This window comes from Lissotriton helveticus, chromosome 3_1 (genome assembly GCF_964261635.1).
Source record: "Lissotriton helveticus chromosome 3_1, aLisHel1.1, whole genome shotgun sequence".
In the NCBI taxonomy this organism is placed as follows: Eukaryota; Metazoa; Chordata; class Amphibia; order Caudata; family Salamandridae; genus Lissotriton; species Lissotriton helveticus.
The window spans coordinates 1,510,947,202-1,511,235,559 of record NC_136061.1 but is presented as its reverse complement, the minus strand read 5'-3'; the positions used below and the strand labels follow the sequence as shown (position 1 = coordinate 1,511,235,559).

At 43.4% G+C, this 288,358-nt stretch overlaps 1 protein-coding gene across 1 annotated transcript; it reads left to right on the top strand.

Annotated features, from left to right (window-relative positions):
* Window positions 1-80,399: 80,399 nt before the first annotated feature.
* On the top strand, window positions 80,400-240,725 carry LOC144825021 (indolethylamine N-methyltransferase-like). Its single transcript, XM_078683934.1, has 3 exons — window positions 80,400-80,559; window positions 210,684-210,891; window positions 238,243-240,725. Exons 1-3 carry the CDS (start codon window positions 80,415-80,417, stop codon window positions 238,676-238,678), a joined length of 789 nt encoding a protein of 262 aa, XP_078540060.1. The 5' UTR covers window positions 80,400-80,414; the 3' UTR covers window positions 238,679-240,725.
* Window positions 240,726-288,358: the final 47,633 nt, after the last annotated feature.

Here is a 288,358-nt window from a genome sequence, read left to right as displayed (position 1 = left end):
CCGCTAGCAGAGATTGTGCTCCCATTTGGGGTTCATATAGTGACTTACGCTGACGACACCCAACTGGTCGTAGCTCTGAAGCACTCTGATAATGCCTCTATCGACCTTTGTCACTGTCTAAAAAAGATAGTCAAATGGATGAATCAATCATACTTAAAACTAAATGGTGACAAGACTGAGTTGATGATCCTTGGCAATCCATACCTCTTCAAGGCAGATGTTCTATGGCCAGTCCGTATGGGCCCCGTCCCTGTCCCTAAGACCGAGATGAAAAGTCTGGGTATTTGGCTGGATGAAGATCTCAGCTTTATGGTTCTGGCACGGAAGGTGGCAGCTTCTTGCTACGGCATCCTCAGGATGCTCCGTAAAGTGCTTCCACTTCTCCACTTCCGGGCAAGAAAGCTTATGGTACAGGCACTTATTCTTTCCCGGTTGGATTACGGGAACCCCCTTTACTTCAGAGCTCTGGTCTCGACCTTCACAAAACTCCAAACAGTGCAAAACTGCGCTGCGAGGATGCTCGTGGAGATCTCGAACTAGCAATATGCAAAGCCCGCCTTGAAGTGTCTCCACTGGCTCCCTATTCTGGAGAGAGTTAACTTTAAGTCCATGTGCATTGCCCACAAGATGCTAACAGGGAATTGTCCTGAGATCAACCACTCCATGGTCCAGCCTTATGCGGCAAATAGACAGTTGTGCTCAGACGATCAATACCTGGCCTCTGTTCCTAGGATTAAGAGGGCTAGAAGTGGTGGTCGCCTATTCGCTTACAATGCCACTGAGCTGTGGAACACCCCCACCCCCACCTATGGAGAGTACCCAGCCATCTAGCTTTCTTGTAATTCCTGAAGACTTGACTCTTCCCTTAGTGTGATGTCCTTTTCTGTTACTGCCATAGCGCTGGGATGCCCCTGGGTAGCCACGAGCTTAACAAATGCTGTTTCCATTCAATTTAATTTAATTTAATTTCAATGAGAACCCTGCAGTGCAGCGTTGTGACTTGTAGGCACCCAGGCTCCCCTGACAAATCACAATGCTACAATGCAGCATTGTGATTAGTATTGAATGTCCTGGAGGGATGGGAATGTAGTCTTGTTCTCCATGCAGGCTGTAATACAGGCTGCAAGGAGAAAGGCGGAAAGTGAACATGACTGGTTTGGGTGGTCCCAGAGGTCCGATCAAACAGTCACTGTGCACGAGTGGGCAAACTACTCATCTCCTGCCCTGCTCTGCATGAGCAAAGCAGCCTTGACAAAAAGAAGGAAATATAAAATGATATTAACTTTTAGTTATATCATTTCATATGTCCTTAATACTGCTCAAAGCAGTAGGGCAACGCTCCTCCGCCATAGCAGAGGAGCTGCCACAGTTCAGATCAATCCAAGGTCCTAGTCTACATTGACCATTCGACCACGCTTGACTCAATGGATTATTGTGCTATTTTTATTTAACATTTTAGAAAATCATATCTCTGTTTCCTCTTATTGAATTTTTGTAATGTTGGTGTCTTTTAATTCATTATAATTTACTCTATTTGTCTGTATTGGTTTGGAATTTATTTTTTTACTTTGTTAGTTTATTACTCTTTTGGGACTGCATTATTACTTTACACATTGCCTCTAAATTAAGACTGTCTGCTCTGCACCATAGCTACCAATGTGGTGAGTGCAGGTTGATGTTTTTAGGGTTCATCCTGACAAAGAGTTTGTGTGTTGCTTGAGGTGGATACTCATCGCCCCTTATCTAATAACCCAATTAGCTACATTCAATGTTCTTTATTCAGTAAAAGCTATGGCATATGTTACGTAAGTGGTCCATTGATTATTAAAAGTCTTTCAGTTTTTAGCCGATTATTTGCAATAAGGACTTAATTGTAGATCTACTCTTTCGATAATGTAACAGTAAGTAAGGTTCCACTCACATAATTCATTTTACAGCCTTTGCACAGTAGCTCCATGGATCAAAGTAGCCATTGCAACTAGAAGGAGCATAAGCATGAGATCATAGGATGTAGATGCAACACAAACGTCCTTCCTAATGCTTTCATTTAACGAGAAAGATGCTATTGGGATCACAGCTTGTGAAACTAGAAAAAAGAAATCCGAAGAGGGCCAAAAGATCAGTCTTTCTGTCTCTTTCTTTTCATAAATCAGGGATGTAGGTCCCAATTATCTGACTCCCCACCAAACCATTTTTAAGTATTTCCAGTTCCTCATTCAGGACTACAGGAACTGGTGGATAAAACAGTCATTGCACCAGTAATGTTGGCAGAATGGTTCCATAGTTGATATTCAATAATCCTTTTGGCACAAAAGATCTCAGGAGACTAAAATCCAATTTTGACTCAAAAAACAATAACATGTTTTGTATTAAAGATATCTTTCAAGGTGTTGTTGCTTCTGACAATCTTGTCTTTCTTGGCCACAGTTTATTTTCTAACAGCCTTGGATCTCCAAAATGTCTATGCATGTGAATTCCAATTTTACACAAAGACTTCTCAGGTTCTCGGTCTTTGGCCAGCGTTCTAATTTCAAGTCCCTTCTTTCCTTCTTTCGGGTTGGCCTCAACTCCAAAGATCTTCCTGAAAGTCCTTGCACCGTTAGTGGGTATATTTCGTTTGGGTGAGTGAGGAATTTAACTCCGCCGCTGGAAGTTGCAGTGTTTTGCACACTCCGTGTTACACTTGTAACACAGAATTCCGGAAAATCTTCAACAACAGCTGCGTGGCAGAGTATTTTCTGGCACGCAGCTTACCAACTGTAAATGAGTGAGTGCTAGCGAGTACTAGCAACCCCTAGTGCGATTTCAAGAACTAGGAAGGCACCCAGAAATTTTTTCCCAACATGGGCGGTCATGGCCTTTTACGATGAGAAGATGCTGCTCAAGTAGAAAAATTACTTGAGTTGCAACAAAAACAACTTGAGAAACAGCACCCTTTGGCACGCCGTGTGGTGCCATTCACAGTGATTTTTCAGAGCAGAATACATTTCCAGTGCTAAAAATCTTCACGAGCAGTGAGACGTGCTGATTTTCGCCTATTTGCGGATCTCTGCTGAATCTCACAGAGTTCTCATGTAAGTCCACAGAATTCTGTGAAGTGAAGCTGCGCGAGCTCCACCTACCACTAATTTTGAATTATGAAGATATTCAAGTCTTCCAGAGAGATGATTATTAGTCATCTTTTTTTCCAAGGCTTTTTTGGAGATCAGGAGACTATGCTGCATTATTTAGGACTACAGATTTCTGATCAATGTCATGAAGACACATCAGGCCCCATCTGAGACTGTAGAGTTCACATGGCTCTTATTCAAAAAAATATGGGAATGTATTCTTGCCAAAATACAGAGCAATAAAGTTGACTTCTCACATTCGAGTCATTTTTTAACTATCATCTGTCCTAGTCAGGAGTCAGGACTTGTTAGCAGTCTCCCCTGGGGTTCATCTATATCAGAACCCAGGAGTTCATCTACTCCTCCACTACTGTCAGCCCTGTCAGAGGAGTTCAAACCTTTAATTTTGGCGACTTGGGGAAGCAGGTACTCTGTTCGGTGATGGGTGGATGCAAAGATCTTGATGATTGGAGTGCCACTGATTCCATCATCCTACCACCCCTCTAGTAAAACACTGAGGGGCAGATACACAGAACTAATCTGAGGCAAAATCCTAAACGTACTACATTTGGTATTCACAGAAGGCGTTTAGTAGAAGTAATGTTATGATTTTGTCTTCAGTTAGGATTTTGTCTTAAGTTAGGATTTTGTCGTAAATTAGGATTTTGACTTAAGTTAGGATTTTGTCTTAAGACCAAAACTTAAGATAAACTTAAGTTTAACTTAAGAAAAATTCCTAATTTAAGACGAAATCTTAACTTAAGACAATATCCTAACTTAACTACTATTAAATGTCTTCTGTGAATACCAAAATTAGTACGTTTAGAAATTTTTCTCAGATTAGTTTTGGGAATCGGCCCCTAAGAGATTTGTCAGCACGGGGCAGAAATCTCCAATAATGACCAGTTTTTGATAACTAGACATTTTTATTTTGAAGGAGATTGGTAATTTTCCAGATTTCTGCTCCCTACCACTTCACAGAGGAACTTGTGGGGTGGATGCACTTCCTCTGCTATGTCCTAGATGTTTTCTATATGCTTTACCTTCTTTCAGGTTACTGGCCAAATTACTTGAGATCATTCAATCTCCCAAAATTATCTCTGATCTGACCACTGCTGACAGTTTGTAACTTGAGTGGCATAGTAAAGGGTGTTCATTTGAGTTTTCTCCGTGTATTCAACAATCCTGTCATCCTGTCACCCTCAGTGTCAATGTTTACTTTGGCAATTTTTACGGTCTTTTTTGTAGAAAATGGTCAGAAAGCACTATTCTGAAAAATAGTGAAGATATTTGACTTTTTGAGAGGTTTATGCTTGGTTTATCTGCCTACACTTTGAGGAGGCAGTAGCTCACAACCTAGGCTTTTAGAGTTTTAAGGTCATGAATGGCTATACATTTCCTTACAAGTTTTTTTTACAGTAACCGGTTCCATCTTGGGATCATCCGTTGGTTGTATGAGATATCCAGTACACACCTTTTAATCCTTTGGAGTCAGAACTGTTGACATTTCTCAGTGCCCAAATAAACTTTTTAGGTTGGAATATCGAGGAGCTGAGTACTGTACAATGTATGGCCCATTTTTGTGCGCATTCTGCCACAGAAAGTATTTCTTATGGCGCACTCCAGCCTTTGCCCCAAAGATACCTTCTTACTTTCACTTTCTGAAGTGTTTACGTCTGCCTGTCTTTTTGCCTTCCCCTTTTTCAGAGGAAAATAATTTGCATAATTAAATGTCCATGGGGTGTAGTCTAATAATTTCTAAAGGACAATTAGGGTCTGATTTAGATTTTAGTGGATAGGTTACTCTGTCACAATAGTGAGGGATATCTCGTCTGCCAAAACATAAATCCTATAGGATATAATGGGAGCTAAGTTTCGGCGGATCGGTTATCCATCACCCTTGAGATGGAGTCACCCATCTGCAAGGTCTAAATCAGGCCCTTATTTTTTCCAAAAGTCATTATTTGGTTGTAACCTACAGACTAACAGGTCAGGGACTATACCATTACATGCTGAGCCTGAGATTAATAGTAGCCTGGTTCCATGCAGAGTTGAGCTACAATAAGCATGTCTGCATTTTAGATGTCATTTAGAAAGCTTTCTGAGACATAGAGAATTAAGCTACAAGGAGATCTCATAAAGCCTTAATAAAACAGTACTAAATGATAGCAGGAGATTCTTTGTCTTCTAATTTTGGAACACAAGTTTTTATTGTTGTAAGAGAGCAAATGTTTGATTTTGTATGAATTAAATATGTTTTCCACTAGTAATCCTCTTGTTGTGCATTTCATTTATGTTTCTTTTTGGATATTTAGTACAGCATTCGCATATCCTCACACAGTAGGAACTAGGACAAGAGTGATAGGGGAGGAGTTAATGACCTGGTTACATCCTGGAAATCCTCTTTATTTCGAGGACAAGGGTGATAGGGGAGTAGTTAATGACCTGGCTACATCCTGGAAATCCTCTTTATTTCGAGTGCAAGGGCCTTATTATGACTACTGTGCTCCATGGGATCGCTGTTGTTGTGGTGGTAGTCAGACCACTGCCACACTGCGGGACAACCCGCAATATTGTAAGTGTGGCAATTGGACCACCACTGCTGATGTGGTTCAAGTATCCTACGGCGGTCTGAGAGCGGTTCGAGGCCAAAATATTTTAGTGGGGCTGCATCAGCACTGCAGAGCCAATTTTGAGTCGCCTCACTTCCAGACTTTTCATGGCAGTTGCACCACAATGAAAAGAGTGGCCGTGTGCATGGGGGTGTATGCAAGGGGGTACATGTTGGGCCCTCTGTAGTATTGCAACCCCAATTCCTGTACTGGAAGGAACACACAACATGGTGCATTCCTTTCCGTGCAGGAACGCGCACTGGGAAGTTGCGCTCCCACGGCGGTGCTATTTAAGGCTCACAATGAGCCTTTAAACAGTACCGACACACTGCCCCCCCACCAGACACCAAAATTACTTTTAATCTGTTGGTTGAGTGGAAATGAGTTTCAACGGTCCTGGTGGGGAGCAGTGGCATACTGCCTGCTCCAGGACCACCGAACCTTGTATTAAGGCCGCAAGTCTTCAGCATCACTGTCCGGAATCCCCCGTCTAATGAATTGTCATGGTGTTTTTTGTATCCAAAAAGAAACAGAAATACAGATGTGTATTTGGCAATGAACAGAAAGTGTATTGATTGGCTCTGTCCTATTTAGGGTTCGCTTGGGAGGTTGCTGTCTGTCTTTTCACAGGAACTGTACTGTATCTTTAAGTATTTTAATTATGTTTCTTTTGACTGGTGAACTAATTCTGTGTGGAAGACCGAAGATTCTTATAGTAAGGACTGTGATGAGGAAGATTAGGCCTCACACTATTGTATACTACCAGTAATTAACCATGACAAAACTTTACCATGACCTTCCTTTCCCTGACAGATTGCTGAGGCGCAGTGCACACCTGCATGATACATCTTGCATCCTTCCTCAACTTATGGCCTGCTTGTCTGCCTTCAATGCTTGTTTTTAAAGGAAACAAGGTGCAAAAAGATTTCAATTTCAAGTCAAAGCTGACCCCTTTTCTCCTCCTAGCGATTTCTGTCATTATGCAGCATAAGAGGGTATAGGAAGCTGGCTCTATGTATGATATTGCCACTGAGTGGTAACACCGTGCACAGAGTCCAGGGGTTCCCCAAAAGTGTACAGGGCTCAATGTAAAACTCAAAGTGCTCTATTAATGGTAGTCTAGGCGAGCAGCCTTAGCCCTAATAACGAGCGGTGTAAGACATATAATGCACTACAATGGTGCACACACGACTCAAAAAGGAGATCCAGGCCAATTTTTGAAAACTATACTTTGGTTGTGCTTTGTTTTAAGACCAAGCAATTGGGTAGGTACCTTGTCAATTAGAATACTTTTCCGATTCAGATGTCGACAGTGCACATTCAGAATAGTTCAATATTATCCTGTGGAGGAAAACAATGATGCAGTTTAACAGGAAAGTATGCCACTTACAGTTCCAGTCCAGTCTGTGGGTGTCTCAGATTAAGACTGGGGGCACAGCAGGCGTGAGGGACTGGGAGCATCCCAAAGGTGCAGGAATCAGTGTATACGCTGAGGTGGTCGACACAGCAATGATATTTACCCTCACAGTCCGTGGAGGGCAAGGAAGCGGGGTCGTTTTTGGCAAACCGCCAACAAAGCTACTGTCGCTGGCAGGAGGCTGCTGTGAATCGGATGGATGAGTTCTGCTGTTGTCAGACAGTCACAGAGCAGTCGCAGTTGGGCCGACAGTAAGGAAGGTGCTGGAGGAGGCCGATAGGGCAGCTTGCAGGATGGTACATGCTCATAGCCATGGAGCTCGGCACAACTTGGGAAGTGCGGCTGAGAGGATCCCTAAAGGTCGTGTTAAGGCCCAATACTTTAAGGCACAGTTCCCTTTGAGAAAACCAAGTACTCTTCCTGCGAAGAGGGGTTCTGACTTGGTATCAGGTTAGAGGCTGGTCCCCTAGTCTTCTTGCCCTTTTTCTTAGAGGGCTGGGACATTCTTTTGGGATACAGTACCTCTTTTTCACTGACAGCGCTGGGCTCTGGTTGTTGCACAACCCCATCCTGAGAAACCTACCATGCTGTCATGGGTTCTCAATTCAACATCAGCCAAAGGGAAAGTCTCCACATCATTACCAAGCAAGCATTCTAAAGGGGCAGTTGGGGACACAGCGACTTATTTTTCAAACTACTCCCCCCAGTCCAAAGTGGCCATGGCCATGAAATGGACTGTGGTGATATTACTTGCATTGATGACTGGATGAGTCCTTCCAATCTGGTACTTATCTGAGTGAACTAGCTGCTGGGTTACCATTGTGACACTAGCCCCAGTGTCCCTCAAGGTCTCTATCCTGGACCCATTAACCTTGGGGAACTGCCTGTATTTTCCATATTATCTGACCAGGCAACACAGACCAGGTAACTCTCTCCATCAAAGTCTAATGTTGCCACAGTGGGGTTACCGACATAGTCAGACCACACCTGGTATGACATCTGGATGTTAGCAACTGCAGGTACTGCAAGTGAACTAGAGGCATTTTTCATTTTACTGCTAAAGTTTCCAGTTCTGTGTCCTGTGGCTTTACAGTCATGACACCAAGCCTTGTTAGGATCCCCGTTCTTCCCCTGGTAACCAACCATAGATGATGTAGAGACTCTGGGCCCACCCCAGAGCAGGTTATCAGGGGCCTGTAGAAATCTCTTAATTATTTGAGGACTACCCTCTTTCCCTTGGGGTGGCTTTTTGGTCTCATTCTTTTGGTCTTCCCCACTAGCGTTAGTTTTGGTGACCATTGTTTTGACCCAGTGGTCTGCCTTCTTCCCCAGTTCTTGAGGAGAAAGGGGACCTAGGTCTACCAGGAATTGATGCAGTTTCTCTTGGTGACAATTACTTAAAATGTGCTCCCTCACAATTAAATTATACGACTCTTCAAAATCATGTACATTGTTACCCTTCAACCAACCCCCTAGTGTTTTCACTAAGTAATCTTCAAAATCTTTCAGGATTGGCTTTGGTTTTTCTTGGCTTCCCAGATCATGATCCTATACTCCACAGTGCTGAGTCGAAAGACCTCAATCAAGGTACCCTTTATGGGGTAATAGAGTGGAGCATATTTCTCGTTGAGTGTCAGAGTCTCTCCCTGCACTTTCCTGAGAACATTTCCCACAGGATCACACTCCATTGCTTCCTGTGGACATGCCTAATAAGATAGGCGCTCTCAAATACAATGAACCACTTAGGGCCCTATCATGATTCTGGTGGTCTAAGGACCGCCAGAGTCGTGGTGGCCCGATGGTGGAGATCCAGAACAATTTTAGAAAAATATAATTTGGTTGTACTTTATTTTAAGACCAAAATCTTTGTAATCGGGTAAGTACTTTTTCAATAAGAATTACTTTTCAGATTCAGACATCGACAGTGCACATTCAGAATAGTTCAATATTATCCTGTGGAGGAAAACAATGATATGGTATAGTAGGCAAGGACGCCACTTACAGTTACAATCCAGTTTGCTGGTGTCTCAGACCAACACAGAGTGCATGGCAGTTTTGAGGGACTGGGGGCACCCTGAAGGTGCAGGATTCAGTATTTGTGCAGAGGCGGTCGATTCCGGCAAAGATATGTACACTTGCGTTTTGACGCGGACAACGAAGACAGCTACCGTCATGGTCACCGGCAGCAGGCTGTTGTGGATTGGATGGAGTGATTTTGCCATTGTCGGACTGTCACGGAGCGGTCATGCTCAGGTCAGCAGTGCAGAAGGTGCCAGAGGAGGCTGACAGGGCCATTTGCAGGAGAGTAGGAGCTCTTGGACACAAAGCAAGGCACAGCTTGGGCCGTGGGGATAAGAGAATCCCTTGAGGTCACAGATTCCATCTGGTTGGGGATGCTTTCTTCTGGCAGGGCAGAGTTGCACTGACACAAATGCCGGTCCTCACTGCGGCAGTTCTTGTACCGGCAGATGCCGGGGACTAGGACCTGTAGTCCGAAGCGAGGTTCATGGCACTTTGGTAAAGTTTGCAAGATGTCCATGGGATTCTTGGTAGCCTTGCAGGTTTCCTGGAACAACATCAGGCCAGTGGTCAAACTGGTTGCAGGTAGACAGCGTTTTGCCAAGTTTTTCCTGCAGCTGATCAGTTCCTGGTCCTTCAGTGGTTGTCTTCCCTTGTCTTCTTCTTTTGGTCCATCAAATCTAGCTTCTAGGTCTGGGGAAGCCATCTAAAAACTAAATTTAGGACGCATTTAAGGTGAGTAGTAGGTACAGCCAATAGGCACTTTACCTAGGGTGATTCCACCCTCTATTATGCCGCCCCCCTGTGGGAGGGGGCATAGGCCTAACCCTAATTGGAGGAGTCTTCCCATCTTCAAGATGGTGGGGACTGAAAGATTTTCTTCACCTTGCTTTCCCCACCTCAGGGGTGGAGTTGGCAGAGGTGGGCACACCTCCTATGCTCCTGAGTTTTTCCCACCAGTTTTCCCATGCAAGTGGGGGTGTAAACCAGGGGCTGCCATCTGCTGCTAGCAGCAGAGCCGGGAGGTCGCATTACAAAGGCAGCAGGCCTTTGAAGCTTCCCTCCTCAAGCACAGGCCCATACTGGGGGAGGAGGTGTGACACTTCTGCCTAGGATGTGTATAGTTTCTGGTCCCAGAGAGCAGGTGCTCTCTACTCAGGGGTGCAGAAACATGCCTGGTGGTGGCTGCCTGCCTACAGCCAGTCACAGATCACACCAGGGTTGGCCTGGTTTTCAAGGGTCCCTTTGAGTACATGAGACAATAAATCCTACACTGGCATCAGTGTGGATTTATTGAAAGGAGTAGTTTGGAATGAAACACTTCTGTGTTCAGTGAAGCCATCATGGTGCTGTGGATCCCGAGTTGTCAAGTTTCCAGATCATGTACTCTCTACTGCTTCACTAGCACTTACAATATTGAGGAATGGACCCCAATACTGTAGGGGCATATATGCTGCTGCATATACGCCCTCACCTTAGGTATAGTGCACCCTGCCTTAGGGCTGGTACTGTCTGCTGGAGAGGTGGCTTAGCTATACCTTAGGCAGTGCTGGGTGGCATAGCACCCAGGCAGGGTGCCATGTCAACTTCGTCATTTTTCTGCTCTTAGGGCATGCAAGCTGCAAGGACAGTTGCATAGTTCCAGTGAGGGTGGTCCCAGTGCACCCTCTTCAGCTCCCAGGCCCTAGTTAACCAGGGTACCATTTACTATGAACTTACAAGGGGTAGAAGTACCAATTAAAGATTTGCTTTTAGGGATATAGCAGTGGCACCGGGGACCCTATTGGCGGGAACTCTGTGCACTACAATTGAAACCACATCAAACCAGGCAAAAAGTGGGGGGTAACCATGCAAAAGAGGCCCTTTCTCACAAAGGGTCACACAAAAGAGAGGCATCTTTTCCATTAATCTTGTACATTTTGACACATGTGGCCAGGACAGCTGGTACTGTTGAGCAAGAACATTGATACAGTAATCAGTAAGTACGTAGTTGCTCAATCCCATGTCACGTGAGCCTGAGAATTGTGTCAATCATCCGGTTTGCCACCACCACATGAGCATGCTCTGTTGTTTGTAAATAGCTCTGTAGCATCCTTTTTTGTGAATTGGGACCTTTTACTCAGATCCACGCAATGAAGTCTGTAGATTAATGGATGACAACAGTGCCCTATGGTGACAGAAATATGAATTTTTGCTGATTGTGTAGGAGTGAATTTGGGAGACACATATGAAGGGCCTTAGAGAAGTTAAGTTTGGAATTACCCACAGAGCCTTCAATGTTGAGTGAAAATTCAAAAACACAAGAGAGAACCAATATCAAAATGTGAAAAGTGAAACATACATGCCAAAACTATTAGATTAACCACTGTAGGTTAACATTGATTACATCACATCAAATTATAGAAAACTCAAAAATCAATTAAAAAAATCCATAAAAATGCAGTTAATACAAAAAGTAAAAACAAAAGCTTAAATTATGTCTATATTGAGACTATCATGTATAAAGAATGCTTTAAAAAAACTAGATATTAAGAATATGTAGAATGCCTATGACAACATGACAAAAATCCATACTGACTTAGAACTCAATCAATATAAATCAACAAAGGAGGATACATCAACCTTGTCATTTGGCATACTCAAATATTGTTTTTGTAAACACTACAACTTGTTCCCAAACTTTAAAATATGACTGGCAAAATCTGGTGTTCACGCCCATGAGATTTACAGCCATGATCATGTTATTGAATTCCAGGACTACCTTGTTGCAGTGAAGGATCACAGATACCAATGTACAGTGGATACAAATAACAAGCAACCAAAGGTTCCCATTACGTAAATAGGCAATGGCCGCCGAAAAGGGCTGTAAAATTCACTTGGTGGGACTAGCACATATTTAATTACTCGTTTGGATCTTTATATAGGTAACAATAGGTAGGACAAGGAAATGTATAATCTGCACTAATGGACTGGCTTTGCTCAGTTTTGGGAGCATGCTCAATTCTCATATAGGGAAGTACAGAATAGATGCATGCATGTTGATCAGAAGCATGTATTTACAGATACCTACTTAGTACTGAATTGAAGTGGGCATATTTACAAGAACTGATGCATCGGCAGTAATGCATCAAATTGCTTGCGCCTGTGTCAGATACCCTTAGACGCCATGGATGCACTGTATTTACATTACATGGCTCCATGGTACAAGGATCCATGGATGCGTCAGAGATACTGAAACATATGTGGGCACAAAAGTGGACCACCGCTGTAATTGGTCATAAGACTGACATAACTACAGTAATGTTTTGTAACACAGAGGCGATTCTCATTATGAAGCCACTGTGGCAATCCCTGCACCTGGTTTGAAACGGTATAGGAATTTTTAGGCATTCAAGGCTTACAGTGACGCAGTGAAAACTTGTAATTTTCACTGCGTCAGTGATAAAAGTTACTTTTTACAGTGTAATACAGACCCTGCATCCAGTATACACTGACAGATGCAGCCGGTTTCAGCGTAGGTATAATGTGACCCAGCCCTACAAAACTGATACATTGGGCCGAATGCATCCACTTGCAAATAATGCGAAATGTGAAGCACTGAATACACTGCAGCTGAGTCAAAACAAAATCATGCAGTGGTGGCCCAAGCTCCTTGTAAATATGCATCTAAGGGCCAGATGTAGGAGTCAAAATACCGGTCTGAATCGGCCGAAAATACCGATTTTTGGCCGTTTCCGACCGGTATTTTGACATTGGTATGTAGGGGCACTGAAAACATACGGATTCGGTAATTTTATCGATTCGGTAAATTTACCCATCGGTAAAATTACTGAATCTGTATTTTCCTATGTAGGTAGCACTTCTAACAGTGCTACAGGGCCTTTAGAATTCGTTATTTACCATGTAATACAATTGCATGGTAAATAACGAATTCTTGTGTACATGCACATCTGTGCATGTACACCTGTGCCATGTGGCACACAGACATGCCCTGGGCATGTCTGTGTGCCACATGGCGCACAAGCCAGTTACAGGGGTGCAACAGGGTGTCAAAGTGACACCCTGTCCCCCTTTGCAATTCGGTATTTTTACCGATTCGGTAAATACCGAATCGGTATTTGCTATTGAATCCTATGGGCTTCAAGGTCCATAGGAATCAATGGCAAATACCGATTCTGTAATTACAGAATCGGTAAATACCAAATCATACCGATTCGGTATTTTTTACCGAATGAATACCTACATCAGATTTACCGATTCATGAATACAGAATCGGTAAAATTCGGTATTTATGAAGCGGTAAATCTGATTTACCTACATCTAGCCCTTAATGTGTAACAATGAGCAGTTAATAGAAGGGTGAGGGTAAAATGCCTGCAATGTAAGAATCGTGGAGCATTGTTGCTGTCAGATTTTGATCTGCACTGATGAGGAGGACGGATGGAGATGGGTGGCTGTAGGGCTCACCAGTACTGATCTTGTGGAGCATCCTGTATTCCACCGCAAAATCTATTAAGTCCCTGGGTTGATGAGAATGTTCCTTTCAACCTCCAAACCTACAGGGGCAATGTTTTTTCGTTGAATTTTATTCTCCGTGGCAGGGAATCACCTGCCGAACAAAGGGTTATTCCACCATTAAATGCGTATACAGCAAGGAATCCTTGTGATTTGTTACACGTGTTTGTGCTCCCCACAGAAGAAATCATTATGATTACCATGGTGTCTTGGGTTCAATAAGCCTTGTGAACTGAGGGCCTATCATCAAGGGGCCACAATGGAATTATCGCCACTTTAACGCCCATTTTCGGGCAAAAAAATAAGCAATAATACTATTGCCTTATGAGCAAGTTCACGCTAGCGCGTGAAACCATGCCTTAGCACCCATTTCATGAGTGCCTCGCCTCGCATTGCTAATGAGATGCGAGGTAGGCGTTCCCTACAGAAATTCAGTGAATATAGTCGCTAACCCAGCTTCTCCCTATTAAAAAGATTATCGCTAACCCGCCTAGCAACATAATAAGAAGCGCTAACCGGGTATATCGCCGGTTTCTTACGCCTGCAATTTTCCCGACTTAGCCATATGTATTACGGAAGGTGGATCATAATGCTGAGTCCACATCTCCCTATCTGCAATGTTTTCCCTAACACTTCTTTTTGATTGATGGTTATCCTGCGATATTCGCTCTAATCACCGCTATTGCCGGGATTTCTATCGCCTCGGCGATGCGCGTTGTTAATAGTGCGCTGACCGGGCGATAGAATCCGGCGATAGATGGCGTTAGGACTGTGCATGCTAAAAGCGGCCAGTGATAAATATCGCTGCTGCTTGATGATATGCCCCCAAGTAAGATTATCCATGACAGAGGGACTCCACATTTTATGAGCCCCACCAAGAAGCGATGCAGTGCCTCTGAGTGGAACAAGGACATAAGCAGAGTGTTTTACAGAGGCAAAGAGGTAAACGTTTGGAGAAACCAAACATTTGCCATCTACTTTGTGCTTGCCTCAAGGGAAGGCATTTTTTGGTGCAAAGCAAATGTTAGTGTGTAGGGTGTTGCCTTAAAAACCATAGATGGTAGTAGGAGACAACCCACGAGATGCTCCTATGTCACAAAGTAGATCAAAAGTTGCACATAGTACTTACTACTTTGCAATACTGTTATGCAACTTTCTCGCATTTTGCAATGGAAAGTAAATCCCAAATCAAAACTTTAGGCTAGTTTGCATGACTTTTGGTGACTGTGCAGCAGCACAAATGTTGGTAATTCTGGACCATCATGTTGCATGAAGAGCCACAAGAACCCTAAATTTGATGCCACAATTGTTGATGTTATCCAAAAAATAACTCAGTAAAAAAGTATTGTCAGAAAATAAAAAATGGCACCTGACTGTGAATGCATTTGTGTATGTGAAAAGATTGGATAGTGAAGGAATACGACATGGAGATATGATTATTGCCCTGGATCTATGGAAAAGAGAGAGTGGCATTCAGACCGAAGTTACACATATCTTATCCTCCTTAGTCTTCTACCTGAATTAGTGTGGTACCCAGCCATAGAGGTATCCGGGAAACCTTATTGATGTTTTTCCAAGCCACTTAGTTATAATTATGAACACATTATTTGTTTTTAAATACCATCTTTAAATCATTTGTTGCGCTCTAGAGGGTCCAGTCTATTCAAAATCTAAAAGATGACCACAGTATGGGACATACCCTAATGATGCTGCCAGTGGCTCCTCGGTGACAGAAATAGGATGCCAGGGCAATGGGAGGAGAAGACATAAAAATGTTTGTTTAGGAGTATTTTCATTTCACTGTGTAAGTGAAATATTGAGTGACATATGTGCTGTGTTTGATGACGATGATGATGAGAAAGTGTTATAGAGCATGCAGATGCTCCTACAAGTGTCCCAGCGCTAGTCCAGAAGCAAGTTAATTATTACAGGGCAAAAAGCACTCAGGGCTCACTTGCCTTAAATGCAGGGGGAGGTTATTCCATTTAGAAGGACGCAGAAAGGAGAACGACCACCCACTGGTCCTTACCCTATTCACTCTTGGCACACTTCCTAAGGCTTGATTCCAAGACCAGAGATTCCAGGCGGGGCAGCACAAATGGACTCTACAAGACAAGAAGCTTGGGCAACTGTTATGTAAAGCACAGAAAGTCAGCAGCAGTGTCGCAAACAAAATTCATTTCTTAACAGGGAGCCAATGCAAAGATTGAAGATGCTTAGAGGTCCTGGTTCCTCCGAGGAAGGTTCAATAAAGGTCAAGCCCCTGCATTCGAATCCACCTGAAACCTATCGATGTCATAGTCCGAAAGACCAAGCTACAAACATTTGCATAATCTAAGCAGGAAGTAATGAGCACCTGATTAACAATTTTTCTGGCAGGGAATGAAAGACAAGCATTTACAATGCAATGGTCTCGGCATTATTAAAGGTAGAGCTATTGGCATTGTTCATGACATTTTTTTTTGTTTTTTGTTTTTTAAATCATAAATAAATAGCATTGTCATTTACATTGTCAATAGCTTAATCGTTAAATAAATGGCATTGTCATTTACAACGCCAATAGCTTAATCGCACGCATATGCATGACCTATTGCATTTACACCCACACAAAGCCACACACACACACACATATAGAGCCACGCACATCAAGTCATTCACATAGAGCCACCCACACACACAGAGCCACCCTCACACAGACAGAGCCACCCACACATAGAGCCACCTACAAAAAGTTATCCACACAGACACACACACAGAGCCACACACACACACACAGAGCCACACACACACACACACAGAGCCACACACACACACAGAGCCCCCCCCACACACACAGTGACCCCCACTCACGGCGAGAGCTGGGGGAGGACGGTGGAGGGAAGGGAGAGAACCCAGGAGGAGAGCCGGCGCGAAGAGGGAGAGCAAGCAGAGGTGGAGGAAAGCAGCAGCAGCGAAGAGAAAGAGCACAGCGAGAAGGAGGGGAGGCAGTTCATGTCTAGGGAGGGCAGACAAGTGACGGAGGAGAGGGAACAGACAGGCGGGAGGAGGGTGATTCGAGAGGCAACAGAGAGGGATGGGAAAGAACTGAGACGTGAGAGACGAGATGAAGACGAGCATAGGCGACCAGACCAGTCGGAGAAAGAATAGAGAAAGATGGCTTATCTGTAAAATTGCCATTCATTTTAGAAGCGTCGTTAATTATTATGCAAAATTGTAAATGATGTCGATTTTTATGATAAACTGAGAACATTTGCTTTTTATGTTTATAGTGTTTCATAAACCAATGATAAACTATTATTTTGATAAACAGTAGATCAGCGGGAGCAAGCCAGAGCCGAGAACTGCTGGGGTAGAGAGCCGGAAGTGGGTTCTAGGTCAAGGAATGGAGAGATAGCAGAGGTGTGGAAAACAAGAACAGATTGAGAGAGAGAGTGAGAGTGCAAGAGAAGAAAAAGTAGGCGAAAGAGGGAGCAGGGAAACTGCAAAAGCGGGGTGTGGGGGCAGTGAGCAGAGGGGGAGAGGGACAGGACAGACCGGAAAAGAGAGGGCAGACAGAGACAGAAGAGGGGGAGCAGATGGTAGCCGCGAAGAGGGTAGGGGGAAGGGAAGGCTTCAGGGAGGGGGACAGGGCAGATGGAGGGACATGAGAAAGCGAAGGGGAGATGGAAGGGGCGAGGGTACAGACAGAGCAGAATATCTAGAGGGGGTGGAGGCGAGTTTAGGAGAAAGAACGGAGATAGGACTGAAGAGAGGGAAAGAACAGAGGGGTGAGAGGGAGAAGAAACAGCAGCGACACCAGGAGAGAGGAATACATCCAGGGGAGCAGGGAGAGGATAAGAGTGCGGAGAAGCAAGATCAGAGGAAGGAAGACGGGGAGAGGGCTGGGGACAAGTAGAGAACAGGGGAACTCCAGAAACCGGGGGTTAGGAGGGATGCATGCACTCTAAGGAGAGAGGGCAGAGGGAGTACGTGGAGGCGAAAGGAGAAATCTGAAAGAGGATGAAAGAGCGGGTGCTGTGATGAGATATGAGGGGTGAAGGCGAGGGTGGTGGGGTGGAGGTGATGGTGGGGGGCAGAGAGGAGTGGATGAGGAGATAAAGTGCCGGTGCCGGTGTGAGTTAATGAATGAGAGCTGGGGTGGTGGGGAACTGGAGGTACGCCTTGTAGAAAATATGTGCAGCTGTGGATTGCATGTGTGCCGAAAGATTGTGCCCGATGGGCCGGGAACCCTGGCTGTCCTGGTGCTACCGAGGTCTGCAGCTTATGGGGGTGCTGCAAGTAATCGGCCACGCTCCATGTAACAGTAGTCTAAGCAGCCGGCATGGCTCTGAGGGATGAGGCCAGAGGAAATCTGCTGTAAGAGTAGTCTGAGCAGCCGGCATGGCTCTGAGGGATGAGGGTGGAGGGAATCTGCTGCTGGACTGCATAGTGGAGCTGCTGGGGCAGTCTGTACAGGCTGTGAATAGGGGGGTTGTTGGTGCACTGAAGGCACGGCCCCCATACTATGACCAGCTGAAGGGTTCAATGGAGGTTGGTAGCCCGGCTTTTGCTGTCCATAGCCACCTTCAGGCGGGTGCGATTGTGCTGGCAAGGTTGCAGTCTGAGCCCCGGGCTCCGAGTACCCCTGCTGCAGACTGGGGCCTTCTCCACTGACTGCGCTCTCCGTATGGTGGCTCAGAGTGCTGCTGGCTGAGCTCTCGCTGGTGCTTTCCCTCTCCTCGGCCACCTGCCTGACACTCTCCACCACCCTGTGAGGGGCCTCCACAGGATGCTCTCACTCGTAGTACTCGGTGCAAGTCCAGTGGCCCTTGCGGAAGGGCTCAGAGCTAGAGTCCAGTTTCACAACACGGAACCGTGATGTGGCCGCCGCCGTGGCGGCAGCTGCGGGGGGAGGGGGCTGAGTCTGCGGCTGCCCCACGGCCGACCCCAGCGCAGTGTCCGCCACCGCCTGCACCACCTGTGCGATGGAGCCCCCAGAGGCCAGATGGGGGGCTATGTGCACAGCTCCAGGAAGGTTGTTCATCATATTCATATTCACTGCAGCCATGCCCCTGGGCAGGCCAGCGGCAGGAGGCTGCAGGGGCTTGGGGTGCAGGGGCCGTCTCCTCGTCAGCTCGATCCTCCAGCTGCTGTTGAGCTGCACTCAGGATATGCTGCGGCGACCGGATGACTGAAGAAGGCGCCGCGGCCTGGATTACGCCGTGCACCTTTCATGATTGCCGCAGATGAATGTGCTCGCGCACACCAGGAAGTGAACGCGGACGCCTGGGTGCGGTCTTCTCTGTCGGTGGCCGGTTACTAAAGGTTTCCTGGTGCCACAGCCTGACGTCAAAAACGGGCAGCGTAAAAGCCTGGGGTGCAGAAACCCAAAAAACACCTAAATATTAACTTGGGACTGCTGCCCGAGCAGAGCAGCCATACAAAGAAGAAGTATTTGTCTTTCACAAAACGCAACGTGACGATGCAGGCGGTGGTGCTTGTGAGTCGTAAGCCCGTGGCGCAGTTCATTTTTCTCAGCAGACGGTACTAGCTGGAGGAGAGCAGAGGAAGCGGCAGCTGTTCGTATCAGCTGAGGAAACTGCGATGAGAGAGGAGCGCTCCACATGACCACGTTTCTCCGAGACAAGGCAGAAATGCCTCGGAGAAACCACTGCCATTTTCATGATTGGGGGGCGTGTTTTCGTTCTCTCCTCTTCCCATTGGCTGGAAGGTAAAATTCCAGCCAATGGAAGGAGGAGAGAAAGAAAACAAGAAAGAAGCTTAAAAAAACGCCCCCGAATCCAAAAAAGACGGGGCTTTAACCGAGTGACGCCCCTCTCCTCCAATGGCTGGCGAGCCAATGGAGAAGAGGGGCGGGTGCCAAGCCCCCTCTAAGATACATTAAATCTTTGAGCTCCGCCCACACTGCTTACGCTGTGCGATGGAGTCCTCAACCTAAAAAACCAAGATCGTTTTCAGTGCCTGCAAGGGCTCCAAACACATTCAAGCCACCAAACTAATCTGTGGTGGGAATGTTAACCGATTGTTGAACTTAGCTCCAATGTTCTTGGCAACCTCTATATGAGAAGGTGGTGGGGGGCTCCATAAGGCCAGCATGCAGGCCAGGTAATAGGAATCAGATGCCAAAAAAAGAGTATTTCAGTCTTGACAGTGTTACACATCAGCTGTTTCTAATTTATCCAAGAAACAAAGCAGTCAGGCAAGGCTTGAATGAATCAGAGGCAAGATATTCGCCATTCTCAAAGGTCTTTGTACCTTAGAGAGTCCTACTAACAAACTGGGGGGCATATCATCAAGCGGCAGCGCTAATTTTTGCTGGCCGCGTTTAGCTTGTGAAATTCTAATGCCATCTATCGCCGGATTCTATCGCCCGGTTAGCGCACTATCAGCAACGCGCATCGCCAAGGCGATAGAAATCCCGGCAATAACGGCGAAAAGAGACAATATCGCAGGAATACCAGCGATAATAAACAGCGTTAGGAAAACATTGTAGATAAAGGAGATGTGTACTTAGCATGACATTTCACCTTCCATGATGAACATGGCCAAGTTGGGAAAATAGCAGGCATAAGAAACATATAGCTGGTTAGCGCTACTTTTAATTTCGCTAGGCGGGTTAGCGATTCCCTTGTTGATAGAGAGAACCTTTGTTAGCTATTATTTTCGCTGTATTTCACACAGGATCGCCTACCTCGCATCTCATTAGTGATGCGAGGCACTAAGATGATGGGAGCTATGGCATGGATTATCGCGTTAGCGTGTCTAGGCTGATAGGGCGTTAACAATATCGCCGCTTTTCGCCCGAAAACGGGCACAAAAGCAGAGATAATTACAACGCCAGGCCTTGTTGATATGCCACTAAGTGGCATATTTACAAGCCACTATCGCCATGGGACTATAACTTTTGCAATGTTTCTGAAGCGATATGGGCTTCGTCTTATTTACAAGGCAGCGTTAAGCCACTTAACGTGGCTTAATGCTGTCTTGTAAATAAAGGCCCCTTTCATGCTATGCTTAGCGTGAAAGGTGTGTGCAGTGGGTGTTGCGGTGGACATTCTAGTGCAACACCCATTGATTTTGATATTGCCCCCTATTTATAAGGGCAGCGTAAATAAAAGGCAGCGCCAAAATTAAGACCAGGAAATACCTGGTCTTAAGTTTGCGAAACGAGGAAAAATGCTTTATTTCTCCTCGTTTACGCTTTTTCCATTTGTACTGCCTTGTGCAAAAAACATGGAAAAAGCAAAAAGCCGTGGATTATTTATGCACAGGAAGATCCCCCTTTCTGCACATAAACAGTCGTTAAAAAAATGACATTTTGTGACTTCTATGTGTTCTGCAATAAGCAGCACACATAGAAGTGACAAAATGGCATTTAGAGATTGTTTAAGTACAGGAAGGGCCTTCCTGTACATAAACAATCTTTCTCCAGCATGCAGACACCCTTGCACTATGGTGCACAAGACGTTATGGATATGGAGTCACAAATGTTCTGTTGTTCCTATGAATTTTTTTATTTTTTTTATTTCAACAGTTAAACGTTTGAGAAAACCGCAAGGACCTATGCAAATGACCCCTTGTCGAATCCAGAATGTTGTCTACTTTTCAAAACATGTATAGCTTTCTGGGTGAATCCACACAAATTGGGAAAAATGTACTACCGATTAGAAAAAGGCAAAAACCATGGTACAAACAGTGTTCTGAAACAACTGTGCTTGTTACTGAACACTGGGCACTTTTGTTATTGCCATTTTTAGAGAGAGAGAAAACATGATTTCTTGCACAGCATTTTTTTCCAATTCTTTGCAACCCCCCACCCCCACACAATGTAGCTATATTTCAGCTATTTTCCAGGTCACGTCCAAAGGAATCCAAAAACCCTGAGCACCATAAGAATCCCCATAATGTTGGAAAAAAGGATGCAAATTTGGCATTGATCCTCTATATAGGAAAAAAAAAACACAATGGCATAAACACAAAGTACCCCAAAGAGACCAAAAAGAGTTCCGAAAAAGAGGTCAAAATAAGCTGATGTGAAAAAGCCTAAGCAGTTAGTGGGTTAAGCATACAAAAAGTGTATTCCATAATGGCGTGTTAGACCTATCATAATGCTCTTCAGGTAGTGTGGTTAAATTTCAGTAAGAAATGAGGAGATTGGGAGAGAGTTCACACTCAGCAACAACTGACTGCATTGAAACATAAAAGTTCTCAAAAGGGGTATGCTTCGGTATGTAATACATCATGTCTACTCTCATGCAGTGTTTGTCAGGACAATGATTGTATTGTGTTGTAGTAAATGAATGGGAGTATTTGAGATGACAGTTCCCCAGATGCATATGCTGCCTCAGTGTGAGATGTTTTTGCTTAAAAATTACCACCTAATCCCCAACAACCAGTGACTTGTTAGAAGTGACAACAGAAACTGTAGCTTGTGTGTCCTTCTAAGAAGACCTCATACACATCCATTAACCATCCCCTGATATCTCCAACAGCTGGAACGCCTATGGAGTGCCAAAGGAGCCTGTTGCGGAAAAGGTGTGCTGTGAGCTGTGGTGTCATAAGTACCATATTGGGGCAGCCAATGGCACCTGGCACATAAGAGAAGTGGACAAAGGCTATCCACCAGGGAGTGTGGCACAGATAAACTGATGCATCTCAGTACCTGATGAAAGCATCAACATTGTTTTGCCTTTACGATGCCTACATTGCGTTGACTATCTACAAAGGTCCAATGGCCATTAACCTGACTGCAGCATTATTTTGACATAGACAGGGATGCCATTGTAGCGGGCTGTTAATGAATCACGCTCCTGCTGCTAATTTGCAACCATGTCAAAAATCCCTTTAGGTGAGAAGCAAATATTGCAATGACTGCTTCCCTGGACATCACAAATATGTTGATCCTTTACCTATAAACCCCACCTATTCTCCATAAATAGTTAAAAAGGTAAATGAGGGACACAGAAACAAACAGTCACCAACATAGCGAAGGCAGCGAAAAGTTTTTTTGTGTGTGAGTTAATTTCTTTCATGGTCAGCCTGTGTGTGATTTCTTGGTTTTTAAATGTGTTTCAGATGTAAATGTCTTATGGAGTTCAGAACAAAAACTCCTTTCATTACTGGGATTGTTGGAAGTTTTGTAAACTTTGTTAAATAATTCAACAGGCTAAGCCTCAAAGAAAGAAATACAGTTTGAATTTTAAAAAGTCCTTCTAATAACCTCTCAAGATTTACTTGAAAGTTTACAAAATATTGGATATGAAAATACAATAAAAATATTTGCATACTTTTCTAATCTATTTGTATATTCAGTGACTCCATTACTTCCTAAGGGAATTTGTGGCCATACCAGTGGTTGGCCATATGTGGTGCTCCTACATTTACTTTAAAACAATATGCCTATTTGTGCAGAAATCTCAGAAACTGGCATGAGATCTCCACATACAAAAGACAAAGGCGGCAGGGGAGGAGGCCTTCACACTTAGGCTAGTGGATAGCATGTTGCAGTACAGGAGTGATCATTTTGTCTTACTGTACTACGAAGTGCAGTTTGTGAATAACCATTTAGTGCACCCATGACATTGGTATATAATTGAGCATAGATCTTCACATTAAGATTTACAGGTTCTCTGATAAGGTGAGGAGCAGCCTCAAGATAGGGGCCTCCAATTAGTTACAACTTGGGGCAATTGAAACCCCTAAAATTCCTTGTGGTAGTCCGGAGGTTCAAGTACAAAAGGCACCTTGCAAGGGTGGATTACGGAACTGAGATTCTGTGTGGACCAGTAGGTGCTCACAGCAGTCACCATGACTGATGCCTATCGCATACTCAAAGCTGATGAGCACTTTGACGAAGTAGGGCTGGTCTAATTTCCCAGTACTAGTGATTCAATTACAGGCTATTTGTCAAGGATGCGCCCAGTGACAATAACACTAGTTTCCTACCTGATTGTCCAAGTAATGTACAACTCCTTCCTGTAGGCATGTAACTCCAGGCACAGTAATAGACGTCAAATATTGCCTCATGGTGTCAAAGGGCAGAAAAACCCTTGATGGCAATTCTTAATGGTAGGCAGCAGTTGCTGTAGAAGTTAGAAAGCATGTTACGAAAGCTACTCGGATATCAAAATTGAGAAGGAGTCCAGTATAAATGCTTTCAGAAGAAGCAATCTCAAAAGAAACTTGCTGGGGAAAAAGAAGGCGAAACATCAAGGACAAAAAGGTAAGAGAGTAATGTTAGAAATTGGGTTACTGATTGACTGCGGTTTAAGCTCTGGTCAAGCAATAACCACAATCCCAGTCAGGATAAGTCACAAGCAAACCCTAAATTACCCTGTGCTCAACCTCTTGTAGCTTTTGCACAGAGCACTCGGATAACTTAAAGGCAATGTTTAAAGTATTTGTGCAACACATCAAACTGTAAAATAGCAAAAACACCACACAATAAGATCTCATACCAGGTTAGAAACATTGAGCACAAAGTAATAAATGAAACAAGACCAAAACATAAAAAATCCAATTAATAGATTAGTAGATATTGATTTTTAAAGTTTATTTTGAAAAACAGTGGTGAAAAGCACAAATCGCTATTAGAGGTATCTGGTCACCCCAGACCCAGTCTAGGGGTGGATGGAATTCACGAAGTTTGACTCCGTGTTTTCCAGCATGTTGCCTTGCTCTCACTGATTTTTAGCAACGGGAGCTCATTCTGCACTTTAAAATCAACATGAATGGCACCACACTGTGAGCCAGAGGGCACTGGTTCTCCAGTGGGTTTTGCTGCTGCTCAAATAGATTTTCTACTTGAGTGGCAGCTTTCTCACCATGAACTGTCACAACTGTCCGCGTTGGTAAAATCTAATTAGGTGCTCTCCTAGCCCTGAAAATTATGCTAAGGAACACCAATTCTCACTCACCAAATTACGGTTTGCGAGCAGCAGGTGACACAAAACTCAGGAAGAAGCATAACACGGAGTCACCAAACTCCACCCATCCCTAATAGTGACAAAGTTCAAGCAAATTGCGAATGAGCAAAGGCCGGCTACAGGGACCCAGTTAGGACAGCTGCACAGAGTACTGTAATTCCTGGATGCAGAATGCTGTGTCATTCCATGTCGAAGATGCGTCATGCAGCCAAAGCGATGTGTCGGTTTCAATGAATGGTAAGGCTGTGATGTGGAGGTTGGGCATTTTTTGTTGAAGTTGCCGTAGAAGAAAGATGTGAGGAGCTGTGCCAGGGAAAGCGTTATGAATGTTTGGTTTCAAAGGTGATGCGTCGGTCCAAAGGTGCCGATTGTGGCGGGGATACAAGTCTTTTGTGATCGGTCCAATCCACTCAGCAGGAGTGATGCATCAGTTCTGCTCAGGGATACCTTGTTCAGCACGGAATATGTGTTGGTTCTGCTGGTAAGCAGCTTAGGCCAGTTCCAAGGGTCCAGGATAGGAGATAGCACCACTTGGCAGGGTGGACTCACAGATGTCAAAGTCCAGGGGCAGATGCAAGTAGGTTGCACGCCTGTTATCTCTTTGAGGCTTCAGATGAGGAGGCCAGCCAACTAGTCCTAGGAGTCACTCTGGGTTTTGGGCTCAAGGGATGCAGGTCCAGTCCTTCTCACTCAAGCAAGAGGGACGAAGGTAGAAAGTCAGCCCAGTAAAGCAGAAGTAGTACAGAGTGCAGTTCAGCAGAGTGGCAGTTCTTCAGCAGCACAGCAGTCTCTCTTCTTGGTAGAGTATCCACAGGTCCAGAGGTGTACTGAAGTGGCAGTATCTGAGATCCAGTACTTATATCCAGTGTTGCCTTTAAAGTAAGGGAGACTTCAAAGACAACCCTTTGAAGTGCACACGTTCTCCCTTCAAGCCCTGGCTCCAGATTCACCATAGGAGGGTATGCAGCCATTCATTTGTGGACAGAACACACCCAACCTATTCAGGTGCACAAGAGGCTATTCCCATCTCCTCACCCCCTTCCTGCCAGAGATGGCCTGTTGAGACACAGGTAAGCTCCCATTGTGTGTGGATTTCTAGGAGGGATCCACAAAGCCCAACTGCCATCTTCATCCAGTCATGTTATCAGGCACAGGCTACATGAACCAAATGGATAAAGTAAGAAAATGGCAACTTTCTAAAAGTTATTCAAACTTTAGGGGTTGAGACTTTAACTCAGCCTAAGACTAGACCACGCCAATTATATAAATACCTTTGTTTTGCCTTGGTTGGAATTATTCACAACTTTGTACTTTGAGGTTCAGGACTTAAGTTGACTTAGACCTTTGTTTTTTTAATTACCAGTCTTTTGTTTCTTTTGAACACATTCCTTGTATCAAACACTTTAGATCACATAAAGCAAAGGTATCATGCACCCTTGAGCCCCTAGTCAAATCGTAATCACATATAATACATTCAAAAGAAGTGATCCTTACATTTAGGTGGTACATAACACAACTATTTCCCAAAGCAAAACCTATTTCCAAACACTAAACTGACACCAGACACCGAGGCAAAACAAAGGTGTTTAACTTTCTAAAAGAGGCATTTTCAGAATTGCATTTTAATAAATTTGGATGTTTAATTGTAATTTCAGACACACCAGACTTGAAGGGTTAATCTCTTACCATTTGGAGATTACACTTATAAAAGGTAATTCTTAATTTTATCCTTTGAGAGAGATAGGTCTTGCAATAGTGACAAAAATAATTGGAGAGTTTCCCTACCAGTACATGTGAAACTTAAAAGTACTTGTCATGCCTTTTAAATACATTGCACCCTGCCCTCCTGGTTGTCCGGGGCCTACCTAAGGAGAGAATTATATGTATAAAAAGGGAAGGCTTGAGCACGGCAAAATGTTTATTTTGCCAGGTCGACATGACATTGTAAACTGCACACACAGGCTCTACAATGCCAGACATGACACATAGGTAAAGGACTACTTAAGTGGGAGGCAAAATCAGTGCTGTAGGCCTCGTAGTAGCATTTAATTTACATGGTTGTGGGTACATGTATTGCCACTTTCTTAGGAACTTATGAGTAAACTTAATATGGTAACTGAGGATGAACCAATATTACCATGTTTAGAAGAGAGAGAACACGCACTTGTTGACACAATGTTGGACTGGGAATTCCATACAGCAAATTATACAGAGCTTGTGTTACTCTGGCGCAAAGGCACATAGTCAGCAGCGTCTTCACGCTGCCATCATGTCATCACGCTGGATATGCACGCTGCCATATTTGTCGTTTTGTTGTTGTTTTCCTTGGCAGCGGCTGTACATGTAAGGAAACAAAAGCTCAGTTTTTCATTGCGTCTTCACGCAATTGAATGTCATTGAGTTCTCTTCAACTTTTGGGCACAGCGTTACCTTGCAAGAGTATAATTGTACATTTCCCTGTATTTCTTTCTTCCTTTCTTTTGATGTACTCTGCCTGCATGGCTGCAACCTCTATGAGCCAATCCCCAGCATTCCATTGTGAGAAAAGTGAACCATTGCTTCCTTGGAAAAGATGGAGGAAGTTATTTGATTTCTACTTTGTGGCAACAGGTGGTGAAAAGTTCCCTGCTCTTAGGAAACAAGCCATATTACTTCACAATCTAGGATTTGAGGGACACAATATTTATGAGAGCATTGCTGAAGTACCTATTCCTGAGAGAGATGGTGAACTCAGAGATTACTTTCAAATCTCTATGAAAATGCTTGAAACTTACTTACTTACTGCTTTCTCAAACCCCCCCGCGGCCTCCAATGACTGATAAACCAATTAGCGGAATATACAGCCTCGAATCAACTAGACATAAATTTAAAAAAAACAAAGGTTATCTGTTTTTCTAGTCCACAAAAAAAGATACCAAAATGTATTTGGACGATTAATAATAACCGCTTGGACCAGGTGGGAACATATAAATACCTGGGAGTAGTTTTGGATCATCATCTTCACTATAAGCAACACATAGAACAGTGGAAAACAAAAGCAAAACAGTTATTATTTGCATTTAAAATCTTACAAAAAAAACTCAGTGACAGTTCGACGACCCATCTATTAAATGTTGTGGCAGCAAAATAGCTACCTTCAAACACAAAGGATGCCACAAGTCTGAACATCGCCCAAACTAGCCTCTTCAAAAGACTTTTTAAAATTCCGCGCCACATTTCTCAAGCCCGGATCAGACTAGAATTTGGGTTAAAAAACCAGATACCGTCAAGACAAGGAGCGCTGTTAAAATATTATTGGAGAATGCGGGCAGCAGTGGAAGAGTCCCTGGCACATTGCTGTTGGCTAGAGGTTGAAAGGAAATCCAGGTGGAGCAACTCAGTTTACACATTTTTAAAGCAATCTATGGAGGATTTAATCCTAGAGGAAGCTTGGCACACAACATTATCCTACCCAGAATTCAAACGAATGGTCAATATAAAGACCAATCAAATATCTCAAGAAAAAGATAAAGCCATATTGTCTACGAAAACCAATGCATGGATTGTGCTGCCGACATACAAAAAGTTAAAGCCTCAACCATATTTGTCAGAACATTTTGCAATTCGCATGAAGCAGCAACTGACATTTATGGGACTGGGAGTTTATTCAACCAAGGACCTAACCCCAAAATGGAAACACACTTGGCCATCAATGGACTGCCGTCTCTGCGGACAAGTAGATAAATCATTGCTCCACCTACTTTGCATTTGTCCGGCATTACTAACCACACGGAAAGAACTTTTACGGCCAATAATGATAAGACAACAAATAAGGACCTGTAGATCTGCCGTAATAAAATGTTTGGGAGGCTCAACAGTACAATTGGCATGCAAAGCAATACAGTTTTTGACTTTAGCTGCTAACGAACTAGAAAAGAGAGACAGAGAATACGAATCGGCTAAGCACACAAAGTGACAAATTGTAGTTAATTAGCCTGTAGCTTATATAAGATCAATGTAGTCTGATTGCCTGTCTCACTGTTACAAGACCGAAGTAACCAGTTGTACCCTATTTTTAGAGAAAAAAGTTTTATCATATATTTTAACGAGAACTCACTAATTAATTTGTATCTTGATTATGGATTTTATGTGTTTTAGCGGTAAGCCGCTCTTTTATGATTTAAACCAAATCAAATAAAAGTAATTTTTTCACCTTCACCTTGAAACTTACTTTGGTCAATTAAATAATGTTGTGCTTGAACAACATAAATTCTTTATGAGAGTCCAAGAGCCCAATGAAAAAGTTGGATATTACATTGCTTCTTTGAAAACACTTGCCCGCAGTTCTGAATTTGGTGACTTGACTGACTCTTTAATTTGTGACCAGTGGTCAGATGTACTAATAGCTCCAGGGTACAAGAGAAGCTTCTGTCAAGGAATTCCTTGCTTAGGGAGGCTATTTCTCCTATGTCAGAGGATGTTTCAACCCCGAGTAGCATTCATGAAGTAGTGCTTAAGGATGTTCCGCAAGACCCTATTGACAATGTTTGTAAAGTGGCTCAAACACCTAGGGTCGAAGCTCACAATGAGTCACCAAAAATCAAATGTTATTGTTGTGGGGGTCTCAATCACACTGCCAATAACCCCAATTGTTATGCAAAAAATTCCACTTGTCATAAGTGTGGGATTAAAGGCCTCTACACCGGAGTTTGTTGATCTGGTGGGAAAGAACACACTGTAGAAAGTGTGGAAACCATAAAAGACAATCCAAAAATGGTGGTGTTGAATGTAAGACGTGATGGTGTGGTGGATGCTGACTCCATTAGCATGCCTGAGTGTGAGGTTGAGATTGATGGAAAATGACTTGTTGTCTTAGCAGATTCAGGTTCTCCCTTCCCGATGGTAGGTAATGAGTTGTCAGACAAGATATTTCCTGACATTCAACTGCTTCCTCCTGATATTAACCCTGTGAGCTATGGTGGTGCACATATTGATGTTTCTGGTTATACCGTTATGAGGATACATTTCAAGGGCAGAGAAACCATTGGCAAGATCTATGTAGCCAAACGAGGAGACAATCTCTTAGGTTGGAGACACCAAAGAGACTTGGGAATAATACCACAAGTGTTTACTGGCAGACTTGCTCTGTTGAAAGACTTTGAGCATCGCGTTAAACTCAAAAAGAATGCTGTGCCTTATGTACATAAAGTCAGAAAGGTTTCCGATATGATGCTGGGGCCTCTGAAGGTTGAGCTTTATAGACTTGTGACTCTGAATGTCATCAAGGAGATTGAGTCCTCAGAATGGTTGGCACCAGTGGTTTTGGCCCCTAAGGATGGTGGGAAGAACGTCAGGATGTGTGTGGACTTAAGAAGCTTGAACAAGTTGATATGGGTGGATTGTCAGCCTCTTCCTAACATTGCTGAGTCCATTACCATGCTCAATTGTGCAAACGTTTTTAGTGTATTAGATCTGTCGTTGGCGTATCGCCAAGTACCGCTCCACCAGGACTCTAAACATCTTACATCCTTTGTAATGCCGCTGGGAGCTTTTCATTTTGTCTGGATGCCGCTTGGGTTAGCCTCTGCAGCTGTTTGTTTACAGCGCATTATGAAGATGATTCTTGGGGATATGTCCAACATCTTGTTCTTCAAAGATGATATTTTGATTTATGGTAAGGATGACACTGAACATGATATTGTACTGAGGAATGTTCTCATGAATTTATCTGACAAAGGGCTCACTGTCAACAGACTGAAATGTAGAATTGGTGCGTCCTCTGTTACTTATTTAGGCCATGTCATCTATGGGAAGGATATTTACCTAAATTGGAATTGGCCAATGCATTGTCAACGCTCCTGCTCCCACTGACATGGAGCAGGTGAGGTCCTTTCTTGGGCTTGCTGAATTCTACTCTAAGTTTATCAAGGGTTTTTCAACCATTGTTGAACCTATTAGAGCTCTGCTCAAAAAGGGAACCCAATTTGCCTGGACAGATGAATGCAATGTGGCTTTCAGTTCAGTTAAACACGCTATTAGTGAAATGTCTACCCTTGATCATTTTGATAAAAGGAATAAAACTATACTCACCACAGAGTCCAGTCTTTGTGGACTTGACGCTGTTCTTATACAATTGGATGCTGGTGAAGAGCACATTGTTGCATTTGTGTCTAGAGTGCTGAAGAAAGCTGAACAACAATATTCCTGTATTGGGAGAGAGGCACTTGCCATTGCCTGGGCTATTAGGCATTTTAAATTCTGTGGGGAATACCTTTTATAGTAAGTTCTGTTTATTATCCCTTGTTGCAAGTGTTCTCTTGCACGCAAAGTGAGAGGTTGATGCACATGTTGAAAGGCTGGACTGAAGGCTTGGAAGAGTTCAATTTCCAAGTGCAATATCTTCCTGGTTTTGCAAATAAGGCTGTAGACGGTTTGTCTAGGTTACCTATTGAGGGTAGTGGTGAAGTTGGTGATGCTGAACCTATGAGCATTTGTTGGGTCAGAAAACCCACCATCACAAAAGATGAATGAGTGGAAGCCAGATCTCATAATTTGCTACTACCTGTTTTTGCTGACTATGTAGTTAAAGGCTTGCCTGGGTGCAAGAATTTTTATTCTGATTGGTTGCCTTTTTGATCTATTAGAGCTGAACTAACATTACTTCAAAATTAGTTGATGCGTGGTGATAGGTTTGTATCACCTCTGTAAATTGAGACCCAAACTGGTGAATATTGCACAAGAGGGACACTTGGGAAGAAGTCTTACTAGGTTCCGGCTCCATGAGAGGTAGTGGTGGTCTGGGCTAGACCCCCAAGGGTAAACATCCTTTACAACGCACCTTTTACCACGCAGTGCCTTTACGACGCAACTATATTATGTCATTACAACGCATAGCGCTGGGGGGCGCTCTAGGATAGGGAATAAATTTAATTTACTATCCAACACCTTCCCTTCTATCCACGGGGACTGGAGTTGGAATAGTAAATTAAACTATTCACTATCCAGCACCCCTAAGCGCTATGCGTTGTAAAGGCATGCGTTGTAAATACTGCGTTGTAAAGGCATGCGTGGTAAAAGCATGCGTTGTAATGTCATACATCCCCACCAAGTAGAAGAGGTGGTCAAGGAATATTATCAATGTGCCATGAAAGATAAGATTTGTGTCACTAGTTCTGCTCCCATATCCCCAGTGAAGATCACACGGGAGCCTTAGACTAAGGAAGGTTTAGACCTTATGGGCCTGTTTGAGTTGTTGGGGCCCTCCTTGAGATTTGTTATTCTTCTGGTGGATTAATCTTCAAAGTGGGTTTTCACTAGATGTGTGAACCCTCCCAGCACTAGGATGATTCTGGATTTGATCAAAAATGAGTTTGCTAGTGAAGGTATTCTTGAGTTCCAGATCACTGACAACGGAGTGCAATTCACTTCCCAAGAAGTGCAAGACTTCTTGAAAGATCTTGGTATGACCCATCCGAGAACAGCTCTTTATGCTTTGCAGGACAATGGCCTTGCGGAGCATATGAATAAGGTGGTTAAAGCTTGTGTCCAAAGAGCTTTGGAATCAAGCGTCTCACTTAAGGAAGTTTTGAGAAACACCGGGTGGGCACATCGTACCCCACTTAATTGTGTTATGCAGTGTTCTCCATTCCAGTTATTGAGGCGTAGGTTAGCCCACTCCAAGTTGATTCCTGGGTGGCTGCCCTTGAAGAAAGGTATATCTTTAGATAAGGTGGTGGTGGATGCTAGGATTAAATCTTATTAAAGGAGATATAAGGAAAGATATGATTTCAAGAAATCAGTGAAGGAAAGATCATGGAGTGTGGGTGAATGGGTGATGGCCAGGAAACCTAGGTGGCAAAGAAAGTGTGTTACTGGGTTCATGGGCCCCTTTGTTTTAACTCCCATCCAGAAGAATGTTGTGACAGTACACAATAGCGGTAAATGGAGCATTTTTAACAAAGGAGGGAGGGAGAGGGAAAGTGGATTCAGTCTCCCCTAGCAATTTACATAAACAGAATGGAATCCACTCGGGTAGTGGTAGTGGTCCCTACAGTGGTGGGGAGCACACAGTGTTGTTTTGAATACCCCTCACACACCAACAGGCCCCTTGGTGTCATGCTTCATCATTGGGGTCTTCGCACCCCTCTGCGGGATGCAGCGTGCTACGACGCACGACTTCGTAGGAGCACTTAAAGTGTACTATGTGTTGGTGTGTGTAGGGGAATAAATGTGAGTGGTGAGGTGGTGAAATGTGATAGTTAAAAAATACCTGGCTCGTAGGGTGAAAAATAAAATGTATTAAGCCCTCGGCTGGTATCGTTAAAAGGGGTGCAGGGTGAGGTTGTTACTGTGTTTTAAGGTACATCAACCTCAGAAAGAGCGTCGACATGACATGTTTAGGAGTGTAAGAACTCCTTCAGGACCAGGGAATGCACAACTCTCCCCACCTTACTCACATGTAGTGTAGATGTCAAAGTGAATTCTACAAAAATTCTATATATAAAAACTTTTTTTAAATTAGGTGTAATGTTCCTAATAGTGTTTATATTATAATAGTCTGTTGCGCCCAATTGGCGATATTAGAACAAGACCTGTGAAGAAAAAGAGCAAAATAAATCATATCATCACATTAGGACGTAGATTCTCATCAGGAAAATAACCTGTTCAGAAATGGGGGGTAGTCTGTGACCAGGTGAGGTCTAATACCCTGAAAAAGAAAAGGGCAAGGACACACACAAAGATAAGGACATACACATTACAAACAATAAATCATATGCTTCTCCTTAGTGGTTGGATTGTTGGAAGAAGATTGGTTTTGTCAATGCTTACTTATATGCTAAGGCAGGATGGCCTCATGAGCCCTGCATAATATTGGGGGTTGTCTTCCGGCTCAATGCTGCAACCTAAAGGATATGGGAAGTTAAATTCAGGTTTTTTTGTTGGTACTACTCAGGAGTAATGTAGACCCATTTTCGTAGTTCTTTATGCACCAAACTCACGGTTTCAGCAAGACTCGATAGGCTGCTTTTCCCTCAACGCGGCTCGAAGTAATGCCGTGTGTGTGGAGATTTGCCCTTATATACCACAAGGTGTGAGTTTAATTGATGCTTAACTCAAAACGGAACAAGCCCAAAGAAGGAGTGTGACCCTGAATAGTTTGTCGGTTCTGCGTGGATGTTTAGGGTGTTTCTCTTTCAAATGCGCATGCGCGCGGGAGTAGCGAGATGCTACGTGCACTGATTTTGTCTATCGCGCATGCGTGATATTGCGCCGTTACCTGCACCTATGTAGAGGGCAGGAAAAAGGAATATTGTATGCAGCCAGATGCAGGAATTAAAGGTACTAACTCCTCAAGTATAACTCTGTGAAAGAGTACTGGACCTGTATTACAGTGCATTCAATCGCTATGCATATGATAGGAAATAGGTTCATACAGGTCATATTACTCTGGGATAGCAGTGTTGGCAAACTTCTGCATATGTTGATCTCTTGTGGAGGGGCACATAATCCCCAACGTTAACATATCCATCGTTTATATCTAGGTAGGTTGCCTCAACTAGGGTTCTTAATTAAAGCGCGACTCATGAGACCATAGGTCATCGCAGCTGGCCCCATGGGATGGAGTCGTTTAGTCCGCTGGTATCCGTGCCCAGACGGAAAACCCACCTCTGCTTCTTTTCAAATAGTCCCACATCTGTGGGTAGCTGTTCAATAACTGTCCAGTGTAGTTCATTGACACAATTTTGCGCCTCCAAAAAATCTGCGGCCATTTTTGTGGTTGATTTTCTACACCTCACGTTGCTCTTATGTTCATTTATTCTGGTCTTGACAGCTCGAGTGGTCATGCCCACGTACTCCAAATTGCATGGGCACGTAATGAGGTACACAACATTCTTACTATTGCAATTAGTGAACACTCGTTGTTCCCACCTTGTGCCATTTTTAAAAGTTAGAGTATGACTTTTCCTCGTTAGGAGGCAACTATTGCAATTTCCGCATGGGTGGTGTCCATGCCCTCCTTGTAACCGTGGTTGTTGGGTTACTGTGCTTTGTGGTCTCGTATGCACCAGAATGTCTTTGAGGTTCCTTCCTCTCTTGTGGGCAAAAAGAGGTTTTTCCAAGTCTAGTGTGCCACTCGTGAGTATACGCCAGTGTCTGTTCACCAGTTTTGTGACCTGGTTGGAAAGTGTGCTATATGTGGTCACACATACCGGTCTGTTCACAGTGTTGTCTTTTGGAACTTTGTCTTCCAGGAGTGCCTCTCGATTATTGCTACGAGCCCTTTTCATAGCAGTATTTATAACCTTGTCTGGATATAGTCTCAGTTTTAGTTTTTTGCTCAGATCTTGGGCTTGGGACTTGTACCTTGCTACGTCGCTACAATTGCGGTGCAGAAGGAGGAACTGTCCGTATGGCAGGTTTTCTCTTAGATGACGAGGATGAAAACTATCAAACCGGAGGAGACAGTTCCTCGCTGTTGGTTTGAAGTGAGTTTCTGTCTTTAACCGCTTCCGTGCGGCGCCGTAGCCGTGCCCTGTGCTGGACATTCCAGAACAGGGCGCGGTCGTGACGGAACCGTTCCGTCATCAGCACAGCTCAGCCGTGACTAATGACGGAACGGTTCCGTCACCAGCATCGAAGGGGTTAAGAAACCTGACTCATGGTAGATGTTCAAATCCAGGAATATCATCGACTCTTTTGACATGGAATGAGTAAATTTTAAGAAGGCGTTTTGTGTGTTCAACCATGTCATAAAATCTATGATTGATTGGTCATCGCCATCCCAGATAACTAGGACGTTGTCTATGTAACGTCGCCAGGTGCGTATTTTGCCCCTGAAAGGATTGTTGGGATGAAGGATCTTGGTATACTCCAGATGGTGCACATACAATCCCGCCAGGCTCGGCGCGAAAGTGCTTCCCATGCTGGTTCCATGTTGTTGCAAGTACAGAGTGCCTTCATACGCAAAAAAGTTTTTTGTAAGTGCTGTTGAAATGCACTCCATCACTACCCCCCGTGGCGTTTGGTATTTCCATGGGTTAGAATGTAGAACCTCCTCGATGATCAGGAGGGTTTCTTCATGGGGCAGGCTGGTGTAGAGGCTCTCTACGTCTAGGCTCAACAGCATCTGTGAGTCCTGGTCAAATGGGAGATCTTGTAGTAACTGTAGTACTGCTTTCGTGTCTCTCAGGTATGTGTCTGTCGCTTGTACCAAAGGTCTTAAAAAGGCATCTGCGTACTTGGACAGCGGCTCTAGTATTGACGAGATGCCTGACACAATAGCCCGACCCGGTGGGTTTGGCATACTTTTGTGTACCTTCGGTATACTATAAAAGTACGGTGTGCGAGGGTTTTTTTTGTGTCAAAAAGTCTGATTCCTTCTTTGTGAGCCAATTATGAGACAAAGCCTCTTCAGTCATAGCCCCTATTTGTATGCGAAGGGACTCAGTGGGGTCATTAAGCAAGACCTGATAATTTCTCCTGTCTGATAAGAGTCTCCTGCATTCTTGGTCATAGGCGGTGGTGGTTTGAATTACCACTGCCCCGCCCTTGTCAGCTGGTTTTATGGTCAGTTGTTTATTTAGGGAGAGTTCTCTTATAGCCTCATTCTCTAATTTACTCATATTCTGAAAAACATTCTGATTGGTCTCAAGGTGACTGAGTTCAAGCATAATGGCCTTCTCAAATGCTAGAACTTCAACCGGAAGTTGGTTGTCAGACAGTGTGAAGGTCGATTTTGGCCTTAGACCTGTGTCCGAATCAACCACAAAAATGGCCGCACATTTTTTGGAGGCGCAACATTGTGTCAATGAACTACACTGGACAGTTATTGAACAGCTACCCACAGATGTGGGACTATTTGAAAAGGAGCAGAGGTGGGTTTTCCGTCTGGGCACAGATACCAGCGGACTAAACGACTCCATCCCATGGGGCCAGCTGCGATGACCTATGGTCTCATGAGTCGCGCTTTAATTAAGAACCCTAGTTGAGGCAACCTACCTAGATATAAACGATGGATATGTTAATGTTGGGGATTATGTGCCCCTCCACAAGAGATCAACATATGCAGAAGTTTGCCTACACTGCTATCCCAGATTAATATGACCTGTATGAACCTATTTCCTATCATATGCATAGCGTTTGAATGCACTGTAATACAGGTCCAGTACTCTTTCACAGAGTTATACTTGAGGAGTTAGTACCTTTAATTCCCGCATCTGGCTGCATACAATATTCCTTTTTCCTGCCCTCTACATAGGCACAGGTAACGGCGCAATATCACGCATGCGCGATAGACAAAATCAGTGCACGTAGCATCTCGCTACTCCCGCGCGCATGCGCATTTGAAAGAGAAACGCCCTAAACATCCGCGCAGAACCGACAAACTATTCAGGGTCACACTCCTTCTTTGGGCTTGTTTCGTTTTGAGTTAAGCATCAATTAAACTCACACCTCATGGTATATACGGGCAAATCTCCACACACACGGCATTACTTCGGAGCCGCGTTGAGGGGAAGGCAGCCTATCGAGTCTTGCTGAAACCGTGAGTTTGGTTCATAAAGAACTACGAAAATGGGTCTACATTACTCGTGAGTAGTACTAACAACAAAACCTGAATTTAACTTCCCATATCCTTTAGGTTGCCGCATTGAGCCGAAAGACAACCCCCACTATCACGCAGGGCTCATGAGACCATCCTGCCTTAGCATATAAGTAAGCATTGACAAAACCAATCTTCTTCCAACAATCCAACCACTAAGCAGAAGCATATGATTTATTGTTTGTAATGTGTTTGTCCTTATCTTTGTGTGTGTCCTTGCCCTTCTCTTTTTCAGGGTACTAGACCTCACCTGGTCATAGACTACCCCCCATTTCTGAACAGGTTATTTTCCTGATAAGAATCTACGTCCTAATGTGATGATATGATTTATTTTGCTCTTTTTCTTCACAGGTCTTGTTCTAATATCGCCAATTGGGCACAACAGACTATTATAATATAAACACTATTAGGAACATTACACCTAATTTAAAAAAAAAATGTATATATAGAATTTTTGTAGAATTCACTTTGACATCTACACTACATGTGAGTAAGGTGGGGAGAGTTGTGCATTCCCTCGTCCTGAAGAAGGAGTTCTTACACTCCGAAACATGTCATGTCGACGCACATTCTGAGGTTGATGTACCTTAAAACACAGTAACAACCTCACCATGCACCCCTTTTAACGATAGCAGCCGAGGGCTTAATACATTTTATTTTTCACCCTACGAGCCAGGTATTTTTTAACTATCACATTTCACAACCTCACCACTCACATTTATTCCCCTACATACACCAACACATAGTACACTTTAAGTGCTCCTACGTAGTCGTGAGTCGTAGCACGCTGCATCCCGTAGAGGGGTGCGAAGACCCCAATGATGAAGCATGACACCAAGGGGCCTGTTGGTGTGTGAGGGGTATTCAAAACAACACTGTGTGCTCCCCACCACTGTAGGGACCACTACCACTACCTGAGCGGATTCTATTCTGTGTATGTAAATTGCTAGGGGAGACTGAATCCACTTTCGGCCTCCCTCCCTCCTTTGTAAAAAATTTGTCGTTAACAGCGCACAGCTGTGGGAGCCCCTCCTTTGGACTCACATAAGTATACGTGACACACATTACATCCATACACCACTTCCTCTTTTCACACAACAACAGAATGGAGGATGAACATGGCCTCACCTTCGGTGAGGATGATGTTGATAGTATCCTTGCGGAAGTCAATCCCTTTGAAGGATTAAGCAACAGTGACCCAGGACCATCAGTGGCGGACTGGGATGAACTCACAAATCTGAGAAAAGTCCATATTAGGACTGCTTTACAAGGTCTCCTCATGAGAGAGTATTTAAGGAACAAAATAGCCCCCCCAAGGCCTAATTGTAAAAAACGAACCCTTTATCTTTCAGGACGATCTTGTTTTTAAAAAAGCCTGGTCCCTTATCTCATGGCACTGTACCAGAGACTGGCTGGTACTTATAGTACAAACAGCCACAAGAATAGCACAAGAACTCAAGGTGGATATCCAGAAACTAGAGGTACAACTTAAGACATTCATCTCACCCACAGCCCTGAAGAAAGGGCTGGAGGAACTCAACCAACAGATGATTGATTTTGAAATCACACTAAAGACAAGCAAGTTCAACAAACTAAAGAAAGATAAGGACCGTTTCACTGCAGAGAGGGCATACCCTTATACTAAAGCGGACTATGTGGCAAAGGGTAATACAAGTGACACTGATAGTGTGAGCTCAGATGGAAGCTCCACCAGCACAAATTCCGTCAGCTTTCAACAAAAAAGGCAACAAAGAGGAGGTTACCGACAACAGAGAACCCAATATCCACGCCAAAGAGGCTGGAGAGGTTTTCAATACCTTCGCAATTTAACCCCTATCAAGGTCAGTTCCAATTCCCACAATGCCAGTACGGTCCACCACCGATGGGACCACTGTACCCACAGTGGGGACCAGATCTAATGCCCGCACCCCAAACTCCGCAGTCTTTTTTAGCGTGGGGCCAGGGACCTCGCAGGGGCAGGAACAGGAAGGGGAACAACGTCACCTGGCAAACAGAGGATGAGGCAGACCCTAGGGTTCACACCAGGAGCATGACAGCGAATCAAGCCTCCACAAGCAAGAGGGGAACTTAGCTATCAATATATCCCCCTGGCCTTTGACAGAATTGCAGAACCAGGTACTTAACAAAGGGCTTGGTTACGTTCCCACCAACAAACCAGACCAGTTTCGCTTACACAAGGAGATCCAAGACTCTGTGAGAACTATCAAGCAAAAAGCGTTCTTTAGTAACCAAGAACCGACCCCCGATACTTCGGACACAGGTCTAAGGCCAAAATCGACCTTCACACCGTCCGACAACCAACTTCCGGTTGAAGTTCTAGCATTTGAGAAGGCCATTATGCTTGCACTCAGTCACCTTGAGACCAATCAGAATGTTTTTCAGAATATGAGTAAATTAGAGAATGAGGCTATAAGAGAACTCTCCCTGAATAAACAACTGACCATAAAGCCAGCTGACAAGGGCGGGGCAGTGGTAGTTCAAACCACCACCGCCTATGACCAAGAATGCAGGAGACTCTTATCAGACAGGAGAAATTATCAGGTCTTGCTTAATGACCCCACTGAGTCCCTTCACATACAGATAGGGGCTATGACTGAAGAGGCTTTGTCTCATAATTGGCTCACAAAGAAGGAATCAGACTTTTTGACACAAAAAAACATCGCACACCGTACTTTTATAGTATACCGAAGGTACACAAAAGTCTGACAAACCCACCGGGTCGGCCCATTGTGTCAGGCATCTCGTCAATACTAGAGCCGCTGTCCAAGTTTGCAGATGCCGTTTTAAGACCTTTGGTACAAGCGACAGACACATACCTGAGAGACACGAAACAGTACTACAGTTACTACAAGATCTCCCATTTGACCAGGACTCACAGATGCTGTTGAGCCTAGACGTAGAGAGCCTCTACACCAGCCTTCCCCATGAAGAAACCCTCCTGATCATCGAGGAGGTTCTACATTCTAACCCATGGAAATACCAAACCCCACAGGGGGTAGTGATGGAGTGCATTTCAACAGCACTTACAAAAAACGTTTTTGAGGATGAAGGCACTCTGTACTTGCAACAACATGGAACCAGCATGGGAAGCACTTTCGCGCCGAGCCTGGAGGGATTGTATGTGCACCATCTGGAGTCTACCAAGATCCTCCATCCCAACAATCCTTTCAGGGGCAAAATACGCACCTGGCAACGTTACATAGACGACGTCCTAGTTATCTGGGATGGCGACGACCAATCAATCATATATTTTATGACATGGTTGAACACACAAAACGCCTTCTTAAAATTTACTCATTCCATGTCAAAAGGGTCGATGATATTCCTGGATTTGAACATCTACCATGAGTCAGGTTTCTTAAAGACAGAAATTCACTTCAAACCAACAGCGAGGAACTGTCTCCTCCGGTTTGATAGTTTTCATCCTCGTCATCTAAGAGAAAACCTGCCATACGGACAGTTCCTCCGTCTGCGCCGCAATTGTATCGAGGTAGCAAGGTACAAGTCCCAAGCCCAAGATCTGAGCAAAAAACTAAAACTGAGACTATATCCAGACAAGGTTATAAAAAATGCTATGAAAAGGGCTCGTAACAATAATCGAGAGGCACTCCTGGAAGACAAAGTTCCAAAAGACAACATTGTGAACAGACCGGTATGTGTGACCACATATAGCACACTTTCCAACCAGGTCACAAAACTGGTGAACAGACACTGATGTATACTCACGAGTGGCACACTAGACTTGGAAAAACCTCTTTTTGCCCACAAGAGAGGAAGGAACCTCAAAGACATTCTGGTGCATACAAGACCACAAAGCACAGTAACCCAACAACCACGGTTACAAGGAGTGCATGGACACCACCCATGCGGAAATTGCAATAGTTGCCACCTAACGAGGAAAAGTCATACTCTAACTTTTAAAAATGGCACAAGGTGGGAACAACGAGTGTTCACTAATTGCAATAGTAAGAATGTTGTGTACCTCATTACGTGCCCATGCAATTTGGAGTACATGGGCATGACCACTCGAGATGTCAAGACCAGAATAAATGAACATAAGAGCAACGTGAGGTGCAGAAAATCAACCACAAAAATGGCCGCACATTTTTTGGAGGAGCAACGTTGTGTCAATGAACTACACTGGACAGTTATTGAACAGCTACCCACAGATGTGGGACTGTTTGAAAAGGAGCAGTGGTGGGTTTTCCGTCTGGGCACAGATACCAGCGGACTAAACGACTCCATCCCATGGGGCCAGCTGCGATGACCTATGGTCTCATGAGTCGCGCTTTAATTAAGAACCCTAGTTGAGGCAACCTACCTAGATATAAATGATGGATATGTTAATGTTGGGGATTATGTGCCCCTCCACAAGAGATCAACATATGCAGAAGTTTTCCTACACTGCTATCCCAGAGTAATATGACCTGTATGAACCTATTTCCTATCATATGCATAGCGTTTGAATGCACTGTAATAGAGGTCCAGTACTCTTTCACAGAGTAATACTTGAAGAGTTAGTACCTTTAATTCCCGCATCTGGCTGCATACAATATTCCTTTTTCCTGCCCTCTACATAGGCGCAGGTAACGGCGCAATATCACACATGCGCGATAGACAAAATCAGTGCACGTAGCATCTCGCTACTCCCGCGCACATGCACATTTGAAAGAGAAACGCCCTAAACATCCGCGCAGAACCGACAAACTATTCAGGGTCACACTCCTTCTTTGGGCTTGTTCCGTTTTGAGTTAAGCATCAATTAAACTCACACCTTGTGGTATATAAGGGCAAATCTCCACACACACGGCATTACTTTGGAGCCGCGTTGAGGGGAAGGCAGCCTATCGAGTCTTGCTGAAACCGTGAGTTTGGTGCATAAAGAACTACGAAAATGGGTCTACATTACTCGTGAGTAGTACCAACAAAAAAACCTGAATTTAACTTCCCATATCCTTTAGGTTGCCGCATTGAGCCGGAAGACAACCCCCAATATCACGCAGGGCTCATGAGGCCATCCTGCCTTAGCATATAAGTAAGCATTGACAAAACCAATCTACTTCCAAGAATCCAACCACTAAGGAGAAGCATATGATTTATTCTTTGTAATGTGTATGTCCTTATCTTTGTGTGTGTCCTTGCCCTTCTCTTTTTCAGGGTACTAGACCTCCCCTGGTCACAGACTACCCCCCCATTTCTGAGCAGGTTATTTTCCTGATGAGAATCTACGTCCTAATGTGATGATATGATTTATTTTGCTCTTTTTCTTCACAGGTCTTGTTCTAATATCACCAATTGGGCGCAACAGACTATTATAATATAAACACTATTAGGAACATTACACCTAATTTAAAAAAAAAAATTATATATAGAATTTTTGTACAATTCACTTTGACATCTACACTACATGTGAGTAAGGTGGGGAGAGTTGTGCATTCCCTCGTCCTGAAGGAGTTCTTAAACTCCGAAACATGTCATGTCGATGCACTTTCTGAGGTTGATGTACCTTAAAACACAGTAACAACCTCACCCTGCACCCCTTTTAACGATACCAGCCGAGGGCTTAATACATTTTATTTTTCACCCTACGAGCCAGGTATTTTTTAACTATCACATTTCACCACCTCACCACTCACATTTATTCCCCTACACACACCAACACATAGTACACTTTAAGTGCTCCTACGTAGTCGTGAGTCGTAGAACGCCGCATCCCGTAGAGGGGTGCGAAGACCCCAATGATGAAGCATGACACCAAGGGGCCTGTTGGTGTGTGAGGGGTATTCAAAACAACACTGTGTGCTCCCCACCACTGTAGGGACCACTACCACTACCTTAGTGGATTCCATTCTGTTTATGTAAATTGCTAGGGGAGACTGAATCCACTTTCGCTTTCCCTCCCTCCTTTGTTAAAAATTTGTCCTTAACAGTGCACAGCTGTGGGAGCCCCTCCTTTGGACTCACATAAGTATACGTGACACACATTACATCCATACACCACTTCCTCTTTTCCCACAACAACAGAATGGAGGATGAACATGGCCTCACCTTCGGTGAGGATGATGTTGATAGGATCCTTGCGGAAGTCAATCCCTTTGAAGGATTAAGCAACAGTGACCCAGGACCATCAGTGGCGGACTGGGATGAACTCACAAATCTGAGAAAAGTCCATATTAGGACTGCTTTACAAGGTCTCCTCATGAGAGAGTATTTAAGGAACAAAATAGCCCCCCCAAGGCCTAATTGTAAAAAACGAACCCTTTATCTTTCAGGACGATCTTGTTTTTAAAAAAGCCTGGTCCCTTATCTCATGGCACTGTACCAGAGACTGGCTGGTACTAATAGTACAAACAGCCACAAGAATATCACAAGAACTCAAGGTGGATATCCAGAAACTAGAGGTACAACTTAAGACATTCATCTCACCCACAGCCCTGAAGAAAGGCTGGAGGAACTCAACCAACAGATGATTGAGTTTGAAATCACACTAAAGACAAGCAAGTTCAACAAACTAAAGAAAGATAAGGACCGTTTCACTGCAGAGAGGGCATACCCTTATACTAAAGCGGACTATGTGGCAAAGGGTAATACAAGTGACACTGATAGTGTGTGCTCAGATGGAAGCTCTGGCAGCTTTCAACAAAAAAGGCAACAAAGACGAGGTTACCGACAACAGAGAACCCAATATCCACGCCAAAGAGGCTGGAGAAGTTTTCAAGGACCTCCGCAATTTAACCCCTATCAAGGTCAGTTCCAATTCCCACAATACCAGTACGGTCCACCACCGATGGGACCAGTGTACCCACATTGGGGACCAGATCCAACGCCCGCAGCCCAAACTCCGCAGTCTTTTTTAGCGTGGGGCCAGGGACCTCGCAGGGGCAGGAACAGGAAGGGGAACAACGTCACCTGGCAAACAGAGGACGAGGCAGACCCCAGGGTTCACACCAGGAGCATGACAGCGAATCAAGCCTCCACAAGCAAGAGGGGAACTTAGTTATCAATATATCCCCCTGGCCTTTGACAGAATTGCAGAACCAGGTACTTAACAAAGGGCTTGGTTACGTTCCCACCAACAAACCAGACTAGTTTCGCTTACACAAGGAGATCCAAGACTTTGTGAGAACTATCAAGCTAAAAACGTTCTTTAGTAACCAAGAACCGACCCCCGATACTTCTGACACAGGTCTAAGGCCAAAATCGACCTTCACACCGTCCGACAACTAACTTCCGGTTGAAGTTCTAGCATTTGAGAAGGCCATTATGCTTGAACTCAGTCACCTTGAGATCAATCAGAATGTTTTTCAGAATATAAGTAAATTAGAGAATGAGGCTATAAGAGAACTCTCCCTGAATAAACAACTGACCATAAAACCAGCTGACAAGGGCGGGGCAGTGGTAGTTCAAACCACCACCGCCTATGACCAAGAATGCAGGAGACTCTTATCAGACAGGAGAAATTATCAGGTCTTGCTTAATGACCCCACTGAGTCCCTTCGCATACAGATAGGGGCTATGACTGAAGAGGCTTTGGCTCATAATGCGCTCAAAAAGAAGGAATCAGACTTTTTGACACAAAAAAACCATTGCACACCGTACTTTTATAGTATACCGAAGGTACACAAAAGTCTGACAAACCCACCGGGTCGGCCCATTGTGTCAGGCATCTCGTCAATACTAGAGCCGCTGTCCAAGTTCGCAGATGCCTTTTTAAGACCTTTGGTACAAGCGACAGACACATACCTGAGAGACACGAAAGCAGTACTACAGTTACTACAAGATCTCCCATTTGACCAGGACTCACAGATGCTGTTGAGCCTAGACGTAGAGAGCCTCTACACCAGCCTTCCCCATGAAGAAACCCTCCTGATCATCGAGGAGGTTCTACATTCTAACCCATGGAAATACCAAACCCCATGGGGGGTAGTGATGCAGTGCATTTCAACAGCACTTACCAAAAACTTTTTTGAGTATGAAGGCACTCTGTACTAGCAACAACATGGAACCAGCATGGGAAGCACTTTCGCTCCGAGCCTGGCGGGATTGTATGTGCACCATCTGGAGTCTACCAAGATCCTCCATCCCAACAATCCTTTCAGGGGCAAAACATGCACCTGGCGACGTTACATAGACGATGTCCTAGTTATCTGGGATGGCGACGACCAATCAATCATAGATTTTATGACATGGTTGAACACACAAAACGCCTTCTTAAAATTTACTCATTCCATGTCAAAAGAGTCGATGATATTCCTGGATTCGAACATCTACCATGAGTCAGGTTTCATAAAGACAGAAACTCACTTCAAACCAACAGCTAGGAGCTGTCTCCTCCGGTTTGATAGTTTTCATCCTCGTCATCTAAGAGAAAACCTGCCATACGGACAGTTCCTCCGTCTGCGCCGCAATTGCAGCGACGTAGCAAGGTACAAGTCCCAAGCCCAAGATCTGAGCTAAAAACTAAAACTGAGACTATATCCAGACAAGGTTATAAAAAATGCTATGAAAAGGGCTTGTAACAATAATCGAGAGGCACTCCTGGAAGACAAAGTTCCAAAAGACAACACTGTGAACAGACCGGTATGTGTGACCACATATAGCACACTTTCCAACCAGGTCACAAAACTGGTGAACAGACACTGGCGTATACTCACGAGTGGCACACTAGACTTGGAAAAACCTCTTATTGCCCACAAGAGAGGAAGGAACCTCAAAGAGATTCTGGTGCATACGAGACCACAAAGCACAGTAACCCAACAACCACGGTTACAAGGAGTGCATGGACACCACCCATGCGGAAATTGCAATAGTTGCCACCTAACGAGGAAAAGTCATACTCTAACTTTTAAAAATGGCACAAGGTGGGAACAACTAGTGTTCACTAATTGCAATAGTAAGAATGTTGTGTACCTCATTACGTGCCCATGCAATTTGGAGTACATGGGTATGACCACTCGAGATGTCAAGACCAGAATAAATGAACACAAGAGCAACGTGAGGTGCAGAAAATCAACCACAAAAATGGCCGCACATTTTTTGGAGGAGCAACATTGTGTCAATGAACTACACTGGACAGTTATTGAACAGCTACCCACAGATGTGGGACTGTTTGAAAAGGAGCAGTGGTGGGTTTTCCGTCTGGGCACAGATACCAGCGGACTAAACGACTCAATCCCATGGGGCCAGCTGCGATGACCTATGGTCTCATGAGTCGCGCTTTAATTAAGAACCCTAGTTGAGGCAACCTACCTAGATATAAATGATGGATATGTTAATGTTGGGGATTATGTGCCCCTCCACAAGAGATCAACATATGCAGAAGTTTTCCTACACTGCTATCCCAGAGTAATATGACCTGTATGAACCTATTTCCTATCATATGCATAGCGTTTGAATGCACTGTAATAGAGGTCCAGTACTCTTTCACAGAGTAATACTTGAAGAGTTAGTACCTTTAATTCCCGCATCTGGCTGCATACAATATTCCTTTTTCCTGCCCTCTACATAGGCGCAGGTAACGGCGCAATATCACGCATGCGCGATAGACAAAATCAGTGCACGTAGCATCTCACTACTCCCGCGCGCATGCACATTTGAAAGAGAAACGCCCTAAACATCCGCGCAGAACCGACAAACTATTCAGGGTCACACTCCTTCTTTGGGCTTGTTCCGTTTTGAGTTAAGCATCAATTAAACTCACACCTTGTGGTATATAAGGGCAAATCTCCACACACACGGCATTACTTCGGAGCCGCGTTGAGGGGAAGGCAGCCTATCGAGTCTTGCTGAAACCGTGAGTTTGGTGCATAAAGAACTACGAAAATGGGTCTACATTACTCGTGAGTAGTACCAACAAAAAAACCTGAATTTAACTTCCCATATCCTTTAGGTTGCCGCATTGAGCCGGAAGACAACCCCCAATATCACGCAGGGCTCATGAGGCCATCCTGCCTTAGCATATAAGTAAGCATTGACAAAACCAATCTTCTTCCAACAATCCAACCACTAAGGAGAAGCATATGATTTATTCTTTGTAATGTGTATGTCCTTATCTTTGTGTGTGTCCTTGCCCTTCTCTTTTTCAAGGTACTAGACCTCACCTGGTCACAGACTACCCCCCATTTCTGAACAGGTTATTTTCCTGATGATATGATTTATTTTGCTCTTTTTTTTCACAGGTCTTGTTCTAATATCGCCAATTGGGCGCAACAGACTATTATAATATAAACACTATTAGGAACATTACACCTAATTTTAAAAAAAATGTTATATATAGAATTTTTGTAGAATTCACTTTGACATCTACACTACATGCGAGTAAGGTGGGGAGAGTTGTGCATTCCCTCGTCCTGAAGAAGGAGTTCTTACACTCCGAAACATGTCATGTCGACGCACTTTCTGAGGTTGATGTACCTTAAAACACAGTAACAACCTCACCCTGCACCCCTTTTAACGATACCAGCCGAGGGCTTAATACATATTTTTCACCCTACGAGCCAGGTATTTTTTAACTATCACATTTCACCACCTCACCACTCACATTTATTCCCCTACACACACCAACACATAGTACACTTTAAGTGCTCCTACGTAGTCGTGAGTCGTAGCACGCCGCATCCCGTAGAGGGGTGCGAAGACCCCAATGATGAAGCATGACACCAAGGGGCCTGTTGGTGTGTGAGGGGTATTCAAAACAACAATGTGTGCTCCCCACCACTGTAGGGACCACTACCACTACCTGAGTGGATTCCATTCTGTTTAGGTAAATGGAGTATGTCACGTCTCGTGTAGTTCAAGGGTTAACAAGTCACTGTACACTTCTTGTTCAGGTGCAAGTTTGCCAGGATTCAATTTGTCGAAAGCTAATTCTCCTTTTGGTACTCATACAAGGAGTTTTCCTTCCAGGTTTTGCCGCCCTCCAATACATTTAAAAGATTATGAAATGTACTGATGTTACGTGGCATTACACTCCTTGTCTCTCCTATGTTTTCTTTTGTTCTTGATTATTTATTTTCCTTGTTTCCCTTTCATAGCTTCACCTGCATTTCTGTTATGTGTCTCTTCTTTTACACTTTCCATTCCATTTAGTATTATTAGTAAGGGGGATGTGTTGTGATAGCTTGTCATGTTATGCTTTGCATTCCAGCTTGTGCTGTGTGTTCTAGGTCTCCATGGTAATGTCTCTGCTGAGACAGTTGGAGACTGGAAGACCGACGTGCTGGCAGTATCTGTTGGTGATGCAATTGTATGCCAATACACCTCGTCAAACCTATCCAATGTTTGTCATTTTAACACCATTCGCAAGTAAGATAGTAGCCTCTGGCAGTAGGAAGGCATCAGCAGTATTACCAGGTGAACAGTTAGAAAATTATAGCCAACCAAGACGGAAACAGGACTAATGGCAAAACAAAGTGCAGTCTTCACATCTCTTCCTGTGACTTGAAAATGCTAAATAGAGCTGTCAGGAACTGCAACCATAGATTGTCAGCATCACAGTAACATTCAGACTACATCACCAGCAGGAGGGAAATCAGTTCTAACACAGACAGTGGTGAGGACACATCTGCATTGCAAAGGAGTTCCAGCAGAAAGATGATGGCTTTGCCATCTTGGTTAAGTATTTCTGGGAGTTTTGCAATACTGTGAAAAATCAAGAGTTGAAAAGAGAAGTTGGAATTTTACAAGAAAATAGCCAGGATTCAGTGTATGGAATTATTTCTTCACTGACCAGTGCACTTGATGTGACTGTCTTTTTTTTTTCACAACTGTGTTTATTAAATGTTTAGGCAGATCATATGTACAGTTCTCCATAGTCAGGAGGACACTGTCAGTGGGAAACATACAACAGAATGCATGAACAGCCTAGACGTTCAACTATCCCCCCTCCCACACCCCTGCCCCCGCCAACAACCCCAAAAACCCCCACTACCCACCCCTTATCCCACCCTAACCCGGTGCACGTGATCACTATCAGCTGCAGTATACAGTGTAAAGCAAAATAGGCGTCCTGGAGCCACCTAGGCCCCGAGGTCACTGCTGGTAGGCAGTCTATCTTCCAGGTTGATGGGAGGCTCCAAGGTCAACTCCCTGTAATCCGCCCACCGCTTCCAGATCTTATAATGTTTTCGGGGGCAGCCCCTGGCCTCAAACACCGGCAATTCCAATCCCATAAGAAAATCCAAGCCCGCCCTCCAGGCGCTGAGTGGGGGGGCGCGGTCGCTCTTCCACGCCCTTGCCAAATCCAGTTTGGCCACAACTAGACCCAGCAGAAGGAGGTGACGCTTATAAATGTTACCCCCCACTTGATCCAGGATATGCAGAAGACCGAGTCTGGGCGTGCGAGGAAGGTCCCACCCCAGCACTTCTGACAAGCTATTCCATACACCATTCCAGAACCGGGTCAGACCCACACATGACCACACAGTATGCAGCAGTGTACCTCTCTCAGTCCCACAACGCAGGCATTCAGGGGTAGCGATGAGGCCAGCCTTCCACAGTCTCTCTCTGGTGTAATAGGCCCTATGCAGGTATGTGAACTGTATAAACCGGAGTCTCACAGCTATTGCTGCCCCACGGGGGGACTCCAGGGCCTCCCTCCAGTCATCATCATCCAAGGGGCCAATATCCGTCTCCCATGAGGCCTTCAACGACAGGAGGGAAGAGGAGCAGTGAGTGACTAATGTTTGGTAAATTTTGGGGACTTTTTTATCCCCCAGGTCTCCCATGAAAAGCTTAGCCTCAACGGGGCTAAACTCAGGAAGTCGGTCCAGCCCCACCAGACTCGGTGCAAGAGCATGACGAAGTTGTAGATATTTAAAAAATTAGGTCTTGGGCATGTCAAATTCGGCGCTGAGGGTTTGAAAGGATTTGAGGGTAGTCCCAGTAAGAACATGGCCAAGTGACGAGATCCCAATGGAGTCCCAGCCACCAAACCCCGGCAGCGAGGCGAGTGCAGGGAGCTGTCCATTGTTCCAAAGTGGAGTTTCCGCCGTTAGGCGACCCCACCAGCCCATACGGCGCAGCACCTGTCTCCAAATCATGAAGACCACCTGAGTAGCCTGCGGCAGTTTCTTCCGCTGGCCGGCCGAGTACAACAGTGTATGAAGCGAGGCATCCCCCATCAGAAGATGTTCCAGGGCGTATGCCGGGTCACTGCGTCCACCGTACCACCGCTCATTCAGAACCAACAAATGGGAGGCTTGATAGTAGGATAGAATGTCCGATGTAGCGAGACCTCCACAGTACGTGGACAAGAAACAAGTCCGCAGCGCTACTCTGGAGGCACCCCCCGCCCATAGAAAACGTCCTAGTACAGAATTTACTCGACGGAACCATTGCGGGTCGACCTTGTACGGATAGTTCTGCAGCTGGTACAGGAGTCTAGGGAGGGCGACCATTTTGAAGATTGCGGACCTGCCATAGATATTAAGAGGCATGCGAGACCAGGTTTTGACGTCCGATTGGACCTTGTCCCAAACCGGCTGCACGTTGCGCTCCCATGCAATTACAGCAGACTCAGACAGGAAGACTCCCAGATATTTTAGACCACCGACCGCCACCTGTAGGGCCGAGGCCCAAGAGAATGCCTCCGACTTTCCGCCTAGTATCCATAGAGTCGATTTGCGCGGGTTGAGGAAGAGTCCTGACAAGTCTCCAAAAATACGCATTATTTCCAAGATTCGAGGGCCAGAACGATTAAGGTCGTTCATAAAGAAGAGGACATCGTCCGCGTACAACGCAATCCTGTCCGAGAGTCCCGCTCCCCACACAAAGCCACGAAGCTGCGCATCAATGCGCACCCATGCGGCCAGCGGTTCCATGACCAATGCAAAGAGGTAAGGGGAGAGGGGGCATCCCTGTCGGGTCCCCCTAGCGACCGGGAACTTCTCCGATATAGCTCCCGAAATACGCACCGAGGCGGTGATGTCCGTGTATAAAAGCCTGACGTACGAGACAAAAACCGGACCTAGGTTGAGACGCGGCAAAAGGGCGAAGAGGTAAGTCCAGCTGACCGAGTCGAACGCCCTATCAATGTCTGCCAGTAGTAGCGCCGCCTGTTCTCCAGTCGCTCCTATCGCATCTACCGCCACCTGTGCACGTCTGATATTGTGTCGTGTCGCTCTACCCGGCATAAAGCCCGCCTGATCCGGGTGGACCAAGTCCGCTACATACGGGAGGAGGCGGTTCGCCAATGCCTTGGCCAACAATTTGGCTTCAAAGTTGATTAGGGATATGGGGCGATACGACTCGTGTCTGTCGGGAGGCCTGCCTGGCTTCTGGAAGACTACGATTTCAGCCTGACGCCAGTCCGCCGGTAAGCTACCACGTTCCCGCGCCACCTCCAGCGCCCGCCTATAATGCGGCCCCAGCTGTAGGTGGAATTTCTTATAGAATTCACTGGGAAATCCGCTCGGTCCGGGCGCCTTACCAGTGTTGAGTTGTCCCAACGCATCACCTAGTTCCTCCGCCGTCAAGGGACGGTCGAGGGCTGTCCTGGCTTCGTCTGATATCGCACGGGGAGGGAGGTCAGCAATGAACTTGTCAATAGCCTCCGGCGGGAGACTGTCCCGAGGGGCGTATTGTACTGCATAATAGCCAGCAAAGCTCGCCGCAATGGCAGCAGGATCCGTCATGGCAGTCCCCTCTCCGTCTACGAGGCTGCAGAGTTTGTTGACACAGTCTATGGAGCATGGTGCAGGACTTGTCGCCCCACTGGTAAACCCTGCTCCGTGTAGCCAGCTAGGCTTGTCGAGCCTCGTCCAGTAAGACTGAGGCGTAGGATTGCTGCGCCTGCAGGAGCAGTCTTAGTGCTACATCATCACCATCCTCCCGACACCGATCCTCCAATACCCCCACTCTAGCCGAAGCCGCTACCGTGGCTTCTCGACGACTTCGACGGGCAGCAGCACACCAAGCTATGTCGACTTCCCGCAACGTGGGCTTCATGGCCTCCCAGACCGTCACCCCATCAACCCCCTCTGTCAGGTTCTCCTGCCAGTAGTGGGCAATCGCTCCGCGCATGTGGTTTGTATAATCTGCCTGCTGGAGATGCCACGAGGACATCCGCCACCGAAATGGCTGGTGCGACTTGTGTAGTTCAATCCGTACTACGACCGGGGAGTGATCAGACAGCCCACGAGGCTGAATCGCGGCCTGCTTCACCCTGTCGAGAAAGGCCCCTGGTACAAACACACAGTCCAGCCAGGAGAAGGAGCCATGCACAGCAGACACATACGTGTACTCGCGCGTCCTGGCATGCAAATGTCTCCAGACATCCACCCAGCCCAGCCCATCAATCATCGCTTTCAAGCGTGTAGGGGGGGTTGTCACCGCGGTCCCCTGCATCCTCTTTCGGTCCAGGCACACATCGACCACATCGTTCCAGTCGCCACCTATCACAGCCAAGGAGTCCGGGATCTCGGCCCACAATGCAAATAGGCGCTCTGCCAGGGACCATTGTAAAGGAGGGGGGGCATACACACTGCCAAATACCACCGGCTCCGTACCAATCATACCTTTAACAAAGACATACCGACCTTGGCGATCGAGCCAGTGACGCTCGTGGGTATATGACAGTCGTCGATGAATAAGGATGGCCACCCCCCTCGAGCCCCTGGAAAACCCTGCATGAAACACCTGGGTATAGCCAAAGCGCTGTAAGCTCAGTACCTTCGTTCCCAACATATGCGTCTCCTGTAATAGCATGACATCAGCTGAGTCCCTCTTGCCCCAGCGCAACACTGCCCCACGCTTAATTTTGTCCAACATCCCCCTCACATTCCAACTTAAGATTCGCATAGAGCCACTAGCAAGTGCCTTCTGCGTGGAATCAACCATAGTCTCGATGGGAAAGTCTCTGAAAACCCCAGGACCCAGCCCAGGCACCCAGTAGCATGTATGTCACTGTAGCAAAAATCACGTGCATCCTGTTCAAAACACCCCCTAACCCCCCACCCCTTCCCGCTAACACTGCCCCACAAACTGCCCAACTCCCATCACCCCTCCCCCCCACCCCTATACCTCATGAAACACTGAAGTATTTGTCGCGGCATGGGGAGCTTCGGGCCCAAAACATAGTGCCCAAAGCCACCCATACCAATGGATCCCACTACACCCCCCAACTAACGGGACCTACCCTTAGGGGCCGCCCCCCTAATGTGAGAGGACTAGGCCGCCCACGGGTCAGTACCCCGAGCCCCAATGAACCACAATTGACCTGTAGCTCGAGTAGGGCGAGGCAATCAGGCCTCACCAATATCGCCCCCCCTGAGGCAAGCCAAGGTCCAGGTCCCGCCACCCCAGATGTTAGTCTCTCGACCAATGCGGCAGCAGCTCCGGGCCTCTCGCATAGTCCAATGACGGAGAGAGGTCAAGTAGGGAAGATAGAGTTCCCACGGCCTTCAAATCCCTTTCCCGGACTGATCGGTGTCGGACTGCGCGCCATCCAGGGGGACGCCCCCGGATCGGGAGCGTCTCCGCGACCGAGATTTCCTGTGTCTTTTACCCCTGATGGAAGGGTCACCCCTCTCCTGCGACGATCCACGCGATGGTCCGGAATTCAGGCCCGGCTGGGCGGTCGGCCGGAGCCTGGTCGTCTCGTCGGTCCAGCCAAACACTGCCCCCGGGGTATCAAAAAAATGAGTCTTGGACTGAAAGACGACTCGAAGACGAGCCGGGTATAGCAGCGAATATTGAATCTTCAGACCTCGTAGTTTGGCTTTCGCATCTTGGAAGGAAAGACGCTGCTGCTGCACCTGCTTGGTATAGTCTGGGAAAATCATAATCTTGTGATTGTCAAACAGCAAAGTGTCCTTGGCCCTCGCTTCGCGAAGTATAGTGTCTCTATCGTGGAAATTGAGGATTTTAGCAATGACCGGACGCGGACGTTCTCCCACTGGCGGCTTCTGCATCAGGGCTCTATGGGCGCGTTCCACCACAAAGCAGCGCGACAGGACGTCTGAGGGAAGCCAGCTCTCTAGCCATCGCGTCAAGAACGCATCCATGGGCCCTTTCTCGCAATCCTCCGGAAAACCCACGAAACGTAGATTATTCCTGCGCGCTCGCCCTTCTGCGTCCTCGACGCGGAGTGCCAGTCCCGTTTGGATCTTGTCCATCTCCACCACTTTCTTTTTCAGGGCACCCACATCATCCTCCACCCCTGTGATCCTGGTCTCGGTCTCCGTGATGCGAGCAACAGCGTTGCGAAGGTCCTGGCGCAGTAGGATGACGTCGGCTCCCACCGCTCCAATCTTGGCGTCCAGCATGTCTCTGGATTGCGTGATGGCGGCCATCAGGGCCGCATTGTCAGGTCCTGTGCCCTGACCGCCCCCGGAGGCCCCTGACCCCCCGCTGGGTCCAGTAAATTTGTCGATCGGGCCTTGCTTGGTGGATCCAGCGCCGCCCCCACCTCTTGTCATGGTTAGGAGAAGTTGGGCGGACCACTCCGCAGGCCCTGCACTCACAGTAATTCAAAAATAGAGTCCACTCGGGGGGCCGAGCTCCACTTTGCAAGCAGTCACACCAGAGCGGGGGGGGAGGCACTCACAGTCCGTCGTGCACCGCCGTTGGGTCAGTCCCCGGTCCACACCAGGGCAGCAGGCGCGACCCTCTAGGCTCGGGTATGGGTCCCACTGGACCGCTCTATATGCCACCGATCCAATCCTGATGGGGCCCTCGACCTCCCTGCGCCCCAGGCCACACAGCGTTTGCTCCCCTGTCTGAGAGCCAATGATGGTTGCGCTCGGCGGGGATCGCCAAACTCGAGGCCCCGGCGTCTCAAAGGCCCGGTAGGCCGCAGCTCCCCTCCGGCGTCTTCAGGGCACTAGGTCGCTCCGCCGCCACAGCAGAGTCAGTCTGGGGTCTCCTTCGTCTCGACCCCGGGAACAGGCAGCCCCGGACTCAGGCAAAGGGAATGTGCCGCCGGACTCCACGCCACCAGAGAAGTCCAGCCCACAGTGTAGACGGGCCTCAGTCGCGAATCGCCTCCCCAGGCACCTCCTCCACTCGCCGGATATTGTCTCTGGGCACGGCCACGGCCCCACCAACACCAGGGACGCCCAGCGCCGACTCACCACAATCCGGGCTCGGGCCAGCCCCGGGTCGCGAAACTCGAGGCCCCGGCCGCTCGGGGTCCGCACAGGCCGCAGCGATTCTGCGTCATCCAGGGGCCACCCCGGCATGTGAGGCTGCTCCACAGGGCACCGCAGCGGCTCCCTCCACCTCCGGCACCGCAAGCACTGATCCGGGAGTCGCCCGACCGGTCCGACCATCGGCCGCCGGCCGACGACCCTGAAAATCGAGGTCCCGGCTCCGTCTGCAGGCACCAGGCCGCACCTCGTCACAGGCGATTGCGGCTCACCAGATCGGCCGGAGGGATGGAGCGGCACACCGGAGAGATCGAAGCGCTGCCAGGAACAATCGCCATACAGGTAGGGCAGTTAGCGGGCTCGGGGGCCAGGATAAATGAGCAGATTATGTCTGGGCTGGCGGGAGCTCTACAACGCTGTGGTGTTGGGTTCAAATCAGGCCTACATACTCTGCTAAACTCTCGAACACCTTAGTATAGAAGTTGGCACGGACACTGGAAAAGGTAAAAGACAAGTTTATTAAGACCCCATGGGGTGGTGATACATTCCTACAGCACCCTTCGGCAATGTAAGAAGTAGCACACCGAACATTGGTGCGCGACCTCTTTTATACAGTTTAATAGTAATAAAAAGATAGGCGGTTACAAGTTACACATTTTAGGTACATATAAGGTCATTTTTGGAACACAGCCAACGTGTGGGAGGAGCTTCAACAGCGCTGGTCAGTTAGTGTGAACATTCCTAAAGAGTGACCAATTGGTGCGTAATGCGCATGTGCGCTTGACCAGTACTAAAAATAGCCTGTTGCCGAGCAGACTAGTGACCATGGGTATCGAGAAAGGACGAAAGGGCACACTGACCACGAGGCAGCGTGTTCATAGGAAACGGAAGTCAGAGGGATTCAAAATGGCCCCCGTTCGTTTTGGTCAAGTTAACAGAAAAGACCGTGTAGCTGTGCTAAACGCTAACTCAGGAGCTGCCAAAACACGACAGACGGCCCTTTTAGCGTTTAGCAAAAGCTACCTCATAGTGGACATAGTCAGAATGTTCATCCTCAATGTTAATAGCCATTATTTTCAATACTTCATCATTGATCAGTTTCTCTTGCTTAACAATAGCTCGTTTGGACGGAATACAGGCTGTGATACATACAGAACATAATGTAGGGCCACATTGAATACATAGACAAAGAAAAAATAGTATTCCAATAAAAACACAGAGAATCGTTAATAATTTCCAACCCCAAGTACTAAGCAGGGTCCAGAACCAACCAGAAAAGGTCCATGTTCCATTTTCTGGGTGGATCTCAGCAGCTATCTTATGTAATTTTGTAATTGAATCATATACAGAAGGTGAGTTATCTGGTACGTACACGCAACAACTACTTCCGATGACGCGGCATGCTCCACCCCTATCAGCTAGTATCACATCTAGAACCATTCGATTCTGGAGCGCTACAATTCTGGTAATTTGTAATTCCTCAGTAATATTCCCTAAAGCAGAGGCAGTTTCGTTAGCGACGGCTTCCACTACACGTGTAAGCCGCCTTATCTTCCTGCTATTCAGTGCAGCTCCTACAAATGAAAATAACCCCAAATTAAAATCTACATATTGTTGTAAAGTGGTATCAGTCTGGTCTATTTCATCAAGATCTAGTGCTCGTTTCACTCTATTCAATATGAAATCATGGTACAAAACATAATCATTGTGATACATGGGAGGAGCAATAAACACAGGTGGTAATACAAATGCTATATAACACGTTCCCAACCATCCCAATGGTAGACGATGGTATCCCTTATTTCCACAAACGAAATATGTGTTATGTGAAGCTACAAATGCAATTCCAGTCGGTGTATCAAAGGTAAGTGTAATATTACATTCACTGCGGCCTACAGGGATTGTACCTTTATTTCTAATACACAAATCTGCTTTTGTATCGATAACGGTTATTATATGCGAGTTCGTCACATTTATAAGTCTTTGATTCGTATATACACGAGGTGTAGAAACATTGTCCGGACGATATTCTTCCCATTCGAATTTAGTTCCTTCAGCGTGTGGATAGCCATCTTTATCGTTATAGCATATTTTATTCAACCGAAAAAGTAATCCACCTTTCGTCGGCCATCGCAGAGTAAAAAGAAGAGTGTACCAAGCATGACAAGAACCATTATGAGAAAACGGGAGAGGAATGAGTGGTGTTCCTCCCTTCTTCTGGTGTCCGGGCAACATTCCACATACCCAACAATTGGACGTATTGGTCATGTTATGAGTATGATGCAAAATTTTTATAAAACTGTTATTCAAATAAGTCTGCCTATGCCTTTCTTCGTGAAAAGGCAGAGTGAAATGAAAATGTTCAGACGGACTTGGAGTGGTGGGCAGTAAATGTTCTCGTACAGGAAACAACAGTTCTATAGTCCAAGCTAATACTGCGATCACCACTATGGTCAAGACAAACAAAACAACACCAAGAATTCTCCTCTTTTGTGTCGAAGGAGATGCCATAGTTCATAAAACAATACTCTTTAAAAACAACACTAAGCGGGAAAAATAAAAACGATGGTTCTGAACCGAGGCTGCCGTTGATTTGTTCTCCGGGATTCAAGACGGGTGTCGCTACACTGGGCAGAACTGATCCCCCCCCCTTGATATTCCCGGCTTCCGTTTCACAAACCTCAGAGCGGTCACCAACCAGTTTCAAAAAGAGCACAAAAGAAATCTTATTTCCTGGGGCGTAGATTATATTTCACTTTATCAGAAACAACGTGGTCCGGGAAGGCTCCCTCCAATTCATCAGGCGTGACAGCTGGGCTCTTTTCTGTATCCAAAATCTTTCTGTAGTCGGATAGCACCACAGGGCTCACCAGATCCGGAGAGACACGTCGGCAGTGCGTAGAATGTATCCACCGCTTCTTGTTGGTGACTCTCACAGCAGTTCGCGTAGCCAGCAGCACTTGCTCAGGGCCATGCCATCTCGGTTCCAAACTGCTGGATCGCTCAAAGACTTTGACCATCACGTGGTCCCCAGGGCGGAGATCGTGAGCCTCACCAGTGGAGTTATCAGGGAGCGCTTCTCGAACCTGTTGATGAATAGAAAGCAAATCATTTGTTAATCGTGCCAGATAATCGTTCATCATTATACAAGGCATATCATGTATCAAACGAGGTTTCGGAACTCCCCAGATATTCATAGGCCTTCCAAACACCACTTCATAGGGTGTGAGGCCAGACCGAGAATGGGGCACTGATCTAATGGACAGCAATGCCAGAGGCAAAGCGTCCGGCCATTTCAGAGATGTCGATGCCACTATCTTTGCTAGCTTCAGCTTCAGAGTTGCATTGTATCTCTCTACTAAACCTGCCGATTGCGGATGAAAGACAGCATGGAATCTTTGTTTGATTCCCAATCCTTTCAGGACATATTCCACTACTTTTCCAATGAAATGAGGGCCATTATCACTCCACATAAGTTTACAAACACCATAGCGCGGGAAGTACTCCTTGAGTAGCACCTTAGCTGTTGTCAATGCTGTATTGTCTTTCGTAGGGTAAGCCTCAATCCATTTGCTGAAGGCACACACCACCACTAGGACATACTTGAGATTATTACAGCATTCCAGCTGGATGTAATCCATTTGCAATACTTCGAATGGTGCAGTAGGTGGAACAAACCCACCTTTAGGAGTATGAGTCCCTTGTCCAGGATTGTGCTGCAAACATATCAGACAGGTCTGCACTACTCTCTTAGCCGTGCTAGCAATGTCAGCATTGTCCCAAACTCGTGTAAGCAATTTAGTAATTGCGAGAGCTCCAATGTGTGCCAGTCCATGTGTCATTTGCACCATTGTTTGTAAATAGGCCATGGGTAGTTTCCATCTCTCCATATCTTTACTACGCCAGCAACCCTCATCATCCAATACTCCCTCGGTGGCCCATTTCACAAGTTCTGCCTTTGATGCTGACTTCTGTATATCGAGTATTTCTTCTCTAGCATCATGCCACCGCTCAGCTTGTGACTTCACCACATACATGGGGAAATTATTTTGCAGCATAGCGGTCTCTCTCGCAATGCGGTCTGCAAAAGCATTGCCCTGTCCTATTTTGTCCGTCACCTTTTTATGTGCACTGCACTTGACTATTGCAACTTTCTTTGGGCATAACAGTGCATTCAGGAGATCGCGTACCAATTCTCCATGCATGATGTGTACTCCGTGTGAAGTCAGGAATCCTCGTTCCTTCCAAAGTAGGCCAAAATCATGCACTACTCCAAAAGCGTAACGACTATCCGTGTAAATGTTCACACACAGTCCAGCACTTAACTCACATGCCTTCGTTAAGGCTATCAACTCAGCCGCTTGAGCCGATTTTTGGGGTATCCGTGCTGCTTCTACCACAGTCTTAAGTGTCGTGATCGCATAGGCTGCGGAAGTCGTACCATCTGGTAACCTCACACATGACCCATCAACCCACAGTTCCCCATCTACATCTGGAAATGGCGCATCCTGTAAATCGATACGACCCTTTGTCTGTTCCTCAGTCAGAAAAACACAATCATGTTGTTCTTCCTTCTGGGTCTCAGCAACAGGATCCGGCAATAAAGTAGCAGGATTTAGTTTTGCACATCGTTTTAGTGTGATGTGCGGCGCCAACAACGTTAGCTCATATCCTGTCAGACGGGCACTAGTTAGATGCTGTGTTTTCGTTTGATTCAGTAACGCATCTACTGCATGGGGAACTAGCACCAACAATTTGTGTGACAAAACTATTCCCTCACTTTGTCGTATCGCTACTGCTGTTGCTGCAACTGCTCGAAAACATCCAGGCAATCCTCGAGCCACAGGGTCGAGTACCGCCGAGAAGTATGCACAAGGTCTCTGTTTGTCTCCGTGTGTCTGCACTAACATTGACAATGCGCACCCATCTTTCTCGTGTACATATAATGTAAAGATCTTCGTGTAATCAGGTGTACCTAACACTGGTGCAGAACAAAGAGCTTGTCTCAATTGTTCAAAAGCATTCTGACATTCATCCGTCCATTCAATGGGAATCGGTGTATCTTTAGACAACAATGCTAACAATGGTTTAACGATATGTGAAAAACCCAATATCCATTGCCTACAAAAAGACGTCAAACCTATAAAGGCGCGAACATCCTTCTGAGTGCGAGGGACTGGAGTATCTAGGATTGCTTGAATTCGATCTGGTGTCAATGCACGGCCCTCCTTAGACAAAAGATGACCGAGGTAGGTCACCTTTGGTCTACAATATTGTAGTTTTTTCTTCGAGACTTTATGATTATGCTTAGCCAGGAAGGAAAGCAAGGAAAAGGTACTCTTCTCACATTGTTCTGGTGTGTCTGCAGCAAGTAAGATATCGTCTACATATTGAATGAGAACCACTCCCTCTTGTAAATCAAAGGAATCAAGCTGTCTTTTTAATGCCTGACTATAAATGCTAGGACTTTCAGTATAGCCTTGAGGAACTCGACAGAATCTGTACGATTTATTATTTAATGTAAAACCGAATAGATATCGACTGTCAGGATGTACAGGGATCGAAAAGAAGGCGTTCTTCAAATCAATGACTGTAAAAGTAGTTGCCGTCGGTGGAACCAACGTAAGCAATGTGGTGATGTCAGATACCACTGGATACTGAGGCACTACTATCTTGTTTATTTCCCTCAAATCAATAATGAAACGGTAAACCTTAGCATCTGTATCTCTCTTAAGGATCGGTAAAATTGGACTATTGCAAACATTGTAAGGAACTTCCTCGACTACTCCTGCCGAAATCAAATCATTTACAATGTGTATTAAAGCAAGTTCACCTTCTCTAGAAATCTTATATTGCGGGACACGTGGTAGAGATACTCCCTCCTTTACAGTAATACGCACTGGAGGAATTATCATTCGTCCTACATCCGTGTCAGAAGTGGCCCACAACGTTTTTGGTAAGGAGGCCAATACTTCAGATTCATGGAGAAAACACACTCGCTCAAAGTCTGGGTAATTCTCATTCAACACAACTCGCACTCCTTCTGGGGCACAGCGAATAGTAGCTCGAAAGTGTTTTAACATGTCGAGTCCCATAATATTATCTGGTGTATTTGGAGACAACAAAAAGGGACATGGGGCAGCAAATTTATCGACATGGAATGTAACTGGTTGAGACAATGGGCTAGAAGTAGGCGTTCCATCGAACCCTATAGCTGTAATTACCTCGCCAGACAGGGGAGCCCTTGGAACCAAGTGTTTGGACAAAGCGCTACGAGTAGCTCCTGTATCGACCAGAAATTGATCAGTAGAACCCAAAACATGTGCTTCTATGTATGGACCCCTCTGATCAACTGGTACCTCAACCGATTCCACACCCCATCCTACGCAATCCTATGCGTAATGCTCATCCCGTGCTTCAGCAGGACCACCCTCATTTATCTGATATTGATTGCGGTTATCAAACGTATTATAATCTGACTGACCACGACCCCTTGCTCCATATCCTCCACGATCATTCGTGCCATAACCTCCTCTTGTCCCTCCATAATAACTTCTAGACCTTCCACTTCCTCGTCCCCTCAAATTACGCTGTTCTCGAAACACCGGACAGTCTGCAATCCAATGCCCAAACTGTTTGCAGTATGCACATTGATTCACAGAAATGTCAGAACGAGGGGGAGGAGTATTACTGTACGATCCTCGTCCCCCTCTATTGTTCCCTCTCGTAGCCTGAACCTGAGCTAACATTACCTTCGTTTTCAATTCCTTCGCCTTCTTTTCACTACTTTCTTTCGCCTCCAATTCCTGTCTTTCATAATATTGAGCCATAGTCAATAAAGAAGCAGGGGTTGCTGTGGTCCATGAACTTTCACTCGCTTTTAATCGTTTCGCAATCTCCGGTAGGAGATTAGCCACATACTTATCAACGAATAAATGCCTGCCAGTATCTTCTGTCAATAATTGACCACTGTAATCATGGAACGCTTCCTCGAAGCGAGAGAAAAAATCGGAAACTGATTCATCCGCTTTCTGCTTACAAGAGGCTAATATAGTCCAATCAATCTTTTTAGCGGGAGCAAGAGTCTTTAATTTTGTTAGTATGGCCCCTGGAAGGTCTAATATTAATTGACACGGCTTACATGCTGGTTCTCTATCTAAATCAGCCTGAACAAGATCTTTCCAAGTGGCCCCGAGGGTCGTGAGGTCATCAAACCTACGAATCACTCTCCACATATCAGGGGGCAATATCAACCCGAAAAATAGATCAATATCAACTAACGTCATGATACATGAAGAAATTGCACTTTCAACATTTTCATAAAAAGCCGCAGGGTTTTTACGGGGATCAGGTAAAGCATTCTTAAGCGCCATGACATCTGCTCTATTCCAAGGCGTATAAACCCAATTATATACAAAATACCCTTTCGCATCTTTAGAACTTTTATCATCATCTGTGCCATCCCCTTTATGAGGGACATATAAAGGCGCAGCTTCTCGCATGGGTCTAACATTAATCGCAGCGATCTTATCTGTTTCAAAAATAGGGCATTCTTTGGATATCCCCGTCGCTCCGGACGCAGACGAATTCTTCGACGTTCCCAACTCCCGTAGTCGTATCGCCTCATTTCGTAGTTGAATCAAACGCTTGAAGAAATCGTCCGCATCTGAAAGAACAAAAAGACCTTTACGAAAATTCTCACGGCCCTCGGATATCTCCTTGGGTTCTAACTCGAGAGAATATTTTCTATACCGCTCAACAACTTCATCTCCAAAATGATCTAAAAAATACAGTCGTTCCTTATCAGGCCACTGTTCCATTTTTACAGCAATGTCAGAAACAGTAACAGTATTAATATTTAGCTTTCGTGCCAACGAACGTAATTCCGCAGTTCGTTCCGCATGTAACCTGGTACGCTGTGTTCGATCACTATCCTCGTCTGATCCCTCGCTCGGAGCCGTGGGTGCGACGTACGGAGGCGGACAACGATCTAGTAATGAAAAATCATCCGTTTCATTAGTAAGGACTGGATAGAGAGGACGCCTGATAGGGAATTGACCATTACCCTGTAAATTACGTTCTCGTCTCTCCCTCTCTTTCTTTTCCTGTAATTCCTTCTCCTGTAGCTGTAAAGCTTTGTCATGTGCAGCCTTCCGCTGCACTTTCTCCGCCAAGGCTTCCTCACGCTTCACTCGTTCACGCACCTCTTTCTCCCACATACGCACACAATCAAACATATCTTGTCTAGACCTTCGCTGAAACAAACACTGCTCTACATACTGTACCTTTCGAAGGTCAAACGACCCATATAGTGGCCACTGTAATTCACGATCAGTTTTAGTATACTTATGCCATAATGTACTATACATTATTGGTGGAATACCGAATTTGACATACATTTCACGATTTGGAGTCCCCTCTGGGGGAGCCGGCTGTTTTGCACTTAATCGATAATTGGTACCATTTTCAGAACAGCACATCCTACGGAGTGTGCTAAAAACAGGCATGTTTCAAAAAGTACCACGAAAACGTGATACTACAAAAATGCCACCTAACACGGTGCACTGTTCAAATCAAATAAATCAGAGAAATATCCCTACTTACCTGCCTATGTGAGGTGCACTTCACATATTCAAATTCAAATTCAAAGATTCAAAAACGTTAGCTAACAAATTCAAATTCAAATTCAAAGTTTCAAAAAGCCACAGTAAGTGTCAGTAGACTACTTCACCACTCAAAAGCTTACCAAATATTTTCAAACGTCCAAAGTCCAACTGCCAAGTTCTGTGGTCAAATCAGCCAAAACGGCACATCACGACAATCCAAGATCAGAATCTCAGTCGAGGACCGGCGCCACCTGGAAGGTCAGATCGGAAGGAAGGGAAAGCACACCGTGGGTGCCGGGACTCGGGTCACTCAATGGCAGCGATCGCGTCCATGGCGAGATTCCTAACCTTCGTCACGACCTCTCCTTCGGGCATCCGAGTCGCCGATGAGTCCCTTCGTGGTCGCCAATTGTGGTGTTGGGTTCAAATCAGGCCTACATACTCTGCTAAACTCTCGAACACCTTAGTATAGAAGTTGGCACGGACACTGGAAAAGGTAAAAGACAAGTTTATTAAGACCCCATGGGGTGGTGATACATTCCTACAGCACCCTTCGGCAATGTAAGAAGTAGCACACCGAACATTGGTGCGCGACCTCTTTTATACAGTTTAATAGTAATAAAAAGATAGGCGGTTACAAGTTACACATTTTAGGTACATATAAGGTCATTTTTGGAACACAGCCAACGTGTGGGAGGAGCTTCAACAGCGCTGGTCAGTTAGTGTGAACATTCCTAAAGAGTGACCAATTGGTGCGTAATGCGCATGTGCGCTTGACCAGTACTAAAAATAGCCTGTTGCCGAGCAGACTAGTGACCATGGGTATCGAGAAAGGACGAAAGGGCACACTGACCACGAGGCAGCGTGTTCATAGGAAACGGAAGTCAGAGGGATTCAAAATGGCCCCCGTTCGTTTTGGTCAAGTTAACACAAAAGACCGTGTAGCTGTGCTAAACGCTAACTCAGGAGCTGCCAAAACACGACAACGCTGCGACCGCCATCTTCGCCCGCCAAGCCACGCCCCGTGACTGTCTTTTAACCATCACCTGCTTAGAACATTCCTGTAGGAAATACACAAAATCTGTGTATTTTTTATAGGTTTTATTCTTGCAGCACAGCAACATGGAGCGGTCAGATCATCGTCAAAGCTCAGTACTATTGACGTTTCAGAACCAGAAACTCCATCATAGAATTCCACATGGAATCAGAATGCATTACATAAAATGACATTGGATGCACAGCAGTATGACAACCGTAGGATATAACACATCTCCCTTATATAGGAAAAAGTAGAAAACATAACAAAAGAAGATAAAATGAAACAACAACTCTATTTTACAAAATCTGACAATCACAAAGGTAACTGCCTAATGCAACATTGATCTTTAACTCTGGAGGCAACAGAGTCATCTTGGCAAAGTGTGGGTTCAGTGACATTTGAAGGTAAATGATAAGAGGTATTGGTTCCCTCAACATTAATACAGGATGCAGACCCATCAAAATTCTTGACATCGTCAGGACACTTTGCAACTCGTTTAATATTCCACTGCTTACCATCTTTTGTGATAACAGTGTTCCTAAAATCTTTAGTAACTTTAATGGGCTTTCCAAATTTGTTCATACAGTTACCAATAAAACCTGGTTTCTTTATCCTTACCCAATCTCCAATGTTAACAACATGATCCTCGGTACACCACTTCTTATCATACCAGTGTTCGGTTTTACTTTGTTTCAGCTTAACCCTCTCACAAATGTTATACACTTCCTGTTCATTAAAAATTTTATTTTTACATTTGTCCTTGAACCACCACAGACATATCTTAGAAGCAGGATCCCTTCCTTTTAAAAGACGGAATGGACTAATTTCAGTGACTGAGGGCCCGATTCACAGAACTAACTTAAGACAAAATCCTAAACTTACTACTTTTGGTATTCACAGACGTTAGGATTTTGTCTTAAGACAGACTTAAGACAGACTTAAGACAAAATCCAAACTTAAGTCTGTCTTAAGTCTGTATTAAGACAAACTTAAGACAAAATCCTAACTTCTGTGAATACCAAAACTAGTAAGTTTAGGATTTTGTCTTAAGTTAGGTCTGTGAATCGGGCCCTGAGTGTGGGGTGATTCTAAACATCCATATTCTCTCTCTCAAAAGATCTTTCCAATCACCCATCAATTTGATCTGATCTGAAACATATTTTTTAACACCTTGTTAAAACACTCCACCTGACCATTTTCATGAGGTGCATAAAGTGATGTTGTTACATATTTTATATTATGACATTTGTGATATTCCTCCATTTCTGTAGAGGTAAGTTGTACACCATTATCTGTCACTATGACTGAAGGACAACCTTCCCTTGTAAAAATTTCCCTAAAGAAATCCAACACCTGGTCAGTGGTAGGAACCAGAACAAACTTGACCTCAGGCCATTTGGAGTGATAATCCACTAACACTAACACAAAACGTGAATCAGATGGAAGATTCATAAATGGACCTGAAATATCAAAAGCTAATTTCTTCCACAGTTCCACAGGCCACTTGGTGTTGTGGTGAGGCGGCACATTGAGTTTAAGCATTTTCTCACTTGATATACACACATCACATTCCCTGACAGTACGATCCATTCCAGGCCACCAGAAATAACACCTAACTAAGCGTTTCATAGCAGACATTCCAGGGTGAGACTTATGGACAAACTTTAGAATTAAATCACGCACCCCAAAAGGTGGCACACACTTTCCATCCTTTTACATTAAATCTCCTTCTAATTCCCAAACTTCTGCTACATCAAACATGGGCCGAGTTCCTCTTTAAATCTTTCTTTCTTGGCCAACCTTCTAAAATATATCTCTTGACTGTTTGTCATAAAGAATCTTCCATTTTACTTGACCTCCAATTCTCCTCTGAAATGTCTTCAAAACCACCTACAACTATATCTTGAATGGTGGTAACAATTTTACATTCATCTACATGTTCATTGGGAGATGTCTTACAAGGGTGATGCGACAAAAAATCAGCAGCGACATTATTTTTTCCTGGCACAATCTCAACAAAAAAAACAGTATTCTTGTAACCTCGAAGTCAACCTGACAATGTGCGCAGTGGAATTCCAACCACCACCTGGTGACAAAATATTGACTAAGGTTTTGTGATCCGTCCTTAACGTAAACTTTCTTCCCCAGACATAATTACGATAGTGCTCTATTGCCCACACACACGCCAACAACTCTTTCCCGATGACAGCATAACGTCTCTCTGTCTCACTCAACGTAAGTGAGGCAACACAAACATTACATTCCTCCTTTCTACATTTTTGTGACAGAACACCACCACCTCCAGGGAGACCTATAGTGTCAGGTATGGGCTCCCTTTTGGTACCACTATCACAATATTGCGATTTTTTCTTGAAACCTCTGATTCAAGCTACAAGCATGTATTTGAAAGATACAAAAAATCTTCTTGTCCTACTTCAAGACATTGTTGTCACAGGAGATTCCACTTACCTGGTAACACTAGATATAGAGATTCTCTATACTTGTATTCCTCAGGACTCTACTATTAGAGTGATTGAGGCCACTTTGGAAAACAGCACTTGGGAGTATACCACGCCTAAAAAGTTTGTCGTTGATTGTGCCACTCTGGCACTCAAAAGGAATTTTTGGAATGTCGGGGCGTCCTGTACCTCCAATCAACTGGCACATCAATGGGCAGTACTTTTGCCCCAAGCGTAGCCGGACTATGTGTACACGATTTCGAATGCAGGCACATACTATCTGACCTCAATCATATCTTCATTATGTATCCTTCTTGCGAAGATACATAGATGACGTGCTTATCATCTGGCAAGGTCCTGAGAACATCCTCCTCGATTTTTTCATCTGGATCAACACATGTGATGCCAATTTGAAATTCACACATTCTTATCATAAGAATGAAATGGTGTTTCTTGATGTAGTAATTTCTAAGGTTGTCAATGGACTTCAAACTAGAACACATCACAAGCCAATGGCTAAGAACCATCTGTTACATTTCTCGAGCTACCACCCTCGTCCTTTACGGGAGAATCTTCCTTTTGGTCAGTATTTGTGACTAAGACGAAATTGTAGCGAGATCTCAGTTTTTAAAAGTCAAGCTGATGAACTAACCAAGAAACTTCAAAATCTAGGCTATCCTGAGAGGATTCTCAAGAAAAGTTGCAAAAGAGCTCGAAATCAAAACAGAGAAGCTCTCATAGATGAGAACAACTCCAGAGGCACAGAACCCCCACCGCTAACGTGTGTGACCACTTTCAATGCTGCGTCAAATGCTGTGAGCAAAGCAATCCCCAAACACTGGAAGATCCTGGAGAGTAATAATCATCAATGGGATAAACCCCTTTTCTCATACAAACGGGCCAGGAGCCTAAAGGACGCTCTGGTCCATACCCGTCCCAGGATTGAAACTACCGACCAGCAAGCAACCCTTCTGAATGCATGGGGATTACCACCAGTGGTGGGTTATTTTCCTTGTGACTCGTGTAGCGTGTGCCACCTGACAACTACCTCTAAACATCTTGACCTGGAACAAGGAAAACAATGGCTGCAAATATCCCACACAAACTGCAACTCCACAAATGAGGTTTATCTAATTTCATGCCCGTGCAGTTTAAGATATGTGGGCATGACTACGAGACAAATTAAGAGCATCGTAGCAACATTCGTTGCAAGAACAATAGTATGAAATTGACAGAACATTTTCTCTCACTGAATCACACTACTAATGATCTACACTATACAGTGATAGAGCACTTACCTCCTGGAACAACCTCTCAGCAGTCCCTTTTTGAAAAAGAGAAGAGGTGGATTTATCAATTGCCCACCCACCAAACAGGACTAAATGATAATATCCCATGGGGTTCTGTCCTAAAACGCTGATGTCTTTAAAATTAGTAGTCAGTACCTGTGGTTCTTTAAATGTGTGCTCTGAATATCTGAACTAAGAGATGGATGCGTGATCCGAACGTCCCATTTAAAATATTACAACACATTAACTGCTTTATCGAATATAAAGGGATGGTGATCATTCGTTTATCCAGCTGACCAATGCCACGCAGAAAAAATATGGGAGAGCTGTCCATCGCTCCTTTGTAGGGCAGTTTTCTGCTTTTTTATAAAGCACCAAGCCGGTTGTTTTTCAATCAATGAACTATGGCCGGTTTTTGGATAATACTAACTTTGTTGCTGTTCCAGTTTTTAGTTAGAAAGTAATACTGATCTATTTTTGTTGATCTTGTAAAATACCTTTATTTTTCCAAAGTGAAGTTTTAACATCAGAATATGTTTCCCGCAATCCGGATACAATATGAACATAACACACATTTCAATATAGAGCCTTATCAAACTTTAAAACCCTTTTAAATTAGGTTGTATGCATAACATCAATAAAGTTTTCAACTGTTGCTACGAGCGGGGCAACGTTCTAGTTGTGTAAGCTACTTCCGATCTGAAGGAAGCGCGTCAAGCGTTTCTTTACGCAACTACGTGAAATCGCTTTTTGTATTTGGAGTAGGGAGCTATTACAATCGCTATGTGTTTGCCGTAATCCAAAAACAATGTGAACATAACACACACAGCCTTATTAAGCTTCAAAATCCTTCGAATTAGGCTGTATGCTTAATATCAATAAAGCTTCCAACTGATGCTATGAGCGGGGCAGCGTTCTAGTTGTTTAAGCTACTTCCGATCTGAGGAAGCATGTCACGCGTTGCTTTACGCAACAACGTGACATCGCTTTTTGTATTTGTAGCAGGTAGCTACTACAATCGCTAATATTCAGGCCAGGGAGGACCGACGCAGGTCCCCTACGGGGGCGCACTAGTTGGAAAATAAGTACATTAAAGGAGGTCATTTCCTTTCACCTGCGGTATCAGGACCCTGACGGACCTTTAATTTTGATTTGTCTGTTGCTCTAGACACCCAGGTGTTCGCTTCCCCTCCCTCTTGGACCCATGAAGTAATTAACTTCACGAACCAATGTAAGCTTTTTTCTCCTATGTAATGTTGTGTTTGTTGCTCTTAATTTTTGCACGTTTTAGATCCTGTTTTACGATATGGGACCATAGTGATTCTTTACTTAAAAAACTAGCAGTTTTGAGAGTGTTTTGTCGCCCTTTCCAAACTTTGAGCTTTAGTGAGAATGACCTGCCCATCCTAAAGGGATGCTTAATTTGTTGTGCTATACACGTATTTTACTGTACTAGCAAGCTAAACATAGGCTCCAAACTTCTGAAAGATGGCCAAATGAAACGCACTGTGGTCTGTGACACCCTTTTGAGACACCCTAATATTTGTGTCCGATCAATGCATCATAATTTTCTTGCATTTAAACAGCCCGGACGTTATTACCTTTATTTCTGTAAATAACTTACCTGTTTTTTGGTTTGCATTTATTTAATGTTGATCAAGTGTTTATCTGACTCTTTAATTGCAGGCTCTAATGGTCTATGAACCTATGAGAGACCACACAGGTATAACCGTGAGTTGTACATCACCAAATGTTCCTCAGGTTAGGGTGCGCCTTAGGGTGCGCGTACCGCAGTGGAACTGATAGTAGGTCCTGAAAAATGCTTAGGGAATTGCATACAAAAGCAGAAACATGTCAACCAATTTTTTATACTTAAATCGGATGACACTGGCTACTTTATAGAACCAGCTCACGTACGTCTCACCCCTTTTAATGGTTATTGGTCAGCCTTGAATACATTTGTTGATAGGCTAGAACCAGTTGCCTTTTAATCTCACATTCCTTTTTCCTACACGGATACTTGAATCTTCCTGCTCTGCTGTTAAGCAGGCATAGAAGCACACCAGGAAGGCACTAGGCCCCTTTGGTGGAACCCTATCATGAAGCATGTCACTGACCAGGTCGGTGAGTGAGGGTTCTTTTACAAACACTGGCTTTTGTCCTTGGCTGTCCTGTTTCGCCTAACCGGGAGTTTCCTGGTTTTACTGTAGTCACTCCTTCGTTGCTGTTTATAGAACACCATCAACCCCATAAAGACTAGCATCAACAGTTATTATACATTCCATGTTCATGCAGAACGGTTTTAAAGCAAGAGCATTTAAAATGTCTTGGTTGTCACAAACTTACTGTAATATTCACACATGCCTGCAAAGGACAAAAGCTGCTCCTTGTTAGTTGGAGCTGTGGCATTCATAATACCATGCACACCAAAACAATGGGTGAAACCCATTCAGAGGAATTGATTGGCTCAATGATGCCTTCTGAAGTTAGTTCACCCAACATTTCCTTCAACTCCTCTCTAACATTAATTTGTACATTTCTAAGCTTCTGTTTAACTGGAGTCACATTGCGCCTTAGTTTTATATGATGTGAGTATTCCTTTAGTTTTCCTAATGCATCAGAAAATACTTCCTTAAAATTGTTTCTAACAGAATCTTCTTTGTTTTCACAACCTGTAATCAATTTATTTCTTAACCTGTTCCGTGCTCACATCAGCCAACGGCCAGCGCAAGCACTACCTGGCTAATGCTGCGCATGTCCTTTGGCCAAAGTGGCCCCGCCCACTCATTAAAAGTCCCTCACCGTGGCAGAATTCGCACCGCTGTAAAGGAGTTAAACAGAAATCTTTATCCAACATTACTGGTTCTTGTGAACTTGGATTCAAAATTATGCCTAGTTTATATTGATCTCTCCAACCAAGTATGTTTACCCCTTTAACTGCAATATACAACTTTATCTGTGCAATCCTGTTTTTAAAACAAATTTTAGTGTTAAAATAGCCAGAAATATCAAATTGTTTTCCATCGTAACTTTTTGCATTGATATCAGGTGGAAACATCTCTTTGATATTAAACAACGAGCTGAGCATTTCCACGAAGTATGTTTTAGAAATTATCATCCATGGAGACACAGAGTCAGCCATGACACTGAACTACACACCAGAAACAACTACAATGCACATGGGCGTACTCCTGATGGGTACATATTCTGCATCGTTAATATTAGCAATTTTTTCAACCAGAGAAACTACAAAACCCTTATTCACCAAAGTGGGAGCACACTCACACTTATAGCCTCCTTCATCCCTTTCTAAAGTTCATGAAACTTTTCCGCGTGATTGCAGAACAAATTACTTTAGGTCTCCACACATATTTGCAAAATGACCCATCCTCCCACAGCTTCTACATTCCCTGTTTTTAGATGGACATCCTCCATATCAGGCCATGTGTGTCTTACTTCCACACCTGTAACAAACCATGTTTCTGTCATTTTTATCAAACTTTTTTTAATTACTGAAGTTAAAATTTCGAGATGCACTATAACTGGAATTTCAAAACGATAATATACCATTGGAAATTCATGAAAGATTGTGAATTGTTTTGCATCATAAGAAGTATTATGTTTGCACATAACATTGAAGTTGAATGATAATATGAAATCGATAATTCAAATGGAATTGATATGAAGAATTGAATAAATTTATTATTTGGATAAGAAACCAGTGAGTTTCATGGTATATTGTGCGCACATTTCTGTGGACAGGTGATCCTCTCCACACCATTCATCTATAACTGGAATTTGTCATATCATTCCTTTCATGTTTTTGAAGTTTTATTGCACACACTTCCTCACTTTTGTCTGACTTGATGTTCACATCCTTAATGGTGTGCATCCATTTCTCAGTCTGTTCATAAGCCTTAGCTGTGAAAATGGCTTCCGAAAGCTTTGGATCACTCATCACTCACAACTGTTTTTTATTTTTTACATGGACGATAATTTGATCCCTTATCATTTCATCAGCCATTGTTCCAAAATTACACTGAAAACCTAATGTACGTAGAGATGTTAGGAAATCATCAAATGATTAATTTTCCCCTTGAGCTCTTGTATAAAACTGGAATCTATGTAAAGCTAAATTGGTTGTGGATTTAAATCTTTTCTCCATTCTTAATAAGGCTTCATTATAAACATTGGTTGCTTCTCCACCATCAAGAATGGGAATTTGGGGTTACTCTCTGAAAATTACTTGTCCTTCTGACCCTAAACAATGAAACAATATACTTTTCTTCCTCTATGCGCCCATACATTCCCCATCAATTGCCTTCATATAATTAATAAACTCCTCTTTTCATCTTGTCCAAGGTATGCGTGGATCTCCTTTTGTTTGCCGGAATTTCGCTGGTGTATCAAATTGCATTTTGCTTAAACCCCATTAGGCTAGTCAGATTCAGTTTTAATGGTGTTTAATAAATTAATTTTCAAATGTTTTTTTTTTCTCGTGAATATTGTATATTAACTACAACAAATACATAAACATTTTCCCTTGAGCATAAAGTCATAGAAACATAAAAACAGAATATTTTCTTACTTCAGTCCTGTGCGCAGTGGTAGCGTGTTTTTTCTTCTTAATTATACACAAACACACTGTTTAATTTCCTTCACCTTGATAAGATCGTAAAACATGTTCCGCGTACGCGCGTTGCTATGCGCGTTACTATGGACTCTTCCAAAATGGCCTCCAAGTTGTGTGTAACACGTTGTGAAGTCACCCGTTGAGTCACGAATGCTGTGGAGTGCTGCATGCACGTTTGCAGGTATTTACCTTTGAATTTTGCGCTCACTCTGCCACAGTACACAACGAATATATTGAAGACCTTGCAAAAGCTGAAAATGGTTTAAATTAACCACGTTGGTTCCGCTTGTCCTACAATTTCCGGAATTCTCTTTGCCACCAATCCACACAGTTTTCTTTCGGTTTTTCCTCAATAATATACATTTGCAGTTTTCAGGAATTTAAATCTTGGGTTCAGGAACACTGCACTTCTGTACTGCTGCTCCTTGTTGAGAGCGGTGCTCCTCAGCTCGTCGCCAATTGGAGGAAATACACAGAATCAGTGTATTTTTGTTAAGTTTTATTCTTGCAGCACAGCAACATGGAGGGGTCTGGTCATCGTCAAAGCTCAGTACAACTGACCTTTCAGAACCAGAAACTCCGTCATAGGATTCTACGTGTAATCAGAATGCATTACATAAAATGACATTGCATGTACAGCAGTATGACAACCATAGAATATACAAATTCCTGTACCTGAGAGGTAAAAAAGAGGACCCCACTAAACTGTTGGAAGAAGACCCAAGGACTCCTGACCCCTTTATGCACCCAGGATCAGAACTGCTTCCGTTGGTAAAGGGATTTGCCTCCCTTTACCCGCAGCCTGGCTGATGAGGGTTATGAAACTGAAACCGGTCCCAGGATGCTTGTTTCCGGTCCAGGGAAGACATGGCTTGGCAGTTCAGGCTGGACTGTTCCCATGAGGCACAGGGTCAGACTGATTTGCATATGGCCATGTCTGAACCGGGGTGGTGGAGTGAGCTAAAGAATGGTGATGGATTAAACCCAGATCAGTTGACTGGGGGTGAGTGTTTGATTTGCTCAAACGCTCCGTCCATCATCCCCTTTTGTATCGCTCTGTTCGCCCTAAGTTGGCAGCGTATTCCCAGACGTGGGCCCCTTGCTCACTTTGCCACTCGATTCAAGGTAGCCTGCCTGATGAATGTTATGAACCTGAAACTGGTCCCAGGATGCTTATTTCCGGTCCAGGGAAGACATGGTTTGGCAGTTCGGGCTGGACTGTTCCCATAAGGCAGAGGGTCATACTGATTTGACCACGCTCCACCATCACCAGCAACAGGTTCCCCGCAGAAGCTGGAACAAGATCACTGCAGACCAGCTCGCTACTTCCCTGAGCAAGTACCCTCCCACCAGCACAACGAACCCCAGCCAAGCGGCCACGAACCTCACGAAATGGATCAGCGACTGCGCAGACGACCTCGCCCCGCTGAAGACCCCGCCGAGCAGACCCGGCAGCAAGAAAGCACCATGGTTTAACAACGAACTCAAGAGCTCCAAGAAGAACTGCAGAGCACTCGAGAAAACCTGGCGCAGAGACCCAACACCGGACAACATGACTGCCCTCAAGCTCACCACCCGAAAACACCACCAACTGATCCACGCCACCAAGAAAACTGCATTCAAGGAACGACTGGACAACAACGCACACAACAGCAAAGAACTCTTCAACATCGTGAAAGAGCTCTCCAACCCCAACGCCGGAAACAACGACATCACCCCTTCGCAAGACCTCTGCAACTCCCTCGCCTCCTACTTCCACAACAAGATCGCGGACATACACAACAGCTTCAGCACTCAACCGACGCACGCCACGACCGAACCACCGCCCCCCACAACCACCCTCCGCGCCTGGACCCCGATCAGCACCGAAGACACCGTCAACACGATGAACTCCATCCACTCCGGATCTCCGACAGACCCCTGCCCTCACCACGTCTTCAACAAGGCCGACGCTGTCATCGCACCCCACCTGCGGGACATCATCAACACCTCCTTCGACACCGCTACCTTCCCGGAGAGCTGGAAGCACGCCGAACTCAGCGCCCCACTTAAGAAGCCATCAGCCGACCCCACCGACCTCAAGAACTACCGCCCCATCTCGCTGCTCCCGTTTCCGGCAAAAGTCATCGAGAAGACCGTCAACAAGCATCTGGCCGCCTTCCTCGAGACGAACGGCTCCCTTGACCTCTCGCAGTCTGGCTTCCGGGCCAACCACAGCACCGAGACCGCCCTGATCGCAGCTACCGATGACATCTGAGCCCTGCTCGACAACGGAGAAATGGCGGCCCTCATCCTCCTGGACCTCTCCGCGGCCTTCGACACTGTCTGCCACCATACCCTAGTACAGCGCCTCAGCAACGTCGGAATCCAGGAGAAGGCACTGAAGTGGATCATCTCGTTCCTCGCCGGAAGGACACAGAGAGTCCGCCTCCCCCCGTTCAGATCGGAGGCCACCGAAGTCATCTGCGGCGTTCCTCAAGGCTCCTCGCTCAGCCCAACACTCTTCAACGTCTACATGAGCCCCCTCGCAGCCATCGCACGCCAGCACAACCTCAACATCATCTCCTACGCCGACGACACCCAGCTGATCCTCTCCCTCACCAACGACCCCGCCACCGCCAGAGCCAACCTACACGAAGGGATGACAGACATTGCCAAGTGGATGATGAACAGTCGCCTGAAACTGAACTCGGACAAGACGGAAGTCCTCATCCTGGGATCTTCACCCTCCGCCTGGGACGACTCCTGGTGGCCCCCGCCCTGGGCAGCGCACCCAAACCCACAGACCACGCACGCAACCTGGGCTTCATCCTGGACTCCTCCCTCTCCATGACCAGACAAGTCAACGCCGTCTCCTCGTCGTGCTTCAATATCCTGCGCATGCTACGTAAGATCTTCCGATGGATCCCCACCGAGACCAGGAAGACGGTCACCCAGGCCCTTGTCACCAGCCGTCTGGACTACGGCAACTCCCTCTACACCGGAACCACCGCCAAACTCCAGAAGAGACTCCAGCGGATCCAGAACACCTCAGCACGACTCATCCTGGACATCCCCCGCCGCAGCCACATCTCCGGACACCTGAGAGACCTGCACTGGCTCCCGGTCAACAAGAGAATCACCTTCCGGCTCCTCACCCACGCACACAAAGCCCTACACAACCAAGGCCCAGGATACCTCAACAGCCGCCTCAACTTCTACGCTCCCAAACGCCAGCTTCGATCGACCAGCCACGCCCTCGCCGCCGTCCCCCGCATCCGAAGAGCCACCACAGGAGGAAGGTCCTTCTCCTACCTGGCCGCCAAGACTTGGAACTCCCTTCTGACCCACCTCCGCCTGACCCAAGACCACCTCGCCTTCAGGAAGCAGCTCAAGACCTGGCTGTTCAAGCAGTAGCGGACCCCCTCCCCCCAGCGCCTTGAGACCCTCCGGGTGAGTAGTGCGCTATATAAATGCTTTGATTGATTGATTGATTGATTGATTGGCCATGTCTGAACTGGGGTGGTGGAGTGAGCGAAAGAATAGTGATGGATTAAACCCAGATCAGTTGACTGGGGGTGAGTGTTTGATTTGCTCAAACGCTCCGTCCATCATCCCCTTTTGTATCACCAGGATACAAATAGCAGAGGGAGACCTGGCTCATGGGAGGCCCAGCTGATTACTGAGGACTGGACCCTCCAGGAGCTTTCACTGGAGGGAGACCTAGCACATGGAAGCCTGCCCCGAGCACCACAATCATCCAAACTATATTTTCACAGTGACTGAGGTGAATAGGAGAAAGTGGAAGATAGCGCTATACTATGCTGGTCAAGCACTGTGCATGTGTGCACTGTTGAGAGAATTAAAATCAGTAGCCATAATACTGTTTAGATATATATTGTTTCCTTAACGTTGCACTATTCCAGACTGCAGACCTTGACTGGGAACAAAGAAAGTTTCATCATTCACCAATGTGTTTGACATTTACTGGCATGGAAACTAAAATAAATACTTTGTCTTGTGATACATTGTATGAATGTGATGACACCGAGGTAATTTACTATATTTTTAGAGGTGTTGCAAATTAATTTGGGAATGACCTATGATTATTCTTGTTTTTCAAACTAAATCAGTGCATTAAACAAGGTGGCCAGTACCTTTTGGTGTGTGCAGTGACACTTCAACAACAGGAGATTTCCACATTTGTTTTGAAGTTTGTTCTTTTGTCTTTCAGAATTTGGCAATGAGCTTAAAGGAATTTGGTATTTCCAAAAGGGAACCTACATTTTGTAACTAGGATTTGAACTAACATTCTGGTTTTGATAGAGCCAGTATGAAATTCCTTAGCCTGGAAAATATGCGTTGCAGCTTTTATTTACAGGGTGGATTACCTCATTTGGTTCAGTACCTGTGTATCATCACCTCAGCTCTCGCACCTTGAGGAGGAAGGGCGGGGTCCCAGTCTGGGATGCTGTGCCCCAGGGGCTGTGAGGCATTATCGGTCACCACATCATTGCAGGTCAGCTCACCTCCTCAGGTGGTCACTTTGTGCTGGTGGTCTGCCTGTTTATCTCCACTGGGTGAAGAGAGGAATAGGCAGGTGCAGTCCGCAGCGAGGGGAGGCTTATCCATGCCCCGGAGGCCCCGCCACGACAAGGGCTGCCAAGTAAGAGCAAAAAGCTTGGTTGTCTGTTAGTCCACTTCTGAAGGGGCTGGTCTGCAATCTTCTCACTCAGAGCTTTGTTGCGGGGTTCTACATTTGTCAACAGATTTGGGCATGTTATGGAGCCAGTACTCCATATTCAAGCTGCCATCAGGTTGGCTTCGCAAGCCATACCACCATTCTTCTTCTCTCTTGATTAGACAGTCTTCTGATGGAGTAAAAATTCTCTGACACAGTTAGTGAGACTAGCCATCGATTTAAAATAGTTGTATGTTTCTCTCTTTTCCTAGTTTTCTTATACCCTGATGCAGCCTTCCTCCATTGTTTCGCATTAAAAGGTAGTGGAATAGGTGAGAGAGAGATTAGCAGTCGCAACTCCATGACATTCTTGTATAGGTAAGGAGAGATCCTAACCCTGCAGACATAATGGCTACAGAATTGACAGAAGGTAGTTTCCCGGTGGTTGAAAAAAATTGAGACCTAAGCCTTTTTTCCACTTCTGGAGGACCAGAAACTGTGGAACTTCCTCAAGACTGAAGCATCTTTGTTGTTAGAAACACTAAGCAAAATAGACAGGTTGGAAGTTAATGGATTTAGACCCTGTCTAAATACATTAACTTCCAAACTCTAAAGGGCGAACCTTGGAATTGAACATTTTATACAAATCACCACAGTGACAAAGCGTCTATGGCATCCAGTTTGTCCGCATTTGGAGTGTTGGTTCCGCAACCAATGGCCGCAGTGTCAGCCTTTGAGGGGTCCTGGATTTCTTGCTTTGCCTTGTTGAAGGGCTTGGAGCACCAGAAAAACATTAAGGGCCTGATTTAGACTTTGGTGGACATGGGACTCTGTCACAAAGAGGACAGTGTCCTCTGCATGCGTTGGTCTGCCTGCCCTATGTTACTGTCAGGAGGAATGTCAGGTTTATCACCATGGCTCAATCAACAACATTTTTTCGGTGAAGGCCTATTGAAGATCTGGCCACTAGAGCTGCGGCATCACATTGCCATGCCCTGTGAATGGCTTTGCTTACCTTCTTCCAGCTCCATTGAGGTTTGCTTGAAATCACAATTAGGTTCAAGTTAATCACGAACTGAACATTTGATTTGTGTTTTGTATTTTCTTGGTACTTTTCGCCTGGAGACTTTAGACAGTCATGTTTTTGTTTCCTGGATTTTCATAATTAAGACAGTTTTCTCTATGATTTTAAATTGGTTTATGAATCTGATTGTGTGTTTTCTTGACTTTAAAATGTTTGCTACCGTTTCAAGGTAGCAATCATTTCTCTGGGGAATTAGTTTGTGCCACAGCTTCCCATGATTGAGATAAGTTACTCTAAGAACAGTTGTATTATCTCTACTGTATGTGTTTCTTATCTTAATAAAGTTACTTACTTCTCAAATTAGCAACCCAAAACAATGGTGAGTAAATGTTTCTTCCTTACAAACTGTTTCTGGAATGAGGGAAGTGTGTGACCTTAACAAACCAAACTTTTATTGAAGCTATACTTAGACTAAAAATACTTTCTTGCAGAGCACGTGTTTCCCATATAAAAAAAAAGGCATTTTGACATATTTTAGATACTTTATCAGGTCTCTTCAAGTTCAAAGTAAATCACATCCATATGCGGTAGAGACGTATTACGTCATGGACAAAGAGCGCAATTACCCAGAGCCCCCACCTTCTAAGATGCCCCCAGGGTAAATCAACATTCTCCATATTCGGCCCCTCTCTATTCTTTTTGTCTAAATGTCTCTCACTCTCGACCTACCTCTACCTCTGACTCCGTCGCTTTATCCAGTGTCATCATCTTAGGCATGTTTTTGCTCCCGGGCAAGACATATTTCAAAAGTTCTGTGTGGCCCTATTAGAGTTTAACTTGATTTGTAATTGTTTGGCATCATGCAGGATTTATTTAGCACGAATTCCGAAATAGAATTTGCATTTTTCAATACCTGGACCCCAAATATACATCTTGCCTGGGTCTCGTCTATTCCTAAAGATGACACTGAAAGGTAAATGTAAAAAAAGCATACGAATTTAGCTTGGATTGCTTACGTGCGAAGTACTCCAAATCTCTAAAAAAGCACAACGTTTTTGGGGGATTGCCCTCTGCACTTAAGAGGTTAAATCACTACTCTATTGTGTAATGGCCACATTATTTTAATTGTTAAGTCAAGTGAGGCACTATTTTAATTGAGTATTGAACTGTTTGAATAGCATGGCTTTCCAACATTCAAAACAGTCTCACCTTGCCAGGAGGCATTCCAGTGGCAGTATTTTATTTGGTGAGCACTGCACTGACTTTGCATCTATAATGTTGTAACCACAGTCTTTTTTCATAAATCAGCAGAGTCTGTGGGAAGCACAACTACCGCCTGAGGCACAATATGTCCTATAAAGAGGAGTGAGTTAGCAAACGCCTTCACAAGGTTTCAACATTTACAAGGAAGCAAGCAACATGGCGTTAGCTTCGAAGGACCTCCAACATGAAGCCAACTCTTCAAGACTTTATTTAAACACATATTATTCACAAAACAGTGTTCTTAACAAGCAAGCCGTATTTGGGTTTGCTCTGGTTCGCCTACGTGAATTGTTTGAGCAAGGTAGGTGAAGAACTCTTGTAATAGACATTCTTCAATATTCCAAAATGATCTTGATTAACAAAATATTTTGTGCACATAAATACAACACAGGTGAACACTTCATAAATTTAAATACTCAATAGAATTGAGATTTCAGATAGAATTATGGGAGTCACCAGGCAAATTCACTTTGGGGAGCACCAGCAATCTTGTATTTGTAGACACACAAAATCCTCTGACAGATAGCTTCTGGCCCTGAATATATTCTCAAATTAGTTTTGATCAAAGGTCGGAGTAAATGCTTTGCCAGAGACGAAATTGCAAGTCGAAACTTCCATATTTAATCGGGGAGCATGAGATTGGATAACTGTGTGAAAAACACATTTCTGGGAAGAAAAAATTAAAAGGTTACAATCAGCGAATCACATTTTCACCACATTTATATATGCACATTTTTTCACCCAGAAGACATTATGAATGCCTTCTTTTATATGAACTGCAGTACTTCTTGAAATCGATGTATCTTGTAGAATTTTAAACTTCTTTGTTATTCTTGTGGCAGCGAAAGTGTCCATAGAAAGTTAGAAATCGTCTCCAAACATAAAAGGAACTGTCCGGGACAAGTTTTTCAATTTCTTTCAAATTCTTAACTTGCCATTTGTGAGTCAGGCTACATATACCATATATGAACAAGCTGATTCATTGCTTATCATGACAGTAAGACAATGGAATATACAGAGACATTATGTGGTGTGCATGCGTGTATATTTCTCCACCCCATCTCTGTCACTTTAATAGTCTCTTACTCTAAGCCCACATTTCAAGTTAGACGAAATAAGGCAAATATTAGTAAATATCATTACCAGTGGTGGTCTGTGCAGGTGAGCGAGGTGGGGCTGTGGAACGGGTGCAGGGCGGGGGTGGGGGAGTGAAAGTGAATAACAACGTGATAGGGAATGTAAAATAAATAAATAACTAAAACCACTTACCTTGTGCTCGCCGCATCGCTGAGTCACCGATGCGGCTAGCACAAATTAAGTGGTTTTATTTATTTATTTATTTTACATTACCTATCCCGTTTGTTAGACCTGGGGGGTCTCTAGTTGGCTGAGGTAGGTACCTTAGTCCAAAGAGGGACCCTTGCTTCTAAGTCAGGGAAAGAAAGGACACCTTTTCTAATAGCCCCTGTTCACCCCCTCGGTAGCTTGGCAGGAGCAGCCAGGCTTATCTCCAAGGGAAATATGTAAAGTATTTGCAACCAGGCTCTCAGTAACCCAGTGATAACACCACAAATGGAATCCACACGAACTTCTTAAAAAAACAATTATATATTATAAAAAAAGATACACAATGAGACCACACAATAAAAATCGAACATATGCATACTTGTAATATTTCACCTTGCCAGTTATTAGTCCATCAACCCTTGTAGGTTCTTGCAGTATTACTGAGCAATTCTTGATGATCCCATGCAGTCCTAATGCAATGCTATGCAGTTCGTAATGCAAGAATCAGGCACTTCATAATGTAAAAATAATATAGTTCGTAATGCAACAATCAGGAATTTTGGAATGCCAAAATAATGCACTTTGTAATGCAACAATCAGGCAGTTCATAATGCAAAAATAATGCAATTCATAATGCAACAATCTGGCAGTTCATAATGCAAAAATAATGCAATTCCTAATGCAACAATCAGGCAGTTCGTGATGTAAAAATAATGCAATTCTTAATACAACAATCAGGCAGTTTGTAATGCCAAAATAATGTACTCTGGCACAGATCCCGGTGCTCTGGATGGTCGATATGCCACTCTTACTGACTCGCGGTCAGCTACTGCCAAAACATGCCCCCAACACTGTTATGATGGAAATCAAAGTGCAGCTCCACATTCCGGCAAGTACGTGCCGCAATATAGACTTGAGCGGAGTATCACGCTGCAAAGATGGGAAAGGCAGAGAGAGTTTCTCTCGTAGCCCGCACCCCGCCCCAAATGGTGACACACTCACGCTCGCTGAGCGTTTCCTGGGAGGTACAACCTCACTCTCTCACTCTCCTCACTGCTTGGGCCTCCGATGCGACTTTATTGATCTTGCGCAGTGGAACTCGGACCTCCGACGGTGATGGTTCGAGGTCTCCCCTTGGTAGCGGCAGGCTCGGGCCGGTGGCAGTGAATTCTCACAGCTCCTCTGGGGATGCCGGTCCTGGCCAATGACAATGATGATCGCAGCACTTCTGGTCACGTTGTCAATTAAAGCAGAGAACAACAGTCACGGGGCAATTTCTCACGAAGGTCCCAGGCTGCAACAGGGCACACGCACACAGCGTCGCTGAGACACACTTGAGCTCCAGGTGCGCACGATCACAGGGCAATCCTCACAAAAGTCTCAGGCTGCATGAAGCACACGCATGCGGTGTCGCTAAAACTCACTTGGACTCCGGGTGCACACGATCACAGGACAATCCACACAAAGGTCTCAGGCTGCACAAAGCACACGCACACAACGTCACTAAGACTCACTTGGACTCTGGGTGCACATGATCACGGGGCAGTTCTTATGAAGGTCTCAGGCTGCACAAAGTACACGCACACAGCGCTGCTGAGACTCACTTGGACTCCGAGTGCACATGATCACGCAGAAGTTCTTATGAAGTTTTCAGGCTGCAAAAAGCACACGCACACAGCGTCGCTGAGACACACTTAGAAACGTTAATGTTCCTGAGTTTCCACAACAGGGAGCCAGCTCTCCTCAGGCCCTTGGAGACACGTTATTTCTGGACACAGCACACAGCAAAGTCCTTTCAAGCAAGGGGACACAGCACACAGCAAAGTACCTTAGCCTCTCCTTAGTTAGATCAGCAAACTGCAGGCCAGCTGCAGAACACACAGCAAGGGCCAGTCCTTCTCACCAGCCTCTTCAGATGTTCTTCCTTTGGCAGAGGTTCCTCTTGTCTGCAAACTAGTTTTAATCCTTTTCAGTCTTGATAAGTCCAAAGTCCAGGGGTTTCAGCTCTCATAGTAATATCCCTAAAAGTCTTTGAAGTCTTTGTGTTCAGGGGGCACTGACCCCTGTCCAAACCAGTTCTGGGTGTCTCCCTGCCAGTGACGCCTTCTTCCTTTGATAGTGGGTGTCTGGATCCTCAATCACTCAGCAGGAGATGGAGCCATTGTTTTATTGCAGCAGTTCAGGCCTCTTCACCTCCAGGGGCTACTCCTACACCTACACTCCAGATGCAGGTCAGCCCATTGCTTTCTCACCTCCTCCCCTGGGTCAAGACATTTCCCAGATCCTATCACATTAAAATCCAGACAGTCAATCCACAACCAGGCAGAGACACACAGAATTGTTAGAAAAAAGAAACCAGCCACATCTAAAAGCGTGTTTCTAAACACACATTGCAAAAACCACCTTCACAAAAAGATGTGTTAATACATTTTGAGCTCAGGCACACTAAACTCCATCCCTCCATCTTATGCCAATGGGAAGATATGCGGGAAACATGGGACATAGATTTCCCCATTCTCTCCTATGGGCAAGATGGCCTTGCAACAGTGAAAAATGAATTTGGCAGTTTTTCACTGTCAGGAAATGGTAGTACATGTCCTACCTTTCTCATACACTGCATCCTGCCAGGGGGTACCTTGGGCCTACCATAGGGGTGCCTGATGTGCATAAAAAGGGAAGGGTAAGGCATGGTAAGTGGGTGCACTTGTCAGGACAACAAGGCAGTTTAACAAACTCCGTACAGGCACTGCAGTGGCAGGCCTGAGTTCTCTCTTTAGGGCTACTTATGTGGGTGGCGCAATTAGTGCTGTAGGCCTACTAGTAGCATTTGCATTACCAGCACTGGCACACATAGTGCGCTTTAATAGGGACTTTATTAGTAAGGCAAACATACCAATCATGGACAACCAAAAACCATTACACTTTACACAGGGAGCACTTGCACTTTGACACTGATCAGCAGTGGCAAAGTGCCCAAAGCATTTAAGTTGGCAACACCATGTCAGAAAAAGATCTAGGGATAAGGCATAAAAGTTTAGGGAACTTTAGCCAAAAAGGGCCAAGTCCAACACCCTTGTTTATCACTTTCATCCCCCCACCCCCCTACCATGCTTACCTGCATCGACCGCCACTGATCATTACCCCAGGATGAGGTATTTGTTACAAGAAGTAAATGCCTCCTAGTGAGAGATTATAAATTATAAAAATAAACATAACATAGGGAATTGGTATTTCACACACCGAATTATGGACCTGTAACCCTGATAAATATCTGCAGGTTTGATCTGCTGGAATATATCAGGGGAACTGCAGGAGTGTGATGATGGCACATATCTCATAATTCCATTCTGCCCAGGATCGGAATTAAGCCCCACCCTTTGGAATCGAGGCATATGTCTCATGCCTCTCTGTCACTCCAGGTATCTGCCCTGTATTGGTGATTATTTCCACAACTGTGCATGATGCTTTGAGCTATCTGTAAAATGCAACCTGTTTGTACATGTTTGCAGGTGCTTCCAATTTTCTTACTTTACTTCAGAATTGTGAATTAGGGATGAAGGGAGATGTGTTTTACCCATGGTTCTGCCCCTTTCTACCCCAAGTGCAGGTTTTATGCTAGAAGCATTTGCAGGTTAAAAATGTGAATTATTCTCTGTTATTGCAATTTGCACATGTGCAGATTTAGGTTTTAAATCATCATATGCAAGAAATTTGATTTACATTTTTTCAAGAATCTGATTTGCAGAGAGACCGTAGGCAATGAATTTTCATGGAGATAATAGAAGAGATTTAAGTTAACCAATTTTTATATTATAAATAGTGCCAATTAGAGCAACAGTATTCCATGGACCATAAGACTGATGCTGTTTTCTTCCTGCAAGAGCACCTCAAACACAGGTGTTGTAGTCAGAAAGATTTTCATGGACTATGGTGGAAACCAGGATAAACAGTTTTGCTAAGATAAAACAATTTATTATCAATGATTGTAAAATGGACTTTAGTCCGGCTCCTAAGAATTAGAAGGAAGCCAGTCAGTCAAAGACCTTTATTCAGCTAATTTAGCCACAAAAGAGCAATAAAAACATTTGAATTACATAAGTATACACAATAAAATTAATCTTTGACAAATTCAAAATACAGGAATCATTTTTAACTATTTTACGAAGCCGAACTGCAGAAGAGATATACCTACAAATCATTAGGCAAGTAAATTCGTTGTTTAAAAGAAGTAAGTGACGTAGCGCAGATTGGCACTTTCTAATATTTAAGAATTTTAGTAATGGTTTTTAAAAAGTATGCCTCGGGCCAGAATATCATTTATAAAAAAACATAAAATGTAAACTGCTCTGTGCAGAAAAAGAATCACATGGGCACATTTCTACTTTATTATCGCAGTATGCATCACATGGGTTCGACACCAGTAGATCAGCAATGCCCATCCTTAATCTGATCAAGTAAAACATTTTAGCCTGATTGAAATAGAAAGAGAGGTACGATTCAATTTTTAGGGAGCTGACTAATAATGAGTGCTCTACAACTATTTTTTGCCATCTCTGTGCCATCTCTTACATGCTTCAAATAAAGTAGAAAATCCCTTTTCAAAATATTTTTGGGGATTGCAGAAATGTCACCCGGAGTGCTGAAACAGTCCTCCAGACCTAGCTTCCCTAATTGTTCGTGAATATAAGATAACCAGGGAATCTTTTTTACAAAATACAATTTCAAGCAATCTAAAATAAGATCATGATTCAGGACTGGTTCCTCCTTGGTCCATATGTTATGCCAGAGCTTCAGGGGAGCTAATTGCATTTAAAAAGTCAGCGGTGTTACACCTAATTTGTTGTGGCACATAGTGACAGGAGTGCTTTTAGGTAATGTCAATATGCGTTTTAACCTCATATTTTCCGCTCTCTGAAGCCCCAGGGTATTAGTGAAGCACCAGACTCCAGCTCCATACAAAGCGACAGCACATGTCCGTGCTTTGTAGATGTCTATTAAGGCTTTAATTGGATGGGAGCCTAATTTTTTTGTAAATCTGAAGATGGCCTCTGCGTTTTTATTAAAGCTTCCAATCCTTGCATCCACTAGATGTGTCCATGAATTTGTTTCATTAAAACGTATGCCTAAATAAGAAAAAGTTGGTACCAGAGACACTATTTCATTATTTATATAAAAAGTTTTTGTTTGGGATTTACCTATTACCATTACATGTGATTTTGCAACATTGGTTTTTAGGCCAAGGTCGCTCATAAAATCATTAAAAGCCTTTGTAATCCCACCCCAGCCCTCAACAGTAAAGCACCATCTTCAGTGTATAATAGGGCCAGTAGAGACCTGTTACCTAATGTTGGTGCATCTATATTACCGGTTCTGATATTACTTTCTAAATCATTTATATATAAGCAGGATAAAAATGGAGCAAGTACGCAACCCTGGCGGATTCCTCAATCCATCTTTATTGGAGGCAACAACTCGTCAGCTGCTCCATCACGTACTCTCCCTTCGACTCCGTGGTGCATTGCTGCTAGGTAATGGACGATAGATGGATCAATGCCCATGAGCAGCATTTTCTCCCAGAGTCTCCCCCTCTGCACCCAGTCAAAGGCAGAGGTCAGGTCCATAAACCAAGGTAGATGGTACCTGGCTTCGCCATGGTGTATTTGAATTTGAATTTGAATTTAAAATACTTATAAAGCGCTACATTCACCATGCGGTTTCTTGGCGCTATGGAGGCTAAAATAGCAGAGGAGAGGCAGTCGGAGCTGGTACAAAGAAGGAACAATATGAGGACAATTTACAGAGGAAAAGCCTGATTGAATAGGAAAGTTTTGAGGTCTTTACGGAAAATAGGATAGTGCTTGGCCAACCGTAGGTGGTCGGGGAGGGAGTTCCAAAAAGAGGGTGCCAAAAATGAGAAGTTGGCTCCTCCCCACTTTTTGCGCTTGTAGCGAGGTACCTGCAGAAGTGATTGAGATGATGAGCGAAGCTCTCTACCGGGGATATACTCCCTTATCAAAGAGGAAATAAAGGCGGGAGCTGAGCCCTGGCGCACCTGGAAGACCATACAACCTGTTTTGAAAAGGGATCGCTCCCTGACAGGCAGCCAGTGGAGCGCCTTCAATAAAGGGGTTGAGTGGTGAGAGTGGGGAAGGCCGTACACTAATCGGGCCGCCTGGTTTTGGACCAGTTGGAGCTTCCGTAGGCTGTATGCCGGAATGCCGTTGTACAGGGCGTTAGCGTAATCCAGCCGGGAGGTCACCAAGGCGGAAATGATCAGTTTAAGTGCCAGGGGAGAGAAAAAACGAGAAACAGCACGAATAGTGCGAAGGGTAAGAAAACAGGAAGAAACAACAGAGCTAATTTGTGAGTGGAGGGTAAGATGATTGTTAATTTGGATGCCTAAAGTCTTAACTGAGGGAGAGGGAGTGGGAGGGGGACCGAAGGAAGAAGGCCAAAATAAAGAGTTCCAGGGACTGGAAGAACCACCCGTGAGAACCAACTCAGTTTTATCCGGGTTCAACTTCAGATGGTTGTGGCTCATCCAGTCCCTAATAAAAATCATAGTAGTCTGAAAGTTGGAAATAGAATGGGAAGAAGAAGATAGGTTAAAGATGAGCTGGAGGTCATCCGCATAATTATAAACGGTGACCTCCAGCTGCTGGAGCGCGAAGATTAAAGGATAGATATAAAGATTAAACAAAAGAGGAGATAGAGAAGAACCCTGGGGAACACCACATGTGACCTTAAGTGGGGTGGCCGAGAAATCCCCCAACCGGACCGCCTGGGTGCGGTCCCTCAGGAAGGACGATAGCCAGACCAAGGCCGAGCTCCCGATTCCCGCCGCTCTGACACGTGAAAGCAAGATGGAATGGTCCACCTTGTCAAAAGCGGCGGAGAGATCGAGGAGCACCAGGGTCTGGTGTTTGTTTTGGTCCATGCCCTCCCTGAGGTTGTCCAGGACCGAAACCACGATGGACTCGGTGGAGTGCCTAGACCGGAAGCCTGCCTGGCGAGACGCTAGGTCCCCATTCACTTCTACATGGGCGCTGAGTACCGATGTTACGTGGCGCTCAAGGACCTTGCCGAAATAGGGCAACAGTGAAATAGGGCAACAGTGAAATAGGGCGATAATTAACTGGGGCGGAAGAATCCGCACCATGCTTCTTCAGGATAGGCACTATTGTGGTAGATTTAAGTGCTGGGATCACAACCCCCTGGGCAAGGGAACTGTTGAGAAAAGTAATCGGGGGCTTAGTGCAGACAGAGTAAATCTGTTGAAGAATACGGGCCGGGCAGATATCCGCCGGGGAGCCTGACTTTACTTTAGGGAGTATTGCCAAGAACACTTCTTCGGTGAGAGGGGGGATCGAAGAAAGGCAGCACTGGGCAGTCGGGGGAAGGGGTTCAACAAAAGCAAGGGAGGGGGGTGGAATATTGGCTTTGATGTTAATAATTTTTTCCAGAAAATAAGAATTCAAAGAGTCACACAAGGACTGGGTAGGGGGAGGTTTAAGTGTAGCCCTGTCAGAGAAGGCTAGGTCGTGAATAATTGTGAAAATCTCCCTGGGTTTATTCTCCGCCACCAAAATTTTTGCTGAGAAGTAGGCAGTTTTGGCGCCTAGTATGGCTCTTTTATAGTCACCTAATAGTGTGGTATAGTGGGTTTTCAGTAAAGGACAATAGTCCCTTCTCCATTGCCTCTCAGCCTGCCGAAGGGTCAGCTTTTTTTCCTTCAGATCTTCACTGAACCACCGATTAGATTCCTTAGGCCGTCTAGTTGAGATCCGACGTAAGGGGACTACCGAGTCACAGCCTCCAGCAAGCCAGGTGTTAATGGAGGTGGCTTGAGATGAGGAAGATAAGCCCACCAGGTTAGGTGAAGAGTTCAGGAGGGAAGATGATAACAGAGGGAGGTCGACACGGTTCCAATTTCGCGCCCAGGTGTTTTTGGCAAGCGAGACCTTTGCTACAGGTTTAAGGTGGAGGGAGAAGGAGATTAGAGCGTGATCTGACCAGGGACATGGGGACACGGACATAGAAGAAACGGAAATATTAAGAGACCAAACCTGGTCTAGTACATGTCCGTGTATGTGCGTGGGGACTTGTATGTGAGGAACAAAATTCAGGGATTGAAGTGATTCTGTAAACTGCTTTGAGGAAGTACACTCAAGGGGGTCCGTGGGCCAATAATTAAAGTCCCCTAACACTACGACTGAGGCATAATTGACCGCCAAGGTGGCCAATAAGTCCTGAAGGGCTGGCATGAACAGGTGTGAGAACTGGGGCGGACGGTACATTAATAAACAAGTGAGCGGGGGAGAAAAAGTAAGAGAGCGGACCACAAGATGCTCAGTGGGAGTAATAAGAGGGGAGGGAAGAAGTTGAAAATTATACTCTGACCGGGCAATAAGAGCCACGCCACCCCCTGTCTTGCCCGCCGGGCGGTCTGCACGGAGAGCCACATAGGAGGGGGGGAGAGCAGCCAAAAAAGAGGGCAAAGAGGACTCACAGAACCAGGTTTCGGTTAAAAATAGCATGTCAGGCTTGTGAGAGTCGAGCAGCACAAACAGCTCCTGATGGTGTCTGACCGCTGACCTGGTATTGAGCAGGATGATAGACATAGGAGGGGAGGAAGATAGGGAGCCAGAAGCAGGAAAGAACTGCGTCGAGGGGGTCAGATGAGAGGAAGGGAAATGGGGGGATGGAGGAGCAAGGCCAAGAGAGGAGATGCGGCTAATGATGGAATCGGGCAACGACCAATGGCCCTGTATGGCTGTTAAATCCTCAGATGAATAAGAGATGAGAAGGGCATGAGGAAGCGCCCCTAGCCCCGTCCGGCCGCGGACGGGCGCAGACGGGCTTGACTTAGGCGCCACTTCGGCGCGCCTTCGTCGTGCCCGCTGCGCTCGTCCGCTGCGCTTCCTCATTGGGGGCGTTTAAATAGGGGCAGAGCGCGGGGGGTGTGGCGCCGAGCTAGGTCGCCTGACCAGCCCAATGGAAGATGGCGCCCGCACACCACGAGCCCTAAAAGAGTAAGTAAAATTAGTCTCCTGCTAACTTTGAACAGGGGTTAAACACAGAATAATAGCAAATAAAATGAAGCGCCACTGCTCTCAATCAACAGGATGCAACAGTCACACACAGTAGATTTATGCCGCTCCTGACTGCAGACGCGAACCCTCTGCCACCGGGGTCGCCTGCCTCCAACAGCGAGCAATGAGAAGCCACTCTTAAGTAGGGGCGGAGCGCGGGGGGTGTGGCGCCGAGCTAGGTCGCCTGACCAGCCCAATGGAAGATGGCGCCCGCACACCACCGAGCCCTAAGAGAGTAAGTAAAATTAGTCTCCTGCTAACTTTGAACAGGGGTTAAACACCGAATAATAGCAAATAAAATGAAGTGCCACTGCTCTCAATCAACAGGGTGCAACAGTCACACACAGTAGATTTATGCCGCTCCTGACTGCAGACGCGAACCCTCTGCCACCGGGGTCGCCTGCCTCCAACAGCGAGCAATGAGAAGCCACTCTTAAGTAGGGGCGGAGTGCGGGGGGTGTGGCGCCGAGCTAGGTCGCCTGACCAGCCCAATGGAAGATGGCGCCCGCACACCACCGAGCCCTAAAAGAGTAAGTAAAATTAGTCTCCTGCTAACTTTGAACAGGGGTTAAACACAGAATAATAGCAAATAAAATGAAGCGCCACTGCTCTCAATCAACAGGGTGCAACAGTCACACACAGTAGATTTATGCCGCTCCTGACTGCAGACGCGAACCCTCTGCCACTGGGGTCGCCTGCTTCCAACAGCGAGCAATGAAAAGCCACTCTTAAGTAGGGGCGGAGCGCGGGGGTGTGGCACCGAGCTAGGTCGCCTGACCAGCCCAATGGAAGATGGCGCCCGCACACCACCGAGCCCTAAAAGAGTAAGTAAAATTAGTCTCCTGCTAACTTTGAACAGGGGTTAAACACAGAATAATAGCAAATAAAATGAAGTGCCACTGCTCTCAATCAACAGGGTGCAGCAGTCACACACAGTAGATTTATGCCGCTCCTGACTGCAGACGCGAACCCTCTGCCACCGGGGTCGCCTGCCTCCAACAGCGAGCAATGAGAAGCCACTCTTAAGTAGGGGCGGAGCGCGGGGGTGTGGCGCCGAGCTAGGTTGCCTGACCAGCCCAATGGAAGATGGCGCCCGCACACCACTGAACCCTAAAAAAGTAAGTAAAATTAGTCTCCTGCTAACTTTGAACAGGGGTTAAACACAGAATAATAGCAAATAAAATGAAGTGCCACTGCTCTCAATCAACAGGGTGCAACAGTCACACACAGTAGATTTATGCCGCTCCTGACTGCAGACGCGAACCCTCTGCCACCGGGGTCGCCTGCCTAACAATGACCAGGTGCAGATTGAAGCACTGTACAACAGTGCCCAGGCCCTTTCTAAATCCATACTGAATATTGGAAAAGTTCCCATTTTCTGCCATCCAGACCTCCAATATTATTCAACTCATTATTTTGCAAGAACTATCAATTAGGGAGATTGGTCGATAGCATTTATGGTCTGATCTGTCTCCCTTTTTATATATGGGCACTATTATTACCGATCTCCAGGAATCTGGTGGACCAAAAGCCGCATAGAGCCTAATATATTTGTTAACACTGGTAGCCACAAGGTTGTATCTGCTAAAAATAAATCCGCAGGTACCCCATCAGGCCTGGGAGCCTAGTTCTTTACAGTCTGGCAAAGCGCCCTATCAACCTCGTCTAGGGTCGGCGGTTTCAATGGAGATACCTCCTATCCAGTGTCAAAGCCACTAGATGATTCAGTACTGTTACCATAAAAGTCAGTAAAACATTTTACCCACGTTTCCGGCATAATAGTTACATCAATAATACTATTTTGTGTGTCACAGAAATATTCCTCATTTACTGTCTGCCAGAAGAGTCTGGAGACTTTGCTTTGTGATGCCTGAAGTAGTTTACCCCAGGCATATTTCCTGATCTCCATCTTACGGTGCTCCAGAGCACTCCTATAATCTATGCGAGCCTGCCTAACTGCCTCCTTATCACGTGTTGTGGTTTTTAAAATGTTAATTAATTTATTATGCATGTGGGAGCATTTTCTATTGAACCACGTTATGTTTTTTTGTTTCCCGTCATGCTGACTCGTGGTTAAAAGTTCCCTAATTGTCTCATTTATTGCCTTGCATAATTTAATGATTACTGGGATATTTAATTTTACTTCCAGACACTCCACAACTTGCGCAAGGTCGCACTTTATTATTTCCTCTAGAACGAGGTCTGGGTTAATAGTGGACCATTTCCTTATTAACCCCTTATTTTTAGTATAGGACAGAGATGATACTCTTTCTGACATAGTTGGCTCATTGGATGGGACCGTCAGATTCAATATTAGTGGCTAGTGATCACTAAAATATACTTCTGGTATCTAAAGAGTAACTATTTGTGAACTAAAGTGATCAGACAAAATAATGAAATCAATCAGAGTGCCTTGGCCTTTAACAACGTATGTTACCACATTATTTTTTGTCAAATCTATACAATCTAATGTTAAAAATAGTGAAAATTTCACCAATAGAGAATTGAAAATATTCCCGCATGGACTGTGTTTCGAAACGATAGCCCCACTCCCATTTCCCTGGGCAAGCGGTGACAGGCCCAAAATTTGGCAGAGAGCATAATTTACAATTAAAATCACCCCCCATAGTACTACAAAATAGGTTTGTATTTCCTATATATGGTTTGTTAATGCAGTTTCCAGTTCCTGTGCAATAGTAATATTTGTATTTTTAAAATTATTATGGTAAAACTTAACGACCACAAACATCAGGTGTTTTTTAAAAAGAATTGTAACAATCTGAAAATGTGGAGACTCCGACTTTGTTTCCCTTATACTGCCATTTAGCGGTCGATTCCGATTCGGGAAAAAAACGTCAGACGAATCGTACAAATCCATCCGAATCGCGTAGTACGATCCGTTTTCCAAAAATACGTCAGAATGTTTCCGAACCGTACAAAAAACAAGCACCACTCCGTATGATACTGACTAGGGAATTGAACAGTACGATTTGTAAACATGCCGTACGACCCGCAAAGTACGATCCGGACCGGGGACCCAGAACGCCACATGTACGGAAAAACAACGTCGAGTATGAACAGTGATTTGTACGGAAAACATCGCGTATGAGCGAACCACACCATCAAATACAAAATGAACCCCCCCTCAACGAAGCGCACGCGTACCCCATAAAAACGTCACGTATGAGAGAGCCACACAATATTCGATGAAACAAACCCCCAACAAGCGCACGCGTACCCCATAAAAACATTGCGTATGACAGAACCACACAATATTCGAAAAATCGAACCCCCCAACAAGCGCACACGTATCCCGTAAAAACGTCGCTTTTCAGAGAGCGACACAGTAATTCACTAAACGACCCCCCTAATCAAGTGCACGCGTACCCTGCAAAAACATCGCGTATGAGAAAGCGACACACAAGTCTAAGAAACGAACCCCTCCTCAACCAAGCGCACGTGTACCCCTAAAACAGCACAGGGAAGGTGCAAAGTAGTCGCACAACACTCCAAAACATGTCTCATAAGTACTAACATTTGCAAAAGAATGTCCTGTCCAGATCCAAACTGGCAAACAGAGGGCCCAACTCAGACCCACCCCATATAACACACCCACAAAAAATTCTAAATAAGCCATACCCACAAATGGACCAATAAAAAGGGCCCACACACACAAACCAGTATCCTTTGCAACATACACATTTTACAACAGAGACTGACAACACACCAACAACTGCACACATCCACCTTCACACATACCACCAATCATATTCAGACCCACACACCCCCTTCACATTCAGACCCACACCCCCATCCATACACACCATCACCCCCCCATCACAATCACCTGACAACATGTCTGCACTAAAGAATCCAAAGTTCACAAACCAGGAGATGGAGATCCTTGTAGATGAGGTCATCAGAGTCGAGCCACAGCTGTTTGGCGCATTGGTCAGACAGACCAGCATAGCTGAGAAAACACACATGTGGTAGAGGATCGTACAGACCCATCCGTGGGAGGAGAAGGTCATGGCCCTGCTACCACCAGTGGGAGTACATGGAATTGAAGGAGTCGTGGAGCCTGGTGAGTATACAAACAACTCATGTAACATGGGGGGACTCCCAGAAGTGACCACACATAAGAGGGGTGGGTGGATATGACTCCCAGCATTGCCCAACAGTATGGGGGGGTGGATATGACTCCCAGCATTGCCCAACAGTATGGGGGTGGGTGGATATGACTCGCAGCAGTGGCCAACAGTATGGTGGTGGGGGGATATGACTCCCAGCATTGCCCAACAGTATGGTGGAGGGTGGATATGATTCCCAGCAGTGGCCAACAGTATGGGGTTGGTGGATATGACTCCCAGCATTGCTCTGATGAAAATAACAGACATGCAATGATATTACCTGTAATGCTGGTGAACCAATCTCCACACGACTGCCAGGGACTGTCGGTACCTTTGAGCCTCGGAGTTGTGCGATGCTGAAAGGGGTCAATCTCCCGATAGCCCCTTGGTCTGAGTATAAATGACACACACAAAAGGGTGATCAGGAGAGGGAAGGAGAGGATGAGAACAGCAGGGAGGGAGATCTGAAACAAAGGTAAAGAAGCATAAGCATTCCACACTTCTTATCACAGATTCACAGAATACCTCAGGACCTATACTGTGACATTTACACATGTGAAGTATGATCACAGCCACTGTATCCTAATTGGGAACACATATTTGGAAATGATACAGGATCTGATGATTGACACAGACACGTAAAAGGTTGCAGAGTTTGTCACCTAAATGAAGGGGGTGCAACGCTCACCAGGCCAGCATCAATGCAATGAGATCCATGTGGTCATCAATTGATTCACAATGTATGATTGAGGCTCAAACTTACAGTGAATAGAATGTGTTGCAGTGCTACTCACACAAAGCCCACAATCTATAGTTATTCATGGGAATCAGTGACGGTCATGAAGGCAAATTACACATCACCCACAAGAGCCATAAGAAGCTCACCCAGCGAGGAAGGGAATTATCTAAACACAAGGTAGCCCCGCAAGAGCCTGTCATTGGCTCGTCCAACTGTGCCTTACGATGCCTAACATGACAATCATGTCGCAACAAACTACAAAGAGAGAAATGATTAACAAATCAAATAAACCAACCCTACCGTGACCAGGATATGCAGCACAGCACCAAAGAATCATGGGATTGACGTCACCTGACTGGTGTCACGGAAGTGTTAACATTTGCCACAGCACCACGTTGTGACGTCATCAGTGCTACATTCCTGGCATCATGGGAATAGAAAGTTAACATCAACTTACAGAGAAGGCTTGCACAGCAGTGTTCTCCACCGGCACACAGGACAGTTGACAGAACATGTGGGACATACACTGGCCCACAACTTCACAACATGGTTGTTTCCAGATCAAACTGTACAGGCACACAGGCACACAGGATAAAGGGGATGAGCCAGACACATCCTGCTGCACACAGTGAGGCTGCAATTCCACACAGAGCCTGTGGTTGAGATGTCCCACACAATGTCAACCGGTGTCAGCCGCAATGTGTCAGGGGCAAAGTATACTATACACACATTGATGCATTCACCAGAGTCAAAAGTCCACAACAGATGAGTGTCAAGAAGGGTGACTGTTCTGTCATTGGAGTGGTGCACCATGCAATTTGATCCATGGGAATGGGACATGTAGGTATGGTTCAACAACATGCACAGAAACAGTTCCCACTCATTACACATGTCCGTTCATGGAACGCTGATTCGGCACACGTTGCAATCATCATGGGGAATAGCAGGAGGACCAAGATGACATGAACAGACAACAGGCAGAGCAACCTGTAAATAACAGGCACACAAGGGGTTACATTGAGAATCATTACCCTACATGCATGGACATGTAAAATACACCAACATTGTAGTACACATGTACATTCCACAATCACTCATTGTGCATATGTGTGTGGCATTACATCAGCACTTGTGTGACACATCACAACACAAATCAAAGTGACTTTCCATACAGTCGGCTGGACACACAGTATGCAACATATGCCACTCAATGCTACAAGCTTGCACAATAATTCACAGTGATTCACCATTAAGAGAAGAAGTTGCGTATGAGCTGACTCCGGATATCATCTTTCTCCTCCTCATCACTTTCATCGTGGCCAAGGCCACCATCCTCAATGGGTGGATGTTCCAGCTCATCAGGATAAGTGGCACAGCTTCCTCAACTGCCATGTTGTGCAGCATGCAGCACACAATGAAGATGTTACACACCTTTTGTGGGGCGGATGGGAGGGATTCCCCGGTCTTATCAAGGCACCGGAATCAGCTCTTCAGAAGTCCAAACGTCCGCTCTATCACTCGCCTGGTCTGCCTGTGTGCATTGTTGTACCGCTGGTCTGCAACTGTTCTGGGATCCCGGTGCGGTGTCATGAGCACGGCATGTTGGGATATCCTGCGTCTCCTACAAGTAAACATCATGCAAATAAGTGTGTAATGAGATGCCCTCATACAAATTTCATAAAGGAGACATACACGACAAACAGAGTATACCCACCAACAAGACATGCCCGCTCGTTGTGCAGCTGCAGCATCATCAGTGGTACCCTGCTACGCCTCATGATGAATGCATCATGGCACGAGCCTGGAAAACATGCACAAACATGGGAAATCAGAATGTTAGCAAGACACACCACCAGGGCATTTATTGAGTGGTAATGTTTCCGCTTGTGGAAGGCCTGCTCCGGAGCCTGTGGTGGCACCAAAGCCACATGTGTTCCATCGATGGCCCCAATTACGTGTGGTATCCCTCCCAGGGCATAGAAGTCACCCTTGACATCTGTCAACTCTTGTGCACTAGGAAATTTTATGAACTCATCAATGTACTGCAACATAGCATCTAACACATCACGTAGAACACAGCTGAACATGGTTTGGGACATACCCCCCACATCAGCTATGGTAAATTGAAACGTACCTGTAGCAAAGAAATGTAGGGCTGCCATCACTTTTAGCTTGGGTGTCAGCGCAGTCGGATACCTGTGTCGTGGTTGGAGATGTGGTTCCAGCCTGACCAGCAAGTTCTGAATCAACTCTCGAGTGAATCTGTAACGTCGGATGCAATCACGTTCCCTCATGGTCTCCAAGTCCGGAAAAGGCCTTGGTAGAGGCGGTGCCCTGCAGGACATATTTGGGAAGAAAGGAGCCCAACTGTCAGCCAACAGCGATAGCAATGTACTTGGCACATGCAACAATGCAAATAAACATCAAGTCACTATGGGGTCTGGTGTGTGCAAGACATCCAGGACACATATGCCAGCTTGCTGGCCCTCCAACATATCATATCAGACATATTGCAAATGAGGTGTGCATGTGTGAATGCAACACCACAGCCATTGTCACGATGCAAACATGTATGCCTGGGGATAAATGAAGTATGATGCCATCTGACCCAAAATCCGTGTGTATGCACATGTGGCATGGTGTGCGTGCATGGGCAACCATGTCAATCAAAACACAGACGCATGAGAGATGCACCGACAGCAGATGCAGTTAACGCAACACAAACAGCTATCTCAACATTTACCATGACACACACATGACATTGTCAGATAGAGTCATGCTGAGCGACAAATTGTCAAGTGAGAAGGTGCGCCGGTCACTGGCATCATGAGACAGCTGCCCGTAGTGATTACTGTGCCATCCCAGTGTCGATGTGCATGACTACATGCGCATAATGATACCTATGGGACAAGTGTCAAGGTGATTTGTAACACATACTGCCCCATCACACATGACATGCGTCAACAGGTCATCACACTGATTGTGGAACAGGATCAGATGCCCTGTGCTATGTCACAGCCTGCCACACCTAGGCACTGCTCATGTAAGTATGCAATGACAAGAACCTGATATACATCCTGGTTTGAACCATACCCAAACATTCCTGCCATGTGTGCACCTCATATCACTATTGTAATGTTACGATACATGAGCGTGTGCAACGCACCATACCCCTGCCTTAACTACAGCGTGTGAAACGCACCTTTCAAAAAGCACCGTACCCCTGCCTTCACTACAGTGTGTGAAACGCACTTTTCAAAAAGCACCGTATGCCTCCCTTCACTACAGCATGTGAAACGCACCTTTTAAAAGCACCATACCCCTCCCTTCACTATAGCGTGTGAAACGCACCTTTCAAAAAGCACCGAACCCCTGTGTTAGAAATGGGATTTCTGGTTGGCTAAGGCTTGCACCAAAACCAGGCAGAAACCACCACTCTAGTCAGGGCAAGGGAGTTACACGCCAGGATAAAGCCCTGCTCACCCCCTAGGTATCGTGACACGAACAGTAAGGCTTACCCCAGAGGCAATGTAAGTTAAGTATTTGTGCACGCTCCCACCAGCAACAACATCCCAGGCCCCCCACAAAAGGAACTCCACACAAGGTTATATATAAAAATAGCCTTTGTATTTTACCAAACACATTAGATAAGAAACACACAATTTACACTGTGCCACTGGCACGGGCAGAATTTTCAGGGGATTATGTATATATAGGACAGGGCCACACGGACCACTGTCAGGAATAAGCACTTTTAGAACTAGCACTTTGAAGGAATAACACTTAGCACATATAATAACTGTAGCACCAAAAATAGCAAAGGTAGCACACAACCAGTAATCACTGGTAACAGGTAAGAACCACCAACGCAATCCTAAACACCTTAGGCAAACATCACGCAGGGAACCATGAACTAATTAGCATAACCTATACTAGGAAAAACAACCTCCTAAGCAAAAAAACACATTCAGAGGTACAGGCAAGAAGTTTTACACATGATGCATGAAGACACATTCAGAGGTATAGGCCAGAAGCTTTACACATGATGCATGAAGACACATTCAGAGGTATCAGAACACAGGGTGCACAAAACATACTACACACAGTACATTTCCTAACACCCAAAAAGCAATAGCACATGAATCATCATAGCACATAAATCACATAAGGGTCCAGGTTGCACCACTGCGCCAAAACCTAAACGTAGCAGCTGTCCACTATTTGCTGGGCAGCTGAGGACAAGAACAGGGCCTAAACGCTGCAGCTGGCACTAAGTGTTGCGCAGCTGGGGAAGGACAAAGTAGGGGCGAAGGAATGTGACTCACTCCTGAGTCCAAAGAACATGTCCCTAGAAAGAAAGACCTAAACTGCTGGGCAGCTGGGAACTCAAAACTGTGACAGGGACCCTCATTGGCCCTTAGGAACAAAGACTGTGCAATAGGTTGGAGCCCGCTGTCTCTGAATAAACAACAGTGCCCTTAGGAGCCTCGTGGGCTCTTCAACAATAATGCCACCACACTGAGGGAGCGGCCTGCTGCCAACTGGGGCCGCTCTACCCTCAAAAATGCCCCCGGAATGTAGGAGTCTCTCGGACTTAAATTACAAATGTGCCCCTCATTGGTGTCCCGCTCGGGGGACTCGAAATGACAAAATGCCCAGGAGCCTCTTGTGGGCTCTGAAAGGCAACCAGGCCCCCAAACATTGGAGCGCACTGGCTCTGGGGAAACACTGGTCCCCAGACCCCCACAGGGCCCTAACAACAATGGCGGCAGTCGGTGGAGCCATTCTGGCTCTGAACACTGATGAGGAAAACGGTGGAGCGGCCCGCTGCCAAACGGGGCCGCTCGAACACTGCCTCCCCCCCGCAATAACTCAGCGGTTCTAAAGAGAAGCCGCTGTTGGGGCGGCCCGCCACTGAGGGCCCTCGTACTCTTAGGGCCTTCCCCCCACCCCAGCCATCTTAACTTACCGGCTCTTGGCGGGGGAAGGCTTTCTCTTCCTCGGGCAGTGGTAGCAGAGCTCTCCCAATCCCTGCAGCGCCCTTGCTCACCCGGTCCCCCATCTCGGGACTGGGTTTCAGAGTGGATCCTGCGAGGCTTGGCGACTTTTCCTCTCCTTCTTGGCGGCGGGCAGCCAATCCGAGTGCGGCAGCGGGCGGGACTTCCTGGAAGCAAGCGGAAGTCCCGCCCCGCTCCAGGCGCCCGGCCACCTGACTTCCGGTTTCGCGGCGCGTGGGCCACGGCGGTGACTTTTCTTTGTGCAAAATGAGGGGTGGGTACCCTCGCGATTAAAAATAAAAGCAGAAACGGGGTGGGCACCCGTAATTAGCAATATTAGTGCAGGCATAATGCAGGGTAGGCTCCTGCTGTTAAAACCTCAAAATAAGCGGGGTGGGCACCCTCCATTGGCGAATTCGAGGGAATCCCTTCACCGAGCATTTCCTCAGGACAGAGAGCAGCTTAGTGCTGAAAAGCTAAAATAAAGTGCTCCCAGAGGGGGACAAAGCGCAGGGAGAGCTAGGGCCATGAGAAATAAAAGCCAGCACACCCAAGGTGCTGGACAGCCCCCAAAGTCTCTTCAAGGTCCTCATATGGTGAGAGGGCAGGAGGGTCCAAAAGACGTTCTCCAGGGCATCCAGGGGCTGGGCAGGGTCCAGTGAGGCAAGCCTTCCCCATGGGACCCCAGCAGCAGCACGCCCCTGGTAGATTCCAGTCAGAAACAAGAACATTTAACATGAGATCACAGCCACTTTTTATAAACCAAATCCCTTTGTCTCTAGGGTGCAGGGTGGGAGAAAACCAGACGCAGCTGGTTCTGGAGCACTTTGTTTTGTTCAGCCCCTCTCCCTATTCACAGGACAGACTAGGGTCATCAGTCGCACCACAGGGGGCGGAGCCAGCATTGTGGAGGGAAAGCTCATCCCTATTCAGCTCCCAGGTGCAGCCCCTCCCTGCCATCAACATGCAGATCTCCCCATTCACCACCGGGGCAGACCCATCCTGACTCCTGGAGCCAGGCACACCAGCCAGCTCCAGCCATTCACAAGCCAGACAGTCAAATCACATAAATTACACGGACATGCCAACTTCTAGAAGTGGCACTTCCACACTTGGTACAATACCGCCACACACATCATTGCGCAGCATTTAATCACATGAGTCCGCACATACCAAACTCAACCTTGCACTTCCCACGCATCAGGAATTACCATGGACACACACATTCCCCATGCATTCCTATTGGACGGCAGGCCAATCTCACACACGCACTCAGAGAGCGCACGCACTTTACACTGCGCCACAGTGCTAAAGTGCGCAAAGACCAGAAATCATTATACTGATGTAACATTAAAAGGCAAAAAGTTCAGGGGTGAACCTGCCAGAAGGGCCAAGTCCAAGACCCTGCCTTCACTACAGCGTGTGAAACGCACCGTACCCCGAGTTTACGTGTGTGCGCCACGTCTCACAATTACAATGGTGCCATACGTGAGCGAACCGTACCCCGACTTTTCATGCGTGTGTGTGCCTCGTTTCACTAGTACAATGGTGCCACACGCGAATGAACCGTACCACGACTTTTCATGCATGTGTGCGCTTTGTTTCGCTTGTACAATGGTGACATATGCGTGCAAACTGTACCCCGACTTTTTATGCCTGTGTGCGCCTCGTTTCATTATGGTCATCGTGCTATACGCGAGCGAACAGTACCCCAACTGTTCGTGCATGTGTACGCCTAGTTTCACTATGGTCATCGTGCCATACGTGAGCGAACCGTACCCCGACTTTTCATGCGGGTGTGCGCCTAGTTTCACTATGGTCATCGTGCCATACGCAAGCAAACCGTTCCCCCTACTTTTCGTACGTGTGTGCGCCTAGTTTCACTATGGTCATCGTGCCATACGTGAGCGAACCGTACCCCGACTTTCCGTGCGTGTGTGGGCCTTGTTTCACTAGTACAATGGTGCCATAAGCGACGTGGAAGGCACCGTAGACGTGTGTTAATCTCAGAAAATAGCTAGGGTACACTAGGGGGCGACTAATGGGCCCTGAATGCAGCCTGGTTGTCATGGATACAGAAATTTGAGTGTGTTCTACAGGTGTCCTGCAAAAGTCAGTTGGGCACAAATATACAATGTTGCAATTTGTATTTGGAGCTGAAGCACAAACTTTAAACCATGCAAATGTGAGTCAGGGCCTTATGTTTGAAGGGATTGGATGAAACATAGGATGCAAAGTATTGTGGCCTATCACACTGTACCCCAGAAACAGAAAGCCCCTCAGCAGCACAGATTTAAGGGAGCATGTGTCTGTGAGAGAGCACTTGTCTGCACAACATTGGAGTGGACGACACTGCTGCTATCTCTGCATTCCGTGGACCTTTATGTCGCGTACCATGGAGATGGCACCAGCCTTCACTGAGGAAGAAAACCAGCCCCCCCTGGATGCCCTACTACCAGAGTACAGCGAGCTGTATGGGAGGCCAGGGGAGCAGGTGATTGCTGACTGCACTAGCTTGGACTGTGCACCTGTTGTGTGAGTGTCACAGCAGGCATTGTGTATTGGTGGGACAGACATGCAATGTGGTTTTGAGGGTGTCTCAGGGGGTGTACATGGTGGTGTCTCTCATGCAGAGCATGATGTAGTTCATGTGTGTTAAGTCCTCACTTGCATTGTGCTTGCTGTGACATTCACTGCATAGTGCATGACACATTCAGCCGTGAAAGTCCTTGGTGTATTCATTCCCAATTGTCCTGGGGTCTATCAGTGTTCAGCCCAGAGTGACAGCTGACTGTACTCACAGGTGTGTATGACTTGTGGGGACCTGTGGTGATATTGTAGAAATGCTGTGTTTAAGCACATGGAGATTGAAGTTTGTGTATGTTCCTTGTCACCTGGTTGAGTGTGTATGTGATGTTTTGCACCACAGCTGCATGGCATATGCAGCAGCTGTAGCCATCTGATATTACAAGTATGCTGTGTTGTGTGCCTGGCTTGCACAGTTTGCAGGACACCTGAGGCCCCTCTTTGTCAAGTGGGACATGTGCAAAATGAAGGTTGTATACACTGTCGACACTGAAAGGCCAGTGATCTGTGTCAGGGTGTGTCTGTCTGGTCTGATGAGGGTTCTTAAGTTGAGTAGGATATGTGACAGGTTCTCACGTGCTGTCCCACACTCTGCAGTTGCATGTGTTGTACAGTGTGTGCCATGATCAGTGAGTGTGTTGCACCCCTTATGCAATAAGTTGCCTTTCAAAGGCATGTTGTGTGTTGGGGTTTGCCCATATGCCTAATTCACATGGACAATGATGCAAGTCCTGTCAGAATCCTATGCCCTATTCACATTATCAATGGTGTGCAAGTGTGTGTCTCTGGGACATGGAGCATGTGTACTAATGTTGTTTCACTTGGTCTTCCTGACAGGTATCTGCCTATGAGAAGGGAGAGATATGGATGGAGATCATCAGAGCTGTCAGGAGTGTGGGGGGCCATCACCGGAAGCTGAGGAACATCAGGAAGAGGTGGCAAGACATCCGGTGCTGGACCCGGCATATCGCCCGGGTACAACTGAAGATGGAGGCCCCACGCCGGCATGGTGGAAGCCGTCACCTCACCCCCCAAATGCTCGGGTCCTGGCAGTGGTCTTTCCAGACCTCCATTGGCAGGTGCAGGAGGGACAGCAGCAAGGAGGGGGTAGGTACATGGCTGTTTGTAGTGTTGTTTGTCAGCTGCTACTTGAGGTGCTCTGAATCCTAGAAACACTCCCACAGTTGGGGTGTCTGATCGGACAGGCTATTTGTGCTTTGATTTTTCATTTCCCATATTCAGCTGGTGCTCTTTTTCATCCCTTCCCCTCCTCCACAGGTGTCCCGTGGTCTGTGTGTTTTCACATTTGCACATGTTCCTCTAGGGTGCAAGGTAATTAGACTGCACATTGGTTAGCGCATTATGTGGGAGGGAAGTCTGTGACATGTGTTGGAACCTTCCCTGTGCCATGACCTGTGCACTGTGTTTGGCCTTCATGTGTGTTTGCACTGATGATGAGTCTCAACATAGGAGTGTGAGGTTTAAAATGCACACCCTTGCAGCATGCATGACCCATGTTGCATTCTCAGACATCATTTGTGAGATATGCATATTGTCATGACGGGTAATCCTGGGACAGTCAGCAATTTCTAGACCCATGGATCTGTGTGCCCATTACAGTCCCCTGAGAAACCCTGGTATCCTAATCATGTGTGTCAACCAACACTGTGCCCATTCAATGTGTGTTCAGGATGGGTCAGCGTCTGTGGCATTGGTGCCTTGCATAGTTTGTATTTATCATGTGTCAGCTACATGTGGACACTGGCCACGGATACAAGATTTGGCTTGTGCATGCTCACACTGGCCAGGGCCTTTGTGCCTATTCACAATAATCTGTTGTTGGTTGGTTTTGACTAATATGTATTGCCATCCCCTTGGTGTACTTTTTGTGAAGTTGCTGCACTGTTTATGTTACCCTGATTCTGAGTTCTCACTTCTTGAGCTGTATCAATCATATTGACTGAGTGATGTGGGTGTTGTGCTGGAGTGGTGTAATGGGCCTGCCTGTTTGGCCTTGGCAGTTTTTGCCTCTGGATGTAAATTGTGTGGTTGTATTTTTAACTAAGCACTTCCCCTGTGATGGTAGACAGTGCTCTCATTAGGGGCTTTACAGGCTATGTCATTTGCTTCCAGAGATGATTGTGCCTCAATATTTTTAGCCACATGTATGTATTTCTGGTGCAAAGCTGTTTTGTCTTGGTGTGCACACTACGGTGACATTTAGCATGTGGATAAGGGTGTGTCTACGATGCAGCAATGGTTTTGGACTACACAATTGCAGGCACGTTACCTTACGTATTGTCCTGATTTGGGACATGTGGTCCACTTCAAATGACATCCAGTGGGTATTATGTGCTAGCAACTATATCATCTGGTGATAGATGCCCCTGTGTGGACTGACACATTTGAAGTTGTCTCACATTGATGTATGAACCTTGGCACTCCCAACACTTGTTAAGAGTTGTTCATGTTTTGAATGTGTTCATATGACAAATTGTGTAGGTAACACTTATGTGTCTGCATTATAGTTGTTTCACAAGGTAGTGCACACCAAACAACATTTGCATTGTTTAGGATCAGCAGGCAGCTTTTGGAGGAGGCCAGTGTTAGTGATTGATGGTGTGCTTGATCTCCATAGGCATGTCCACACAGTGTTCTGGAGTGCTTTGTTGTCAATTGTACAGACTAATGCTTGTCAAGCCATCAAGACCTCCCTTGGACCATGTATATGGCATATGGGCCACGCCATTTGTTTGTAACAGTGTTTCATTTTAAAGTGTGCCAGCTATTTCAATTAATGTGTCTATGTTTTTGGTGTGCATTTCCTTGTGCGAGATCTTTCATGCAGGCACCTTCGTGTTATCTTCACAGGATGGCAAATATACACATGCAATGCATGTTGAATGTGTGAAGTATGGTGAGTCCCAAGATGCCAACAATTCGTCACATTAGTTTTCACCAAATTGTTGTTACCGGGCTCAGAGTGTGGTGTCACCTTGGTGAGTGAGGTGTGTTAGTTTGCCCTGAGGGGCAACCCAACTGTTTTTTCTTTGTGAACTGGAGGTGGCATCACTTAATTGTATAGATCTGCTCTCCTGTAAACAAACAGAATCTCCGCAGTGTGACTCTCATTCAAGTTGTGGCCTGGTCTGTTCTTTGGATCCTTGTGTCCAAGTAGAATTGTGTCTATGCCAACTGGGCAGTACTAGTCTAAATTATGTGCTGATCTATGTGGCTATTAGTCATGATGCCTGCCATGATTTGCAGTGTGACCTACTGATTTTGTGCTCCTGTGTCAGATGTTGTTTCTTATCCATGCCCACAGCATCATCAACCGACACCGGAGAAGACATGAGCACGGACCAGGAGGAGGGACCCAGCTGCAGTGCCACCAGCGCTGAGGAGTTGGAGGGAGCTAGTGGCACGGAGGGTGAGGGGAGTCAGAAGGCCAGACCTTTGGAAGGCGATACATCTTACCATGCGGACGGCTCTTACTCTGACTCCCAGGAGGAGGGGGAATACGCTGCAACACCATCTTTCATCACTGTGTCCGTCCCCTCCTCCTCCAGACCCATCTCCACCCTCCCAGTTGCTCCAGTCCCTTCTGTCCGTGCTGCACCACATGTCTCCTTTGTCCATGGCACCGCAGCCCCTGCCCCTGTCTCCCCTGCTGCCCTCAGGGCCGAGTCTGTGGACCTACTCCGGCAGATTCATGTTGGTCAGACATCAATGCTGACTGTCCTCCATGGCTACACTGCCATTCTGACACAGTTGTTGTCATTCATGGAGTGCATGTCAGCTGCGATGTCTGACCAACGTCGGATACTAGTGTCCATGGACTCCTCACTGACGGCAGCAGTTTCACTCCTGCAGCGGTCAGTCCCCCCTCCTTCTGACCCATCGACACCCCCCTCTCCCATACCTGTCCCAAGCACTCCCCGACACACAAGATCACGCACGCCAACACCCACAACCAGCACACCACCACCACTTAAGTGTAAGCACAGATCTCCTGGCACACAATCTCAGAGGGATGCAGGCACACCCACAGGGACCAGACGGCAGACACGCAGCCATAGAGACAGTACGCATGACTCACGGCCCTCTAACTCCACTCCCATTGTGTCCCCAGGTGCAGGTGGTGGTCTGGCGGAACTGGCAGCAGTATGAAGCGCTGAATTGCTTTCCACCTTCGGCGCTGCACAAGCCACTGAGGAGGATTCCTGCACCCACCTCACCTACCCTTCCCTCTACTGTCCCCACGGTGCCGCCCCCTGACTCTGATTATGCCCCCCACGGGTCAACCCACCTTTAGCTCCAGAATGTGCAGGCAAGTTTGGGGTCAACAACCTCCACAACGTCCCCCAACCAGACTTGGAAGTGGACTGGCAATTGGCCTTGTTTGAGACAGGACTCATTTTCAAATAACTTTTACTTTGGAGCTGAATAAAGCCTTTAATTTTTCATTCTGAACTATTGCATTTCAGTTACTTGCTTTCGGTGCTGTGTGACTAGGAGTTGATGTCATGGTAATGTTTTGAGATTGTGAAATATGTATATTTTATGATGTTAATGAGGTGGACCATGGTATCTATATGCCATCACAATGTTGCTGCAATTAATATTTGGTTGTGTGTGTTCAGTTTGCCTACAGACATTGTCCCAAGGAGTGTCTTTCCTCAGTTATATAATGAGAACTTCAGTACAGACAGTTGCACAATGGTTGTACGAACATGTGTGCATATTCCCTATGTTGTTGATCGTTCCCTCAACAATGGACATGCCTGCTCACAGATGACTACTGCTCATTACTGTGTGCCATCCATGCTACTCACTGTACTTGTGTTTAGAGTATGTAGAAATGCCTTAATGGACACATTCACCCATTGTCCCACTATGCAGAGGTATAATCACAGCCTTACCTGTAGTGTAGTTCCTATTATCCCAATAGGCTCTGCGCATTGGAATAATATCTTCAATAGTATAGACGTAGGACAGAGGTTAACTAGGTCTTCTACTGTTGATATTAGACTTAAATTTAATGTTTGCCAGCTAGCTCAGAGTTCACTAGAAACTTTCTCGAATAGACAAGGAGGAGTTTAACCTCCCTGGATAGACAAGAAGGGATTTAGTTTCTGACAACCATAGAACATGACAACTTTGCTCTCCCCTAATCAAGAGTGTATCTCTAGAGTCGTGTGAAAACAAAAGACAACTTATTTTACTCAGTCAGTTCAGTGCATTCTTAGTTTCACCAGATTGTAGAGAAAAGGAAGAGACGGGCGTGTTCAATAAAAAGATGTTATTTATTGATCAGTCTCTTTTCTCATACAAGAGAAATGAATCGCTATTATTGCAATACTTATAGTTAAGTAAAGTGCATACAGTAATAACAGAAATATAAAATAATACTGTAAAAGCATTGATATGGTTTCTTAGCCATATGATACTTAAAATGGATAAAATAGATACATACATATATACATTGACTAATCGTACTCAACTGGTGCTTCTAACTACGCCTACCCCAATTTACCTGACCTAAGCCTAATACGTGGGCGGGAGTAGATAAGTAGCAGTTTAAGTTAAGTTTGTTTTGCCAAGGGTCTGCTTCAAGAATTCTCTACAAAGGGTTATTCAGTTCAGTACCTGGGATTTAGAAGGCTGGAGGGTTGGTATCTCTATCTCAGGGCTTGATATTCCAGCTGCCTGCGAGGGCGGCTTGGAAGCGCCGGAGCTGGATTTCTCGGCAGGAGAAAAGGCAGCGTCTCTCTCTCAGCGCGTCAGAAAGGAGGGGCAGCGTCTGTGGGCTTCGCTGTCAGCTGGGCTCCTCGGCAAGTCTCGCTGCTCCAATCTTGTCACCACCTCGTGTGTTTGCTTAAGGCAATGTCGGTATTATTTATACCTGAAAGGTGCCGAGATTGATGTAAGGATGGACATAAATACGTCAATAAGGATGTCATACGAACTGGTCGTTCGCACATTCTTTACTGAAGTTCTCGGTTAAATCAAAACAATGGCTGTGGGGACTTCCCAGGTCGTGGTAGGTTTGATTTGTTTTGAGAACACCGTATGCCTTTTAGGGGGCTGGAGGAATAGTGCTTGCCTAATGAGATGGCATGCGCTATGACCTAATCAGATAACGGGCTTCTGTGCCGTTGTTTGGCTAATCAGATAACGGGTTTTTGTGCAGTTGAATGGCTGCTAGTTAATTATTAACCAGACAAGGGTCAGAAATAGGGGGATCGATACAGTACCCATAGTAAATACATCACACCCACTCCACGTAATCTATGTCCATATTTACAAATCTAGGCATAGTAAACAAAACTAGTAGTGCATGTGTATACCGAACCACCCCAAAATACAATCAAATGCATTTTGAAAATTGGAAATGCGAAATACACGAAAAGATGAGTATAGTTACTATATGCACTTCAAGCAGTATAATAATGCTAAATCTAAACGCATATTTTGAAATCAGCATGAACGAAATGCGGAAATTACACATGAAATGGCTCTTAATACAGAAGAAAACAATTCGAGACCATCTCATCACAAAATCATAATACTTGCGAACATGCTAGAGGGTAGCTAATGTCTCTAGAGTAGCTAAAAATAGAAATTTTGTTCTCTAAGAATAGTTTTACTTTAAGCAGAAGATAAGTGTCCCAAAAAATCGTAAATATTTTTGGAAATGGAAGGGGAAAAAAAATGTCTCACTCTCCGTAAAAACTGGTGAGAAAATTTCTTATTGCTTTATTTTCAAAGTTGAAGGCCAAATTCAGGGTGTATGGAACGCCGTGTGCTAGTTTGTTCAAAGTCTTTCATTCTGCTCTGGTGAAAACATCATATTGTTGGGACCTCGAAAAAACTGTCAACTGCTTCTTGTGAAAGTTCCACTAACTCGGAAAAAATTTGTAACATGCATTCATGAGCATGATTGCCTTCATTGATGTTTCGATCAGCATAGCTGACAGAAGGTCGTACCTGATCGATGCTGCTTTCATCTTGTACTTCACAACTCTTCAATCGTAGTGGTGAAGTCTCCACGAATGCCGTCATCAGGATTGGTAGCCGCTGGGGACAGCACAATGCATGAGCCGTTCCCGGACCCAACAAAGTCTCTGCGTCCATTGGCACATCCGATTGTAGTGTCAGACAGGTGTCCAACACGCATTCTTCGCCACATAGCAAGCACCTTAATACAGGCATAACACAACTTTGCCACATCGGTCTAAATGAAAGAAACCAAGTCATGTTTAAATCTCGTAGCCGTGCTAGTCCAAGGACTTTAGTTATGCGGTCCCGGTAGCCAATAGCTCGGATTGTTTCTTCCATTATCGCTGGTGTCTTGTCTGTGACGTGGTTTGCCATAGCGAAGTAACAGGATCAAAAATAGGATGCCTGCCACTAGTCCCAAAAGGAGAGGAAGTCCGCCAAAGATGGAATGGACAAAATCAGGAAAAATACCTAGGATGGCTTTGAATGGGGTTAAAGCTCCCGAAAACACTGTCTTAAATACACTCGAGATTCCACTTGTATCAGAAATATTTAAGATTTCTCTCAGTATTTCTGCGAAATGTATGGGGGAATTGGTTGATAACAGTGAATGAATCTCAGCAGTTGTCCTTGCAACTTGGAGATCATACGTTTCTTTTGATGACGTTAACTGGGTTGGCGTCTGTAGGAGCACAGTCTTCATTCTGCTTAAAGTATCAATTCGAATAGAAGAAATTTTCAAACTGGGCCATAACCTTGCCTCCCTGTCTCGAGCATCGTTTGGGAACAATACTCGTTCACAGCACATGACCTTCGTAGTCACGGTTATGAGATAAGGTTTTCCGGGCAGCAGACTGCAACATCTGCGATCTACAATTAGAATGTAACTCCCGTTCGAGAGTCTCCTAAAGAATGGTTCTATTTGTGTTGCAGGTGTGCCTAGCTGGTGACATGAAAGGTTATTTGAAGTCCCTTCACATGCTCCATGCAAACTAATACCCTGACACAGAAGTGTACCGCTTAGTGACCTTTCACAATTATTGCCACTAAGGAACACACTTTGTCCTTTATTACTAACACATGGGTGTGTATAGGGCAAGTTCCATGTTGACTTAATGTATCCTTTACCCAACCTTTCATACTGGCCTGCCTGTATATATTTTTGGCAGTATTGAAACTGGAAAGTTGTTATCGGAATATTTATTATCCCATGTATTATCCATTCAATGACAGGTCGTTCTGACATTGTCAATGGTAATCTCTCAAGTTTTTCAATGCTCAGAATTGTATAGTCAGCACCCTTCTGTGCCAAACTGATCTGTTTATCAGTAAGGTTAAAGATATTAAATAGTGACGTTGTGTTGATTAAACGCCAAGGCACATAGCCTGAACGCAGATTTTGTAACGTCCAGCCAAGTTGTACAATAGAACGCAATTGGGACTGACCGTGTTGTAACATCAGTAAGTCTTGCGATATTATATCGATTGCTGAAGACACAATACTGTCCAGTGAATATATTCTGGAGGACAGAGTCATTAATCCATTGTCCACAACAGAAAGTGATTTTTCAAATTATTACGGTCAATTTCCCGTATTTTTTCTGCTGTCTCAATTTGAGTTACTTTCCAGGCTTCATTGTAAGCTGCATATATAGAGGCCGCTATGAAACGTTTTTGACGCTGTTTGCGTGGTCCCATAATGAAATCACGCAAGTCAGCACCCTCTTGAAGTAAAGTTAGGTGTTGCTTAATTTCTGCCAGTGTGGATGTTTGTAGCCATTGAAGGCAGAGCTTGCACACACTGTAAGTAGTTACTATCCCTGGATGTTGTCTTTGGGAATATCTAGGGTCTGGCCTGGTCAATTTGAACCCCTGTATTTTGTTCAGGAATCTGTCTTGACAGTTATTTGTATCAGTGGGCCAGATCAACCATTGTTTCCAATCAGGATGTGTTCTGTTTTGGTTTAAAATATGGTTCACGTCTATCTCAACATCTATAGAGCTATTACTGTTCGTTGTTGGCTTTGGAATAGACGGTTTGTTTAAGTCTTTGATTTTGGCTAAGCCAAGACAGGTAGTTTGTTGAATAGTGTCATTCAAAAATATAATTTGTTCTGGGATCATGCAGGCTCTGAACAATGATTCTATACCTTGTACTTGCCAATCTTTTGTACCCCAAACAGTTTTTGTTTCAATGTTATTGTTCCAGAAATCAAAACCAAATGTATTCATTTGCTCAAAAAATGAATCTGAATATATCAATTTCGTGTTTGTAAGCATGGTCTTCATACCTGTCTTATTTGACAATTTGAAATAAAATGTTTCTGCATTACTTGTGTTAAACCCTGAGAAATATGAATATTTATCATAAAATGTTTTAGAACTACCCTTTGGTGGAGTAGCACAATGTTCCCATTGGTTATAATTTAAAACATTTCTAGGTTGTGCAGATTTATGGAGATAATGGTTACCATAGTGGTTGTAGCAGAACATTTGATCATAATTAGACGAACCCTGCAAATAATCATGTTCTGTAAATTTAGCAGACATTACTAGGTCAGACATCATATCATTTATACTTTCAAAGTCCCAATCATCAGCGAATGTGCTTGGTTTTACAAAGTCACTCAATGAGATCTTTAATTGATGTGGATACTTCAGGATTTCAACCGGGCCATAGATTTCATAATCAGTATTGTCCCATGCTACACCGCCTGGTATAGGATTGGCTGTGAAGTTTACTGAAGAAAGTTCTCTTTTCTTGACATGTGAAGATGTGTGTGGTTTAAGGACCAAGTTGATTTTCTGGCTTGCTGTGTCCATTTTAGCATATTTTCCCTCAATGAAATGTCCCAAGCATAGTACCATGATGAGCCAAAGTATGAGGATAAATGCACCTAATGTCACCCAAATTTCAATCCATGGAGAAGTCAGATAGGTTCCCTTTAGTTGATGAAAAAGTTCCTTTGCTTTGTCTTTAAAAGTTTTTGTTGATGGCTGTACTTCTGGTTCACTCGGATCTTCTGAAACATCATCGAAGTTGATGAAGTAGCCGGATGCCGTTCTGTCAACTGTTCCAATTGCTTCTGGATTACTTTTTGTTTTTGGATTTTGCTTTATTCCATTAGCAAAGTCTGTAGTTACATCATCGTAGGTTGTTGTTCCTTGATGAAAGGTTTTTATTTGGGTTTTAAGAGGTTCAAGTTCCATTGCTTTGTTGCATAGTCTTTGTTGTTTCACTGTAGATTTTCCAAATGTGATCAGTCTTTCAGTTTGAACCTCTGTGGATGTAGCAAACTTTGGTGTTCTGCTACTTCTTGGGAGTCCACTTGGCCTACTATTTGTTATCGGCCACATGATTGTGGTTTAACCAGGTCGATGGATATGACTCGGTTCTCCTTTTTACTAGCATGGGGCGGTAGTACTACTGATTTTGTCCCGTTGATAGACAAGACAGGAACTGCTTTTCTGTAAGAAGGCCCAAATTCCTTCTTTACCGCGATCTTCTCTCTGACCAGATCCCGACTTTTGGAATCCAGACAGGCCTTGCTGGGACAGGTGGTTTTTCTTCAGTGGTTGCTGGCTGCTGTTTCAACCTTATGTTGCTCAGGTCTTTTCTTGTTTCATTTAAGTCCTGTAAAATAGCCAAGCGATCTTTGATATCAAAGCATTTTTCTTTAACCGCTGAAGTCTGACTATCTAAGTCCTGGATTAACAATCTAGTCCCAAACAATAGTTTGTACGGACTGAGTCCTTTCAGAGAATTTCTTGGCAGGTTATTTAGACTACGTTGGACACTTATTAAATGTTTGACCCACCCAGCTCCTGAACCTAATATCTTTGCTGTTATAGATTGCTTTATGCCTTGGTTTTTTCTTTACACCATCCCGTTTCCCTCAGGAAGGAAGTGAGAAGAGTCCCGCAATGCAATGTTCATTCTGACCAGTCACCCCCCATAAGCTGTTTTTAGAGCTAAAGGAAAGATTTTGGTCAGAACGTAACATGCTTCTAGCGTATATGCCATTCTAGACTCGCAAATCTTTGTATAACAGTTCCGACGTCAGCCGAAAGTTGGGGTCTACATTATAAGTGAAGATAGTCTCTATATGTTAATACGACGCATTATTCATACTGTGTTTTTATTATTTTTTTGTTGATTTGATACATTCTGGAGTGAAACGCCATGGTAGTAAACCGTTTCTCTCGCCACTGCGATCTCTGTTGCAGTCTGGGCAGTTTTTTACAAAAATGTGATGATGCAGGCTCATGCCTGGCCACCAGTACACTGATTGTAATTCTTCCAGAGAATCTTTTAGCTTAAGGTGTCTGAGACCCTCACCCATATGTGCGTCTGCTATGAACAAGCCTCTCCTGTCCGTGTTTGGAATTACTCTATCCCCCACTCCAGGGATTCGAGCAAAAGGGACTGAGTTTGCATCGATTATGTATGTATAATTGAGTGGGTAATTGATCGGTAGCGCTGAGCAGTCGCCTTTTGATGACGTTTTCACTGCCAGCACAGTTTCTCCGTCAATGTATTTTACTGTACGTTTTGTTGTAGCTACGGAAGCAGATTTAGTTGCTACCGCTGTGGCTGTCTCAGCCAATGAATTCCCTGCAACGTGAACGCCATCACGCTGATGACTCAGTGAATGTATCACGTGAGTTTTTGGTAGTTCTTTCTGTAAAAGAACTACTTGTTCCCAAAGCACTTTTTGCTTTATTGTTGCACCTGTGTCATCTTTGTAACCGTTTTGAATCCATTTCTGTAAATCGTTATTGTATGATTTGACGCAGTAATACGAATCGCACACTATAAGTGTCGGGAATTCACGATCGGCATTATCTAGCGCCATTTTTAACGCTATTATTTCAGTTTGCTGTTCTGAATTATTTTCTACTGAATGTGTTTTTGTAAGTAGAGGTCTTAATTTACCTCCGCGCCACACTTCTTTTACAATTTCGCATGTGGCGTTGTAAGCCAGCTCTCCCCAAACTGAGGGTTGAGCATGACCGTCTGTATATATTACACAGGCGTACTGTCGTAAAGGCAGAATATCGATTGGCAGAGGGTATTCTCTCTCATATTCTAGATATTTTAATTCTTTCATTTCTGGGTCAAAATAGTATTTTACTTTGTCTGTAGCAACAGAATTTACCCATTGTATCCATTCTGGATTCAGTGCCGTTGTCGGTAAATTACATGGTGTTGTTAATGCCTCAAAAGCTGATTCTGCTGTTCTGACTGTAACCTGTCTACCGTCGGCTTGGTATTTTTCTTTTGCTACAGCTGTTTGAACCGCATGAACAATGTTTTCCTTAATGCTGAACCTTTTTTCAGCTTCTGTGTACAAATGTGATTTGTATGCTATTGGTACCTTCTCTCCCTCATTAGAGGTCAGGTATGTGAATCCGCATCTTCCTGGGATGACTCGAATCACAAGGTAGCGTGTGTTGTCACGTGTTTGTAATTTTGTTTTAACTAACATATCTGTTTGTAAAGATCTCAAAATTTCTGTGTGTTTTTGAGTCCAATTGATTCTTTTAAAATCTGGTTTTATAAGATCATAGAGAGGTTTAACTCTCTCTGCATAATTTATAATGTAAGTTCTTCCGAAATTCAGGAAACCTAGAATTGATTGTAAGTTTTTTAGTGTTCTAGGTGCTTGGATTACAGCACATTTCTCTAGGAAATTGTCAGCCAGGCTTTTGCCTTCACTTGATAGTTCATATCCTAAAAACAGGACCGTTAGATGGGCAATTCTTGACTTTTTAAAGTTGAATTTGTAACCCTCTGCTGCGAACCCATGTATTATGGTGTTCACTCTCTTCAAGTGAGTATCCAAGTCATCATCTGTTAGATAGATGTCATCAACATAAGATAATGCCTCATCATCATATATTTGTAGTAACTCTGTTACTCTTGCTGAGAATAATCCTGGGCTATTCTTGAACCCCTGGGGCAAACGACAGAAATGTTTTTTGCGCGCCATTTATTGAGAACGCGGTCAAATATCTGCTCTCTGGTGCTATATTTTGACAGAAGAATCCATTAGAGATGTCTAATGTTGTTTTGTATTTTTTGCGCACTATGTTATTCATTAGTGCAGCACTATGCGAGTTTTGTACTGCAAAGGTTTTGCAACATGAGTTAAGGTGTCTGTAGTCCAAAACAAGACGATATGAATTGTCTGGTTTGGAGACAGGAAACAAAGGATTATTCATTTGTGAGGTGCAAGTTTCAATCACCCCCTGGTATTCAAGTTGATCTAGGATCTCTTTTACCCGTTTTTTGCTTCTTGCTTAATTGGGTACTGCCTCTGAGCAGTAGGTTGTGATTTTAACTGGATTTTGTGAGGAGGAGAGTCCTCATCCCATCCCACATGGTTTTTATATAATGCAGGAGCTTGGGCTACTGCCCACTTTCTTGCAAGTGTATATTTTTTATGAATTGGAATATGATTTGAGAAGGCAGGCATAATTATTTCTTCGCCATGAGGGCACTCCCTGACAAACTCTGGTGGCCAGTCTCTTTCAGCTAGAAGGATGTCATAGCCTTTGGAGAGATTATCCCAAAAGAGACCCCTTATTTTCCTAGTCTTATCCCCTTCTATACGCAATGTTATTTCATATATTTTATGAGGTTTGCTAACTCTGGTATCTGCAGTTTCCACCTGAATGTATTCATTCGTGTCCACTGTCTCCAGATGATTGCTATGCTCACTTCTGCTGCGCTGTCTAGCATTGTCTGAGCCCATTCTCCGTTTTTTAGCTGTGTCCTCAGTATTCTCGGCATGGTTGATTACTTTAATACTGGCTACCTTCTTTTTTGGAAACTTTAATTTTTTATTTTGATGAGGAGGTTCCTTGTCTTTGGACTTGACGTGCTCTTCCCTGTGTTCTGACCGTCCTCTTCTTTCCGATTTCTGCGAGGAAGTCTGAAAAGATTGAGAGGGACGTGTATCAATATCTTGATATCTATCAGGTTTCTTCAGATTCTCCCTATTTCTAAGGTTTTTTTTTTTCTCCGAGGGCTCCCTCTGGGGAGACTTGTGTCCTTGGTCCGGAGATCTTTCTCTCTGCCGAGGAGACCTTCCTCTGGACTGGAATCTTTTTTCTTTAGGAGTGGATTGTTTATTTCCATCCCAGCTCTTTTTTTGAGTGTTTAGATTATTTTTAATAAATACTTTTTCAGGTTTTTCAATAAGTTGGGGTTTCACCGGTTTTCCACCCAAACTATCTCTTCCTAGTTCTTCATAGGATTTCAAATGGTTGGTCTGCTATATCTGTCTCTTTCAACCACATTTGCTGCTTCTCCCTTTATATTTGCTAATAACCTGCTTGAAGTCTTTTAGTAATTTCATACCAAGAGTTAAGGCAGGTTCTGGACCGTATTCATCTTGAATTTGTTTTAGCACATCTGGTATTACTGACATGGATGGAACACCATGTGTTTTTGTGTAAATGGAAGCAAAGACTGTACCCCAAGTGTCACAGTCCTCCACATGTGGTGCGATTCCCATTGGAAGACAGATAGTCAGAATCCTGTGTTTCTCAACCGGGGTGGTATATGGAAATACCGCCTCTATTTGAGTGATTTTTTGTGCTAACCAGAATGGAATTTGTTCCCGTTTTGCGGGTACTCTACCTAGACAGGACTGTATGTTCTGTGGTGTAATTTTATTTGTGTTCCCCTGGTGAGGGATCAGCTGTGGAATTTTAATAGCTGGTTGGACTGTTGAAGTCCGCATTACATATTGGACTAATTGTCTATGTATTTTAATTAATTGTTTTAGCTGTGCTAAAAGTTCTGGTGCAGACATTTCTTCAATGTCTGGATGTGGTGTGTATCCGGATAGGACCGGCCACGTTGCTCCTGGTCTACCTAGTGGACCGAGCCTGGTGATGTGATTATTATGTTTTAGGGCGCCATTAAACCAGAGCAGGTGCTCTTGGTATTTGAGTGGTATTTCCACCTCCTCGAAAGGAGTGTACTCATTAGGAGGTTCCTCTATTTTGTAATAGTGGAAGTCCTTTGTTACAGCGTTTGCTGCTGGAAAGTTTATCCATGAATAGAATACCTCTGTCTGCCGATATTCGTGTGCCTCAATTACGAATATGACTGTACCACCTCTCGGTGTCAGCCCATTTTCTATAAGTTTTAAAGTTATATATTTCCTTATGTTGACCGGGATGAGTATTGCCTCCGGGTCTTGCTGTAGGAGACTATTGTCAGCCGCTAGGAGTTGAGCTGCTATTCTAGCTGTCTCCCTTTCTTCTTCAGTTTCTGACATTCTACTGTCAAGAAGGTTTTGTTTATTTGCAGATCAGGTTTCTATGGAAACAAAGATTAGATGCACAATATTTTGGAACAGTGTATCCTTCAACGTTGAATAAACCAAGAACCATACATAGGAGTCTCCTCCTATTAAGTTTGGCAGATTTAACCTTTCACCCACTCCTGACGTCTTTGGAGTATTATGGGGAAAAGGGGTCTGTGTGAAAAAGCACGACTGAGTTACTCTAATGTCTTACGTTAGATTTATCGCCTATCCAAACAGTTGGGCGCCATGTAGTGTAGTTCCTATTATCCCAATAGGCTCTGCGCATTGGAATAATATCTTCAATAGTATAGACGTAGGAGAGAGGTTAACTAGGTCTTCTACTGTCGATATTAGACTTAAAGTTTAATGTTTGCCAGCTAGCTCAGAGTTCACTAGAAACTTTCTCGAATAGACAAGGAGGAGTTTAGTTTCTGACAACCATAGAACATGACAACTTTGCTCTCCCCTAATCAAGAGTGTATCTCTAGAGTCGTGTGAAAACAAAAGACAACTTATTTTACTCAGTCAGTTCAGTGCATTCTTAGTTTCACCAGATTGTAGAGAAAAGGAAGAGACGGGCGTGTTCAATAAAAAGATGTTATTTATTGATCAGTCTCTTTTCTCATACAAGAGAAATGAATCGCTATTATTGCAATACTTATAGTTAAGTAAAGTGCATACAGTAATAACAGAATTATAAAATAATACTGTAAAAGCATTGATATGGTTTCTTAGCCATATGATACTTAAAATAGATACATACATATATACATTGACTAATCGTACTCAACTGGTGCTTCTAACTACGCCTACCCCAATGTACCTGACCTAAGCCTAATACGTGGGCGGGAGTAGATAAGTAGCAGTTTAAGTTAAGTTTGTTTTGCCAAGGGTCTGCTTCAAGAATTCTCTACAAAGGGTTATTCAGTTCAGTACCTGGGATTTAGAAGGCTGGAGGTTTTGTATCTCTATCTCAGGGCTTGATATTCCAGCTGCCTGCGAGGGCGGCTTGGAAGCGCCGGAGCTGGATTTCTCGGCAGGAGAAAAGGCAGCGTCTCTCTCTCAGCACGTCAGAAAGGAGGGGCAGCGTCTGTGGGCTTCGCTGTCAGCTGGGCTCCTCGGCATGTCTCGCTGCTCCAATCTTGTCACCACCTCGTGTGTTTGCTTAAGGCAATGTCGGTATTATTTATACCTGAAAGGTGCCGAGATTGACGTAAGGATGGACATAAATACGTCAATAAGGATGTCATACGAACTGGTCGTTCGCACATTCTTTACTGAAGTTCTCGGTTAAATCAAAACAATGGCTGTGGGGATTTCCCAGGTCGTGGTAGGTTTGATTTGTTTTGAGAACACCGTATGCCTATTAGGGGGCTGGAGGAATAGTGCTTGCCTAATGAGATGGCATGCGCTATGACCTAATCAGATAACGGGCTTCTGTGCCGTTGTTTGGCTAATCAGATAACGGGTTTTTGTGCAGTTGAATGGCTGCTAGTTAATTATTAACCAGACAAGGGTCAGAAATAGGGGGATCGATACAGTACCCATAGTAAATACATCACATACCCATATGTTTGTGTTGGTTCTGCAGGTATTTGTGCACATGACTAGAATTTTGTGCATTGTATCTAAGGCCTTTCAACCGTATTCCTTCCATGAGCAAGTACATGTTGGTGCTCTGACCTGTACCTGGACATCCATATCAGTCCAGGGATGTACATGACAGTGTGTGTTCCCTTTTGCTGTCTTTGTTTGTTGGGCTGTTACATGACTATACACTATTGTGTCATGATGGTAGGGTGTGCAGGTTGCCTGCAACCTCCATGGGTGAATATGCATGTGGGATCTGTCACCATAGCCACATGTGGTGTGTCAGGCTGTGTGTGACATAAATCCATCATCCGTGTAGTGTGACACTGCTGTAAGTGATGTATTGCTATGGCACTATCAGGACTCTCACAGGTTAGGGTTGTAAACATACACCCATGTATTTGTGGTATAATGTTGACAATGCCCCCCTATAACTGCGCCCTGCTGGGAGTCCTGTGCACCCACCCCCTCCTATGTCTGGGCACTGCTGGGAGTCATATCCATCCACCCCTCCTATGTCTGGGCACTGCTGGGATTTCTGTGCACCCACCCCTCCTATGTCTGGACACTGCTAGGAGTCATATCCACCCACCCCACCTATGGCTGGGCACTGCTAGGAGTCCTCTGCACCCACCCCTCCTATGTCTGGGCACTGCTGGGAGTCATATCCACCCACCCCTCCTATGTCTGGGCACTGCTGGGAGTCCTCTGCACCCACCCCTCCTATGTCTTGGCACTGCTGGGAGTCCTGTGCACCCACTCCTCCTATGTCTGGGCACTGCTGGGAGTAATATCCACCCACCCCTCCTATGTTTGGGCACTGCTGGGAGTCCTCTGCCCCCCCCTCCTATTTCTGGGCACTGCTGGGAGTCATATCCACCCACCCCTCTTATGTCTGGGCACTGATGGGAGTCATATCCACCCACCTCTCCTATGTCTGGGCACTGCTGGCAGTCCTCTGCACCCACCCCTCCTATGTCTGGGCACTGCTGGGAGTCATATCCACCCACCCCTCCTATGTCTGGGCACTGCTGGGAGTCCTCTGAACACATACCTTCTATTTTGTATGCTGAGACGCTTTTAAACTTTCCTGCTGCATGAATAATATGTTGCTTAGGAATTTTAAAAATTGTTAAAACTGTGACCTTTATTTTGTGCAAAAGCTGCTCCTAACCTTCCCCACGCCGCCTCTGCCAGCGCCCCGTTCTACCACGGGATTTCCCGCTTGTTGTGGAGGGCACCGGCAAATATCTGCTCCCCCCGCCCTGACTGGCTGCATAGGGTCACGCGGGTTTTGTGTCATAGGTCCACCGCTATTTATCCCGGATGTCTTTCTCCGCGAACAGCAGTCACACACAGCGGGCACGCGCCGAAGTCACGCCAAACTCCAGCCTGTCTGCGCCCGTCTGCGCTGAGGACATGCAGGGGGCTGGGGAGGAGACTGTAATTTCGGTTGGCCCTCGAGTAAGTGTGACTTATTCTTGTCTGGACTTAGCTGCATTTAAACCTCCTAAACTCTCCTGCCATCATAAGTTCCCTCCTGAGGCTTTCTTCGGGTCTCCTGATTGCTGTTGCTATATTGGTAATACTGAGTCAAAAATTCCTGACATGTCTGAAATACGGCCCTTCGCTAAAACTTCCACCACGCTCAATGTAATCACGGAGTGGGGTTCCTTATCAATGCAAGATCATTAGTTAAGAATAACATTGCCTTCTGTGATTTTGTTTCTGCCAGGAAGCCCACCTGGGTCTTTATCATAGAAACATGGGCCTCTGACTCCTCTGGCACGGAACTTGTTAATGCCATCCCTGAGGGCTACGCGTTAGCCAGGATGGATAGAGTGGGTCGCAGAGGAGGAGGCCTGGGCATTCTGTATAAGGCTTCCTCCATCTGCCGTGTCACAACCCTCTCCTCCCCCTCGGACTCCTTCCATGCAATCTATTTTTCCATTACCTCTTCTTCCTCTGTTTCTTTCTCGGGTCTTTTGATTTATAGACCCCCGGGCCCCAGAGCTGGTTTTAGCCATAATTTACTCAAAATATTAGAACCCTATTTTGGTAGACCCCATTTGACCGTTATAGGAGATTTGAATTTCCATTTAGAGGATTTGGGTTCTAGTGATACTCTCTCTCTGGTGGACTCCATAGCAGCATGTGGTCTTCTACAATTGGTGGACAGCCCTACCCATCTACCTGGTCACACACTGGATGGTGTCTTTTCCAACGACCCTAGACTAACGACAGGTCCCCCCATCTGTCAGGATCCGTCCTAATGAACGGTCAGCAAGAGTTTTCAAAATGAGGCAACCGGACTGGAGTTGGGCTCTTTCCTGGTCCAAGGCGTGGAATTCACGGAATTCCAAGAGGGCGGGCGAGCAGGACAACTGCCAGCCTAAGTTGCCAGTCTAGTTTTCTGAACATTCCTGAACGGAGTTCAGGTGAGGCGCGCGCTCTATCAGAGCTGCGCACTTCACCGAGAATTCTGCCCGTGTCAGTTGGAGAATTCCTGTCAGAGTAGAAAACGTTGTAGAGAAAGGTTATTTCTTTAGAATTCCAGAGTGGTTGAGAGATATTTTCCTAGTAGTAACTCAGAATTATAGTATCCTCGCAGAAACTGCCACGTAGGAGGCTAGCAGCAAAAGAAGGAAAGACATTCAGAGAGACTCCGTCAAGACAGCGTGTCCTCGCTTCTGGAGCAGAGCAAGCTGTCGTCACGTTAAGGAAAACGATTTCACAGAGCTAAGTGATAATAAAATCTAGACTGTATTTGGCAGAAATGGTATTACGCTTAAGCTGGTGACATTTATAATTTAAGAGATAACAATAACGTTATTGGAGCAGGTGTTTCAAGACACAGCAACAAGAAAATAAACACGTCTTACAGAGAAATGTAAATAGTTCGTTTAAATGCAATTTAGACAATACTTGAAGTAAAAGGAAAGAAAAGCTTACCTGAATCTAGTGAGGCGAATAACTCGAGCAGGAGGCAGCAGTCTAAAAGAAGAAGAAAGACAAGTGCAGAACACATTATAAAGATAGCGGAATACAACACTGGTAGGTCAAAAGAAATTAAGGAACATAACAGATAAAGGAAGGTGATAGAGCAGGAAATTAATCAATTGACTGTTTTGCAGATGAGGTATTCACAAGCCAACATACTATACAAGAGGAAGAATAAAAGACACAGAGTTGCATAGCGTGGTAGGTTTATAGTCTAGAAAACACATTTTCAAAGGGAATAGCTAGAGCGGAAAACTAACGGAGCCATTTCATTTTAGTGAGATTGAACACAAGGCAACTCCAGTTAAAGAAACCTCACAGTAGGAAGAAGAGCTACAGGTCTATGCAGTCCCATGGGTCTGTAGGTTAATTACTAATAGAAGCAAGTAGAACAGAGTTAAGATTTATAGGCTAAAGATATTTGTATGTGTTTAGTATTTACAGGAACCTAGTTTGGCTGGATAAGTCAGAGGAGGATTCGCTGAAGTACCGAAGGACCGGACCAGTCTCTTCTGTGCCTTTCTTTTATTATGGTTATTTTCTCCACTTTTCCCCTTCCCTTTTTCTGATTGCTTGGAGTTATGATTTTAATCTGACTCCGACTGATTGGAGAGAGGGAGTTGGAAAGCAAGCATCTTCTGTTCCTGTGCAAGTCGACATAGAGACAAGGATTGGAAATTCGTGGAGCCCTGACACCATCTCTCTTGTGTGGTCTGACCACCTGGCCGTCCCCCTGGTATTAAAAACCCCCTCCCCCTCCACTAAGTCCTTTGACGCCAGGAAAAGGGAGTCCAAGCGGAATTTCAGGAATATTTCCAATGACAACCTGGCCCCCTTGATGGTTAATGACGGGATTTCCCCTACAGGGGACGTTAGTGCCACTGCGATGGAGCTCTCTAACGCCATTGTAGAAGCAGTGGATCTTCTGGCCCCGGTCTCGTACCGTTACTCCGCCAGAAAGAGACCCTCGGCTCCTTGGTTCGCAGAATCACTCAGGATCCTTAGGCAACGCTGTCGGAAACAGGAGAGGCTCTGGTGAACGAGCTGGGAACTCGGGGAAAGGGAAAAGCATAGGCTGCTCCTTAGAGAATACAAAGCGAAGGTAATCTAGGAAAAGCAGGCCCATTTTTCAAACCTTACGGCCTCCCTCACTTCCCCTAGGGAACTGTTTAGGATTGTTGACTCCCTTTGTACTCTGCAAACACCGGACCCTATTGTAGGCTCCCAAGAGTTGTGTGATAAGATCTCGCTTTTCTTTCACTCAAAGATACCTGATATTCAGGCATCTCTTGACACACAAAGGGCGCGTCTGGGCTCCCCGCTCACTCTGGCTCCGTCGCTTACAGAATGGTTGCCAAAGGTTCCCCAGAGTAGTCTGTCCAATTTTCCTCTTCTTTCCCTTCAGCAGGCAGATCTGCTTTTGAATAGGATTAAATCTGGATCTCCTCTAGACCCTTGCCCCCTTAAGACCCTGAAGGACTGCAGGGAAGTCTTGTTTCCCCACTTTCTTGAAGTGATGAACCGTGCTATAACTGAAGGTACTTTTCCATCATCTTGGAAAAAGGCAGTAATCAAACCTCTGCTGAAAAAAACAACTCTAGATCCAGAGATATTAAAAAACATTCGCCCAATATCTCTGTTGCCGGCTCCAGCAAAGATGCTTGAGATACATCTCAACCAACATCTGACTGCCTTTACGGATTCTTCTGGCCTTCTGGATCCATCACAACATGGCTTCCGGAAGTTACATAGCATCGAGTCGGCCCTTACGGTAGTCGTAAGCAACATACGCTCGAAGGTCGACCAGGGCAAGACCACTCTTCTGGTCCTGCTCGACCTGACGGAAGCGTTTGACACCTTGTCCCCCGCGACTCTAACAGCTCGTCTCAGGGAGATAGAGGTGGAGGGCCCGGTGCTGGTGTCCAAAGAGCAGGTTATCCCCCATGCATTCTTCCCCATAGTTGCCACGGACAATTCAGAGAACCAGTGTAAGGTGGCTCAGGTTCTCTTTGAGTGGGGGGGGGGGTTCTCAAGTATTCTCCAAGTAGCTCTGAGGCCAGCCATGCCTGTGGATTGTCTGTTGGGCAATGATTTAGAGAGCTCCCCTTGGCCTAAGGAGAGAAGAAGGCTCATTTGGAGAAGTTGGGTCTGCCTGAATAGGCATGTGTGGCCACACGGTCTATGGCAGTCAGTAAGGGTGTTAAAGAGGTCCTGGAGCCTGAAAGTATGGCCCAGGAACCTGCCTTAAAGAGAAGAGGTAGGTGGTGCAGGAAACCAGCCCCCATTGTTCCCACTGTCCAGGAGGAGGGAGACCTTGAGGGAGATGACCTGGAACCTACAGGGGAGCAGGTTGCTGAACTGGGGTACATGCCTGAGCTGACCCATTGGCAGCAAGTAGAAGGACCCTCCAGGGAGGAATTTTGTGCAGCGCAGAAGTGCCCTTATCTTCTGGGTTTGCGGCAACAGGCCACAAACCAGGCAGCAGGTGATCAGTCTGGATCACATTGGATCTACTGGGAGAACAACCTCCTGTGTAGCGAGCCTAAGGTTGCTGAGCCTCGGTCAGCTTGTGTGCTGGTGGTACCCCAGCGCTTCAGAGTCTTCCTACCAGGTTTGGCTCATGAATTTCCATTAGCTGGACATCTGGGGCAGTTCAATACCTTTGAAAGACTTGTCACTCACTTTTATTGGCCCCAGATGTGGAAGAGTTAAGACACTCATTTTAGGACTTGTCACATTTGTCAGGCAAGTGGAAAAAGTGGAAGGAAGCACAAGGCTCCCCACCAACCTTTCCCTGTAGCATTGACATTGTGGTGCTACTGGACCCCAAGACAGCCATGGGCAACAGGTTGATCCTTGTCTTGTTGGATCATGCTATCCGGTACCCAGAAGCCATCCCTCTCAGGACAGTGACGGCCCCCATGCACTGATGGGGATTTTCTCCCTTGTGTGGTTCCCCAGATAGGTGGTGTCAGGCCGTGGTACAATATTCATATCTAATTATATGAAGTGCCTGTGGCAGGAGTGAGGTGTAACATACAAGTTCACCACTCTTTACCACCCCCAAGGTAATGGGCTGGTTGAGAGATTCAACCGGCCCCTTAAAGGCATGATTATGGGTCTTGAGGCATCTATGAGGCATAAGTGGGATGTCCTCTTGACATGCCTTCTTTTTGCTTACCGTGAGGTGCCACAAAAGTCCTTAGGGTTCAGCCCTTTGAACTTCTGTATGGTCACCTGGTAGGAGGACCTTTGAGTCTGGTCAAGAAAGGCTGGGAGCAATCTCCCAGGAAACCTCCCCAGGATGTATACAGGTACATTCTGGCCTTAGGATTCCAGACTCGGCACTTCAGACAGCTCGCTCAAGTGAATCTGGAAGCCAGCCAGGAAGAGATGAAACAGTGGTATGATCAGAATGCCACTCTGATTGAGCTTCAGCCTGGTCAGAAAGTTTGAGTCATGGCCCCTGTAGAGCCCTGTGCGCTACAGGTCAGGTAGACCGGACCATTTGAGGTGGTGGAGCGCAAGAGCGATGTCACCTAACTGGTGAACTAGCGGTCTCCTAGGAACACTTTGCGGGGTCCTGCATGTTAACCGCCTGAAGCCCCACTTAGAAAGGTCCGAAGTGGGCATGCTCATAGCAATGGATGATTGAAATAGAGGAGACCGAGCCTCTTCCTGACCTCCTGTCGGCAACAGAGCAATATGGGTCAGTGGATGCTGTCAGTCTCTCTGCCACACTGACCCCTGAACAGCAGCAAGATTGTCGCAACTGTTGGGACAATTCCCAGATTTGTTCTTCCTGGTGCCTGGTGTCACTGAGTGGTGCGTCCATGATGTGGACACTGGGGACAGTCCTACTGTTAAGCACAAGGTTTACAGAGTGACTGACAGGGTCAGCGCTTACATCAAGGAGGAGGTCTCCAAAATGTTTGCCTTAGGGTTGATTGAGTCCTTTAGCAGCCCTTGGGCCAGCCCAGTGGTCTTGGTCCCAAAGGCTGCTGCGCCTGGTGCCTCACCCAAACTACAGTTCTGTGTGGACAACTGAGGACTCAATTCAGTCACCAGGACTGACATGCACCCCATCCCCAGAGCTGATGAGCTCATTGATCGGTTAAGGGCTGCACAGTACCTTGGCACATTTGATTTGACGTCTGTGTACTGGCGGATTGCCTTAACTGATGAGGCCAAAGAGAAGTCAGCATTCTCCACACCGGATGAGCACTACCACTTCCGGGTTATGCCCTTTGGGATGAAGAATGCCCCTGCCACATTTAGAATGTACTTGTAGGTAATGAACATGCTGAACCCAATGTCTGAACTTGCACATCTGCTGTACACCAGATTTCTCTTTTTGGTGAACTATTATCATAATGCAGATCACCATGTATTTCTCTGATGTAAATTGGATGGTCTAATTTCGCAGGATAACTTACTTCCTGTCCATGAACCAATTGCGCAATCCTTATCATGCAGATTGCTCTTGTGTGTAAATCATCAAATGCTCTCAATTGCTGCCACTTTTGTTCCAACCAACGATATACCAAATGTCCAATTTGTGTATATTTGGCAGGACGGAATGATATGAACATTAAATCTGTCTTTAAGCACCCTTTTTTGTCACTCTATGTACATATTACATAATGTTCAATTATATTTGTAAATATATAACAGTCATTTGGGAGGAATTCCCTGGATCGTCATTCATTAACATAGGACCTTACTTTAAGTTGTTCATCAGTTGTCACTGGGGCCTAGTATTTAGTCACAGTCTCTGCCCTGCTTTGTTTCCTCACCATGAGGAACAATGTACCACACTCCCCTTGAGTTGACGTGAGCCCCGCTGGCAGCTGGCAATTAGTTTCCCAATTGGCTACATGTGCGCGGACCACGCCCACATCCGAAGCATACTTAACTAGGCAATCTCCCCGGGCGCTTGCATTTCATGTGTCAAGCAGCGACGGGAGAGGTAAGAAGTGCTACGATTCTGAGGCAATTGTCTGCTTGCGTTCACATTTGGTTAACTTTATTTTAGAACCCACTTGATTTGGGTTCCCCGTTTATTCACTTTTAATGCATTTAATTACCCAGCACTTGTAGCCTCTTCAAGCCGCCCTTTCCTGTTTTTACTTAAATCAACTCATGCGCTGAATTCTTGCAACACCGCACCCAGCCTTCACTTCATGCGGTTTTACTTTAGAACTCATTTGGGTCCCCCGTTTTTCCCTTGTAATGCGTCCATAACGCGGCAGCTGTTGCTTCACTGTTTTGGGTCCGGTATTTCCAGCCACCCCTTCCTGATTTAAACTTAGAATATACTCATGCGCTGAATTTTCATCACTTTGTGGGCAACTTTGTGCCTGGCCTTGCCTAAACGCTAGCCTTTACTCACGCGCCTTTTTCCTTAATGTGCCACAGTTAAGTCATAGCTATCAACACGGCATGGCCCGTCACACATCTAATGTTATCCATTTACACGTCTTTTTAACAGCACAGTCTTACACCCATGTGCCTTTTGTCTCTAGTGACACCTGACACGTAGCTTGCAATCTAGCACCTGGCACAATTTACTAAAGCCATGCCTGCCTGACCAAGTTGTATCACAACACATCTGCACGATCGATTGGGGTACCCATATGGGTACTATATCTTCCAATTTCCTGATTTTTTACCACAGCTTGCCCACTGTGCTGCCCTTTTGATGTGGTTCATCACATCCTCGGACAACCCTGTCTTGTTTTGAAATTATTCAAACTAGGACCCTGCATGATTCATCCTTCATGAATTGGACTTACAGTGGATCATAATCTGAAGGCAGTCAAAGTCTGATTTACTCCTTCTTCGGGTAGGTACCCTACCCCATAAGTTTCACCTAATCCTATGGTACTCCCTTTTGACCTAACACACCAATCTAATTGTCCATTTTACTTGTGCTGGCTGTCCCTGTGTTTCCTTCATCCTGCGGAAGACCCTCCGTGACCATTAGCATCCTGCACATTTGTGGGTCGAAACTTCGATGCACAAGTCTAATTGCTGACCCTTTTCTCTCTGTTCCATACCTAAAGGAAATTCAACTCCCCAGCTGATCAGAGATTCATTTGTTTAGGGATGGATACAACCTGAATGACCTTGTTAACCAGGAATACTGCAATGAATGTATCTTGTTCACAACCAGCACGTTCTTTCACTGTGTCACTTCAGCACCTGCGCCGTTTTGCTTATTACTTGTGACAGCTCATTAGTGTCACGTACACAATGTCAAAATAAGAAAAAAGTTATTCTTTTTCTTCGATATGAAGCTTTGATTTATTAATGATTGGTGTGTCTTCTTGTTGTTCTTGTCCCTAATTTCTTGCATTAACTGCAACAACACAAATGTTTGAATAACTGTTTCTCTCACTAATGTTTTTTATTTAACAAGAATAAAAGCAATTCTACACCGGACAGAACGAACATTTCTCCTCATCTTCACACCCAGGTTCTGAGGGACACTGGCTTACTCCATCATACTAGATGTACCCTGAAACTTTAAACATAGTAGCTGAAACAAAAAGTGTATGTTTTTTGAAAATGTCATAACAATTCACCATGCTGCGCCAAAGTTATTGGCAATATGTGTAACGCCTTTCCTATGGAGTCTTTGGTCCTAACTGTAACTATCTATTGACTATTGCCAATAGGTGATAAATGTATGTGTGTGTGTGTGTGTAAATATATCTATATATCTATCTATATATATATATATATGTGTATATATATATATATATATATATATATTACCTACTGGCGATAGCCAGTAGGTATATATAGTTAGGATTTTTTTCCTATGGGATTTTTGAAAATTCTATGTCGAATAACTTTGGCGTTTGAGGACAGAATTGGCTGAAATTTTCAGGAAAATGGAACATTTTGTTTCTGAGCAGCCCCTGAAAATTTGGGGGGGTTTCGTCAAGGGGAGGCCGAGAAAAAAGGGGGGTCCCAAAACGTGCTTTTCCCATGCAATTTTCCATAGGGCGGTTGGCCTCACTTTTAGCCCGAACGGCTGAATGGATTTACACCAAACTTGGCAAAATTGTAGGGACTGGTAGCCCGATGTGCCTTTGCTATGTCTCAAGATATATGCTCCAGTGGTTTTTACGAAAATTAACTTTGAAAAATATATATTGGGCTACATTGGGCTATATATATGTTGGAGCCCAAATGTAGCCCAATGTAGCCCAATGTAGCCCAAAGATGGCCACCAGAGACAAAAAAAACAAATGTAGCCCAAATATCAGCCAGATGTAGCCCAACTATAGCCCAATGACAGAATGTCCCAGAGTGTTCTAAAGAACAACTAGAGTGCTAACAGTCCTACTTATTACAAAGGTATGGCACACCTGAAGCCATCTTGATTGGAATAAAGTGGTAACTCTTAAAACATTTAATTTAAAAAGGAACAAAATGAGGGGGTTCATTTTGCCATAGAAAGTATGATTAGCGAATATATATTACGAAATCCCGCATACCATCAGTCCGCATACCATCAGTCCGCAAAAAAAATCCCGCATGTACTATTAGGCCGCAAATTAAAATAACGAAAACTTTTAGAACGAATATGCCTTTAGCATACACTAAACAACTAAACTACCCTAAACCCTAAAACACTACCCCCAGCATGACCCTACACTACACAAACACTACAACACTACCCTAAACCCTAAAACACTACCCCCAGCATGACCCTACACTACGCAAACACTACAACACTACCCTAAACCCTAAAACACTACCCTCAGCATGACCCTACACTACGCAAACACTACAACACTACCCAAACCCCTAAAACACTACACCCCAGCATGACCCTACACTACGCAAACACTACAACACTACCCTAAACCCTAAAACACTACCCCCAGCATGACCCTACACTACGCAAACACTACAACACAACCCTAAACCCTAAAACACTACCCCCAGCATGACCCTACACTACGCAAACACTACAACACTACCCTAAACCCTAAAACACTACCCCCAGCATGACCCTACACTACGCAAACACTACAACACTACCCTAAACCCTAAAACACTACACCCCAGCATGACCCTACACTACGCAAACACTACAACACTACCCTAAACCCTAAAACACTACCCCCAGCATGACCCTACACTACGCAAACACTACAACACTACCCTAAACCCTAAAACACTACACCCCAGCATGACCCTACACTACGCAAACACTACAACACTACCCAAAACCCTAAAACACTACACCCCAGCATGATCCTACACTACGCAAACACTACAACACTACCCTAAACCCTAAAACACTACCCCCAGCATGACCCTACACTACGCAAACACTACAACACAACCCTAAACCCTAAAACACTACCCCCAGCATGACCCTACACTGCGCAAACACTACAACACTTCCCTAAACCCTAAAACACTACACCCCAGCATGACCCTACACTGCACAAACACTACAACACTAGCCTAAACCCTAAAACACTACCCCCAGCATGACCCTACACTACGCAAACACTACAACACTACCCTAAACCCTAAAACACTACCCCCAGCATGACCCTACACTGCGCAAACACTACAACACTACCCAAAACCCTAAAACACTACACCCCAGCATGACCCTACACTGCGCAAACACTACAACACTACCCTATTTATTTATTTATTTAAAATATTTATAGAGCGCGACTGTCACCTGGCAGGTATCCTGGCGCTGTTGGCTACTCCTAAAGGTTCTTAGACGGGAGTTGAACAATGGTTAGGAATTTAAAGGGGCGGGGGAAAGAGCCAGGTTTTAATTCGTTTTCTGAAGGGAAGGAGGTGAGGGATTTGGCGAATATCGACAGGCAGACTGTTCCACAACTTGGCAGCAGCTACTCTGAACGATCTTCCCCCAGTCCTGGCCTTCTTACATCTGGGCACTTTCACCAAGCAGGCAGTTGTCGACCTAAGTGTTCTGGTGGGAGTATACCACGAGAACAGACGTTGGAGAGGCCTGGGTCCGGCACCGTGTAGTGCCTTAAAGACCAGGCAGAGGGCTTTAAAGGCAATGCGTTGCTTCAGCGGCAGCCAGTGCAGCTCGGCCAGTGCTGCAGTGGCCGAGGATCTCCTGGTCCAGCCAAGGGCCAGTTTGGCTGCTGCAGACTGAACTCGTTGGAGTCTGTCCAATAGTGTCGCAGGAGATTCAAACAGCAGCGCATTACAATAGTCTAGGCGACTAAGAATAGTACACCTGACTATCAATGCTCGGGCAGAAGATGGTAATAGAGGCAGGACTTTGCGCAGTGAGCGTATAAGGCCTGAGCAGGTAGCGACTGTTCTTGAAACCTGCGTTTCCATGCTTAGTTGGTGGTTAAGCATGACGCCCAAGTTGCGGACACTGGTGACCGGTAGCGGGTTATTAGAGTTTTCCGGGGGCCAAAACTCAGCAGGCAGAGGGCGCGATATACGGCTAAACCCTAAACCCTAAAACACTACCCCCAGCATGACCCTACACTACGCAAACACTACAACACTACCCTAAACCCTAAAACACTACCCCCAGCATGACCCTACACTACGCAAACACTACAACACTACACAAAACCCTAAAACACTACCCCCAGCATGACCCTACACTACGCGAACACTACAACACTACCCAAAACCCTAAAACACTACCCCCCAGCATGACCCTACACTACCCAAACACTACAACACTACCCAAAACCCTAAAACACTACCCCCCAGCATGACCCTACACTACCCAAACACTACAACACTACCCAAAACCCTAAAACACTACCCCCAGCATGACCCTACACTACGCAAACACTACAACACAACCCTAAACCCTAAAACACTACACCCCAGCATGACCCTACACTACACAAACACTACAACACTACCCTTAACCCTAAAACACTACCCCCAGCATGACCCTACACTACGCAAACACTACAACACAACCCTAAACCCTAAAACACTACCCCCAGCATGACCCTACACTACGCAAACACTACAACACTACCCTAAACCCTAAAACACTAGCCCCAGCATGACCCTACACTACGCAAACACTACACCACTACCCAAAACCCTAAAACACTAGCCCCAGCATGACCCTACACTACGCAAACACTACAACACAACCCTAAACCCTAAAACACTACCCCCAGCATGACCCTACACTACGCAAACACTACAACACAACCCTAAACCCTAAACACTACCCCCAGCATGACCCTACACTAAACAACCACCACAACTCTACACTACAATAACACAACACTACACTACACAACACTACACTACACAATAACTAACCCACGAAAAAATGAACACAAACCCACTTACCTCTCTCGTTATCGTGGTTTTCACAACGCAAATGCATTTACCATACATGCCTTTAAAACGTAATTCTTTGTAAAGGCATGCGTGATAAATGCACATGCGTTTTGAAAAAATGCGGGATAATGGTATGCGAGGTCAATGACCTTGCGGGATAATGGTATGCGGACTGAAAGTCCGCGGGATAAAAAATGCGGGAAAATGGCTGCAAACCATGATTAGCAGCAGACTTCCCTGGTGAGCACTAGCTTTACTACAGTGATCTAATGAGCAACTAGAGTGCTAACATTCAGAATTTATGGCAAATGTGTGACACATCTGAATGCCTTCTTGATAGAACCAAAGTAAACAAGCATTGAAAATGCAATAGATCTCGCCCTCATTTAAGTTAAAGCCATTCTGTTTGTAATGAGGTGGCTTTTTAGCTTTGCTTTTATTAGTGTTTTTAAAACTTTCATGTAAATAACATGCATATGTATGCATATATGTATATGTATGCATGCATTTATATTTATATAGATATGCAGATTATATATGTTTATATATGTATATTACCTACTGGCGATAGCCAGTGGGTATATATAGTTAGGGTTTTTTCTCTATGGGATTTCTGAAAATTCTATGTCTAATAACTTTGGCGTTTGTGGACGGAATTGGCTGAAATTATCAGGAAAATGGCACAATTTGTTTCTGAGCAGCCCCTGAACATTTGGGGGGGTTTCGTCAAGGGGGGACCGAGAAAAAAGGGGGGTCCCAAAACGCGTTTTTCCCATTCATTTTTCCATAGGGCGGTTGGACTCACTTTTAGCTCGAATGGCTGAATGGATTTACATGAAACTTGGCAAAATTGTAGATATGGTTTGCCCGACGTGCCTTTGCTATGTCTCAATATATGTGCTCCAGTGGATTTTGAGAAATTAACGTTTAAAAAAATATATATATCTGTGACAGCGCTCCGGTTAGCGCCCCGGTTCGCGTACCTGACGCGTAACGGAACTTCGCGAAGCAAAGCTGATTGGCTCTCCGGTGTCTGTCAACATTCTAAACAGTCCGGAGCGGCCGCCATCTTGTCTCTCGGTAGGTTCGAGAGACAAGATGTGGTGAAAAAAGAAGGGGGAAATGAAGGAAAGGGGGCAAGGTAAACCCCTCCTGACCCCCTAGGATTGATGAGGGGGATATTAAAGTCCCCCGCGGGGCAAAAAAAATAAAAAAATTGTTGCGATTTTTCGCGGTAGAGGCGCTTCCCGGTACGCGAACCGGGCAGCTAACCGGCAGCGTAACGGGAGTCCGCCATCTTGTGTTTTTGGAGCGTCCGGTTCGCGTACCGGGTAGCATCCCGGTAAGCGTAACAAGGGGAAAACCAAGAGAAACAGTAAACAAAAAAATTAAGGGAATAGATTTCCAGCAAACTTGGCAAAATTGTAGGGACTGTTTGTTTGATGTGCCTTTGCAAGGCCTCAAGATATGTGTACGTGTGGATTTTGTCTAATTAAGGTTAAAAAAAATATATATCTGTAAGCGTGCTCCGGCACGCTTATGTTACGGGTTTTGTTTGCGCTGCAGAGCCGATACGTCACGGTTATGCAACGCGTCATGAGGCGTCTCACGTGGCTACATGATACGTCACGTAATAAAGAATATATTTTACAGCTATAGATATTAGCTTTTAAAAAAACAATGAAATTCACTGAAAAAACCATAGGTTATAGACCATATATAGTTAGGAATTTGCATTTACAAAACCTTGAAAATTCACTGAAAAAACCATAGGTTAGAGACCATATATAGTTAGCTGGACATTTTATTGACATAAAACCAATGAAATTCCATATATAGTTAGTTGCACTAACTATATATCGCGCACCCGCAATCCACTGCTGATGATGTCACATATTACATCATTCATGACATGGTCAGTGACATCACTGATGACATCACTGATGACATCTCAAATGACATCACTGATGACATCACTGATGACATCTCAAATGACATCACTGATGACATCATGACACACCAATACCAGTTACTACATACGCACTCACTGATTCCTACGTCTACACACACATTCACTCATTCACCCATACAATCACTCATACATACAGTCACTCATTATTACAACACTATCATATGCACTCATACACCTAGTCAGTCCTGTGAAGAATCAATCACACTTCGATTTCCTCATCTATACAGTTAAACACAGAACACCATACTTTTTCACACATATACTAACACATACTTACTCTCTTATACAATCACTGATACAAGTACACATTGATATGCACAGTCACACACCTCCCAGCCAGCCACACACACACTCAGTCTTCCATACATCCACTCATTCTTCAATATGTAAAACATATTTAAACTTTACAAAAACACACAGACACTAGATGATGTCATCAGTGATGTCATCAGTGATGTCATTTGAGATGTCATCAGTGATGTCATCAGTAATGTCATTTGAGATGTCATCAGTGATGTCATCAGTGATGTCACTGACCATGTCATGAATGATGTAATATGTGACATCATCAGCAGTGGATTGCGGGTGCGCGATATATAGTTAGTGCAACTAACTATATATGGAATTTCATTGGTTTTATGTCAATAAAATGTCCAGCTAACTATATATGGTCTCTAACCTATGGTTTTTTCAGTGAATTTTCAAGGTTTTGTAAATGCAAATTCCTAACTATATATGGTCTATAACCTATGGTTTTTTCAGTGAATATATATATATATATATATATAGTGTCACTGAAAATAACATAGGTTTCAGGGACGTTATAGTTAGAAATTCGCATTTAAAAAAACCTTAGAACTTTAATGAAAAAAACATAGGTTTCAGGGACGTTAAAGTTAGTTGGATATTTCACTTGTACAAACCATAGAAATTCGGTCATAGTAGACCTAACTATAACTCGCACCCCCACAATGCACTGCTGATGACATCACATATTACATCACTTATGACATGCTCAGTGATATCACTGATGACATCATCCAGTGAGTGTGTGTTTACTTTACATTACCTACTGGCGGTCGCCAGTAGGTATATATAGTTAGGACCTAGTTACCATAGGAAATTCCGAACATTCTATTGGGAATAACTTTGGCGCCGATTGAGGGATCTGCCTGTAATTTTCCTTAAATTTGCCTCGCTGCGCTCCGCTCCTTCCCTGAAAGTTTCTGGGGGATTCGTCAAGCAGGGGCCGAGAAAAAATGGGGTCCCAAAACATGTTTTCCCCATGTTAAATTCCATAGGGACATTCTGACAAGGCTACAGTTCGAATGGCTGAACGGAATTACACCAAACTTGGCAAAATGGTAGGGCCTGGTATGCAGATGTGCCTTTGCTATGTTTGGTGAAAATTCCTCCAGTAGTTCTTGAGAAAATTGAATTTGAAATTTTTCAAATGGCATTTTCTATGGGACCTTTAGACACGGCTACAGCCCGAACGGCTGAACGGAATTACACCAAACTTGGCAAAATGGTAGGGACAGGTATGCAGTAGTGCCTTTTCTATATTTGGTGAAAATCCCTCCAGTAGTTGTTGAGAATTTGAATTTGAGCAAATTATATATCTATATGCGCTCAACATTCTATTGGGAATAACTTTGGCGCAGATTGAGGAATCTGTGTGTAATTTTCCAGAATTTTGGCCAGCGCCGCTCTGCTCCTTCCCTGAAAGTTTTGGGGGGATTCGTCAAGCGGGGGCCGAATGGGGGGTCCCAAAACGTGTTTTCCCCATGTTAATTTCCATAGGGACCTTTAGACACGGCTACAGCCCAAACGGCTGAATGGAATTACACCAAACTTGGCAAAATGGCAGGGCCTGGTATGCAGATGTGACTTTGCTATGTTTGGTAAAAATCCCTCCAGTAGGTCTTGAGAAAATTGAATTTGAAATTTATCAAATGGCATTTTCTATGGGACCTTTAGACACGGCTACAGCCCGAACGGCTGAACGGAATTACACCAAACTTGGCAAAATGGTAGGGACAGGTATGCAGTAGTGCCTTTTCTATATTTGGTGAAAATCCCTCCAGTAGTTGTTGAGAAGATTTAATTTGAGCAAATTATATATCTATATGCGCTCACCGTACGCGCACCGTACACGTACGGTACGCGTACCGTACGCATACGTGCGCGTACCCTTACGTGCGCGAGCGAGTATCTGATTGGCTGGCAGTCGACTGTCAACATTCCAAACTGCCCAAACCAGGAAGTGTTAGCCACCATCTTGTTTTTCAGGAGAACTGAGGCACAAGAGAGCCCAAAACAAGAGTGGAAAACACGAAAAGGGGGCAGGGTAGAGACCCCCCAACCCTCTAGCCCTTCTCAGGGGGTCCCAAAAGGACCCCAAGGGCAAAAAAAAAAAGAAAAATTAAAAAATCGCGGGGTACCGCACCGTGCACGTACCCCGCTATTTTAATTTGTAAAAAAAACTTTTTGTACTTCGTGGTCCTTCTGGGACCCCCTGAGAAGGGCTAGGGGGTCAGGGGGTCTCAACCCTGCCCCCTTTTCGCATTTTCCACTCTTGTTTTGTGCTCTCTTGTGCCTCACTTCTCCTGAGAAACATGATGGCTGCTCAGGTGGTCCCAGAAGGATAATAACATATATAAACGTTATCTGCTAATAGAATTAGCATTTATAAAACCTTTGAAATTTATTGAAAAAAAATATAGGTTTCACGCCTGATATAGTTAGGAATTAGCATTTAAAAAACCTTGCAAATTCACTGAAAAAACCATAGGTTTCAAGCCTTATATAGTTAGGAATTAGCATTTAAAAAACCTTGCAAATTCACTTTAAAAAACCATAGGTTTCAGGCCTTATATAGTTAGGAATTAGCATTTAAAAAACCATAGGTTTCACGCCTTATATAGTTAGGAATTAGCATTTTAAAAACCTTGCAAATTCACTTGAAAAACCATAGGTTTCAGGCCTTATATAGTTAGGAATTAGCATTTAAAAAACCATTGAAATTGCTCCTATATAGTTAGTTGTACTAACTATATTTCGCGCACCCGCAATCCACTGCTGATGATGTCACATATCACATCATTCATGACATGGTCAGTGACATCACTGATGACATCACTGTTGACATCTCAAATGACATCACTGATGGTCCAAGTACGAGTGAATAAAGAATCTTTATAGAAGATTTCTACCTGTGTGCCACTTCTTTTGAAGTAAAAATATATATATATATATATTACCTACTGGCGGTCGCCAGTAGGTATATATTGTTAGGATTTTTTCTCTATGGGATTTTTGAAAATTCTATGTCGAATAACTTTGGCGTTTGAGGACGGAATTGGCTGAAATTTTCAGGAAAATAGCACATTTTGTTTCTGAGCAGCCCCTGAAAATTTGGGGGGGGTTTCGTCAAGGGGGGGCCGAGAAAAAAGGGGGTTCCCAAAACGTGTTTTTCCTATTCATTTTTCCATAGGGCGGTTGGACTCACTTTTAGCTCGAACGGCTGAATGGATTTCCACGAAACTTGGCAAAATTGTAGATATGGTTTGCCCGATGTGCCTTTGCTAGGTCTCAATATATGTGCTCCAGTGGAGTTTGAGAAATTAACGTTCAAAAAAATATATATATCTGTAAGCGCGCCCCGGTTAGCGCCCCAGTCCGCGTACCTGACGCGTAACGGAACTTCGCGAAGCGAAGCTGATTGGCTCTCCGGTGTCTGTCAACATTCTAAACAGTCCGGAGCGGCCGCCATCTTGTCTCTCGGTAGGATCGAGAGACAAGAGGAGGCCAAAACAAAGGGGGAAATGACCATAAGGGGGCATAGTAGATCCTCCCTGACCCCCTAGGTTTGATGTGGAGGCTTTAAAAGGGCCCCGCGGGGGAAAAAAAACAAAACATTTCGTTTTTTTTGCGTGGGGAGCGCCCGGTACGCGCACCGGGAAGCGGTCCGGGGAGTGTACTATGAGGAAAAAAGAATGATAGACTTTTCAAATATTGTATGTTTATTGATTGTTCGTTTTGTTGGTTTTTTTTGTTTTTTTTTATTTTTGTGATTGTTTTTCATAATTTAATACAACGTCTAACATTTGACTGTCCGAAATGTCGTCATTTTCAGTGAACATAACTTGCAACATTTGAGTGTCTGAAATGTCCTCATTTTGAAGGAGGAAATCTACAGATTGTACACATTGTAGTAGTTCATGGTCCTGTGATTCATCCATGAATTCAATGTCATTTCGTTCAATGTTTTCTTGATTGGTCTCGTCAAGGACAATTTCAAATGACACTTTTTGTTCTCCTTCCATTTTGCCTGAAATTTGCATAAAAAAATATATATATATCAGTAGAGATAGGGCACTGTTGGGATAAATTTAACAGTGAATTTATCTTTGGGCAGTGTATGGTATCAGACTGGTAGTAGAAATATAAAAATGTGTATGTGATGAAACCTTAGTAAATTCATAATTATACAAGACAAGTCTAAATCCATCCATAACTATAACAGAGAAGTCTATCTAAATCTATAACTATTACAGAGGGATAGTATATAACTATCAGAAAAAGTTTTCCATATTAACTTAAAGTGCACAATATACTTCAGTTTTCAAAATAACATCTTACCTTTTAAAAACAAGTTTAAGTTGTCAGTGAAAATGCTCTTGCAATGTACTTCAGGAAGTAGTAGTCAAAATGGCTGTGTTTCTCTCTCTTTCTTTATATATATTCAGGTACATAACCAATCAAATGTCAGGTAAAAAAAGTAGAAAATGAAAGTAACATTTTAATTGGTTGTCAATTCCAACACTTCAGATGTGTTTTGTGAAGTAATTTACCTCAGGGTATTTAGAGAGGTCTACAGGCTAAATGGCTAAATGGAATTCCAATCAAATTTGTGAAAATGGTAGGGATTGGTATGTAGTATGAGCTAATCTATATTTGGTGAAAGTGTCTCCAGTGGTTTTTCTGTGAATTACTTTCCCACCTTTTTTAAGCGAGCGCTTCCCGGTGCGCGCCCCGGTACGCGAACCGGCAGCGTTACGGGAGTCCTCCATTTTGTGTTTCGGTAGAATTGAGATACAAGATGGAGGGCAAATAATGTTCAGAATGGGTAGAAGGGGGCACGGTAGACGTGTCCTGACCCCCTAGGTTTTCTGAGGGTGGCTGAGGAGGCCCATATGTGTGAAAAAAAACCCATTTTTTTTTCAAATTTTTGCGCGGTTAGCGTCCGGTGCGAGTACCTGGTAGCGCTCCGGAAAGCGTAAATCGTGAAAATTTGTAAAAAAAAAGTTACATTTAAAATTTGTTTAGAGTGATCATAGTTAGGGTAGCTCTGAGAAGAGCTTTTGGGTATGTGGTAGATTTAGGTACTTATAAGTAGGTACCAATACATAGTCTTAAATTCAGGATCAAAACTCTGTTCCCCTCATCTGAGAAGGGAACTCCATCTCCTCTGTAGATATCTTGCATGTAGTAACGCAAGTTATTGTTGTAGATGGAGCCCATTCCATGGTCTCTCATGTAAGCTGAAACAGACTTATTTACATGCTTCCTCGATTTCTCAATTTGTGGACAAAATTCATTGGACCACTTTCATTTCTGTCTTTGGCATATATTTGAATATACCAAGGCAGTTTGAGGAAAAAGTGCCATCAATTGCTCAAAGGTGTCCTTTAAAAGCATTTCCAGACCTACCCCAGTCAAAGTACCCAAGTCGATCCCTCCACAGTGCACAATTAACAGGTCAGGGTTTGGCAAATGCAAAAAGGTTTTCACCAATGGTATCAATTGGTGACATCTTAATCCTCTGTGACCAATCCAGTTGATTTCCACATTTTTTAAATTGAGGTTGTGTAAATTTCTGTTATCAGCATACCTTTGAGCCCAGTGGATGTAACTATGTCCAACAATCCAGACAGAAAACATGGTGAGAGGAGGTTCTGCTGCAGTCAGATGAAGTGTGGGAATGAAATGGCAGTTGAAATAGTAGGAGTATGTAATGAAAAAAAGTGTGGAGTTTCTGTGCTAATGATTCAGTAGCAGTGATTGGTGGATTTTGATTGCTGAAAACAGAAAGTTAGGGTGCATGGATGAGTTCTTTGAAAGATGTAATTTGAATGGTCAAGAAAAAATCATTTTATGAAAGATTGCACTGGATACGCAGGTGTACTGAGAGTTCAGAGTTCAATTGAAACATTGTTGTGTGAACTTGTAAACATGACAGGTCTTTCAGGAGGTGGTTGCTTCGGAAAAAAGGCAGAAAGGGCAGAGGGGGGAAGGGTGTTGATTTGAAAAAAGTGAGGGAAGAGTTTTGATTGGGTGACATGAGAGATATGTGTGATGAATTACAGCATTTCTGTGCCATTGATGGTTGCAGCCTCTGGAGTGCATACCCTTTGCTCTGCTAAAGAAAAATTGGTATGTGTCTGAGACTGTTTTGAAACTCAAAAAGTATTTGCTATGGTGAGAAAAGATTCATTTAATTTAGATAGAGAATATTATGCTTTAGGGATAACTTTATGAAGAAAGTTGTGTATTTAAAATGTTGCTTTCTGTCAAGTGTTTTACAAATAGATTTAGTTTCTTTGAGTTACATAGCCATGTTAAAAGTGACGCAAAAGTGGTGGAAGGGCTTTAAAAATACGCTTTCATGTGTGTTAGGGCATTTTAAGTCACTTCCCCATGAATGTGGGTAAATAAGTGATTTACTTGAAGTGTTTAAAAACGTTTTTTGAAATCAATTAGGTTTCTTGATATGTACTGCTAGAGTTTCATAGGCTGCTTGACGCATATTTACAAGGCCTTTGAGTCACTTTGATGTTATTTTCCACATTTTAATTTAAGACATTTCCCCGTGGTGCAAAGTCCTTGTAAATACGCCCCCATGTGTGCTTGGCAAATTTAGACTTTGTTTCTTTGAGTTACATAGCCATGTTAAAACTGACGCAAAAATGGTGCAAGGGCCTTAAAAATACGCTTTCATGTGTGTTAGGGCATTTTAACCGCATGCGCGCTAGCGAAATTCCGCTCCTGTGCTGAGATTTTTAAAACCGCACTTTACATGACGAGCTGGGCTCGTCATGAGCGTGCGAGGAGGCTACCTCATGACGAGCCCAGCTCGTCATGAGCGTCGAAGGGGTTAAGTCAATTCCCCATGAATGTGGGTAAATAAGTGATTTACTTGAAGTGTTTAAAAACGTTTTTTGAAATCAATTAGGTTTCTTGATATGTACTGCTAGAGTTTCATAGGCTGCTTGAGGCATATTTACAAAGCCTTTGAGTCACTTTGATGTTATTTTCCCCATTTTAATTTAAGACATTTCCCAGTGCTGCAAAGTCTTTGTAAATACGCCGCCATGTGTGCTTGGCAAATTTAGACTTTGTTTCTTTGAGTTACATAGCCATGTTAAAAGTGACGCAAAAGTGGTGGAAGGGCCTTAAAAATACGCTTTCATGTGTGTTAGGGCATTTTAAGTCACTTCCTCATGAATGTGGGAAAATAATTTGTTTTTTTGATGTGTTTAAAAACGTTTTTTGAAATCAATTAGGTTTCTTGATATGTACTGCTAGAGTTTCATAGGCTGCTTGACGCATATTTACAAGGCCTTTGAGTCACTTTGATGTTATTTTCCACATTTTAATTTAAGACATTTCCCCGTGGTGCACAGTCCTTGTAAATACGCCCCCATGTGTGCTTGGCAAATTTAGACTTTGTTTCTTTGAGTTACATAGCCATGTTAAAAGTGACGCAAAAATGGTGCACGGGCCTTAAAAATACGCTTTCATGTGTGTTAGGGCATTTTAAGTCACTTCCCCATGAATGTGGGTGAATAAATAGTTTACTTCATGTGTTTAAAAACGTTTCTTGAAGTCAATTAGGTTTCTTGAAATGTACTGCTAGAGTTTCATAGGCTGCTTGGGGCATATTTACAAGGCCTTGGAGTCACTTTGATGTTATTTTCCCCATTTTAATTTAAGTCATTTCCCCGTGGTGCAAGGTCCTTGTAAATACGCCCCCATGTGTGCTTGGCAAATTTAAGTACTGACAGGGTGTGCTTCTACATAGGAGCTGTGTTGTGTTTTCAAATTATGACCAGAAAATCGTTTTTAAAAAAAAAGAAATGCTTTATTGTGAGTAATGTACATTGCTCTGTTGCATACAGTCCTCATCTTCTGCGTACTCTTGGATATGCTAGACTACATCTGCACAATGAGATACCTAAGCTGAGGAAACACAGGTGATGTGATTGTGAATTGAGCATAAATATTTGCACGTTTTTCAATTACATCACCTGTGTTTTCTAACATTACGAATCAGATTGTGCAGATGAGGTTTAGGTCTGTGCATGGAGACAGAGCAGGTCTGGCCTTTGTTCAAGAGTGCAGTGGACATGACTCACTTCATTGGTAGGCCTGCACATGTATTATCTCCTCTGTACTCTTCAACAAGCCTAAATTTCATCTGCAACCCTGAGTAGGCCTCACCTCAAACAAACCTCTGGATAGGCCACACCTTATCGTCATCCTGAATCAATCATTTAAAATGTTAGGGGCAAATTTATGATGGACGTGCGCCTCTTTTGCGCCGCTGTTGCGTCACTATTGTGATTTACAACTTGACGCATCTAGGCAGATGTGTCACGGTGTAAAGTCCTGTGCCACATGAAACCTGCGTCAGGTTTCATGTGGGCATTTTGTTGCAGGGTGGGCATTCATTTGCATGAAAGCCCTGTAAAACTAACACGGTGAAATTTAGAACATTTCACTGAGTCAGCTTTATGGCATTGCTGAATCAAATCCTTACGCCTGTTTGAAACAGCCATAAGGAGTGACGCACCATGCAATGTGTGGCTTGCCCCTGTGCATTGTAGTAGACATGTCGCGCTTATGACGTGATTCCTGCAATGTGCCGCTTTTGCGGCACAGATGCGTGACGCATCTGTGCTATTTTTGTTCAATGGTGCTCCACATTGTAAATACGGCACATCATGGGTGGCAGAGCAGCAGCGCACATTAACTGTTGCATCCCTGCGGATGCGCCAGTTAACATAAATCTGCCCCTTTACATTTAAGTATGAGCAGGGGACACAGAGTTGGTGAGGCTTATCCAAGGTTAAGAAGAGATGAGTCCTGTTCACTGAAAACTTGGACATAGGCCTCACCTCCTCAGCATCGCTGGACATGGCTAAATAATATCTGCAAAATGTTACTCTTGTTAAACAATTTTACTATTATAGTCTCTGAGATTTGTCTCTTACTCTGCAACATCTCATTGTTAACGACAACATCAAGCATGAGTGATAATGAGCAAACTGTTGATCTCGATATTATCATTGAAATTGTCATTGAAACATCAGTGGAAGTAGATCCCTTGGATGATTTAAATCCTGAGGATGATGAAGAACATGATGAGGATGCCGATTTGTCAGAATTGTATGACATAGGGTGGGAAGCTGACCTGCTCGAGCCTATGGAACTATAAACAGTTATTTTTAAAAGTTACTGGAAATGAAAAGTAACCATGTTAACCGTTTCATTTAAAATTAAACACAACTTCAAAAACAGCTTGTGTGAAGTGACTTTAATAAAATAGTGAAATATGCTGATAAAATTTGTTCAGATTCACATATAAAAGAGCAAAGGTCAAATGTAGAAGCATTCTATTTCTTTGCTACTATTTGTGAGTACTAAATTTGCCAATGCACTAAAAATTATTGTATGTAGAATTGACAAGTAGTGTGTTAATTTTCTGACGACTGTTATTGATTTACTATTTGGTAATAGTGGTTAATAACATTTTTTATTATATTTTACCACAGATTCAACTGCAGATCATTTCAAAACTACAGTATGCCATCGAAGCAAAGAAGCCGAAAGGCTACAAAACGTCAAAGACAGCAGCTTATTACATGCTTGCAGCAGTCCTCTACAATAAAAACTCGTCAAGTCACCAAGAAACCTCCGGGTAAGACAACAAAATCATTCATAAGAAACATTTGCAGAAAAAAAAATATCAGTACAGAACATGTTTTAGTCCAGAAAAAGAGAGCCAATTTAAACGGAAAGGAAAGGCCAATCAAAAATGTTACTGCTAGAGCAGGAGATAACTCTGTGCATGGTAGTAGAAGGAAAAATCAGTTTAGGGACATTCGTAGACGAATGTTTCGCAACAGGATAATTGGCAATTTGTTAAAAAATGTTAAGAAACGTCAACAGAAAGTGGCTTTTTATAAGAGAAAGAGAAACATTGAGAAAAATATTGATCAGGCATTCGAAATTAAGCGAAAGTTATTTATTTTGATAATGATCAGAATTAGGAAACTAAACAAGGTAATTTATGATTTCAAAACAAATAGTAGATGGAAGAGAACAGTTAATCGTAGTAATTTTTGTGAAGTTTTTTCAGGAGAATGGATGCATAGTTCAAGTTGTGAGGCATTTTTTAATGAGGAGAGTTATTTCCAGGATAATGATTTGGTGCATGCAGTTGACACCAGTGGTCGAGCATATGAGGTGAAAGATGGTTGTCCGGTTGAAAAAGAAAAACTTGTGTCAACAGAGGCAGAAGAGGTGTTAGGTAATGAGGTTTTAGGAAGACGTCCTAAGGGACCAGTGTACACCTGGAAGTGTAGTAGTATTTGCAGTGTGCGACAGGATTCCATCAATTTGCTTTGTGATTTTGTACAGACATTTAATAAGAAAACTCTAAAACAGAAAATGAAGTTGTTGCAAGAATTAGATCCTTGCAGAGTGAGAGAAGTGACAGGTTTGCATGGTCATTCACTGGCTTGTCTTTCCAGGAGAGTATGCCAGAGTGTTGTTCATCATTTCACGATGCTAGCAGTGCATCATAATAAAGTGAGGAAATTAGTTAGAATGTTGTATTATGCTAAGAGTCCAGCAATTATGCTTAAACAATTATGCACTGCTCTTTTGCATGGTTCTGAAGTAGATGTGAAGAATATTTGTGAAGAAATTGAGTTTTGTTACTTTGCAAGTAAAGAGAAGAATGTTGAAATTGACCCAGAAGAAGAAGGTAATGTGGAAGAGAGTGTACAGGTTTCCAGTACAGATACTTTTCAGAAGGAAATTGCCACGTTTCAGGTGAAATCAAGTGAGAGGCCTAATTTCACTTGTGTGTGTTGTCGACGTACTTATTATAAGAATCAGACTAAGTTAGTGGATTTATATGCAAAAAGTGAAAGGGAAAATATTAGTGAATGGAAGGATTTCGCAACATACTTGATGGTAGAAAATTGTTTTGATTTGGGATCGGATCAACGTGTGTGTACTTATTGTTGTAACAAATTAAATCAAAACCAGATGCCTGCTAGAGCGGTTCATAATAATCTGGAATTGGTTGAGATTCCTTCTGAATTGAAGGATTTAAATACTTATAAATCTATTTTGATTCAAAGTGTCCATCCCTTTCAGGCTATTGTACGAATGGAGCCAAAGACAGGGAAATTGCCTCCATCAGATTTACAGAGAGGATTAAAGGGAAGAGTTGTTTATTTGCCTCTAGATTTCAAGAAAAACATTAATACAATTGGAGTAGAGAAAGTGGAAGAGGAACCTCTGGTTATCCTAGTTAATGGGGTTCCGACAAAGAGTAAGAAAATCTGGCAAGATTTAGTGGATGTTAGGAAAGTCAAAAAGGCAACATTGTATTTGAAGAAAAACAATAAGTACTACAAGAATTTATATGTTGCAGAAGAGGAAGTAAGTGAAGAAGAGGACAGCGATTTGTGTGCTGGACAAATTGAGAAAGTAGAAGCCTCTAAAAATGAAGAAATATATGAACATTATAGTGTTCATCCTTTGCATTCCAAGGAAGCCATGGGGAATGCTATTGAGTTGTTTCAAATGAAACAAGCCAAAGGGAGCCCATTAGTGTTTGGGAGGAAAGTTTGGAAGTTCGGTGTTTCCCACAGCTATTTCCAACAGGTCAAGGAGGAAGATATGATGAGCGACCTCATCAAATTCCTGCTTCTGAATACCGGACCTTACGATTGTATGCAGAAGATCCTAGGTTTCGTCAATGCATTCCCTATTTGTTTCATCTACTGTTTGAAAGTGATCTGTCTGGACTGTCATATGCAGTGAACCACATTTTGAAAAGTGGTGTACAGATGCAAAATATCTCGGCAAGGGACTTTATGGATAAAGTCGATGTGCAAGACAGTATTTTGGATTCTCACCTGATTAATCTCATGGCGTGTCAGCGTGGTACTAATGAGTACTGGTACCGTCGTCATGGTGATTTAAAATGTACGCTGAGGAACTTAGGAACTCCCACATGGTTCCTCACTCTCAGCTGTGCTGAGTATGGCTGGGAAGACTTACTTGAATTTCTACGAGAGGCAAATGGAAACATTGAAAATATCGAATTCTAGACACCTGGAGAACTGTGCTCTTTGGATCCAGATACTTCAATCATAGATTTGAAGCTATGATGTCTTTCATCATGAACAAGAAGAATCCACCTCTTGGAGAGGTGTTGGATTTCTTCTGGAGAAAGGAGTACCAAGCAAGAGGTGCTCCTCATATACATATGCTGCTATGGATCAAAGATGCACCCAAATTTGGAACAGATCCGGATGACTTAGTGATGAGTTTCATAGAACAGTATTCTACATGTGCTGTTCCAAACACAAAGGAAGACAAAAGCCTAAGAGAACAAGTTTTACGCTTCCAAAGCCATCGTTGTGGAAAGTACTGTCGTCGTAAATTCAGAAACAAGGACAAGTTCTACACAAAATGTCGTTTTGCCTTTCCACGACCGGTGATTTCTAAAGGAAGAGTGAACAGTTAGATGTCTTCGCTGCGACATAATGTGACGAGGAAATCACCCAAAAATACATACAATTTGAAAAGGAACGAAGAGTCCAAGTACATCAACGACTACAACCCAGTGATTTTGTCCATGTGGAATGCTAACATGGATATACAGTTTGTGGCTGATAACTGTATGGCTGTGGCTCGGTATGTGACATCTTACATCACCAAAAAAGAAAAGACAGAATTGAAGGATATGTGGGAGGACATTTCCCATGAAAAGAGCCTCAGTAAGAAGTTGTACAGTTTCAGTCTGAAGATGTTGTCGCATCGAGAAATCGGAGCTTACGAATGTTCTGACCGGTTATCTTCAGCAAGTCTCTATGCCAAATCTAGGAGTATCATTTGGGCGAGTCTTGGTCTTGCTGCAACACGTAATCGAGTTCTGAAACCTGTACGGGAAATTGAGTATTTGGCGGAAAAGGAGCCAAACAGTACAGATATTTTGAAGACCAACATGTTGGATACATATTATCCAAATAGAAGCAGTCACCTCGAGAATGTTTGTCTGTATGAGGTTCTACAAAATTACATATTCAAGAGGAACATCAAAGAAGATATTGATAAAGGAGTGTATGCTGTAATTGGAAGTGAGGGATGTCGGGTCAAGCAAAGAAAATGCCACTTGTTAAACCATCGAAAATTGAGTGGCGAATCTCCTGAAAGAAAAGAGTTTTTCTATTTAGCACTTTTGCAACTTTTCAAGCCTTGGCGTGCAGAAGAGGAACTGCTTGGAGATTTCCTCTGTTACGAAGACTCTTTCAATGCCGCCAAGGAGACCATAGAATGTCCTGTTTTTCCCAAATATCTAGAAATGTTGAATGCGGAAATTGAGCAGGAAGCAACGATTGCAGCCGAGATTGCTAGAGACAGTTCTCAGGACAGTCAGAGTTCTGTTTCATTGAGTCAGGATCCACTAGGAGGACCAGTTATCGAAAATTAAGCTGCCACTGCCATGATTCAAGTGGAAAGAGCCATGGCACATGCTCAGGAGGATGCGGTTAACTTAGAACACTTGGAAAGACAACTCAACGTTGAGCAGAGGAAAATATATGACGAAGTTACCATGCAAATTGATCATGGATTAAGTCATGAGAAGAAAGAGTGCTCATGTACGTCGTTGAAGCCTGTCGGACTGTACGTGAGTGGAGAAGCGGGAACTGGAAAAAGTTTCCTCATTAAAGCAATTTCATATTATTTGCAGAAAAGGACTGAGTCATCGCTGTCTTGTGTTGTCACCGCTCCAACTGGACTGGCAGCACATAACATTAAAGGTATTACTTTACATCGTCTACTGATGCTGCCAGTGGAGCATGATAACATATTACAATACCAGAAGTTATCTGGAGATGCTTGTTGTGAAGTTTCAAGAGTCTTGAGGAAAATGAAACTTCTTATCATTGACGAAGTAAGCATGGTTTCCAATGTCATGCTTGCCTTTGTGCATTTGAGAATGCAAGAAGTTCTCAAAACAGAGTATGATGTGTTATTTGGTGGCAAACACATCATTGTTTTCGGTGATCTTCTGCAGCTGACACCAGTGAAAGGACAACCTGTGTTCAAAATGCTCACGCATGAAGATACCAGGAAGTGCCTAGGGAACATTGGCAATGTCAATATATGGTTAAACTTCAATTATGCTGAACTGCGTGAAAATATGCGTCAAGCGAAGGATGAAGATTATAAGAATATTCTACAAGATGTTAGAATCGGAAAAGTGACCGAGCATGGGAAAGAAGCTTTACATGCACGATTACTGTCAAATTTGTATCCAGAAGAAGACGTTGTGCCTGAGAATATTTTTCGGAAAATTACTGAGAAGAAATCTGGAATATGTTTGATGCCAACTCTTGCAGAATGTGCCATCTTCAACAATAAAATGTTTAATTTAGAAAACCAAGAGATTGTGAAACTGGAAGCTATTGACAGAATAGAGCATATGGGAGCAACAATTATTTTGTCTGAGAATTTGAAATCAAAATTGGATTCATTAGAGAAGACAATATCTAAAACTGCTGGTTTTGAAAAGACTCTGAATGTGTGCTTAAATTGCCGTATAATTTTAAGAAGGAATTTACATGTTGAAAGAGGTCTGGTAAATGGATCAATGGGTAATGTTGTTGATTTTGAAAAATACAGAAATAGAGATGGAATTGAATTTTAAAAAATTAAATTTGATGGCATTGAGGAAGTACAGCTAATTGGTCGTTGCTCTGCTAGGTTTTTGCTTGTAAAAGACTTATATGTTCGCCGTAAGCAGTTTCCTGTTTGCTTAGCATATGCGGTGACAATCCATAAATCGCAAGGTTTAAGTGTAGACAGTGCATTGGTGAATATTGGCAGTTCTGTGTTCAAGGAAGGTATGGCATATGTGGCATTGTCACGAGTCAGAACTTTATCGGGATTGTACTTGATTGAGTGTGATGTCACAAACATTTGTGCCGATCTAGATTGTATTAAGGAATACAATAGGTTAAGAAGAGAGTATGCGCCACATTTGCCTCAATATCCTTTGTTTGAGAAACGTGTGGTAGGCCGGAAACGAAGAAATGTGACCAATAGTAGGGAGGTTGTAGCAAAAAGACGAAAAGTCGATGAACCCAAAATTATAAGCAGAAAAAAAATGGATTCTGTTGAAGATGTTGTTGGTTTTCAATTTGAAAATAGTTCTGGTGTCAACTGCTATGCTAATGTAGTGGTTAATGTTGTCTTTTCTCTAGAAACTTTAAAAGAAGAGATTGTGGTCAATTCGGATCAAAGATTTTGCAGTTTGGTGAATTCTGTGTTAGAGAAATGTAGCACTGATAGAATAAAAATAGAAAGTGTGTCTGAAATTCGAAATCTGTTAGACAAATGTTCAGGTCAAACGCAATTCTCTCAAAATATTCAGCAAGATTGTCAGGAGTTTTTAATGTATATGCTTGATGTATTGCAAGATGAAGGTGTAGATGTAGATCATCTGTTTGGCCTTTCTTATCAATGGCAGCATGACTGCGAGAACTGTAGGTTATCAAGTACTACTAGTGTAGACTCAGAAAGATTTATATATTTAACTTTGCCAGACAGTAAATCAGTGTCCTTTAATAAGCTAGTAAAAGCAGCTGATCACAACATGGAGTGTAGCCAATGTAAGTCTGCAATGTTGTCAACATAATTTATACGAACATATGGCCAGTATGTCATTTTAATGTTCCAACGATGTAGGCCTGATGGAACAAAATTGACAACTTTAATGAAAAATTTTGTGGCTTCGCAGTTGTCAATATTAGGAAGGACTTTTGTAACTGCAGCAATTATATATCATGACGGTCCTTCAACAACATCAGGACATTACACAGCTTATTTGAAGTCTAGAAATGGCTGGTCATTCTGCAATGATTCTGTTTTAACTTTAAAAAAAAAATTGCCTTTTGACCTTAAAAATTCTTACCTGGTGTTTTTACAACCAAAATTTTAGGGAAAGAATCTCGGGATTTGCTCTGAGGAATTTCAAGAGGTTCTAATGGCTCCTACACTATTTGGCCTTGAGGATAAGTGTAGTACAGAGTAAAAAGTTATTTTTGAGTTTTAAGTAGTTCCTGAAAAAAAAGAAGGTTTTCTTACAGAAAGTGGTGGGCACGGATTAGTTAAATGACAACAGAGTATTCCCCAAAGCAAACGGTGTTCTTACCATAACACTTGACGTCATGGAAAAATAACTGCACTTTGAATGAGTTCAGAAAAACTGTTTCTTTTAATAAGCTAATTCAAGCTGTGGAAAAGTAAATTTTGCCATGTTCTGTGTCCCTACGCCTCATCCATCATATGTTATGTGTGCATGACCAATATGCATATGTTATTCCCCATGTCTGATTAATGACGCAATTACAGTTGTGTCCACCTCTGGTATGTCAGTTTCCAGTCCTCGTGAATACTACGAATATCAGGCCTATGTAAAGTTACGTTGCCACGTTTCTCAGTGTGCACGTTATTCCATTATAAAGTCCCCGTTTCCAGGCCTCAAAAGGGCCCGGACATCAGATTCAGCTCCTGTCTCCTGAAAGCCTCGCTGAGGAGCGATACAGCCCCCACCTGTATCCTCGACCCTTCACTTACTTCCTGCCTCGCAGTGCCCGGTGCAGCCTGGCTCTGCCTCTGAGTCTGCCAAAAGTATGTTATAGTTCCAGTTATCAGTTCAGTCCTCCTCTTCTGCATTCCTAAGCTACTGAACTGCATCAATAGTTTCGTCATTGTCTAGCCTATTCGGCTCCACGTTAGAGAAATACTGTATTAATGGTCATTTAATATTCCTCATCACGCACTACATGTAGAATAATGCATGGTCCTGTCTTAGAGTCAAGTTAGCTTTTCCCCTCATGACTTCTAGTTTATATCAACATGTTCCCTAAACATCAGATACCAGATAGGGTTTAGGTACATGTCGCTCCGACCCTCCAGACTCTAGTCTCTGCTCCTAGCACAGAGTTCGTAGCCCCCAGCTTCTCCTAGTAATACGTCATTGCCAGTTTTCGCGCACCATTAGGTTAGAGGTCCCGGCTCCTTAGGTAGCCCCCTCCTATGTTTCCGCCCATTCATGACATATTCTGTTACGTTTGCATCACATGTCTATGTATACTCCCAGTTACACCTACTTTTACTGTTATCTCTCGCGACTGCTACGCGTCACGCCTTCTGCTCCACCCACTGTTACGCCTACTGCAATGTAATGCTATGTGTTTGCGCTATGTATATAAGTCAATGTATTGTTATTAAAAGTTAGCGCGCTCATCCCAGATCAAGCCCCAGCAGCTGCTGGGTCATCCTATGCAGGTTGTCCTGATCCTGTCCTTATGCTGTAATAAACCTGCAGAAACTCCTACTACCTCGAATCTTGACTCTTATTTTATTGAGCTATCTGTTATTCATTCATTCATCCAAAAATAGATCCGGTATTATTTATTTATATACCACATAATGGCGCCCGAATAGGGACTTGCCCTTTCCCCACGCGTCGGTGAAGCCACGCCGACCCCCTGACCCTCTGCAGTCGTGACGGAACCATACCGTGCACTGGCAGATATTTCTGCTCCAAGTATCCCTCAGGCCCACGGAGGAGACGGAGGAGGCGGTCCAGCATCCGAACGAGACGGTGGAGGAACGCGGCGAGTCCCGACCAGAGCCCAAGCCGAGAGTCCAAGGTCCGAGGTATCCGGAGGCCCACCTGTAACTGAAGTCCGAAGTCCGAAGTTCGTCGTCCGTCGTCCAGTCCCGTCCGAGGCCTTCCGTTCCGTGCTGCCCGGTGAGTACCATTGCTGGGGTAGTATCTAGACAGGACCAATCTAAATTGACTCCTGGTCCGTGGGTTGGTGGTGCCCAGACTCACAAACGAAGTGTTCACCTAGGTGGATACGGGTCTTGATGCGTTCCTTTATGGGACCAGTATGTTCCGTACTGTTATAGCAGTGCATCCAGTAACTCTAGTCTGTTCCGTTCTCGAGAAATTCTGTTCTGTTTCTGTTTTCAGTATTCCAGGTAATATTCTGTTCGAACTGTTATTTATAATGTTCTTTATGTATTTTAATGTTGTGGTATGAGTGTGACGTGATTTCGTGTTTTTATTGTATATTGTATTGTGTCCAGATTACAGTTCAGTCATGCCGCTATTTTCCAAGTTACGTCAGATAAAAACTAGAAAGGGTCTGTTAGAAGAAGCGGTTCCTGTCCCACCCAGGGACAGTCCAGGTCACTTTATGTATCAGAAACATGGCATAAGCGCCATATTGTATCTAGATTTATGGGTAGAGTATACCAAACAGTTAGAAGAAAAGTATAGATGGCCCGTATCGGGTACATGGGATGCCGAATGTATCATGAGAGTAGAAGAAGCATTATGGAAAAAGAAAGCCAGACAGTCACAGAAAGATGCCATCGAGTTATGGCGTAAGGAAGCTCATAGAAGAACCGAAAAGGAAGTCAGAAAGTCAGAGTTAAGTAGAGAATCCCAAGAACGAGCCCAAGAAAAAGAATTAATCGAGATAGGTGAACAAGTCAAAGCCGAACAGTCAGACAGACAGAGGCATGCCCTTATTAAGGGTATGTATCCTCTCCTTGCCGAAGGTTTGCCAAAAGCGACCCCAGAGGCATCTAGTAATTTCCCGCCAACATTAGTTCCGACCAAGCTACGTCATAAACCGACCGCAGCTGATATTTTTATTTCGTCCTATTTGGACGACACAGTCCCAGAATATGCAAATCCTGTTCGCGCTCCGCCAGTCCCTGTAAACCAGGTAATTCATGCTCCTCCAGACACCGGGGTGCCCTTAACAGCTCCCCCGGCCCAGTCCGCCATACAAGTCCAGCCCACGTTACAACTACCGACCCTGTCAGCACGAAGAATGTCAGTCGACGATTCTAGTCTAGGGGCCGCAGGAGGAGGTCTTCCTCAAACCCCGCCGCCACACAAGCGTTTAACATTACTCGAATTACATGCTCAAGCGTTACAGCGCACGCCTAAACATCAGTCTGTTACAGAAATCAGGCAAACCCTTAACGAATGTGTCTATGATCCAGTTCCAGGCGAATATAATATGGTTTTATATTCCTTACGTGTAAGGAGAGTGACCGAGTATCTAGTCACCTTACCGAATATGAAAGAAGATCTAGATAGAATATATCGTTTCATCCGTACAGGGGATGATCCAGAAAGTATTGGCGAGATTATGTCTCAAAGGAAAGCCGAGATTCAGCTCATGATATTAAAGTTCCTGATCAATTGTCTAATAAGAGAACAAGATTACCCGTCTAAAGATCCCGCCGAAATGAGAATCCTGACAAGGTGGAGTGATAATATAGCCGAGGGTAAGCACAAGACCGTCGGTGCCATGGAAAGTATGTACAAGAAAATTCGTAAAGAAATAATAAGGTTACACGACCAGCGTAAAGCAGCACAAGTAAGCGAGAAAGAAAGTATCTCTGATCCTGAAGAGGAAGAGAACGAGAATCCCGCCAGAATAGCGTATGTAGGAAAATCTAGATTTCCAGATCGCCATTTACGTCTAGAACACAAGTCTATTTTCCATCATCCAGCACCAGAACAAGGTTCTCTAGAACAAGTATTTCAAGCTACCGATCACATTCTGAAATCACGAATCGGTTACAGTGAGTTAAGTACCATGCATGAACAAGAACTAGCCCGATCAGCAGTCCGATGGATTACTGATTCTACCACTTTTCCAGACGAAATAGTGGCACAAATGTTTCTGAAATTGCCCCCAGCCGAGCAACGACTGGTGGGTATGTATATGATCCAGCACCTCATTACTCTGTATGAGGGTCAACATTCTGACCCAGGTCCGTTGCATGATATCCTGAACGAGTTACTCCAGTATAGATGGAGAGGTTTAGGTACCGATTTAATTAGTGTCATTCTAGAACAGCGCCACAAATATAGAACGTTTCTGAACCCGCATTTTGTTCATGTCTCACCCCCAGAAAGTAAATCATTCTACATAGACAGACAGAATCCGTTACGAGAGGTCCACCCAGTCCAAGGGGCGGGTGGCGTCATGCAACGAGTGTTTGTATACACTCCGATTTCAAAGATGGAACTTCTTGAAATGAAGAAATTAATTCCCTGTCATGACAAAGATCCAGCAGGGTTCCATCGAGAATTAAAAGACATGCTCCGTATGGGAGAATACACTTACCCAGACATCATTAAAATGTTAAAGGTCCTGTTACCCGCAGGGGTGTATGAAAAGTTAAAGGAAAAGGAATGGGAGGTGGGAGAGAAAAAGATCGATTGGGCAGCTCTAGAAGCTGAAGACAAGGCACGAGTACCAGGTACCGGTCTTGGAGATAAATGTAAAGAATTACCAGAATTACTGATTCAAGTTTTACCCAGATTATTGACAACTAAGAAGGAAGACTGGGATGCAATCTCAGCCTGTAAACAGAAACAAGATGAAGATATTAGTGATTTTTATTCTAGATTTGAGAAATGTTTCAGTATCAATAGTGGTCTCAAGACAAGTAGTGAGTCATACCCTCATCTTTTCGTTACTAAATTAGTCGAGAATTCAAGTCCACAAATTAAAAACCGAGTTCTGAAAGTCGAAAGCACCTGGCAAGCTAATACTCCGTCCCAGATGCTCCAGATGCTCCAGTATCACCAGAATAGAATCAGAGAAGAGCAAGAACACGAGAGAAAACGTATGAAAGACACGAAAATGAAAGTGCTAGTTGCACAAACTGTTCCTCAAGACAGTCAGAAGAGGGGTCTGAATCAAGCCAGTCATTCTGCAGCTCCTGTTAAAGGGAACTGCAATTATTGTAAACAGCCAGGTCATTTTATAAACGAGTGTGCAGTCCTGAAACATAATATAGCTACTGGTAAGACTAAAGAAAGACCACGTCCGCCTAGACAAGAACAAGTTTCACAGATTCCTCAGTCACAGAATGCACAACAGACAGTTCCCGCACCGCAGCCTATTGCTGCAACACAGCACGTTACATCGCAGATGTACCAGTATGCGCAGTCCGAGTATCCAGAGTACCAGCCATATTCATGAAACAGCCTAGAGAGGGAGGTAGGCTTGCCTCTCATCGAGATACCTGTAGATCAAGAAGGTCCCTATGTTCACAGTCAAGTATTAGGGAAAGACAGAAAGTTTTTGATCGATACAGGGGCAAGTAGGACCACAATTAGTCATGCCGAAGTTCCAGGGGCTCCGCTCTCAGGCTCAAGAAATGTTTCCCTTGGATTTTCAGGAAAGCCAATAGTTAATGAGATATCTAAGCCAGTCACTCTAGAAGTAGGTCCATTGTCCCGTACTACTGATCTGTTACTTACTAAGTCATGTCCAGAAAACCTATTAGGTATTAAGACACTGAAAGAATTAGGTGCAGTTATTTGCTGTTCCCCAGAGGGAATACGTCTGTTCCTACGTGACTTTAAGGGTCACTATGTATTACGAGATTTTGATTCCAGATTGTCTAATGTTCCACAGCATTTATGGGCGCAAGGTCCAACTGATGTAGGTTATATGCAAATCACACCCCATCGTGTGACTCTCAAACCAGGTGTAGTGTTACCCCGAATCAGACAGTACAGATTGCCACCTGAGGCTGTAGCAGCCTTATCCAAAATTATTGACGAGCTCATGGCTCAAGGAGTAGTTGTAGAAACTGACTCCAATGTATGTAATTCTCCGATCATTCCAGTCATGAAACGTACTGATCCGAATGCACCCCCAGTATATCGATTAGTGATTGATTTAAGAGAGCTTAATAAATGTATTATTCCTCAGTACCCAGTTGTCCCAGACATCTCTTCCCTGTTAACAGCCATTGATTCCGAAGCCATGTTCTTCACTGTCATAGACCTCAAGAATGCATTTTTTAGTGTTCCAATTCATCCAGACAGCCAGTTTCTTTTCGGATTTTGTTTAAATGGAAGGAGCTATATGTTCACACGCGCTCCTCAAGGTTTCACAGAAAGTCCTAGTATTTACAGTCAAGCACTTAAGAGACAACTAGACAATATTCACATGCCAACTGACACTGCCCTGCTCCAGTATGTCGATGATCTCCTGATCACAGCCCGTTCTGAACGTGCTTGCGAGCGAGCATCACTTACAGTCCTGTATTTTCTAGCCGAGATGGGGCACAAAGTGTCACCTTCGAAGCTTCAATTCTGTGTCCAGCAAGTGGTATACTTAGGACACTTGCTGTCCAAGAGGGGTAGGCAGTTGACACCAGACCGTATCCAGTTAATAGCGAGTCTTCCCCAGCCCAGAACCCAGAAGGAGGTACGTGCCTTTATCGGCCTTACTTCTTATTGTAGACAATGGATTCCCCAGTATGCATTTCTAGCCAAGCCACTGATACAGTTAACGACACAGGAGGCAGCCGTATCGACTGTCCTCCCTTGGACATCTGAACATACACTTAGTTTCATCGAGTTAAAGAAAGCCCTATGTCAAGCTCCAGTTCTAGCTACACCGAACTACAGTAAGCCTTTTACACTTTTCGTCACTGAACGTGAAGGTACAGCATTATCTGTTCTCACACAAGATCAAGCAGGACAATACAAGCCCTGTGCTTATTTTTCGAGCACATTAGATCCAGTCGCCCAGGCGTTGCCTGCGTGCCTCAAGTCAGTTGCAGCCACAGCACTAGCTATCAGACAAAGTGATTCCATAGTTTTAGGACATTCCCTGACAGTACAAGTCCCACATTCAGTAGAAGTTCTTTTAAACCGAACACAAACTCAGCACTTGACAATTGCACGTTTAACAGGTTATGAATTGACACTGTTCCAGCCACACATAGAAATTAGACGCTGCAACGTCCTGAATCCTGCTACACTGTTACCATCAGTTAATCCAAATCCAGACACACATGACTGTGTGGAAGTAGTTAACATTACGACAAAGCCAAGACAAGACCTGACAGACATTCCGTTACCAGATCCTGACCTGACACTTTATGTGGATGGTTCATGTATGAGAACTAGTACAGGAGAACTAGTCGCCGCGTATGCAGTGACTACTGACACTGAAGTTATTGAAACACACCGTATTGACACTCTGTCCGCTCAAGCAGCAGAGCTAGTCGCTCTGACACAAGCCTGTATACACGCCAAGAACCAGAAAGTTAATGTTTACACAGATTCACGTTACGCATTTGGAGTTGTACACGACTTCGGAGTGCTCTGGCAGGAGAGAGGTTTCATGACTTCTCATGGAACCAAGATTCAGCATGGTCTCCTTATTCAAGCCCTGTTAGATGCCATACATTTACCGACATCCATTGCTATCATGAAGTGCAAAGCACATACGAAAGTTACTGACATTATTTCCCAAGGTAATGATCTAGCAGACCGCACAGCCAAGCTTACAGCACAGACTCCAGACATTCCAGTTAATCAGACACATACTCCAGATCCGACTACATGCATGACAGTTAAGGACCCTACACAAGATGTCATAGATATCCAGTTACATGCTACCCCCGATGAAATCAAGAAATGGTCTGAACAAGGAGGGGTCCAGACAGATCAAGGATGGTTAACGAAGGGTAGAGCCACATGGTTTCTCCCCGATTTTATGGTTCAAGTCATTATCAATACCGCACATAGTCCAGCACATTTAGGAGAAAAAGCTATGTTAGACAGTATCCAGAACATTTGGTTCAACAAGCATTTACGAGCTGCAGCCAAGCAGAAAGTCCGTACCTGTATGATATGTTGTCAGTTTAACCCAGGTAAAAGTGTCCCGGTGGAACAAGGTGGTTTCCAGCCCCCTGACCACCCTTTTGAGGTCCTCCAGATGGATTATATTCAGATGGAGCGATGTCGAGGTTTCAAGTATGTCCTTGTAGTAGTATGCGCTTTGTCCAGGTGGACAGAAGCATATCCAGTCCCAGATTACACAGCCGCGACCACTGCCAAGCAGTTGGTTCGTGAATTTTTCCCTAGGTATGGACTCCCTAGAGTCGTATATTCTGATAACGGTCAGCCATTCTCATCTGAACTCATGAAGCACGTTTCCCTGTTGTTAGGGTACCAGTGGAAGTTCCATTGTGTACGCCATCCTGAAGCAGCCGGTCTCGTAGAGAGACATAATCAGACCCTGAAAATCCGTATTGCCAAAGTCTGTAAAGAAAAAGGTGTGGACTGGCTAGTAGCTCTGCCAGTCGCTTTGTTTTATATGCGCATGGTCGCACATTCCAGATCAGGTCTGTCCCCGTATGAGGTCGTATTCGGCCGCCCCCCTAACATGTGGGGTACTCCTAGACCCCGAAGTATTACTGATGTTTCATGTAATATGCTGACAGATTACCTAGCTTCCTTGATGTCTGCCCTCAACTCATGTCGTTCACAGGTTGCTGCCGCCTTTCCAGACAATACCGAGGTGGCACCGCACGAGATCGTTCCAGGCTCCCTAGTGATGGTCCGGAATTTCGACAGATCAAGTCCGCTGGAACCACGTTGGAAGGAGCCACGTCAGGTCCTCTTGACCACCCGTACCGCCGTCAAGTTGGAAGGCAGAAAAGGATGGATCCACCTGTCTCATGTTAAACTTTTTAAAGGACTAAAATCTGTTTCTAAAAACATTTCCCAGGATTTGAAGGACTGCCAGAATATTGCTCTTAAGGACTGTCCCGCACAGGACATTATTACAACCCCTCCCTTGTTAGAGAAAACTCCGCAGCAGGAGTATAAGTTAAAGCTCAGGTCTAGTAAAATAAGTCAGTCAGTTTGATTGTATAAGTCCTCCCCTAGGTGAAACGGTTAGATTGTTTCTGACATGTATAAAATAGACCCCCATAGTGAGAGAGTCAGTCAAAGTTCAATCAGATGTATCGTTTTTCTAAGTTTCATATTATTCATCAGCATAATGATTTCCTGCACCAGCTATGCGTTCTATCTGTATTTTCCAGTTCCTCATGTAAATATGTCTGCTAATGCTACAGTAGAGCACACGTTTAGTGATCTGCCTCCTCACGAATATTCATACCGCCTCGCTATGCGCAACAACACATTTATCCGTATGTTACATTACTCACACCAGACCAGCAATGCCACTAATTGTTGGGTGTGTGGTCGACTCCCCCCTTTCCAGACACCGAAGGGAGTTCTGCCACTCTTTCCTTATCCATTCTCACACAATGGTTCGTGTGGAGCATGGTCCACGTTAACGTCATCCTCAACAGATATGTCTTTTCTTAACAGTACATGTTTTCCAGACAAGCAAGGTCTCCCCCACAGAACAGGTTTAGATCTAGAAAATGAAGTTTATAATTTAGGTAATTATTCGTCGAATTTCATGGTCCTGAATGTTCAGTCTGATACTACCCCAGACTTACCTGCTATTTCAGTACTACCTGTCAAAGGCGAATTATGTGTCCGTAGTTATGGTTCCATACATGTAGGTCATAGTGATTGTACTACTGTTATCAAGTATAGTGACAGTAGGAAATCTGTTTTCAAAGCTTCACGTCATTCCTATTTTATTTGTGGTCAAACTGCATATGTCCGTCTGCCCCTCGATTGGGAGGGAACCTGTTACATTGCCTTCCTACTGCCACCTGTTTTCCTAGCCCCATCTGATTATCACAGAAACACACATCTAGTACACATTAGACATAGAAGGGAGTCCCCAATTGTCGATTATACTGAAACTACTCTAGAACAGTATACAGATTTCAATAAAGGTTTCTTCTTCTTTGTAGGACCTGTCCAGAATAGTAAACTGATCCGTAGGTTAACAAGAACCCTTGAAGCTGTAGTAAATGAGACTGCCTCTGCTCTAGGTAACCTAACCGAAGAACAATCTGCTATGAGATTTGTCGTTTTGCAAAATCGTCTCGTCCTTGACGTCATACTGGCCGATAGGGGCGGGGCCTGTAGAGTCATCGGATCTAGTTGCTGCATTTTCATTCCAAATAACGCGCCGTCTGTTTATTCAGCTATAACCAGACTCCATAAAATTGCCCATCTGTTACACCAAGATCCAGGCACCTGGACATGGTCCGGTTGGTTCTGGAATATAATCTCCGCATGGGGATGGAAAGTCCTGTCCTTTCTAGGTATTGCAGTAGCGATCATATTTAGCTGCTGCCTCTGTATACAATGTGGCCCTGCGATTTGCAGCATGTGTGCTACCTCTTGTATTCCTAGTCCCAAGCCCCGTTCTAAATCCCGTTCCAAGACAATTCGAGACGAGCAAATGGTACTGTATGAAATGATAGATGGTATCATGAAAATTGATGTTTCCTGATGGAAACGTAGTGACAAGGAGGGAATGTGGAAAAGTAAATTTTGCCATGTTCTGTGTCCCTACGCCTCATCCATCATATGTTATGTGTGCATGACCAATATGCATATGTTATTCCCCATGTCTGATTAATGACGCAATTACAGTTGTGTCCACCTCTGGTATGTCAGTTTCCAGTCCTCGTGAATACTACGAATATCAGGCCTATGTAAAGTTACGTTGCCACGTTTCTCAGTGTGCACGTTATTCCATTATAAAGTCCCCGTTTCCAGGCCTCAAAAGGGCCCGGACATCAGATTCAGCTCCTGTCTCCTGAAAGCCTCGCTGAGGAGCGATACAGCCCCCACCTGTATCCTCGACCCTTCACTTACTTCCTGCCTCGCAGTGCCCGGTGCAGCCTGGCTCTGCCTCTGAGTCTGCCAAAAGTATGTTATAGTTCCAGTTATCAGTTCAGTCCTCCTCTTCTGCATTCCTAAGCTACTGAACTGCATCAATAGTTTCGTCATTGTCTAGCCTATTCGGCTCCACGTTAGAGAAATACTGTATTAATGGTCATTTAATATTCCTCATCACGCACTACATGTAGAATAATGCATGGTCCTGTCTTAGAGTCAAGTTAGCTTTTCCCCTCATGACTTCTAGTTTATATCAACATGTTCCCTAAACATCAGATACCAGATAGGGTTTAGGTACATGTCGCTCCGACCCTCCAGACTCTAGTCTCTGCTCCTAGCACAGAGTTCGTAGCCCCCAGCTTCTCCTAGTAATACGTCATTGCCAGTTTTCGCGCACCATTAGGTTAGAGGTCCCGGCTCCTTAGGTAGCCCCCTCCTATGTTTCCGCCCATTCATGACATATTCTGTTACGTTTGCATCACATGTCTATGTATACTCCCAGTTACACCTACTTTTACTGTTATCTCTCGCGACTGCTACGCGTCACGCCTTCTGCTCCACCCACTGTTACGCCTACTGCAATGTAATGCTATGTGTTTGCGCTATGTATATAAGTCAATGTATTGTTATTAAAAGTTAGCGCGCTCATCCCAGATCAAGCCCCAGCAGCTGCTGGGTCATCCTATGCAGGTTGTCCTGATCCTGTCCTTATGCTGTAATAAACCTGCAGAAACTCCTACTACCTCGAATCTTGACTCTTATTTTATTGAGCTATCTGTTATTCATTCATTCATCCAAAAATAGATCCGGTATTATTTATTTATATACCACAAAGCAGCCAATCAAAACATGGAGTAGAGGTAATGTAAGTCTGCAATGGTGTACACATTTTTTGAACAAACTTTTGGTTATAATGTCATTTAAAAATTCCAACTATATAAACCTGATGAAAGTAAGTTTTCAACTTTAATTACAAATGTTGTGGCTACACAGTTGTTGATTTTAGGAAGAACATTTCTAACTGCAGCTATTATATGACATGATGGTCCCTTGACAACATCCGCTTATTACACAGCTTATTGAAAATGTAAAAAAAGCTGATGTTTCGGAAATGATTCACATTTGTCTATGAAACAATGTTGCCTTTTGACTTAAAAATATTCTTACTTTCTGTTTTCAGAAGAAAGAATTTAGGGTAGGTAACTGGCCTATAATGATTCTAGGAGTTGATATAATTTTATGTACTGTTTTAAATTGCTTTGTGATTAAATGTGATATAGAGAATTAAATAATTGTAGTAGTCATAGAGGTAGTGTAAGTCTGCTTCATAGTAAGCAGTATCAGTGTCATAGGAAATGTGGAACATGAGTGAGCAATAAGGGTGAGATATTACTAGTACAGGATTGTGAAAGTGATCTTGAACGTTTTCTTTCTGAAAGTTGCGGAAAAAGAAAATGACGGGATTTGCTTAGAAGAATTCCAAGAGTTGTAAATGGCTCTTACATGATTTGGCCTTGAGGAGAAGTGCGGTAGAGAGCAAGAAGTCATTTATTGTATGTAACATATTTGTCAAAACGATGGAGTTTTTCTTTCAGAAAGTGGCGGGCTGAAAATAATAACAGCACAACAGAGTATAAGCTGTTCATAGGACATCCTTCAACGTCATGGAAAGTAAGTTACTTTTGAGGAGTTCTGATTTCTGATTGGTTATGTTATATGGGTTTTTTAAACACAATCATTTTGATTGTGTTTTTTTTCCCCGCTGTTATATGATGAATACCTTCAAGTCACTGTTTTAGTGAAATTTGATATATTCTGAGAACAGCAAAAATAAACCATTTAACATGTATAATTAATTCTGTACTTTTTGTATTTATGATATACATTTAGAACTGTGTAGGAGGCATGGAGAAACTGAGGCTTCTGTAAGTGTCAAGGGAGGTGAGTAATGTACATTGCTCTGTTGCATACAGTCCTCACCTTCTGCGTACTCTTGGATATGCTAGACTACATCTGTACAATGAGATACCTAAGCTGAGGAAATACAGGTGATGTGATTGTTAAATGAGCAAAAATATTTGCACGTTTTTCAATTACATCACCTGTGTTTCCTAACATTATGAATCACATTGTGCAGATGAGGTTTAGGCCTGTCCAGGGAGACAGAGGAGGTCTGGCCTTTGTTCAAGAGTGCAGTGGACATGACTCACTTCGTTGGTAGGCCTGCACATGTATTATCTCCTCTGTACTCTTCAACAAGCCTAAATGTAATCTGTAACTCTGAGTAGGCCTCACCTCAAACAAATCTCTGGATAGGCCACACCTTATCGGCATCCTGAAACAATCATTTAAAATGTTAGGGGCAGTTTTATGTTGGCCGTGCGCCTCTTTTGTGCTGCCGTTGTGTCACTTTTGTGACACAGCAGCAGTGCAAAAGATGCACCATGTTGCAAGATAGGCCTCACTTCATCTGCAACAAGATACCGTCAGTTTAAAATGTATATATTTAGGACTGTTTTGGGGGCATGGAGAAGCAGAGGCTTCTGTAAGTGTCAAAGTTGTTGCATACAGTGCTCACCTTCTGCGTAGTCTTTCATATGCTAGACTACATCTGCACAATGAGATACCTAAGCAAAGGAAACACAGGTGATGTGATTGTGGAATGAGCAAAAAAAATTGAACTTTTTCAATTACATTACCTGTGTTTCCTAACATTATGAATCACATTGTGTAGATGCCTCACTTAGTCTGTATCTGACACTCTTTCCTTCACTTCCTCTGTCTCCTCTCTCCCTCACTCTCTTTTCCTTATTCACCCGTTCCTTATATAGTTTACCTTACTCACTTTCTTTTAGTAGCTTACACAACTTCAATTTAGTTTTCTCTTCTATCCTTCTTTTCTGTCACTGAAAGTATCTTCTTTTTTTCTCTTAGTAATTTACTCTATTTCAATTTCTTTTTGTGTCTGACTGTCTATCACCGTTTCTTTCTCTTTTTTTCTGCATGTTTATCTCTAACTTTATTTCTTTGTAAAATTGGATGATTGTCAATCTTTTCCCTTGTCTTTTCTAATTTTTAAATACATGTTTTAATATTTTTCAAATTTTTGTTCTTTCTTTCACAGATTGAAAGTATAAAAATAACAAGTGACTAAGTTAACGACAATTATAAGGTAAATGTTTTGTACTCTTTTCGTTACATTTCTATCACATTTAACTTCTATTAGTTCCACTGCTTCATTTCTTTAACCCTCAGTTTCCTGCCTTTGCTACTTCCCTCATTCCTTTCTCTATTACTTACTTACTCTACTCCTTCCACTCCTTTTCTCAGTCCCTCTGTTCTCATAGTTCCTCACTCCTGTTCTATTACTCTCACTGTCTCTGACTGATCACTCTTTCACTACTTGTTCATTATGCTTTCTCCCTGTAGTTCAAGCGCACTAAGGGGCATATTATCAACACAGGCGATAAAATTATTGCTGCTTTTATTGGCAGAAAACTGCCGCAAAAGCGGCTTTAGCGGCAGTTTTCTGCCGCAAAAGCGGCTTTAGCGGCAGTTTTCTGCCGATAAAAGCAGCGAACATTTTATCGCCTGTGTTGATAATATGCCCCTATGTTATTTACATTTCTTTGCTGTTTCAATCATTCCTTTTCTGTCACTTCTTCTTTTCTGCTTTCTGTTTTTTCACTCTGTTATTCCACATGTTTTAACCTTAGTCACTATCATACATCTTGTTTTATTCCTATTTACTTTTGCTGACTGTTTTCTTAACACTTTCCCTCAGGATTGTTCTTTTAGTCCGGTTCTATCCCCACCTCTCATTCCACATTTTTTACTATTTTTCTTCTTATTTTGAACATTCACTCACATTCTCTAAGAAACTCTTGTTTATTATTCTTCTACTCTCCTTTTTTTCTTTCACTTCCTTATCTATTTTGTTTTTCACAATTATACCCTCTTCCATCTTTTCTTCGGTAAATAGATCTATTAAACAGTATCTCTCTGTTACTCCCTCTAGCTGTCTTTCTTTTAACATTACTCTCTGTTTCCTTCCCTTATACTAACTCTTCTTTTTTTTTGTATTTTTTTTTGGTTCGCTTCCGGTTCGCGTACCGGTGCGCGTACCGGGAAGCGCACCAATGAGAAAAATGAAGTCAAGAGTGCTAAAAATGTTAGTAATTTTTTAAAAATGGGAGGTAGTTCTGAAAAGAACTTTTTTTTTAATGTTTTTGTTGTTTTATATTTTTTTTTATTTTTCTAAACATTTTTTGTTTTTTTGTATTTTTTTGGGGGGAAACAACGAAAAACAGCCATTATAAAGGGCTCAACAAAAAACAAGAAACAAAAAACTGGGAATTAACAGTGGCTCGAGAGGAGCAAAAAAAAAACAAAAAAAACTACTGCTTTCTTCTCTTGCTGCAGTTGTGGTTGTCGATGGAATCATTAATAAGGTAAATGCTTAGTTCCCCGTAGCAGAGGGTCTTTCTGCCAAAAATGCAGACCATTTTTATAACACCAAATTTTTTTTGTATATTTGGTACTGTTTCGCGCCCTTCTGGTGCTGCAAATGAAGATTCACCTGAGGAGGTGCTGGCCTGAAGGTCTCTTTTTTTCTGAGCCAGATCCCGTACCTCAGCTTGTGCCAGATTGTTAGGGTGCCACCTCTGCATGTGGCGGATCATTGTGTAGTTCCCAAATGAATATTTTTTATTTGGGTTGCCCCTGGACATGACCTCGTTGCAAATTAAGCATGTCACCTTCGGGGCATTCACTTTTTTTTGCCCAGCAGGGATGGAAAAATACTGCCATATATAATGAACTTTGACATGGCTTTGTCTTGGTTCTTCAGGCAAGTATGTTCTGGTTTGTTGGTCCTCATCATCTTCTTCCTCCTCTTCTTCAACTCCTGGAAGGATCTGGGGTGGTGGACCTTCCTTTCTGGGTGGTGGTGGTGGTGGTGGGGGTGCACCAGCTGGAGCTACTACTGAAGCCATGTCTCACAAATAGCTCTTGCTTTCTCAAAGAAAAAAGTAAGAATGAGGAAAAAAGGAGGGGGCTTTCATCATTTGTAGAAAAAAAAAGTTGAAAACCAATGAAAAGTGTTATTTTCAGGTCACATGTCCCGACGCGCTTACGCTACGTGCACAGGAGCGCTTACGTTGCGCGCTCCGGGTCGCGCCATGGAGCGCTTCCGGGTACGTTTACGGAGCGCGCCGAAGAAACGCATCACGCGGTTACGCGATGCGTCACGTTTACGCGGCGCATCACGCGACTACGCGAAACGTCATTATGTTGTTTTCGTTTGCGGGAAAAGCACTCACGGGACGCTCCCCGGTACGCGCCCCGGGGCGCTCACCCGTACGTTCACTGGTACGTGCCCCGGGAGCGCCCCGGGGTGCGTACCGGGGCAAATAATAAAAAAAAATATTTACACATTTTAAAATTTCTAATAAAAATTATTACTTTCATACATATAGATATTTGCTATTAAAAAACTTATGAAATTCACTGAAAAAACCATAGGTTATAGACCATATATAGTTTGGAATTAGCATTTACAAAACCTTATTTTACTCACACAAAACCATTGAAATTTGCATATATAGTTAGTTGTACTAACTACATATCGCGCACCCGCAATCCACTGCTGATCATGTCACATATTACATCATTCATGACATGGTCAGTGACATCACTGATGACATCACTGATGACATCTCAAATGACATCACTGATGACATCACTGATGACATCTCAAATGACATCACTGATTGACATATGGGAGTGGTTGTTTCACTGGGTGTAAAGGTTTGAGAGTGTATATGGAAACAGCTGTATGGGTGGGTGAGTGTGTGTATGGGTGTGTTGGTGAGTGAATGGATGTCTCATTGGTGCATGTGTGAGTAACTACAAATGTTTTAAAGCAGTATATGTGAGTGTTGGAGTATATAAATGACTATATGTGAGAGTGAGTGATTGCAAGTGTATCTGTATGGATGAGTGTGTGTTTCTATCAGTGATTGTTTAAGAGAGTAAGTATGTGTTAGTATCTGTATAAATAACGGTGGTAATGTATATATGACTATATAAGCAAGGAAATGGGTTTGTGATAGTTTATTTGCATGACTGACCAGGTGTATGAGTAACTCTTTGGGTGAGTGGCAGTGTGTGAGTGTGTATATGGGTGTATGAGTGGATATATCAGTGGCTGTATAGATGAATGACTGTGTGTATGAGTGACTGTATGGCTTAGTGGGTTGATGTGTGTGTAGGCGCATGAATCACTGAACAGGTATGTACTAACTGCTATTGGTCTGTCTATGGTTTCGATATTGGTGGTCTGTTTTTTAGAGTGGGTGTATGGAAGGATTTATTAGGGTATGAGGAGGTGCATCAGATGATCACATGGATGATGCCATCAGTGATGTCATCAGTGATGTAATTTGAGATGTCATCAGTGATGTCACTGAGCAAGTCATGAATGATGTAATTTGTGATGTTATCAGCAGTGCATTGAGGGGGCACAAGTTATAGTTAGGTCTACTAACTATAATGGCCGAATTTCAATGGTTTTGTCCGAGTGAAATCTCCAACTAACTATAAGGTCCCTGAAACCTATGTTTTTTTCAGTAAATTTCTAAGGTTATTTAAATGCTAATTTCTAACTGTGCCTACAAAGGTAGGACATGTGAGGAAAGAGGAAGAAAAGTGCAGAAAGAAGCAAGACAAAAGCAGAAAGAGGCAACAGAAGTCCAGAAATCAGCTTAATAGACACGGTCCAATATCAGCTTAATAGACACGGTCCAAAAAGTGGTAGGACGTGTACTTATTAATAATCTGCTTGATTGGGCTGAGGAGCAGAATGTCCTATCCCCTTTTCAGGCAGGTTTTCGCAGAGCAACTAGCACTGTAGACCAGGTCTTCCGATTCCAACTGATACAATGGCGGACAGTGGTCCTGGGCGGATGCAGTCTCTATGCAGCTTTCGTTGACCTACGGGCTGCATTCGACCTCGTGCCGAGGGCAAAGTTGTGGGAGGTGTTGGCAGCCCTGGGGGTCCCGATGACTATTTTAACTTTGATCATGAGACTTCATGAGGGCACTTATGCTAAGATCCAATGGGGTGGCTATGGTAACGACACCATTGACTTCCCTGTCGAGCGTGGGGTTCGGCAGGGTTGTTCAATGGCACCAACATTGTTTACTCTTTATATAAATGGAATTGTCCCCCTTATGCAAGCTGAGCCCGTAGATGCTCCCTCACTTGCTGGTGCAAAAGTTCCTATTTTAATGTTTGCAGACGACACCTTAATTTTATCAAAATCCCCAAGTGGTCTGCAAAAGGCATTGGTAATCTTTGACAAATTTTGCTGTGATCACGGCTTGGAGGTAAACGCAGCAAAAACAAAACTCATGGTTTTTAATCCTCGTAGGAATTTTAAATCCAAAATAACCATGAGTGGGCGCCGCCTTGAAGATGTGAATTCTTTTACCTATTTAGGGATACAAATCTCAAATGATAACAGATGGAACCACCACTTGAATCTGGCAGTTTTAAGACACAAACAATTGGCTGGTACCATTATTAAGGAGCATATGAAATCTTTAACTAAGCCAATTAAACCGCCACTAATCATATATGAGTCTAAAGCAATAGGGTCTGCACTATATGGGGCAGAGCTGTGGGGGCAAGAAAACCTCCAGGAGCTACAGAGGTCAGAGAATAGCTTCCTCCGAAAATTAACTGGTACCCCACAGAGCAGTCCCCTCTTGCCACTCAGATATGATCTTGGCAGGAAGGAAATCTCGGCTATGTGTAAACTTCGACCGATATTATATTGGCGTAGAATTTGGACCACCCCCGAGTTGTCACAATATGCAGAAGGATTTGCTGATGTGATTAAAGCAGATCGATTTCATCAAATTAAATGGTTTAGATCATTGAGAACTGCATTATGTGAACTAGGGTTAAGTGAATTATGGTCTGATCCAACCGGGTCATCCTTTCCATCGAAGCTGTTCATAAAAAACCTTTATTGGGAACAGGTTGAAAACAAGAGTCTCCTTAACAACAATAATGGGACTATGACGACTGCCTTCCTTGAAGCTAAACTGTTTCCAATGTTTGAAATGTACTGGGACATTATAACTAGACCCATGGACAGGAAACTGTTTTTTCAAATGAGGGCTGGCTCTCTACCTCTTGGTAATTTAACATCCAAATGGAGAAATGGAGGTCCAGCAACTTGTCCAGTTTGTGGGGAAGGCAATGAGACGTTGGGTCATTTCTTGTTTGTTTGTCATGTATATTCTGTTCCTAGACGTGTGTGGCTGGCCCCCATGTGCAGAAATGTGGGTACTAAAAGCAGCATGGTTGCTTTACGTATTGTTAAAACTACCTCCTTAAGCTGGATTACCATAGCGACCGCAAAGTACTTGGGGTGGGCGTGGGTAACAAGGCAGAGATTGCTAGTAGGGTGACTACTCTCTGCCTAGTTGAACAGAGACTGCTAGTTTATCTATTCTCTGTTCCCATGCCTGGTGTCATTAATTTTTAACTATGTAATTGGATTGTTTTTTAATATGTTTTACAATATGAACTTTGCACCTTGATGGAAATTAACTGGATGTAATGTTATTTTAAATCTCTTTTTATGTGTATTGTGCTTAAAGTCATTCTGACTTAGAAATTTAATTGTATTTTATTATGTGTTTGTTTGTCTGCTTTTATGAGTAACTACTCGAATAAAGCACTTTTGAATTGAATTGTATATGGGTGTATGAGTGGATATATCAGTGGCTGTATAGATGAATGACTGTGTGTATGAGTGACTGTATGGCTTAGTGGGTTGATGTGTGTGTAGGCGCATGAATCACTGAACAGGTATGTACTAACTGCTATTGGTCTGTCTATGGTTTCGATATTGGTGGTCTGTTTTTTAGAGTGGGTGTATGGAAGGATTTATTAGGGTATGAGGAGGTGCATCAGATGATCACATGGATGATGCCATCAGTGATGTCATCAGTGATGTAATTTGAGATGTCATCAGTGATGTCACTGAGCAAGTCATGAATGATGTAATTTGTGATGTTATCAGCAGTGCATTGAGGGGGCACAAGTTATAGTTAGGTCTACTAACTATAATGGCCGAGTTTCAATGGTTTTGTCCGAGTGAAATCTCCAACTAACTATAAGGTCCCTGAAACCTATGTTTTTTTCAGTAAATTTCTAAGGTTATTTAAATGCTAATTTCTAACTGTGCCTACAAAGGTAGGACATGTGAGGAAAGAGGAAGAAAAGTGCAGAAAGAAGCAAGACAAAAGCAGAAAGAGGCAACAGAAGTCCAGAAAGACGAAGAAAAGTGCAGGAAGAGGAAGAGATGTGCAGAAAGAACCAACACAGGAACAGAAAGTCCTCCTGTGTCCCCAACTTTTTGCTGATGGGTACTGGTGGTAACTGACTCTGACTAACCAGGCCTACCGCCAATGCTATGCTAAAAGACAGTTAAAAAAACAGTGAAAACACCTACATACACTAGGGAACACTATGTGTTGGGGTACCCCTGTGATTAGCATGACCACTTCTGTATTTGCCATGAGTTAATGCATGGGTCATTGCATGAGTACATGAGTAGTGACTGGATGATTAGAGTGCTACAAGGAGAGTACATGGAGATTTTATAAGTGCTTAGGTTTTGGAGCAGTGATTGCATAAGCACATAGGATTGGCTCGCTGATTGGAGGATTGCATAGATAGTACCAGGGAGATTACTGGACTGCATAGGTAGTCCTCAAGGCATTGCAGCAGTGCATGTGTTAGTGACTGGGTCATTGCATGAGTACATGGGTACGGAGTGGATAATTAGAGTACTGCAAGGAGAGTGTGTGGTGAACTTATAAGTGCTTGGCTATTGGAGAAGTGTTTGCATTAGTACATGGTAGTGGCTGGGTGACTGGAGGAGTGCACAGGGAGTGACAGTGTGATTGCGGGAGTGCATGGGTATTACCTGGGAAATTGATGGAGCAAATGAGAAGTGTGTAAGTGGGTACAGGACTGTATGGGTAGGGCATACAGGATTGTAACGGTGATCAGTTAGTGCCTGGATCATTGCATGAGTACATATCTACTAACTGAAAGATTAGAGTACTGCAAGGAGAGTGACTGAGTGAATTTATAAGTGCTTGGGTATTGGCGGAGTGTTTGAATTAGTACATGGTAGTGGCTGGGTGACTAGAGGACTTCACTGGGAGTGACAGGGTGATTGCTGGACTGCATGGGAACTACCAGGGGAATTAAAGGAACGAATGGGAAGTGTGTAGGTGGTTAGAGGGCTGCATGGGTAGTACGCAGGGATTGTAGCAGTGCATGGGTTAGTGCCTGGATCACTGCATGACTACAAATGTAGTGACTGGATGATTAGAGTACTGCGAGGAGAGTGCACAGTGAAATTATAGGTGCTTGGGTATTGGCGTAGTGATTGGATAAGGACATAGGACTGGCTGGGTGATTGGAGGACGGCATCGGTAATACCAGGGAGATTACTGGACTGCATAGGTAGTCTTCAATGGATTGTAGCAGTGCATGTGTTAGAGACTGGATCATTGCATGAATACATTGGTAGTGACTGGATGATTAGAGTGCTGCAAGGACAGTGCATGGTGATTTTATAATGGCTTGTGTTTTGGCAGAGTGATTGGATAAGTACATAGTGCTGGCTGGGTGATTGGAGGGGTGCATGGGTAGTGACAGAGGGATTTCTGGAGTGCATGTGTACTACTTGGGTAATTCAAGGAGTGTATCAGTAGTGTGTAGGTGGTTAGAGGTCTGCATGGGAAGTGTTTAGGGGGTTGTAGCAGTGCATGTGTTAGTGCCTGGGCCATTCCATGAGTATATGGTACTGATTGGAAGATGAGAGTACTGCAAGGAGAGTGCATTGTACATTTTTAAGTGCTTGGGTTTTGGTGGAGTGATTGGATAAGTACATGGTGCTGGGTGATTGAAGGAGTGCATGGGTACTGGAAGGGCGATGGCTGGACTGCATGGGTAGTGCCCAGGGTATTGTAGTAGTGCATGTGTTAGTGCATGGGTCATTGCATGAGTGCATGGGTCCTGACTGGATGATTAGAGTACTGCAAGGAGAGTGCATGGTGAATTTATAGGTGCTTGGGTTTTTGCGGCGTGATTGGACAAGTACACACATGTCACATCAGCCCGCCCCCTCCCTTCACCACTCTGCAAACGCACCCCCTGGCAGTTTTTAGGTTGAGGGATTAATTCCTCTTGAATCCTAAGGTCCCTGGGGGCCAACTACTCCACCAGGTACCTCTAGTAAGTGCCACAGAGCTGTGTTGCAGAGAGGTGGACCAAGGCCTTTCCCCTTTTTACACTTATCTGCAACGCAGATCTGTGGTGCTTACTGGAGGTACCTGGTGGGTTAGTTGGACCCAAGGGACCCTCAGGTTTCAAGTGGACTTAATCCCCCAACTTAAAACGCACCAGAGGACCCGTTTGCAAAGTGGTGAAGGGAGAGGGTGGGATTAAGTCCCCTTGAATCCTGAGCATCCCTAAGGCCCAACTAGCCCACCAGGTAGCTACAATTAGCACCACAGAGTTGCATTGCAGAGAGGTGGTCCAAGGCCATGCCCCTTTTTTCGCCACTCTGAAATGCAAATCTGCTGTGCTTACTGAAGGCACCTGGTGGGTTAGTTGCCCCCAGGGACCCTCAGGATACAAGGGGACTTAATCCCCCAACTTAAAACGTGCCACAGAGCGCATTTGCACACTTGTCACATCAGGCCCCACACCCTGCCTTCCCACTGTGCAAACACGCCACATAGTTCATTTTAAGTTGGGGGTGTAAAAAGGGGCATGGTCTGGCCTCAGACCACCTCTCTGCAATGCAGCTCTGTGGTGCTTACTGGAGGTACCTGGTGGGCTAGAGGAACACAGGGACCCTCAGTATTGAAGGGGAATTAATTCCCGAACTTAAAATGCACCACAGGGCATGTTTGCACACATGTCACATCAGGCACCACCCCCTACCTTCACCACTGTGCGAAAGCGCCACATGACATGTCTTAAGTTGGGGGATTAAGTCCCCTTAAATCCTGAAGGTCCCTTAGTTCCAACTAGCCCACCAGGTATCTCCAGTATATCAGGAGCCGGCCCTGGTGGGTGGTGATCCCCCGGGCAATGGAGGGCTCCAGAAAGGGGGCAGAGCGGCCCCCCTCCCAATGTTATCGAAGCCCCAGGGAGGTGGCATTTGCATTTTAGTGCCGCAGGGAGGTGGCTGTCCCCGGGGCAAGTAAGGGGGGCTCGAGACCCCCACACAGGTTTAAAAAAAAAAAGCCAAAGGAGGTGGCGGTCCCCAGGCAGCGGCGGGGCCATGTGCCCCCGTGAATAATTAATAAAAGCCCCAGGGGACGCGGTCCCTGGTGCTGTGGGAGGGCCGAGTGTCCTCCCGCACATAATGTTAAGCAAGCCCTGGGGGTGGCATTTTCCGGGGCTGTTAGGGCCCCCACGGGCCCCTGCATTTATTTGTTGCTAATGCCCCCAGGACCTGGCCCACCCGGGGGCCACAATTAAATGAAGCACGGGAGCCCGCGCTTCATTTTTAAAAAAATGTTGGCGGGATCCACAACCCCTGCGTGAATTTCGCCGAAATAGATGAAATGCTTTTTTTGGCCCTGAGGGTCATTGTGGGATCCCCTGAGCAAGCTTAGTGGTTAAGGGTGTTTCTACCCTTCCCCCTTTTCTTTTTTTTCACCTTTGTTTTTCTCTTTTCTTGTGACTCAGTTCTACCGAGTCACAAGATGGCTGCCAACACTTTCTGGATGGAGTCCTAACAGCCAATTAGAATAAAGCTTGTGGTCGGCAGAGTGTGCGACTCCACCGCGGCCATAGGTATCGAAACTTTTATTTCTCAGCAACTACTGAACAGATTTACACCATTTAAAAAAAAGGCTGCTTTCTGAACCAAGCACTACCTTTTTCACAAATTTGGGGTAATTCCATTCTGTAGTTTCAGCTAGAGCCTTGCCTAAAGTTTCTTATGGGAAATTGATTTTTGACTCTTATTTTTTTACTATCTCAGCAACTCTGAATGGATTTACACCATTTGAAAAAAGGTCTCTTTCTGAACCAAGCACTACCTTTTTGCCAACTTTGGGTTAATTCCGTTCAGCAGTTCGGGCTGTAGCCCTTCTCAAAATTTCCTAAGAATATTAACATGGGGAAAAAGCATCGTGGGACCGCCCTTTTTTCATAGCCCCAGCTTGACAAATCTCCCCCAAACTTTCAGGATAGGAGCTGACCTGGATGGACTTTTTTTTGGGAGAATTTCACGAAGATTCGGCAAACTACGCTAAAGTTATTAGCCTATCAAAAAAAGCTTGCCCTATGGATATTAGGTTCTTACTATAACTACCTATTGCTGACTGCCAGTTGGTTAATATATATATATACATATATATATATATATATATATCACAAGAACCTCCTTCGCCTAGAAGAGAGTAGAAGCCACAGCAGGGGACAGTGTGGAAGCCTTTATTCACACCACCACGGCGAATGCATTTCGGCAATATTTAGCCTTCTTCAGCACCACAAGTGTCCCGGGAAAACTGCCCTTCACGCCCCAATAGTGTCCTGCTGCCTTAAATTGCCATGTGACTTAGGCCCCGCCTCCGATGTTGTGAGCCCACCTGTTGCAGTTCCGGGCATCTTCAGGAACTGCAACTCCCAGAATGCACCAGTTTGCTTCCAGGTAGGTAGTGCGCTGGCATGACACCCAAGTGATGAGGCGGGAAGCAGGGTGGCATGAGTGGAATCCCAGGTCTTGCTTGTAGTTTGAACCTAAGGCTTCCTTGTGTCCCCTTACCGCTCCAGCCCCAAAGTTACAGTTCAAATGTTCACAGGGGCGGCGGTGACAGTGCACGCTGCCCAGTAGCGGGGAGGATATCCTCGCAACCGTTTCAATCTTTCCTGCACCTCTTGGCGGGCCCGGACCAAACCAATCCCTATATATACCTACTGGCGGTCGCGAGTAGGTAGTTATAGTTAGGACATACTTTTCATAGGAAATCCACAACATTCTATTTGAAATAACTTTGGCGCTGGTGGACGAATCTTTGCAAATTTCTCTAAGAAAATGGCCTGCTAGGCTCCGCTCCTTCCCTGAAAGTTTGGGGGTGATTGGTCAAGTGGGGTCCGAGAAAACAGGGGGGCACCAAAACTTGTTTTCCCCATGCAATTTTCCACAAGGACCTTTAGCCAGGGCTACAACCCGAACAACTGAACGGAATTACACCAAATTTGGCAGAGAGGTAGAGTTTGGTTCGCAGATTGTGCTTTTTGTTAAATGGTGTAAATCCATTCAGTAGTTCCTGAGAAAATTTAAAGTAAAATCATAGTGATATCTATAGATGAAGTACTGCTCGCGTACGGAGATCCGTTCAATTACGAGCACGAGCTGCATGCCGATTGGTTGTCAACTGTCTGTCAACACTCCAAACCAGGAAGTGTTGGCAGCCATCTTGTGCCTCGGTAGAACCGAGTCACAAGAAAACAGTAAAAGAAAGTTGAAAAATAAGGAAAGGGGGCAGGGTAGAATCATCCTGACCCTCTAGGCCTGCTTAGGGGGTCCCACATGGATCTTTAGGCCCAAAATATATATATTTTTAAAAATAAGAAATCACGGGGTACGTGCATCGTACGCGTACGCGGTGGAAAAGGAGAAAAAAACTAGAAGTCAATTTTATTCTTAATTAGCCCCCCCACAGCCCTGGGGACCGGCTCCCCCTCGGGGCTTTTTTAAAAAAATTTTTTTTTAAAAAGAACGTTTTCAGCTCCCCTTCCCTCTACCCCCCGTACACGTCCCGGGGACCGCCACCTTTCTGGGGCAGTAATATGTAAAATGACCTTCCAGCCCCGGGGACCTGCACTCCTGAGGCTTTTTAATGTTGCCAGCTCTTGCAGTGTCTCGGGGTGCCTATATTTCTATGATAGTATGTAAAATTTCCGGTTATTTTTGTGCACCAGTTGAACTTTCTACGCATGCGCAGCCTCTTTTCCAAGCCCATGTTTCTTTCTTTTTCTTCAAGTTTGCCAAGCAAACCTCTCCTCGTTTCAGGTATTAAATTTGCCGCTTTCTTTTCCCGGGCCGTGTGTGTCATCCGCTGCTATACTTTTGTAATATATTAATAATTATATTCTATCTATATTTATTTGAAACGTATTGCCGAGGCGCCAAACGTTGATTACATATTCCGCCCACCGCCATTTTACTAGTTTTAATCCGTTATTTTTATTGTACCTGTTACTTTCATTTTAACCTCCGCCTATCTTCTTTGTGATCGATAAGATTTCCTGCCACAGACACCACAGTGTTTGTCCTTTGCCTCCGATGTTATCAGACTTGGTCACACGTATACCTAAACACTAATTTGAAGCACGTAAGCCATAGCCATTACAACGCGTGTCTGTCACCACAAAGCCATTATCATGCTTATGGCTTTATCATGCGTGGTAAATGTATACTAGTTGTAAAAGCATGCATGGTAAAGGCATGCGTGGTAAAGCCATATGCGTGCTAATAAATTTGCGGTGACGATCACGCATGCTTATGACCGCGTTGTAATGGTTGTTTTTCCCCAGACACTGCAGGAACCGAGTCTGGGTGTGGCGGACTCCAGGGCATTAGGCGGTGGGCCACGTAGCCTCCCTCACACTATATAGAAATCTCTGGGGGGTGGTGGTTTTCGTGTTTTCAGGGGCATCATTGAGACCCATATAGTTAATTTTGTAGGGGGGGTAGGTTTGCATGCGAAAATGTCGCAAGAGGTTTGTAAATGTGGTACACATTGTTTTATTTTGATTTCCTTTGTATGTTGTAGTCCATTCAGAGAAAATATAAGTTATTGTACAGCTAGTACTTTTCAACCCTACTGTCAAACACCTTACTATAGTATTTCAATTCATAAATATTTTTGTTGTGGACCGTCCCCCCCTCCAAATAAAACAAGTATAACGTTTTTTTATTAAGTTTTATTAAAACAATAACAACTGTAAACGTAACTTAAAGATTATTTGATAAACAACTAGAAAATAAACTTTAATAAAACAGTATTATAAACAAATTGTGATGTGGACTCCAAAAGACGTTGGGTAGGTAATCTGCAAAACAAAAAAGAAAAAAAGAGTTTAAAGTTATGTAGATGTAACTAAATAAGGTGAAGCATTACAAGTGAAGGTAACACTATGATTTTACTTGTGCAGTGTGTCTAGTACATTTCACTTCTGTTGTAGTCCCGCGTTCAAGTGGTGTCTATATGGAAGTGCCTACTGCGTTACTGACACAAAAGTGGCACAACGTGATTGTAAGATTAAATTAATTAAAGATAGCGACATGGATGAACGCCAACTGCCTCCGTTTAAACGGAGATAAAACAGAGGTACTGATAGTTGGGAAGGAGACCTCGGTCTGGTCGCAAGCATGGTGGCCTAGTGAGTTGGGAGAAGTGCCCATGCCTGTAGAGAAAGTGAAGAATCTCAGAGTCATGCTTGACACCGATCTCTCAGGCAGAACTCAGGTAAACAAAGTGACAGGCAAATGCTATAGCACTTTAAAAGTACTGCGTAAAGTACTAGACCTTCTTCCAACCGAAGCAAGAAAGACCATAGTCCATGCCCTAATATCCCCCCATTTGGACTATGGCAATGCTCTCCTACTTGGTCTTAATCAAAAGAGTCTACACCAGTTACAGTGCATACAAAACTCTGCTGCACGACTGGTGCTTGGTCTCCCCAGGAGAGCATCCACTAAAAATGCGCTTGCCAAGCTTCACTGGCTACCTATTAAAGAGAGGATCATATTTAAAACTCTCTGCTATGCACATCGCATTGCCCAAAACAAAGGTCCTAGCTATCTGAGAGGCCTCCTTACCATCCATAGGCCGGTCAGAGATCTTAAAATCCCTCGCATCACTAAAGCTAAAATGGGAGGAAAATCCTTCCGCTACTTAGCTACCAAGCTTTGGAATGCCTTACCGATACAGCTCCGGATGGAGCCATCGGAAACCAGGTTTAGAGCCAAACTCAAAACGCATCTATTTCCCACAGTTTAGCTCCTCTACCTGTTCTCTGGCTTCTGGACGGGTTGAACTTGCAGTCAGCGCGGGGACACACAGTTTTGTGCAGCCAGGCGCTCAATAAATGATTATTATTATTATTATTATTATTGTAAATACGCAGACTTATTTCTAATGCATTGCAATGGAGGCATTGCATATCTAGGCCGCTGTGCTTACCTTGCTTATTTAGTGCGTCCAAACACTGCGGCCACCGGAGTTCACAATTTCAAGACACCTCTGCTTCTACACGTAAAAGTCGACAGCAGTGTCTATAACTTTAAGAGAGAAAGAGAAATGATGTCACAGAGAGTGAGAAAGAGAGAGAGAGAAATCAACATTAAAACTTCTCGCAGAGTCTGGAGTTGAGATTTTTTCTTGAAAAGTCAGACGCAGATTTACAAGCTCCTTGCGGGGGGCTTAACTTCAAGGAAAAAGAAGAGTGCAGCTGCAGGGACTGTAAGGGGGGCATCAAAGCCTCATTAACAAGCAAAGTGTCTTTAAAAGACCTGTGAAGTACTCGGGTGTGACTGGGTGTGGGCCCAGGAAGCTATCTCATTCTAGCTGAAGCCCCGTTAGGCCAATGTGTGTTTTGCGCGCCTGCTGCATACTACACATTCTCTTCTTTCACAGATAACTTGTCGTTCTTTCGGAAACAAGCTTCTTTGCTCACCTTGTGCCATTGCTGTGGTCCTTGTTACTTAATCCATCGCGAAGCTCTACGTCTAAAATATATTAAAAGAAAGATGTTATGATTGGTAATTGTTACCATATTAATATGGAGTTAGATAACCTCGCACTTTTATACACTTTCCTTTTCACATTTCTACGAACTGTTTGTATTGGTAATATTCCAGATGTTTCAGCGATTATAAAAACGTTCCTGCTATTGGGAAAAAAATATATACTTGTAAATTAATACACTATATAGGAGTGCGTTCGTCTAAAATACTAAGTCGCGTTTCTGTATCTATTCTGCTACAACCCTGACACCCTTTGATGCGTACTCAAGCCTCACTGCTCACCTTTTCATGGATAAGACACCTTCTGCAGGATGTAGTCCCGATCTCCAACAAAGAAGTCTCATACATGGTGCCGAGTGTTGATATCTGTGTGGCTAACAACATACTCCTGCTCCCATCATCATCATCGCAGGTTCTTCATCCGCTCAGTGCTTCATGCACCACTAACTCAGTGACCAAAGAGGCCACGCATGTAGTAGTGGGTCCCCTTGTTCGGTACTTTGGGAACAACTCTAAAATGGCGTACAACACGTGCGCTCCGTCTTTTTTATTTATAGGGTCACGTGTGTAGTAAAGGATGCGCTGAATGGGTGTGCTGTGGGTGTATATCAGCTATGAGGGATTGTGTGTGTCGATCTGACAACTAGACCTGCAACTAAGAAATCACTACCATGGAAATTCGGGCCTTATACTGTTATTGTGTTTTGCTGGTAGCGTAAGAGTGGCTTGTACTAACGTATTCAGTATTAATTTACCAGGTCCCTCCGGGGCTTTTAAATGTTGGGAGAGGGGCCGTACGGCTCCGGGACACTGCAGGAGCTGGCTGTGGGGCGTGGCAGTCTCTGGAACCTTCGAGGGCTCTGGGCATAGGGTCACACACTCTACTTCATACAATACACTAAAAAAGAAGTCAAAGTAATGAGAGAGGATTTGTGACATGTTTAAGTTGAGAGCCTGGATAATCATTAAATGGGGTCTGGCAGTGAAGTGCGTACTTTTTTTGGAACAAGCCTTTTGGGGTCTTGCGAAAGCAAGTCCTCTTTAATAATTCCCTCTCAGTTTGTGTACATGCCAAAAAATCTGATTTACTCGTATGTTAAAAACAAAAGCTTTTTGCACCTGTACATACATTGCTTTTACACATGGGGAGATGCTAAGTTGCATGTTTGGATTTTGAAAGTGAGAACAGATTTCACAGTTGTGTCTTTCAAAGTTCAAACTAAGTTTGCTATGGGAGGGCGGGAGCCGCAAGACTTTTCATAGCAAAGAGGAGTATCCCAGGGGTAGGCACCCCAGGACACTGCAGGAACCGGATCTGGGCATGGAAGTCTCCAGGACTCTCGAGGGCACCAGGCGGAGGGCCACCGAGCCCGTGTCACACAATACAGAAATCTCCGGGGGTAGTTGTTCCCGGGGTTTGAGGTGCACACACTTTTAATTTATTAGGGGGGGCCGTGGATGCGCAAGTGGCGCAAGGGGGTTGTAAATATGGTACAGTGTTTTGTTTTACTTTGCTTTCCTGATCCAGGGTAAATATAACGGCTTGTACTAACGTATTCAGTATTAATTTACCAGGTCCCTCCGGGGCTTTTAAATGTTGGGAGAGGGGCCGTACGGCTCCGGGACACTGCAGGAGCTGGCTGTGGGGCGTGGCAGTCTCTGGAACCTTCGAGGGCTCTGGGCATAGGGTCACACACTCTACTTCATACAATACACTAAAAAAGAAGTCAAAGTAATGAGAGAGGATTTGTGACATGTTTAAGTTGAGAGCCTGGATAATCATTAAATGGGGTCTGGCAGTGAAGTGCGTACTTTTTTTGGAACAAGCCTTTTGGGGTCTTGCGAAAGCAAGTCCTCTTTAATAATTCCCTCTCAGTTTGTGTACATGCCAAAAAATCTGATTTACTCGTATGTTAAAAACAAAAGCTTTTTGCACCTGTACATACATCACTACACACGTGACTCTATCTACAAAAAAGACAGAGCGTACAATGCCCTCACGGTCCCGCCGACTCCTCATGACCATTATGTTCGAATAGAGCGTGCGCAAATGAAATGAAAAACATTAGGGGTATACGGACTGATGGTGGGCGTGGTGAGGCATATTGTGCGCATGCGCACCATTAATACACATGCGCTGAGTGAAAAGGGTACACAGCTCGCTGGGGTCCACTCCTCTATAGAACACCAGCATTGCTTTTACACATGGGGAGATGCTAAGTTGCATGTTTGGATTTTGAAAGTGAGAACAGATTTCACAGTTGTGTCTTTCAAAGTTCAAACTAAGTTTGCTATGGGAGGGCGGGAGCCGCAAGACTTTTCATAGCAAAGAGGAGTATCCCAGGGGTAGGCACCCCAGGACACTGCAGGAACCGGATCTGGGCATGGAAGTCTCCAGGACTCTCGAGGGCACCAGGCGGAGGGCCACCGAGCCCGTGTCACACAATACAGAAATCTCCGGGGGTAGTTGTTCCCGGGGTTTGAGGTGCACACACTTTTAATTTATTAGGGGGGGCCGTGGATGCGCAAGTGGCGCAAGGGGGTTGTAAATATGGTACAGTGTTTTGTTTTACTTTGCTTTCCTGATCCAGGGTAAATATAACGGTTTTTGTGCAGCCAGTACCTTTCTGCCTGTTACCATAGTAACAGTTCATGGAACACTTGCGTGAGCACAGAGGTTAGAAGTTCACCACAATATGTTGCTAATTGAAATAGTTACTGTGCTGGAGATTTATATTTTTTTCTTAGGAACCGTTAGTCGTACAAGAAGTCAGTGGAAAAGTTTTGTTAGGGATTCCTTCCTGTTCGTGGAGTATTAGGGTAACGCGCTCCAAGCGGGACTTTATGAAGCTTAATGTTCATTGGCTGTGAAGTATTAAAAGTAGAAGGTTTTGCAGTCATTCCTTGCTCGTATGTGGAACAATATGGATATTTTATTGGCTAAAGTGTACCGAGCACAAGTTTGCTCCTTATTGAGTAGGAACGGTACACTGGTGTCAGTGATATTGTGATGCATTTTCCAAAAGAGTATGGGGAAAGAAAGTAGTAGAGTGCAGGTTAGGAACACTATTAACTCTGTACAGTGCCCATAAGGTGGTGGAGAGGGATTATGAGGGAAACAATTTTTTTTAGATGTTTCAAGGGCCATTTATATAATTGTCGTGTGGTGTATAAATCACGGCGGAAAAATGACAGTGACTTGCGCTGTTTTTTTTATCAAGTTTGCGGGTGAAATACTTCTTAGGAGTACTATTTACTTATAATGTGGTGTTTACTTTCCTGATGGGGAGGTGTGGTTGCGCAGCAGAAAATTCAGTCTAGGTTTGAAGCAGTTTTTATTAAGCAAATACAAATAAACTTTCTTCAGAAACTGTTGCTGTATATATGAAAGGGGTGACAATTAAAAATGGAATTTCATAAAATATCAGTTAAGCGTTGCTATATACATCTTTTTTGCGCTACAGTTTGTAAAAGTGTTGCCCCACATTCTTGATTACATACTCCGCCCACCGCCATTTTACTAGTTTTCATCCGTTATTTTTATTGTACCTGTTACTTTCATTTTACCCTCCGCCTATCTTCTTTGTGATGGATGAGATTTCCTGCCACAGACACCACAGTTTTTGTCCTTTACCTCCGATGTTATCAGACTTGGTCACACGTATACCTAAACACTAATTTGAAGCACGTAAGCCACAGCCATTACAACGCGTGTCCGTCACCACAAAGCCATTATCATGCTTATGGCTTTATCATGCGTGGTAAATGTATACTAGTTGTAAAAGCATGCATGGTAAAGGCATGCGTGGTAAAGCCATATGCGTGCTAATAAATTTGCGGTGACGATCACGCATGCTTATGACCGCGTTGTAATGGTTGTTTTTCCCCAGACACTGCAGGAACCGAGTCTGGGTGTGGCGGACTCCAGGGCATTAGGCGGTGGGCCACGTAGCCTCCCTCACACTATATAGAAATCTCTGGGGGGTGGTCGTTTTCGTGTTTTGAGGGGCATCATTGAGGCCCATACAGTTAATTTTGTAGGGGGGTTAGGTTTGCATGCGAAAATGTCGCTAGAGGTTTGTAAATGTGGTACACATTGTTTCATTTTGATTTCCTTTGTATGTTGTAGTCCATTCAGAGAAAATATAAGTTATTGTACAGCTAGTACTTTTCAACCCTACTGTCAAACACCTTACTATAGTATTTCAATTCATAAATATTTTTGTTGTGGACCGTCCCCCCCCTCCAAATAAAACAAGTATAAAAATGTTTTATTAAGTTTTATTAAAACAATAACAACTGTAAACGTAACTTAAAGATTATTTGATAAACAACTAGAAAATAAACTTTAATAAAACAGTATTATAAACAAATTGTGATGTGGACTCCAAAAGACGTTGGGTAGGTAATCTGCAAAACAAAAAAGAAAAAAAGAGTTTAAAGTTATGTAGATGTAACTAAATAAGGTGAAGCATTACAAGTGAAGGTAACACTACGATTTTACTTGTGCAGTGTGTCTAGTACATTTCACTTCTGTTGTAGTCCCGCGTTCAAGTGGTGTCTATATGGAAGTGCCTACTGCGTTACTGACACAAAAGTGGCACAACGTGATTGTAAATACGCAGACTTATTTCTAATGCATTGCAATGGAGGCATTGTATATCTAGGCCGCTGTGCTTACCTTGCTTATTTAGTGCGTCCAAACACTGCGGCCACCGGAGTTCACAACTTAAAGACACCTCTGCTTCTACACGTAAAAGTCGACAGCAGTGTCTATAACTTTAAAAGAGAAAGAGAAATGATGTCACAGAGAGTGAGAAAGAGAGAGAGAGAAATCAACATTAAAACTTCTCGCAGAGTCTGGAGTTGAAATTTTTTCTTGAAAAGTCAGACGCAGATTTACAAGCTCCTTGCGGGGGGGCTTAACTTCAAAGAAAAAGAAGAGTGCAGCTGCAGGGACTGTAAGGGGGGGCATAAAAGCCTCATTAACAAGCAAAGTGTCTTTAAAAGACCTGTGAAGTACTCGGGTGTGACTGGGTGTGGGCCCAGGAAGCTATCTCATTCTAGCTGAAGCCCCGTTAGCCCAATGTGTGTTTTGCGCGCCTGCTGCATACTACACATTCTCTTCTTTCACAGATAGCTTGTCGTTCTTTCGGAAACAAGCTTCTTTGCTCACCTTGTGCCATTGCCGTGGTCCTTGTTACATAATCCATCGCGAAGCTCTACGTCTAAAAGATATTAAAAGAAAGATGTTATGATTGGTGATTGTTACCATATTAATATGGAGTTAGATAACCTCGCACTTTTATACACTTTCCTTTTCACATTTCTACGAACTGTTTGTATTGGTAATATTCCAGACGTTTCAGTGATTATAAAAACGTTCCTGCTATTGGGAAAAAAAGTATATACTTGTAAATTAATACACTATATAGGAGTGCGTTCGTCTAAAATACTAAGTCGCGTTTTTGTATCCATTCTGCTACAACCCTGACACCCTTTGATGCGTACTCAAGCCTCACTGCTCACCTTTTCGTGGATAAGACACCTTCTGCAGCATGTATTCCCGATTTCCAACAAAGAAGTCTCATACATGGTGCCGAGTGTTGATATCTGTGTGGCTAACAACATACTCCTGCTCCCATCATCATCATCGCAGGTTCTTCATCCGCTCAGTGCTTCATGCACCACTAACTCAGTGACCAAAGAGGCCACGCATGTAGTAGTGGGTCCCCTTGTTCGGTACTTTGGGAACAACTCTAAAATGGCGTACAACACGTGGGCTCCGTCTTTTTTATTTATAGGGTCACGTGTGTAGTGAAGGATGCGCTGAATGGGTGTGCTGTGGGTGTATATCAGCTATGAGGGATTGTGTGTGTCGATCTGACAACTAGACCTGCAACTAATAAAGCACTACCATGGAAATTCGGGCCTTATACTGTTATTGTGCTTTGCTGGTAGCGTAAGAGTGGCTTGTACTAACGTATTCAGTATTAATTTACCATGTCCCTCCGGGGCTTTTAAATGTTGGGAGAGGGGCCGTACGGCTCCGGGACACTGCAGGAGCTGGCCGTGGGGCGTGGCAGTCTCTGGAAACTTCGAGGGCTCTGGCCCTAGGGTCACACACTCTACTTCATACAATACACTAAAAAGAAGTCAAAGTGATGAGAGAGGATTTGTGACATGTTTAAGTTGAGAGCCTGGATAATCATTAAATGGGGTCTGGCAGTGAAGTGCGTACTTTTTTTGGAACAAGCCTTTTGGGGTCTTGCGAAAGCAAGTCATCTTTAATAATTCCCTCTCAGTTTCTGTACATGCCAAAATATCTGATTTACTTGCATGTTAAAAACAAAAACTTTTTGCACCTATACATACGTCACTACACACGTGACTCTATCTACAAAAAAGACAGAGCGTACATTGCCCTCACGGTCCCGCCGACTCCTCATGACCATTATGTTCGAAAAGAGCGTGCGCAAATGAAATGAAAAACATTAGGGGTATACGGACTGATGGTGGGCGTGGTGAGGCATATTGTGCGCATGCGCACCATTAATACACATGCGCTGAGTGAAAAGGGTACACAGCTCGCTGGGGTCCACTCCTCTATAGAGCACCAGCATTGCTTTTACACATGGGGAGATGCTAAGTTGCATGTTTGGATTTTGAAAGTGAGAACAGATTTCACAGTTGTGTCTTTCAAAGTTCAAACTAAGTTTGCTATGGGAGGCCGGGAGCCGCAAGACTTTTCATAGCAAACAGGAGTATCCCAGGGGTAGGCACCCCGGGACACTGCAGGATCTGGATCTGGGCATGGAAGTCTCCAGGACTCTCGAGGGCACCAGGCGGAGGGCCACCAAGCCCGTGTCACACAATACAGAAATCTCCGGGGGGGTAGTTGTTCTCGGGGTTTGAGGTGCACACACTTTTAATTTATATGGGGGGGCCGTGGATGCGCAAGTGGCGCAAGGGAGTTGTAAATATGGTACAGTGTTTTGTTTTACTTTGCTTTCCTGAGCCAGGGTAAATATAACGGTTTTTGTACAGCCAGTACCTTTCTGCCTGTTACCATAGTAACAGTTCATGGAACACTTGCGTGAGCACAGAGGTTAGAAGTTCACCACAATATGTTGCTAATTGAAATAGTTACTGTGCTGGAGATTTATATTTTTTTCTTAGGAACCGTTAGTCGTACAAGAAGTCAGTGGAAAAGTTTTGTTAGGGATTCCTTCCTGTTCGTGGAGTATTAGGGTAACGAGCTCCAAGCGGGACTTTATGAAGCTTAATGTTCATTGGCTGTGAAGTATTAAAAGTAGAAGGTTTTGCAGTCATTCCTTGCTCGTATGTGGAACAATATGGATATTTTATTGGCTAAAGTGAACCGAGCACAAGTTTGCTCCTTAATGGGTAGGAACGGTACACTGGTGTCAGTGATATTGTGATGCATTTTCCAAAAGAGTATGGGGAAAGAAAGTAGTAGAGGGCAGGTTAGGAACACTATTAACTCTGTACTGTGCCCATAAGGTGGTGGAGAGGGATTATGAGGGAAACAATTTTTTTTTATATGTTTCAAGGGCCATTTATATAATTGTCGTGTGGTGTATAAATCACGGCGGAAAAATGACAGTGACTTGCGCTGTTTTTTTTATCAAGTTTGCGGGTGACATACTTCTTAGGAGTACTATTTACTTATAATGTGGTGTTTACTTTCCTTATGGGGAGGTGTGGTTGAGCAGCAAAAAATTCAGTCTAGGTTTGAAGCAGTTTTTATTAAGCAAATACAAATAAACTTTCTTCAGAAACTGTTGCTGTATATATGAAAGGGGTGACAATTAAAAATGGAATTTCATAAAATATCAGTTAAGCGTTGCTATATACATCTTTTTTGCGCTACAGTTTGTAAAAGTGTTGCCCCACATTCTTGATGATGTAAGAGAGCATCAGTTACTTTTAGATAAAGTAGAATAGAAGTGCTACAACAAACACTCCCGCACTACATTATCTCAGATTAAGAGAACAAGTAAAAAACAGTTAAATACAATTATTTCATATTACATAGAAATGCATGCATTATTATTTTTCAAATTTGTATTCTGTACAATTCAAGAACGTGCTGTCGTAGTGCTTAGAGGTTGGAGACTGTTCCGCCAATAAATCACATACTCACTAAAGAATGTATAGGATGGTACTCTTATAATGTAAAGTGCAGGTCCTATATTTTCTTTAGGGAGAAGGTGAAAACGAACCGCAAATAAGAATAGAAATTAGAAAATAACATTCAGAAATGTAGGGTTTATTAAATATTTAAAGTACAAAGTATGCATGATAGCTATATTTTTGTGTACAGTTGTATCGTAGAATATCTGATCAAGTACTTTTTAATATTTAAAAGTTATATTATAGATGGCTCTGAAAAATCTCCCATTCCTCTTCTGTAGCAATAGGACAATCTATTGCGAGCTGCTGGCCCAGGTCTCTTGGTGACCCACCATCCCCCAAGAAGGAGATCAAGTCCTTGGGAGTATGGTTGGAAGAAGACCTGTCCTTCAGGACTCATGCCAGGAAGACCGCAGGGGTTTGCTTTGGTTTACTGAGATCAGCCCGAAAGGTGCTACCTCTGCTCCCTGATCCAGCAAGGAAGCTGTTGATACGTGGCCTGATTCTATCGAGGCTCGATTATGGGAATGCGTTGTTTCTCGGTGCCCCCGAAGCGACCTTCAAAACCCTCCAACAGGTGCAAAACGCAGCTGCAAGAGTCCTTATGGATGTTCCCAGAAGGCAATCTGCTGCTCCGGCCCTTAAAGCGCTTCACTGGCTCCCCGTGAAGGAGCGGGTGAAATTTAAAGCGCTATGTATAGCCCACAAAATTTTACATGGCAAAGGCCCCCCCATCCTTGCTAACATGGCCCGTCCTTACAAACCCCCACGTCTGCTGCGCTCGGACCAAAAACACCTTTTGCAGTTAGCGAGAGTAAGAAGAGCTCGTTCTGGGGGCAGGCGCTTCTCTGTGCAAGTGGCCTCTCTTTGGAACTCTCTGCCCCTCAAGATTCGCTCAGAGCCCCAGATCCTACCATTCAGGAAACTTCTTAAGACCCACTTGTTTCCATAGTAGTGATTAGCTGAGTCTCTCCTTCTGGTCTGTTGCGCCGGGATGCCCCCGGGTAAGCTGAGCGCATTATAAATTTCATATTATTATTATTTTATTATAATATTACGATTGATACCATTGTTACAGTAAAAAGAAAAGGAAAATAAAATTATGAATTTAACAGACCATCCATAGTGAAATACTTCAGAGCGGTAATTATTTACTGAACTTCTTTTCTGCGAGAGGTGAAAAAGTTTGATCTTCTTGGTGATGGGTCATAAACTCCTCTGAGATCATGACGGTGAGAATAATAATATGTATATAGTCTCACAACACACGATCACAAGGGGAAAATAGACTGAAAAGCGCAAGCCGGTAACGTTGCTTACTTATCGTTACTCTTTTTGATGACGGATCGTGCACTCCACTAAGATCACCAAGATTGTTAGTGTTATAATATACATATTAACAGTATGTGATCTCTAGGGGAAAACACATAAACAACTGGAAGATGGTGATGTTGATTGTAAATGTTTAGGGTTTGCGTCGACGGGTCACCAACACCTTTCAAGCGAAGTACAGTGTCAATATTATAATATAAAAAGTCACTATATATAAGGTGAAAGAAGCCAGAAAAGGAGCAATGTTTCTTATAATCTATCTGTTTCTGAAAACAAGCTGCTGACATTACAGAGAAAAAGCGAAAAACATGCAATACATTTTTTTTTCTTGATATAAATGTTTAAATATTGACAAATAGCCGCAAATATAACTAAGTACTATGCCTATGCCATATTGAAACAACTAACAACTCCGGAATATGTTTGTTGATGTAAAAAGAGAATCCGATGCTAGAAAACGGAACCTGTAACATAGATTGGCGACTCAGAAATAACTCTCGAAAACGAAACTAATTGCACAGTAGGTGTGATTTATATAGTTTTTGGTTGTTTAGTAGTCTACGGAAGGAAGCTGTGGGTCCGCCTATTTAAATGTAACGTTTTGCAGTTTACACGTGTTCACGTTTTAACTGTTTTTCTTCTGCACGTGTTCGGAAAAGTTACAAACTGTGAAGCTGTAAAGATTTCGATTTCGATTGTAACACGTATAAGGTATTATTATCTACATACGTTGGAGAGTTTAAAAAGTGTTACTCTGTAAACTGTGTTCTTTGCATTTTCATGAATAAAAACATCCAAATAGAAGACATTAAACAAAAACGTTGTTATCATTAGAAGAAAGAAAAGTATTAATATTTGTTATTATTATACTTCTTAATGCCCTTTTCTATGCTTGGCTTTTAAACTTTCAATTGCCCAGTCTGTATCTTTACACTTCCACCAAACACTCTGTCACTGCTGTTTTAGTTTTGTAGTGACTCATTCATTGGTATGTAGTAATCCATTCACTACATTAAAACACTAATGGGCCCATATACAATAACTGGCATATCCCCAGGAATATTCCAGTTATTGTGCACCGTGACACCACCACCATGGATGCGCCCTATTTACAATGCAGTGCACCATGGGACAAAATCGGCACATGGCTTTGCGTACACTTAAGGTGTGCTTACGGTGCTCTTACGATGCGAGTACGTATGACGTCCCACCGCGATTTGCGTAATTGCATTTAAAAGTAATATAAGCTTCAATACTTAAACAATTAGAAATTTACGTGCCTTTCGAGTACAGGGTGCCGTACATGACGTCACACGGAAGTGTTGATGCGACGTGTAACGTCAAAGCGTATTCGTAACATATGCGCGGGTACGCACAGAGCATGATTTGCCGTACAAAGTATAGTGCGATCACCATATACGTACGGGACGATTATCCCCCAAAAAAACAATGAAAAAGGAATTACATAGAATTTAATTTTAATATATTAAAAATTAAAATAAAAAATAAAAAAAACATTTCTCAATTTACTTTTGTTATTATTTTACATTATGAATATGAAATATAACTTACAAAATAAAATAAATATAAATGTTCCTAAGAAAAATTTAGGAAATTAGTATAAAAAGAAAGAAATACAAAAATGAATCCATTCAATAACTATCATTTACAAAACCTTTGAAATTCACTGAAAAAACCATAGGTTTTACACACGTTGTAGTTAGAAATTAGCATTTAAAAAACCTTGCAAATTCACTGAAAAAACCATAGGTTTCACCCATGTTATAGTTAGCTGGACATTTCACTCATACAAAATTATTGAAATTCCCCCTTTATAGTTAGTTTAGCTAACTATAACTTGCGCGCCCGCAATGCACTGCTGATGACGTCACATATTACATCACTCATGACACGCTCAGTGACATCACTCATGACATCACTGATGACATCTCAAATGATATCACTGATGACATCATCTTTGTGAAAGAGTGGCAGACCTCCTCTCACCCTAATATTACCTTTGATGCACACATTCAAAAATAGAAACTAACATTTTCAAAATAATGGAGATACAAATACCAGTTACAATAACCTATTCAGTAATTCCAACATCTACATTCACAGCCACTCATTCACCAACAGTTCTATATAGTCACTCATACATGTACTCACTCATCATATGTACTCATACATCTATACATCCTGTTACACACCGATACTCATCCATAGAGTTACACACACATACTCACAGATGCAAACAAACTATCAAACATCCATTTACATGCATATACAGCTATACACACACACCACTACACTAACTTCTACAGAACCTTACTCTCTTAAACAATAACTTATAGAAACACATACATATTTATACAGGAACTCTTTTAAACCCTCACTTTCACATATACTCACTTATATACATCAATACTCACATATACTAGTTTAAAACATATGTAGTTACTCATAAAGATAATATTGAGACAGTCATTCACTCACTAACACACCTATACACACACTCATCCACCCTTGCAGTCCTGCACATATGCTGTCTTCAAAACACATACAAACAGTGAGTCACTCATTCATGCATCTATGCGCTAAGTAATATCCCCCACCGAACCATACAGACACTCATACTGATACTCAAAAAACAAACAAATAACCCATATACACACTTATGTAGCTACTCACCAACCCTTGCAGCCACTTATACACAAAGTGAGACACTGATACAGATATTTAAATATTTAAACATTACTCGTTAATACATGTATTCACTAAGATACACTTAATAAGTCAGTTATACAATCAATTTTAGAAAAAAACCATCCATTTAGACACGTATTTACCTATTTATTCATCCATCGACCTTTAGATATACGTATAAAAAAATATTCATTTTTCAGAAAGAGTCACATTCACTGGATGATGTCATCAGTGATGTCATTTGAGATGTCATCAGTGATGTCACTGGCCATGTCATGAGTGATGTAATATGTGACGTCATCAGCAGTGCATTGCGAGCACGCGAGTTATAGTTAGCTAAACTAACTCTAACGGGGGAATTTCAATGGTTTTGTATGAGTGAACTGTCCAGCTAACTATAACGTGTGAAACCTATGGTTTTTTCAGTGAATTTTCAAGGTTTTTTAAATGCTAATTCCTAACTATAACGTGTGCAAAACCCATGTTTTTTTCAGTGAATATATATATATATTTAAATATATGTATATATAAAAATATATATATAGATGTAAATATTTATATGTGTGTATATGGATGTGTGCATTTATATATGTGTGTGTGTGTGTGTGTACATTTATACTCCGAAACGCGTAGGGCCTTTTAATGAGTTTCGGAATGGAATGCCAGTTCATGCTAGAATAAAGGACTCTGTTGAAAAGGATGGGGTCTTGCCTGTTATTGAGTGCGTTTTCAAGCACAGGACAATCTAAGTTTAACGATGTATACCGGCCAGTCCAGGTCGGGAAGATTGCACCGCCAGTAAAGGCATCATGGGCTGAAGCGAGATACTGGAATCCAGCAAAGCAGAATAACAGGTTCACAGCAGAATTGGAAACCGGATACATTTCTGGAAACCCACTGAAGGGTAAAGTGATTTGCACTGAATATGTTGTTGTTGGCAGAACCCACCGAAGGGATTTATTGCATGAGATAGAACTACAAATCCCAGGATGCTCTTTTAACAAATGCACTGAAGCAAACCACCAGGGGGCACGTAATCTATTTAATGAGGTGATTTGAACTATATTGTTTTTCTGCTGACACTCTAACTGCCGGCTCGTGAGAAAGGAGCAGGAGCTTCGAAATGCGTAGGGCCTTTTAATGAGTTTCGGAACGGAATGCCGGTTCATGCTAAAATAAAGGACTCTGTTGAAAAGCATGGGGTCTTGCCTGTTATTGAGTGCGTCTTCAAGCACACGACAATCTAAGTTTAACAATATATATATATATATATATATAAATATATATATATATATATATATATATATATATATATATATATATATATATATATATATATATAAATAGATATACATTACCTACCGGCGGTCACCAGTAGGTAGTTATAATTAGGACGAAAGTTTCCCTATGAAAAGCATTTTTGTTTTGACATTAATTTTGGCACCGCTTGATGAATCTCCATGAAATTTTCACACCTTTTTTGGTTCAGCTGCTGTGTTGAAAGTTGCCGAGTGATCCATCAAGCAGGGGCTGAGAAAAAAGGGGGGGGGGGTCCCACATCACTTTTATCCCATGTTAAGTCTATGGGGGTTTTTCATTTTTTTAACACGACTACAACCCGAACTGCTGAACAGAATTGCACCAAATTTGGCACAAAGCGTGCTTATTGTAATCTGGTGTAAATCTGTTCAGTAGTTTTTGAGATATTCCTCAGATAATAAAATAAAAAAGGCTCAGGCCCTTGGGGATGGGGTTCCCAGGACCCAAAATGGTCCAGTGACACACATAGCCCCCTTCCTTGAAAAAAACCAAACAATTAAAAAACAACAAAAGCTGACAACTCAGCTGAGACCTGCCCCGTTCTCCACTACTTTGCAAAATCACCTCCTGGTACAATCCTCGTTGAGGGATGAAGTTCCCTTCTCTGCTGACAGCCCTTAGGAGCTAACATGGCCTCATGTTACCTCCAGTAAGCTACACACAATGTGATTGCTGAGAGGTGGTCAATGGCCATGCCCCTTTCCCTACCACTCTGCAGACATGCCTCTGAGAGCACAGCTGGTGTAGGGATGAGGTCCTTTTGCCACCTGAGGGCCTCAGGGCAAAAGTAGACTAATTCCCCCAATGAGTATCATGCCAGGAGGTGCACTTGCAGAGTGGTGGAGAAAGGGGGCATGGCCTTTGACAACTTCTCAGCAATCTACCTGTGTGGGTCTTACTGGAGGTAACAGGAGGGCTTGTTGGTCCCAAGGGCCCTCAAACACCAAGGGGACTTAAAACCCCAACTAGTAGTGCACCAGGAGTTGTGTTTGTAGGGTGGTGGAGAGAGGGGGCATGGCCACCAAAAACTTCTTAGAAAACCCACTGTGTGGGAATTTCTGGTGGTAACAGGAGGGGTAGTTGGCCAATAAGGACACTCAATAGCCAATGGGACTTCATCTCCCTACTAGTAGTGTGCCAAGAGGCACATTTTCAGAGTGGTGGCAAACTGGGGCATCGCCCCCTATCAGGTCTCAGCAATCCTGCTCTGTGGGACTTACTGGAGTTAACAGGTGGGATAGTTAGCTCCAAGGATGTCCTTGGTTGCCAAATACCCATCCTGTTATCTCCAATATGTCCAACACAGAGGGATTGTTAAGTGGTCTTCGGAGGCCACAACCTCTTTCTCCGTCACTCTGCGAACGCAGCTTGTGGTGCACTACTGGTTGGGGGATCAAGTCCACTTTACTCCTGAGGGACCCTGAGGGCCAAGAAGCCCTCCTGAACATCCTGTAAGTTCTACACATTGGTACTCCTGAGAGCTGGTCAAAGGCACAGCCCCTTTTGTCCACCACTCTGCAAATGCGACTACTTGTTAAAAAAACATAGAAATTCACTAAACAAAACAAAGGTTGCAGGGACGTTACAGTTAGCAATTAGCATTTAAAAAAACCTTACAAATTCACGGAAAAAAAACAAAGGTTACAGGGACTTTATAGTTAGGAAATATAATTTAAAAACCTTAGAAAGTCAATGAAAAAAGCAAAAGTTCCAAGGATGTTATAGTTAGGCTCAGGTTTCACTCGAGCAAAACCTTTTATTTGGATGTCCCATTAAACACTTTCCGGAACCTGTGCACATATATTAGTAAGGATTTCCTCAACATATAAAAGTGTAAAGTTTGCCATATTCAATATACTTCATGTCAAAGTGCGCATATGAAGGTGAACCAGCAGAAGATATTTTAAAATGTTTTAGATGTAGGCTTTGTGGAAATATTCAAATCGTTTGCATAGGTTTGTCACCTTTGCTTAACCTTTAAAACTTTGAAAGGTATTGGCCCCCAAATTCTGTCCAGCCTTGTGTCCTTTTACGTACCCACGCGTGCCCTTCGTTCTCAAGGTCAGGCCCTCACCGTGGTCCCTAGATTCAGGCTTAGCCGCTCGGGAGGGCGCTCCTTCCGCGTTAAAGCGGCTTCCATCTGGAACTCCCTGCCGTCAGATATTCGCCAGATGGAGGACCTTATGCTTTTCAGGAGAGCAATCAAAACCTTTCTGTTTTAAACCCAGTTACTCCATACGCCTTTTCTGTTCTTGTTGTGTTATTGTCCTACCTTGTCACTGCGCCAGGACGCTCCTTAGCTGGAGCAGCTGTGCGCATAACAAATAAAGATAACATAACATAACATAACTTTTCACATACTTTCTGGCATGTTGTGGAACTCCTGTTGAACCTAGCTTTCAGCTGTTATATTAGTTGAACCTGCTTGTCCCCAGAACATCAAATGCCTTTATTATATCCTGCAGGAATGTAATGACATAAAGACATTGATGATTTATAGAGAAATTTAGCAAACATTTATCATAGTGTTGCCATTATTAAATTCTTTCGAGACTTTTAATTAAATTATATTGAGACTGTTATCCACCTGAGATATAAAATTTTCTTCTAGAAACATAATAAAGAGTTTTGACAGGTAAAAGAATTTAAGTGCACAAGTTAACCTTTCAAAGCATTTCACAAACACTGTCTAAAGTGCTGCTTTTAAATGTTGCTATATATTTCTTTGCCATGTAATTGAAGGCTTTTGTTAAGATATAGAACTCTGAAAGCATTGTGTATACACATATTTACAGAAAGTACACTGTGCAAGCAGAGACATGAAGAATGGTACTTGTATTGTTAACACAGAGACATCAACAGCATAAATATATTATTCTATTCTGCAAACTATTCATTCTGACAGCCCAACTCGTGGTTTAAAACCCTCCAATCTCCTCCAAGTTACGTTATTTACTGGATGGGCATCTTGAGTAACAATAAGTAAATGTTGTGAATCTACCTGTGATGGAGCAATAAGCAAGGCTGAGCCCATTTCCTGGTATAGAAAGGCATACTTGCTAGTAATAAATGATTGGTTATATAGTCTAATATCATTTCCAACATATAGAACAGAACTACGGATTGTCAGTGATGTATCTTCACTGCACTACAATTATGGTGGCACAACCCCCTTGAACAGCCCCCATGAAACACCTTCTGCATGAGTACTACTTACAACTTAGAAGATTTAATTGATACAAATAGAGCAGTCTGATAAATCACTGATGAAACTTTACTCTGGGTGGGAAATTGATTCCTCAAAGTCACTTCCTCATTGATGTAGCAAGGAGGGTGCAGGGGCGGTCTGCCCCAAGCGGTAAAAATTTTGAGATGGCCCCCCACTCTTACCTGCAGGCGATGCAGGAATCACCAGCTGCCCTCGTTCTTATATGTGGTCACCACGGGCGGCAAACGCAGGGACCGCCATAGGCGGCACAAGGTGTAACTATGTCACAGACTGCTTCGAAATACTTTAAATAGTGGGACCACCATGGTATCCCAAATCTTAGTGATAATAGCAAGCAGAACCATAAAAAAATATTTTGAGGAGCTGCGTGAATTAATAATAATCTAGCTAATATTTGGAAATCTCCACCTGCAGCCCACGGAAGTTCAACTTTATTATGACTCCAGTCCAGAGTTTTTGCCTTTGAACTCTGGGAGTTGTAGTCTTGTTTATTTTATTATAAAAGAGGCCTACAAGTGCCAACTTTCGGAGTAAAAAAAAACGTAGACTGATAAAACCCATTAAGCATGAACCTGGGAAACTTGGCAGCTATAGATGTCCAGTCCAAAGACAGCCACTGAACCCTTTCTGTGGCCAGTAATTGATCACTAAAGGATTGGAGTTGAAGCAACAATTCAACCTTTGTTCTAAATTCCCACACAGAGCTGGCACATAGTCCATAATGTCCCAGAAGTCTCTTAATGATCTAGGATCTGTAGAGAGAAGACAGTTTGGTAAATGCTGCAATGGCTAGAGTCCGATGAAGGGTAAAGGAAGAATACAGAAACATTTGGAAAAAATATTAAATACAAATGAACCATGATAAAAAAACGTTCACCAAAACAATAATAGATTTCTCATAAACAAAACCAATTGGTTTTGCCAATGCTTGTTCCAGCTTCCTTTGGTTTAAAGAGAGAGCGAGGAGAGAGAGACAGAGAGAGGCAAATAATGGAAGAATGGAAAGAGATATATTGCGAGGGAAGGAAAGGAGTGACAGTTTCATGAAACTTTTCCAGGAATGCTTTTAATTCCTAGTCCTGGTCATTTGTTGTCCCTGTTAAATGACAGCTGTGTGGAGCAGCACCCACAGAGAACACAACACATGAGGGGAAAAGCGTCTGTGTTCACAAACCGGGCAAGGTGTCTGAGCGCTATCTACAGTTGTGGGTTCTGCAAAAGATGAGTTTTGAAAATGTTGTTTAAAAGGCACTTATTAAAGCTGAGCACAATCTTCACAAGGAACAAAAAGATTGCAAAATAACATAAAATAGCAGATAACTTACCCTGTAACTGGTCCACTTGGATTCGGACACCCTACAAGAACCTTATGTGGCAAGGGAAAAACACTAACCACTGGGCTGTAGCTGTGGGATATTGTAGCATATTAGAAACAATACTAACGGTATGGATATAGACCATGACACATTACCCAGTAATTTAACTTAGGGATACCAATAAGAGAAACACAACAAACAGGCGGGAAATACAATACTCAACCGATAGAGACGAAGGAAAAATAATGTGACAAGCCAATGGACAAATAAGAAATGAATAAGAACTAAACTCGGGATCTAAGCCCCCCATCAGATAAATTAAATACATTAGATTTCACAAGCACAGTGCAAGTGCTGTGTAGGCGAAATCTAAAAAGGCTCTGTTAAAACATGGATTGGTACTTGCCAAAAAAGACATTGCCCCAAAATAGAAGAGCCAGCAGTTTCAAGTATTGAGAAATGGAAAAAAGTCTAAGCATGTGGTATATCCTATAAACTCTGACATGTATGGCTAGAGGATGCTCCCAGAAACTCCAAGCGCCTCATTTACAAGAGGCCTGCACTGCCGGAGCGTCACTTTCTTTAACGCTCTGGTGGCACAGGCATTTCAATAATATCTATGTGGTGATGCAAAGCAACTCTGCGTGGCTTCATATGGCCTCATAGATATTGAGTAGGGCAAGGCTGTGCAAAGAGCTGCCTTGTCTTACTCTGCATCAGTGAGGCATTCCTTGGGCATTGCAGTGGGTGTTCCATTGTAACACCCATGGATTTTATACTGCCCCAGATTTACAAAATCATACAAACCTGGGGCAGTGCCAAAACCTTGTGCCTCCCCAGAGCAGGCATAATGACAAGATTTGTTTTCATAATTCCTCGTTTTCTCCTCTTTTCATGTGTGCTGCATTCTGCAGCAGACATAGAATGAGGAAAACGTCTCCATGGATTGTTTTTGTGCAGGAAGGTGCCCTTTCTGCACAAAAACAATCCTGCCAGCAACGCAGACACCCTTGCACCATGGTGCAAGGGTTCCTGCATTGGTGCTAGGCACCAAATTGTGCACCAGCGCAGGTAGAAAGGGCAGGTATGCACCGTATCTCATGCATCCGCTGCAGACCTGCCCTTTTCAAATTGGTGTAAGGCAGTGCCACAAAAAGACTTGCAGCACTGCTCCACTCCAATTTTTTGTAAGTGAGGCCCCAAATTTAGGAAAAATATACTTAATATCGAGGTGGGCAGAGGGATGTGAATTGATTATAAGGTGACCACCTGTAAGTCCGTGAATACCTTTATTTATATTTCAGCGGACAGCATTTGTCCATAATTTTAGCCTTTGTGCTAAAAGACCTAAGTCACAGTTTAAATGCCTTGTCTGAAGTGGAAGGTCTCCTGTGTTCATATCACAAGGGAGGGGCAGACATATACACAAGAAAGAAGCCTTTTCGCGAGGGTGCAGGCTGCCTAAAAAGAAAGGTAGATCTGTGCAATTGGTAATCTATAAATGTAGAGGCTTCTTGGGAGCCAGCAAAGGGGCCTTTAATTGATGGAGGCACATTAGTCTTCAAGGAGACAAAGATTTATTCTTTATGAGAGGTATTATAGCGGGTTTTTCCAAGCTAAGTTATGTATTACATGTTTTTAATGGATAGTTGTAAAACAGTTTGCACTAGGTGCAATTTCCATATTACTAAAATGTGCACTTTGAAAACACTTTTTGGATTTTAACCTAAGTTTATATCAGACTATATTATAAAGTGTGTAATGTAAATGTAAAATAATTGCCTTACACATTCACAGTGCTTTTTGTGATGGGCAGTGAACTCCTAGCACTAAAAATGAAAAAGTCACTTTTAACTGCTGAACCAATGAGAATTTGGTTCTCTAGACTTCTGGTTGCACACAGACATATCTACAGTGAGCACATTAACCAGCAAAGTTTTCATAACATAAACCACTGTATTTCCCTCCTATTTTTTAAACTTGTATATACACTTTATTTAAGATGTGCATTATTTTATATGCAGTTACCTGATAGTGAAAGATTAAAATATTTAAAAAAACGTCACTGAATAATTTCTACTTTTTAGCTAAGCCTTTGATTCCACCTCCACGCTAACTGTCCACAATCCCATTGCACTCAGGATGACAGTGTACATACTTTTGTTAATGCCCTTTGAGCACTAAGAAAGTCAGTGATAATAGCCTATTTTGTCCCGCAGTCCCTCATCATCACTGTGTACTTTTCTTCTTTCTGTAGCTGTGTCAAATTAACTTGCAATCTGTATTTGGCTACGGAGGTTTAGGCGAAGTGCGGCGTCTGAAGAGTACGTTGAGAAGTGCCGAGGATCGCTTTCGACTTTGTAGCGGTGACGATCTTCAAGCAGCTGCAACCTTCGGCAGTTTGGGGCTGGCAGCAAGGAGAAATGGCTGTGGACTCGCGCAGCTGGAGTGGTGTAGGTGGTGCGATTAGCTTGGAGCACGCATACTCTCAATTTAGATCTGAATAAGGCCCGTTTACTTCCCCTGCGGCCATTTGCAGGTTGACAGCGGTTAAAGTGAAGTTTGGAGATTGAAGCATGCCGCGGGGAGGGGAAAAACGGAACCCGGATTCGGACTAAAGGACCCAGATGGCAAAAGGAGGTGAGGAGGTGAGGCTGGACTGAGCAGATTCTGGGAGGAAGCACGGGCTATTTGCGAGCCCAATTGTAACACAGAGCAATAAAGAGCACAATTTAGCAAATTGAAGCAAATTGAAGAAAACAAGGACACGTGGGGGTAAAGAACAAGAAAGACATTTAACAGGTTGTATAATAAGAAGTGAGGGGAGAAAATGGGTAAACCACAGAAAGATGGAAGTACTGTCAGTAAGGCCAGTAAAGCTGATATCGCGGCCCACCTTAAAGCAAAAACACGCCAAGCCTTGGCACAGAAAGCTGCACTTTGGGCTGCCAAGGATAAGGGTAGGGGGAATAATTCCACCTCCCCAGGTCTTGATATCACTTTGGAGAGCTCAGAATATGAGCTCCCCTCCACCTCTATTTCCTTACAATGTGAGGGGCAGTTTGATTTAGCGGAATCAGGGGCCGATCAGGCAAAGGTCACACCAGAATTATTAGAAGCCGCGGTGGTATCAGCAAGTCCAGCTCAAGACAGCCTGAAGAAAGGTGCAAAAGAAATTAAAGACTTTCCATTGTTCATAAAGAAAACTACCCCAAAATCGTCACACCCACAATCCTCCTCTTTAACTTTGGGATCAGCCTCCAAGCTGTCCAATGCCTCACTGCCAGACACAGGACTGGTCTCAACATTATTAATAGCTCCTAGAGACTCGGGATCAACACAACAAACTCCTGAAATGAACTGCCCGGGGGCCCAGCAGCAACAGATGGATCAGACTCAAGTACAGACCCAGGTACAAGCTCAAGTACAAGCTTTGGCAGCACACCTCATATTTTCAACCTTCCTGAATGTAGCGGAAAATTTAATATCTAATCTGGATCCCTCTCTAGTGCAAGATGCAGCTGGTAAAAGCTGGGAGTTCACGATGGAGACTCCAGTGAACCTGGTGTCATTACAACCCCTTCTACAGTCTACAGTCGCAATTTTAAATAAGACCTCAAGGAAAGTACCACCAGAGGTTCCATCAGTCCCATTAATTCCATTGGTACAGTTGGATCCTAGGTGGGAAGCACGAGTGTTGACAACGATATTTTGTTTGAAAATTCCTCCCAAAGTTCAGAGACCAAGGGGATGTATAAGCTAGACATCAGAGATATTCTGAATTTAATTTTAGAAGAGATACATGAAATGAAAAGAGCACAGCAAATAGAGATCGCAGCCTTGCATCTGAGACTGGGGAAACTGAAAAAAAATTACTGGGTTCTTGATTAGATTACGGGAGGCTGAAGCTAGAATTTCTGTATTAGAGGATCAAATGAACATGGCTATGGGGGAGGCCAAGGAGGCGGCAAAAAAGAAAAAAATTCTTAAGAGCAAATTGGTGGAACTTGAGAATCATTCTCAGAGGTCAAACCTCAGGATTGTCGGGGTTCCCGAAGGTATAGAAGGCTCCCAACCTATCCAATGCATGAACTCATTTATTAAACAGAATGTAGTGCCAGAGTTTGAGGGTGACCTCACTATTACAAGAGCCCATCAAGTTCCTGCACAACGCTTCCCCAACTCTACCATTCCTAGAACTATCTTGCTGAATTTCGCAGACTTCCGTATCAAGGAGAGAATCCTGTCAAAAGCGATTCAGCAGAGACAATTTTCTGTGACAGAAACTAGTAAATGCCGCATATTTTCTGACATGACTGCCGCTGCTGCGCAGAGGAGAAAATAAGTTGTTAAAATTCTTCATTTATTTAAAGCTCATGGCGCACAAGCATCAATTGCTCAGCAGTCAAAACTGAAAGTCTTGGTTAAAGAGAATTGTTTAATGTTTTCAGACTTAGAAGAAGCACAAGCCCTTTTAAAGGAGATCTTGGTAGGGTCTAGTACTTGAATGATCATATACGTATAGATTTACCAATAGCAATATTTAAGGATCCCCTCCTCTAAAATTCAAGTTGGGCTGGATGCCCTTTAGTGTGGTCTTATGATACTGCTGGGGATCTACAGTCCGGCAGAGTTATTATTTTTGTTTACATAGATTTATTATCTGGTGAGAAATTGTCTGCTAGATTGACAATTGGTAGAACATGTGCTTCTTCTATCCCTAATACATGCCGCTCCGGCCTGTAAGTCAATTGACTAATAGTGATATTCTTGCTGGGGGGACCGGGATCAGTGGGGGCACTCAGGGTGTGATTTCATGATACCCGTTAGGTTAGATGGGAGGGTCAGAGTGTGGATAGCGTGGCCGATAGGGGTATTTCCACATTTCGAGGGGTGGATAGTTATTCTTGTTCTGGGGTGGGAAGGGGGAGTTTCACAGCAGAAAAAAGAACATGAGCAGAAGGTTCAGAAAGGTTTGGAAAATATAAAAAGGATAGTTATTTATGGAAACCAGTAAATGTAAGATTCTATCAGCTAATGTAAACGTAATACTAAACAAAAAGAAGTATGGTGCTTATATTAGATGGCTATGTTCATTAAGTCCCCAAGTTCTTTTTCTGCAAGAGACACATCTGAAATCTAACTCTCCGAAACTTTTTTTACCCAAAGCCGTTTCTAAAGTGTTTTTCCCTCTTCAGGTCTTGCAGTCAGAGGCGTAGCAATTTATTTTTCAAGTAAACTTCCCTGGGAATTTTTAGAAGTCCATAGGGATACTCATGGGAGGTGGCTATGGTTAGTAAGTAAGTTACAGGGGAAAATGTTACATTTTATTAACTACTATGGCCCTATTTCAGATGATACAGGACCCTTGGTGCAGATCAATGATTTATTGTTAAGATCTTCTGGGCTAATGATATTTGGTGGGGATTTTCATTTTATATAGGACATTAGAAAGGATACCTCGAATAAAAATAAAAAACAACTATTACCAAACACAAAAAAAATATTGGGAGCCATTATACAAGAGTATCAAGTGGTGGATTCTTGGAGGGAAGCTGATTTAGATAAGGAATTTTATACTTGCTCTTCGCACCGTTTCGGACAGTGTCTTAAATAGATTTTTACCTTAACCCTTCAGATTCAAGATCCCGGTATGGGATGTAGTCCTTTTTCAGATCATGCATATGTTGGTATGGTAATTATACATGGGAGAGAAAGCAGGGAAAGTCCCAGGAGGCAGCTTGACCGTCTCCTTTAGCAAAATGAGGAGTGGGTTAGAGAGTTTAGAGAGTGGTTTCTGGAATACTTTCAGATTAACGAGAATACCACTGCCCCTTTCTCCATGTGGGGGGGTTAAGGCAGCAGCCCATGGACAGATAATAGCTTTTACAGCGGCCAAGTCCAGCACTCAGAGGGGTAAGACAGCTCAATTGCAATCTGAAGTGGATTAGGAATATGCTCTCCAACTCCAGTTTCTCCCAAATAAATATGAGCAAGCATGAATAGCATTAAAGGATTTTTTTATTGAGAAGAAGTTTGTAACTCACAAATATTTCAACAGAGGGTCTACAAGAAAAGCCAGTTAATTGGCAAATTCCTGGCAAATTCAACCAGGAAAAAGGAAGAATCAGCTATAATATCAAAAATCTTAGATCCTCGGACTAGCCTAGAAGTAGTTGATAGTAGCGGCATTTCACAAACTTTTAAGGATCATTTTTGCCGGCTGTATCCTACCGAGTATTTAATTGAAGTTAATTCAGGAATACTTTGTAAATATGAATGTCCCAAAACTTTTAGAGAATCGGATCGACGATTTGGAAAGGAAAGTGGAGATTACTGAAATTTTATCAGCTATTAAAACAACAGCCGGTGCAAAAGCTTGTGGACAGGATTGTTTTCCCATCAAGTTTTATAAAGTCTTCTTAAAGGAACTCGCTACCCCTCTGAGAAATCTATTTAATTTTGTTAAAGAGGGGGGCTTGGTTCCAGTGGTGTTTAAAGAAGCAATAATTGTTTCATTTGTTAAAAAAGATAAAAATCCGGAAGACGTGAATTCATATAGGCCTATCAGTGTTTTGAATTCAGATTATAAACTCTTGATGAAGGTATGAGCAGAACGTTTTCTACGTGCCGCTCAGGAGGGAATACACAGAGATCAAACAGGTTTTATTGTGGGTAGATGAATGGCAGCTAACACCCAGTTTTTAATACATGCTCTGGAATATATTAATATAAACTGTATTCTGGCAAGCATAGTAATGGTCAATGCTCAGAAAGCTTTTGACCTGGTGAACTGGAGAACACTGTTTGTTACCCTTGGTCGGTTTCCTGCCCAAGTGGTGGATATGTTGCACAATACCTACCAGGGGGCAATAGCCAAGATTATAAAATACGGAATAATGCTGCTATCCAATCACCGATCCCTGACATGGCTAAGCTTAAATTATTTGCGGATGATACCATTTTGTATCTGACTCCAGATAGAGAGAATCTCGAAACAGTCCTGAGGGAGTTTTTGGAATTAGAAAAAGTAGGCGGCTATAAAATTTGTGCAAATAAAACTGAGGTTCTTGCCCTTTATGCCGATTTGAATTCTTTTCCACCTTCTCTGAAGCTACAAGAAACAAAAGCTGACCCTATAAGGTATCTCGGGATATACGTATCTACTCAGTTTCATCAATTATTCGAATTAAACTATTTGAGAATAAAGAGCAAGATCAAGAAGCTGTTGGAACAATGGAATTTACTCCCCTTATTGATAGTGGGTAGAGTATCATTAATTAAAATGTCCATACTCCAGCTCCTAATTTTGAATTCTTTTCCACCTTCTCTGAAGCTACAAGCAACAAAAACTGACCCTATAAGGTATCTCGGGATATACGTATCTACTCAGTTTCATCAATTATTCGAATTAAACTATTTGAGAATAAAGAGCAAGATCAAGAAGCTGTTGGAACAATGGACTTTACTCCCCTTATTGATAGTGGGTAGATTATCATTAATTAAAATGTCCATACTCCAGCTCCTAATTTTTTTATTTTCTAATGTCCTGATAAAAATAAATCAATCATATTTCAGGGAAATCGATACCTTATTCAGGCAATTTATTTGGGGTAAGAAAGCTCCAAGGGTCATATTGAATGTGCTTCAATTACCAATAGATCAATAGATCAAGGGGGGTTTAGCCCTGCCGCATTTAAGAACTTATTATGAGGATTTAGTATCCGGCTAGATAGGATCAAACTCCATCAGAGACAGCTTTTTTATAGACAAAATGACACAAGAAATTGTATCACCAACTCAAGTGTTTTTAAAAACTTCTAATCTTAAAAAAAAAACGTTATAAAACTTTAAAAGATTATCTTTTTAGACCAGTCCTTTTTCAAAAAGATGAGCTCGTCGGGTCTCCAGTATTTAAAAATCAGAGAATGTGCCAGTCTTGGTCTCCAGCTGTAATTAAGGCATATAAATACTTGGATAGGCTGTGGACTTTCGGAGTTAAGGCATTTCATAATACAAAACAGGCCGATTTCATGGGAAGAATTATTGGCAAGGGTGGAGAGCCACCAGAAACCGACGTTTCTTGAATATCCACGAATTGTTTCTTTATTAAGAAATACTGGTGGTATGCTTGATTCCCTTAATCAATTGGTGGTAGCCCTCTATGGGGCCAATATCAGAGGGGTGGGAAACTGGTATATGCTGTTGCATAAATTGGGACAAGTCCCTGTGATAAATAATCATCTGGAGAAAATAACTTGGGATACCAGATTCAGGCTGACGAGGAAGGAGTGGGAGTCCATCTGCCACTTAGGAAGTAAATCAATACGTGCTGCCAATTATAAAAGGATGGCCTTCATATCGCGATGGCTCTCTTACCTAACTCCAGACACCTTAAATAAAAGATTTCAGAGTGTTGAAAACAAGTGTGTTTGATGCCAGATAGATGGGGAAGGCGGGTGGCACCACACTTTTTTCTCATGTTCAGGCATTAGGATTTTTTGAGAGACAGTTTTTTGGGATATCGAGCAAGCAATCGGAAAGAGTATTCCGCTTGAGGCCGAAGCCGCTTTGTTCGGAATCTGCAGAGGGGAAACGATGCAATCCGAACCTGAAAGAGCTTTTATATTTATTTCAAGTTTGGTGGCTGGCTCCCTAATTCTGCAGATTTGGAAATCTAGGGAAGCCCCTTCTCATCTGAAATGGTTCAATGAAATGAAAAGGACCCGATCATTTGAAGAAGCCTACGCTAGGAGGGTAGGCGGTATTAAAAAATGTTTAAAAAAATTGAAGTTTTTTAATGAATTAGAGAAGTGTAAAGAGTGATCATAGCACTTGAAGTGGTAAATCAATATACCGCTTTTTATTAAGAGACATTTGCACTTTATTGTATTGCACTTTAGTGACATCAGCACTTTTTAGTTTGTGTATTTGATAGGATTGGGTATTTTGAATTTGGGTCAATATTATAATGGGCCATTATAGTAATGTTTTCCCGTGTTTTAAAGATGGTAGCTATGATAGAATTTGGTGATAAGATGGCACTAGCACTTTATTGATATTGCACTTTAGGCGTAGTAGGAATTTTTCAGTTTTTTTTTCTCTTATTGCTGGTATGTATCAAGAAAAATTTGCACTATGCACTTTGTCTCGTGAATGACTATAGGATTAGCTGCTTTAGCTAAAAGGCTGTCTGATTGTTTTTTCTTTGTAATTGGTTTTAATAATGACTTTAAGTATATAATGTATCATGAACCTAATGCTCTGCTCAATAAAAATGTTTTTAAAAAACAATCTGTATTTACTTAGCACAGTGTTCTATTCATCTGACTTAATTGTACAAAAACGCTGTCCTCTAGTGCTTAAGGGGATAGCAAAAAAGAAAGAAGTCTAGTCAAATGCTTAATTGCACTATGTGCTTAGGAAACCTGGGTTAAAATCCCAGCTTAACCCCATGATTGAATTGTGCAGTTTAAAGGAAATCAAGTAACGTCATGTGTCTAGTTTACTTATTAGTGCCATTTGAGAGCACGTTAAAGTAATTCAATTCAAGATGGACCCAATTTAAAAACTTCACTTGTATATACTTCAATAGACAGTAATGTTCCTCCATCCATAAAATAATATTGACCATAGCAGAAGTGACATCTGACAGTTTGCACACTTCCTTAACTCATGGCTTTTCGGGGGAGGGGGCAGATAACTGTTTTAAATTTCATGGTCCAATTCAAATAAATGTTAATGCAATACAATCTAATATACTAAATTGAAACACTTCCAGAATGACTTTCTACATTGTAAAGTCTTTATCATGTTTTGTTATTGTTTAATTTGTATTCCAAGTAGTTTGAAGGTTCTGCATGCTCTCTGGCACCTAGGGATGAGCCAAACCACTGGTTTAGGCCTGGCTCGACTGAAGCGCCACTGTAAGACATGGACAGAGTTGTCAATTTCCCAGAGCCCAACATTTCAAGGAGCTGGCCCCTACCCGCCCTTCATGAGCACTGCCAATGGATCATCGCATCAGCTTAGTGTGCCAGGGAGGGAGGGTGCTTGTAATTTAACCACTAGACAGGATACCCTTTGGGTGACAGCCGCGCTATAAAAGTGCACATTACATTACATTACATACATTACAGTGCCTATGCTGTTTCTGGCCTCTCTGCTGAGACAACACCCCAGGTACGCAATACGTTCTGATACTCATGGAGAACCTATCTGTTTTTTAGAATTGTCCTGCCTTGTACCTCTCTTTCTTATTTATTCAGTTCTTATCAGTTACCCTTTGAAACAGATTGCTGAATATTCAAACTGATTTTGACTTCATTTTGCTCTTTAATTCTTTCTCTGGTGTTCGAGATCCCAGATCTGAGATAAATGTAGAGTCCCTGACACACACTCTAATGCAGCAGTCGGGCCTTTCTTATGCAGTGAGACTACAGACAAGTTGTGGGAACCTCACATCCTGACATTTAGGGACCTATTTAGGATGGCGGGTGGACTTTTATGCGCCCGCCACCCTAGCGGTGCTGGGACAGGCTGCCAGTGGTGTGGCAGTCCTGCACCGGCAATTAGGATGCCATCGCCACGTGGCGGTTGCATCCCCCAGCCACAACATTGTGGCGGACGTTGCACACAGCACCGCCCGCCACAATGCTGTGGCTGCACATTGTGCATTTACATGCACAACGTGGCAGGCACTGTGCGGTGCCTGCCACATTGTGCATGCAAATGCAGGGGGTTACCATAGGTACCACCCCATATGCACCCCACCTCCATTACCCTGGGGGCCCGCAATGGGAAGGCACATCTTCGCCTGATTTGCAATATGGATGACAGTGTCTTGCAGACACCGCCACCACATGCAGTCCCCTTTCCACCCGGTCGAATTGTCGACCGGCGGAAAATCGGCGGACAGTGTTTCCGTCCGCTGGGGTCCCCCCCGCCATTGTAATATGGTGGGGGGGAAATGGGATGCGGGCGGAGGAAAAGACCCCATAATTTGGGAGTGTCACCCACACCATCTGCTCTGCCTCATACATTTTCTTTAGGTTTGACATTTAGTGGAGGGTCAGGTGAGCCAGATGTGTTTGTTCAGCTTGCCTAACATAGCAGAAGGTGAAAAAGGCACTTACCTTAATGTTTTCCAAACAGTTTGCCATCCATATTGAAATGTTTAGAAACATATAAAAAATGTTGCTGTTGTTTTCTTTTCAAGAACAAATCGGTATATTTGGGTAGGAGTGATGCTCTTGACACTGTGCTGAAGGGCCTCAATTTACTATTGAACAAGGACATAATACAAAATCTGAATGTAGTATATCTAGAGGCAATCTCATACACAGTACAGTAATTAAGTAGTGCAATATAAAGTAATAGTAAATAAATGCATTGATAAACAGATGATATATGTCCGCTCTTCCTTGTGTCTTGAATTTTTGTCCTGAATTTTAACCCTTTGCCCAGCATTGAGAATCTCGCAGGGAGGTTTATTTTCCACGCTCGCGATCAGAAACTTGATGTTGCTGATCGCAAACGAGGAAAAAGTCTCGCCGGGATGTTGATTTTGCTTGCTCGCGGTCACCAACTTTACTTGGAGGACCATGAGCAATCAAAAAATGCCCGCTACGTGTTTTTGCACTGTGCTACGTGCAATTTGCGTGGTGCGTAGTAGCGCAAACTATGCACGCTCTGCGAGCGTAGCGCAGTACTATGCCCAGGGTTAGTTGTAATACTCAGCGTATGCTGCAGCAGTTGTCATCATCAGACAGAAGGGCAGGTGTGGTGCAAGGTGATGAAGCTACCTTGAAACTGTGGCAAGCATACTGATAACGTGGGGCTGGTTCAATGCAGCCAAAGAAGAAACATGTCTATCAAGACTGATTAGATGTTGTTGCTTTGTGTTGCCTTGTGCTCAGTGAGTTCTAAAACTGTGAGCTTTTTTGAACTTGATCACCTTGCAGCTCTTGCTCAGTTGTTAGGAATAGAGACATCACTAGTGATATACATTTAGGCCAGAGGAGAATAAGATGTTCAGCAGGACAGATGTGGACAACATTCTTGCTACAAGTGTTATATAAATGCTATCTCCCTCTTGGCAGGTTTCAGGCTGGGTGTAGGAGGTGCATAGCAGATTTTGCTGTATTAAACAGTGCATTATCCCCAATTCTCCTTTCACCAGACAGTCACCTGCAGGTAACATCAAAAACCTGTTTACCTACATAAAAATTCCTAAAGGCTGAGCTGAAGATACATGGCATGCACTGAAGACAATACACAACAGATTGTTCATATACTCACATATCTTTTACTTTTTAAATCAGGGTGCAAAAACTGCAGAACTCACAAGAGGCATCACTCTTCGCATTGGGCCTGCTAATTAACGATGATGTTCTTTTGTCTGATAACAGGTGGCATAAAAGGGAAAATCCTGATCAGCTTAGGGTTTGGTGCGGCACTCTTGCAAGTCATGCCAGCTTGTGAACACTTTGACGAGATCTACCTAACAACCAACAATGAGGCCAATGTTGCAGAATACCATAAATGGCTACAGAAGGAGCCTGATGCATTTGACTGGACTCCACTCATGAAACAACTTTGGACCTCGGAAGGCAATGTGTATGTATGGAGGCTCAAACCTTTTACTTAAATGTTGTATGCTGTTGTGCCATATCAATTTTTATTGCCTGATTTATAGTTTGATGGGTGGTACTTTGCCAAGGCCATAAGGGATCTGGCATCTGCCATCCTAATGGACTACCATCAGTCATTATTTAGAATGACTACCAGCCCAACCTCATCTCTGTACATTCAAAGGGACGGGTGTCCCAGAGTTTCCGTTCAAAGTACCAAAGGTTTGCTGGATGTCTCCCGTCAGTTTTGATGGCTGTTCGTCACACTTGTCAAAAGCTGTAGGAGCAGATTTCCAATAATCGGCGTATCCCTACATATCAGCAGGGATGCGCAGTTATTTTGCGTGTTGTTAGAAACCCCTTACGCCACCATGGATGCGCCGCATTTACAATGCGGTGCACTGTGGCGCAAGGATAGACAGATGCGCGACACATGTGTCAGCATATAGGTGACGCAGTGCTGGAGTCGTGTCGCAAGTGCGACGCATCTCCAGCACTGTTCAGGGGCGGCCTGTACTTGTTGTACTGTGTCACTCCTTACGCCTGCTACAAGCAGGCGTACAGTTTTGACACAGCGGGGACGTAAAAGTGACTCAATGAAATCTTGTTATACATTAAACATTATACCAGACGCAGGTATAATGTAGCGCAGGTCTTCACAAAGCGATGCATCTAACGAGATACGTCACGTTGTAAATATGTTGCATAGTGGCGCATTGTTTACAACGCCGTTGCGTTACAGAAGTGATGCAACAGTGTCGTAAAGATGTTGCAAGGGGCTTGTAAATCTGCCCCTTTGTTTTTCTGAAACAAACTATGGGAATTTGTTTCAGAAAAATACAAAAACAATTGACCCCCACATCGTGATACTTTTCTGCCAGGGCGTGGGCGTCTTATCCTCAATGCCTGTTTTTGTCTGGTGGCGAGGAAACAAAAAAAGGCATTCAAACAGCCACCTTAAATAGGGTGTGTGGTTTAGTGTCCTTACATGTCCTCTGTAGAACTGTCGCAGGTACTTTTCAGCCAAGGAGCCAACGGAGATGCCATTGTTGGCCCACCCATCAGAATATGAGGTGGGAGGAATAATGATTTGGCAGACAGCGTACTCTGACACATTTGTGAAGGAGTACCCTGTCTGCCAAACCCTAAATCGAGCTCTTAGTTTGTTGGCATATAAATTTCTAATACAATTAACTTTTCTATATCCATTGCAAGTGGAATTGTTGTTATTCAGGAGCAGTCATGAAGTTCAAGATACAGCTTCATATGTACAAATAGATGCACATAGGCAGATTTCTTGCCACTGTATGCCCAATATAGCCTAAATGACAAAAACAGCATTTAACATAAGGGTTAATAAATTCCAATTGTATGAACAGTCTAATATCACAAGACAGAGACTTATGCGCTCAGCTACCATTTACACATTCCTAAGTAAAATCTTACAAGCTCAGCTTTATTTCAGATATGTAGTGCTGTATTATGTTTTGTTAGTTGCCGAAGGTATCCTGATGCTGCTAAGAATGTACAGTGAAAGCATTACTTCATGAATATTTTCCTGTCTTGTGAAATGTTGTCTACTCTATGTCAATATGATAGCAACACTGCAGAAAAGTGGAAGCTGCGAGGACACCCTAGGAGATAGTCAAGAGGTAGTCATTCTTGCCCATTGCCCCAACCTTAGAACCTCAGCAGCTTCCGTCTTTGTGCCAGGGACCAAGGCTGTGGCACTTGTAGAAAGCTGGTAATGAGAGTGTTAAAATCACAGTGCCAATGATGTGCCAATCTTGTGGTGTCCCTTGTAACCTCTATCAAGCACTGAATGGCATCTCTGAAACATTAAGCCACCTTGTATAGTTACTGCACATATGACTGACGAGTAGAAAGTAAAATGGTTCTTACATTACAAACCAGGTTCCAAAATGCTAATAATTGCGCCTTCACATCTCCTACATATATCTGTATTATTGTTTACTGTTACCTAAAGATCACCTGAGCATTTTGAGATGCTACGTTCCACCGTCATATAACATGAACATCAGTTTGTGCAATAAGATGTGCATGGATGTGTCTTTGAATGGGGGATTTGGCTTTTCTGTTGCTTGGTTGTATATCTAGATAGATGTTTAGGGGCACATCCATAATGGCTACTCTGTCTAGACTGTGCTTTTGGATTACAATGGTAAACACTCAAATCGAAATAAATAACATATATTTATTACATCACGTTTAGTCTCCGGACAGATGAACACATGCTCTACAGCAGTAGAATCATTGGCTGCAGAAAATGGTTCATGACAGAAGGGAGTTTAGTAGTAAAAAGCACAGAGAAGTTGTATCAAATGCCCGTCCAAATTCCCAGCCTGTTCACACTTATTTAGCGATTGTGCCTAACACCCAGCATAGTTTTATTTTAATGAGGTTTTGAATAAATTATATTTCTTTGATGCTGGTTTCTCCCAGTAACGTATTTTCTGCAGATGACCTGACTCAATGCCCTTGTAATTGAACACCGCCACAGACAGATTTGCATATACTATTTTGTCTTTTTCTGCTACCTTCATAGAGTCCACAGGAAGAGATTTATAATACCCATTCTAAGAAAATACAATTTTAGGCGTTGTTGACCTGCCCTTTACTTTTTTCAGTTGTTGGTGGATCCTTTGGTATGTTATTCAATGGCATCATTTCTTTGGGCTGCCATGAAGAATAGAAGATCAGTTACTTTTTTTTTTTTATGTTTGAAGGCTTTATTGAGATAAAATTGGTAATACAGTAAGGTGACATCAGCAGAACAAAATGCAAAAAAGGGGGAGTATACATGGGAGAAATAAAACATAGGTCGCTGGTGGCACAATGAAAAAAATCAAAGCATTTTTAAAGAGTTTTCTGGGGGGGGGGAGAAGAGGGAGGGAAGGGAGGGATGAGAACAATGTTAATACAATTAAGAGTAAAAGTAGAAATATGTATGTAAATTGGTGGCAATAAAGTACAGTATATGCACAAGTATATTAAAAAATCTATGGAATAAGAACCATATCAACAAGAAAACAGAAGTAAGATAAGAACTACATTAGTGAAAGCTAAAAATATGAACTATAAGCAGGAGTACAACTGTTCAAGGGGGTCGAAAATTGTCACCGGAAAGCGGGGTATAAGGTTTTTTGGCGGACTGATCTAAATATAGGTTAAGAGGCAGCCAATAGAGTTCAACATTACGAGAGGGTTTACAGCTGGACGCAAATGCAACATCCAATCTATGAGAGTGACAAAGGAGATTCCACTAACAATGTATGGAGATTTTGGTCAAAGATTTCCAATTGGAAGCTATATGTTGGAGTGCAAGGGCAAGCATGAGGTCAAAAAGACCATGTGAATGTGGGGGAATGTCAAAAGATTCGGACAGGCTACCCAAAAACTCCAAAGAAGTAGAAAAAGAAATAGAAAAATTAAAAATACGAGAAATGCGAGACCAGACCTGTGACCAGAAAAGTCGGACTGAAGGACAGAAAAAGAAGAGATGAAGAAGATCAGCGTTGGGAGCATTACAGGTCCAACAGTTAGCAGTAGAGGAAGAGAGAAAGCGAGAAAGAGAGAGGGGAGATAGGTATAGTCTATGTTAGAAGAAAAAGAGGGATTGAGTGATAGAAGCAGTACGAGAGGTCTTCAAAGATTTAGCCCATATTTTGTCCCACAGAGAAATCGGCCAAGAGCACACAAAGTCTTTTTCCCAAGAAAGTTCCAATTTTGATTTGGGACGATCGGGAGCAGGAGTCAAGAAGTAACGATAAATAAGAGAAGCCTTAGGAATAGTAGAAAGAATAGTAAGAAGAGATGAAGAAGAAGTGGATGTTACGTCTGAGGGAAGAGAATAGTAGCGATCAAGAACGGTTTCCATAAGAAGATAGTATTTGTTTGCAAACGAGGAAGGGCAACAAAATTTGGATTGAAATTGAGGAAAGGAACAGGGAGAGGACCCGTCAAAGAGATGGTGAACCCAAATGATACCCTTCGATCTCCATGAAGTCCAGGCAACAGGCCTATTTCGTATGAGGATAAGTGAGTTATACCAAATGGGTGACAATAGGAAGGATGTACGAGAGACCGGGAGTGTGGATACCAAGGGCCTTAAAAGAGAAGAAGTGTGTTTGAATAATGGGGGATTGAGGCATGAAGCCTTAGCAGTGAAGCGAATTGCATCTTGAAAAGAGTAAGGAGACAATAATTCACGTTCAACAGAGAGCCAAAGGGGAGAAAAAGGGTTTATGTCGTGCGATAACCAGCGAGAAGCTTGAGGAAGAGAGAAAGATTTATGATAGAGTCTAAAGTCTGGAAAATTAACCCCAGCATTAGATTTAGCTTGACGAAGGGCTAAGAGAGAAATACGAGCTTTCTTCTGTTTCCAGAGAAATTTAGACAAGACGGAGTCAATACGACGGAAGTAGAGAGCCGGGATATGTATCGGAAGCATAGAGAGTAATTAAATCAGGATTGGAGCAATCATCATCTTGATCGAGTCAAGACGGCCCCACCAGGAAAGGAATAGGGGGTTCCAAGAAGAGAGCAAAGAATCAATTCTAGAGACGACTGCAGACATATTAAGTTTGATAGAGGAGGAAAGAGAGTTAGAGAAGAGAACGCCAAGATATTTGATTTTCTTACTGTTCCAAGCAAAACCAGTGGAGGCAGAATTTAGTTAAGGGAAGAATCTCCGTTTTGTCAGAATTTATTTTATATCCGGAAACCAAGGAAAATTTCTGAAATTCAGCTAATAAGGAAGGGACAGAGGTGACTGGGTCTGAAATGAATAAAAGTATGTCATCTGCGTAAGCAGATAATTTCAGCTGATGAGGACCGTACGGAAAACCAGAAATGGAAGAGTTGTTACGAATAGAAGATATAAAGGGTTCAAGTGCTAAAATAAAAAAAAGGGGGGAAAGAGGACAAACCTTGACGCACACCACGTTTAAGTGTGAAAGGGGAGGTAAGTTGACCATTGACGAGAACTGAAGCTTTGGGCATAGAATAAATTAAAGAGATGTAAGAAATGAATTTCGGACCGAAACCATGCCACTTCAGGGACGCTATCAGAAAGGACCAATCAACCCGATCAAAGGCTTTTTCAGCATCAACCGAAATAGCTGCAAGAGGAAAAGAAAGGGATGGAGCCTTATTGAGAACATTGAGAAGAAGTCTGGAATTATCTGATGTAAGACTGCCCTTGACGAAACCACACTGTTCCTTCCCAATGAGATGTGGTAAGAATGGATCAAGACGCAGAGCCAACAATTTCGCAAAAACTTTATAATCTACGTTTACTAGAGAGATTGGTCGATAATTCTTGCAGAATTTGGGATCCCTGCCCTCTTTAGGGATGAGGCATATGGTAGCATCTTGAAAGGAGCCTTGGGCTAGGCCAGCTGAACAGAAAGATTGAAAAAGAGAGAGAAGCTTAGGTAAGAGAAGGTCGGAAAAATGCAGGTAAAATTCAACTGGAAATCCGTCAGGTCCCGGGGTCTTGCCTTTGGTCAGAGAAGATAAAGCTGTGGATAACTCCGAAAGGGTAAAGTCTGAATCAATGGTCGAGAAATTAAGTTGGGAAGTGTCTGGTTGAGGTAGATTTTCAAAATATGTTTGGAGGAGTTCTGGGGTGGGGGGTTCTCAGGGGAGTACAAAGATTCATAGAAGGAGTGAAATTGTTCCAAAATTTCTTTATCTGTGTGTAAGAGGATATTGGTCGGAGAATAGATAGAGTCAATAAGCGTGCGCTCTTTACGTGATTTCAGATAGTTAGCTAGTAATTTACCCGATTTATTACGGCCTCCGTAGTAACGCGCGCTACCCCGAAGAAGGAAGGAAGAAGCTGAGTCTGTGGTAAGTTTGTTGAAAGCAATTTTCGCTTGAAGAAGTTCAGGGGACATATGATGTGGAGAGGAGGTATAAAATTGGTGTTCTAATGACTTAATATGTGCGAGAGCGACTTTACGTTTCTGAATAAATTTCTTCTTCTTTTTGGAGACAAAGTCAATAATAAATCCTCGAGCCGTGGCTTTGAATGAGTCCCAAAGAACATGGGGGGGAGTATCAGGAGCAGAATTAATTTGGAAGAATTCAGAGGTAAAAGAACGAAAAGAGGAAGAGAAGAAAGGATCAATAAGAAGAGAAGAATTAAAACGCCAGCGAGAGGATTTAGGAAGAGGGGGAAGAAGATCGAAATCAGTGATGATAGGGGCATGATCAGAAATGACAATAGGTTCAATAGAAGAGGATATAAGGGTTTGAGATAAAGAAGGAGAAAGAAAAATATAGTCTAGACGAGAAAAGGAGGCATGAGGAGGAGAGAAAAAGGAAAAATCTACAGTGTCTGGGTGGGTAAGTCTCCATGAATCTACAAGGTGAGCCTGTGTAATAGTATCCAGGAATTGTTTGTGAGGTTTGTGAGGGGCAAAACGGACAGAGGATTTACGATCTAAAAAGGGATCAATGATCTGATTACAGTCTCCACCTAGTAGGAAGGAATCACTTTTATGTTGAATACATTTTGCAGTAATGGAGGGCCAAAAAGAGGAATCAAAACATGTAGGACCATAAACGTTGAACAAGGTAATTGGGATGGCATTAATAAGTAACTTAGCAAGAATCCAGCGACCCTGATCATCCTTTTCTTCAAGAATTACTTTACATTTGAGACGTTTATGGATCAAAATGGCAACACCATTCTTTTTATGAGAGGCCGGAGAAAATAGGACAGTGGCAACCCATAGTCTCTTTAGTTTCAAGGATTCAATATCTGAAAGATGGGTTTCTTGAATCAGAACAATGTCAGGATTATAGGAAGAGAGGTGTGAAAGTACTCTCTGCCGTTTAATCGGATGATTAAAACCTTTCACATTCCATGAAACAACTTTGAAAACCAAAACATTTTAAACTGTTCAAAATTGAAAAATGCATAAAAATACTGTACCAGTAATAAGCAACACATTAAAGAAGTAGAAGGGAAGCCAACCATTAGAGGAATAAAAGGAAAAGTAGTGAAAATGAGAAGGAGGAAAGGAGAAAGGAAAAGGAAAAGGAAAAAGGGAGGGGGAAAGAATAAAGGAGAAGGAGAAGGTGCAGTAAAGGGGAAAGAAGGAAGAAAAAAGAAAATGCATAGAAGACAGTACAAATCCAGAAGGATGACTGCAATAAACATACCTGAAGGGGAGGAAACACAAAGGGAGGTGGGGAGGTGGTGATGCGTAACAAGACGGGTAGACTAGGATCAGAAGAACAAGCGCACCGAAACCTCACAGAAGTACACGGGGTGATACATGGTGAGGGGACAACCAAGGTAGGTCTGTACAAGGGAAGAAAGAACAACAATTAATTAGGAGTACATGAAATACATGACATACTATGATGATTACAAAATAAAGGAAAGATATTGCAGAACACAAAGACCGGAAAAAGTAAGTAAGAAAGAGTTGCAACTACATAGATGAGATAAAGATAGAGAGAGAAAACCAGAATAAGAATGGAAAGCAGTGATAAGGAACAAGAAAAATTAGAAACAAATTACAACAAGGTATAATAGAAAGAGAATAAAGAAAGAAGACACAGCGAAAGACCGTTCATAGAGAGAAACAAGAACAAGTATTCAAAAGATACAACAGCATGTATCAGCCACTATTTGAAGGCGAGGCATCCATTCCATCGTTGTTATGCAGGAGAAGGAAATTACGAAGTTCATCAGGATCTTGAAAGGACCAGGATTTGTTCTGGTGGGTGACTCTGAAGGTACATGGATGGAACAGGCCATATCGAGCTCCAAGAGATCGAAGAGAGGGACGGAGAGCAAGGAATTCCTTTCGTCTAGCAGCAGTGGCGGTAGAAACGTCCTGGGAGATATAAACACGTTGTCCTTGCCAGGATAATTGTCTTTTGGATCTAGCTGCAGAAAGAATGGACAATAAGTCTGTGAATCTCAAGAAAAGGATGATGATTCCACGAGGTTTGGTAGATGTCGACGATCGTGCTCCCAGTCTATGTGCTCTTTGAATACTGAGGAGTGTAGAAGGTGGCATGTCCAATAATTTCGGAAGGAAAGTTGAAAAGAAAGTGACAGGGTCATCCCCCTCAAGAGTTTCCGGCAAACCATAAATACGGAGGTTGTTCCGTCTATTTCGGTTTTCCAAATCCTCGGTGTGGCGTTGTAAAGAAAGAACAGTTTTTTCTAACGAGTCAATGCGTTGTGAATTGGACTGAACCTCAGGTATCTGCTGTTCTATGGAGGAGAGACGAGTATCCATGACCTCCCACTTGTCTTTTAAGAGTTGCATATCTCTACTTGTGTCCTCAATGAATGGACGCAATGCACGAATTTCTTCGAGAATTAAATCAATGGATTGCGAAGGAGGAGACTCTGGTGTAGGAGAGTTCTGCTTCAACCTTTTTGGAGTCGACGCAGAAGGTGATGATTTATTTGACGGTGTGTGACCTGAAGAAGTACGTTGAGAAGAGGAAGTCGCCATCTCAACAGACCGTGAGGAAGTATCCAAGGTAGTGGAGCTCGCAGGAGTAACTGCAGAGGCTGTGAAGACAAATTTGGGCTTGCGTAGATTCACCATAGGAGAATGCGAGTAAAAAGTAGTACTTCCAGAAGTAGTATATGTGGAGGATTATATGCAGTGAATAGTAGAAAGCCAAGCCACTGGGAACAAAAGAGGTCTGATGACGTCGAGCGGTCTGGGTAGAATGGTCTGCGTGTCACTGTGAGGAAGCCATTACAGAGTTATCGCCATCATAACTGAGAGATGAAGGCACAGTGTCACAGTTGTATGAGCGCTGTAGTCTGTTGTGTCGGCATGAAGAAAAACAACATTCCAGAATATTCGACAAAGAAGTCCATAGGGATGGGATGGAAAGGCTGCAACAGCATACATTAATAACAGGAATATGACCAAGCCGACGGTGAAGACAGTACCACCATATTAGCAAGTCTATGCAGGGGCCAACATACGAGATGACATATACCAGGATTGAAAAAGTGGTAAAAAAGGCCCTTAAAGAAGGAAAAGTATCATATCCTGAAGTAACAGTAACAATAATTATAATTACGCCTCAGAAATAGCGTGTTGTCGCTGTAGAAGCGTACATCCCAGAGAATATCATGTGGTAAGTCTGTGCGCTATATGCATAGAGCGAAATACGGAGGAGGAGGTAGGCTTTAGAAAAAGAATGTAGAAGGCAGTAAATTGTGAGGAGCAGAGCCGAAACCGCGGCTTGCAATCAGCCCGATTATCGCAAAATGGCGGTCGCATGACAGACTGCCATAGACGACTTGAGGTAAATGCGGAGCATAAACAATCCGGAAAGTGCTCCAAAAGCTCACCTCCAAGGTCCAGGGTCAAGGGGTAGATGATGGCATGAGCCGGTGGCAGCAGAAAGAAGAAGGGCAACAAGTCAGCGAGGAGACCGGCAACACTGAGGCGGGTCACAAAATGGCGGAAGCCGGCAGCTCGATGCTCCGAGATGTGAAAAAGGTCATTGGAGCCAGTGAAGAGAAGTCGGAAAAACACACCTTTTGGTCACGGCATGTTCCGATGTCGAAATCCGTTGCTCGCAGCAGAAACGGTCTCCCTCACCGCAAGGAAAAGGTACGGAGGTGTTCCGGTGCGGAGGAGCTCCTCACCTAGCCGTCCATCTTGCGCGGCATCCAAGCCACGCCCCAAGATCAATTACTTTTGATACTCGACTATCGAGGTTGTTTTATGTTCCTAAGAACTGTTGTTTATATGATCTAAATGACTTGGTATTATCGTATGATACAGTTTTTAATTTTTTAGGATGTTTTTATAAATCAACTAATTGTTTGTATTTATCTATAATGGTGTATTTTGTTTTAAATATTATAACAATATTTGTAATATAATAAGTACTTTTTTCACATTTGCACTTTATATGCTATGAAATATAGTGACATGAAGAGCACTGACTGACAGAATCATTGGCTCAATATGTATTTTTCCTATGGGCAGGAGAGTTCCCCGTGTATATTAATAATTCCCATTACCATCGCCAGCCCTAAAATCCTCTGCTGGTTTACAAAACTGGCAGAGGTTGGCCATTACTCAGGATTGCACTATTCCTGGCATTGATTACTGTGCTATCTTATGTGCACTGAAGAAAGCTGGCTGAGCGTAGAGGGGCACTACTAGGTCCCATCTGACAGAAACACACGCCTACAGCCATCTGCTGACACAGGAATACGCACTTTTTCTTCCTAGGAGGTGACGTGTAAGTATTATAAAATACTGCCTGGCCCCAAGAGACTGTAAATGTGTTATTTTTGCTTTTGTTACTGGGGACCAATTTTGCAGCTAAGCTGCAAAACTGCCCCCATAACAAAATCATCCTCCACCCTTCCAGCCTCCTGGGGAAACGCCCAATGCCCGGTATGGCCAGTCTGGCCCTGACTGTAATGATTCTCATTCTTTAAGTGCCACATTACTATTTACCAACTTCCATCTCTTCCCTTACCAATTTACTGTGTTGAATGTAATACTTCATCTTGGTACAGTGACATATTTTACATTACAAGAGTCCACTATTGGCATTATAGGGATGTATCATCTCAAACTTTCTAGGAATCCACATGGAGTAAGTGTCCACGCATCAAATCTAAATGGAAGTATTTTGCAAAGTCAGTGGCTATCTGAAAATCTGGCATTAATCTGCTCTATATAGGCCAACGGTGAACGGCTGTGCTCCATATTGTTTTGATAGTGGAGAGTGACAAATTTGTGTCAGCATTTTGCATCAGTAATTTCAAACGGAAGATAAGAAGGAGAGGGGCTGTGCGGATCCCAAAGGACAGTGTATCTAGTATTATAAAGGAAAGCTTTGCAGGACAATATTCAAAGTCAAATACCATTAAGGTTTATTAGAACATTGGAATGTTGGGAGCTCCTTTGCAGACAATGGAGTGCTCCCTGCTTCTACGGGCCGGTAAAGGCCCGCAGAGCAACATTCCAATGTTCTACAAAGGCTTCTCGAAGTTCGAGGGGATTTATATCCCCTCGAGCTTCGAGAACCCTTTGTTTAATTTGTCAGAACATTCTGCCCTCTAGTGGCAGAATGTTCTAATTGCCTTATAGCCCTTCGTAGCAGGGCTATACGGCTATTAAAGTCCCGCTGTTTCATTAAAGTCCCTCGCCTTCGGCTCGGGCCTTTAACGATTCAGCGGGCCTTTAATAGCCGGTATAGCCCTCTATGGCGGGCTATAAGGCTATATTCAAAGTTAAGAATCATTAAACAAGGTGAAGAGTATATAGTCATATTCGAAACAGCACTGCATATGCATGAAAATGAAGACTTTTTGAATAGGTCCTAACATAAGGGAATTAAATATATTTTGATAACGAACAAGCATAAATCTACTCAGTTAAAAAGTCAAGACAAAGCGGTACATCATAGATAGTCTTAACATTGAGGCTGTTAGTTCAAAAGCGAGGGTCTAATTATATAGTTAGATAATAGTCCAACTTGGGAACTGCTCAGTCTGAAGGTAGAAAAGTCTTTTAAGCATGAGAACAAACCAGACTGTCATAGAGTCTGACTTCATGGAAATTAGCAAAAGGTTTGACACTCTAGCAAGTCTAAGGAACGCATGGCACATATTTGTGAAAAGGTACATATATCAGCTCCAGAGAAGAAGAAAATAACTTTTCCAGCATAATGTGAGGTGAATGAATGAATAATGATTTCTAAAGCGCACAGCTACCTCAGCTGAGGTGTCCCGGCGCTAGCAACCCCAGGACTTCCACCTCTTGCTAGAAAAAGGCATCAGAAAGCCCCACATAAACAGGTGTCAGATTTATCATCTAGTGGGTTCCCGACCCTCAAACGAATTCAGAAGCAGAGATTGCAAACATATGAGCTTCCCTTTAAATACTAGATCAAATCTGTTGTTGGGGGAGAATACTTAAAGCAAACCAGCTAGTACCAGATTGAGAACTGCCTCTGGCAAAATCTGGTGTTATGAAAGAAACATAGGAAGGATAGGACAGGTCTGTATATTTCAATGACAAAACCCGGACCAATAGTCCATAACACACCTCTTTCAAACTGGGGGTGTCAATTGCACCTGAGACAGTGTATTTGAACTTCCTTGGAAGAATCCTTTTACTTGAAAAAAGCAAAAGGCATATACTCTGGAAAAAGGTTTCTGTCTGTAGGATAGGCATTAGCATTACATTGCTCTAGAGAGAATGGTATCTCAAGTCTGAGATAATACAGATTACATGACACTGACCACTCAAAATCGCTGAATTTGAATTACATAAAACATGCTACGTCAGGGACCACCTAAATTATTAATAAATATTGACCCCCTTAACTCTACAAACAAGGGAATTTACATTGTACATAGAAGCAAGGCACACATAAACCTTTTAAAATTAATAGAAATACAATTGTGATTGCCGGCCACAACAGCCTTGATTATTGCAACATTAAAAAAGAACACCTCTGACATGGCTTCCTCAGAAGCACATAGCAAAATACAGTACAAGAAAATAACAGGATGAAATCAATCCCATTTCAACTGCTTTATAAAAAGGGAAAATAACATGCACGTAGGAAACGTTTAGGTGCATCTTCCAAAAAGCCATCAGTGCAAAGAGAACAATCCTAGTAAATGTATTTTGCAGCCTGGTTAAGCTTATCTAATCACACCAAAATAAACATTACTTTCGAATTAATTAAGCACTTTTAACATTTGCGACTTGGCAGAGTACATTGAACTCTTTGATCTTAAGGTTGCCAGTTACAAGCACACAGTGCAAAGGAAAAACTAATATCATGTTTGGCGGATATGAGATCTAGTTTCAGTTTGGAATCCTATATTCCAGTCTTGTCATCCACATTTCACTTCCTATCTGATTCAATACAAAACAATGAATCTCCTTGTTTGTTTATTGTCTTAGATGGTACAATGGAAGGTACATAGAAGTCTGATGACCATGAGTTAGAACTATCATGAAAGCTCCCCGTTTTCTGTTTCTACTGATTTTAACAGATAAATAGAGAGAAAATAAATAATTTCTTGTCTGTATTTATGCTTAAATGTGGATACAAAAGGAAATTGGGTTGCTTTTTGAGTAATTCTAAATACTGTCTGTCATGACTGCCAGGCCAAAGCTGTGTGGATTGATAAGTAAGAGGGTTAAAAAGAAAGGCATTTTAGTAAAGAGGCTTTAACAGCAGTAGCTATTCACAAGGTTGATACTGAAATGTGCATATTTTCATATAAGTGAATTGATTTATCTTCTGCGGGTGTTCACAGCATTAAAACCTGGATGCCCTCAAGCATGAGTGCATATTTATTGGTTAAATAATTGTGAAAATATACAAATTTCAGCTTAATTTTTTCCACAAAATCTAAAATAAATATGGATAAATACATATAAAATTAGTAAAAAGTAAATATGGATAAATACAAACAGAAATGTCCCAAAAATAAATACCATAAAACTATAATATAGATTTTTTTCAGACCTTGAAAAGTCAGAGACGATTCTACTACAACCACATCTTCTCCAAATAGCACTCCACAAAGGCTGCTCTTTCCCCAAAATTAAAATCTTCTTCTGTTTGCCCTGAGACAACCACTCACTAATTTTCACTGTTTCTTGTTTCTGTATCCCGGGGACTAGGAGCTTAATCCTGGGTACTTTAAACTCCATTCTCAATTAGCATCAATTGCACTGCTATCTCATGGTTATCTTCCAACCTCTTACATGAATCTTATCAAAACCCAGAGACATCTCCAAACTTCTATCACAGGGTATTAATCTTGGCACTTTAATAGGTCCCACATGTTCCCTCTATTTTCTCCCTTCTATTTGATAACAATACCTATATATTCATCACATTCCTTCTCAGCAGCCATGACCAAGAAGAAAGCGCCGCTCTGATCCTCCTCAACATCTTAACAGCTTTCAACACTGTGTCCCACCACAGCCTGATCAAGAGGCTCCATCCAATCAGGATTAAAGAGGATGCCCTCAAATGTATCACATCCTTCCTCACCAGAAGAACCCAGAGAGTCTGCCGTAAAGCTTACACTGCGGATTCCAAGAAACATTATCTGTAGCTTCCCTCAAGGTTTATCCCTCAGCCCCACCCTATTCAACACCTACATGACCCCCCCCCCGGCGAACATCATCAGGACCCATTCACCCAACATCATATCATACACAGATGTCACTCCTCTTATCCGCTCTCTATCTACAGATCTATCTACCACGTAGGCCAACTTCCACTTGTGCATGACCAGCATCGCACACTGGATGCAAAACAACTGCCTTAAACTTAATACTGACAAAATGGAGGTACTAATCTTCGGAAAACAACACATCCCTGTGAAACAACTCCTGGTGGACTGCTGAACTGGAACCCTCAATACACAACTCCCAGAACCTCTGCATCATTCTGGACAGCAAACGCACCATGAGTAATCAAATCAGTGCAGTATCCTCAACCTGCATCCTCATCCTTCACATGCTTCAGAAGAATTCTAAGTGTCTCCTGTCAGCACCAGTTGCACCGTTATCCAAGCCCTCATCACTAGCCACCTGGACTACAGCAACTCTCTAAGCAGGTATCACCACACACTTACAGGAGAGATTACAGACCATACAGAACTCAGTGATCAGACTCATCTTTGACCTCTACAGGCAGGTCCACATCACCCCATTTACCAGAGGTGCCAATTCAAAGTGCTTACCCATTCCCACAAAGCCCTGCACAATCCAGGACCAGCATACATCAACCACGCCTGAGCTTCCACCAACTCTCTAGAAACCTGCGCTCTGCTTCCCTGTTCCTGTCTGTCACCCATACCCCTGCATCATCCAAAGCAAGAGTGGTGGACACTCATTCTCCTACCTTGGCGCAAAGGCTTGGAGCAGACTCCCTCTCAATCTCTGGACCTCACCCTCCCTGCAGGAATTCAGAAAGGAATTTAAGACCAAGTTGTTCAACTGATTCCACCTGAGCAGCAGAAACCTGAGCATCTGGATACCCTTGCAGGTGATTAGCAGAGCTATACAAACCCCATTTCATTAACTGACTGACCAACTCCCTTTAACATGACAAAATGATTGATTGACTTAAGTGATGATGAGAACCTTAATGGGCTGCTAAGGGCCAAACTAGTAGAATAACTGTCTTTGGAAATCACTCTCCATGAAGTTCATTTGGCCATTAGACAAAGCGCCAGTGGTAAACCCTGTGCCCAGGTGGGGTCCTGGTGGACCTAATTATGTATAACATTGAGCTGTGGGGCCCATTGCTAACAAATACTTTTAACAATGCATTAGGAAGGCAATCTCCCAAATCATGGTCACTTTGGACTATCATGCCACTCTTCAACAAAGGAGACCGCGGGGGAGGAGCTTCGTGCGCAACCGAGATGGCCGCGTGAGCACAGGGCTCCCGAGGACCGTCGCTGACTCCCGCATTTATCCTGGATAACATCCCGATTTGATGGAAGATCTTTGAAGACATAACCCGGCTGATGTACTAGCAGGTTTTTGGGTCGGAATCGGACGCAGCGTCCCCGAGTTTTGCTGTCTTGAAATTTGCGGCCTTCTCCATGGAACAGCCTGGACCTTGAGTTGTAGCAGTGCCCAGGTCATAATTCAACAACAACGGCTTGAGGGGGTCGGATCACAGCCTCACTTCACTTTCGGTTTCGTTTCTCCGGTGCACATCCTCGTATCTGCGGTGTGTCTGTTGATCGGACGAGCCTCGTCACCAGCTCATTGAGCTCCGAGCTGGCAACTGTTTGGCTGTGGACTCCATTGGCTCAATCTTTCCTCCTGTATTCCTGTGGGTGACTTTTTAAGGCGCCATTTGGACCAGATCTCGAGCCTCCCCTGGTAGCGCACCTAAGACTCGTGAGGAGGCTGTCGATGATCCTGCTATATTGGCGGACTTAACGCTACAGGACGTGATGGGCGCCATTGCTGGTATTCAGTCTTCCATTGGCCAACAGTATGAAGCCTTGGCTCTGAAGTTAGACACGGGGGCTATTGATGTCAACCTCATTCGAAGTGATCTGGCCAAGACGAATGAGAAAGTGAAGTCATTGGACCTAAAGACATCCAGCCTTACCACGGATGTGTCCGACTTGCAAACAGAAGTGCGCAACCTTAGATCTGCCAATGACTTTTTTGCTTGTCGCTTGGAGGATTTTGAAGGCCGTACATGGCGCAATAATGTGCGTATTATTGGGGTCCCGGAAGATTCTAGTTCACTCGCCACTGATCTTCGAGTGGAGGACCTCATTCTTAATCATCTCGCACCCAAGGGCCTGAGCAAATTCTTTGCCATCGAACGTGCGCACAGAGTGCCAGGGGGACAGGTGAAGCCCGGTTTCCCACCCCGTCCGATTATTGCACGGATCTTCAACTTTAGAGATTGCGACGCAATTTTGCAGGCGGCACGGACAAGTGGCCCTACGCAGTTTGAGAACGCTGCTGTGAACTTTTATCCGGACTTCTCTCAATCGGTCCGGAAACAACGTATGGGATTTCAAGGTGTGAAAGAGACATGGAACTAAAATATGCTATGTTATTCCCGGCCCGACTGCGTGTTGAATATGACAATCGAACATTTTTCTTTGTCAGGCCTGAGGAAGCAAGTGATTGGTTGGACACTTTGCCGTCTCGCTGTGCTGGCCAGGAACATGCTGGTGGTGCCAAAGGGGGACTGATGGACCAAGAATGATTGTCCGGAACACCACTCAACGTGACCAGCTGAGGCTCACTGACTTTTTTTTTTTTGATCATTCCATTCGTATCTTGGGAGGTTGCGGGGATGGCGGGACCCTTTCCTCCTCTGGGGTTTTTCTTTGTGTAGATTAGTTCTTCGTTTGTACTTGTTAGGGCAACAGGCACACTGCAAATTGGGGTGGCTTTTGAGTCGGTGCAGGGGTGCAGGGAGGGGGAAGTTGTGTTGGGTACCTTGGGGGGAGGGGGGACATGTTCTGGGATTGTTTGTTTTTTCTTTTTCAAGGCATGGTGCTTTCATTATTTTTGACATTGGTGTGATGCTCATTTTGCGATGGAGTTCGTTGTGGATCTGGATGGGGGGTAGAGGGTTGAGGGTATTATGGTGGAATGTGAATGGGTTGGGTGATCGCATAAAGAGAGGGGTGGTTATGCAGCTGTTGCCGCGCCTTTCGCCGGATGTCGTTTTGCTACAGGAGACACACTTGATAGGAAACACTTGTCACGCTCTTAATAGACGAGGTTATCGTCTTGCTGCCCATTCTGGGTTTACATCTAGTTCTAGAGGAGTGGGTATCCTGCTCAGGGTTTCCCTCCCCTTCGAGGTTGATGATGTGATCCTTGATGCCAGGGGTCGATATATTGCACTTGTTGGGCGGTGGGAGGGGAAACCAATCTCGTTAGTGTCGGTTTATGTCCCCCCGGGCTTACAATCCACGACATTTACGGACCTGGGGCGGATGGTTCTGGACCTCCCGGAGGGTGTTTTGATACTGGGTGGTGATTTTAATTCTGTCATTTCTGGTAGGATGGACCGCTATCCCCCCCGAGATCTTCCTGCTGCGCAATCCTGGTTGGGTGACTTCCTGGAAACATTGGGACTCATAGACTGTTGGAGACTAATGCATCCAGAGCAAACAGTTTACTTTCCATTCGGGAGCTCATGGTAGTCTCTTTAGATTGGATTATATCCTGCTACCGGCGGCACTGTCCCCTTCGGTTGGAGAGATTAGACACTTGGCCCGGGGTATATCGGACCATTCCCCTATTTGGTTTCGTTTTAATCTTGGCATCGGGGCCGAAGGGAGGGTGGCTCCGATTAACCCCTGGTATCTTCTTAACCCTAAGACTCGCACTGAATTAATTAAATCGTTTGATCTGTATTTTACTGAGAATGCTGGTTCTGTATCCTCGCCTGTCTCGTTGTGGGAAGCTTTTAAGACTGGGATCAGGGGACAGGCATTGTCTTTGGTGGGATGTGCCAAGAAATGTAAGAATGAGGCAATTGTTCAGCTCGATACCGAAATCACAGACCTGGAGACTGCGTTGGAGCGGGAGGTGTCACGAGAAGCATTACATATCCTCCGCCTTAAACAATTGGAATATAAAACTTTGGTAACTGATGCGGCAAAGACGATGAGTCGGGAACAGCAGGGACGGCTCTATGATGTGGGTGATAAGGCAGGAAATTGATTGCCTGGCTGGACAGAAGGGAGAGAGCGAATCGAGTGGTTCCGGTGATTGAGACATGTGGTGGTGTGAGTGTAACTGACCCTGTCGAAATTGTTGAATGCTTTGCAGATTATTTTCGAGAGGTCTATACCTCGGTGTCCGTCAGGCTCGAGGAGGATTCGCGGTTGTTTCTTCGGGATATAGCACTTCCATGTTTGTTGGAATTGGATCGGGACTGTCTGGATGCCACGCCCTCAGTGGATGAGGTGGCTCTCGCGCTACGCTCCCTTCATTCTGGCAAGGCTCTGGGTCCCAATGGCCTTCCTGTTGAATTGTATAAGTTACGCCCTGATACTCTAGCTCCCTATCTCCGTGATATGTTTTTGGTGGCGAAAGATAATTGCTCCCTCCCTAGAGATCAGCGTCTTGCGACCATTGTGGTGATCCACAAGGAGGGTAAACCACGCGATCACTGCTCGTCTTATAGGCCCATTTTGCTCTTAAACGCGGAGCCCAAGATCCTCGCCAAACTGCTTGCTAATCGTCTGATTACGGTTATTGGCGACCTGATTCATCCGGATCAATCGGGTTTTATCCTGCACCGTAACACGGCATTAAATTTACGACGTCTACATGGTGTTCTCGCGAGGGCCCCGACGCTGCGTGAACCGGCCATCTTGGCGTCTCTGGATGCCACGATGGCCTTTGATACAATCGAGTGGTCTTATCTCTGGGCGGTACTCGCCAAATTTGGATTGGGCGCAGGTTTTATTGGTTGGGTCAAACTCCTGTATGAATCGCCACTGGCACAGGTGGTGGTTTATGGTCGTGTCTCCGCGCCTTTTACTCTTGGGAGGGGCAAGCGGCAGGGCTGTCCGTTGTCTCCGCTCCTCTTTGCTCTGGCGTTGGAGCCTCTCGCCGCTTGGCTACGGTGGGAACCTTCATTGAAGGGTATACGCTGGACGCCGGACTTTGAGGATCGCATTTCCTTATACGCGGATGATATACTATTGTACCTTACATCTCCCCAAAAATCGCTCAACGTATTGTTTGACGTACTTAACTCCTTCGGGAATAACTCCGGCCTAATCATCAATTGGTCGAAATCCTACATTTATGTACTTTCGGGTGATGTCCCACGTCTGCCACGGGGCTGTAACATCCAGTTGTCGCAGTCTGGCTTTAAGTACTTGGGTGTGTTTATCTCGATGGATCCGGCGGTCCGCTATGCTCGTAATTTGCTCCCCCCGCTCCAACGGTTATGCTCCGATGTAGAGCGTTGGCGTAAATTACCGTTATCTCCTCTAGGGCATGCGGCCCTTTTTAAAATGATGTCCTTACCGCGGTTCCTATATGCCCTCCAGAATAGTTTCGACGTCATCCCGTCGAAATATTTTCGGGAAGTAGAATCGTTACAGCGGCAACTCATATGGGACGGACGTTCACGCATAGCTCTTCCGAAATTGACACTTCCCTGGTATGATGGCGGTATAGCGCTCCCGGATATTGGCAGGTTTTATTGGGCTTCCCACCTTGCTGCCATCAACCACGGGATGTATGGCCCGGCATTGAATCCAGCATTTGAAATGGATAAGTGGCTGCTCCCGGGTGGTGATTACTACAGAGCACTTTATTCGGGACCCTCTTGTTCACAACTCACGGGACCTACCGCTATAGCCGTGCGGGTATGGCATAGCGCAACGACGGCTATGGGCTGGAGTGATAAATTGACCGGTGCGACACCGCTCTATGCCTCGGCGAAGCTGGGTGGCCTCTGGAAGACGAAGGGATTTGATAAGTGGGACATGATTGGTATTGGTAAAGTGCGCGATCTCTGGGTTAAAGGCAGGGTGAAGACCTTCTCGGATCTGCAAATAGAGTATAAGTTGAGTGACAGGGAAAAATTTCGTTATATCCAGGTACGCCATGCTCTGAACTCCGTGCTGCCAGTGGGTAGTGAAATTTCGGACTCCTCCCCTCTCGAAGACCGTATATTAGACGGTTATGTGCCAGATAGTACTATCTCACTATTCTATAAGAAAATGATTAATGACCGATCGAGTCTGCTCGATCGCCTCCGTGAGGCCTGGATTGCTGATGGTATCGAACTGGATGACCAGGACTGGCAGTCCGCGATCTCCTCTCCCAGGGAGGTGGCGATTCCGGCCCGCCTCCACAAGATCCTCCACAGAATCTATGTCACCGGTCCCCGTCTGATCCATATGGGCTACTCCACGGATGGCATGTGTCGACGTGGGTGTGGTCTCCTTGGCACCTATCTCCATATTATATGGGAATGCCCTGAGGTGGTGCGATTTTGGAAACGTATACATGAGAATATGGATGAAGTTACGGGTGTGGTGATGATGCCGGAAGCCCGACAATGTTTGTTGAATGTATGGGGTCCGAATGACTATGACGTGTCACAGCTTAGGTGGGTGACTCTGGCCAATATGGTTGCGAAGAGGGATATTGCTCAGCTGTGGGGATCCCCAAGGCCTCCTACAGTGACTGCTTGGAAAGAGAGTCTGGACTGGTGCATGTTCAGGGAGAAAACAGTGTATATGGCGAGAGGCAGGCCCAAAAAATGGGGGAAGATTTGGAACCCTTGGAACTCATACCGTGGAGATATTTGTGCGCCCCCACTCACTGCTATTCCTAGTCCTTCCCAGTCACCCTGACTACGTTCCTTCTAGCTGTGATATATTGTGCTGTTCATATGCATTTCTACCTCTGCCTCCCTCCCCTCAACTGTATTCCAGATTTTCATCTCCTGCTGTAATGTTTCTCCCGTCCTCCTTGAGCACAGACCTAATGACTGTATGATTACTGTAATGCCTTGATTGTATGTCTTTATGTTTTGTTTCTCAGTGTTTTAAATAATAAAAAGTTACAAAAAAAACAACAAAAAAAACAAAGGAGACCGCAAGTCTCCCAAGTGTTACCGCCCTATCTCTCTTATAGATAGTTAAGCTAAAATCATTGGGCGAGTCATATTCCATCAGTTGAGTTTATGGACAGTTGACAATAACATCTTATTCCCCTGTCATTTTGAATTTCGAAAAGGCCTGGGTACAGCGGAACAATGTTTGAACTTGAATCTAATTATCAGAAATACACCATTGCCAAGCAATGTCCACTGTACATAGTTTTTGTGGAACTATGAGTGAGCTAATAGTTCAATTTTTTGGTTGTTGTTATTGCTGGACCCAGGAATGGAAGTGACACTAGTACATCTTCTGCACTCCTGCATGCGAATCTGGAGGCAAGGCTCTGTTTTGCCTGAACAGGTGAACTGTCGGATCCTTTCTCACTTCCATGGGATGTGCTTCAAGGCTGCATTTTCTCCTGTTGCTTATTGTGGTCTACACTAATAACATTTGTTCAACTTTGTTGTTGGCCACCAATGATACTCCAAGGATTGAGCATGTCTTAGTTCTGGCACTGCTATGCAGATTACACAGTACTCATGGCACGGACCTTAGGAGCCCTACTATCATTGCAGAATTCTTTTGTATCCTATATGAGTGTAGTGACCCTGGTAGAAAATTATAGCAAATCGCATAATTTGGCCTGCGGGCCTGGTAAGAAAACTTTGTCTAAGGTTACAGTTAAGGGGAACCCCTTATGAGGTGTAAATTGTTTCAATATCTTGGTGATCACCTTTAGTAGTGCAGGGACATGGCACAAGCAAATTAGAAACTATTGTTTAAAGCTTAGCAGAGCAGCTGGATCCATTTTTAACTTACATTTGGGGCAGGAAGGGGCACAGCTTCCTCTCTCCTTAACATCGACAAAGCTCAGTGTGTCTCTGCAGCTCTTTATGGGGGAGGGGTGTGGCGTTTCTTTAATACCGATACACTTCAGATAGAGGAAATCCACATCTGCAGGAGATTTTTGTATTTGCCCCCTACAAGTTCACACTATATTGTACATTCAGAGCTCAAGCTTACATATACTAAAGTCAAAGATCTAGTCAAATTGACACCCCTTTTATTGTGGGTCAGGGTGTGGTCATATCCCTAGGCAAACATGAATAGGGAAATTATCAAGGACTGCCTGAATTTAGATAAAAGTCTTTCATTCCTGTGGTTGGCCTATATACGTAAAGCCAGTCATGCACTGAACCTACTAGCTCTCTTTGAATCCCCACTCACAATCAGGAAATCTGATAAATTGAAGGTTAAGGAATGGTTTGCAGATCTATGTCACTCTTAGAGACTTGAGAATAAACTGCATAAGAATAGTGTAACAGCATATTGCGACTTACAGAATTTCAAAATATAGTATTGCACCTCACAATACCTTTGTTGCGGTGGGTGCTGTCACTGTTCTTTCGCTTTAGGGCAGGGACTATGGCTAGCTTCCGATTTTCTCATGTATTGATGCCCAGGCAGTAGCGACTCAGGCTCCCTGCCATTGAGATGGTCATTCAGCTTAATCTATGATGCATTGTGTGTACTTTTCTGTGTATTTTAGACCATATTTTAAATAATTTATTAAAGCGATTTTAAACTCCTGAGGTTTTAGGAATTGTCAGAATGTATTGTTTTGCCTCCTTTTCCCTCGACTCGGATAAAGTATGTTATGGGTCTCTGCCTTCTTAAAAGCTGCTGTAAGCTCCAGGAGAACCATGGACGGTGCTGTTTAGGTCTAAGTGTGGGGGAGGTTGCTATTTGTCTGCATTGTCTGCTTATTTTATTAACCTTTCTGCCTATTTAAGTGCTGAATAAAGTAAGTATTAATGCTGGATGGCTCTGCTTAGCTATAGAAAAACATAAATGAACTGAGAATAGCTGCTACTCATCTACCCTCTGTTCCTCAGTACTGTAATCAACCATCCCATTCATCACTGAACTTCTGCCCCATTGCTGTCTGCAAGGAATGGTTCCTTTCAACAGCCATTTGCCAGTATCTGAGTCTACAGGCTTGACTATTGTAACAATCTCCATATCATCATCCACATTACACCTTTCTTCTTTCAATGACCAACGTAATGGAGATGTATCACCCTTCCTTGGATCTTTCCCACATCCTCATCCACAGGCTAGTTACCCTTAAAAAAAATGCATATGTTCTTTATCCTGGTCTTCAACATATTATATGTCTAAAGACAATCCAACCTCACACAGTTGTATGCCTTGACTTCTACTACCTTTAATATCCTAATACTTTCAATTTCCTACTTTTGTATAATACAAACTTAGTTTGATAATACCTTACTTTTTACCTTTACTTTAACTTTAAACTTTACTTGAACCTACAGTTTAACGTACAAGTCATATAACTACCAGAGTTTGACAAGTTTGACAAGCATAGGCTTAAGTGTGTGCCCTACCCAGATATTTCAGAGGTCCCACTATATATAACACTTTCCTTGTTCATTGGTTACTAAAAAGAAAATATTAAAACCAGTCTACATCAATTAATATTAGATCAAAATAAGATCTGTTACAATTTGCACCAAGTGTTAATGATTCAGAAATTAATATATAACCGTTAAGGGAAAAAAAGTAATGGGGTAAAGTGCATTCGTATTTACATACATTTATTCTTCAGTTGCATCTTACATTCAATATAAGGAAACTAAAAAGCACAGATTCCCATAGCGCTGCTGGCCTATGCTTGGGCAGGACCAGTGCACGATAAGGAGGACAAAAACCTTGTTTCAGTCCGCCATGCCCTCCATCTTGTCCGGTCCTTGGGTACATAGATCTAGTTTGATAATAAAGTGAGAAAGTGTGATATGTTACACATTCAATACCAATTTCTCTTGAGCACATTGATCAAAATACCTAGATACATAGAAAGTTTGCACCCTATGCCCTATTCTAAGCAAGTTCAAGTGAGATCTTCCTGACTCAAAAAACTACTCATAAAAAGGATGACATTCTACAGCAGATCTCAAAGGTAGGCAGTGATTGCAAAAATAAATATGCAGATGGTATTGTGTAAAACTTGGTGGTCTGATTATCGGTAATATATAATGTTTCCTATGTTGATTGTAATATTTACATAAAAGAACCATGTGCATAGTGTGTTGGGGCTTCGTATTGTCACAAGGGCAGTTGGCAAGGTGAGCAGACCAGTCATTCATTTTTGGGAAACTGATTATGCCTTCCATTTAGTACAGTTTTAAGGTACGGTGGCATGTTAAAAGTGGTTAGTATCAATTGATTTTTTTTAAACACTAGGTTTAGCAACTTCAGTTAACAATCTAAGGTTTTCCAACTGTATCATTCCTTCCTTTTTCAGGATATTTCTACTAATGGTGTCTAATATTTCTGGCTTCTCAAAATATTCTGGATGGCCCATATTGCAGAAAAAACATTGTACATAGGTCAGCTACGTGATACATGAATGTAAACTTGATTTGAGACTGTCCTGGATTATAGCCCGGTTAAGACTAGTATGTTCTGAAGTCCAGATTTTATTCGAAAGTAGAATTGGCTGCAACTTTATTAATTCTGTAATGAATTGAGCGCCCAATACAGTGTGGCATACATATATTGATGCACTTTTAGGGGTTAGAAGAAGATATCTAAAGAATTCATTTTCTACCACTTGGATGTCTGTAAATATTTTGTACCCCCCCCCCCCCCCCCCCCCCCCCCCCCAGTCCTGCCCCATAAAGTGCTATACTAAGGCACTTCGCTTTGTAAATCGTCATCATCACCTCAGGTGGGTTAGAGCCCAAGCGCCAAAACTTCTAAGGGCCATGCAAGCTTTGCTGAATTATAACCTCCTATTGGCAATGGCCTTGTTCCATAAACCATCCTTATCAAATAAAATCCCCAGTTAGGAATATGTGTTAGTAAAACCAATGTTTGTGCCATTTATTTGTATATCTCTGCATATCTTACTATTCCTCCCACATTTCATAATGAAGGTTTTTGCTTGCTTAAGGAGGAGGCCAAGTTCATTCATATATTCGACAAAATTTGAGAGCAAGGACTGGAGGGCCAAAGGGGTGCGAAACATGAGAACAACATCGTCAGAGTAGAGGAGGACCAGGACAGGGCATGTTCCTATTTGTGGGAGATCTTTAGTAGATGCCACAAGTACCTTGACCACATTGTTTAGGTATAATGAAAACAGGAAAGGAGCCAAAGCGCATCGCTGTCTCATCCCTCTCTCCACGCTGAAAGCTTCAGTACATTCCCCTCTGATGCTGTACCTAACCCTGGCTTTAAAAACCGTATATAAGTCCCTAAGGAAGATGATAATCGGTGTCTACACCCATAATCAATCAGTAACCCCATCCCCAAATTAATTATGTTTTATTTGTATTACATTTAATTAATACTAACTCTAATTCTATGTTCAAACTATTTAATTCAATTAAAAATTACATTTGTTTATTGATCAGAAAGCTAATTACAACCCTACCCATTAAATTACACCAGTGTGAATGATTTAGTTCAAAATAAATTACATTTAATATTAATTACATCAAATGAACTTTGCATTGCTTAAATAAATGCCCTGACCATAAATTAAATATAATGGAATTAAATATGTCCCCCTAGTGCTAATTATGTGCTTAGATTTGTTCAAATATATTCATTTGTAATTGGATTTTATTCCATTATTTTAATACTTAGGTGCCGATTGGATCTCATCCAGAAAGAATTACGACCTAATCGATTCCAGAATGCTTTCGGACGAATCGGATCGGGGGAGTCCGACCAAGCGATTTGTATGCATCTGTATGCTTCTGGATATGATTCGGTGGGACTCCCAATGACTTCAATGGAAGCCTGTGTCCAATCGAGAACACAGGCTCCCATTGAAGAAAGGGGCGGCTGGGGAAAACCGTGCACCCTGTGGCAGGCACACCTTCATGCCTGCCACACTGTGTATGATAGGAAAGGGGGTCCCTTGGGGATCCCCATGGGCCCAATTCGGACGGGCCCCGGGTGAAAGGGGGCCTGCAATGGGCCCCCAAAGACAGATTCTGACAGCCGTTTTGTTCTGGGCAAACCGAATTGGAACTGCTGTCCAAATCGGTTATCCTAATCGCTCCCTCGGAAACTGAGTCTATAGAGCTGTAGGAATCGGATTCAAACAGCCCGAACGGTTTCCGGGCATCGTAATCGGTAGTTCGGAAGTGGGTAAGATTTGGTGAGAAACAAGGGTTCCTAATCAGATCTGGCAAGCCTGAATCCAATTCGGTGCCTTTCTGAACAGGATTGTAATCAGCCCCTTAGACATACTTATAACTGACTAACACCAATACACCTGGGGCTTAAGCTGCTATCTTTTCTCTTTCCTGATACAACACATTTTTAAACTTTTAAAGAAGTCCTTACCTGATAGGGCTTGTTCCAAGGTGGTGGCACGAGCACCCAGAAAACTTCTGACAAGCCTGGAAGCTGCATTGTATGTGAATACTGACCTTTCAATATCTGTGCTTTAATTCATGTTCCCTTTATATACATTTATTCATACAAACATATAAGACAGATGTATAAGATACTGTATCTGACGGGAGGCAAGACTTTTAAGCAAACATTACTGTATGACTGGCTGGACAGCCACCATCCAGGGAGTTGGTAGATTATCCTTAAAAGGAGCAAAAGTAACTTCTACAAGAGTTTGAGCTGCAAAAGAACAGTCTAACTTGTACAATGGTCCTGAATGCCGGCCATTAGTGTAGCAGGTGCAGTGGTGCCAGGGCCCTTTAGAGTGGGGATCCTATTACATGCCAAGTCTGGCTGCTTTTACCACCCAACAGAAGTGGGTGCATTTTCATTGCATGCACCACAGCTCCAGTCACTCACGCTGCAACGTTGCAGGAAATTGCTTCTCTGCAAGATATCCACATCTTGTGCTTCTTCCTGACGATTTTCAGACGAGGTTACAACGTGAGAGATGATCGATACTTGGCCAACAAAATGGCCTCACTTTTTATAGTTTTATAGTAAATGCAATGTTTTTATTTGATTGAAGAAGGGATACATAAATTTCAAGATATGCCTTGCAAGCTAACTAGTACTAAATCAGGCACCATCAGATATAATTAAACAAAACACACTGTACGTTATCTGATACCATTTTGTTTTCACTGTTCTATTAAAAAATATTTTTTTTTCCTTTTCCTTCAAAAGGGCAAAATATGCAGACTTGGAGCGAACCCTACGAGCGAATATAAAGCAGTGCCTGACATTCGACATGACCAAAAGCAACCCATTTCATCCTGTGGTCTTGCCAGCTGCAGACTGTGTGATGCTTTATTTTTTTTTAGGACCTTTGGGGAAAGACAAGGAGACCTGTGTCAAGTATCTGAGAAAGGCTGTCGCTCAGATAAAAGATGGAGGGCATTTAGTTATATATGCAGTCTTTGGTATGTCCTTTTTCACTATTGGTCAACACAGGGTCCCCTGCTTTAGCTACGATCAGCACTTTGTGAGGCTAGCTCTTGATGAGGTAGACTATGAAATTCATGACTTTTCTTGCAGGGATAGAGAAGGTCCTTCTGATACTCGCTACTGTGACTACAAAAAGGTGGCCATCTTTGCTGCAAGAAAAAAAAGCAGCGTGTAGTTGTTTGATTGTGGCTAGAGATTTGAAATACTCCATGTGTCAGAGAGAGTATAGATGATCAGCTCACGCAATGCTATGCTCTAGAGAAGCGCTTTCTCTTTAACAGTCCTTGATCTACCCTTTTCCTCTCAATGTTTAATCAGGTGTTTCAGCCCCTAATCAAGTAACAAACAGAAAGTGAATCAATACACTTCTCCGAAGAGCACTAAATATTTTTCTTTAAAAAAATGTCCATGAAAACCTCAGAATAATGTCTAAAAGTGTTCCACGTTAATTTCCATGTCATTTGATAAAGAAATAAATCTCTCAATCAAGTTAAACAATGATGGATGTGTTTGGATTTTTGTTTAGGACTCATCTAGATGACAGGACCCAAATCACTTTTCAAAGATGGGTAAACAAATGTGAGTAGAAACATCACATGAAGAGTAACAGCACCTCTTGTTCGTCCAACCAGTGTGGACAAGGTTCCAATACAAATAAATGAAGAATACAGCTGCCCATATCACCTGTAGATGGATCTGAGATTTTATATCCCTGGGGGATATTGCAATGCCAGGCAAAGAGGGGTCTGGTGTATTTGGGCCAAACCTGCTGGGGCTGGATACACCAGATCAGGTTTTACCAGATTCACATCTGCACTGCACCTTGTAAAACAATGCAGTGTACAGTGGCCTGAAGCACAGCATGCTTCCTGTCCACCACCTCCAGCCTCATGAGGACTAAAGAAAAAGGGTCACATTAAGGAAGAAGTTGCATCACTTTTGCACCACACAACATGGCCCCAAATGGCTTGCTAAATCCATAATAATGCAATGCAGCGCAAATCGCTGCATTACGTTACTCTGCCCCAGGTTGGCATTCCATGAGTGGTGCATGGTTGTTCCCTTAGAAAACCCATGGATTTTGATGCTTTCCCAGATTTAACATTACTGGTAGACCTGGCAATGTTCCAACATGCTATGCCTTCCATGGGAGGTATAACAAGGAGAAATATCTTAATATCTCATCCTTTGTTCCTCCTTCTACATGTGCTGCGTTCTGCAGTGCACGAAGAAAGAGGAAAATGCCTCAGGGGATTGTTTTTTTTAGGAAGGTGTCCCTTCCTACACAAAAAAAAATCTGCTTACAATGCAGGCACTGTTGCACCATGGTGCAAGAGTGCTTGTGTTAGTGCTAGACAGCACATTGTACACCAGCACTGGAAAAAGGCAAAAATGCACAATCATTTGATTAATACAGCACAATCCAGCCCTTTCAGTGTAGCACAGCGCAGCGCAGAAAGGTGACTTGCTGATTTGCTCTGTATTACATTTTGATAAATATGGCCCAAAAACTTCCCAAAGCGAATAAAACAGACTGCCAAAGCCATAGATGGTATTGGTCTTTGAACCCAACCTCTTTCATTCAATCCTTCAAGCCTTTAAGACCATTAGCTACTAATGATAATTTCAATCCAATGTTATTTAACATCCTAGATTAAAAGAACAAAACAATCATATCATAAAATAAGATTTAATTCTTGATGAAGGTGTGCTTATTATTATATTATAGCAGATTTACTTCTTCATCTTTTTCTGGGATTCAGTAGGAAGAAAGTGTTTTAATATGTAAGTTTCTGTTAGGATTGTCATTAAATGAAGCTTAACAAAATGAATAGAAGTAACATTTCGGTAATATGTCTAAATGTCAGTGGAGAACTAGCATGTGCTTGAATTGACTGATACAATATAAGGGAGTGCAAATATGCCAGAATATGGATCTTCCATGTTATCAAAAATGCAGAGAAGTTCATATCTTTTCAATTGTTACTTTAGTTTCCCAAGCTACTTTCAAAAACGTAAAATGTAACTCACTTTGGTACTAAAGGTTTTTGGAATTTAAAGTTTGTAAACTTGACTGCATATAATGATGAGGAAAAAGGAGGAATGTATATCCTTGTACATTAAAAGTATGTGCTGTGATTTTGCCCTTGACTTTGTCACATTAGCAAATAAATAATAAGAAATCATCTTTGCCAACAAATTGCAAACCAATACAATGAAATTCTGACTTAAATAAAACAGATTAGTGCCTTTTTCTTTTCTATGTAATATCTTGCTTCTACTTAAAATGTTAGCCAATATTGCCATGGTTATAAATGTATTTCTATAAGTAGTTTTGTATCATCTGTACATGTTGCCTCACATACACTTTCTAGAATGATGTGGACAATAAAAAGTACATTAGAGTCCAATTCGGAGATCAGTTTGGTGATCCTAAATGACTGAGTTGAATGACTGTCAATTGATTGACTATCAGTCTTTCAACTCACTGGATCATGTGAGTTAGGTGTCTGATAGTTACATTTACACCTTGAAAAAATATTTCAAATAATTAGGGGTTTTTGGCCTGGAAATTGTTATTTACCAGGCCCAATTTTTAGAATGAGCAGTTGGCCTCATTCAGGAAATGGTGTTCCAAAAGTATCATAAAAAAAAGAGGTGCAGTAGTGAATGGTATCAGGGCTGAGTGGCGGGGTATAACTTACCTGCCACTCTGCCGCTCTTCTGCTCCTCACCAGCACAGACTCCTGGAATCCAGTGCGGCCAATTCTGGCCTCTGCTCTCAACAGCATGAGAGCAGCATCAGGCTTGGCCTGAGTGCCCATGGCTGTGCTCCTAGAGAGACTGGGAGCCTGTGCCTGCTATCTCCAACCCATCAACGCAGATCAGGTTGGAGACAGCATTAGTGTGCGTGTCCCTTTGCCCGTCCTGAGCTGGCCATCCACACCCACACGCGCAATGATAACTGTGCTCACCTTTCCCCCTCCGTGGCTGCTCCTGTGATGGCTTTGCCTCAAAGCCTCACCTGAGAGAAAAAAATAAAATGACAATAAACCTGGTTTATTATCATTTAATTTTCCAAACCATGGTGGAGGAGCGGCCCCTGAAAAGGTGATTATGCGGTCTTTTCTAACATTGGGGTACTTAGGTTAACATCTTAATTTTGGGTTCAGTTCATTTCAAAGGAAGGATCTCATTCTTGGAAGAGTTTGTCCTCAGTGATTTATTAAACTCGCGTTCCTGACATCCTTTTTTACTATCTGGATTGTCAGGTTCTGACAGGTTAGCAGAGTATACCAGCCACAAACGGAAGTGTGGAGCATCAATAAGATCAAACTCTATACTTTCATAATTTTCATTTCCAAATTGCATTATCAAGGGTTGGGTATGGAATTTAACGGGCACTGAAGTCAATGCCGTACCGTGCACCGCATTCACAGACTGCAGTGGTGTAGCTGGGGGGTGGGGGGGCGGTCCGCCCCAGGCGGCACTATTTTGGGGGCTGTGGTGGCTGCGCAACATTGGTGGCCTGTGGCCTTTATTATTTGGGGACCCTGACAGTGAAGTACACCCACCACCCCCCACACCCACACGTGCGGCTGTTGCTGAGCAGCACTGCCCACGTGTATGAAGTGCACGCGCGCAGCTTGCAAATGCTGCACTCACCACCTAGCATAGTGGCGGTGCGGCACGCGGCGTACTGTATATCTGGGTCCGAGGGGATGTCTTAAGCACACACTGGACATCTGTCATCATGTTTGATGCTGACAGCTGGTCCACGTGAGTGCAGAACACACACAGCAATGCACCCTTGACTCTGGCAGGGTCCCTTTCCGGAGGGGTTGAGACGGACCCGAGTTGCTCTGGCAGTGGAGATCCTCAAGGGATTGGGAAAGCCCCCCGGGGATGCTGCCAGCCTGACAGTCTGCACCCCAGCTCACACTGTGCGGGACTGGCTAGCGCTGCACGCTTCCTCGATCTGCCCTCTTTAAGCACCCCCCCGGTCTTTTCTCCACCTCCTCGCCTGACACCCTGTGTCTCCTCACTCAGCTCCCCACTCTCATTCTTTTAACTCCCGCCTTTCTCCTTCTGTGACTCTCCATCCACATTCACTTTTGTAGAATTCCCTCTGTGTACTAGTCCTATTCCCAGACTGGTGAAGGCAAATAAACCTTATTCTTTTTAAAGGACTCTCACCCAGATTTCTGTGTGCCACGCTTCATCATGAAGCCCCCCTGTACTCCTCGAATTACCAGGTGGGCGCAACTTCACTTTTGGTGGGATCCCTTGAATATTAATTATTTTTACACGCTTGCGGGATCTGGATTAAGGTTACCCATGCCTACAGACGATCTCCTATTGGGTTTAAGACTGGGGCTCCTTTGGCAATTTAAAAAAAAACAGAGCACTCCAGTGGCGTAGCGAGGATACAAAGGGCCTCGTGAACGTATGGAAAAGTCCCCCGTTACGGAGGGTAGTGGTAATATTTGGAGGCCGTCACGCCGGGGTGATTGCTGATGGCGGGGTGAGAGCGAGTAAATGAAATAGCATGTGAAAGCGTCACAATGAGAATGAAAGAGAGAGATTAGTGACGAGTGTGTGGAAGTTAAAAGGCAGGAATATTTTAGTTGAAATGGGGAAGGTACTGTATGTGGAGATTAGAAAAAAGGTTTAAAATACTGTACATGATATCGAGAAGGAATGATGTGCCAACAGAGCAAAGCTTGACAGTTGAATCCATTGGGCTCCAGAGCAAATACATGAGGCCATAGTAGCTTCAATTGCCTCTCTGATCAATGGTGTTGCCTTTGCATAGCCACAAACTTAGATCTACATGTACTGATTCCCTTCCTAGGGGGTTTCTTTTCTCTATGTGGTGATAGTCTCAGGTGGCTGATAGGTGCCCCTGCCAATCAGTCTACCATACCCATTACATGCCTTGCAGTTGTACAAGTACCGTTCGTGGTATGTGTCCACAAAGTCACGGAGAGTGGATGTTTTGGTTTGCCTTCTCAACTAAAGGTCAAAACCTAGGGCTTCAACAGAAAAACACTTAAGAAATTAGATTTGAGCAAAAACATTGCCTCCAACAAAGAGTGAAGGCTAAGAAACGACCTGGTCAATGTGCTAAAAAAAAACGATGATAAAGTAATTGTCAAGGAGTAAATTTTGCTTTATTATCATTTGGATTATGGTTTTATCTTTTTTAAGGCAAAACTCAGTAGAAATTAAAATGAAGGATGTATGTTGAAATCGCTCAAAGTGAAAAGCGCGCCAGGGCTCACATATGAGAAATGTACCCAGTGTGCAGCGCACATGCAGCACAGCCTGTATTGCACAAGTAGAGCAGTGGAACTTAATGATGCACCCCTTAGCTTTAATTCTTTGTAATAGGTGCATTCTGTGCTAAATACAGTCCTTTTTCCCAGCACCCCCCCCCCGTACCTGCCATGGGCTGCAATCTAAGGAATAGCCCCGTTCGCCTGAAGCTCTAGCCACGCCATCACAGGTTAGGGTAAGGTCTTCTTTTGACAAGGCACACCAATGTCTCTGGAGTATGTTCTGTCTCTGAAGTTACCCATTGCTCCAGAATCCAACAAGGCTGGCACTTGTGTCTGGATACCCTCTTCCAACCAAAGAGTCACAAACACATTCAGATGAGGAACGGAATGCTGTATAATGTTCGCTATTATGGGAGAGACCATGTTGTCTTTCACTCCTAGCTAGGGATCTCTTACTGACTCAGGTACTCTAGTTTTCGACTCTTCACTTCTGTTCCATTGTTTTTGCACTATAATCTGTGTCTTGGACTGGGGATGTTTTTCTGGAGACTGAGTTCTAGGCTTACAGACTTTGATAAAGTGTCCTCCTTTTCTGCAATATAAGCAGGTCATTTGTTTGCGTTTTCTTTCTCGTTCCTCCACAGTAAGAGATCCACATATGCCATTTGTCTGCATAGGTTCAACCCCTTCTTGGTGTCTTGCTGCTTCTACAGAAACCGGCCTAGCACAAGGAACGAAGTACCTAGGACTGCCATAGTTCTTATCACTTTATCTTTCCTGCAACCAATGATCGAGTTGTACCATGAGTTCAATCAACTCACATGTATGCTTTAAATGGATCATTTGTGCAATGACGTCTTTCAACTCCACTCGTACTCCTTGATAGAATAGAGTGGTTCTCATTTCTTGTGGCCAATCTGTTTCAACTAATATGGGATTGAATGTGGTGACTTAAGTCAGGAGGTCCTGCGATCCCTGTTTTAGGTAGATTAGTTCATGATCAGAGGTGAGAAGATGCGATTTCTTATCAAACAATTTCTTATCAAACAACGTACGCATCTCCATGCAGAAATCAGTAGAACTATACAGTATGGGGTCATCTCTTTCTATCACAGGAATTGACTAGCTTGCTGGATTTGCATCTAGAGAGGACATGATGAAAGCAGTCTTAAATTGGTCATCATATTGTGGGTTTACATACAAAAATGCAGCAGTCACTGACTGAGAAACATTCCAACCTCTTTTGGATCTCCATAAAAGCATTCTGGTGCAGCCAAAGGTATTTGCAGGGACTGAGTAACCTGAATAGCTGCCGGGCCGGGGAGAGTGTCGGGCAGCAAAATACCCAGATCCAGGTGCCCTCCCTCCTATCAAGACCAATATTGAGTGTCCTATAGGGGCGCCTAATGTCTGTGTCTGTGTTGGTGGGGCAACTTCCAATCTCTAATGTAAGACCCACCCCCATGTTCCAGTTTGCCCTTTCTGGTTAAACTCGCCACCTCTCTCCTTATAGAACCGATCCATAATTCTCGGTTCTCTGCTTAAAAAGCATTGGCCTCAATCTGCATTGCAGACATGGATTCTAGTACAGAGGTAAGGACATTGTTGGTGTTCATCGCCCGGGCTGGATATGCTACTTACTGGGGCTTGTCAGTACGTCAATTTCTGACAAGTTAGCAGAGTATACCAGTCACTAACTTTCAGGAACAGATCGAGCTTCAAAACTCCACCCTGCGCAAAGCTAGCCATTGCCCTGCAAGGATGCACTGAGGGGAAAAGGGAACGGGATAAAATAACAAAATGGCAATAGTCTGCCACCCCAAGGCTTCCTATATCTTGTCTCTCGAGTATGAGAAATCCTTCTTTCTCACTGAGCTGTATACAGTGTGTGGTACACTGTAGGTGACAGCAAATGGCGATGGCAATTAAAACGTTCATCTGAACGTTATTTTTCTAGGAGTTGCGTGATCGGGCCTGGGCTTTTTCTCACATGCACCCCCAATCACGCATCTCCTTTTAGGAAGGTGGGTTGTGTCCCCACCCACGTGTGCAGGTACAGGGGCATGGCGAAGGGGAGAAATCCTCTTTGGCACCGGGTAGTGTGCGCACTGTCCTACTGCATGGATATTTCAGCACTGGAGAAAAGGAGTTTGTTGATCCAGATTCACCTTTCCTGACCCCTTCAGCTGTTTATGAGATCGGGCTGTGCCACAGAGTTTGAACAGAGCATTTAAGAGAATGTGTGGCTATTGTTCCGTTTTTTTTAAATCTGCAAAGGCCCAGCTAGATGTATGCTTCGCGGATATATAATATATATATATATATATAATATACATAGGTATATTAGTTTTCTTTTTTAATCTTTGAGGGCCCAGCATGACACATACTTCGTGTATGCTGTGTATATTTTATATCGTTGTATGTTATCATGACGGATGCAAGACACCACTACTAAAATGTCCAGATAACTCTGGTGATTAATGTTCCTGCTGGAGAGCAATATTTTGTTTGTTCCTAATTTTTAAATGCAGATACACTGTATTCATGTGGATAGCTCAGTGGGTTACTTAGCCGTACATAAGTTACAATCCTAAAATAGGACAGTGACCTATGAACTGACATTAAAGAGCTGCATACAAACCTGAATGGTATAATTAGATCTTATTTTTTTTGGTGTTGCAATATAGTTAGAATTTACCCTTTCTTTCATTACTCTAATGTTGCTATGAAGAGTTTGTTTTGGCATATATACCTTTTAACCAGTAAAGCCAACTCCGCAACCACTGGGGTATGCTTTAAGTCCTGTGTTTGTGATTCTCCAGACCAAACCCTCTTAAAACATGCTGCCCACCAGTATGGATGACATGTGATACCCACAACTTGTAATCCTCATTGGCGTATGTGACATTCCTGATAAACTGATTTACATACTTATTTGATTCATTGTCTCTGCATGATGTAAATACTGTGACACCCTACACTATCAGTAGTGTTATACAACAAATTAAATCGAATATTAGGGAGGGGCTACAGAGAGATGAAGGACACTGTTGGAGGGTGACAATTAGGGAATCCGAGGAGGAGGTCAGGAGGTGCTACGGAAAGATGAAGTGCACTGTTGGAGGGTGGTAGTGAGGAAGTCTGAGGAGAAGGTGATGAGGGGGAGAGGCTCTGTAGCTATGAGGGACACTGGTGGAGGGTGGCAATTAGGGAATCCGAGGAGGAGGTCAACAGGGGGAAGAGGTTATGGAGCGATGGGGGGCACTGGTGGAGGGTGGCAATTAGGGTATCCGAGGAGAAGGTCATGAGGGGGAGGGGCTTTGGGGCGATGAGGGTCACTGTTGGAGGGTGGAAGTGAGGGAATCCAAGAAGGAGGTCATTGGGGGAGGGGCTAGGGAGGGATGAGGGACACTGTTGGAGGGTGGTAATGAGGGAATCCGCGGAGGAGGTCAATAGGGGGAGAGACTATGGGGCGATGAGGGGCACTGGTGGAGGGTGGCAATGAGGGAATCCAAGGAGGAGGTCATAAGTGGAGAAGCGTGGCTCAGTGGTTAGAGGCGGCAGACCCGGAAGCTGAGATCAGCCGTGGACCAGGGTTCGATTCCCCGCCTCGGCGGGTCTCGGGCTCAAAAATTCCACGGACTTGACAATTCTCGCTCCGGTGCCTACTCGACTCACGGGGTCACACTCTGTGACTCTGGGCAATAGCTTGCTTAATCTCCACTACGGCACCTCGCGGCGGGATGCCTGGCTTTCACCTTGTGAATACCCTGCCGGGGTATCTCACAGGGGAATACCAGGGCGGGTTGCCTAAGCAAGCGCCTTGAGACCCCTGGGTGATTCGTGCGCTATATAAATCGAAATACATAAGGAGGAGGGCCTTTGGAGAGAGGAGGGTGCAGTTGGAGGGTGGTACTGAGGGGATTCAAGGACGAAGTCATGAGGGGGAGGGGCTTTGGAAAGATGAAGGGCACTGTTGGAGGGTAGCAGTGAGGGAATCCGAGGAGGAGGTCATTGGGGGAGGGTGGGAGATACGGAGAGATGAGGGGCACTGGTGGAGGGTGGTAGTGAGGGAGTATGAGGAGGAGGTCATGAGGGGGAGGGGCTACAGAGAGATGGAGTGCACTGTTGGAGGATGGTAGTGAAGGTATCTACAGAGAAAGAGGTTAGGGATGGACGCCAATAAATAACTCTCCACATGCTCTGTATACACACAGAAGCAATCCTTGTATCTTGGTGACTGTTTGCAAGTAGATATGATGTAATCTATGGCTTGCAGACTACCTCCAGAAGCGACAAATTGGGCTGGTAGTGGTCCACCCAAAAGCTCCCTTGGCCCACCCAAATAAAAATTCCTGGAGCCGGGGCTGTCCTGAATGTGTCGTGAAGAATGCTCTGTGAAGTGTTGATAGGCAGATGTGCCAGGGAACATTAGGGACCCCGTGACAGACACAGGAATGCTGTCCTAGTAAGCGTTCAGTTCTGAGCACGGCGTGAAGGGTACTCATTGACGTGCTGAAAGGCAGATGCGGCGAGGAGAGTTTGGTCTTCAATGCGCCGCATAGAAAGTGCACAGAACAGAGAGCCCGACTCACAGTGGCTACGGATTGAGATTGACAAGCACTAGCCCACTCTAAGGGAGGAGCTTATATGGTCTAGTTCATTATTTCTGGAACGGAAGAAACTGTCTACCCCAATGTCTTCTGAGTACTGTCCTTCTTACTGTGGTGCTCTGTTGCTCCTTCTGCACCAGACACTCACAACTCAGCCAGACAATCACAAAAGTTAAAGAACATATAGAGGGATTCTTATGTGTGTTCTTTCCCCACTTCAGGGCTCCGTCTGCTATGGATGACTATGACTGGGGCACATTTTTGAATCTGAGGTTGCTCACTGGTAGATATTGAAAGATCAATTTTGCAGGTAGTTAGAGCTTCTGCTATAGAAAGCCTTTTACAAGATGCACAAAACATGGAACTGAATTCTTGCTGGTCTGGTGGTCAGTGGGGTGATTTATGGGTTACATGCTCATGCATGGTGAAGTTTAGACACAGTCTGGCAACCTAATTCTGGATTCTATGCATTTTTAACATCTGTAAACTAGTACAGTTAATGTTAAATTAGCTCAGCCTCAGTAAGGTGAGGCTTCAAAAAGGTACATGGCTTGTAGAAGAGAACAAACGCTTCTCAGCAGTGACTGTTGGAAGTTTGTACTTTTCACCACAAATCTGATCTGGGGTAAAATGCATGTCTCAGTAAATAAGGTGACTTGTGGGTGTGTTTTAGTTTTGATGTTCAGGTTTACCCTAGCGAAGACAACCATGAGAAAGACAGGAGTGTGTTGGCGCTGGGGCAGCTTACTACTATCGTAACCAATAATTTTCCCCATAAGGGCAGAGATAATGTTCCCTCATAACAGAACAAATGACTTTGGTACTCAGGGCCACATTTATGTAGGTTTTATTTTGCAAGTTCCCTAATAGCAGGTGTTTGCAATTCGCTATTAGGATACCACAAACACCTATGTACGAATGCGTCTTTGACACATTTAGTGGTTCCTAATGGGGCCGTAATTGACCTCCCTCATGGCTGCCTTTTAAAGCAAGAATACAGATAAAGATTGCCTGCCTGTCTCACAAAGCCATCCATTTCAAACCCCCCAGGAATCTAGTCCAAAAGCTAGAATTATTTGGAGGTGGTAGTCCCTCAAGAAGTGCTAACTCCTTCCTCCTGTAACCTCAGATCTTTCGCAAAAAAGAACTTGTCAAAGAGTATTCTCTGGCTCTGCCCCTAGGATCTGGAACTCTCTCCCACCTGAAGTACGCAGAATCACCTCCACGGTTGCTTTTCAAATAGGAAGTAAAAAGATTCCTTATGAACAAGTTCTTACCTTAAATGGGTTTGGATCTTTTGCTTTATGTACTGCACTTACACATTTAAGTCTTGAATTGATTTGCTATATTTCCTTATTTAATCTTCTTTTCCCCTCCCAGTTTCGTGATTTTTTAGCTATTGCGATGTTCTTTGATGTACCCTTTATAGCTGTCACATTTGATATGTTTATTTGACACACATACATCCATGTTTATCTGTTTATCTTCCCTCCCTTAATTGTGAAGCACTCTGATATCCCTCGGGATAACGTTTACGCTATATAAAACTTTTATAGATAAATAAAATATATAAATATCTGTGATATATGTCAGAATTTGTGACCCATTAGGAATCGCTAAAAACAGAGATGATGGCATGCTAAGGAAAATAGACCAAAATGTCTGTGTTTGCTTTTAAAGCTTCATATAACATTTTTAAGAGTAGACAGTGGTCCTTAGGACCACGGGCTGCTATTAAAAAATAAAATCGCAACCATTCACATTAAGGAAGGGTCCCCTAGGGACCCCTTCCTGTTTTTAACTGGGTTACCACCTATGTGACATAGGCAGTAAAATGTGAATGTTTTGCATCTGAGTTTCGGTCGGAACACATTTGTACATGGCACTGAGAGCGGCAATTAGGAAATTATGTCTTTAACATGCTCCTTCCTAATTCCAAATCACAAAACCCAAATTGCAAATCGGTAACAAGTTACCAAATCACTATTTGGGCTTTGTATATGCCAACAAGCTATTTTGCATTCACAAACTGGATGATTCTGCCCATTTGTAACAAGCAAAAAGATTTGTACACGTTGTCCTTAGTGACATCACATTTGTGAACCATTGACCCTCTCCATTGCAGGTGATTTGTGATGTATAGGTTATATAGCGCCTGAATCACACCCGAAGGGGTATCTCTGCACGTCAGACAGTGCTGCTGTAAGGCTGACGGACAATTTTTAGAACAGAACGTTCTTGAGTAGCTTTCTGAATGGCAGATAGTCCAAACATTGTCTCAGTAGGATGGGGAGCTGGTTCCAATAAAGGGGAGCGAGGTAGGAAAAAGCTTTCCGACCTAACCTTGATTTCCTGACCCGGGAAACCAAGAGAAGAGATTTGGTTCCTCGGCGGAGAGTCCTAGAGGGAACATAGTGATTTAATTTCTCAGCGAGATAGGAGGGGCCATCGCTATACAAGGCCTTGTGAACAGTGCAGCAGGTCCTAATCTGCTGGCGCACTGGGAGCCAATGAAGCTGTTGGAGGAGAGAAAGGGAGGCAGTTTTTGGGGGGAGGAGCATTCAAGACAAGGCGCGCTGCAGTGTTATGAACCACCTGCAATCTGCATAACGAGGACTCGTTGGCTGAGACCAGGAGAGCATTGCAGTAGTCTAAGCGGCTTAATACCATTGTCTGAATAAGTGGTTTACATGTAGAATTTGGGAGAAAAGGAAAAACTCACCGTAATAAACCCAGCACATGGAAGCAGGAGCCAGGAGTATAAGTGGCATGCTCCTTCAAGGTCAAAGCCTGATCTAGGTGGATGCCCTTGTTCTTAACAAGGGTTTTGAGGGCAGGGAGAGCACCAAGTTCCACTGGCCACCACTCTGTTGTCCACAGCAAAGGTGCCTCTCCGAAAAGCATAATCTCAGTCTTCCCTACGTTAAATTGGAAAAAAGTGCTTCTGATCCAATTTGAGATGGCTGTCATTCCAGAAGAGAATGTAGACTGAATAACGGGAGTGGATTTATTAAATGAAGGGGAGATGGAGGAAGTCAAAGAGGGAGCAAGGCGAATTGCTATACCGGAAATCACACAGAGACTACCTAAATAGCTGTAAAACAGCAAGAAGGACACACCTTGGTGCACGCATTATTGAGGCCAAAAATTCATCCAGGGAACTGTATAGGATACTGAAGGAATTTACAAACCCAAAGGTGAACAATGCGGCACCCCCACCCACACAAGAATTATGTGAAGACTTAGCCAGGCACTTCACCAACAAGACTGACCTTATTTATCAGTTCTTTGAGATGGCTATGGCGGAACAAGGAGAGGGAGACGCTCCTAAACAACCTCTGCTGGAAGAGGACTCCCCCCACAGGTTGGACTCCTTTGCTGCTATGACCTGCATGCAAGTTGGAGCCCTACTAAGCCGTGTAAACTCGGGTTCACCATCTGACCCTGCGCCACCAGCAGAAATGTCAATACTCAGCCCGATCCTAGCAGACGCACTTTCTAAAATCTATAACATCTCGCTGGAGACAGCCATATTTCCAACTGAATGGAAAGGAGCGCAGGTTAAGCCACTCCTAAAGAAGGCGTCGGCGGATCGGTCCGAGCTGCAGAACTATAGGCCAATACCGCTCCTCCCCTGTTGTGCAAAGGTTTTGAAAACTCTAGTGAACAAACAACTGTCCCAATATTTGGAACAAAACACCTCCTGGATCCCTCTCAGTCTGGATTTCGTGCATCCCATAGTACAGAGGCTGCACTGCTAGAAGTAACGGATACCATCAGGATGACATTAGACGGAGGGAGTCCAGTAATCCTCGTCCTCCTCGATATGTCAGCGGCATTTGACACCATTTCCCATCGGCTGCTGCTAGACAGATTGAGGGGGATTGGGGTGAGGGGTAAAGCTCTTGAGCGGATCCAGAGCTTTCTATCGGGACGTACACAGAGTATCCAGCTGGGAACATTCGTATCTCAGACAATGGTGATGGATAGGGGTGTTCCGCAGGGTTCAGTATTGAGCCCTACTCTGTTTAACGCCTATGTGACACCCCGGCGGATATCATCAGAGGCCACGGGTTCGAGACCATCTCCTATGCGGGTGATATGCAGCTAATCGTCCCCATTGAGGAAGATATTATATCAACTCAACGGAAATTTAGAAGCTGCATGTCCAGTATTGCCGTCTGGATGAGGAGGAATTTCTTACAACTTAATTCCTCAAAAACCGAAATTCTGCTTTTCGGGAAGGCTGAGACAATCTGGTCCCCTGAGTGGTGGCCACCCGAGCTGGGTGAGCCCCCGCCACCCAGGAGGTGGGCTAAGAATCTGGGCGTTAGGATTGATGATGAATTATCTATGGAGGAACAGTTCAAGACAGTGTCCGGCACGTGCTTCGGCACAATGAGGATGCTTAGGAAAATCTTTCACTGGATTCCTTTGTCAGAAAGGAAAACCCTCATCCAGTCACTCTTGGTGAGTCGGCTGGATTACGGCAACTCGCTGCTGGTGGGTGCCCGTGAGGATCTACTAACACGTCTACAGTAAGTGCAGAAAACTGCAGCCCGCCTCGCCTTAAACAAGCCACAACGAACCCCCTCGGCCCCTTTGTTGAACCAGCTGCACTGGCTCCCGGTGAGGAAACAAGCTATCTTTAAGATGCTCTGTGTGGCCTTTAAATCACTACAGGGGAAAGGACCTGTGTACCTCAGAAATAAACTCAGGTGGTATCAACCGGCACAACAACTAAGATCTAGTAATGCCAACCTTCTGTGTATTCAGAAAATACACAGAGTAAGAAGTGGTGGTAGAGCCTTTTGCCACCTGGCCCCTAGATACTGGAACAAACTGCCATTAAATATCAGGTCCTGCAGCGATTTCCCAGCTTCAAGAAACTTGGTTGTTTTAGGCGTTCTTGCCCTACATATCTTCTCCCTTAGCGCCGAGAGATCCCTTGGGGATGATTCGCCTGCGCTTAAGAAATTCACAAATTCAATTAAATTCAAATGAGAAAGAAAGCTGAGTGTTGTCAGCGTAAGAAATTGGAGTAAAGCCACAGGTCCCAAAGGAGGTTAGCCAGGGGAGCAACGTAAATGTTGAACAGAGAGGGCTCAAACATGAGCCTGAGGTACTCCCTCGGTCAATTCCATCATCTTTGACCGAAAAGGCCCTAAGGTAATGGTCTGAGAACGGAGAGAAACGTGCATGTTGGTGTCATCAGCATACACCTACAATTGGAGGTATTATAGAATGATGATCTGGGAATCAGATTGCATGTACATGTGGAATGGGAGTGTGGGCAGCGATGACTCTTGAGGTTCCCCACACAAAATTGAGATCCATATGGATACAGTTGAGCGGATTTTTGTTTGCTGACTCCATTTCAAGAGAATTAAACTGTTCCTAACACTCTTTTAGGCTCCTGCAGTCGATTTCTGAGAATCATTTAGTCTTTTTTACTGAAGACCACAGAGAGCTTGAGGACCATCAAGACTACTGACTGATCCTTGCTCAGGGCAATTCGAAAGTCCTCACAGACATTATGTGAGGGAAGTTAATAGTATTTACCCAATATGGAATACAATACAAACTTTCAAACTCGGTTCAAGGGGAGGGGAGAGGGCTTCGGGCAGACATAGGACCGCCTGCTATGTCTCTGCAAACTGGGTCAAGAACTCCTCTTCTGCATTTGAATCTGAGGGTATTGAGGACTGGCAGTCAATCAATCAATCAACTTTATTGTGTGAGCCTGTCATGGACAAGCTATAAAATATACCATGCAAAATATACACATGTTAATATCTTAAAATATGCTTGAATAATTAGGACATAACTTCTAAAATAAAAAGTGCTAATGCATGACCATTAGCCGGCACTAAAGTGTTAGTATTTATAAAAATGCATTAGTTGTGGTATGCTACAATGACATCAATTGCAGAGCCATATATGTAATTAAAGTATCACCCAACACAGATTAAATTGCCAATAAAGTGCTCCTCGAAATGGCCCTACTACTAAAAAAATTAAAAGGGCCTAGCAATTGACCAGCTCTAAAACGTTGGTACTTGTACAAATACATTATTTTAGCTGACTAGAACCACATAAAGAAGTTAAAGATCATTCAAAATAAATTGAATCACTAATAACTTGCATCTCAGAATGTCCCTGCTACTATAAAAAAAAGTGCTTGTGGCAAGCCATTGACTAGCGTTAGAGTGTTATTACTTATGGAAATGCATTAGTTACAGCTTGCCTAGAAGACATGTAGTTGAAGAGTCACTGAAGTAGTTCAACAATCATTCAAAAGAACTCAGTCACTGCAATTACCTCACAACTTGTCATAAACAAATGCAGGCAGCTGTAAAACAAACAATGGTTTATATAATTAAAATAGATAAGTATGGAACTTAATTAAAACTCCTTAAGTAGCATGATTAGTGCAGTTGTCTATATACTCTCCAAGCACGAGTATATATATATATATATTACCTACTGGCGGTCGCCAGTAGGTAGTTATAGTTAGGACCTAGTTTCCATAGGAAATCGTCAACATTCTATTTGGATTAACTTTGGCCCTGGTGGATGAATCTTTGCGAATTTCTCAAAGAAGATGGCTCGGTCCGCTGCGCTCCTTCCCTGAAAATTTGGGGGGGATTGGTGAAGTGGGGGCTGAGATAAAAGGGGGGTCCCAAAACGTGTTTTCTCCATGGTATTTTCCATAGGACGTTTAGACACGGCTACAGGTCGAACGGCTGAATGGATTTATAAGAAATTTGGCAAAACTGTAGAGTCCGGCTCGCAGATTACGCTTTTTGTGGAATGGTGTAAATCCGTTCAGTAGTTGTTGAGAAAATTAAAGTCAAAGTCAATTATATATCTATAAGCGCGGACGGGTGGGCGCACTCAAGCGGCTGCGCGCGAACGGAATTTTTGTTGTTGCTGCGTGACGTCTGTTAACGTTCGATTCGAAGGAAATCAGGAAGTGTTGACCGCCATTTTGTCACTGCGAGTAAATATATTGTCATTTCAAAGCGTTGGAACATGGAAAGGGGAGAAGGTAGAGGTTGTTTTGCTGCGTTGGTTTTCTCAGGGTGTGCAGTAAGGTCCTTAAAGGCGAAAATATATAAAAAAAAAATTTGAAAAAATTGCGGGGTGCGCGCACACCTATTTACAAGAGTGTGAAAATGGAGATAAATCAGAAGTTTGAGTGCTTTGATATAAGGTGGCTCTGAAAAGAGCCCTTGTGTTAATTGAGTTGTTTCTGCATTTATAAGTAAGTACCGATGCAGAGTCTGATGTTGCAGAGGTAGATTCTGTTTCCCTCATCCGTGAAATGGACACCATCTGTCCTATAGATGTCTTGCATGTGGTAACGCAAGTTGTTGTGGTAAATAGAACCCATGCTATATTCTCTGAGGAAAGCAGAAACAGATTTATTAACATGTCTCCTTGCTTTCTCAATTTGTGCACAATGTTGATTGGACCAATTCCATTTCTGTCTTTGGCATATATTGGAATATACCAAGGCAGTTCGAGGAAAAAGTGTCATCAATTGTCTAAAGGTGTCTTTTAGAAGCATTTCCAGACCTACCCCAGTCAATGTGCCTAGATCGTTCCCACCACAGTGCACAATTATAAGGTCTGGTTCTGGGAGATGCATAAAAGTTTTCACCAATGGTATTAATTGGTGACATCTTAATCCTCTTTGCCCAATCCACGTTATCTGCACATTTGGTAAATCAAGGTTGGAAATTCGTCTGCTTGCTGCATATTTTCCACTCCAGTGAATATAGCTGTGTCCTAAAAGCCAAACCTTCATTTTCAAGGCAGATGCAGTCGTGCTCCGATGGGTTGTGGAAGTGGAATGGCAGTTAGAAGCTGAAATTCAGGATCAAAAAAATGGATGAGGCTTGGTGTGGTTGAAAAACAAAAGATGATTGGTTGATTCTAATACGTGAAGATTGAAGACTACGTTGCATGTTAATGTTATGTAAAAGAAAAAGTAGTATTGGGTGTGAAAAAAATGACATGTAACAGAGCTGTGGATAGGCAGGTGTTTCTGGAGGGAAAACAGTGTTGTTAGTTTGCTGTAGAACGTTGAGATATGAACTTTTGACCTGTGCCTTCAGCCAGGTGCAGAATGAGGTGTTACCATGGAAACAGCCAGAGATGGCAGTGGGTGATGGGTGACTTTTATGTGACATTGAAAATATTGTGAGGGACAACCAACTGAAATGTGAATTTGAATACAAAATTTTGTGGGAGGAAATATGATTGGCTGAAGAGACATATATGAGTCTGTATTGACTGGATATCTGTGCCATTGAATTTTGGTTGCAGTGATAGCAGCATAATTGAGACTTCCGTCAAACGAATATCTATTTTGTGACTGTCACTGTTGTACATCGTACAAAGCATTGGTAAAGGTAAGTCTGTAACTGTTTGTTTTGTCATGTACTGTAAAAGAAAGGGTTCACGGGCTGTTATAGGCCTGTGGGTTCTAGTATGAGTAAATCAGGTCGACAAAAGAAAATATTAAGTTAGTACAGCTGAAGTTACGTGGAACTCATGAATACTGTTTCAATATACAATCATTTTAGTTGAGATTATGGATTAAAAGAGAGAACGTGTATATTTAAAATGTTTATTCAGAAATGCACTGTTTTCAAGGCAAGTTTCTTATCTAATACGAGTGCAGACATTGTAAAAAACAAAGTAATCGGTATAGCCACTAGTACATAAAATACAAACGGTATAGTTGATGAAAAATGAATATGGTTTAGCAAAATTAATTATACACTCTTATGAGGAAGTATATTGGGGCAGATTTATGAAGGCCTTGCGCCGCCGGTGCGTTACTTTTAACATAAATGAGGCTCATTATATGTTAATAAATGGATGAAGGTCTCTGGCTTTTCAGTTTAGGAATGATACATGAAAATGCTAGTGGTTAGACCAGTGTTTCCCAAACTGTGGTCCGCGGACCCCCAGGGGTCCTTGACCCATTCTCAGGGGGTCCGCAGGCAGCAGTTTTAAAAGCACTTCAAAGTTCCTTGCAGAATTATCAGTTTTGGAGCAACAATAAAAGTGTCAAGATAACACCAGTGATTAATGTACCTGCTGGAGAGAGGAGAGTTTTGTCCAGTGGCAACTTCAACTTATCTAATGTAGCACAGAGGGTTACTGCAAAGAATATGTACCATGTATTTAATTTAAAAAAAATGTTATATGCATAGGTCAGTGGGTTACTTACTGCTTTTGTAAGTAACTTATTTTTCTTCCCAGATTGTCGTATCCTTGTGCATAATAAGGTCTTCATTTACTATTCTTTGAAAGCTAATAAAATTGAATCTGTAATGATAACTGTGTTGTAGACTGCACCATTGTTTCCCAAAAACCTTTGGGGGAGAGCATTCCAAAGCACCATCTGTAGTGGTCAGGCTCACTCATTGCACTTGGTATGCACCGTATGGGGACTGGTCTGAAAACATTTTCTAGGGCTGCTTTTGGTTTCCAGAGTGGCCCTTGCAGGAGCAGGAGCCTCGAACAGCAAAATAAAACCAGCCATGTAAAGGTTTGTCACTGGGATGCAGCACCAATCTTCCCATTAACCTATTTAGTTTTTTGTAAATTCACAGAAGTGGAGGAGCGTGTCGTTATCCTCCTTGGCTTAATGACACGGTCCACCACTTCGGAAACAAGGGTTTTGGCCATATTTACAAGAATATGGTGCAGCCCTGTGTTTCCCCCTGCGCTTGCGCTACACTTAGCAGGGTAGCGGCAATGCAGGCACCCTTGCACCATAGTGCAAGTGTGACTGCGTGCAGGGGAAGATTGTTTATGTACAGGAAGATTCTCCTTCCTGAACATAAAAAATCCAAGGCGTTTTGCTTTTTCCATGTGTACTGCATAAGGCAGCACACATGAAAAAAGCGAAATCGAGGAGAAATAAAGCATTTATCCTCGTTTCGTCAAGTTAAGTCCAGGTGTTTCCTGGTTTTAATTATGGCGCAGTCTCCTATTTACGCTGCCCTTGTAAATAGGAGGCAGCGTTAAAAAATCAATGGCTGTTGCAGTGGAACGCCCATCGCAACACCCACTGCCCACCTCTTTCACATTAAGTATTGCATGAAAGTGGTTCTTATTTGCAAAGCAGCGTTAAGCCATAGTAAGTGGCTCAACGGTGCCTTGTACATAGGGCGAAACCCATATCGCCACGGGAATATCGCAAAAAGTGACGTTCCCATGGAGATAGTGGTTTGTAAATCTGCCCCAAAAATTGTTAGTAATTCGAGTTTTTCTTTTGTGTACACCTGAAACAATTTCCCTGAGATATGTGGCATACAAGGTAAATCAGAACACCAGGACCTTTATCGATTGCCTTATGTTGCACAAAAGAAAAAAATACACGTAACAGAGTTGGATCATTTACATTTTCACTATTTCTGGACACTTTGATTTTTGACCTTTCAGTAACCGACTTGCTTTATTTCGCCTGTATTTTACGTAGATCCGAAACAATGGCTATGTATTCGAACTTACCAATTCAAGAGCTACTATTATATTTGGTTTTCACAAAATCTTTATTCAAAAATGATGACGTACAAATGCAGGCATACAACCACGTAAGTGATGACGCACAAATGCAGGCCTAAAACTACGTGGGCCAGCCACGGAGCAGACTGGGTCTGTACAAGAGGGCATATTTATCTGAGGAAAACATAACTGAGTCGGTGGTCATTTTATTTCATCAAGGTACGATAAGTGCAATAGAATCATATCGAAAATTCATTGTGGGCAAGTACCATCAGTGTTGAAAAATCAACCTTTCAATAATACTGTAATTAATGATGCGTCAGAACTTAATATCAATTAATTGTCTGAATGTTCAAGCAATACTCATTCCCTCCCGCCATGTGCTTCAAGAACTGCATCCATATTTCATGATCTGAAGTCTGAGCATCCGGAACACAACGGGGAATTGCGAGTTTCGTTTATATCGGCGCCATTTTGGGTGGGGTCAGGCGGGCCCAAGTATAGTCAAAATGTCTCCACCAACTCGGGGTTGGACCAGAATCTCTTTCGGCAGTCCAGAAGTTCTGTTAAGGGGCAACAGAAGGGACCAGTGACATGAACCATCAATCAAAGAAAAGGGAGGGGCAACAATCTTTCCTACCGGGTCATACTGATGTTCCACCGGAACCGATCGAATCAGTAGTCTGCAGGATTTTTGGTCATTCAAACTGAACCCATTCTTCACCGGTATCATCATGTGGCGTAGATACATTGATGACATTTTCATGCTATGGAAGTTTGACGTCAATGTTCTACGTCAATGTTCTACGCCACTTCATGCACTGGATGAACAATAACTGTTCGGGTCTTCACGTCCTCATTTGATAAATCTTCCATTGATTTTTGGGATTTAACGATTTTTCATCAGGAGGGAGAACTGCTTACCCGGTTGTTCAGAAAACCCACTGAGAGAAATACACTGTTGGAATATACGAGCAACCATCCGAGGGCTTTAAGAGACTCGCTACCCTTCTCGCAGTTTCTCCGAATCAGGAGAAACTGTTCTAACAGGGAAGACTACTTTAAAGAGAGTGCCATCCTGGCCAACAAACTGAAAGATAGAGGCTACCCTAAAAAAACTGTAAAAAGTGCTCTGAAAAGAGCCTGGTATCGTCCCCGAGAAACACTGCTTGTCCCAAACCCCAAGAAAGATCAGGAGAGGATAGCATGCGTAACAACTTTCTCCCCTCTATCCAACAGACTAAGAAAAATGATCCTACAACATTGGCCTGTTATCAATGCGGGCGTCTTAAAGATCGAACGCCCGCTTTTTGCTTTCTAAAAAAGCAAGAATTTGAGAGACCATTTGGTGAGAGCAGCCCTCCCCTGTCCTGTCCAACTTCCTACTCTTGAATCTAGATGGGGACTGTCCCCCATTGTTGGACATGTGAAATGTGGGGGATGTGTTGTATGCAATCTGACCATTGAAGGTAAAACGTTTGAGTTTAAATACATCAAGTTTCAATGTAACACCTTAACAAATTGTAATACCAGTAATGTTGTGTATCTCATTCAATGTCCATGCCAAAAAGTATATGTGGGCCAAACATCACAAAAAATCAAGACACGCATTTGCCAGCACAGAAGCCGTATTAGATGTAAGACAGCAAATGCCCCATTGGTGGAGCACTTTATTGATGCCAACCATGACGAGGATGACATTCGCTGGACAATACTAAAGGCATTAAAACTACCCCCAAGAGGAGGAAGCATGACAAGTCTCCTTAACAAAGAAGAATTGAAATGCATAATACTTTTGGACTCAATCCACAACGGTTTGAATCGGATGGAGGACTGGACATCCCTCCTCTGATTTGAGTACTGCTCAGTCTCTCTGATACAGGTCCCTAACTCCTGTTTTTTGACATTGAGAAATGGAGGGCTCTCCATGAATATGTACCCCAGACCTTATTGGAGTAAATATGAATTATTGCAGTGCAAATGCAAAGTGATATTTGAATGTGTAAAGACTGATCTCTTATAGGCACTCCAGATGCTATTACAATACTTCTGTACTATTGTAATGTAAATGAAATGCACAGTGTTCACTGTTCGCCATGTGTATTGGGCTTTTAAATCTTGGTCAAGGGGTACTTAAGGAGCATGTAGCACTACCACGAGGAATTCTTCCTCTAATGCACCCTCGACCTGTCACTGCCACAGTTCTTTTAATATGGCCGACTCACAATGCACAATCACTTTCACGGATGCACCAATTCCTCTACCACCCCCGAGACTAGCGTGCACTCGAGTCCCTTTACCATTTCGGGGCCCTTGCCCAACCCAAAATGGCGACCAAAGGGAACTCGCGAGAAGAGTCCCTTTTTTGTTTCTTAACTCCATTGCATGGCTTAAGTCCTGGTGGACCCACAACACCCGGTCGGCGTATCCACGCTGCTAATGACACGGAGAGAGACCACTGAGTCTCGCCGTTATCCCGCATCATCCCTCGCGGACTCAATAGGTAAGCACTCTCCCTATGACGATGCAGGCATGCACGCTCGGAAGGTTTTGCTCTTCCCTCGGCCCGCTTTCAATACCTCCTCCCCCACCTTCCGCTATTTTCAGCCATACGGGCGGTGTATCTACCTTCGGCCCTTACCTAAGGATGCATGTTTACTCGGACGAGTAAAACCTCCTGGCACGCGCAATATTAAGGTTCATCATCCTCGCCCTGAGACCAGGTAAACGGCACGCCAAGCACCTTCGAGGCACAGGCTCACAATGGCCGCGATCCGCATAGATAATGTTGCACCTTTTCCTCTCTTAGGTACCGGCACCTCTCGGTATCCTGACTACCCCTAATAAATACCTGACCTGAATAAAGAATCTCAATAACCTGGCAGGTCAGTGCTCTGTATACATAGTTCGCTAGATACGCTTGAACATGGAGCTTTATCCGTCTGCTCCACACCAGATACTCCGTCGTGCATGGAACTTTTCCACTCGCGTGTACACGGTTTTTGCCGATACCTAGCACCACCTAGCTCACGTAACATGAATCGGAATATAGCGGTACTTATAACAGTCATGGCTCTCAATGACAAGCACTCTACGTGCATGATAGGCGTCCACACTCGGGTACAATATCACGACCTGTCCAGCACCTGTCCCACTCACTGGCTCGCACCTCTTGACGTTCTTATATATATTTTATATTTTATATATATTTTTTGCGTTATGATCAACCACTCAGTTGCCCTCACATCACGGTACGGCTCCTTTTAATTTGAATTCCAGCACCACCCCTTTGACCAACAATGTAAGCATGCAAAGTGTAAGTAATCCTCGCCACGCAAACTGTATATATACGTGTGTACAAATTCTTTAACTGCATACGGATGCCTTATGCTTTCTATTCCTTTCTCTCTTGTCTCCATTATTTTTACAGGCGTTCTTAGAACACAGGCAAATGATTGAAATAGTCCTGATGATGATCCCGGTTCATTAGGAGCCAGGGGATCGAAACGTTGACGGTTGAACAGTATTGCGGAAAATTCAATTGTATGCCATTCTGTAAATACTGTATGTCGAAACTTGTGTGTATTGATCACTAATCTACAAGCGACATTTTGGCTCCAAACTTCTTTGCCTGAAAAACTTCTCTCACTCTTGTTTTACTTCTATTACACTTTCTTCCCTGAAGGATCGGTACAGGACTGTACAATATCTAAAGTGTGTATAACTGACCACCTCTAGGTCACCCTATTCCTTTTATTTCTAAAATTAAACAATTCCTTACCCGGCTGGGTCTGGAAGCTTGATTATAGTACCGATTGTGGTCTGTAAATTCATCTTTTTGTTTACCTTGTTCTCCTTAGGATCCTTGTTGTCTTTAAAATTAATTACCCGTTAAAGTCGACCGCCATTTTTAGGAGATCTGCAACCACCGGCAGTCACTGGGTTGCAGGAGCAGATGGACTCAAGCCTGTCGGGCGAAGCATCGTTGCACCGCCACAGTGGACGAGACCCTGCTGGGTGAGTGGAGCGTCGCTGTACCGCAACAGTGGGCGAGTCCTTTGCTGGGCTCGTGGAGCGTCCCTATACCGCCAGAGTATGCGAACCCTTTGCTGGGCTCGTGGAGCGTCCCTATATCGCCACAGTGGACGAACCCTTTGCCGGGTGCGTGGATCGTTGGGGGTGCAGCTGAGGGGCCTCCACCTGGGGAGGCGGGAGAGGCTCGTCCGCGCCGCCTCTCCCTCCCAGTGCACCCCACGGCGTCTTGGTGACATTTGTTATGGCCGGACCAGGCGATGAAGAGAGGGTGGGGGTCGGAGGCATATGCAAGACATCCCCCCCCTTGTGGCCTGCAAGGCGCCGAAAAAAGAAGAGAATGGGAAGACAACTACAACTCGGGTAGGGCCCATGCCTTCTCTGGCCGATGGCGGCCGGCCGCTCTTTGCCACGGCCCCAGGAACGGATCCCTTGGTTCATCCTGGGGACAGGCCTTGGCGCGTGGTGTCGCCTCCGGACTATTCGCGTAATGGTTCTCCACCCCAGGCCGTTGCCGACGGGTTTTGTAGACTTTCTGACGCTCAAAAACCCTACTAGAAAGCAGCCCAAAAGTAGCCCAACATTGCTACTTTGGGGAAGGAGGGACAGGGACGGCGTCAAGTAGACGGCGAAATGCATTGTGGGTTTGTTGCTGCGACCGTTTGTCATGTAAATAGTTGTTTTAATATATTTTTGTTCAAGAATAAAAACGTTTTAACCTGTTATTTTGCTGTCGTGTGGTATATTTCTAATATTTGTCGCTCTGATGTCGTTTCCCCTCCCAAATGTAACATGTGATTGTAATCTACAGCCGGACATTCCGACAGGACATGAGAGCAAAAGAGGGGGGGTCAGATCTGAAATGGGGCAGGCGATAAGATCACGTTTTGCTATGTGGGGCTATCTATGTTCGTGATGGGGCCTAAAAGGGGGCAAGATGGCGGGGCCACTATGCCGTGACTTTCGCTTTAACTCCAACAGTGGTGAGGGTGAACACAAATGAACGCCACTTATGTACATATACATTTTCATTTTCTACACCACATGAAACCTGCGTCAGGTTTCATATAGGCGTTTTGTTGCAGGGTGGGCATTCATTTGCATGAAAGCCCTGTAAAACTAACACAGTGAAATTTAGAAGATTTCACTGAGTCAGCTTTATAGCATTGCTGAATCAAATCCTTACGCCTGTTTGAAACAGGCATAAGGAGTGATGCACCATGCAATGTGTGGCTTGCTCCTGTGCATTGAAGTAGACATGTCGCACTTACGACGTGATTCCTGCAATGTGCTGCTTTTGCGGCACAGATGCGTGACGCATCTGTGTTGTTTTTGCTCAATGGTGCTCCACATTTTAAATGCGGCACACCATGGGTGGCAGAGCAGCGGTGCACATTAACTGGTGCATCTCCGGGGATGCGCCAGTTAACATAAATCTGCCCCTTTACATTTAAGTATGAGCAGGGGACACAGAGTTGGTGAGGCTTATCCAAGGTTAAAAATAGATGAGTCCTGTTTACTATTATAGTCTCTGAGATTTGTCTCTTACTCTGCAACATCTCATTGTTGTTCTCTTTCTTTAAAGATAACGACAACATTAACCATGAGTGATAATGAGCAATCCGTTGATCTCGATCTTATCGTTGAACTTGTCATTGAAACGTCAGTGGAAGTGGATCCCTTAGATGATTTAAATCCTGAGGATGATGAAGAACATGATGAGGATGCCGATTTGTCAGAATTGTATGACATAGGGTGGGAAGCTGACGTGCTTCAGCATATGGAACTATAAACACTTATTTTTAAAATTTATTGGAAATAAAAAGTGAAAATGTAAACCGTTTCATTTAAAATTAAACATAACTTGAAAAACAGGTTATGTGTAGTGTCTTTAATAAAATAGTCAAATATGCTCATAAAAATATTTCTAAACCAATGAAAAGCTTTATTAACAAGTCACATGACCTGTTATGCTTACGTTACGCGCTCCGCGCCGCGCCCCCGATTGCTTCCGGGAAGCTGCGCTTCGCGCCTCGCGCACCGGAGGACTTCCGGGTGCGCTAACGCGGCGTGTCATATGACGCATTATGCAACAACGCGATACGTCCTTGGGGCTCCACCGGAACTGATTGAATTGGTAGTCTACAGTGTTTCTGGATGTTTCAGACTGAAGCTGGCGTTAGCATGAGAGCACCCCGTGGCTACGTCGTGGCCATTCTGCGAGCAATCATGGCAGAAGCTTCCCACCGGAACTCTGCGGGAGTTGGGGGCCCCGGTGACTCTTGTAGAATCTTCAAGGCTGATGGGACGCTTTTGGGAATGGGGCCCATGCCGTAGCAGTGAAGCGTTCGAGTTCCAGGGTTGTCCAGAGCCATCCTTGCAGGCCAGGCCCAAGTCTGTGGAGCCGACCGCCATTTCCTGAGCTCCGTGGCAGCCGCCTGTCGCTGTACCGCAAGAGTGGGTGCAATTCAGCCGGATGGCGGGTGAGACGCTGTAATAGCAAGAGCAGGCGTAATTGAGCTGGCCGAGCGAGGCAATGTGCCGCAGGAGCGGGCGCAACTCAGCTTGTCGAGTGAAGCGCTGGGGTGCAGCTGAGAAACCTCCACCTGGGGAGGTGGGGGAGGCTCGTTCGCGCCGCCTCTCCCTTCCAGTGCACCCCACGCCGTCTCCTGGTGCAGGTATATGTGATGGTTGGACCAGGACACCGCAGGACGTGTCTTCAGGTCAAACGGATTGTGGGACAAGGTCCAGAATGGAAAAGTCACCAAAAGGCTAAAAGTTCCGCCGGACCCCGGGAGCCGGCCGCCTATGTCGAGTGAAGTGCTGGGGTGCAGCTGAGAAACCTCCACCTGGGGAGGTGGGGGAGGTTCGTTCGCGCCGCCTCTCCCTTCCAGTGCACCCCACGCCGTCTCCTGGCGCAGGTATATGTGATGGTTGGACCAGGGCACCGCAGGACGTGTCTTTAGGGGTGTAGCTGAGAAACCTCCACCTGGGGAGGTGGGGGAGGCTCGTTCGCGCCGCCTCTCCCTTCCAGTGCACCCCACGCCGTCTCCTGGCGCAGGTATATGTGATGGTTGGACCAGGGCACCGCAGGACGTGTCTTTAGGTCAAACCCTCAACTATGGCACCCAACATCCAGGACTTATGACATTTGTGGAAGGCTGTGACATCGAAGCATCTTAGGGACCAAGCATATGCAGTGTCCTTTCTACAGCCTCTGCGTTCCTTCTTACCTAGTTATGGTTTTTTCACTGCCACTCCAGGCTTTTAGTCTGTGGATGGCAAACTATGAACCTACTCTCACCTATGAAAATCTTACTATTGATGCTTGACTGAGGACAAGGAGATCAGTGAAGCGCTGGGGTGTAGCTGAGAAACCTCCACATGGGGAGGTGGGGGAGGCTCATTCGCGCCGCCTCTCCCTTCCAGTGCACCCCACGCCGCCTCCTGGCGGAGATGTTGCAGCAGGCTGCCATGTAAATAGTTATTTAATTAAACGTTTTACCATGTTACTTTGTTGGTGTGTTGTATATATTTATAATATTTGCATAGGGTTTCTCGTTATTTTGGGCGGGGTGGGCGGCGGAGCAAATTCACTGACAAAACCATAGGTTATAGACCATATATAGTTAAATATCTCAAGTCCTTCTGTGCACTCGATGGAGATACAGGTCGTCGATCAGAAAATGTGCTGGCCACCTCTAATGGTAATAGCGTGGCCAGGGCTTTTGTCGATGCCTCTACAAATTGCACAGGGTGCACTTGTTTGACATGCCGCACCATGGTATGTATGGAAAAGGAATATTTTTTTGTTGGATTTCCTCTTGAGAGAAACGAGTCACATATCGTGCAGGTTACTTTTGGTGCATTTACTTTCTTTTGATCTTCAGGATAAGTGAAAAATTGCCAGATGAAAGATTCTTTTTTTCTTCTTAAAGGTAGTCGATCATTTTGGAAGTGTTGTTTTCATGTTGCAGCAGGCTGGCATGTAAATAGTTATTTAATAAAACGTTTTACTCTGTTACTTTGCTGGTGTGTTGTATTTATTTATAATATTTGCATAGGGTTTGTCGTTATTTTGGGCGGGGTGGGCGGCGGCGCCGAGCTATGTTGCAGCCATCATGGCGTCGAGCTCGGTTTCTCTCACTAGTTTCATATTTCTCATGAGGGGTTGTTCCAAATGTTTCTATTTTAGCGAGGTCAAAAAGAGATCCTATCAGTGGCCTACTGATTTTGCTCTATTCTTTTTGTTTTCTCTAACGAACCTGGGCCTGAAAGTCACTGAGTGAAATATCATACATTACAGTCAGCCACTTTCAAGATGCATTCCTTCAGAGGAACACTTACCGTTTATTAGAGGTAGATCGTCCGACTCCACCGGAGGACACCCCTAATAAAAAAGACATATATATAAAATGCGGACTAGCCGCTGTATCGTACTAGCGGTTGTATGTTTTTTCAACGAACTCCGTTGTAACGCATGCCTTTACCACGCATGCGTTACAACGGAATGCTATTTACACGCCTATCTTTTTCCACATATTTTAGTGTGGTGACGTCATTAGTAAAAAAAAAATGGCCTTTTCCTTCCTGTCAGATGTCGATTGCCTGCACATCACGTCTAATGGTGAGCGTTTTTTTTGGGGGGGGGGGGAAGCCCCCCCCCAAACCCACCTTTTTTATATGTACCCTTTACCATACATGCCTTTACTACGTACCTCGTAGTAAAAGTATGCGTGGTAAAGGCTGTCGTTGTAACCACGCATGCGTTGTAATGCATGCGTGGTTAAAGTTTTCGTTGAAACGGCCTCGTTGTAGTGGTCGTTTCCCTTCAGGCCCATGCTGTTTCAAAACTGTGCATGTGCTTGAAGCAGGCGTAGGTATTGACGCAGCATAGAAACTACTAAGAACCAATTGGAAGTGTTGTTTTCAAGTCACATGACTTCACATCCCCGTCTCAGGACGTGTACGCGGTGATAGTATCTAGTCACGTACGCCATTTGGAAGTAGCGGTCTAATTCAACGAAGTTTCAAAACGTGAAAAGGAGTAAATTCAAACATATCCGGATTTAATATATCTTTTGAGCTCGATTCAAGCATACAATTGTTAAAGTATAAAACCTTTTATATATTTTTTTGAAAATAGCAAGGTGTGTACATTCGGTCACACACGAAAGTTTAAAAAGACATTCGGCTCCATTTAATGAAAATTTTCATAATAATAAAAAAGAAGCCTAGGTTTAGTGTCTTTGACGTAGTATAAGTTCTTTGATGGGTCTATGAAGAAATTCAATAAGTTCAGATTGCAAAGTTTTCACGAAGTATGTAGGTAATGTAAAATGTGACGTCATCAGCAGTGCATTACACGCGCAAGTTATAGTGAGTCCAACTAACTATAACGTGGAATTTCATTGGTTTTATATCAGTAAAATTTCCAGCTAACTATAACTGGTGTCAAACCTATGGTTTTTTCTGTGAATATATATATACATATACATATATGTATATATATATATATATATATATATATATATATATATATATATATATATATATATTGACTCCAATCCCCTTTTCCCCAGAAGAAAAACGGGTCCGACACATGCTCAGAGTTTGTCAGCAGCTTTTATTCCAAAAATTGAAGAGCTTGAGTTAAAATTGGTGGAAAACACTTGGCAGACGCGTTTCAGCCTGTCGGCTTTCATCAGTGCCTTGTTCCATCTAGTGATAGCTGTTCACAAGGAGGCTATATATATATATATATATATATATATATATATATATATATATATATATATATATATTACCTACTGGCGGTCGCCAGTAGGTATATATAGTTAGGATTTTTTCTCTATGGGGTTTTTGAAAATTCTATGTCAAATAACTTTGGCGTTTGTGGACGGAATTGGCAGAAATTTTCAGGAAAATGGCACATTTTGTTTCTGAGCAGCCCCTGAAAATTGGGGGGGGTTCGTCCAGGGGGGGTCGAGAAAAAAGGGGGGTCCCAAAACGTGTTTTTAACATTGAGTTTTCCATAGGGCGGTTGGCCTCACTTTTAGCCCGAACGGCTGAATGGATTTGCACGAAACTTGGCAAAATTGTAGGGACTGGTAGCCCGATGTGCCTTTTGTAGGTCTCAATATATGTGCTACAGTGGATTTTGAGAAATTAACGTTAAAAAAAGATATATATCTGTAACAGCGGACCGGGCAGCTGATTGGTTCTCCGGCGTCTGTAAACATTCCAAACAGTCCGTAGCGGCCGCCATCTTGTCTCTCGGTAGGATCGAGAGACAAGAGGAGGCCAAAGCGAAGGGGCAAATGACCATAAGGGGGCATAGTAGATCCTCGCTGACCTCCTAGGTTTGATGTGGAGGTTTTAAAAGGGCCCCGCGGGGCAAAAAAAAATAATAATAATAATAATCGAACGGCTGAATGGATTTGCACGAAACTTGGTAAAATATTAGGGACTGGTAGCCCGATGTGCCTTTGCTAGGTCTCAATATGTGTGCTCCAGTGGATTTTGAGAAATTAACGTTCAAAAAAAGATATATATCTGTAACAGCGCTCCACTTCGCGTAACGGAGGTTTGCGAAGCTGATTGGTCATTCTGTCACTGGGCTATAGTTGGGCTACATCTGGCTGATATTTGGGCTACATTTGTTTTTTTTGTCTCTGGCGGCCATCTTTGGGCTACATTGGGCTACATTGGGCTTCATTGGGCTTCATTGGGCTACATTGGGCTACATTTGGGCTCCAACATATATATAGGCCAATGTAGCCCAATATATATTTTTCAAAGTTAATTTTCGTAAAAACCACTGGAGCATATATCTTGAGACATAGCAAAGGCACATCGGGCTACCAGTCCCTACAATTTTGCCAAGTTTCGTGGAAATCCATATAGCCGTTCGAGCTAAAAGTGAGTCCAACCGCCCTATGGAAATGAAGGAAATGAATGGGTAATTTGTAATTAGCAAATAGCTCATCGCAAACTAGGAATGGTAATGGTAAAGAATCGCTATTTATTCCTTAAAGTTCGCTATTTAGGAAATGCATAAAACTTTGATGATACATATGGCGGTTCATCTCTAACAAGATAAGAAGCATAGGGATAGATTTATGATGACTGGCGCATCACCAGGGATGTGTTAGTCATTCTGTGCCGCTGTTCCGTCACCTATGGTGTGCTGCATTTACAATGCGGCGCATCATGGGGCAAAAACAGCACAGATGCGTGATGTATCTGTGCCGTAAAGGTGGCGCATTGCTGGAGTTGTATTGCAAGTGTGATGAAGCTCCAGCAAGGGTCGGGGGTGCCCCTGTCGCAGGGTTTCTGTTCTCACACAGAACTGTGGACAGAGGATTGGAACCTCGGTGAATTAGGGTGCCCCAAAACTCACCTTAGTAATCAAAAACCCCTTAGCAAGCTAGGTACAGTGTCACATTGGATATAACAAACTCTCAATGTTTAGACAATCCAGAATATGAACTTATAGTACCTCAGGATACGTGGAACTCATGAACAGTCGGTCGTTATATATTTCTTAGAAACCAGAACATGGAGTTAAGAAGAACACATGTGTATTTGAAATGTTTATTTACTAATGCCGTCTTCTCAGGCGTAGTATCTTAGATAATACAAGTACACATATTATCAGTAGCAAAATTACCAGCATAGTTACTAGTACATAAAAAGCGAATGGTGACAGTATGTTAACATGCTGTAAATGAATAAGAGTTAGCAACACTTATAAGCAGCCACGGGCCGTGGAGGGAGTTACGGTGGGGCAGGGAGGCGGGGAGGGGGAGGGGCAGGGTGGAGAGGGCTCCACCCTGCCCCTCCCCCTCCCCGCCTCCCTGCCCCACCGTAACTCCCTCCACGGCCCGCGGCTGCTTATATCTCACCCTCCCTAATACACATATTATATTATTTGCTAAGAAGGTCTCTTTGTGTTGGTTTAGGGCGTGCCCATACTTTAGTGTCTTAGATTTGAAGGAATCACATCAGCATACACCAGCTCTCTCTTCATGTGAACCGCATCAACTGTTGTGTATGTGTGTTCGGCAAAGCAATATAAAACCCGCCTCATGCCCAGAATTGGCAGAAGCTGCACTTATGTTATGAGTATGAAGTCGTGGAGATCAGACCTCATAACAATTCTGTATCGTGTTGTTCTTGAAACTTCAGCACTCGCTGTACAGATATAGTTTAACAAGCAAAGCAGATAGTAGAGCAATAACATATTATTCTCATGTAAACCACGATGAACTACTAGGTTGAAAGCTAAAGCAACAACTAAGTGTCGTGTGCAGAAGTTGCAAAAAAGGAAAAATGGCGTTTAAACCGGTAATGAGCCCATGCTAACTTAACACAGTGTAAAGATATCCAGGACCTAGATGACACCTCCCCATGATCCGGAAACGAACTGAATAAGATAATAGAAGTGCCATCTCATGAGAGCAGATTGCAACTTTATATGTGGACGGTCCGCAAGGTAAAACATTAAAAACTAGGAAAATTTAATGCTAAAGAAAAATAAAACAGCCAAGTACTTTATCGAGTCTTAAGCCAATAGGCAAGCTAAATAATAAAAACTTGACAAATAAGTCAATGAATTGTCAATGAAATGCTAGTACTCAGCATATCAAACATGAAAAAGGTCTATGACATAACTGTGTATGCAAAATAAGCTGCAACAGCCTCCAATAGGAAGTCACCGTCTTCATCCGAAAAGAGTTCAGCCATCCAATTTAAAAGCGGAAAAGAACATACGTGCTCTCCCAGCACCGGATCCTCTATCACCATCAGAGGACAGCTCGGTGGGTTTTCAAGAAAGCTCTGTTCCAAGAAAGACTGTGTTGCCGCCAGTAAATTCCAGGGACCAATTAGTCCATGCATCAATGCCACAGCCATAATCCTTTCGCCAGGACAAACCAACTCGTGAGTAATGATAGGAGTCATCAGCTGATTAAAGTCGACGTCAGGAGAAACCGGTCCGCAGAGACACAAATCAATGGCCCAATCGAAATCACAGGTCAGGCAGTGAAATACAGGCTGGACACAGGTGAAGTAGGAGAATCGAAAAGATAATCCATATGCCGTGCTTAATATCGCCAACGGCATTGTGCCATAATATTCTAGCATGCGATTGCGGAACAGTGTCAGCAGCTGCAGGGCGGGAGCTTGCACAGGAGGGACATCCATATTTAAAAATGTAAAAAAGCACAAAAGCGTCCGCTGGTAATGCAAGTAAAAATGGGAATCCACGAAGCACAGTGGAAAAAAATAGAATGAAAGAAAGCAGGGATGACTCCAAAGATTTTCTCAAATGAAGTCACGAGACCACTGGTAACAACTTTAAAAAAGTGCGCCAGGGCCTTTGTGGAGGACGCGTTAAAGATAGTCCGAACCATCTTGCTGAAATGGAAAGGCGAATCAGTATTGAAAAGGGTCTGCACCTCTGTACGGGTGTTCGCTATGTGAAGCACGAAAGTTTCACGGGCCGAACTCAAGGCCACCTCTCTCTGAGACAAAAGAGCTCTTATTCTTGCCATGCCGTTGAAATCTGCTCCCAAGGTTGGTATTTGTGGCCAGATTGAAAACTCCCTATGTTCATGTGTGGGAGGAAATAGAACATTTCTGCAGCAAATAACCCGTTAACTTACTGTTACGATAAAAGGAATACTTTTAATTAACCCAGAACAATCTTCATTATTGAGCATCAAATAACTACCATTTTCCAACAACTTGAACGTGGGGATGATAGCAGGAACTGGCGTGCCTTGCAACACGCAAGCCATATTTGGTCGGTGTTTGTTGCATGAACCGTGTAACTGTATGTGCCTACACATTAGTGAATGATCTGGCGTCTCAGTGCATTCCTCTCCATTCAGATAAACTTCTTGATCATCTTTGAAACATCTGTATGTGTATGGAAGCGACCAGACCTCATGAAGAAAAGCACTACCTAAAGGTTCATAACGACCTATTGGTATATATTTCATACAATTTGAAAACTTATATAAAGCAAAAGGCAGCGTTATTAAACCGTGGATAAGGCACGTTGCCAAAAAACCCGCAATCCTCTGCTGATGATGTCACTGAGCATGTCATGAATGATGTAATATGTGACATCATCAGCAGTGGATTACGGGTAATAGTATCTCTAGTTTACTCCCCTATAGCTGTCTTTCTTTTAACATAAGTGTCTGTTTCCTTCCCTTATACTTACTGTTCTTTTTAAAAAAAAAAAATTTTGGTTCACTTCCGGTTCGGTTACCGGCGAGCGAACTGGGAAGCGAACTACGAGAAATAGAGGTTGGCACAGTTCCAAATATTGTACCAATTTTTTAATAACGGGGAGGTAGTTCTGAAAAGAACTTTTTTTTTATTGTTTTTGTTGTTTTATATTTTTTTTATTATTTTTCTGAACATTTTTTTACTTTTTTTGAATTTTTCTGAACAGTTTTATATTTTTTGGGGTTTTTCTTGCAGGGGGCAATGAAAACGATTCATTGTAAAGGGCTCAACAGGAGCAACAAAACAAAAAAAAAGTATTTATTATTTGGGGCGTTTCGTACAAACTTGCATATGATAGTCAATAGCTCTGTTGATCAGAGTGATGCTTCTTTCTCCGTAGCAAATGAATCCATTGCAATATACGCAGACGTGTTTTACTTCATGAAATCTCGTTTGAATATTTGGCACCATCTCCCTGCCCTCTGGTCCCGTTACTTCCGGTACAACAGATCTTCTGGCCATAATAGGGAGATTATCTAGGTCGTTACGAAACTGTGCAGCACTGTAGTTGTTAGGATGCCACCTAGTCATATGGCGATGCATTGTGTAGTTTCCGAAACTGTATTTTTTGTCGGTCCCTCTGGACAGTCTATCTTGACATATAAGGCAAGTTACGTATCTTGCATTTACTTTTTTCTGACCTTTGGGAATTTAAAAAAATTGCCAAATGAAGTTTTCTTTCCGGTGAGACGTCCTGGGCTCCTCAGGCAAAAAGTGCCTCTCTTCGTGCTCGTCGTCCTGTTCCTCTTCTTCCTCTTCTTGCTGAATCATAACTTGAGCAGGTGGTCCACTCTTCCTTGGATGTGGTGGAGGTGGTGGGGAAGCACCAGCTGAAGCTACTAAAGAAGCCATTGCTCACTGGTAACAAAGGGTCTTTCTCTCACAATGATGAAAGTCAGAGTGAGGAAAGAAGGAGGGATTTTCATCATTTGGGAAAAACAATAGTTCTCAACCAATGAAAAGTGTTCATTTTAGATTATATGACCTAGTCTTACATCATTAGGAAACCAAAAGTGAAATGAACCAATGAAAAGTGTTATTACCAAGTCACATGACCTGCTGTGTTTACGTTAAGCGCTTTGCAGGGCCTCCCGGTTTGCTTCCAGAAACCTGTGCTTTGCGACTCGGTAAGCGTACCAGTTCGCTAACGTAGCACGTCATATGACGTATCACGCGACAACGCGAAACGTCATGCGGACGGGAGGCGTCACGATGTTGTTTTCTAACGCGGCAGTTGCGGTAAAGAAACGTTTACCGGCTCGCGGTCTATTTCGCGGCATCAAGGTCAGCTAACGGGAAGCTTCCCGATTCGCGAAGCGGGAACGAAGAAAAAAAAATATTTTAAAAAAAAATTATTAATAAACATATAAAATATATTTTTGGATTTAAAGAAGAATACATTTTACAGCTACAGATATTAGCTGTTAAAAAACCAATGAAATTCACTGAAAAAACCATAGGTTATAGACCATATATAGTTAGGAATTAGCAGTTACAAAACCTTGAAAATTCACTGAAAAAACCATAGGTTATAGACCATATATAGTTAGGAATTAGCATTTAGAAAACCTTATTTTACTCACACAAAACCATTGAAATTCCATATATAGTTAGTTGCACTAACTATATATCGCGCACCCGCAATCCACTGCTGATGATGTCACATATTACATCATTCATGACATGGTCAGTGACATCACTGATGACATCACTGATGACATCTCAAATGACATCACTGATGACATCACTGATGACATCTCAAATGACATCACTGATGACATCATGACACACCAATACCAGTTACTACATACGCACTCACTGATTCCTACGTCTACACACACATTCACTCATTCACCCATACAATCACTCATACATACAGTCACTCATTATTACAACACTATCATATGCACTCATACACCTAGGCAGACAGTCACACACTGCCACTCATCCATGGAGTTACTCACACACCAAGTCAGTCCTGTAAAGAATCAATCACACTTCCATTTCTTCATCTATACAGTTAAACACAGAACACCATACTTCAGTGACATCACTGATGACATCACTAATGACATCTGAAATGACATCACTGATGACATCTCAAATGACATCACTGATGACATCATGACACACCAATACCAGTTACTACATACGCACTCACTGATTCGTACGTCTACACACACATTCACTCATTCACCCATACAATTACTCATACATACAGTCAGTTATTATTAGAACACTATCATATGCACTCATACACCTAGTCAGTCCTGTGAAGAATCAATCACACTTCGATTTCCTCATCTATAGTTAAACACAGAACACCATACTTTTCACACATATACTAACACATACTTACTCTCTTATACAATCACTGATACAAGTACACATTGATATGCACAGCGTCACACACCTCCCAGCCAGCCACACACACACTCAGTCTTCCATCCATCCAGTCATTCTTCAATATGTAAAACGTATTTAAACTTTACAAAAACACACAGACACTAGATGATGTCATCAGTGATGTCATCAGTGATGTCACTGACCATGTCATGAATGATGTAATATGTGACATCATCAGCAGTGGATTGCGGGTGCGCGATATATAGTTAGTGCAACTAACTATATATGGAATTTCAATGGTTTTGTGTGAGTAAAATAAGGTTTTCTAAATGCTAATTCCTAACTATATATGGTCTATAACCTATGGTTTTTTCAGTGAATTTTCAAGGTTTTGTAAATGCTAATTCCTAACTATATATGGTCTATAACCTATGCTTTTTTCAGTGAATATATATATATATATATATATATATATATATATATATATATATATATATATATATATATATATATATATATATTACCTACTGGCGGTCGCCAGTAGGTATATATAGTTAGGATTTTTTCCCTATGGGATTTTTGAAAATTCTATGTCTAATAACTTTGGCGTTTGTGGACGGAATTGGCTGAAATTTTCTGGAAAATGGAACATTTTGTTTCTGAGGAGCCCCTGAAAATTTGGGGGGGGTTCGTCCAGGGGGGGCCGAGAAAAAAGGGGGGTCCCAAAACGTGTTTTTAACATTGAGTTTTCCATAGGGCGGTTAGCCTCACTTTTAGCCCGAACGGCTGAATGGATTTGCACGAAACTTGGCAAAATTGTAGGGACTGGTAGCCCGATGTGCCTTTTGTAGGTCTCAATATATGTGCTGCAGTGGATTTTGAGAAAATAACGTTCAAAAAAAGATATATATCTGTAAGCGCGGACCAGGCAGCGCCCCGGTACGCGTACTTGACGCGTAACGGAACTTCGCGTAGCGAAGTTGATTGGCTCTCCGGTGTCTGTCAACATTCTAAACAGTCCGGAGCGGCCGCCATCTTGTCTCTCGGTAGGATCGAGAGACAAGAGGAGGCAAAAGCGAAGGGGCAAATGACCATAAGGGGGCATAGTAGATCCTCCCTGACCCCCTAGGTTTGATGTGGAGGCTTTAAAGGGGCCCCGCTAAGCAAAAAAAAAAAATTTTTTTTTGTTTTTTTTTCGTGGTTAGCGCCCGGTACGCGAACCGGGAAGCGTTCTGGGGAGCGTATCACAATGAAAAATGAATGATAGACTTTTCAAATGCTGTATGTTAATTGATTGTTGGTTTTGTTGATTATTTTTTTTTTTTTTAAGCTTTTTTTATTGTGTTTCATAATTTATTAAACTTTCTAACATTTCATTGTCAGAAATTTCATAATCATGGAATATAGATTGTAGTCTCTGAGGTTGTAAAATGTCCTCATTTGCAAGGAGGTTATCTACTGCTTGTACACATTGCAGTAGTTCTTGGTCCCAAGTTTCATCCATAAATTCAATCTCATTTGGATCAATGATTTCTGTGTTGGACTCTGGAAGGACAATTTCAAATGAAATGTTTTGTTCACTTTCCATTTTTCCTGAAATTTGCATAAAAAAAATATATATTAGTAGAGGTAGGGCACTGTTGGGATTAATTTTAGATAGGCAGTTTTTAACAGAGAATTTATCTTTGGGCAGTGTATAGTATCAGAGTGGAAGTAGGAATATAAAAAAGTGTATCTAAATTTATAAGTACTACAGAGGGATAGTATATAACTAACAGAAAAAGTTTGCCATATTAACTTAAAGTGCACAATATACTTCAGTTTTAAAAATAACAACTTACCTTTAAAAAGAAGTTGAAGTTATTAATGAAAATCCTATTGAAATGTACACCAGGAAGTAGTAGTCAAAATGGCTGTGTTTCCTTCTCTTCCTTTATATATATTTGGGTACATAACCAATCAAATGTGAGGTAAAAAAAGTAGAAAATGAAAGTAACATTTTAATTGGTTGTCAATTCCAACACTTCAGATGTGTTTTGTGAAGTAATTTACCTCACGGTATTTAGAGAGGTCTACAGGCTAAATGGCTAAATGGAATTCCAATCAAATTTGTGAAAATGGTAGGGAGTGGTATGTAGTATGAGCTAATCTATATTTGGTGAAATTGTCTCAAGTGGCTTTTGTGTGAACTACTTTCCCACCTTTTTTGATGGTGCGCTTCCCAGGAAGCGACCCGGTACGCGAACCGGTGAGCGCCCTGGTACGCGAACCTTAAGCGTAACGGGAGTCCACCATTTTGTGTTTCGGTCGAATTATGATACAAGATGGAGGGCAAATAATGTTCAGAATAGGTAGAAGGGGGCACGGTAGACTTATCTTGACCCCCTAGGTTTTGTGAGGGTGGCTGATGAGGCCCATATGTGCGAAAAAATAACATTTTTTTTTAAAATTTCGCGAGGTTAGCTCCCGGTACGCGTACCGGGTAGCGCCCCAGGGAGTGTACTTTGTTGAAAATTAGTGAAAAAAGTTAGAGTAAAATAATAATTGTGAGTGATTAGATGTAGGGTAGCTCTGAGAAGAGCTTTTGGGTTTATGGTACATTTAGGTACTTATAAGTAGGTACCAATGCACATTCTTAAATTCAGAGTGAAAATTCTGTTGCCCTCATCTGAGAAGTGAACTCCATCTCCTCTGTAGATATCTTGCATGTAGTAACGCAAGTTATTGTTGTACAGGGAGCCCATTCCATGGTCTCTCATGTAAGCTGAAACAGATTTGTTTACATGCTTCCTCGACTTCTCAATTTGTGGACAAAATTGGTTTGACCACCTCCATTTCTGTCTTTGGCATATATTTGAATATACCAAGGCAGTCTGAGGAAAAAGTGCCATTAATTGCTCAAAGGTGTCCTTTAAAAGCATTTCCAGACCTACACCAGTCAAAGTGCCCAAGTCATTACCTCCACAGTGCACAATTAACAGGTCAGGTTTTGGCAAATGCATAAAGGTTTTCACCAATGGTATCAATTGGTGACATTTTAATCCTCTGTGGCCAAACCACTTAATTTCCACATCTTGTAAATTGAGGTTAGGTAAATTCCTGCTTTCAACGTACCTTTGAGCCCAGTGAATATAACTATGACCAACAATCCAGACAGAAAACATGGTGAGAGAAGGTTCTCCTGCAGTCAGATGAAGTGTGGCAATGAAATGGTAGTTGAAAAAATGTGAGTTTGAAATGAAAAAAACTGTGGAGTTTCTGTGTTCATGAAGTAGTAACAGTGATTGGTGGATTTTGATTGATGAAAACAGAAAGTTAGGGTGTACAGATGTGTTGTTTGAAAGATGTATTTTGAGTGGTCAATAAAAAATCATTAAATGAAAGAAAGCACTGGATATGCAGGTGCACTGAGAGTTCAGAGTTCAATTGCAACATTGTTGTGTGAATTTGCAAACACCAGAGTTTCTCCAAGAGCTGGTTGCTATGGAAAATAGGCAGAAAGGGCAGAGGGGGAAGGGTTTTCATTTGAAAAAAAGTGAGGGAAGAGTTTTGATTGGGTGACATGAGAAATATGTGTGAAGAATTACACCATTTCTGTGCTTTTGATAGCTGCAGACTCTGGAGTGCATACCTTTTGCTCTGCTGAAGACAAATTGGTGTGTTTCTGAGACTGTTTTCAAACTCAAAGTATTTGCTAAGGTGAGAAAATATTTCTTTACTTTAGATAGAGAATAGTGTGCTTTAAGGAGAAAATTATGATTTATGTGGCGCAAATTACTTGTAAATATGCTCTCACATGTGCATGGAAAATTTTTATTTTGAATGTTAGTGTTATATAGCCATGTTAAAAGTGACGCAACCATGCTGGAAAGCCAATCAAAAAATGATTTCATGTGTTTTAATGACATTTTAAGTCATTTTCTGATGTGCAGTGTTTAGAAATTATGATTTGAAAATCGTTTTTGTGGAAAAGGAATTGTTTTTAAATTCATGACAAGGATATAATGGTGTATGGTTCTTTATAAGGCAATTGACTGTTCCTGATGTTATTTTTCTCATTTTAGTGTAAGACCTTTCTCTGTGGCGCAAATTGCTTGTAAATATGCTCTTACATGTGCATGAAAAATTTAATTATCAATGTTTGTGTTACATAGCCATGATAAAAGTGAACCAACCATGCAGGAAAGCCAATCAAAAAACGCTTTCATGTGTTTTAATGACATTTTAAGTCATTTTCCCATGTGCAGTGTTTAGAAATTATGATTTTAAAATCGTTTTTGGGGAAAAGGAATTGTTTATAAAATCATGACAAGGACATAATGGTGTATGGTTCTTTATAAGGCAATTGACTGTTCCTGATGTTATTTTTCTCATTTTAGTGTAAGACCTTTCTCTGTGGCGCAAATTGCTTGTAAATATGCTCTTACATGTGCATGAAAATTTTAATTATAAATGTTTGTGTTACATAGCCATGATAAAAGAGAACCAACCATGCAGGAAAGCCAATCAAAAAACGCTTTCATGTGTTTCAATGACATTTTAAGTCATTTTCTCATGTGCAGTTTTTTGAAAATATGATTTGAAAATCGTTTTTGGGAAAAAGGAATTGTTTTTAAATTCATGAGAAGGACATAATGGTGTATGGTTCTTTATAAGGCAATTGACTGTCCCTGATGTTATTTTTCCCATTTTAATGTCAGACCTTTCTTTGTGGCGCAAATTGCTTGTAAATATGCTCCCACCTGTACATGGAAAATTTTGATTTTGAATGTTTATGTTACATAGCCATGTTAAAAGTGACCCTACCATGCAGGAAAGCCAATCAAAAAACGCTTTTATGTGTCTTAAGGACAATTTAAGTAATTTTCCCATGTGTAGTGTTTTGAAGTTATGATTTGAAAATCGTTTTTGAGGTAAAGGAATGTTGTTAAAATTTATGTTCGCCATATGCCCCCAAATTTCTTTTTCAGGGTTGCAGCAGGGTGTTCTTGAGACACCCCTGCACCTTTGGAATAAATTCCTAATTTGTGATGAGCAAATTGTTAATCGCAAATTGCACCTTCATTTATATGAGCCTCCTAGCCCATGGAAATGAATGGGTAATTTGCAATTAGCAATTTTCTCAAACAAATTTGGAATGGTAAAGAATCGCTATTTATTCCTTAAAATTCGCTTTTTTGGAAATGCAAAATAGTTATATGATACATATGGCGGTTGATGTCTAACAAGATAAGAAGCTTATGGATACATTTATGATGACTGGTGCAATGAAGTAGAAATCACTTACTTCATTGGTAGGCCTTTACAATAAATTATCTCCTCTGTATTCTTCATCAAGCGTAACTTTAATCTGCAATCCTGAGTAGGCCTCACCTTAAACAAACCTCTGGATAGGCCACATCTTATTGTCATCCTGATTTAATCATTTATAATGCTAGGGACAGATTTATGATAGGTGTATACCTCTTTTGTGCCACTTAGAAAACATTGTCCATGGGGAAATGACTTAAAATGTCATTAAGACACATGAATGTTTTTTTTTAAAACGTTTGCAAATTTTTTGGGTCACTTTCAACATGGCTATGTGTCTGAAACAGTCAAAATCTAAATTTGCAATGCACAGGTGGGAGTATATTTACAAGGAATGTGCTTCATGGGGAAAGGTCTTATAATGTAATATGGGAAAAATGACATTAGAGATACTGAAATGCCTTATAGAGAAGCATACACCATTATGTCCTTGTCATAAATTTGCAAACCATTACTTTTCCCCAAAAACGATTTTCAAATTATATTTTGAAAACACTGCACATGTGGAAATTACTTAAAATGTCAATAATTCAAAATTTGTGATTCCTTAAATGCAATGTATCAAAAAAAAATATGTAAAAAATGATATTAAGGATTTGGAAACTACCACCAACTTCTAGTTTGTGGTAATTTGCGAATTCTTTTCAAAAAGCATTTTAAAAAAAAAAAAAAAAAAGGTCCCATATGACGCCCATACATGCCATTAGGGCATGTAGGTGTGCCATGTGCTCCCAAATTTCTTTTTCAGGGGTGCAGCAGGGTGTTCTTGAGATACCCCTGCACGCTTGAAAAAAATCCTATTTTGTGATGAGCTAATTGCTAATCACAACTTGCAACATTAATTCCTATGAGCCTCCTAGCCTATGGAAATGAATGGGTAATTTGCAATTAGCAATTTGCTCATTGCAAATTAGGAATAGTAAAGAATCGCTATTTATTCCTTAAAATTTGCTATTTATAATATGTAAAATATTTTGATGATACATATGGCAGTTCATCTGTAACAAGATAAGAAGCTTAGGGATAGATTTATGATGAGTGGCGCATCACCAGGGATGTGACAGTCATCCTGCGCCACTGTTCCGCCACCCATGTTGTGCTGCATTTACAATGCGGCGCAGCATGGGGCAAAAACGGCACAGATGCGTGACGCATCTGTGCCGTAAAGGTGGCGCATTGCTGGAGTTGTATCGTAAGTGCGATGCAGCTCCAGCAAGGCTCAGGGGTGCCCCATCTCCACAATGTTGCGTCAAGACCTATGCCAGCTTCAAGCAGGCGCAGGGTTTTGAAGCAGCTTTCTCCTATCTGATTGTAAATGCGGCACACCATGGGTGGTAAAGCAGTGGTGCACATTAACTGGTGCATGCCTGGGGATGTGCCATTTAATATAAATCTGCACTTTAACATTTGAGTATGTGCAGGGGACACAGAGTCGTTGAGGCTTATCCAAGGTTAAGAACAGATGAGTCCTGTTCAGTGAAAAATTAGACATAGGCTTCACCTGCTCAGCATCGCTGGACATGGCTAAATAATAGCTGCAAAATGTTACTCTTGTTAAATAATTTTACTATTATAATCTGTGAGATTTGTCTCTTACTCTATAACATCTCATTGTTGTTATCTTTATTTAAAGATAAAGACAACCTCAACATGAGCGACAATCTGCAATCAGTTGATTTTTACCTCATCATTGAACTTGTAATTGAAACATCAGTGGATGTTGATCCATTGGATGATTTAAATCCTGAGGATGAAGAAGAGCGTGATGAGGATGCAGATTTGTCCGAATTATATGATATAGGATGGGAAGCTGACCTGCTTGAGCCTTTGGAATTATAAACATTTATTTTTAAAATTTATAATCAATAAAAAGTAAAAAGGTAAACCGTTTAATTTAAAAATAAAGACACCTTTAAAAACAGGTTATGTGTAGTGTCTTCAATAAAATATTAAAATATGCTCATAAAATTAGATCAGATTCACATATAAAATAGCATAGGTAACATAAATATAAATGTCATTTCTTTTCTGGTATTTCTGTATTGTAAAAATGGCAATGACTAAAAAATCTTCAAATTAAAATGACAAGTAGTGTGTTATGTTTTTGATCACTATTACTGATTTACTGTTTGATAATAATGTTTAATAACATTTTTTATTATATTTTTCCTCAGATTCAACTGCAGATCATTTCAAGATTACAATATGCCTACAAAAATAAGAGAGATGAAGGCTGCAAAACGTCAAAGACAGCAGGAGAAAAAAAAAATGCAGCAGTCCTCTAACAAAAAGATTTCTCAAGCCATGAAGAAAGCACCGGGTAAGAGCTCTAAATATTTCATAAGAAATATTTCTAATAAAAAAAATATTAGTACAGAAAATGTTTCAATCCATAACATGACAAGTAAATCAAATGGAAAGAAAAGGACAAATGAAAATGTTACTGCTAGAGCAAGAGATAAATCTGTGCATGATAGTAGAAGGAAACAACAGTTTACGGAGATTCGTAAACGAATGTTCCGTAACAGGATAATTGGCAATTTGTTAAAAAATATTAAGAAAGGTCAACAGAAATTAGTTTTTTATAGGAGAAAAAAAAAGTTGAGAAAGTTATTGATCAGGCTTTTGAAATTAAACGTAAGTTATTTATTTTGATAATCAATAGAATTAGGAAGCTAAACAAGGCAATTTTTGATTTCAAAAGAAATAGTAGATGGAAGAGAATAGTTAATCGTAGTAATTTTTGTGAAGTTTTTTCTGGAGAATGGATACATAGTTCAAGCTGTGAGGCATTTTTTAATGAAGAGAGTTATTTCCAGGATAATGATTTGGTGCATGCAGTTGACATCAGTGGTCGTGCTTATGAAGTGAAAGATGGTTGTCCAGTTGAAAAAGAAAAACTTGTGACAACAGAGGCAGAAGAGTTGTTAGGTAATGAGGTTTTAGGAAGACGTGCTAAGGGTCCTGTGTACACCTGGAAGTGTAGTAGTATTTGCAGTGTGCGACAGGATTCCATCAATTTGCTTTGTGATTTTGTACGGACATTTAACAAGAAAAGTTTGAAGCAGAAAATAAGGTTGTTGCAAGAATTAGATCCTTGCAGAGTGAGAGAAGTGACAGGTTTGCATGGTCATTCACTGGCTTGTCTTTCCAGGAGAGTATGCCAGAGTGTTTTTCATCATTTCAGGATGCTAGCAGTGCATCATAACAAAGTGAGGAAGTTAGTTAGACTGTTGTATTATGCTAAGAGTCCAGCAATTATGCTGAAACAATTATGCGCTGCTCTTTTGCATGGTTCTGAAATAGATGTGAAGAATATATGTGAAGAAATTGAGTTTTGTTACTTTGGAAGTAAAGAGGAGAATGTTGAAATTGAGCAAGAAGTAGAGGGTCATTTGGAAGATAGTGTACAGGTTTCCAGTACAGATAATTTCCAGAGGGAAATTGCGACGTTTGACATGAAATCAAGTGAGAGGCCTAATTTCACTTGTGTGTGTTGTAGACGCACTTATTATAAGAATCAGACTAAGTTAGTGGATTTATATGCAAAAAGTGAAAGGGAAAATAATAGTGAATGGAAGGATTTTGCAACATACTTGATGGTAGAAAATTGTTTTGATTTGGGATTGGATCAACGTGTGTGTACTTATTGTTGTAACAAATTAAAACAAAACCAGATGCCTGCTAGAGCAGTTCATAATAATCTGGAATTGGTTGAGATTCCTTCTGAATTGAAGGACTTAAATACTTATGAATCTATTTTGATTCAAAGTATCCATCCCTTTCAGGCTATTGTAAGAATGGAGCCAAAGACAGGGAAATTGCCTCCATCAGATTTACAGAGAGGATTAAAGGGAAGAGTTGTTTATTTGCCTCTAGATTTCAAGAAAAACATTAACACAATTGGAGTAGAAAAAGTGGAAGAGGAACCTCTGGTTATCTTAGTTAATGGGGTTCCGACAAAGAATAAGAAAATATGGCAAGATTTAGTAGATGTTAGGAAAGTTAAAAAGGCAACATTGTATTTGAAAAAAAATAATAAATACTATAAGAATGTATATGTTGCAGAAGAGGAAGTAAGTGAGGAAGAGGATAGCGATTTGTGTGCTGGTCAAATTGAGAAAGTAGAACCCTCTACTAGTGAGGAAATATATGAACATTATAGTGTTCATCCTTTGCATTCAAAGGAAGTCATGGGGAATGCTATTGAGTTGTTTCAAATGAAACAAGCCAAAGGGAGTCCCATTAGTGTTTGGGAGGAAAGTTTGGAAGCTCGGTGTTTCCCACAGCTTTTTCCAACAGGTCAGGGAGGAAGATATGATGAGCGACCTCATCAAATTCCTGCTTCTGAATACCGGACTTTGCGATTGTATGCAGGAGATGCTAGGTTTCGACAATGCATTCCTTATTTGTTTCATCTCCTGTTTGAAAGCGATCTGTCTGGACTGTCATATGCAGTGAACCACATCTTGAAAAGTGGTATACACATGCAAAACATCTCGGCAAGTGATTTTATGGATAAAGTGAATGTCCAAGATAGTATTTTGGATTCTCACCTGATTAATCTCATGGCGTGTCAGCGTGGTACTAATGAGTACTGGTACCGTCGTCATGGTGATTTAAAATGTATGCTGAGGAACTTAGGTACTCCCACATGGTTCCTCACTCTAAGCTGTGCCGAGTATGGCTGGGAAGACTTACTTGAATTTCTACGAGAGGCAAATGCTAACGTAGAAAACATCGAATTCAAGACACCCGGAGAACTGTGCTCTTTGGATCCAGTCAATGTATGTAGGTACTTCAATCATAGATTTGAAGCTATGATGTCTTTCATCATGAATAAGAAGAATCCACCTCTTGGAGAGGTGTTGGATTTCTTCTGGAGAAAGGAGTACCAAGCAAGAGGTGCTCCTCATATACATATGTTGCTGTGGATCAAGGATGCACCTAAATTTGGAACGGATCCAGAAGACTCAGTGATGAGTTTCATCCAACAGTATTCTACGTGTGCTGTTCCAAACGCAAAGGAGAAGAAAAGCCTAAGAGAAAAAGTTCTGCGTTTCCAAAGCCATCGATGTGGAAAGTACTGCCGTCGTAAATTCCGAAACAAAGACAAGTTCTACACCAAATGTCGTTTCGGCTTTCCACGACCGGTGATTTCTAAAGGAAGAGTAAACAGTTTGATGTCTTCGCTGCGACATAATGTGATGAAGAAATCACCTAAAAACACTTACAATTTGAAGAGGAACGAAGAGTCCAAGTACATCAACGACTACAACCCGGTGATTTTGTCCATGTGGAATGCTAACATGGATATACAGTTTGTGGCTGATAACTGTATGGCTGTGGCTCGGTATGTGACGTCTTACATCACCAAAAAAGAGAAGACAGAATTGAAGGATATGTGGGAGGACATTTCCCATGAAAAGAGCCTCAGCAAGAAGTTGTACAGTTTCAGTCTGAAGATGTTGTCGCATCGAGAAATCGGAGCGTACGAATGTTCTGACCGGTTGTCTTCAGCAAGTCTCTATGCCAAGTCCAGGAGTATCGTTTGGGCGAGTCTTGGTCTTGCTGCAACGCGTAATCGAGTTCTCAAACCTGTGCGGGAAATTGAGTATTTGGCGGAAAAGGAGCCAAACAGTACCGACATTTTGAAGACAAACATGTTGGATACATATTATCCAAATCGAAGCAGTCACCTAGAGAATGTTTGTCTGTATGAGGTTCTGCAAAATTACATGTTCAAGAGGAACATCAAAGAAGATACTGAGAAAGGAGTGTATGCTGTAATAGGAAGTGAGGGATGTCTGGTCAAGCAAAGAAAATGCCACTTGATAAACCATCGAAAATTGAGTGGCGAATCTCCTGAAAAAAAGGAGTTTTTCTATTTAGCACTTTTGCAACTTTTCAAGCCTTGGCGTGCAGAAGAGGAACTGCTTGGAGATTTCCTCTGTTATGAAGACTCTTTCAATGCCGCCAAGGAGACCATAGAATGTCCTGCTTTTCCCAAATATGTAGAAATGTTGAATGCGGAAATTGAGCAGGAAGCAACGATTGCAGCCGAGATTGCCAGAGACAGTTCTCAGGACAGTCAGAGTTCTGCTTCATTGAGTCAGGATCCACTAGGAGGACCTCTTATTGAAAATGAAGCTGCCACTGCTATGAATGAGGTGGAAAGAGCCATGGCACATGCTCAAGAGGATGCGGTTAACTTAGAAGAGTTGGAAAGGCAACTCAACGTTGAGCAGAGGAAAATATATGACGAAGTTACCATGCAAATTGATCATGGATTAAGTCATGATAAGAAAGAGTGCTCATGTATGTCGTTGAAGCCTGTCCGACTGTACGTGAGTGGAGAAGCGGGAACTGGAAAAAGTTTCCTCATTAAAGCAATTTCATGCTATTTGCAGGAAAGGACAGAGTCATCGCTGTCTTGTGTTGTCACTGCTCCAACTGGACTGGCAGCACATAATATTAAAGGGATTACTTTACATCGTTTACTGATGCTGCCAGTGGAGCATGACAACAAATTAGAATATCACAAGCTATCTGGAGATGCTTGTTTTGAAGTTTCAAGAATCTTGAGGAAAATGAAACTTCTTATCATTGACGAAGTAAGCATGGTTTCCAATGTCATGCTTGCCTTTGTGCATTTGAGGATGCAAGAAGTTCTCAAAACAGAGTATGATGTGTTATTTGGTGGCAAACACATCATTGTTTTCGGAGATCTTCTGCAGCTGACACCAGTGAAAGGGCAACCTGTGTTCAAAATGCTCACGCATGAAGATACCAGGAAGTGCCTAGGCAGCATTGGCAACGTCAATATATGGTTAAACTTCAATTATGCTGAACTGCATGAAAATATGCGTCAGGCAAAGGATGAAGTTTACAAGACTATTCTACAAGATGTTAGAATTGGAAAAGTGACCGAGCATGGGAAAGAAGCTTTACATGCACGATTACTGTCAAATTTATATCCAGAACAAGATGTTGTGCCTGAGAATATTTTTCAGAAAATTACTGATAAGAAATCTGGAATATGTTTGATGCCAACTCTTGCAGAATGTGCCAAATTTAACAACAAAATGTTGCATTTAGAAAAGCAAGAGATTGTGAAAGTGGAAGCTATTGATAGAGTAGAGCATATGGGATCAACAATTATTTTGTCTGAGAATCTGAAAACAAAATTGGATTCATTAGAGAAGAGTATATCTAAAACTGCAGGTTTTGAAAAGACTCTGAATGTGTGCTTGAACTGCCGTATAATTTTAAGAAGGAATTTACATGTTGAAAGAGGTCTGGTAAATGGATCAATGGGTAATGTTGTTGATTTTGTGAAATACAGAAATAGAGATGGAATTGAATTTTTAAAAATTAAATTTGATGGCATTGAGGAAGTACAGCTAATTGCTCGTTGTTCTGCTAGATTTTTGCTTGTAA

Bases quoted from the DNA above. Each gene is read 5' to 3' on its own strand.
- LOC144825021 (XM_078683934.1), top strand. From the start codon at position 80,415: ATGGCGTTAGCTTCGAAGGACCTCCAACATGAAGCCAACTCTTCAAGA. The intron at 80,560-210,683 runs GTAGGTGAAGAA...GTCTGATAACAG, and splicing joins ACGTGAATTGTTTGAGCAAG to GTGGCATAAAAGGGAAAATC. The intron at 210,892-238,242 runs GTATGTATGGAG...TTCCTTCAAAAG, and splicing joins TGGACCTCGGAAGGCAATGT to GGCAAAATATGCAGACTTGG.